This window comes from Anabrus simplex, chromosome 1 (genome assembly GCF_040414725.1).
Source record: "Anabrus simplex isolate iqAnaSimp1 chromosome 1, ASM4041472v1, whole genome shotgun sequence".
Lineage (NCBI taxonomy): Eukaryota > Metazoa > Arthropoda > Insecta > Orthoptera > Tettigoniidae > Anabrus > Anabrus simplex.
In genome coordinates this window covers 263097595-263385952 of record NC_090265.1, presented here as the reverse complement: position 1 = coordinate 263385952, position 288358 = coordinate 263097595, and the positions used below count along the sequence as shown (strand labels likewise).

Here is a 288358-nt window from a genome sequence, read left to right as displayed (position 1 = left end):
ATATTGCCCGTGTTAAACAAGAAAACACGGCGTAATACACGTTATTCAACGTCGAAGAGAGGAATCGTGGCGTAAAAAAGAAAATTTGAATGAAATACGTTCACTAGTTCGACCGATAAAGCAATTCGACACGTCGCAGCTCTTTAAAAACAGAGCATAGAGAAGAGGAAAAATATTCAGGAATCATTTTCCAAGAAGAGAAATTAAGCAATTATAGAGCCTTTAAGAATAGAAATATCGCGTATAATTACAGGTTTAAAAAAATTGCAATGATAAGAACGAAGACACTGAGCCAAGTGTAAAAATTTGATTGATCAGATTAATAAGAAAAATGCAAGGATACTGAAGAGAGATTATAATTTTAAAGAGCTCCAAACTATACACTCACTCGTTGCAATTATTTGATTTTAGAATTAGCTCAAGGATGATGTAGGATATGTCGTGCGAATTTCGAGGTGGACCGACCTGGAGATGAATGTGAACCAGCCAGCAGACCAGACCTGATGAGGAGGAATACTCCAGCCTTCCCGTAGACCCCAGCCGGCCAAGGATCACAGATGTGACGCGGAGAACTAGAGAAGTCGCCGTACTCGCTGAATGGCAAGCTAAGTTTGCTAAATATTGGTTCTTAATTAAGTTAGACATACTTAACTGGTATATTTTACAATAAGTGTGAAGAGTTTAAGAAATGAAGTGACTCAGTGAAGTGATATGTTTGAATTCTATCTTACTAAGTCGTGACAAGATCGATACCTCCAAAAATTGGCTATACATATGTTGAGAGGATTATGATAGCAAATAAACATATGATTATTTGCGAGAAGGAATGTACATTGTACATAGCAGGATGAGAGTATTTTCGTGCATTAAATTTCATTAATGGGTTTCTGAAGCCAATCATGCTAATTAACAATATTATGTGATGATATAGAGAGGAATTATAATTTATATGAGTATTCCTTGTCGAATTACGTCATCAAATGAAATTACGAAGTGCTAGTGGTTAAACATTATTCTAGGAGAAGAAACATGATCCAAATAAGTGAACATAGTTGCAACGAAATTTTATACGTCTTAATAATTGTATTACTTTTGATGAGGTTATGATATAAGAAAAAGTGGTTGTGTTGTTTATATAACTGAATTGATTGAGCGATATATAGATGATAATGGAATTATATGAAGCGATTGGAGTGAATTATTAGGAAGATATTGTGCCGTTTCCATGTGGAACGAGTGCCACAGCGCGAGAGAAGACAGCAAGCACGAGGTGGGGAAACATGGCGCCGGAACAGTCTGGACGAGTACTCAACTATATAAGTTGAATACGCGAAGAAGTGAACGTGAAGAGAGAGACTTTGCATTCATTTTTGAGCGAAAAGACGTGTAAAACTTGTATATAATGTTAGAATTAAATTAAATGTAGGATATAGAGTGTATAGAATAAGACGAGACCAAAGACCATCTATACAAGGTAATGTTATGCAAGGTAAAACATCGATAGTTGTTAAGAGTGACGGTGGCGACACCTAGGTATCGATAGATGTAAGTAGGTATTTAAGATAAATGTCCACATCTAGTATGTAATACTGCTAATCCATGTATTGTTTCAAGGAGAAAGGCGGAATACAAAGACTTGCCATTGTTGGCGATGTAATGGTAGCATGCAGTTGATATACTGGAAGCTTGAGAAAGGTTGTTGTTAAGCAAGCGGATTACTGGTATACATTAAAGTTAAAGCGTATGCAAATTGAGTGTGAAAAGAAGTTGTTATGTGTTACGTACGCAGTAAATGAGTGCCAATAGTATGAAATAACAACGAAATACTCAGAGTTGTATAAGGCAAAGCCATTAATAGGAAATCAATCTGGTGATTTAAAAAAAATCTGTGAATAACTACATATAATTGGAAATATATGCATTGTTGGTTCAATAGTGATTGTGTGTGTAACGGATAATCTAATGTTAGACTTTTTCAGGTGTGATCTGCATGGAAGTAAGATAACAATGCCAGAAATGTACCCAGGTGAAAAACAGGAAAGCGTGGAGGTCTAAATACACTGACTGACAGAGCAAATGCAACACCAAGAAGGAGTGGTTCGAAAGGGATGAAAGTTGGGGAAAAAACAGAGACGGCACGGACGAATAATTGATGTTTATTTCAAACCGATATGCAGGTTACGCAATGCGCACGGCATCGACTCAGTAGGATGTAGGACCACCGCGAGCGGCGATGCACGCAGAAACACGTCTAGGTACAGAGTCAATAAGAGTGCGGATGGTGTCCTGAGGGATGGTTCTCCATTCTCTGTCAACCATTTGCCACAGTTGGTCGTCCGTACGAGGCTGGGGCAGAGTTTGCAAACGACGTCCAATGAGATCCCACACGTGTTCGATTGGTGAGAGATCCGGAGAGTACGCTGGCCACGGAAGCATCTGTACACTTCGTAGAGCCTGTTGGGAGATGCGAGCAGTGTGTGGGCGGGCATTATCCTGCTGAAACAGAGCATTGGCCAGCGCCTGAAGGTACGGGAGTGCCACCGGCCGCAGCACATGCTGCACGTAGCGGTGGGCATTTAACGTGCCTTTAATACGCACTAGAGGTGACGTGGAATCATACGCAATAGCGCCCCAAACCATGATGCCGCGTTGTCTAGCGGTAGGGCGCTCCACAGTTACTGCCGTATTTGACCTTTCTTCACGCCGACGCCACACTCGTCTGCGGTGACTATCACTGACAGAACAGAAGCGTGACTCATCGGAGAACACGGCGTTCCGCCATTCCCTCATCCAAGTCGCTCTAGCCCGGCACCATGCCAGGCGTGCACGTCTATGCTGTGGAGTCAATGGTAGTCTTCTGAGCGGACGCCGGGAGTGCAGGCCTCCTTCAACCAATCGACGGGAAATTGTTCTGGTCGATATTGGAACAGCCAGGGTGTCTTGCACATGCTGAAGAATGGCGGTTGACGTGGCGTGCGGGGCTGCCAGCGCTTGGCGGCGGATGCGCCGATCCTCGCGTGCTGACGTCACTCGGGCTGCGCCTGGACCCCTCGCACGTGCCACATGTCCCTGCGCCAACCATCTTCGCCACAGGCGCTGCACCGTGGACACATCCCTATGGGTATCGGCTGCGATTTGCCGAAGCGACCAACCTGCCCTTCTCAGCCCGATCACCATACCCCTCGTAAAGTCGTCTGTCTGCTGGAAATGCCTCCGTTGACGGCGGCCTGGCATTCTTAGCTATACACGTGTCCTGTGGCACACGACAACACGTTCTACAATGACTGTCGGCTGAGAAATCACGGTACGAAGTGGGCCATTCGCCAACGCCGTGTCCCATTTATCGTTCGCTACGTGCGCAGCACAGCGGCGCATTTCACATCATGAGCATACATCAGTGACGTCAGTCTACCCTGCAATTGGCATAAAGTTCTGACCACTCCTTCTTGGTGTTGCATTTGCTCTGTCAGTCAGTGTATATAAAAGCGGGTCCAGCTGAGATGATGGCGTGGTTACGAGGAAGGATAACACAGCCCATGCGCTTCCGCCACCCTGGTCATCCAAGTCAGTAACCTTTACATTATCAATAATGTCTTTTCATGAGTTATTTCATGCAGTATTTCATTGCATTTCATTGCATTTATTAGTATCCAGGACGTAGATAGTAGTGTAAATACATGTCCTGAAGTAGTTTGTTAGGACGTAGGAATAAATGCACAAAGAACGACGTGATATTAAGTTATTTGGCCTGTATAAATTCATATACACATTTGGCGACACGATGTCAGAAATTCTACGGTTTCTTGTGAGTGAACGATTAGTTATGATAGTAGGCGACTTCGGTACTGTTTACATGTTATGGTGTAGTGATTACTGGAAGGTACGAGCTTATACTTGCATATGTAACTTGTATTAGAGCAGAGTCTGAGCATATTTATTGTGAAGTAAACACAGGTGACGCAGGGCAATGGAAACGTGATTTGATACGAGTAAGGGGACAGTGAACTTTGTGAATTCAAGGGCGAATTATTCTTCGAAAGATAATTGCAGCATGTTTACTATAATTACGAGAATGGTTGTGAAGCAACGGCTTATCGAGATATCAATGAAGATGTTATGCAGGTAAGTGCTACAAATATAGTGGAGCTAGGAGTGATAATAATGATGTGAATCGACGGGAAATGATTATAATAATAATGATGATGTGAGTGCCAATTGTATTAAGTGCCTGAATTGGTGATAGTTGTTGTTATGATAAGTAATACACTGTAGTGTGATATCGTGATATGCTAATGAGGCGTTAATTAGGATAGTGATGATTATTGATTTCAGTTAGGATAGGTAACACATGAAAAGGCATTATTGGCTGGACTCATTCGACGCAACCAAAAACGAGTTCTCATAATGTAAACCTTGTACGAAAAATAACATAAAAAGGGTACCCATAACAATGAAAGTGAGAAAAAGGGCATCAGATAGATGATACATCCAAACAGAACAGGTTAAATGAGATCTCAAAAGAATGGTTATTAATTTCAAAGGTCAATGTAAACTAATGAATAAACGTAAACTTGTGTTCGTAATGGCGAATAGTTCTTGGAAAATAAGAATTGGTTAACTCAGTATCACTGCACTATGTTGAGATAGGGCTAAGTCAATTGGATAATTTCAGCAGCGATGATTTCAGATTTCCAAAATTAAGATCTCACTTTGGTTTCGTTTTATTTAATTAGGAACATCTTAATGAATAAACGGAATCCAATCCAGAATATCTCCATCCTTTCATTATAAACTAGCTGTAAACAACCTTAACTTAAATTTGATTCAAACCTCAAGGTCATACAGAAATATGAGTAACTCTATCCTCGAAACAAAGTCAACGCTGATTCATCCATAGAACAGTCACGAAAATAGGTTATGCAAACAGAACAGCGACGAACTGTAGGCCTCGATGCATAAACATGTCAGAAACCAGGTCGCCCGATAGGATTCCAAATCCGTCCTCCCACCACGGTCGCAACACGCACAAACACCAACACCATAGCTAGCTGCGGCACACTTATGCGACTCTCCGAAACAGCACCGCAACGAGAAGAACCCGTCAAGACCTTGAGTGTAGAGTGCTCCCAGTGCTAATCAATGGGGTGCGACGTTAGGCGAGGTGCGTATGTTACAATATGTTGCAATGAAGGGTGTTAAATGTTTATAGTCAGAATATGGATCAAATATGTGAAGCAAGTACACTGAAAGTGTTACATCGAGGGAATAACACAAGCCAAGGTTTGCACGGCAAACCCATATGTGTATATAAGAACAAATGGTTTCTGTTATGTCAAGTAGAGCTGTGTTGTAAGGAAATGCTTATAGCAAGTGTCATATTGAGATAATGCACGTGACGAAAGATGGAATGAGTGTATAGCTAAATATATTGAATAACATAGATAGATAATTGCATGATACTATCCTCATTTTTCCGTATTCAAATTCAGTTAAAGTAGAACAATAAAAGTTTGATTTCCACCTATTCAATACTTTAAAAGCAATTATAAAATTAGGATCTCATCCTTATTTTATTGCTAAATTATTAAAAACATAGGACATGTTTCGTTCAAATATTGAACATCTTCAGCTACATACGTTTTTAACAAGGTCAAAATCGGTAATACTATTCTAATAACCTGCAACTTATTGTTTACTGCTCACAGATTTAATCATAATAACTATTAAAATACTTTTGAATATAAAACATACGTCGTCATTGTTAAAACAATATTACTATTTGTAGTGTTTGATATTTTAAAATCTTGTTCTAAATATGAATACAATGTCACAAGTTAGTCAGATATAAATACATTTACAATCTGTTGAAGTTGTTGAATATCTTAAAACTATCAGTTGGATACACATTAAAATCTTTTTGCTAGTATTGGCGCGAGCATTACCACATCTTGTACTTTATGAATACAAAAACTTTGTGCTCTCTCAAAACAGTGAGTTTGGGTGTGACTAATAACCTTTTCATCCATAAATGAACAAAATGAAGCACACTGTTGATTATTTTAATTTGTCGTATATTACATCTTTAACGTCCAATTGTTCAAATTCACGACTTGCTTTTAAACTTTACCGGTGTGGAGCAACTCTTCAAAACTTTATCATGAACTCTGTCAAATGGTGACAGTCCAGTTATGATGATAGGCAATTAGTAACTTACTCGGATTTTACGAAAGTAAGTTTGTTGACATCTCTGTAACAGGAAAATAATTTTGTTAAATAATGTTAGATGGTATATAAAAGTTGAAGAATCTAATGTTGAAGGATCAGCACTTACCCTTTCTACTTCTGCCTGTATTTACATTGTATTTACATTTGTGCTCTCAACTGTTTGACGACTACTTGTGCTCCTCGTGTTGTATGTGTTTCTCCGTATCTGCGGGGCATTGGGAGGGAGGTAGCAGAGGGCGGCGTTCGGAACGTCAAACAGTTGAGTGCACAAATGTAAATAAAGTGTAAATACAGGCAGAAGTAGAAAGGGTAAGTGCTGATCCTTCAACATTAGCTTCTTCAACTTTTATATACCATCTAACATTATTTAACAAAATTATTTTCCTGTTACAGAGATGTCAACAAACTTACTTTCGTAAAATCCGAGTAAGTTACTAATTGCCTATCATCATAACTGGACTGTCACCATTTGACAGAGTTCATGATAAAGTTTTGAAGAGTTGCTCCACACCGGTAAAGTTTAAAAGCAAGTCGTGAATTTGAACAATTGAACGTTAAAGATTTAATATACGACAAATTAATAAACAATAATCAACAGTGTGCTTCATTTTGTTAATTTATGGATGAAAATATTATTAGTCACACCCAAACTCAACTGTTTTGAGAGAGCACAAAGATTTTGTGTTCATAAAGTACAAGATGTGGTAATGCTCGCGCCAATAGTAGCAAAAAGATTTTAAGGTGTATCCAACTGATAGTTTTAAGATATTCAACAACTTCAACAGATTGTAGATGTATTTATATCTGACTAACTGTGACATTGTATTCAAATTTAGAACGAGATTTTAAAATATCAAACACTACAAATAGTAATATTGTTTTAACAATGACGACGTAATATATAATGTTTTATATTCAAAAGTATTTTAATAGTTATTATGATTAAGTCTGTGAGCAGTAAACAATAAGTTGCAGGTTATGAGAAGAGTATTAACGATTTTGACCTTGTTAAAAATGTATGTAGCTGAAGATGTTCAATAATTGAACGAAACATGTCTTATGTTTTTAATAATTTAGCAATAAAATAAGGATGAGATCCCAATTTTATAATTCCTTGTAAAGTATTGAATAGGTGGAAGTCAAACTTTTATTGTTCTACTTTTTAGATAGATAATATTGAGCTAACATAACAAAAATTTAGAGGAGTCACTTTGATAAACTTGCCATGAAAATTAAGGCTATGTGAAAGGTCAAACGCATATTGAGAGGCTAATTAGGAACTACTTTAGTTAGAAATGAGATATAGATTATTTTACATCTTAAAAAGTGTTTTATGATTATTATATTTTTTACGTAAATATAGTAGACTAAGACGATAGGTGCCTAGATTTTGGAAGACAATAGGGAGTAGTAATCTTAGCATGATATTCAACAAATATATCGATGAAAAAGCTATATTTATAAAATAATTCAGATTGCGTGATTTTTAAAGGAACCATTCGGAAATGAATTGAGTGTTATGATAATCAAAGGTACGCTTATTATCTTTCAATTTAATGATTATTTTAATGATGTAAATGATTAATTGAATATTTTCCATATCAAATAAAATGTGAAAAATATATTAGCTCATGTCAGGATTGAAATTCAATCTTTAAGCCAGTGCTAATTTAAAAGAAATGACCTATGACCTATTGGACGAATATAAGGAAATGTTACTTTCTTTTTTCTTTAGTAATTAATGTAGATTAATAAATTATTCTTATTATTCATTTTAAATATATGAGTAAGTGATTTGTAGATATTAGAGTGTATGATAACATAGTTTTAAGTTGATTTTATGCGGTTTATTATAATACCTGCGGTGATTTAAAATCCGATAGGATAGAGACGTTCATCCGGAGATGAAATACGTCGCGTGCGATTTGACTCTTCATTGAATTCACGTTAAACTAAACAATTTCACGACGATTTTCCCTGAGAAGACAACCAGCTACCGGGGTATTCTTACGCGCGTCGTACCTAGACGCGGGTTGGGCGCAAGCGGTATGTTCTGGGCTGTCAGTAGAGATATGACATGGAATGACGTTAGTAGACGAATAAATTTGAGTGATGTGTTTAAAAGTAGAAAGGATCACAATAGGAAGATAAACTTGGTATTCAAGAGGACAAATTTGGGAAGATATTCTTTTATAGGAAGGGCAGTTAGAGATTGGAATAACTTACCTAAGGAGATGTTCAATAAATTTCCAATTACTTTGAAATCATTTAAGAAAAGGCAAGGAAAACAACAAATCGGGAATCTGCCACCGGGGCGACTGCCCTAAATGCAGATCAGTAGTGATTGATTGATTGATTGATTGATCGATTGATGAATTGATTGATTGTAATTCTGTCTTATCCTGAGTGTGGTAACGTGATTTTTAGTAACACCAATAGTAACATTGAGTGTCCTCGGACCCCCGTCAGTTCCTTGTCTCCTGTCATACCGGGACGAACACGAAATCAGATTTTGTTAAATAAAGAATAAGAGGGGTTTTAGCAGAGAATAAAACTACAATGTTGTGAAAAATTCTTCACAGTCATTTCAACAATGAGTTACGAATCACAGATACAACAATTCACTTTTCAACATTTGAGTTTGTATCGCAATTCTTTCATTGTAAATTACATTCAAATGTAAGGCTCACTAACACTTTTTTATGTGCTTCATGTATACTCATGCTCATAAATTAAGGATAATTGCATATTGTGGTGCTACACAACGTGGCACTACCAAAACTGGCGCTAATAGCATAGGCGCATAGTGAACACAAACGAAACATATCTGCAAGTCCACGGTATTGGTGATAAATTGCGAAAACCGTCCCAAAACGTATGTGCTAAAAACGCCACTGTTTCCAGCGCATGTACCCCTACATCAATATGGGATATGATCACCATGCACACGTACACAGGCCGCACAACGGTTTAGGTCTGGAGAACAGGCAGGCCACTCTATTGGCCGGATATCTTCTGTTTTACGGTACTCCTCTACGATAGCAGCTTGGCGGGGCCGTGGGTGATCATCCATCAGGAGGAAGGTAGGACCCACTGCACCCTGAAAAGGCGGACATACTGGTGCAAAATGTCATCCCGATACACCTGACCTGTTACAGTTCCTATGTTAAAGACCTGCAGGGGTGTACGTGCACCAATCATAATCCCACCCCACACCATCAAACCAATACCTTCATACAGGTCCCTTTCAAGGACATTACGGGGTTGGTATCTGGTTCCTGATTCACGCCAGATGAGAACCCGGAGAGAATCACTGTTCAGACTATACCTGAACTCGTCCGCGAACATGACCTGGGACCACTGTTCCTATGACCATATACTGTGTTCTTGACACCAGGCTTTACGGGCTCTCCTGTGAACAGTGGTCAGTGGAATGCACCTTGCAGGTCTCCGGGCGAATAAACCACGTCTGTTCAGTCGTCCGTAGACTGTGTGTCTGGAGACAAGTGTTCCAGTGGCTGTGGCAAGGTCCAGAGCAAGGCTCCCTGCAGTAGCCCGTGTCCGTCTGCGGGTAATGATAGTGAGATATCGGTCTTCTTGTGGTGTTGTACACTGCGGACGTCCCGTACTGTAGCACCTGGACAATTTTCCGGTCTGCTGGAATCGTTGCCATAATCTTGAGATCACACTTTGTAGAACACGGATGGCCCGTTCTACGACCTGCTGTGTTTGACCAGCCTCTACTCGCCCTATTATTCTACCCCTCATAACGTCATCAATATGTGTTCTTTGAGCCATTCTTGTGGCACAGTCACCATTAGCACGTCTGAAAACATCTGCACACTTACTCGCTGCACAGTACTCTGACATGCACCAACACACCTCGGCGTATTTGGACTGCTGCCATCGCCACCGTGCGACGACCGCAGGTCGAATGCACCACATGGTCATACCCCGAGGTGATTTAAAACCGCAAACCGCCCACCATAGCGTTGTTTCACCATGTATCAGCATTATCCTTAATTTCTAAGCATGAGTTTATATATATCATAAAAACGTACAACATAATGACCGAGAATTAAGTACACTAAGAGTTTCACAAATTCTTACGTGGGCATTGCAGTGGCATTAAGAGGCCATTTTATTTTCCTAAGACAGAGAACACTGGAGATGCGTACAGGAACTAGTTAAGAGAAGTGTGAATGAAGGTACACAAAGTATTAGTGGCATAGCAAGTAATATACTGACACAGTAGTTAAGAAATTTCACCATGAGTTTCTGGCAGCACCCCGCGTTACCACTATGATATTGTAGTATGTATCTGAAATACATTAAGTCCATTAAACCGGTGAAGGGAGATAGTGTTCTAAGCAAACATCTTCAAAAATGTAACTACTCTCTTAATATTAGTGTAGAAGGAATGAAATCAGAAAATGTCAATGTTTTTGAGAAGGATTCAACTGCTCAACACAGCTTATCTCCCCGTACTATCTTCCCTCCAAGGCGCTGTGCTATGCAGGCCAATGTTTGAAAGTCAGTGCTCTCTCCTCCGCAGCGAGTCAGACTTTCTTCTCTTACACATCAGTCTGCTGAAGACTCAAACAGCCTTATGGCTAATGACTCACCAGAAATAAACTATTGGTCTATAGCACGGAAGTTAGGAAATTAAATTACTGAAGATATAATAAAGAAATGAAAGGAAACATTACAGCCAAGCATTTGTGTGGATAATAACAATCATGGTTTTACAGCACATGAACTACATTTGTATTTTGTGGGGATATTGAGGTGCCAGAATTTTGTGGCACAGGATTTCTTTTACATGCTAAAAACTCCATCAACATAAAACTTGCATATTTGAGCACCTTAATTTACCAAATGACTGACTAGGATCGATACCTTGAGAAACCACCTGAGATACACAGCTACTATTACATCAGACTGTAATCCAGAGAAAATATGGTGGACACCGGTGGGTGATATGAGAGGTTGAGGGGAATGTTATGCATGTTTATTCCGAGTCACCTAAAGAAAAGTAACGCATGAAAAGTAACTCACTAACACAAAATTTGAATAATTAAACACCAAAGTAGCGTTATCTCGTATTGTAAGTATATATGTAATTTCAGAGGGAAAATATAGAAGGTAGAATTACTCTATCAACATCAGTTTGAAACAGACACCGAGTATACGAAAATATTTCATATTTGAAAATCCGGTCAACAAATAAGATATATAGATGTCAACAAAGAACATTATTAACCTTACATGAAATCCTACGCAACACCACCATTAGCCACAGCCCATTATATAAAATACGCAAACAAATTTCTCCAAGAAAATTACAACACTTCAAAATCCACCTGTATTGTTGAGTAGGTACAAACTATATTTGTATGATATACTTGAACATCTCAATCAATCAACCAACCAACCAATCAATCAATCAATCAATCAATCAATCAATCAATCAATCAATCAATCAATCAATCAATCAATCAATCAATCAATCAATCAATCAATCAATCAATCAATCAATCAATCAATCAATCAATCAATCAATCAATACTGATCTGCATTTAGGGCAGTCGTTCAAGTGGCAGATTTCCTATCTGTTGTTTTCCTAGCCTTTCTGAAATGATTTTAAAGAAATTGGAAATTTATTGCACATCTCCCTTGGTAAGTTGTTCCAATCCCTAACTCCCCTTCCTATAAATGCATATTGCCCCAATTTGTCCTCTTGAATTCCAACTTTATCTTCATATTGTGATCTTTCCTACTTCTAAGAACGCCACTCAAACTTATTCGTCTACTAATATCATTCCACGCCATCTCTCCGCTGACAGCTCGGAACATACCACTTAGTCGAGCAGCTCGTCTTCTTTCTCTCAGTTCTTCCCACCCAAACTTTGCAACATTTTTGTAACCCTACGCTTTTTTCGGAAATTAGCCAGAAAAAATCGAGCTGCTTTTCTTTGGATTTTTCCAGTTCTTGAATCAAGTAATCCTGGTGAGGATCCCATACATAAGAACCATACTCTAGTTGGGGTCTTACCAGAGATTTATATGCCCTCTCCTTTACATCCTTACTACAAACCCTAAACACCCTCATAACCATGTGTAGAGGTCTGTACCATTTATTCACAATCCCATTTATGTGATTACCCCAATGAAGACCTTTCCTTACAGTAACACCTAGATACTCACAATGATCCCCAAAAGGAACGTTCATTCCATCAACGCAGTAATTAAAACTGAGAGGACTTTTCGTATTTGCGAAACTCACAACCTGACTTTTAACCCCGCTTACCAACATACCATTGCCTGCTGTCCACTTCACAGCATTATCGAGGTCACGTTGCAGTAGCTGACAATCTTGTAACTTATTTATTACTCTATACAGAATAACATCATCCGCAAAAAGTCTTACCTCTGATTCCACTTGTTTACTCATATAATCTAATATATATATAAGTTTTGTCTGTACATTGCTCAGAATTTAAAGAGGATTATATTTCTGTATCGGTCGTGTCCACAGTAAGAAGGAAATGCACTTTTTAATTTTCCGTAATGTCTGTCTGTCTGTCTGTCTGTCTGTCTGTCTGTCTGTCTGTCTGTCTGTCTGTCTGTCTGTCTGTCTGTCTGTCTGTCTGTCTGTCTGTCTGTCTGTCTGTCTGTCTGTCTGTCTGTCTGTCTGTACACACATCACTAGAAAATGGCTAAAGATAATTTAATGAAAATCGGTATGCAAAGCCGGGGAATTAGTTGCTACAATCTAGGCTATAAATAATTTTATTCACGCTGAGAGAAATGGTACTTTAGGGAAGGCCTAAAATTTAATTTTCCAATATTTATGTTATCAATGGTCCTATATTAATGAAAATCGGTATAAAAAGTCGAGAAATAAGTCGCTACAATCTAGGCTATAAATAATTTTATACACTAAGAGTAAAATGGTAGTTTAGGGGAAGGCCTAAAATGTAATTCTTAAATATTTATGTTATTAGTGATCCTGTCGATAAATACTACGTAACTTAAGTCATATAGTATTAAGTGTTCGATCATTTATGTCTTATACATTTTTACCGTACTGGCTATGATAATAGAGATATTCCTAAATTTGGATTTTTGTTGCGTAAGTCCACATCAACGCCGAGTCACGAGAAAATGGAAGAACAGAATTTAATGAAAATCAGTATGCGAAGTCGGGGAATAAGAAACTAGAGTCTACGCTTTAAATGAAACGAAATGTCGTATGGCTTTTAGTGCCGGGATATCCCAGGACGGGTTCGGCTCTCCAGGTGCAGGTCTTTCTATTTGACACCTGTAGGCGTCCTGCGCGCTGTGATGAGGATGAAATGATGGAGATGACACATACACCCAGCCCCCGTGCCATTGGAATTAACCAATTAAGGTTAAAATCCCCGACCCGGCCGGGAATCTATAAGACGCCTTAATAGCACAGAGTCGAAAGAAAACTAAATATGAAGGCCTACAATATAGAAAGCTCATAAAATTGATCAACAAAAACATTACATTGACCATTGTTTGTTGTGATGTGGTTTGTGTCTTCTGTTGCCACTCCTCTCCGATAGATGGGATTACTGTTGCGTACCGAGTATTTTTTTAATTTGCTTTATGTCGCACGTCTTATGGCGAGGATGGGATAGGAAAAGGCTAGGAGTGGGAAGGAAGCGGCCGTGGCCTTAATTAAGGTACAGCCACAGCATTTTCCTGTCGTGAAAATGGGAAATCTATGTTTAGGAATGCCGAGTGGGGTTCGAACCCACTATATCCGGTATACAAGCCCACAGCTGCGCGCCGATAACCGCACAGCCAACTCGCCCGGTCGTACCGTGTATAACAGCCTGCCTGAATATTAGCGGGAGGTAGCTGGGGAGTTAGATACCTTTCTTATTCAGCATGCCTTTCCTCTGGCTCATAAATTTTCTGATACTACTGGTACATAATACTCTGGTTTATCATAGCATTCGAGCTAATCAATCCCTACTCTGTGGCACTGATTGGAATGAACAGTGTGCACACTTACATAAATAAAGGCAGAGGAGTGTTCATGGCTATCTGCGGCCTGGTTATTCCGACACTGGGTCTTTGGACTGTCAGATCGGCATCGTAGTACTGTTCATTAAAAGTGAGGAAATGTGCGGTTTTTCATTTGATTATTTTATATGTCAACTTTGCTTTTACTCGCTACTTTCCTACTGACGTTTTTGTAATGACCTATGTTGACTTCAGTTAGGAAAACCACAAAGTCAGTCTTTCGTAGAATCCCGTAGCGAAGCATAGGTACATCAGCTAGTTTATATATATATATTGAACCCTTTAGGTCCATATTGAGGGATACCTACCTTTCTTACCTATCAGCAAAGTTCATGAGATCTGTCTCTTGGGTCGTATCGGGTTCTTCGTCACTTGCTGAGGTAAAGGTAGGGTTCAGTAATTCCGTGGTATCCCATTTTCACACCAGGCAAATGCTGGGGCTGTACCTTAATTAAGGCCACGGCCGCTTCCTTCCAACTCCTAGGCCTTTCCTATCCTATCGTCGCCATAAGACCTATCTGTGTCGGTGCGACGTAAAGCCCCTAGAAAAAGAAATAATTCTAATCTATCTACTGGAATGAAAGGTCTATTTAAAAGATTCATATTTATTCAGGAAAATTCTGAAGCAATCTGTCAATGGTATCATAGAAGTCAACTGTGTCCACTGGACACCACAATCATTTTTACATAATGGTCAGAACACTTGTGTGAGACTTTAACGTAACTGCCTGACGGGCATTCATACTAGAAACCATTGTCTCAATTGTTAATCATTTAAGAAAGGAAAGTCTGGAAATCCTTAAATTCGGCTTCCATGTGAGACCACATGTACCATCATAGTGATTCGTTATGGTCCAGCCCTCGTAACACGAACTCTGGACTCTGGGTATAATTAAGGCCGTCCAATCGGTGTGTGCCACACAGTGGTTCTACGGCATGGACCCTTCATTGAATCGATGTGACCTGCGTCTATGTCATGGACCGACATCTAATCTTCTAAGTTACTCTAAAGTCATTGTGGATGATGACCGCAAGGAAAGGATGCTACAATGGCATATGGCCTTAATCTAAGTCACTGAGTTTGATGACCCCCTGACCATCCAAGTTTCTAGGCTGAAGGCTAAACACAATTAAGTTACATCGGTTGATGACCAAAGTTCCACTTTACTATCCCCAGCACATTCACTGCTCAATCAACCAAAGTTCAATAATTACAACAATAGCAATGCTCACAAACTTTGTGGCAGTAAAATCCATTTCCTTCGGATATGTCCCTTTAATCGTTACTTTATTTTTTAATATTCCCCAGAAAACAAACTAAAATTTCCAGAATGCATCTCCAAGTTATTCGTTTGATTAAAGTTATTTCAAAATGCGGTTTCACTGAATTTAATAATTAAGTAAATTTAAATGATTTAACGAAATGTTAAAGATCAGTAAATTTTTATCTCCGCGGACTCTGGTTTCTTCACAAATTCCTACGCAGCTGTGATGTGAATTCAATATTGCGATGTTTATCTGACTGGAAAAGAATTGTTACATAATTCATGTCCAGTTATATATCTTGTCTCGTTATCTCACACACTTTAAAATCTAATCTAGTCCTAACCATTATTAAAACTTGGATATCCTAATAATCTACGTACAAACCAAACAACTCGCCATATAATTACGATGTCATATCTCGTCATTACCATTATGAATTTTGCACACCCCCCACAGACAAACCGATCATCACAACCATCGCTCTATATATTTGGACAACCCTGAATTTGGTTACTCTGTTCCCTATACTCAAAGTTCGTGATTTCAAATGTTCATTACGTCCCCAATTACAGTATTTCACAATACTCAGATCATTATCGGCTATGAATTTCAACTAAATCCAGCATTTTAACGTTTTCCCTGGCCGAGAATTACAATCTCAATTCCTCGCGTGTCCCGTTATCACAGTTGAGGCCTCTCACACCCCCCCCCCTTCAAGTTCGCTTGGCAGTTACATGAAACACCCGGTTCGTTCTACCTGACTGACTTCTCAAAATGCTCCCTTTAAACTCTGCCGACATAATTAAACAAATACGATATTCTAACCAACAAAATGCACAGATTATGCTTCAAGATGCCCACACTAATTATACGCGTCGCCAATTGATACCGCTATGGATTTCTATGAATTTCTTTCCATTCCCAACATTATAATGACAGGACTCTAAGCTGATTCGCACATCTCATCTCAAATCATATAAAACATTCCTCGGGCTTCCATGTCCCGGCTTCAACGACAGGACACTAACCTGATTCACAAATCTCATATCCACAAAACTAACCTCTGTTTCCCAGCTCCACAATTATCATCGACAAAGAACTGGAATAAAATCCTCACTAGAAATCCCGACGTCTAATATCGCACAATGCATTAATCATGAATAACTTCGCATAAATGATATCGTATTTAATAACTTGATTTTTACGAGAAATGACTGAAACATTCTACTAGATCTTTTTATTGTCAGTCAGACACAATTTAAAATGGGCATAGAAAAACGTTTCTCTCCGTGACCAAATTCATCACCCTAGGTTCTCACCCGACAGTGCTCTTCCACTCGATTGTAAATGAGTAACCATGGATTATTATTATTAACGTCAAATTGCAGACAGGAGAAATTTACGTCGAATGAACATCTTAATTTGGCATCACAAAATATAGGCAGTACACTTCCCACGGATGACGATCTACATTGGACGTGATATCACTTCGGAACCCTATTCAATAACTTTTTACAACATTATACGGCACTCGCAAGACTTCAAAATTTTATCCAAGTGGAAAATAAAACAAATGACTCTTTTAGTCGTACTCTCACATTTACAAAACTTAGTAGGGGTGACCACTGCGTCGTGTATCCCCATTCAAATACACCTTTAGAGATCACGAGACAAGATATAAGAGGTAATAAGATGGAAAGTCACCTACCTCATGTTGTCACGCCAGTGTTCGTCATAGGGCTCACCTGCGACCCTGGCATTTTATTTAGCCATTTTTACATTCATGGCTTTACAAACCATTTTTTTAAATATTTCTTCAGGTTTCCTGGAATAAAGCATTAAAAAAAGAAAATACCCTTCACTTGTTTGTTGAGTGCACACGATGGACTATAATTATTTACGCACACGAATTACTTAATCACATTAGAATTTATTCAGTACTTTGACCGTCCTATCTGGTACAATTATTTCACTCAAGAAAACTATCTCCTCACGGAGTCAAGACCTAGCCGCAATGGCTAAAATCTGCAGTTGAACTCAGTCTACTTTCGTTGTTTGATTTCGCAGAGCAGCTCAACAATTTTTCGTCCGCTTTGTATCACAAATGCCGGAGAAGGAGACTTCGTCATGGCGTCCCTTCATATTTATAGCAGTTACCCCCTCTCTTCGGATCTCTTCCTTTGCCGCCAAGAAAAATTTCATGTACACGCGCTTTGAAATAGTTCATAAAAATGACTTGAGATTCTTCCGCCATCGACACGTGTGGTTGACGTCACGTACCCCAGAGCGTGGGACCGAAGGTAATCACCTCCTCGTCACGTGTCAAATCCATGCTATCAAGAATCCAACTTTAAAATGATTGTCGATTTATGCATAATGTTCTTAGGGCACAAAGGTCATGGGTTCAATATATATTTAATACATACCTTAAAGGTCCAATAATACTTCCTTGAGGAATTCCCCTTTTAATTATTACAGGATCAGATTAAGGTTCGCCTACTCTAATTAAATCTGAGATCTATTTTCTAGAAATGTCGCAACCCATTCAGTCACACTTTTGTCCAGTCCCATTGCACTCATTTTTGCCAGTAGTCGCCATGATCCACCCTATCAAATGTTTTAAACAGGTCAATCGCGATACAGTCCATTGATATCCTGAATTCAGGATATCTGCTATATCTTGCTGGAATCTTACAAGTTGGGCTTAAGTGGACTAAAACCGAAACCCCTTCTATCGTACCAGTTATTAATTTCGCAAACACATCTAAAAAATCTCGTCGTCTTAAAACTCACCAGAATTGATGGCACAATTGTATTTTATATATATAAAAAGAACATAAACCTCATGTTCACTCATGGGAATTGAGGTTAGGTTTACTTTACCACGTTCATTGTACAACGTTGAATAATTACATCGTTCTTGCACCACCGTTTAAGACTAATTTAATCTCTAAATGATAAATATTGGTCATGATTTTCCGGACCTTTCCGGGACTGATTTCATTTTCTTTGCGGTAAGGTACGCTGGGGATAGGGCAGATGCTAGGATAGGCGTCAATAGTTTTCATTTCGGAAGTTTGCGCGGCACTCGAATTAGATCACCGCCTTCTACTGGTATATAATATCTTCTCTAACAATACATTTGATTTCGAAAATGATTAAATGATTTATGCACACAACATTATTATTCCTATCATTCGGTTCGAAGTTTTCTTTACGAACGCTATTAAACCAATTTTGCCTTAATACTAGGTCTTTTGGAAACGGGAACACTAAAGTTTGTCCCTACCTCTTACTTACATCCAGGCACACAGCACATTAAGCTATAAACATGTTGCATAGGTAACTAAAAATAAAGAAAACACTTTCAGAAAGAATGCGAGAATCAACTTTACTTTAACCAACTACAGTAGAGAGCCCCTCTGCGAGATATCGAGGGACAGCGATTAGAGCTCTGTCTAGCAGTGTGGCCTGGAGTTACTGATTCTGTCATAAGAGCACGTGTATTTATGAACTTTTGGCGCTATATATGCGTTTGCATTAAATTGACATAAGTAAACAGTAGCGTGTGCCATTCCTTTATACCGCCTGTCATTATGAGTGAAAAGGTATGTGCTGCGTTTGGCTACAATCACTATGAAGTTCAGAAGGATTCGCTGTTCTTCTTCCGTGTCCATAGTGACAAAAAATGTAAGTAAATACTGTGTTTGCATATATGTTCTTCCAGTTACAGAGACATTTCTATAGTACTTCCTAAACATCTGACCTGCGCGACCCATATTTTAACTGGCTTAAAATAAATATAATAAGCTTATTTTATTGTATTAATGCAGCAGTTAACCTTCAAAACCGATGTGTTGTTGTAGGTGTGATCTGTGGGTTTTGATTTAATTCAGGAAGATACATATGCATATATGTGTGGCTGGTTGTGTTCCAAGTTACAATTTTATTCACCCTGGATGAAATTGTAGTTTCGGGGAAGGCGCCTAAAATGTAATTTTTAAATACCTATGTTATTTGGTCCTATTGAAAAATACTACAAAAGTTATAGAGAATACAATTTCCTATAATTTATATTGTATTCAGTCTTACCGTACCGATTATGAGAAGAGTGGTATTTTAGAGTCGGAAGAAAACTAAATGTGAAGGCCTACAATATCGAAAGCGCAGAACAGTGATCAACAATAACAGTACATTGACCATTATTTGTTGTGATGTTCTGTATCTCTTATGCTGCCTCTCAACTCCGATAGGCGAGTTGGCCGTGCGCGTAGAGGCGCGCGGCTGTGAGCTTGCATCCGGGAGATAGTAGGTTCGAATCCCACTATCGGCAGCCCTGAAGATGGTTTTCCGTAGTTTCCCATTTTCACACCAGGCAAATGCTGGGGCTGTACCTTAATTAAGGCCACGGCCGCTTCCTTCCAACTCCTAGGCCTTTCCTATCCCATCGTCGCCATAAGACCTATCCGTGTCGGTGCGACGTAAAAGCCGCTAGCTAGCAACTCCGATATGTGATTACTACAGCTTACCGAGTATAATAGCATGACTGAATTTTGGCGGGAAATAGTCGGGGAGTTAGAACACATTATTCTTTAGCATGCCCTTCCTCTGGTTCATACATTTCCTGATACAGCTGGTCCGTAACACAATGATACTGCATAGTATTCCAGCAACTCGATTCCTACTCTGACGCGCTGTTTTGAATGAGCACTGGGCACACTTAAGGCAGAGGCTCACTTAGTAGTAGTGGTAGTAGTAGTAGTATGGCATGGACTAGAATAATTTAGGCCTATTCCAAATTATAGCACCACAATTCACGAAATAACTCGAAATTCAACCCTGAAAAGAGTCGTTTCTTAAGAAAAGCTTCTTCCTCTTCACTGTTATCAAATTCTACATTCATTTTATTCCAAATTAGCAGCGAAGAGGGGGTTTCTCCTCTGGCTTGGAAGAAAAATTTGCCTCCACATCAGATAGATTATTCTGCCACCAGTGTAGTGAACTGATATTTTTCGAGCCATCGGGTACTCCTACGAAACAGATTAGTAAAAGGGCATAGTTTTTACCCTTGAGAGTCACCACTATCGACCTCGTCCCCGCCGAAAAGGGACGAAGAGTGTTCACGGCTCACGGCAGTCTGCGGCTTGGTCATTCCAGCTCTGTAAGTTTGGAGTGTTAGATCGGCATCTTAGTCCTGTTCGTTAAAGTGAAAAAATGTGTGGTTTTTCATTTGATTGAGTATTTCATATGAAAGCATTGCTTCTGATCGCGCCATTCCTACTGACGTCAATGTAATGTATATTCATTTCAGTTGGAAAAACCACTAAGACAGTCTTTCTGAGGATGTAAGGATATAAAAAGGCAGGTGGAAAGTGAGTGTCTACCATTACAGTGAAAATTCCCTAACTCAGTCTTCATATGAGAAAAAATGTTTGGTAAATTCCCCGTCGCGTATCTAGGGTAACGTTAAGAGCTATGCAATTTCATACAGTCTTACTCACAACGTGTACACTACCTAACCTAGAATTCTGTATACACGGTATAATTCCGTAGCTAAGCACGGGTACATCAGCTAGTCATAATTATGGGAAATGACACCCCACACCACGTCACGGCACTTTGGGGCAGTTTGCAACTCTACATTGAAGCGTGGACCACTGTGCTGGCCAGGATATCACCAAACTCTAATTCAGCAATCGTCTGTATCCAGATAGAGCCATGGTTTGTCGCTGAACATCACCCAGCACCAATCCACAATCTGCCAAAAACCTGGAGAGAAGTTAAAATTACTTGGCAACGCGCACATCATAACAGTAGACATTGTAAGTGATGCCGTGAAGAGAGATTCTCGTCTGCCAGTCACCTAGATATGCTATTGGTTGATACAGGCATATCTCCAGCAGCTATGATACATCTGTGGATGTTGCGCGCAGCTTGCAGCCTGTCACACGGTGAAACAATCCTCCCTGCTGGTGATCCATCAGGGTCGACTCAAGCCTTCTTGACGCATGTGTGTCAACAAACCTTTGGCTTGTGGAGTCATCTTCCAAATAAAAGTAAAGATATTGATGTATATGAAGATGATTGTTTGAGCAATTCTTGGATTAGCAATAGACAAGGTATATCTTACGAATGGACAACTGCGATCAAGATGTCCTTCAATACAGCTGTTGTGCAATTCGTTCCAGGAAAAACATCTACAAATAATCACAGCAGGATGTGAAGAGATTGAAACACTGGGCAATGTTTTGGGTTACCTACCGTTCTAAAAATGAATAGATAAAGAACATTTGGCATCATACAGTTCAGTCTCATATCACATCAGCAGCATAAATGTTGAAATTGGAAGTTTATGAACGAGTTCATTGCTTAGTGGAGGATGGAAGCAATAAACGAGCTGATATTGTATTATTCGATATACCTCTAAAGATAGCTATAATTCTCGAACCAACAATCCAATTTGAAAAGAATATTCAGCAGGGTATGGAGGTTGATGATGAAAAAGTGCCCAGTTACCTCCCATGTATTCCTCTCTTACGTGAGAGTTAAAATTCATTTTAGTATTCATTGTACGTAAGGGATCTCCTCTTAGATGCTGATGGAGCATCGTTCCTGTGGCCTGGAAAGCATCTATGTTGATAGCATTTATGTGACCAACAATGTTAGGGCATTCTAAGAGGAATCTTGAAAGTTCTGTTCATATTTCGAACAATCATTTATATAATAACAGATCTTTTTCTTTGTGTTGTATATTTAGACAGAAATTGTCTCATAGATGGTACCGTCAACTGGGGCTACTTTGTCCCAATATTTTCCAACTTTATTTTTAATATTGTGCACCATCCCGCGTCCAGGTTGACTACACGAGTTTCCAGACTAGCTCTTGATAATACTTTCATCTGCCGAATATTCTTGGGTTGTGAGTTCCGCGTGAGAAAGAAACACCGACGGCCTACGGTAAATACCAACCTACGTAAATGAACGTCTTCAACACGCTATTAGTCGGTTACCGTATATTTTTGATACCAAAATTTATCGCAAAAATCAGATTATCGTGGCTTGCCAAGAACATCGTACATGACATCATCATGATCGCAACGAAAATCAGTCATTCCAAGCTTATACCTAGTACCTATTCTAAGTAGACATTGAAAGAATTCAATATTACTCTACTCAACTTTTATTCATAAATTGATTTATGGATGAATTGGAATAAACGTTGATTACCTTGAAAATCATTTATACAGTATAGCAGGTTTCCTATTCAATCAGTTTCTCCATAAATATATTGATGTTGTCTTGAAGAAATAGGTTTGGGAAAACCTCTGATAAATAAATAAAATAATGAACTTAGGCCTTATTCATCTGAATCATAATCTTAGCCTATCGAAAAATTGTATTATAACTAAGTAGTTTCCAAGGAATTCAAATGAAAGGAAAAATAATTAAATTACATAATAAGTAAAATTACTCAACATAATTGAAAAAGTTGGATAATTGCAATAATTATAATTATTATAATGTTTGTAATGAATGAATTATTTGGATGCATCCGAAAGTTCTAAGTAAAATAAACTATATTCCTACTATATACAATTCAAATTAAAGTTCAATTGGAAAATGAGGAAAACGCAAAGAAAATGGCCAATAATTAATCACTCAATTAATTAATTAATTAATTAAGATCTGGAATCTCTGAATATCAAGCTAAGTTGCTTCTCGAAATCATCAAAATTCAATTGCCTGAATTAAATTCGCATACAATTACAGAAATGTATATCACTCGGTTGAAAACAGTTCATCTCAATGTCCACGCACAGTAGAAAAATCGTGTGAAAGGATTACTGTCTGATCCTTAGGTATTTACTCTATTCGAAGTTTCAATTTGTTCAATGTTTCATATTTTGCACCAACTAGCCTCCATATAAGGAAAACTAAGTCCACTTTAAGTCGTAAGCATCTTCAAATTATTTCCATCGTAAGGATTACATTGCTAAATTATTCAATTATTCCTTTAATTCTTGGTTAAATTCCAGCTAAAGTGCGTATATGACTTACCATAACATTTCCAAGTATATTACGATTAATATTCCAACGAAATACCATGTGTGGAAAAACTGACACATAGGAAGACTCTATCCTCATCTAAAATCCACATATGAAAGTCTAAGTTACCAGTGATGACTAATATTGCTCCAAAAGAAAATAAATAAATCGTAAGCTGACTTGCCGTAAGTGAGAATATATATGAAAACAGTCGTAATTATGTCAGTGAAGGTCTAAATGTTTATGCAAGTGATCTCTTGGCTCTTCGAAGATCCTACTTATTCAATTAATTCTTTAGTGATGGCATTAAGATCGTATCCTAAACCGTATCATATATATATTAGGGAATAAAATAGCAATCAGAAACAGTACATTTCACTACCGACACCTTAGCATGTGCAACCCACACATACTACCATTTCTCGAAGAAATACTCTGACCGACACCTTAAATAACAGTAACTATCACCATCAAAATACACTAGCAATTCATATGCTAACTATATTCATTATTTAACACTTCCATTATCGCGTAGCATTTATAATTGAAGCACTCATTCCATCAAAACACAACATATGTACTATCACCTGCACATATATATATTCATTACCATTACTGTCATAGTATCAAATAAATAGTACACTGTAACCTTTAAATTGTGCCATCAAATTTCCTTGTAATACTCCCTAAATACGATCTTTACGCTTGCTCTTAGTCAAAACCATCATGCATATAAATATTAGGTTCCTCATAATACTCTAATATTTCACTGACAACAAATAATGAAAAATATCAATCACTTCTCCACTCTCATATTGACAGATTTACGAACGGCATTTCACTGGTGCTTTAACGCCTATGTTTGGAATTTACGGTAACTTTGGATGAATACCTATTTCCTTGTGAACACACACACGTATATTAATTACGCACACAAAATGTTACTACATATATTATACATTAACCCAAAGAATAAGGTTTTCTACTTACGATACGACTTAAATGGGGACTTATCTTTGCTTATTGGAACTGGCTTCCATTTCGCTGTTGATCGTCATGGGATGGTAGGTCTTGCTCCCTGGTTCGGCTTAAGTAATAAGGAATCATCTCGTCATCACAGCTGACTATTATCCTCCTGGATCATCCATCTCGTCAAGCGTTACCATAGCCAGAGTAGTCCTCGCCTCAGCTTCTTAGAACATCATGACGGCCTTCATTGCATCAAGGACAGAATAATACAAGGCATTAGTGGATTTATACATGGTAATCTGCTTAGTAATGCTAATGTGGTCAGTATATTTGTTTTCTGTTCCGCTTAATTTGCCTATAAGACTCTAAATATCGTCTTGTTTCAAACTGCCTTGCTCGCCGAAACGTTATGAACTTTATGTGCTTTAAGGATTGCACTCTGTTCCGTCTACTTCAGTTCTCTTGATGTTATGCAGTATCGGGCAAATAAAATGTTCCGAGCCCAACCGTGACGTAGTGAAGCTCCAACTTGACGTTTCTTATCAGCTGGTCTCTTATCTCACGTATATGTCAATTACAGCTGGTGTTCGGCGGGTTATCGTGGACTTGATCTTATCTCTAACAGTAGACTAAACTCTCCAATTATTACTGGGTTTCTTTACGCGATTCCGTCTTTCTTGGTGTAGTGCTCAATTAAGAATCCTTTCCTCTAATGGAAGATTTTTTTTCAATAATGGATTTAAATAATCCGCTCTCGTCATTCTTTCGCACTGCCTTCTAAAAAAAAAATTCCTTCTGTGATCGCCGGTTGAATTTATCATCTCTTCAGTTCATACAGCTGTTAATTGTTTTTATTCTGACCCGCTAATAGCCGAAGCGCCATTTTTGTTCCAAATATAGTAACTATAGAACGGTGAAATGGCACAATTGACATATATTGAACTAAAGTGTTCTAATAGTTTTACAAGCACGTTTTCCTAGTTGACAAGTACCTACTCAGCACGTGCAGCACGTTAAGAGCTTCTACAGCATTTACTGATGTATGATTTCACTTTTTCAAAATCTGGGCCAAAGTAGCACCATGTTTGGGCTACATTGTCCCAGATAAATGTTTCCATAATTAATGGTAATTCCAATATCTTGGACCAAAGAAACCTCTCATAATAAGTCATTCAGGTAATGTAGCAACCAAACATAGTATTATTTTAAGAAATTTGAGTTTATTTCTTAAGAACACACTAAGCTGAACGAATTTGTACAAAACATGAAATAATCTGCCTACTAAGTATTTGATATAATTCAACACTGACATATGTTGACTTATATTGTATTCCGCGGGTACCGGTACTTCAGAAAAGGATGTTACAAATCAATAAAATGAATGAAAGTACCCATCTAAACAAAAAAGAATAGAGAATGCTCTAGAACCTAGATCACACAAAATTACTATCTCTGTCACTTCAAATTATCCCCTCTTGGTAAGTAGTTTCGGTGGAGATATTTTTGTTACAATTAACGACCAGGCGTTTACCATCACATCTTTCTTCTGAGGCCACTTCCAGCCCTTTCTATATTTCTCCATTCAATCAATTGTAGGGTCTTCGACCGAGTCAGTCTTCAAAATCAATCTAGGATATCCTGTTCGTCATAAATGACAGTTACAAAATCGCCCACTTCCAGAACAGCAGATAGGTCTACATTTTGGAATAGTCTTACATCAGTAGGCGTTACCTTCTCACAATGCTCATCTTGCTCATCTTCAGAGATCTGCAACTCTGATGACGAATACTGAACACTGAAGTAATCGGCAGCATATTCAGAGTCTGCCGAATCAGAAGTCTCTATTAATTTTCTGGGCCTTCCCTTCTTTTTGGACAGAGAACGGTCTTCACTTGAGTTAAAGGCACTAGTAACAGAAGATGGAGGTGAATCTTGCAAGAATATCGGACAGATATTCTTCACTGGTGGGACATTTAGTTTTCTGCATTTCCTCTTCTCTGTTGGTGTCTTACACTCATTTCTCTTCTGGATCAAGTGTTGTAAGAATGCGTCGCTGACTTTCTCTCCTGAAACTTCTTCAATTGGTAGAGAATTCAGAACAGAATTCCTATAAGTGGGATATATTCAACATTTACGGAATCCAGTTATCAAATTATTTCCCGTATCATTCTGCCCCATCTCTGACATTAGCTTCTCCAAAAGTAATGGGAACACATCTTTAGGCAGCACCTCATGTTTCTTTCCATTTGGTGAATCCTTCCACTGTCTGAAAATGCTTCTCCAAGCTTTCTTCATAGGAGCGAAGTACACCGCATGGGGTGGCTGTGTGAGGTGGGTGGATCTTGGAGGCAGACATACAAATCTAATGTTGTTTTCTTCACACAGTTGCAATACATCAGGATTAATGTGCATAGTCAAATTGTCACCAATCATTAATTTTATTCCTTCTTGTATCTCCAGTCGTGGCAACAGACGTGTCCTAAACCAATCCTCAAATGTTGCAGCATCAAACCATCCATGCTTTGATCGATTGTAACGACATCCTCCAGGCCCACCTTCCGTTCATGTCGTCCATATATGTTCAGCTCGATAAACAATATACTGTGGTAACAGTTGTCTGACAGCGTTGCCACAAATCATAATAAAGGTCGAAGCTTTTGAGCTGTTCAAAATTTTCTCGACATATTTCACTCCCTTATTGCAAATCACGATCACTGTGCCTGGATTGTCACTAAGATTGGTCTCGTCATAGTTCCATGTATTTTCTGGGTGCACATCCTTCACTGAAACTTCTAAGTGATCAAAATATTTATTAATCACGGTCTTGTCCACTGCTGCTCTGACATATTTAATGTTAGTGCAAAGTCTTGTGGTAAGTTCTGCTTGCCGTCAAAGGAATGATTTAATAAATTCATAGCCAGGCATTTTGTTTTTGAAGGAATTGACGACGAGACCTTTCTTGTCTAAATAGCCCTTAATAATAGATCTAAGAACTTTTTTCACAAGTGGGTAGCCAAACACAGCCATGTTAGTGATGTGATTTACAAACATTTTCTCTTCATCGGGACTAAATACTACTGGATGAACATGTTGATCCACAAATTTCAATTTCAGTTTGTTTTAAAGGTGCTTCTAATAATTCCGTAGAGATTTGATCTAGGTGTTAATATAAGGAAAGATTTTCATTGGGGTAATCACATAAATGGGATTGTAAATACAGATTGCATATTGCATATGAGGGTGTTTAGGGATTGTAGTAAGGATGTAAAGGAGAGGGCATATAAGTCTCTGGTAAGACACCAACTAGATTATGGTTCTAATGTATGGTACCCACACCAGGATTACTTGATTCAAGAAGGGCAGCTCGATTTGTTCTGGGTGATTTCCGACAAAAGAGTGGCGTTACAAAACTGTTGCAAAATTTTGGCTGGGAAGAACTGAGAAAAAGAAGACGAGCTGTTTGACGAAGTGGTATGCTCCGAGCTGTCAGCGGAGAGATGGCGTGGAATGACATTAGTAGACGTATAAGTTTGAGTGGCGTTTTAACAAGTAGGAAAGATCACAAATTGAAGACAAACTTGGAATTCAAGAGACAAATTGGGGCAAATATTCATTTATAGGAAGGGGAGTTAGGGATTCAAATAACTTACCAAGGGAAGGGTTCAATACATTTCCAACTTCTTTGAAATCATTTCAGAGAGGCTAGGAAAACAAGAGGTAGGGAATCTGCCACCTGGGCGACTGCCCTAAATGCAGATCAGTATTGATTGTTTGATTGATATGTCTACTTCAGTCTTTAAATAATAACCTGGTAAAAACTGAAATAATTCATTCATTTATCCAAAATTGCTTTAGCAACTTTGAAATTAATATTTTAGTAACCCTTTTTTCTAGACGTAATTTATTTATCCATTTACGTACATACATTCCATTGATATTTGAATTTAGCGCGAATTTTCAGGTCACGCCACTAGGACCGCCACTTGCAGATTTTCTCGCATTTTAACAAGGCTAAATCCGGAAGTGTCGCGTAATGGCTCTATTGTATTTGCTTTAACCTAATCACCACCGATGTTGTTGGAATAAATAAGCTCTTTGAGAACAAATGGCCTCTTACGGCACTGAAAGAGGTTGTATAAACTTCTTAAGACTATAATAAATATGATGTACGATTAATAACATTCAAATTTCGACAAATATTTGGTAACAACACGACATACACAAATCAAATCAAGCGCATGCTAGCACTCCAACTGCCGCCATTATGGACAGTTTCGATAGACCGTAATATGAAAAACATTGGCGGCCGAAGTAGCCGGATTGCTGGTATTGGCTGGCACGAAAATATCACGTACATATTACGTATATAAACGGCGGTAATTTAACATGATAAATGTAACATCATAGGGAAAATCACTTTTGCACGCATGAAAACGCTTAATAGTTTATGTACCGTGTGGTACACCTCTACGCCGCACATTTGAATTTTCCTCCTTAAAGTACTCCTCTACAGGAGAAACAGTGAACTTAAAACTGCACCTACTCAAACTTTTCCTCTGAAGGTGTCACTGTGTGAATATCGACTCGTTTTGTTTTCTATTTATCAAGAAGTTTGGGCATTCTCTCATAGATGTCACTGCCTAATATCTATGATCATGCACCCTGGTGCGAAGTGAAGGAACCTTTTGAAGAAATTTTGTACTCATAATCTTTCCTTTCCGCTGGTTTTGAACTTAGCCAATCCAGAATTTCTGTAATTAATTTTTGACCAATCGTGTCTTTCTTCTTCGATTTTGAGTGTACTTTCAAGACTGACCAATAAAGTAACAGGGTATGGCTTAATTATTCATTAAAGGTCTCGAACTTTCCCCGAGGGTTTATATACTGCTGATTTTCTTGTGTCTCGGACACTTGATTAACATCTAACCTAGTGTATGGACGAGTAGCAGGAGGCGCGAAGCGCCTCTTTCATCTGGCAGCAGGTCTTCTGCAAGGTAATGGTTTGAACATCTTTTTTTATTGCTAGCTCAGGAGTTTAACCCGCGGGAAAGGTTCGAAACCTTTATGATGTAACCTAATGTCCTAAACATGTAATTTTCGGCCGGCTTATGTAAAAACTTAAATTTGTAACTGGAATTCGGGGATATAGAGTGATTTACCCTCTCAATCTCCCCTTCATTTTGGTTTGAGGTGACTACGTTTAGGTAACTGAATTTTTCTCTTCCGTAATGTTTAAATTTCCTCCTTATACAAGTCACGTCCATAGTTTGGGAATAGCCCCTGTTTCATCGGCCTAGTGCCTCTTCGGTTTTAAGAATATATGTGTAGGAGTGCAAATACTCGCCTCCTTTCCTTTTGGTTTTTTGGGCCATTTACTTAACCTGTCCATTTTCTACTAAGGCCCAGTAGGTTGGGTACGAGGTACCCCCGCTTCATTTTTGTAAGTTGTGCCTTGTTGGCAAGCTATTGTAATGTCTGTTATTGCCTTGAAGAGGCTTGAAAAACTGAGAGCGCGTCAGCTCTTTTCTTGTGTGGTAAGAGTGCCTCTGGGAGGCCTGATATTGTAATTTGGAGCAAGTGCTCCTTGAATGAAGGGGTTTTCTGCCCTTGAAAGTATTGTGCTTTGTATATTTGTGCTGTCATGCCATATATCAACATTATATTAACATTACCAGGGCCGTTCATTGGGTTAACATAATCATTTCGGGTGTACTTGATCTGAGTGAATTATACACCACTGCATTCCATATTAAAAATTCTGTATAAAGGAAAGGGAGAAGTAAATGACCCAAACTCTTATCGTGGAATTGCATTAAAAAGTACACTATTTAAAATTTTCACAGAACTAATATCAAAAAGATTAGAAAAACTAGTTGAGCATTGCATCCCGGAGGAACAGTTCGGTTTCAGGACCGGAGAGATCGACTCTTCATGCGATTAAATGCCTTCTTGAAGAAATAGAAGAAACACTTAGAATACCAAAAAGGAAGCTATAGGCTGTTTTCATAGACTTTTCAAAAGCGTTTGACTCGGTTAGCAGGAGTCTGTTATTGAAAAAGTTAGAAAACATCATAGGAGATCATTACATATTGCGGATAATTAGAAGTATCTTATCACATAATTATGTCAGTGTGGACGATAATTTATCAATATCAAAACCCATATTGCAAACTGTAGGAGTACTTCGAGGAGACCCTATCAGCCCTTTGTTATTTAATATAGGAACACATAATGTAGTACAAGCCACCGCCTCAGAACAAGTCAAGAACTTAATATACGCAGACGACATGGTTTTGTTCTCGCCGAATCTAGGACAATTACAGGAATCCCTGTACAAACTAAGTGGCCGGAAAGAATCAATTAACTATCAACAGAAATAAGACTGTAGGTATGATATTCAGAAGGGGAGGCAGAACCTCAGGCAAAGAAACCTTAACATGTGAAGACGTCAAAATTAATATAGTCAGTAAGTGTAAATATTTAGGAACAACCATGCAGAACAAAGGGATAGTGTTCACGGAAAACATCAGAGAGAGAACCATAGCCGGGATATTGGCTATCAGCAGCATCAAGCATTTTAACCAGATCTCTATTGAAACCGCAAGGATTTTTTTTTTGGTTTAAAATAACACCTGTGGTTACCTACGGAATACAACTCATTTGGGACTATCTTAGCAAACATGACTTAAAAGAGCTAGAGAAGGTAAAAGCGATTTTTAAGAGTATCAAAATTTTCCCCACCTCGTTTAGTATTTGAAATGATAAGAGAGAAGTTCTTTATTGAAGATCTTCGGATTCAGATGCATCTGCCTTACACTACGAGCTATGGAGACCTCTTGGACGAACTGAAGAAAAAGAAAGAAGAAATATGGGAAGAATTCTACTCTACTGATGCGATGACAACGACAGAGTGGACAGATAGTGGTTACGAATTGAGACATTCGGTGACCGGCTTTGCTGTTCACGGGTTTAATCATAAGTGCTGCCAACGTAATGTGTATCACGTACCAGATCTGCAATGTGAGTGCTTGTGGTGTGGCGGGAGATGCGATAGATATCATGCCTCGCATTGTCAGGAAGGAAATATGTCCTTGACTGAGCTAAGTAAGGAATAATTCATGTGTATATCCTGGAATTACTTTTGGCCATTTGCCGCATTAAACATTATTATTAATATTATTAACGAATACAGTAGAGGTAATACGCGGCACTTAACGGATTTAGCCTTGTTAAACTGGGAGACAATTCGACGGTGGCGCTCCTAGTGACTTAACCTGAAAAGTCGCGCTAAATTCAAATATCAATGGAAATGCATATACGAAAATGGATAAATAAATTACGTCTAGAAAGAAAGTTTTTTTGAGATATTAACTTCGAAGTTGCTAAAGAAATTCTGGGTAAATGAATGAAGAATGATTTAAAAGGTTATTATTTAAAGATTGAAATTAGACATATAAACAAGATGTGAAATTGACTGCTGTGAAATGGCTTGATCTTTCATTTATGCATTTTTTTTGCTTTAGCATTCCCGCCTGAACTTTTACGGTTAGATTTGTCTTTTTTCTCATTTAAAAACACTGTATCATCACATTAAGACACTTGTCAATAAAAATATCGCCACATTCCTTACGCACATGATGCAATGAATTAACATTTAAAAGCTGGACAATTTTCCTCTTAACATGAAGCCTACTACCAGAAAGAAAATCTATAAAATCCCAGCTTTAATCTGAGAAGAGGGATAAAAAAAAGGAAAGTATGAAAATGTTTTCGTTAGTGATGCTTTGAGGAATATTTACGTACGATTAGAGTAAAAATGTAACATACCCTTGGCTGTATGGCCGTGGATTTCTAAAGTCGCTGGCCTGGAAATGATCTGGACCGATCTTATAATTCTTATATAAGCGTAACGTCCCTTCTTTCTTGTACACCTTATTCAAATCACTTCTGTGTCATTTCAAAACCCACAGATCACCCTGCAACAACACATCGGTATTGAAGGTTAACTGCTGCACTATACAAAAAAAATATGCGTATTATATTTTAAGCCAGTTAAAATATGGTTCGAGCAGGTCAGAAGATTATGAAGTACTATACAAATTTCTTTGTCACTGGAAGAATATATATACAAACACAATATTACTTACATTTACTTGTCACAACGGAAGCGAAAGAAAGACCGCGCATTCTTCTCTACTTCATAGTTACTGCAAACAAACACAGCACATACCTTTCCCCTCGTGTTGAGAGGAGATATCAAGGAATGATACACGCTACTATTTAATTATGTCAACTCACTGAAAACGCATAAATAACACCGAAAACTTCGCACACAAATACTCGTGCTCTTTTGGCAGAATCAGTAGTTCTCAGTTCTACCCGCTAGAGAGAGCTCTAATAGCTGTTCCTCGATATCTCGCTGAGTGTCGCGGATTGTCACTACTGTATTTGTTATTAAGGTCTGAGGAAGTACTATCTGCGCACTTTTTAGCGATAGATTTGTGTACGGGTTTGAGGAGTAAGGAGGGAGCTCTTACGGGTCCGTTAGTAGTGCCAACTGAATGGAAATGAAATCTGAATTGAATCGTTAATATGATCAATCGATATGAATTTTCTAAACCTTTGTTATTTTAAGCCAACAACTATGTCACACACACATTATATAACATTTCTCGATGCGAATCTTATTCCTAGAGTGAATTATATAGTTTGGCTTTGCTGTGTAAATAACAACAGTACTAGTACGTAAAGTGTACTCCAGACGTCGCACAGCGATGCATAAGCGATTCATAGTTTGTGTTCAATCAATCAATCAATACTGATCTGCATTTAGGGCAGGCGCCCAGGTGGCAGATTCCCTATCTGTTGCTTTCCTAGCCTTTTTCCGAAATGATTTCAAAGAAATTGGAAATTTATTGAACATCTCCCTTGGTAAGTTATACCAATCCCTAACTCCCCTTCCTATAAATGAATATTTGCCCCAGTTTGTCCTCTTGAATTTCAACTTTATCTTCATATCGTGATCTTTCCTACTTTCATAAACGCCATTCAAACCTTTTCGTCTACTAATGTCATTCCACGCCATCTCTCCGCTGACAGCTCGGAACATACCACTTAGTCGAGCAGCTCTTCTTCTTTCTCTCAATTCTTCCCAACCCAAACTTTCCAACATTTTTGTAACGCTACTCTTTTGTCGGAAATCACCCAGAACAAATCGAGCTGCTTTTCTTTGGATTTTTTCCAGTTCTTGAATCAGGTAATCCTGGTGAGGGTCCCATACACTGGAACCATACTCTAGTTGGGGTCTTACCAGAGACTTATATGCCCTCTCCTTTACATCCTTACTACAACCCCTAAACACCCTCATAACCATGTGTAGAGATCGGTACCCTTTATTTACAATCCCATTTATGTGATTACCCCAGTGAAGATCTTTCCTTATATTAACACCTAGATACTTACAATGATCCCCGAAAGGAACTTTCACCCCATCAACGCAGTAATTAAAACTGAGAGGACTTTTCCTATTTGTGAAACTCACAACCTGACTTTTAGCCCAGTTTATCAACATACCATTGCCTGCTGTCCATCTCAAAACATTTTCGATGTCACGCTGCAGTTGCTCACAATCTTGTAACTTATTTATCACTCTATAGAGAATAACATCATCCGCAAAAAGCCTTACCTCCGATTCCACTCCTTTACTCATATCATTTATATATATATAAGAAAACATAAAGGTCCGATAACACTGCCCTTAGGAACTCTCCTCTCAACTATTACCGGGTCAGACAAACCTTCACCTACTCTAACTCTCTGAGATCTATTTTTAGAAATATAGCAACCCATTCAGTCACTCTTTTGTCTAGTCCAATTGCACTCATTTTTGCCAGTAGTCTCCCATGATCCACCCTATCAAATGCTTTAGACATGTCAATCGCGATACAGTCCATTTGACCTCCAGAATCCAAGATATCTGCTATATCTTGCTGGAATCCTACAAGTTGAGCTTCAGTGGAATAACCTTTCCTAAAACCGAATTGCCTTCTATCGAACCAGTTATTAATTTCACAAACATGTCTAATATAATCAGAAAGAATGTTTTCCCAAAGCTTACATATAATGCATGTCAAACTTAATGGCCTGTAATTTTCAGCTTTATGTCCATCACCCTTTCCTTTATACACAGGGGCTACTATAGCAACTCTCCATTTATCTGGTATAGCTCCTTCGACCAAACAATAATCAAATAAGTACTTCAGATATGGTACTACATTCCAACCCATTGTCTTTAGTATATCCCCAGAAATCTGATCAATTCCAGCCGCTTTTCTAGTTTTCAACTTTTGCATCTTATTGTAAATGTCATTGTTATCATATGTAAATTTTATTACTTCTTTGGCCTTAGTCTCTTCCTCTATCTCGACATTATCCTTGTAACCAACAATCTTTACATACTGCTGACTGAATACTTCTGCCTTTTGAAGATCCTCACATACACACTCCCCTTGTTCATTAATTATTCCTGGAATGTCCTTCTTGGAACCTGTTTCTGCCTTAAAATACCTATACATACCCTTCCATTTTTCACTAAAATTTGTATGACTGCCAATTATGCTTGCCATCATGTTATCCTTAGCTGTCTTCTTTGCTAGATTCAATTTTCTATTAAGTTCCTTCAATTTCTCCTTACTTCCACAGCCATTTCTAAATCTATTTCTTTCCAGTCTGCACCTCCTTCTTAGTCTCTTTATTTCTCTATTATAATAAGGTGGGTATTTACCATTCCTTACCACCCTTAAAGGTACAAACCTGTTTTCGCATTCCTCAACAATTTCTTTAAACCCATCCCAGAGTCTGTTTACATTTTTATTTACCGTTTTCCACCGATCATAGTTACTTTTTAGAAACTGCCTCATACCTGCTTTATCAGCCATATGGTACTGCCTAACAGTCCTACTTTTAAGACCTTCCTTTCTATCGCATTTATTTTTAACTACCACAAAAACAGCTTCATGATCACTAATACCATCTATTACTTCAGTTTCCCTATAGAGCTCATCTGCTTTTATCAGCACCACATCCAGGATATTTTTCCCTCTGGTTGGTTCCATCACTTTCTGAATCAGCTGTCCTTCCCATATTAACTTATTTGCCATTTGTTGGTCATGCTTCCTGTTGTTCGCATTTCCTTCCCAATTGACATCTGGCAAATTCAGATCTCCCGCTACAATCACATTTCTTTCCATGTCGTTTCCCACATAGCTGACTATCCTATCAAATAATTCCGAATCCGCATCAGTGCTACCCTTTCCCGATCTGTACACTCCAAATATATCAAGTTGCCTATTATCTTTAGAAATGAGCCTTACACCTAGAATTTCATGTGTGTCATCTTTAACTTTTTCGTAGCTTACAAATTCTTCTTTCACCAGAATGAAAACTCCCCCTCCCACCTTTCCTATCCTATCTCTACGATACACACTCCAGTGCCGTGAGAAAATTTCTGCATCCATTATATCATTTCTCAGCCATGATTCAACTCCTATTACAATATCTGGTAAATATATATCTATTAAATTACTTAATTCTATTCCTTTATTTACAATACTTCTACAGTTCAGCACTAACAATTTTATGTCATCCCTACTTGATTTCCAGTTCCCTGTTCCCTTATCACCGCTCCCTGTGCCATCCCGTTTCCCTGAATGTACCTCCCTATTACCCTTCCAAACAAATTTCCTAACTTATACGTACCACTGCGGATTAAATGAAGGCCATCCGAGCGCAGATCCCTATCTCCTACCCACCCATTAGGATCTAGAAATTTCACTCCCAGTTTCCCACATACCCACTCCATAGTCTCATTTAAATCCCCAATCACCCTCCAGTCAGTATCCCTCCTACACAGTATTCCAGTAATAACAATCTCCGCTTTCTTAAACTTCACCCGTGCTGCATTTACCAGATCCCACACGTCTCCAACTATGTTGGTACTTATATCAGCTTGCCTTACGTTGTTGGTACCAACGTGAAACACTACCACCTTCTCCTTCCCCTCCTCCCTCTCTTCTACTTTCCTCAACATCTGCCTCAACCTAATTCCTGGATAACATTCTACCCTGGTTCCCTTTCCTCCACACACTTTCCCCACGTGTCTAACGATGGAATCCCCCATGACCAGAGCCTCAACCCTACCCACCTCATTTGATTCCCTCCCCTCCTGGTCAGCCCTATCTTTCCTGATAGCTGCAGAAGCTACTTCCTCCTCCCTTTTCTCCTTCCCATGACCCTGTTCCACCTGTCTTTTCCTATCCTCTACTCTACATTTCCCTTTCCTACCTTTTCCCTTCCTCCTACTTCGATGCATCTCAGCAACAGTTCCCTGTCCCTCATCTTCCCTCTGTTGTTCTACCTGGAGTGACTCGTACCGATTTCGCACAGACACCTGTCCTGAATTCTGATCCTGAATAGAGCCCTTGGCCTGCAATCTCCTTCCCCTTAGACCACCTGTCTTCTACAACTCCTCCCTTTCCTTCCCCTCCCTCTTGTACACCTACTGTAACCTGTACATTGTTTGAGGGAGTCCTATCTTCCTTCCTGTCTTCTGTGAGAATCCTAATTATCTCCCTCAAACTTTCCAACTCCTCCCTCATACCCCTCAATGCCTCACCACACCCACAATAAGTACACTCGCGCTCCTTAGCCATTCTTTACGGGGGGAAAATTATAAATTAAAAAAAATGAAGTATCTTATTTGCAAAAAAAAAATGAACGGAGGGATATATTGTCTGGGATAGTACACAACAATAAGGTAATTAATATACGACTACACTACCTTATTGTTTCAAAGATTGCCAGTACGAATCTCGAAGATTGCCGAGGTCGAACGCTTCAGCACTATTGTGTAAATCAACGACCTAGAAAGAGGACTATAGAGTGGCTATTTGACCGCCATATTTGAATCTTCTTGAACGCTGCGTCCGCCATACTATTAGCGATCAAAACAAGTGGGCGTGGCAATCGAGCTACAACTCGTTGGTGATTGAGAACACAAAGTGCAGGAAAAATAATCGTCACATTTTCTTCATTGCGAAAGTACTCAAAGGAGCATAATGTATTCTGCAAGTGCATACATTATTACGTATTAAACAAAGAAGAGAAATCAACGAATTTTCAGTACGGTTCCATAATTACAAAAGGAAACAGATTAGGCCTACACTATCATTAAGCATTGCAACACATGGAGAATGAAAATAATAGAACAGAAATCACTGAAGGTACGAAATACATATACCCTAAATGTAAATTAGCTGCAATAAAACATTTTTGCTAGTGGCTTTACGTCGCACCGACACAGATAGGTCTTATGGCGACGATGGGATAAGAATGGCCTTACAGCACATGGAGAATGAAAATAGAACAGAAACCACTGAAAGTACGAAATACACACACTCTAAATGCACATTAGCTGCAATAAACTTTTTTTGCTAGTAGCTTTACGTCGCGCCGACACAAATAGTTCTTATGGCGACGATGGAAAGGCCTAGGAATTGGAAGGAAGCGGCCGTGGCCTTAATTAAGGTACAGCCCCAGCGTTTGCCTGGTGTCAACATGGAAAACCATCTTCTGGGCTGCTGATAGTGGGATTCGAACCCACTATCTCCCGGATACAAGCTCACAGCCACGCGCCCCGCAATAAACCTATTACCGGTATTAAATGTACATTAGGCCAGTTCAACGATTTAGAAAGAGGACACCTCTTTATACCTCGTGCCTATCAATAACAGACTCGTAAATGTATTTTTATTTTACAAAATATGGAATGTACTTTCTTCTTCGCAAGTAAAACTGCCGTTTCATGTTCATTTTAAAGTTCTCCAGTAAAATGGTTTTATAATTAAATCTCTTAAACGGACATAGGCCTATCTTTTAAAACATTATAAATTGCCTGGTCATGGTTTAGGTGGTTTATTACAAAGGCAACCTTCTGTCGCTCATACATTCAAAGTTGTGAAATGTGCGACACGTTAGGAGTCGGGCAAAAGGGAAATGTACAATAAATTTCCAAGTTTTTTGAAAACTTTGGACGAATGGCTAGGTAGGCCTATACTATTGATAAGGAAGCTGCCACCTGGGCGATCTAACACCTTCACTCACTTGCATCTCTGAAGATCCTGATGGAATAAGGTGGCAGTAGCATGGGCATATGACATGCTGAAAGCCGCAAATACCTATTCTTCCAGCTAGTTGTTTCACTTTGCCGACCAGCAACAGTTTATTTATCCCTGAAACTTTTTAAAATTTTGAAGAAATCACTCTCACTCACACCAACACTAGCGACACACACTTTCACATCCATGTCACAATTTGAATATGGGCAGTAGCAAAAATGGGTACTCTTGCCGTGCTTACCCAAGTCCTACACATGCTGTCTATATACCACCAACCTTACAAGCGGTGATGTTGAACTGATGGACAAGACAAATGCCCTTCGGATAAATATCAAACCTGATCTGGGGTTAGATTCTCAGTGCATCTCACATATTGGCCTATAGTACATACTCTAAATACGTCTGAGGTACCATGACATATACCATGTTAAATCAACGTAAAACCATTTTGAGACATGAACAAAAATTCCTTCATCTATAGTTCTTTTTGGTACATTTATTTCAATGCAATACAGATCATGATGAATGAATCCTACTGGTGTGCTAGCTGTGGAGACCTTAATTTCAATCAATCATCATTAATTTGCATTTAGAGCAGTTTCTATGTGGAGTGAGGGCATATGATTCTGCTGATGGCGACTCATCTGTTAGATGGGGATGTCAGGCTTGCTCAGACCCCTTGATAGGAGTAAGGTAAGTGCCACCACCGGGTTTCATCCTCTCCCTACCTTCGTCATACGCAGATGCACAAGTCGCCCATGAGCATAAGCTAGAAAGTCCTGCCTGCTTCTGGCATCTCCAGACCACATAACATCATGTAATGGATTAGAATGATGTCCGATTTCATCCCCAGTGAAAGCATGGTGCCTTTATAATAATCTGCTAATACATTATGACTGTTTCCTTCCTACTACTTACCCTAGTTAACTGCAAATACCAAACCACTTAAGCAGAAGTCATCAGACTGATGGCCATAATTGTAACATAATATTTATAATTTCACACTTTACAGCTTTTTACTGGTACTGTTTATTGTAGGGACATGCTGCTCATTTTGAGCAGTGTCTGTTGGCTCAGTTTTGATATAAATTTTTCACTCACCTTCTCAGCTGCCATTCAAAACTTGAGCCAGTACCATGCAAGATTTTCAATGAAACAGTAGCTTGATGATCTTAAAATCATGAGATTTAGAGTCTTGTGAAATTTTTACATTTTCTGCGTTGATCACTATGCTTTTTAATGTAATGTATTAAGGATAATGTAAGTCAGTCAGCTTGTGTTCTTATAACTGACACATCTATCTGCATGTATGTATAATTATTAATAAAGAGATGCAGTTTTATTTCGTACACCTATCTAGTATTTCAACAAGATACTGCTAGTTTTACATAGAGAATGTCACAGAGACAGTCAATGTCCAAGCAAAAAGTACTTTTCAGAAAGAGGAAGATATTTGCTTGCTTCATATACAGATATCCATATTGCAAAATATTCCAAGACAGGCGTTATTTGGACCGTGAACTTATTTCAAAATAAAATGTGAATTATGACAGTAATAAAATGACTGGAATGTACTGAACGAAGGTTATCAACTTTAATCCTGATTCTGACACTGTGAAACAGTTCACAACCTACCCACACGCACAGGCTCATCAGTATTTTAAGGACCTAAAACAAATGGGCGTGGTGATGGATCAAGGACACAGGGTGCAGGAAAAATGAACAGTACACAATTTTCTTCATTAGAAAATCACTAAAGTCTCTAATATATTTTCAGAAAGCAGTAACAATACAAAATTGCATTTTACATAAAGAAAAAATTCATAATATACTCATCAAAAATGTTTTCCTGGGGTACTGATAGGCGCGTGGGGAATAAAAAGGTAGCGTCAAAGCAAATCTTCTTATCTCCTCAGTATAATTCTGACCACAACCCTTGATCTGAAATTCTAGAAGATCCTTCAGTACACCTGTAAAACATTTGTCTAAAATTTCAGAGCCAGATTCACACAGTCTTTTATTAAGTCCTAACATTAGCTGCTGGTAATTAATTATTTTACTCCTCTTTCTATTAATGTTCTGTTGAAGACATTTAATTTTTTCTTTAAATTGGCATTTTCTTCCATTGCATTGTCATACATTCTTTTCATTTTGCGTGAACTAGGGACACAGTATGCATGATCATTTCTTATGATCTTCAGTTCAGCACTTCCTGAAAAGAGGAAAAAAGTAAAAGTGAAACAAACGAACACACACAATCCACTGTTACCGGTAGCATTACTATTGACAAATAAGGTTTTTTTTGCTAGTTGTTTTACGTCGCACCGACACAGATAGGTCTTACGGCGACGATGGGACAGGAAAGGGCTAGGAGTGGGAAGGAAGCGGCCGTGGCCTTCGTTTAGGTACAGCCTCAGCATTCGCCTGGTGTGAAAATGGGAAACCACAGAAAACCATTTTCAGGGCTGCCGACAGTGGGGTTCGAACCTACTATCTCCAGAATACTGGATACTGGCCGCACTTACGCGACTGCAGCTATCGAGCTCAGTGACAAATAAGGACTAGATCTTTCTACAAGGAAAAAATTGCCAGTTTACTGGATGTAGCGGCATTCCTAGAGACTACATCTCTGATGACTTGAGACATGCTAAAGGAAAGCTATACAGTATTCAGACTTTACAAAAGCATTTGATACTATTAACAGACAACAATACGTTAAAACCATGATGATACGAAAGGACCCCATATTGGTAATTACTAAAATAGTTAGCCTACCGTATTTACTCATGTATTAGACCCCTTCGCGTATTACACCCCCCCTTGGCTTTTCGAGACAAAAAAATGAAAAATAAAACTTAAATACAAGACCCCCAAATGTAATTCATCATAGAACGATTCCGCTTTGAAGCAGCTACAAGCCTTATGCAGCTCTGATGACATCACACGAATTTGTGAATAGTTTCGTCCGTACGACTCATGCAATGAAAACACGCGTCGAAGTCATGCGGTACATGTGTGTTTTGTAGTTAAGAAATGTCTGCCCCCGTACATAGGCCTACTGCAGCTCTGATGATGTCGCACAAATAGGTGAACAGTTTCGTGTCTGACCCGCGCATTGCAAGCACGCATCGGTCATGTATATATGTCTGTGTTTTGCAGTTAAGAATGTCCGCCCGCGTAATGGTTAGCACAATTAGCTGCCGTTCTCGGGAGCCTGAGTTTGATTCCCCGTACCGTATTGCCAGAGATTTACGAATGGCAGGAAGGTTGATTTGCAGTAAAACTGGTACGTGCAACTCCCTTCCACAGGGAACCTGTCTAGAAAAAGAGCTGCACCACTTCGGTATGAAGAAACAAATTTACTTTAGTTAAGAAATATTCACGGTTGTTGTTAGGCCTATTAATATATGCAGGCGAGATCATTAACAAAGTGATCTTTTAATATCTCGTAACTCGGGCCAATATAGGGTTTTTTGGGAGGGAAGTAGGTTTAAAACACAATAAAACAACCAATCACAATTGTTTTACTCGCCAACATACGTAACAAATAATAATATTAATTTTTTTAACGTCCTCACTTACTTTATTTTTGGAGAAGCCAAACAAAACATACTAGGGTATGCATTAATACAAAATGAGAGACAACGAACGTGCGAAATTAAACATTATGATATTAAAACGCATCACCGCCACACCTGTAGATATCCATAAAAGCGGAAAACTTCCAAGTTATTTATTTCTATTCTTTCAGTCTTGGAACTTTTGGCACCATTCGGGCAATACCATACCTAACCTAAACAATGCGGTCTTTCTGATCTCATTTACAGCTGTTTAGGTAAATCCTGATGTGATAAAAATAGAGAAATAGGCATGAAATATACTTAAAAATAAGGGTCTGACTTTCAAAAGCTGCAGTCATCAAAACAATGCTTCCAGTCACTATGTATTACGTTCGGAAATACAACTCGTAACATACCCCAGTTATCAGCTGGTGCTTTTGCATGCTTTCAACATGGCTTTATTCAGGAGTGGCTTCTGCTACAAATACACCAGCTGGGAATATCAAAACCATTTGGGAATAGCTTCACACAGTTTGGACTCTACAGTTGGGTATTTTTAAAAGGTTCAAAAAGACAGGACCTCGAATGCTCTCGGTCTTGATTGCAGTTGCAGTGCATGGCTGACGAGGTAGTAGTGAAGATGACGTCACTTGGAATGACGACACGCCGGTAGCGGGGAAGTTAGCTGCACAAGACAATTAAAATGATAGCAGTTACCGTATCAGGTTTACTGTGTAGTAGGCCTACTGCTCAACTGACAGACAAAAGACTGGCCACTGATACCCTTATCCCTTTTCTCTATGGGGTCGAGTATGAAGTGAGACAAATCTCTGCAGCAAGTTTTTAAGTCCGGCCCTTCCCGACGTCGAACTCATCAGAGGAACGAATGATGTGATATGAGTAACTAAAACGAAATATATTTATTTTATATGTAGGCCTAAAGTAGTGTTCACCATTTATTGACTTTTAACATTTAGAAATACTGCCTTCCAACGAAAATAGCCAGTATAACTCAAATACATTCATAGGTTTTATACATGTAAACATTCTACACTGTTCTTTAACAAATTACAGCTCTTTATGTTCTTGGAGTCATGTGTTCACAGCATAAAATTTGAGGTTATAGCATACTGGACCCCCTTTACATTTTTGGCTGTAAAAGTGGAGGAAAAAGGGGCCTAATGCGCGAATAAATACGGTACATGCATACTACAAAATAATAACGTAGTAATTCATGACAGAGTTATTTTTTTACTATTTACTTTACGTCACACTGACACTGATAGATCTTATGACGACAATGGGATAGGAAAGGCGTGGGAATGGAAAGGAAGCGGCCATGGCCTTAATTAAGGTACAGCCCCAGCAATTGCCTGGTGTGAAAATGGGAAACCACAGAACACCATCTTCAGGGCTGCTGACAGTGGGGTTCGAACCCATTATCTCCCGGATGCAAGCTCACAACTGTGCTACGCTAACAACATGGTCAACTCGCCCTGTGATAGTGTTATTCTATCATAACCATTTCAGCAAACAATCTGGTTCTACAGGGGGATCCTCTAAGCCACATTTTTTTAAAGTATGGTTACAGGATATTAAGTTGCATTGCCAATTCCACAAAAGTAAATATTTACACATATGCATATGACCCTTCTACATCTCTTAACATCTTGCAGCATGGGCAATGACCGATGAAAGGAAATTGGCTTCCAGAAAACAGAGTCCCTTGAATTTCACAGCAAAGGATGAAGATTGGCAGAAGGAGAAAATGTACAGATACACATTTCAACTAGTAAATGTCAATAAATTTAAAAATCTAGGGATAACTCTCCAAACTCGGGGAATAGTTTTCACTACCCATGTCAAAGAAAGGGTAATTCAAACTACTAGAGCAATGCAGGACATACAACATGTACCGGTATCCAAGCTATCCCTTGCCTATGCAATGAAACTTTTCAAACTAACAATTAACCCAATCTCTCTTAACCCCTTAACTGGGGAATAGTTTCATAATGTCTACCAGCCAGTGGGTAATTATTCAGCGCAACGTGTACTTTTGGAATGGGTACAGTGGCGTGCGGCAGATGTAAATACTCAATAGAAATATATATTTTACATGATTAATTTTAATTATTACAGATATAGTAGAAATTCAATAGCATTATGTTATTACCGTGTTTCTTGTAAACCCGTAAATATATACATATATACACAGTGTGTTCATACTAAAGTGTGTTCCTTTCATTATTATGATATTTTTCAAGTTTTCAGATATGCATCAATGGGTTCTACATACTTTCTGGTTCATAGGTCATTCAGAAATTGAGCACAGTGTGGTAAATATGGAAGCGCGGGCAAGCACAAAGTGCCACGTCACATTCTTCACAGCAGTAGACAATTTCCCGTCACCTCTAGCTTGACAGGCACAAAACACGTTTTCTTGAGTGATTCCTCCTTCCGGTCGGCGGGTTCTCAGATAATTCAACGTCTTTCCTAACCAAGCTATGTCCACGTCACATGGAACAGTTTACAACCATACACAGACCAATTTACAAAAAGATATCAGAACATGGACAATCGAGTTCGCAGAACAATAGTATCGTAAAAACAACAACGGCGACGACAACAACTCGCAAATTTAGTAATTTCAATGTACAAATTCATTCATTCATTCATATCCTAAAGGCAAGGCCTTTTCGCTGCAACCACATTTGTCTCTCATCTGCTGAGCAATCAATCAATCAATCAATCAATCAATCAATCAATCAATCAATCAATCAATCAATCAATCAATCAATACTGATCTGCATTTAGGGCAGTCGTTCAAGTGGCAGATTCCCTATCTGTTGTTTTCCTAGCCTTTCTGAAATGATTTTAAAGAAATTGGAAATTTATTGCACATCTCCCTTGGTAAGTTGTTCCAATCCCTAACTCCCCTTCCTATAAATGCATATTGCCCCAATTTGTCCTCTTGAATTCCAACTTTATCTTCATATTGTGATCTTTCCTACTTCTAAGGACGCCACTCAAACTTATTCGTCTACTAATATCATTCCACGCCATCTCTCCGCAGACAGCTCGGAACATACCACTTAGTCGAGCAGCTCGTCTTCTTTCTCTCAATTCTTCCCAACCCAAACATTGCAACATTTTTGTAACGCTACTCTTTTGTCGGAAATCACCCAGAACAAATCGAGCTGCTTTTCTTTGGATTTTTTCCAGTTCTTGAATCAGGTAATCCTGGTGAGGGTCCCATACACTGGAACCATACTCTATTTGGGGTCTAACCAGAGACTTATATGCCCTCTCCTTTACATCCTTACTACAACCCCTAAACACCCTCATAACCATGTGCAGTGATCTGTACCCTTTATTTACAATCCCATTAATGTGATTACCCCAATGAAGATCTTTCCTTATATTAACACCTAGATACTTGCAATGATCCCCAAAAGGAACTTTCACCCCATCAACACAGAAATTAAAACTGAGAGGACTTTTCCTATTTGTGAAACTCACAACCTGACTTTTAACCCCGTTTATCAACATACCATTGCCTGCTGTCCATCTCACAACATTATCGAGGCCACGTTGCAGTTGCTCAGAATCTTGTAAATTACAGAATAACATCATCCGCAAAAAACCTTACCTCCGATTCCACTCCTTTACTCATATCACTTATATATATAAGAAAACATAAAGGTCCAATAATACTGCCTTGAGGAATTCCCCTCTTAATTATTACAGGGTCAGATAAAGCTTCACCTACTCTAATTCTCTGAGATCTATTTTCTAGAAATATAGCAACCCATTCGGTCACTCTTTTATCTAGTCCAATTGTACTCATTTTTGCCAGTAGTCTCCCATGATCCACCCTCTCAAATGCTTTAGACAGGTCAATCGCGATACAATCCATTTGACCTCCAGAATCCAAGATATCTGATACATCTTGCTGGAATCCTACAAGTTGAGCTTCAGTGGAATAACCTTAACTAAAACCGAATTTCCTTCTATCGAACCAGTTATTAATTTCACAAACATGTCTAATATAATCAGAAAGAATGCCTTCCCAAAGTTTACATACAATGCATGTTAAACTTACTGGCCTGTATTTTCAGCTTTATGTCTATCACCCTTTCCTTCATACACAGGGGCTACTATAGCAACTCTCCATTCATCTGGTATAGCTCCTCCGACCAAACAATAATCAAATAAGTACTTCAGATATGGTACTATATCCCAACCCATTGTCTTCAGTATATCCCCAGAAATCTGATCAATTCCAGCCGCTTTTCTAGTTTTCAACTTTTGTATCTTTTTGTAAATATCATTGTTATAATATGTAAATTTCATTACTTTGGCCATAGTCTCCTCCTCTATCTCGACATTATCCTTGTAACCAACAATCTTTACATATTGCTGACTGAATACTTCTGCCTTTTGAAGATCCTCACATACACACTCCCCTTGTTCATTAATTATTCCTGGAATGTCCTTCTTGGAACCTGTTTCTGCCTTAAAATACCTATACATACCCTTCCATTTTTCACTAAAATTCGTATGACTGCCAATTATGCTTACCATCATGTTATCCTTAGCTGCCTTCTTTGCTAGATTCAATTTTCTAGTAAGTTCCTTCAATTTCTCCTTACTTCCACATGCATTTCTAACTCTATTTCTTTCCAGTCTGCACCTCCTTCTTAGTCTCTTTATTTCTCTATTACAATAAGGTGGGTATTTACCATTCCTTACCACCCTTAATGGCACAAACCTGTTTTCGTATTCCTCAACAATTTCTTTAAACCCATCCCAGAGTCTGTTTTTCAGATCAACATATTTTTTCAAATTCAGCCTGTCCATCACGGACAAATAAATTATTTGCGAAGAATTTGGCACGGACAGTACGAGTAAACACGAGACAGTTGTTGGACTGCCGCCTAGGCGCGAGCTACCCGACTGGCGTGAGACCGGATAAAAATGAATAGGACAGCAATAATCACATCTAATATGAATGGAATTAGTTTTAAATTACGATAGTAGATGACAGAAGTGATTAAGAATATCCAGTCGCCTATAGGCAGGTAACCCTATGTAAGAACACATTTAGAATTACAAGAACGCCTATAGGCATCAGACCCAATAATTGTGTGACAGCTGTTGACGCCTTTAGGCGTCAAACCCATTTAAGGGGTTAACATAGGCCTATGGCATCATATATTCTGGGAATATCTACACATGAAAAACCGAATACGGTCCCGCTTCCATACCCAGTGTGCAGACTTAGGTATGATAAAAATAAAATAAAAATTATGTGCAACGATACCTTAAGTAGCAGAAAGGAGAGATCCTTCTATTATGCTTGCCAGAAACCCACCATCTCACCCCTAGAAGTATTCTTACTTATATAGAAGAATTAAAACCAAGACTGTGTGGTATTACATGTCAAAGACAAAGACACCTCCATACAGGCCATGAAAGACCTTGGAGGAGTGGAAGGTAAAGGCTTCCATCATTGTTAACCGCGGCACGTGATGGGGTAGAGTGGTTAGCTGTACGCCCGGCCGCCTTTACCTCCAGGAATTAACCTGGTGCTCATTTTTGGTGTAGGCTGAGTGAACCTCAGGGACACATGCACGTCCGGAAGTGGAAATCTCGTTTCTTAAATTTTACGACTTCCTGACGGGGTTTCGAACCCACGACCTTCCAGGCGAACCGAGCACGCCTTTACCGCCTCGGCCAGGCTGCCCCTGGTATTACATGTAGAAGAATTAAAACCAAGACCATGTGGTATTACTCCTGCCCAGTTGAAAACATATTTCTAATGTTATAAGTGGAAACTAATGTAATCTTACTTGGAGTGCGTCTCAGAGGAGAGATGTTTTCATTGCGATGTCCAGGAACCCAGCATCCTTCCCCAAGAAGTACATTTACTTTTATAACCTAATGAAGAGTATCATACGCCATTTTCATATCTGAAGTAGGCCTAGCTACTTGCATTCCTATTGGCCAATGTAAAGTAGCACGTGATCTCGCTCCTGTCAATAATGTTAATCATAATCCGTTACCAACCCCAGCACAAGAAAAGCGCAAAATGTACCGGCAAGAACCACTCCAGGCCATTGGTCTTGTCCAGGTCCTATCCTAACGTCTGAACGGCAAGAACAAGTCCAGACCAATTGTGTTTCCACACGAATCTAGGGACCTAGGGCCGCTTCGCTATGCTTGTCCCTATATCACTGGTTTTGCCCAGGTCGTATCCTAACGTCCGCACGGCAAGAACAACTACTCACCAATCGTGCAACAATAATCACTACCACCAGCCATCGAAGCACCACTCACTCATTAGTTCTTAAGTACAGAGGTTGACAGTACACAGCACCGCCTGACAACATCCTTCCTGAGAAGGCCACAAGCATGTAAACAAACGACATTCGTTACGTGGGTGTGAAAGTCTTGTCAACCGGGCTGGAGTAATGATGAGCTCACATCGTGTGGAAGTACAGGGCTGCCATATTCGCTAAAAGTGAGAGAACCATCAATTTCACTCTCACTTCTTGAAATGTTTGTTTAACATATCCAGACCAATGGTGGTGTCATGCAGGATACTAAAGGTCTAAGGGTCGGTAAGTGACTCTAACCTGTACCCCCCCCCCCGGCCAATGGTCTAGTAACTAGCCGGACCTATCCAATTCACACCAATGGTTTTGTCGCTCCTAGGACGTAACCCATCCAGCCCAATGGTCTTGTCACTAAGATTGTGTAAGTCGGCAAGCCTGCTGAGTGTGGCATGTGCCATGCTGGATCTCTAACCTCACTTTCACACACCGGTTATCGAAGTTTCACCCCGAATACTGTAACAAACCATCCCATGGCGATAATGATGATAGACCGAACACTTCGTACGTTAAACCATTTGAAATAATTATCGTGTTAATGTCAATTATGTCAAGGTCTGTCTAGGGAGGTCAAGTCACGAATGCTACTTATGGAGCCGCCATATTGGGTCTTTAAGCGAGCGTAACCAAAGGCAAGTGTATTCAAATTTAGAGGATTTCGGTAGCGTACATTGAAATAAAAATAAAATACAAACTATTTTTCATAAATAATTTAATAGGGCATGTACTGGTCATGTATATATAACTGTATAACACTTAAATGATATGAATACATTCACAGCTATTTGAATATGAAGATAATTAACAGAGCCTGAAATTCTTTTTTTTTTTTTTTCTTTTTTGAGGAACGAGAATCAACAGAATACTCATGTTCTTCTCTTACAACTTGGTCTTACTGTGTTTCTTATTAATATCATCTGTCAAATACGTAATCTTATTGACAGAAACATAGAAATCTGTACAGTACCTGAGTCATATTATGATTACCGGTACATGAAATACTGAACTTTAAGTACTGTATTTAAAGTACTAAACGACGGTTGTAATAAATTACCTTCAATGTTTTCTTTATTAAGAAAGTAATTTCCGATACTGCGTTTCTAAAAGGTTACCCCAGTATGTTTACAAACACTGAAAGCCTCTTGAGTTGAGTGCATTAAATTATGTATGGTAACTGTTGTTATCCATCCATGTGGTATTTCTTTGGGTTCTAAGGCAAAAGTATTCTGCACATATGCAACAAGAGTGATGTTCTTAGCTACTCTTAACTAGTTTATTGATAACCCATGCAAAGTGGTGGTGATTATTGTTTTAAGAGCAAGTACAACTGGACAACCATCGTCTATAAACACTAATCAGAAGAAAATAAATGGAAGGGGACCAACACTTCGAAAAATGAAGGTATCGGCAAAAGAAAGATTAAGGCGACAAAGCGCGTGGAAATGAAAAAGTTCCTAGGCCTCGAATGCGCTAATGCCGTCGCGGTCGGAAAAGAACAAGTGTTGACCAGGGGAGGTCGGATGGGCTAGAATAGTGAAAGCAATGTCAAGACTGAGCTAAGGGCCTCGTAGTCACAACCCAAAATAGATTTCCCCCCGTGGGTGGGGGCGATAGAACAACACACACGGTCTCCCCTGCCTGTCATAAAAGACGACTGAAAGGGGCGTCAGGCGCTACTAACGAGGGAGCGTGGGCTGGCGACCACGGGGCTCTTAGCTGAGTCCTAACATTCATGCATACAATAATAATAATAATAATAATAATAATAATAATAATAATAATCATCATAATCATAATAATAAGAATAAGAATAAGAATAACGGTTAAGAAAATTAAAGACATTGGTAGACACGATTCCATAAGAAATAGAAATTCAGTCACTATTAAGTTGAGTTAACTTAGGTTAGGCTATTTTAGGGATTACATTAGGATATCATGTTAGGTTACGGTACATTAAATTACAGTAGTTTGTTAGTGCGAGTGAAGCGAGTGTTGTGATCTTTAAGTATTTGTCCAACAATATAATGTACTCTATAGAGCATTTAAGATTAATGAAATTTAGCTATAAATAATGACAGTACAGTATAAGACTGCTATTATCAATAAAATTGTTGTAATGATGGCAAGCTGGGCATAAATTGTTGGTTTGAAGTGATAGGCCTATTGTTTGTTGTGATTATAATTGGTAAATGAACAAGGACAAGCATTTCAAATATCTGTGAAACATTTCTACGTTGCATGTAGGGTTAGAATGATACTGTCTGTAGTTTACATGAAAAGGAATGGAATGAAATGGCGTTTGGCTTTTAGTGCCGGGAGCGTCCGAGGACAAGTTCGGCTCGCCAGATGCAGGTCTTTTGATTTGATTCCCGTAGGCGAACTGCGCGTCGTGATGAGGATGAAATGAAGATGAAGACGACACATACACCCAGCCCCCGTGCCAACGAAATTGACCAATTATGGTTCAAATTCCTGAACCTGCCGGGAATCGAACCTGGTACCCCTGTGACCAAAGGCCAGCACACAAACCATTTAGCCATGGAGCCGGACACATGAAAAGGAAATTTTCATAAACATCAATACTACTATTACACATTTCCTGTTACTTTTCTTGCTTGTTTTGAAAGACAATTCTCTTTCTTTGGAAGGTTTCCTATTATATGTCAAAGACTTACGTGGATTAGGGACGTTGAAAATTGTTGGGTTGGAATTCCACTTGAGTAGTTTCCGTCCATCTGCCCTCTTTAATTCAAATTGCGATTCTTCAAAATGATGCTAGAAGAAAATACATAATAGACCTATAAATATAAAACATCGTTCATATAAACATACTATTGTTCAGGAATAATACGAATGTATAACTTCACTAACCTCGCACAAGAAGCTTTCTTTTTCGCTAGTTGCTTTACGTCGCACCGACACAGATAGGTCTTATGGCGACGATGGGACAGGGAAGGGCTAGGAGTGGGAAGGAAGCGGTCGTGGCCTTAATTAAGGTACAGTCCCAGCATTTTCCTGGTGTGAAAACGGGAAACCACGGAAAACCATTTTCAGGGCTGCCGACAGTGGGGTTCGAACCTACTATCTCCCGAATACTGGACACTGGCCGCACTTAAGCGACTGCAGCTATCGAGCTCGGTCGCACAAGAAGCAATTATCTGTAGGTTGCCATTTGTCACGCCTACAGCTTTGTACCCACTGAGCTCTCCTTTGCTTATCTCTCGGGAAGCGAAACACTCTAATTCCGTCAGTTGTCTTATTTTGACAATTTGGTGCGGCGCAGTATCCCCGTTTACCTTCAAAATACAAGTAATAACTTACATCATTACATCGGGCACGCCCACATAACAACGATATTTGAGACCCAATATGGCCGCCACCGCAAAGGATTGTGGTAGCGTGACCAGACCTCCCTAGACAGACCTTGAATTATGTTAAATCGCATAGTTACCTGAATTGTTCGATTCCATATTTGTGGACGAAGATTCGAATAGTGGCGGCGTAGGACTGGAGGCTCTCATATTGTTTCGTATCTTAGGTGGAGATCTAGTACGCTGTATTTTCCTAAGATGACTCGGAAAATCAAAAACTGTAGGGATGGCTCTGGACAGCAAGCGTCTTCTATCTTTGTTGATCATTATGTATTTTTCTTCAAAATGTCGTGAACACAGGAAACTGTGCTTTGTCGGAAACCATTTATCACGTTTCATATTTATTACCCATTGCTTCGTGAGTTCCTTATCTTTCAGAGGGAACCTACAAGAGAAAAGCATATATTGATTTATACAAACACTGACAACGGGGAAACAGACTTTGCTAATGACCAAATATTGCATTATTTACTAAAAAAACTTACCTGAAATATGATATATCCTTTGAGCTGCCTCTGCGGAACGTGCAGTTGTTTTTTCACATATAGGCGGCATAATTTATGCAGTTAATTTATCAGATTCAGTGCAATAAGCCACGAAAAGAACACACCATAACCAAAATAAACCGTGAAACATGGGCGGATATAATATGGCGTCGCTATTTTTCCTTGGCACCGCCTAGAGCGCTGTAGCAGACATGTTAGCCACTCTATAGTCCTCTTTCTAGCTCGTTGGTGTAAATCTATCGCTAAAAAGTGCGCAGATAGTATATAGTTGGTCTTGGTCTGAGGATTGGGGTCGGTCTTGAAATAATGGTCACAGTTCGTTGCTTGCCGTGCGGTACACTACCTCGGTCGTGAGTGTCAGTTGAGTGCGGCATTGGTGACTAATTGTGCTTAGTGAGTGTGTGGTGAGGGAGTAGTAAGCCATGGCTGCTGCTAGTGGAAGGACATTGGCGGTGACAGGGGCTAAATTAATAGTGGAAAGTGAAATTGAGCTTCCCATGGAAGAGGAATTCATGTCTGATACCTCTACCGATACTGAGCAACAGCAGGTATCCCATTCAACTAAGATTGATCAGCGATGTCTCAATGCAGAAGTATCACCTCGTTTGAATGATGAACAACCTAACCACCAACCAGCAGTGCAACAAGAAGTACCTGTACTGGAGTATTATAACAGGTTTCATCACGGGCCATATTTCGTATTTGTAGAATCTTAGACCGATCAGAACGATGGTAGTTTACATCCCATGGCCCTTGGTCGCCTTTTCTATGAACAACAGTTAAATGTCAAATCCATTCAGCATAAAGCCCGAAACAGTATACAGGTGACCTTCCATACTGCTGCGCAAGCCATTGCTTTTTTGAACAACTCCATCTTAGAAACTTTGAAAATTAAAGCCTATATTCCCTCCTCCCAAATTCTGCGAGTGGGAATAATACGCGGGGTTGATAAGGGTATCTCAAATGAGGGAATTCTCCAGCATCTAGAATCTGTGGCTCCAGTTAAATCCGTGCAAAGGCTAAATCGTAGGGTTGTCCAAGACGGTGAAACAAAGTATCTCCCTACTGGCTCCATTAAGATAGTGTTTCGTACGCAAATGCTCCCTCAACAGGTTGCTTTATATAAAGTTTATATGGAGGTTGAGCCTTTCATTTTCTCTCCCATACGTTGCCAAAAATGTCAGCGATATGGACACACTATCAGACAATATCAAGCAAAAAACTCCCGATGTGGCAAATGTTCCCAACAACATGAAACTAATATCTGTACTGAACATTTCCTGCAATGTATATATTGCAAGAAAGACCATATTACGGGCTCCCAGGATTGTCCTGAGCATAAATATCGAGTCAAAATCAAACGGCTTATGAGTACGGAATATCTTGCATTTCCGGAGGCAAAGGCTAGAACAGCTTTCCCAGTTTATTACTCAGACCAACGGGCAAACCAATTTCCCCCCTTACCAACGGATACTCAATCTCCACTCACAAAAATCCCACGAAAGCGCAAGTTTACCCAAGTTCTTTACAATCTCCACCCCCCACACCCCAGCCTGGATACGATAAGCAGGGATATTTAGCCATTCTTAGGAATGAGCAAGCCGCTTTAGAACGTCCTACTCCATCATCGAGTACAATGGTAACAACTGAAACAGTGTTACATACACAACCTTCGCCACAACAACGTGAGCAGCAAATCCTTTGCCCCCCCCCCCCCAAGCCACAAGTTCCATCCCTACGAAGGAATACCTTCAGCATGAAATTCAACGTATCCTAGTGATGTTAATTCAACATTTAGGTCAAGGGCCACAACTAAGTAATGTAATCTATAAATTAAGGGATCATATTATGAATATTACTACATGATCAGATTATTGCAATGGAACTGTAGAAGTGTCATTCCCAAGCAACACGAATTACATTTCTTAATAAATGCGACGCAGGCTAATCTTATATTTTTGCACGAAACGTGGTTTCAAACATATTTTTCCTTTCGATTACGAAGTTATCACGTCATACGGCGTGATGGTAAAAGTTATGATGGTGTAGCCACGTGCATTCAGAAGACTTTAAGTTATACCACGCTAACTATACAATATCTTATCCCACATATTATGCGGTAGGGCTTGTCTATAATAACATTTGCTTTCTGAATATAAATTGCCCCCTCAAATTTATATCACCCAAGGACAATGGGCACAATTTTTTGAACAATTTACACACTTTCTGCAGATTACGAGGTGTCGTGTGGTCAGCACGACGAATCCTCTCGGCCGTTATTCTTGGCTTTCTAGACCGGGAATGGGGGTGTACAACTGATACAATAAAAGGATCAAATTTACTAGTCATGTCAAATAATAACGACCTTCTTATTTTAAATGATGGCTCACCGACACGTCTTACACCTCCCGGATGCCCACCAAGCGCGGTGGACCTCACGCTCTGTCGTATGAACATGGTTCCTATTACCACGTGTCATACCTTAGCAGGCACTTACACCAGCGATCATTTTCCCATCATTATAACGTATGGTAATAGCCCATCCGTCTCCAAATCCTACGCCTCACACATAGTAAGTAACGTACGTTCATACAAAAATTTCAATACCCAAACTTATCAAGCGTATATTAATCATATTCTGCAGCATGAATGTGGCACCCCCATCACTTTTCCAACTTTGGTTACCTATTTACTTAAACATGTTTCACCAGTGCAGGCCTATCAAAGCATCGAGTCCTCCCCCGGTTCACGAAATTAAATGGTGGGATAAAGAATGTCATGAACTCATCAATAAGAGGAAACAGTTATTTAAGCAATATCGTCAATCCAAGACACAACATCATTACTTACTATTACGCAAGCATATCGCAAAAACAAAGCTCATTTTTAACACCAAGAAACGTAAGGCTTGGCAATCTTTTATTTCATCCTTAACCCCTCAGCTACCCGCCGCGAAATTCTGGAATGTTATTCGTGTGATAACTAGAACGTTTCAATATCAACCTCAATATTCATTTCCTCGAACGGTTTTAGAAGAATTTCTCCAAGCAATCTCCCCAGACTCAGCAATTCCTCCCTTTCTACCCTCATCATCTGGTGATTCTCGCCAATTTACTATTTTATTACAACCAATCACCTATAATGAACTTCAATCTGTCCTATCTAATATCAACAGTTCCGCGCCAGGCCCAGATGCTATCACGTATATTATGTTGAAATTACTTCCTTCACAAGCGCAAATTCATTTACTATCAATCAATCAATCAATCAATCAATACTGATCTGCATTTAGGGCAGTCGCCCAGGTGGCAGATTCCCTATCTGTTGCTTTCCTAGCCTTTTCCGAAATGATTTCAAAGAAATTGGAAATGTATTGAACATCTCCGTTGGTAAGTTATTCCAATCCCTAACTCCCCTTCCTATAAATGAATATTTGCCCCAGTTTGTCCTCTTGAATTCCAACTTTATCTTCATATCGTGATCTTTCCTACTTTTATAAACGCCATTCAAACCTATTCGTCTACTAATGTCATTCCACGCTATCTCTCCGCTGACAGCTCGGAACATACCACTTACATTACTATAATGATATTCTTACGTCTCTACACGTGTCAATTCAATGGAACAACTTTTTTATAACCCCCATATTAAAACCCACCAAACGACCGAATGCACCTGAAAATTTCCATTGAACTGTATTAGGATCATGTATACGTAAAATATTTTGCAAAATCCTAATGAAAAGAATTGCGTGGATTTTAGAATATTATTCCTTGTTCCCTAAGTACCAATTTGCCTTCATGCGCGGCCGCAGTACACAAGAACCTCTTACCATCCTGATACTTGATATTTTATTAGCTAAATGGCGGAAGCAATCTACTATTGCAGTTTTTGGGCATCAAAGGTGCTTATGATTCAGTTTTATTACAGATGTTATGGGAGAAATTGTCTACTTATGGCTTTCCCTACCATTTCCTTTCTATTTTACACCAATTATTCACCAGCCGCATTTTAACAGTTAAATCAACCCAACATCAAATTGACAGCCGGCATACTTCACAGGGTTTACCACAGGGATCCATACTGATTGGAATCTTGTTTTCTCTCTATATGAAGGATCTAGAATCTATTGTAACGCCGTATGCCCAGATATTAGCTTTTGCCGATGATTATGTCATTTATTGTTCATATCATCACATTGACAATTGCAGAAACACAATATCCCACGTTCTGAGTCTTGTTTTTCGATGGCTAATTTCTCATGGCCTTCATCTTTCCTTACCTAAGTGTGCGGCAATGGTTTTCACTAACAAAAGAGTTTTTGATAAAAGTCCTATTATTTTCGATGATTACAGCATCCCCTTCGTCCCTCAACATTTATATTTAGGCATATACATAGATCAAAGGTTAACATGGAATCATTAAATTCAGCGGTCAGATCCCTATATCAACATTTTGAAAACAGTAACGAAACGTACGTGGGGTGCTGATCCCTTGTCAGCGTTACAGCTATACCGCGCTACCATTCGCTCTACCTTAGATTATAGTGCACACATAATACTGTAGATTTAGCTTCCAAACAAAATCTTTTAACATTAGATCGAATACAATTTTGCGCTTTACGTATAAGTGTTGGTGCTCTCAAAACAACACCGACTAACGCTCTGTTAGTTGGAGCCACAGAAGAGCCTCTTCATATTCGACGGTTAAAAATTGCGAAAAAATTTCTGCTTAAGCACATCAGTAGATCGAATTCTATTATATTCCCAAAATTGAAATTACTATATGAATACTAGCAACAGCGTCCCCCAAAAATCACCGATACCCTGCAATATATACGGCATACGTGGAAATGCAAAATATTCACGATTCCATTCTACGAACACCGCGTTTCATCATGTATTCATACATTTATGACATTATCATGTTCCGCCCATCCATAATTATAGCTTCTTCTAGTCCAGCTACCCAATATTCACGTGAAATTAACTCGCAAACTCTTCCTCATACGAGATTTAAAGCGTTATTACATTCCCAAGATTATCATATATTTACCGATGGGGCAAAATCGTCTACTGGCTTAGGGGCAGCATTATTTGATCCCCAAACACACACAAGTTTTAAATACCCGTTGCCGAATAGTCTAACTATATTTACAGCAGAACTCTATGCAATATACCAAGCTGTTTTATATGTTCAACGACTGAGTTCCCGAAAAATAAATATTTTTAGGGATTCCCAATGTGTGCTTCAGGCTCTGCAATCTTTTTCACAAATTTACAATATGTATACGAGGTTAAATACCTTCTTTTTCAACTCGAGAAATCTGGCTTTTCTATAACGTTACTTTGGATAAAAGGACATAGTAATCACGTAGGTAATGATACAGCCGATTTAGCAGCCAAAGATGCAAGTACTGATATCGCACATTTATTGCAAGTTTAAATCCCGGTTTCCGATTTCTTCTCACGTATTAAAAGGGATGCTCATCAAGCGTGGAATACACTATGGCGACTTTCTGCCGGTACGAAAGGACATCACTATTATCAATTGCAGCCTACCATTCCGAAACAACCATGGTTTGTCAATGGTACGTACACGCGACGCCATATTATTAATATTATAAGATTACCCTTTAATCATTCGCTAACCCCTGTTTATCAACATCGGTTTCACATAGCAAATAGCCCATCTTGTTCTTGTGGATACAATAATGGAGACAGTGATCATTTATTTTTTCAATGTCCCCAATATGCGCCTCAACAGAGACTCTTAATGCGGAAATTAATCAGTCTTCACGTACCTTTGCCCACGCGAGTTTCAGTCTTGCTATTCCAACCTTCACCACAAATCATCACTATTCTTAACGATTATCTTAATTCCACTCGAATACGATTGTAATTACGCTATAGACATTCAGTTGTTTCACGAATGCATGGAAGTGACACTTCTATAAGTTGCAAGGGCGTTCCCCACATCCCTTTTTTGTAGGTCATATAGCGTTTCCTTCTATTACATGCTATCAAGTATTTTATGTTTCTAAAGACTACTAGTGATGCGTGTGTAACCTAAAAGCGAATTAAGTGCATTATTATTATTATTATTATTATTATTATTATTATTATTATTATTATTATTATTATTATTATTATTATTAAGGAAAGAGCGCACAAACGTGCATAAAATTAGTATCCACTGATCAAATAGATACAAAATACATTATTCTTTGCTGTATTCCTTTAGAGTCTTGTGTCTCTGTGTACAAATTGTAAAATGATAACGCTCACACACTTTGTTGCATAGTTTGCATAAGCAGTCTTCGTCTGGGTCATGGAAGTATGTTTTCATGCACAATTTATGATGAAATCCATGTACAGATAGTCTAGTAATGGCACTACGCGAAACCTGGTTTGGTCCACTCCATCTTCGGTCTAGCATGGCTTCTGTTGTGAAAATTTCCGGCCATATTTCTTCTTGTATTTCCTTAGGACTTCTTCTGCTTGTGGTGTAAATGGTAGCTGTAGGATGTACCTCATATCTTCTATGAAAAAGCGTTCTTTTGCAAGCATATACGCTAGTCTTGACGGCAATATTAAGAACGGCTTGTGACTGGGAAACAGAACATTCAATCCCAACCAATCTCCGCAAGAAAGAAAGAAATAATGGTCGCTATCGATAACTATCGATAGTTTTCCTCCTTTTCGTGTCCGTATCTGTCACTGGAACGGGAGAGTTTTAGGCGAAGTGGAAAAAACGTGAAGTGATATTAAGGATCGGGGTGTGTACTGTTGGAATCCTGTATTTATCATAGTATTCGAGCATGGATTCGAAACCGTGTGCTGTTGTTGCGAGTTGTACGAATACACAGCCTGAAGATATCATCAAGTGTAAGTATTACTATAAATGAATCTTGGCAAAGACTGGAAGGTTAGATTTATGTTTATAAATGCGTATTTTTATGTATTTTTCAGTTATATAAGTAGTGTCTTCGATTATTTTGGAAGGTATCTTCGTTTATAGGAAGGGGAGTTAGGGATTGGAATAACTTGCCAAGGGAGGTGTTCAATAAATTTCCAATTTCTTTGAAATCATTTCAGAAAGGCTAGGAAAACAAGAGGTAGGGAATCTGCCAGAAAAGTATGGTCTTGTACATTACAAGTAAATTCTCTAGTAACTAGTACAAATACCAGAGTTTCTGTTCCACAAAATAATTTTCTACAGTTGTACTTTACTACTCCATACTTACAAATTACCAGTGAATTTTTATAGGTATGTTCCACAAAAGTACTAGTACTTGTAATTTAAGCCTTCAAACACATCAGCACAAGACTTCCACAACAACTATAACTACAAGAACAAACATAGACGAGAGAAGTGTTACCACCGACTACTTCTAAATACATGCTCGAGACCTGCTGTTTGCTGTATTGAAACTTGCCATAGTATATCACAAGTTGGGATATATAACATAACGAAATTTCATCATGACAAAGGCCCACATCAATAAGACGTACACTAGTTTCAAAATGTCCTCGAAGATTACCCTACACAACTAAAATCAACATTACTTAGAAGGATCTGCACAGAGGACAGAAGAATGGAATTCATATAACATAAATTGAAAATTTTAACAAGTGTCTACCTATATGTACAATTTTAATGTGTTGAAACCTTTTAAATGTTATATATTGTGACCTGTGTGTTTTTAATATGTTTTACATACTCATGCTCTATTTATAACTTTTTAACCTGACCACTGATATTTTAATTATATGCTATTATTCCATCCCCCATTAGACATCCAGATGCCTAATACAATAACAACTTGTGTATTGTCTAATGGCTAAAACAAAACATGTACTAGCTGATGATGGCTGTTAAAGAGCCGAAACCGGTACTAGCTTAATCTATTAAAATAAATTGTGTATTGAATGGTGGAAAAACACATTTCTTCCTCTACTTCTCTTACCCTCAATAACAGAGTCCATTATTCTCCTAGGTAACATCTCCTCCATTCGCTTCACATGACCCCACCACCAAAGCTGATTTATGCGTACAGCTTCATCCATCGAATTCATTCCTAAATTAGCCTTTATCTCCTCATTCCAAGTACCCTCCTGCCATTGTTCCCACCCGTTTGTACCAGCAATCATTCTTGCTACTTTCATGTCTGTTACTTCTGACTAATGAATAAGATTTCCTGAGTCCACCCAGCTTTCGCTCCCGTAAGGTAAAGTTGGTCTAAAAACAGACCGATGTAAGATAGTTTCGTCTGGGAGCTGACTTCCTTCTTACAGAATACTGTCGATCGCAACTGCAAGCTCATGCATTAGCTTACACTTTGATTCAATCTCTCTCACTATATTACCATCCTGGCAGAACACACAACATAAATACTTGAAATTATTAACGTGTTCTAGCTTTGTATCACCAATCTGACATTCTATTTTGTTGAATTTCTTACCTACTGACATCAATTTGGTCTTTGAAAGGCTAATTATCATACCATACTCATTGCACCTATTTTCAAATTCCAAGATATCAGACTGCAGGCTTTCGGCACAATCTGCCATTAAGACCAAGTCGTCAGCATAGGCCAGACTGTTTACTACATTTCCACCTAACTGAATCCCTCCCTGCCATTTTATACCTTTCAGCAGATGATCCATGTAAACTACGAACAGCAAAGGTGAAATATTACAGCCTTGTCTAACCCCTGTAAGTACCCTGAACCAAGAACTCATTTTACCATCAATTCTCACTGAAGCCCAATTGTCAACATAAATGCCTTTGATTGCTTTTATTAATGTACCTTTAATTCCATAGTCCCCCAGTATGGCGAACATCTTTTCCCTCGGTACCCTGTCATATGCTTTCTCTAGATCTACAAAACATAAACACGACTATCTATTCCTCTCGTAGCATTTTTCAATTACCTGGCGCATACTGAAAATCTTATCCTGACAGCCCCTCTGTGGTCTGAAACCACACTTGTTTTCATCCAACTTCCTCTCAACTACTGATTGAACCCTCCCTTCCAAGATACCTTGCCTGGTATACTAATCAATGAGATGCATCGATAGTTGTTGCAATCCTTCCTGTTCCCTTGCTTATAGATAGGTGCAATTGCTGCTTTTGTCCAATCTGAAGGTACCTGACCAACACTCCATGCTAATCTTACTACTCTATGAAGCTATTTTATCCTGCCTTCCCACTATACTTCACCATTTCAGGTCTAATTTCATCTATTCCTGTTGCTGTATGACAATGGAGTTTATTTACCATCCTTTCCACTTCCTCAAGCGTAATTTCACCAACAATATTTTCCTCCTCCCCATGAGCTTGGCTGTCCGCAACGCCACAAGGAAGATTTCGTTGAGAAGATGTTCAAAATATTTCTCCACCTCTCCAGTGATTCCCTGGGATCTATTATGAGGTCACCTGAATTACTCAAAACACAGTTCATTTCCTTTTTCCCTCCCTAAGATTCTTCATTACTGTCCAGAAAGGTTTCCCCAGCTGCTTGACTTAGGCTGATGACACACGGAGCGGTTTTTGCCAAGTCAGCAGCCGCGTCGGCCACCGCCTGTGATTGATACACAGAGCGGTTTTTGCCGACTGTGACGAAACCACTTCCTGCTCGATCTGCATCTAAACTGGCTGCTTATAAGCAGTCATCGGGTGCGTGTCGAGCAGGTAGTGGACAAAACACATTAGCGAGCGTGACGTTAGGTGAGGAAGCTAGCTAACATTATATAAAAATAAATTGGAGATAGTAGGTTCGAACCCCACTGTCGGCAGCCCTGAAAATGGTTTTTTTGTGGTTTCCCATTTTCACACCAGGCAAATGCTGGGGCTGTACCTTAATTAAGGCCACGGCCGCTTCCTTCCCACTCCTAGCCCTTTCCTGTCCCATCGTCGCCATAAGACCTATCTGTGTCGGTGCTACGTAAAGCAACTAGCAAAAAAAAACCAAAAAAATTATTGTTCGTATTCTTAGTCCAAAAGTCTACTTACTCTATATGTCCTTTTACGTGTATATTATTGAATTTCAAAGATACTTCATGATATCTAATACAGGAATACCTACCAGTGATGCAATCGCCACGTAAATTCAGCTACGGCCGACTGGATCCCTCGCTAGAGCGACGCATGAAGTCGGCCGTGATTCAGCTGAATGTATTAAATCAATGGCGCTAGAGCGCGCACAAAGTCTGCATAACGCTCGCTGCACCGCCAGCTAAATGACAGGCCAAGTCTGAAAATCTGCCGCCTGTTGGAGAGCACCGCTGTGTCTGTTTCATCCCATTTGATACAATAGAAACATGCACCGACTCGGCAAAAACCGCTCCGTGTGTCATCAGCCTTAGCCTTTCTAGGTTATTGCTAAAATTTTCCCCCCGACTTCTTTTTTGGATTCAACAACTAGTTGTTTTGCTCTGTTTCTTTCATCTACGTACCAATCCCTGTTTGCCTCTGCTCTTATTTGGAACCATTTCTGATAAGCCTTCTTTTTATGTTTACTTTATCATTCTACCAAGATGTTTGCCTTTTCCCATCTTTACACACATTTGTTCGTACGCATTCCCTTGCTGTGTCTATTAAAGCATCCCTGTATGCCACCCATTCTCTTTTTATATCCTGATCCTGCTTACTGTCTACTGTTGAAAACTTCTCACTAATCATATCCATGTACTTCTGTCAAATTTCCTCATCCTGGAGATTTTCTACCCTTATTCGTTTGCAGGCAGATTTCACTTTCTCTACCCTAGGCCTAGAGATACTTAGTTCACTACAGATCAGATAGTGGTCTGTATCATCGAAAAATCCCCGGAAAACTCATACATTCCTAACAGATTTCCTGAATTCGAATTCTGTTAAGATATAGTCTCTTATGGATCTGGTGTCCCTAGCCTCCCATGTGTAGCGGTGAATAGCCTTATGCTTGAAGAATGTATTCGTAACAGCTAAACCCATACTAGCACAGAAGTCCAGTAAATGCTTTCCATTCCCATTAGCTTCCATATCTTCCCCATATTTACCAATCACCCTTTCGTATCCTTCAGTTCTATTTCCAACTTCATCCTCATCTGCACCCTCACATGGTGAATACACTGACAATTCTCGTCCTAATTCCTCCAACTGCCAAATCTACCCACATCATTCGGTCATTTACGTGCCTAACAGAAACTGTGTTGTGTGCAATGACATTCCTGATAAAGCGCCCTACCCCAGACTCTGCCCTTCCCTTTCTAACACCTGTCAAGTACACTTTACAAACTCTTATCTCTTCCTCGTTACCTCCCCTTACCCGTATATCACTTACTCCTAGCACATCCAGATGCATCCTCTTTGCTGACTCAGCCATTTCTACTTTCTTTCTTCCATAAGCCCCATTAATATTGATAGCTCCCCATCGAATTCCATTTCGTTCGCAAAGTTGTTTCCAAGGCGTCCCTCGCCTGTCAAATGGAAGAGCTCGGTGAATTAGTGAAACAGGATGCTACCCTACTTGCACATAGTCCAAGTGAGGATCTCTCCTCTAATGGGTTATGGACCACTGGTGGATTGTATAGTCCTAGCTGCCTGAGCACAAGGAGGGCCATGACTCAGAATATGTCCGAGATGCCCACTCCCATTCCATAGCAACTGGTATTCCGATTCTCAGGACCACTTACTAGGCCACTCAGCTGTTGTCACCGAGCGAGTTGGCCGTGCGCGTAGAGGCGCGCGGCTGTGAGCTTGCATCCGGGAGATAGTAGGTTCGAATCCCACTATCGGCAGCCCTGAAAATGGTTTTCCGTGGTTTCCCATTTTCACACCAGGCAAATGCTGGGACTGTACCTTAATTAAGGCCACGGCCGTTTCCTTCCAACTCCTAGGCCTTTCCCATCCCATCGTCGCCATAAGACCTATCTGTGTCGGTGTGACGTAAAGCCCCTAGCAAAAAATCAGCTGTTGTCCATGATTCACGAACTAGGACGTGACTACAGTAACCCACACCATGAACCATTACAGTTAAACATAGCACATTTAAATAACATTATACACGTTATATTTAAACAAATACAATGGCTTCTTGACCTAATGTATTTTATAGGGTTATACTTAAGATGATATGACATTTTTGAGTTTTCTTTAACCTACACCATTGCATATCGAGATCATAGGCTGTCGTGGTATCATAGGTGTGTTTGGTGTTGCAGCATCATGGGAAATCATTTACTGGGCTTGCATTTCATATATACCATACCAGAAGATTATATATGTATGAATTGATTATGGTGCTGTTAGGATAGACAGTTCAATGAACAGTGGTTTACAGTGAGAGTAAGGGGGAATGCAAACTTTTGTGCTAATACAGTAGGTTTCTTTTGCAACTTTAAAATAACCTATGTGCAAACTGATGCCAAAAATACTAGACCATACCCAGAAATAATATGAAAAAATGCAGAATATGCCGAATGGACATGTGCTTCATTTACTACATGCTTCTGATGTCTGATTAGGTGTACTACTCGGGATAATCTGACACAAATAGGGTTATTGTGGTATTCTCATGTCAGCTTTGAGTCAAGATGTACTCCAAGAAGTTTAACATACTTGTAATGCATTCCTTGATCGCTGCTACAATCTGGTGGCAAAATTATAAGTTTTAAACAGTGAAGTCATGGAATAAATAGTAGGGCCTATAAGGCAACTATTGCTCTATCTTCTTTTCTTTAAACCTTCATAACAAAATAATATTGGAAGTGTCGAGTTATTCTTTGGAGCTTCAGTGCAGCTGTCAACATGGTGCAGCACATGCAGTTGCTAACAGATATGGATATTTGTGATGAATTTTGTGCAGACAGATTATCAGATGTACCTGGAGACAGTGAATTAGATATTTCTAATTATGTGAGTGGTTCTGACAGTGCCTTTGGTCCTTCTGTGTTATATCTTGGACAACAATGTCGTGTGTTGGAATACAGCAGTGACTGTGATGCACACAAGTAGAGTATAGATAGTACTTGTAGTAGGTACAGATACAGTCAGTGGCTTCTCAAAAGATAATCCAGTTTGTAATTTAAAAGTTTGAGGTCAATATCTAGAATACTTTTCACGTTACATGAGTTTGAGTGCAGCAGTGTAAATTTGTTCTTGCAGGCTTGCCGAACTATCCAGTCAACAAGGTGTAACAGCCTCCGTTCGGATCCGGTCACCTATGTATTAAAGTCAGCCTCAGTATTTGCCTGGTTTGAATATGGGAAACTACGGGAAACCATCTTCAGGGCAGCTGACAGTGGGATTTCGAACCCATTATCTCCTGAATACTGGATACTGGCCGCACTTAAGTGACTGCAGCTAATGAGTTTGGTGTATATACTTCTCTTAACGGTTTAAATGTTTGTCAAACAGACAAAATTGTCGTGTACTGTACCACCTGTAGCATGCCTTACTAACCGAAAACATATATGACCATTATGGTTAAAATAATTTAGAGCTGATGGAGTTCATGGTTTTAGTGAAATAAAGTAGAGAGGAAGAGGGGAGAGAAAACTGAAGGAAGGGCATCGGCAGTTTTACAGTGGAGGACAGGATGCAGTAAACAGAGTAGGAGTATCATTAGAAGAAATGTCCTGGAATATGTGGAGGAGATGAAGGAATACAGTGATAGAAGGATCACATCTGAGGATAGAGTTTGAGACAGGAACACGCGATTTGTTCAAAGTACATGCTTCATAAACTGGAAATAAAGAAGAGAATACGGAACAATTCCTGGAAGAAGTGGAGAAATACTGGTACATAGAAAACGAGGAAGTTATTGTAATGGGAGATCTGAATGCACAAATTAGAAGAAAGACAAGGAAGAGAAGAGATTCTGGGGGCATATGGATATGGAAGCAAGAAGGGGATATATTAATGGTCTTCTGCCAGAGGAACCAACTAATAATAGAAAACATGGTTCAGGAATAAGAATAGAAGATTACCAGGTATGGATGTGAGGAGACAGAAGAACAAATACATTGTTTGATTACATATTATTTCAAAAATAACATTGGAAAGATCTTATGGATGTTGCAGCTATGTTGTGACTATTATGCAGTGGTAGCAAAGTTGAAAGCAGGCAAGATCACAAAACTACAAGATAAAGCAGAAAGCAGGATTAGGGTCTGGAGATTGAAGAAAAAGGAGGTTCAGAAAAGAATTGCAAAAACTGAAACTAAGGACAGATATTAGTCATGTTGAACAGGAATGTAATAATTTTAAGAGTGCGTTTGTAAGGTGAGCAGATAAAACATATGGCAGAACATTGTGAAAGATAAAGTAAAGGAAAGAAAGAAAACTTGGGAGGAATGGAAAACAAAAGAAAGACTGGAGAGAGTAGAGCAAGGTACATAGAAGCTAAAAAGGGTTTGCAAAAAAGTAGTAGCAGAAGAAAAGTTGGGAAACACTCACCCAGGAAATAAAGGGAGATTAAAGGGAAAAAAATTGAAATTGTAAGAAACTGTAGAAATGTAATGGTGAACACAGGATTTATGAAGAATAAAGGAGTAATACTGACAAAACCAGAAGAGATTAGATGGAAAGAATAATTCAGTGAACTGTTGAAAATGAGAAACCAGATTTGTGGATAAGATATCCACGCAGCAAGAATAGAAGAAGTAACAGAAGAAATCAGGCAGTTAAAGAGATGAAGATTGGAAAAGCTGTGGGAAGTACCCATAGAAATGATCTAGGCTGCAGGAGCAGTGGGATTCCAGTGGACTTGCAGAATACTCAAGTGTGTATGGAGGGAGAAAAATGGTGCCCAAGGATTGGAAAAAGGGGGGATGGAATACCAGTATTGAAGAAAGGAGATAGGATGTGCAGTATTTACCAGGGAAACACCATCCTCTCCAATGTTGGCATGATAATGGAAAGGGTATTGGAAAGAAGAATTAGAGAAAAGGTGGAAAGTCAGTTACAAGAGGAACAATTTAGATTCAGAAGTGGAAGGTCAACAATAGAATCCATTTTCATTCTGAGACAGATCATGGAAATGAGCTGAGAATATGGGAAGGATATGTAGTAATGACTTTTATAGGCTTAGAAAAGCATATAACAGCATACACAGATCAAAAGTTTGGGAAAGCCTGACACACAGAGGCATTGGCAAGGAGCTAATAACAATGATAAAAGCAATATATGATAGCGGTTGTGGCTATATGAAGACAGCAGTGGGTAGAGCAGAATAGAATGGTTTGGAATTGACAATGGGCTAAAATGAGGGAGTGTGTTATTCATAATGGTGATGGATGACATTGTAACAGCTGCAACGGAAGATTATATAAGGGAATGATTGATATGTTTGCAGATGTTGTGATCTGGTGAGAAGATGAACAACAGCTGAATATACCAAATAGAAGGATTGAACAATGGGGATTGAGGATCAGCACAGAGAAGAGCAAGACAATGGTGATGAGTAGATCCCGGACTTTTATGTAATATCAAAGTGCAAAATATGTGCATTGAAAAACAGTAAATATAAGTGAAATACTGTATGTAATATTCATAAAATATGTATTATACTAATGCATTATATTTACAAAAATTGTACGTGTATTCCTTACATTATGATATAAGACAGTAAAATTGTTCTAAATACCTCCAGATTTTATGACAAGAGTTATCTTTGTTGCTTTAGGTAATTTACATAGTCTACTGTTCTTTGAATTTGATAGTAAGTATAGTTACTTATTAAATAATCAAATTAGAGGCATAATAAAAATACTTAAAAAATTTAAAAAGAATGCTATGCACTGTAAATCTCAGAGTTTATATCCAACCCTTGGGCCTGTTTCTGTACCAGGTCGGGCATGAATTGAGATGAATCATCGTTGCGAGTTTTTATGAATGGATTCTTTTACTGATGTAAACCTCATCAGAGGAGTTAATGATGTGATATAGGATGGTAGGAAGGGGGAAGGTGAAACCCGGTGCGGGCACATAGCCTGTTCCTGTCGAATAACACCAAGCGATTTGTTCAAGGCTTAACATCGCCATCCGACGGACAAATTATCATCGACAGCATCATGTGCCCTCACTCCTTATGGACACTGTGGAGAAGTTTGGAATTGAATCCAGACTTTTGACATGCAATCCAGTGATTAGAAATTGTATACCACCACCTCTCCTACCGTGCCAGCCAACATTCTGATGGTTAAAAATTTATTCGACCAACGGGACTTGAACCAGCTAACCACAGTCTTAGATCATATAGACTTGACTTCTTAATGGTCATTACCACAAGGCTGTAAATCGCTGAGTATTTTGCACAATTTATTATCATAGGTAATTTCCTATTGCCCTCGTGCTCTGGAAATGAAATAAATAACCATTATTAAATAAAGTTAATATTGTATATATGTAAAAAAGTTACATTCTTCACATGATGTGTAAAATACATATTACTAAGAATATATAAAATGAAACCCAATTTAGTACAGCAATTTGTCAAAAAAATTTTAATTTTCAGTGGTCTACAAGTAAAGGAATAAAATATGCAATTACATAAGAATCTGGCCCCTAGTGATTAGAAGAGGAAGTAAAGAAATAAAAGGAGCTATCAAAATTATAGACAAGGAACTGGAAATCGTAGAACACATAAAATACTTGGGAAGTGAATTAACAGAAAATGGAATATTGGATATGGAAATTAGGTCTAGTAGAATTACTTAGTTATATTAACATATGCAGTAGAAACCTGGACATTGACCCAGGCAAATAAGAGTTGAGTGCAGGCAGCTGAAATGAAATTCCTGAGGAGTATGGTACACAAGTCAAGGAGGAATAGAGTGAGATAGGAAGACATACAAAAATCTGCCAAAACTAAATGAGAAACTGGAACAGAACAGATTGAGGTGGTTTGGACCTCTCAAACGGATGAGAGGTCATTCATATTTAACTTTGCTGAAAGATCATTTGCAAGATGTATTATATTGTCCTATTAAATATGTGTACCTATATTTATTCTTTTATGCTTTCTCAACAATTAAATACATTTTGAACAGTTTTAAATACTATAACGTGTTTGCGGGCATCAATTTTTAGTGATGAGACAAAGTCTCTTAGTGCATTGGCACTGCCGGTGGCTCCAGTTAGCGTACGCAGTGGCCTCCACAGTATGCACTGGCCAGCGTATTGGTAGGTGTGCTAGGTACCAACTGACGAGCCCACCCTAGCACACGAGGGCGAAACGCTGGCAACCAAGAATGAGCTAGCTGGAAAATTTATAATGTCCAATAACGGACCATTTATATTGGTATTATTATTACGGAACCTGGTAGCGTCCTATTTCTAAGATTTATTAACTTAGCACTACAATTACAGATTTACACATACACAGATGATAGCCGAGATTACAAGTTACACAAGTACACTTACACAGTTCGTGCTCTCTCTCTTAGTTACTCATGTTCTATCTACAATGACACACAGAGTCATCGATTATTTACACTACACTCACTCAGTCACACTCGTTAGCGCTGTCACGGTCCACAGCCTACACGTCAGTCTCGCAGGTCGGGATAGTATCCGCTGTTCACTCAACACGTGCACCCAGCGTTCCCTTCGCGCTGCTCCAGAACATCCAAGGTTCTTCTCCAGCAGCGGCCTCAAGGGACTCGCACACATGACGTCAGGGAAATGGGAAGGAGTCCTCGGCTCCAACAGGCAGATACTCCATCAGGTTGACATCTCAGCCCAGGCTATCACAGACTGCGCTCTTCGCTAACTCACACCAGCGAACTCAATCTCGCTCGCTCTCACTCACTAACTCACTCTCACTGACTGTCTACAGGTAAGTAACTGCTCTTATATACCTGCGCCAGCCCTTCTGGAACAGTCCGGATGCTCGATGAATCCAGGAACCTCGCGAGATAGAAGACTCTAGATTAATAGTCGAGTAATTTCCGTCGTCCCATGCGACGCGGCCACGGACAGAAGAGAGAAGGGCCCGCCCAGCACTTAAGTGCTACTCATGATTAGAGCGGACGAGCGTAAGGGGGGTGGGGCCGATAGCAAGTTAGCATGGCGGACGCTATAACCATTACATTGCCCCCTCCTTAAGGCTGCTCGTCCCGAGCTGTTCCACGATACTCTGCAAGATGGTTCGTTTGGTTGGCCACCACCTTCCCATGGGGGATCCGCTGGGTTCGGTCGACGGTGTCCTAGTTCCCGTTGATAACGATCAGTAAGTCTTTGTGTGGCAGCTGGAACTTCGGTTGTTTTCCTTTCCTACACACCTGCGTTAACTTTCAGGGCTTGAGCACCTTCGTAGTCCTCTGGTGTGATGCCCGGGACTGGTTTGCTCGTTCCAGATTTAGCCCTGCTAAATTTTCTTTTCTTCCGGGGTGCAGAATTTGATGTTCGCACCGGCACGCAGCTTCGTGCCGGAACAAGTGTCCTGGGCAGGTGGCATCCTCGTTCGTTGGTCATTGGTTCGTCTTCCATCCCTGCTCCGTCTCCTAATAGGGGTCCCTCCAGCTGTGCCGTTGCAATCGCTGCCTCTGTCTCATGGGCCATCGTCAGAATCTCATCGTGGTTCTATTTCCTGCCGATCATCCTCCCTGGACGGATCTCAGTGCCACGTAGTTTATCATAGGTCTCAGCCGCCTCGAGTTTGGTGTCACCTCCGGATAACTCTTCCATAATCACGTCTCCTGGTCGCTCGATCTCGGCATCAAATTCCCGCAGCGTTATATCAGTGCGCTGAATCCCCTCCTGCAGCTGGACTCGGTAGGTGGCTCCTGGTTGCTGGACATCGCAGCGCACGTCGAGCACTCCCACAACCTCCTCGTAGTTCGAACTTGGCTGTGGGCTGCGTTGAACTGTCATCTTCTGTACACGTAGTCTGGCGATCGGGTATTCGGCACTCTTCTTGGACGTCGATCCGGTCTCGAACTGGGTCCGGCATGTTCTCTTGGAAGTAATCCCGTCGTCCTGTAGGGTTTCCCACTTCACGATGGTGGAGCCATCGTCGCTGCTAGCCGGATTCCTTCGCGTCTCCATAGCCATCGTTTCTGTACGCAGGGCACTCACGTCCACCGCTGGGCCTCGAACTCCGGACTCCACAACCGCGGGCATCTCTTCGGATCCCTTCTCGTCCGGTTCGTTGTCATCCAGCACATCCTCATTGTTGGCCTCGGTTTCGAGAGAGCGCACTTCGTTTTCTGACTTTAACTGCTCGCTCTTCCGTTCACTTGAGTCTGTTTTCAATTGGTCCGGGTTTGATCTCCACTCAGATCTCAGTTCACTGAGTTCGCCATAGGTAGATAAGATTTTGTTTTTAAGCTCACTAAACTTGCTTAGACGGATGTGAAGCTGTTCAGAATTAATTTTGCTAGTAGAAATTTCTGTCGACTACAAAATTCGCTACCAGGTACTCGATTCTGACACCAGTTTTAACGTAAGAATTATCCCAGTTTATCGCACTTGTCCATCCCACTTCTGATGCCAGTTGTAGCGTGTTGCGGGGTAAATAAGTAAATAAATGACTACGGAACCTGGTAACGTCCTATTTCTAAGATTTATTAACTTAGCACTACAATTACAGATTTACACACACACAGACGATAGCCGAGATTACTAGTTACACAAGTACACTTACACGGTTCGCGCTCTCTCTCTTAGTTTCTCGTGTTTCATCTACAATGACACACACACACAGTCATCGATTATTTACACTACACTCACTCAGCCACTCAGTCACACTCGTTAGCACTGTCACGGTCCAGAGCCTACACCTCAGTCTCACAGGTTGGGATAGTATCCGCTATTCACTCAACCCGTCGAACTCTGTTCGCAGTCAGCACACGTCGGCATCCAGCGTTCCCTTTGCGCTGTTCCAGAACATCCAAGGTTCTTCTCCAGCAGCGGCCTCAAGGGACTCTCACACACGACGTCGGGGAAACAGGAAGGAGTTCTCGACTCCAACACGCAGATACTCCATCAGGCTGACATCTCAGCCCAGGCTATCACTGACTGCGCTCTTCGCTAACTCACACCAGCGAACTCAATCTCGCTCTCACTCACTCACTAACTAACTCTGACTGTCTACAGGCAAGTAACTGCTCTTATATACCTGTGCCAGCCCTTCTAGAACAGTCGGAATGCTCTATGAATCCGGGAACCTCGCGAGATTAATAGTCGAGTAATTTCCATCGTCCCATGCGGCGCAACCACGGACAGAAGAGAGAAGGGCCCGCCCAGCACAAGTGCTGCTCGTGATTGGCGCGGACGAGCGTAAGGGGGGTGGGGCCGATAGCAAGTTAGCATGACGGGCGCTATAACCATTACAATACTGTCGGCAACAGTGGACATTGTTTCCGTACGAGACGTTATGACAGGCTTGTCAGTTTCAAGTTATTTTCCATTTTTTTTTTTAACATTGAAGACAAAAGTTTGTGCAAGAAGTGAGGTCAATTTTGTGTAAATAATGTGTGTGTGTATATATATATATATCTTTCGCATTTCTCAATTAGTCCTTAAAAAGGCATTTGGGTTCTTCCATTTTTGTCATTTTCTGAATTTTGAGTTTTGTAATCTACCACGTGATTTATGGCTTTTGAAGTCTCAAATAGAGATGAAACATGTCCCTTACATTTTAAATATGTTTTTTAATTAAACAGTTCACTTGTAAAGTGATGTGTATTGATTGGGTGGACCAAAACCTTACATTGTTTCTTAGTTTTAAACGGTATGTTTTGAGTTGTCATTGGAGAGGTTGCGTGGAATGACATTAGCAGATAAATAAGCTTGAGCAGAGCTTTTAAAAGTAGGAAAAGTTGGAATTCAAGAGGACAAATTGGTGCAAATATTCATTTATAGGATGAGGAGTAAGGGATTGGTGTAAAATATCAAGGAAAATGTACGATTAATTTCCAAGATCTTTGAAAACTTTTTAAGAATAAGCTTGGTAAACAATTTTTTTGTTGCACCGACACAGATAGGTCTTATGGCGATCATGGGATAGGAAAGGCCTAGGAGTTGGAAGGAAGTGGCCATGGCCTTAAGATACAGCCCCAGCATTTGCCTGGTGTGAAAACAGGAAACCACGGAAAACCATCTTCAGGGCTGCCGACAGTGGGATTCGAACCCATTATCTCCTGGATGCAAGCTCACAGTTGTGCGCCCCTAACCGCATGGCCAACTCGCCCGATGGCTAAACAATTGATAGGGAATTTGCCACCTGGCGACAGCCCTAAATGCAGATCATTGATTGAATGATTGATTGACAAAAGTTTATTGGACACAAAATATTAATAAATTTGTGCTAATATTACATATTCAACAAAATTGAGAAAGTCAGAACAACAAGGACTGAACCATAACTACTACATTATGACCTGTCACTTGTTTTTGTATTTTTAGTTGCTCAGGAAAGTAACCAGATCTTATGATCTTTGTCAGAGGAATAGAGATAAAACTAATGAGCAATTTTGAAATGTTTAAAATATTGTGTTCCTTTTTGATTTGGAGTAATTTGGCTTTGTTTTACAGTATTCACAGTGTCTTTAAAAGAAATTAAATGTTTGCCAATGTCCAAGAATGATTTTACATTACTGTATACAAATGACGTCATGTAGTAAAATCGTATTTTAGGCTATTTTAAGGGATAAATGCCGAGGTGTTCCATACTTCTGACTTGAACAGTAAATCAGATATTTAATTCCTATTGTATTTGGAGGCATTGCAACATACAGAAATCAGCTAGTATAGGGTAAGACTTTGTTGTGAAGGAGAAAATATTCATTTTCTTTCAGGACTGACTTGCACTGAGCAAAGAACACCAAGATATTTGAAAACTGAAATATAATATAAATTTTAACATTTCTCATGCTCTCCTAGGAAACTTTTTACTATGTACTGAATCTTAGGAAATGTTCCTAAAGATTGCCAAATGGAATGAACTCAACCATAGGCAATAATGACCAACAATAGACCTTTCCAAAGGTATGATGTTATACAGCTTAAAATTACTGCCTATCACAAGAATGCAAAGCTTTGTTTCAATACCCTAATTGTTACCTCCATGCCTGAGGGAGGGAATTCTCTGACCTTGTACTCAGTATTAAGCAGCACTTACGGTACAGGAGGGAAGATGCCATTGAGCTCAGAGGGTGGATGTAACTTGTGTTATGTGGCTAAGTTGTTACACTGTGCTCAATCAACAATTTCATGTACCATGCAGAGGTATTGGGAACTTGGTTCATAAATTTTAACAACACAGAGCACCTCATTTGTACTTTTGTTCCAGAATTCTTAGCATGTATAATGTATTACTTTTTACTCACCTACATCACACGTAATATTTCATTTTCATTTCTAACATTTCAACCACACTTCATATTGTAAAATTATATTTTCATAAGACTCTTACTACTGAAAACATGTTTTAGGATTTCACCAAATATTGTATATGTTTTAATATGGCTGATGACCCCGAGTAGGGTTGAAACTAGTCCCATGTAATGTAAATATTGTAAATACAACGTAGTATTGAATAGGTGGAAAACTCTACTTGCATTATTTATATGAAGAAGGAAGTCGGCTTGAATAGGTATGAGGTGTAAATGTCAGCGGGTGGGTAAGGAGGAGGTTATGTGATGTGGAAGTCTACTCTAGAAGACCTGTTAATAGCCCAGATCTGTAATATCAACATCGACAGAGTCACATTTCACGGGAAATCATCGGGACTGAGTTGAGAAGCAATGGGAAATATGTAGTTCTCTTCACGGATGAATATTGGTTTAGCCTGATATTTCCAGATGGATGAGAGAGAAGGTGTGGAAGAGACTTGGAGAAAGGTATTCTCCTTGCAACTTTTCTTTACGGATAGCTTTTAATGGTGGTTCTGTGGCGGTTTGTGCAGGCATCTCCTTGGCTACCTGAACAGAATTAGTCTTTATGGAAAGTGGGTCACTTATGGTCTATTGCTACATTGAAGAAATTCTGGAAGAATATGTTCTTCCTCTTGCACCATTCATTGGTGAAGATTTCTTGTTAATGCAGAACAATATATGCCCTCGTAACAAGATGTGTCCTTCAATACCTCTCGACGAAATAGGGATCCAATTGATGCAATGGCTTACGCTGAGACTGGATCTCAACCCAATGGGATATTTTGGGAAGAAAAGTGCATAGTGTTCGTCCAGAGATTATGCAGGAGCATTGGGGAAGTCCTTCAAGGAGAATGGGAGCTCATTCTTCAAGAGAAACATTGCAGCCCTCATTAGGAGTATGCCTGAAAAGCTTGAACCTGTGATTAAAAGTTAGAAACTTCATTGTGTTCCATATTGAACTGGGATTACAGTAAATTGAAAATGTTCAGGATACACCATTTCAATACAGTGACAATTTATTGATGTGAGTTAGATCACGTGCGTTTTATACAAGATTGGTACTAGTTTCGACGCTCAGTGCGTGTCATCATTAGCCAATAAATCAAATGAGCAAATCACAACTAATCAAAAAACAATATAAAACACATGACAACACCTACAATGATAAATGTTAAATTGTAACAAGTTAAAATTGTGGTACAGGATGATGAGAGTATGGTGCATCTGACCATAAAGTAAAATTTTATAAAATCTGTGAAGGTAACTCAGTTGTTAAGTCTTGATACACAAGAAAATAGTCCAGCTTGAGGCGTATTCATCATAAGGTGTATTTTTAGTCTTGTTAAAAAGGAAACTGCAAAACATGTGTTATCCCTGGGAAGAATAAAGCTTGTTCTCTTAATCTGTAGTATTCAACAGGCTTAACTCAGGTGGTTCCGAAGCAAACAATGTGGTCGTGTGAAGATCTTAATTAGGTGTGATAAAATGTGCATAGACGAAAAGAAAGTCAAGTGGAAAGAGGCAAACTCACCTTGAGCAGCGTGTTGGCGCAGTTGTTGAAAGGAGTGGAGCTGGGCTACTGAAGAGTGCGATAATAGAGGCCGAGTAGCAGAGGGGAGGGGGAAGAGGAGCAGTCAAAGGAGGGGAGTAGGGCTAAAGTGGAGCGGTAGGATGAGGCAGTGGGGGTAATTGACGGGGATGCGTATTGCGCATAACTTGAAAGATGATATAGATGTTGATTCCCATAGGGAATCTGAAATATTTGTCCTGAATGAGCAAATTTATAATACCAATATAAATGGTCCGTTATTGGACATTATAAATTTTCCAGCTAGCTCATTCTTGGTTGCCAGCGTTTCGCCCTCGTGTGCTAGGGTGGGCTCATCAGTTGGTACCTAGCACACCTACCAATACGCTGGCTAGTGCATACCGTGGAGGCCATTTATATTGGTAATATAACTTGAAAGATTGCGCTCGTGTTTGGAATTCCACCCCCTGTGGTTAACCTGTCTATAGAGCGTTCCAAACTTAAATTGCAATACAGCGTAGATGGAGCATGCTGTTGCGAAATCAAATTGTGAACATCACGTTTGTAATTTTGTAATTTTAAGTTTGTTCATTCATAAATTGATATTTGTAGGATGGTAAAATAAGTACAACATACCTTAATCACTGTCGCTCTCAGACAATGGACGTACACCTTCTATCATTTCTGTAAAGCCTGATGTTCCCGCTTTGAATGAACTGGGTTCGGGAGATGAACTTGAGGATGATTCGGACGATGAAGATCTTATTAAAAACTGTTCATCCTGTAATTCGTCTGCTTTCCACAAATCTCTTTCATTTTTCTTTACTTCGTTCACGTAATTTGCCCAGTTGTCCAGCGTAATGTTCTTATATGCAGCGGTTATTAAATTTTCCATATCATTTTTCTTGAATGATACGTTATGATGCCGGATGTAGTTTTTCACCTGAGACCACACCATCTCAATAGGTTTTAACTCTCAGAGATAAGGTGGGTGACGTAGAATCTGCTGACCTGCCGCTTTTGCCATTTCATCTATTCTCTGCTTACCATGCACAGCCCTATGCTGAGAAGCGATGTGCAATAATTCTCGCTTGAGCATCCCGTCCTCAAAAGATATTTGCTTTTTACGTAACCACTGTACGATGTCATCTTTTCGCCAAGAAGCCACCGGCAAAGGTTACAACTTACAGGAATGATAAGCGGCATTATCCAGCATGATCACGGCACCTTCGGGAGTGTTTGGCAACAGTTGTTCCGAAAACCACTTCTCATAAATTTCACCAGTCATTTCCTCATGGGTGTCCGCCGTGTTTTTATGGCATAAAAATGTTAGTTCATCATTTGGAACAAAGCCATGTTCATTACCCATGTGGACTAGGGCGAATTGCGGTCCTCGGCATTTCGGTGGCTTGAGTCCCGAACTCACCCCTTCAGTGGCGGCCTGCCGTGCACTTTTCACTGTTGTATCCTTCCATTCTTTTGTCACTGTCTGCCCATTGTTTACCCACGATTCATCTGTGTAAATTATAGCTTTATTTTATGCCCTCAAACATTTTATCTCCCTGAGATATGTGCCTCCAATTAATAATTTCATCGGTTTCAATGAAAGCTGCTTTATTACCCCGTCTTAAATAACATAAGCCTATATCAGTAAGAAATGATACATCGTAGTTTTGGAAAATCGTGGTAAAGATCTTCTCCATTTACCGGTACCCGACTCAAAATCCTGTTTAATGTCGGTGGTATGTTAGCAAATAAAAGAGAGTGAACCACCCGACGCATTTGCACTCCACTTTGCACAATTTCATCATAATTTAATTTTCCTTGCATTTAGATTTTTCTGCTGTCCTTCACTTTTTTTTTTTTTTTTTTTTTTTGCGGGAGTTCGCAAAGGACCATGTGTGTGTTCCTTCCTTATAGCATAGATTATTCTTTCAGAACAACCTGTAGCTTTAGCTGTTTCACTAACTGCGCTAGTCACATTCATAATCTTTAAAAAAATAATCCAGGACACTCATTATAATATTGCGTTCTTTTCCCCTGAGTTTACCTACGGAACGTTTCTTTTTAATTTGACGATCCATTGTACATCCTTCTGCACTTTTTCTTCGAACTTATAATACTGATTAAATGAACACCACTGCTGTCAGTATATTTAAAAGCTCACTGTTTGGGAGATCATTACTGGTCAGCCAGCTGAGTCACTTGTGAAACGTAAACAAATGAGACGTTCTCCCTGTCATAAATTAAGAGATTACGAGATAAGGGCTTGAGGTATGATGTAAAAATAACTATATTCGAAGACCTTTCGCTTCCCTTTAACCACGCCATGATCCTTCTGCACCTTTTCTTCGAACTAAGATCCCCACGCACGAGCACAAACTCCCGAACCACACAAACGAAATACACTTGCCCTCAAGAATTGTATACATGTCACTGATACGTATTTGATCACTATTATACATACTACTGACAAAATGAGCACTGCACTGCATGCGACTGTCTGGAAATGTTAAAAGCGCATGTTTGGGAAATCACTACCGGTACTTCAGCCAACCCAAAGAGAGCCAGCCAGCCGAGTCACGCGCGAAACCAAAATTCAAGGAGACATTCTTCCTGTCACAAATTAAGATTTAAGCCACATAAGAACTTAGGGATTGTTTTAAAAATAACTTCCATATCTGAAGTCCATTTACCTCGCTTTGACCCTCCACCCCCCCACCCCCATGCACAATAGGAAAGACGCTGGTCAGCGACTGACTTTTTCGTGCCTGCAGATAAAAATCCCTGAACATGATTGAAAGTAAACGCATATACTGCATTTTGTTATCATTTAAATTTAAAAATAAACTTTTATACAGTACATCAAGCTGTAATGTTTCTTTACAAGCCGTGAAAAAATTAGGAAAATAATGAATATAATATAGGAGTTATGACATAAGTTCTATGCAATGAAGATTTTGCATTTGGTGTAACTTTTCATTATATTACCATTTTCACACTGAATTATTTTTTTACATGTTTTTTGTTAACAGCATCAAATGCGCCTTGAAATTCTGTACATAACACGATATTCACCCATTTTAACCGATAACATTCTGATTTACGGATATTTGGCAAACCTGCTGCATTAAAGTAGGACAGCGCTACCCGCAAAACATGGGAGAAGGAAAGAGACGGAATGATCCCATTACTGCTGTACTGCATTTTAAGGTTGCAACGCTCTATAAAGTAACTTTAAATGAGGAAGAAACCGCTATTCTATCGAAGGGCCCAAAACACAATTTGCCATATATGAACAAAATAAATATAGCCACTAATTTAGTTATTGAGCCTGAAGCTGCCATCAACAAAATGCCGCCAGAACAACATGACGAACTCAGATCCGAGTAAAAAGAAAATTAGACAAAAATTTTACCTCTGACAACGTAAACAAAAGATTCTCCTCCATTAATCCTAATGACAATAAGTTTATTTCTGAACATAAACAAATTGCCAAACATAAAAAGAAAATCAGTAATAATGACCTAATAATCACTAAAGCTGATAAAGGTAATACCACAGTTATAATGAACAAAAGGATGTCTCAAAAACTAAGGAATTTTTTAACAACAGCACCTTTTCAATAATTAAGAAAGAACCAACCCAAAGAATTCGGCGACAATTAAAAACAAACCCTAAAGAATACCTCCTTTCCTTTTATGGACCATGAAAAATCTAAGCTTTTAAATATGAACTCAGGTCTACTTACAGCTAAAGCCCTCCCAAAGATCCATAAGGCCAACATTCCCATCTGCCCTATTATTAATTATAGGCCTAGTCCTCTGTATAAAGCTTCTCAATTTGTCCAAAGTTTCCTGGCTAAAATCTATCACTTTCTTGCCAGTAAGTCCATTAAAAACATCACTGAACCAATTGAAAAACTAAAGATCTTTGACTTGCAGCCTAACCACTCCCTTCTCTCTTTTGACATAGTCAACATGTATCCAAGCATACAAACAGTAAAGTTTCTTCCCATTATTGAAAGTAACTTAAAGAAATTTAGTCCTCTTAACAAACTTAAAATACAAGATTTCATCTCCATTCTGAAATTAGTCGTCAGTAACAACTTTTCACTTTTGACAAAACTATCTATCAACAAGATGGATTAGCAATGGGATCACCTGCCTCTGGATTCTTAGTGGAGATTTATTTTGATTACCTGGAACACTCAAAAATCAATAATTTTCCTACCATTCTTCTATGGGCCAGATACGTTGATGACACATTCGTAATTATGAATCAAGAAGTTAATAACGCGACCTCCACCAGGATCTTAACAGCATCGATCCCCATATTAAATTTACACTTGAGTCTGAAACAAATAAAGTAATCAATTTTTTAGATCTGACTATTCATACACACCCCTCCACTCTGACTTACTAAATTTTCAGGAAACCTACACAAACTGCAACTACCATTCGTCAAGACTCCACACATCCCCAAGCAAATAAACATGCTACCTATAATAGTTTAGTCCACCGTGCCTTCACAATACCTATGTCAAAGAATGACTTGAACAACGAACTTAATACTGTTCGTGCAATCGCCAAATTTAACTGTAATAATAGGTCCTTTATAGAACAGATAATCAATAAATTCAGACGACGTAAGACCACTCTTACTAAAGAAAAATCTAAAGCCGCCACTTCTTCCGCCTTTACTTTCAACAACGATGTCTACAAAATTACTAATCTCTTCAGAAAGCATAACGTAAAAATTTATTTCAGAACAAATTACAGGAATTCCGAAATTCTGCATAATTCTCCATCAGTTAATGTATCCAACACGTTTTCAAAGTCTGGAATCTACAGATTCAAGTGCAACGAAAGCAGTTCCTAATACGTGGGTCAGACAGGGCAGAGTTTTAACCCTCTCGTACATGCATTTTCAGTTTGAGGTGAAAAAAAAATATTGTCTTGATTTTTTATTCATTGGAAGGTTACAAAATACAATCATGTTAAAGAAAAAGAAATAATAGTTAATTTTCTTTGAAAATTCCATGGACCTCATATGAGGCCTATGTGCATGAAGGGAGTCCACACACACCACAACACAACTGAACTGAGGAATAATAGGGAACATGCATAATTTTCAAAAATAATTTTTTTGAAAAGTACACCAATGAAATAGTACATAAACGTATTACAATGTGGTAAGCTGCCTTGTTTTCTACCATTAAAAAAATGTTCAAAAGTGCCTTTCCACAAGGCGAGCGAAACGGCCTCTGACGTAAGCGGCGCGCTGTGATGTCACGATCCAGTACCGCATGCAGCTCTACGAGCCACTGTGCATCAGCTGTTTCTAAAAGCCGATTGTCTTATTCGTGATCGCGAATAACTTCAAAATGACAGAAGAAAGGTTCAAAACAGCACAGTCAAACAATCTACCATGTGTAGATGTCATCATTCTTGAAAAATAGTGACTTTTGTGGCCGCAGAAATTCGCGGATAAAAAACAAGTTTGTAAGTGGCATCTTTTATATACGTGCAATGTACTGTAACTCATAGTATTAGGATAGCAACGAACCTGGATAGAAATCACATCATTTTCAACATTTCCTGACTCCCATATCAAAGAATAACATTACATTTTCCGGCTTTCAGCATTAGTAAAGTAAGAAATCGGATTTCTGCACTAACATAAACATATAGGTAGCATTATAGTACTAGTCCGCCTCTGTGGTGTAGTGGTTAATGTGATTAGCTGCCACCGGCCCGGTTTCGATTTCCAGCTCTGCCATTAAAGTTGAAAACAAATAGTACGAGAGCTGAACGGAGTCTACTCAGCCTCGGGAGGTCAACTGAGTAGAGGGGTTTCGAATCCCATCTCAGCCATCCTCGAAGTGGTTTCTCGTATTTTCCCACTTCTCCTCCAGGCACCTAAGGCCACGGCCGTTTCCTTCCCTCTTACTTGTCTATCCCTTCCGATCTTCCCATCCTCCAGCAAGGCCCCTGTTGAGCATAGCAGGTGAGGCCGCCTGGGCGAGGTAATGGCCCTCCTCATGCGTAGTATCATCATTCCCCCAAAGTCTCACGCTCCAGGACACTGCCCTTGAAGCTGTAGAGATGAAATCCCTCGCTGAGTGCGAGGGAATAACCAAACCTGAAGGATAAACTGATTAAGAAAGAAAGAAAGACAGAAAGATCATAGGACTATCGGTCTATAATCTATCATTCCCGAAAAAAAATATATTTTTGGTTGGGGCAACTGGCCTACGCGCTTCCGGGGCCCAGGAAAGAGAAACATTAAATATCTTGGTGGAAGGAAAAGTTAAACATGATAAAGATAAATATGACTTCATCTAGTTTTCACAAGTCGGGCTGAGTGGTTCAGACGTCGAGGTGCTGGCCTTCTGACCCCAACTTGGCAGGTTCGATCCTGGTTCAGTCCGGTGGTAGTTGAAGGTGCTCAAATACGTCAGCCTCGTGTCGGTAGATTTACTGGCACGTAAAAGAATTACAGGACTAAATTCCTGCACATCGGCGTCTCCGAAATCCGTAGAAGTAATTAGCGGGGAAAAGCCAATAACATTAATTACATTTGGCTTTTAACAAGCTGAGCATATCACGCAAGAAAAGTGTCTTGGTGACATTTTAGTCGTTCAATACAGGAATGTCTTTGGGTACTGTGACTTTTACTTTTTTTTTGCTTTACATCGCACCGTCACAGATAGGTCTTATGGCGATGATGGGACAGGCAAGTCCTGGGAATGGGAAGGAAGCGGCCGTGGTCTTAATTAAGGTACAGCCCCAGCATTTGCCTGGTGTGAAAATGGGAAAGCACGGAAAACCATCTTCAGGGCTGCCGACAGTGGGGTTTGAACCCACTATCTCCCGGATGCAAGCTCACAGCAGCGTGCTCCTAACCGCACGGCCAACTCACCAGGTATTTTTACCCTTCGGTTTTTTGACTTGGCTTGTATAACCTAAAACTTAGGCTAAGTTGGATAATATTTTAAACACCAACATCACTATTTTCACCTGTGTGCAATTATGTTATTTATTTCACTAATATTATGATAATTATTATAATTGAGCATTGTTAAGTTATGAGACCCCATCAGACAAGCATTGGTTTTGTACAGAGATATGCATTTGTTAAATTCACATTGTTTTCTTTCATGACGTACACGCCTATTTTTTTGTTATATTATAGAGTATTTAGCTATAGCCTACATTTCTTTACAAATGTAAGCTCTTCAATAAATACATAAATAACTGTCGCATACCAAGATAAATTAGTATAATTAGAGCTGTCAATATGGTTCATAATCCCTTTGATTTATTACCTTGATATGGATCACCCAAAACATAGGTTAGGTTTGGAGAATACTTTAATAATCAGCATTAATTAATGCACTGTTTATTACTTTCATATTCCAAGATGTAATTGAAGCATTTAATTAAAGCATCATACATTAAAATTCAAAGTGTTACCACTAGAACAGCTGACATGGAAAAGTGATTAAAAATTCAAACGAATTCAACTTACGTTAAAATGATCTTTAAAAAAATAAACTGTAGACTTTTCCGATATATCATCAGCATTTCTGCGGCTCGCCAAAATCCATTTCTCCCTAGTTTTAGCGTCTTTGGAACATTTATAAACAATTTGTTTGGGATGGTATGCGATGTGCTATTGCACATCGGAACTATACACCATTTATAAGTTTTCTGCCTCATTGTCTGCGCAGGATTCATTTTAAGTCTAAAATATACCACTCAGATTATTATCCAATGTATATACTTCGAATTTAACTATACCAGACACTAACATGAAGTAGAAATACGCAAAGTGTATCCTGCTTTTCACAGCACACTATGTGTTATTTCGTCTGCTAATTCAGTCAACCTGTACGATGACGTCAGACCAATGAGATCGCATACTTGCGTGACGTGACATTTTCGTACTTTAATTTAGATTTTTATCATGTTTGGAGGAGTTATTATTTGTACATTATGATCACATTTTTGAATTCTGCATGAAAGTTTGAATCAGGTTAGCATATTTTTAATTAAAACCCCGGATCATGCATGTTCCCTATTTTCTTGGGGGATACTGTGCGCTGGATGTCAGTTGTACATGCACGTTTTACCAAACTAAATTTTGCATTAAGGAGTGGCTGCTGTTGTTATTTCCTGCTATGGAATTCCTCAAAACACTGTGGACAAAGGGCATATTGGCAGCGAAGGTAGACATACCTGGTTTTCCTTGAACAACCGTGAAGGTGGCACTTCTATCCTTTCTCAGCTTATAGGTAGCCTTCACTTTCAACCATTTTTTGGTTTCTGGTGGCATCTGTGAAGCGGGTCTTCCTTTCTTGGGTTGATGATTGCTTTCCATGTAAATGACATAAGTAGTTACTGAGGACTTAAATGCTAACAGATCCAGCTCCTCACAATCTGGGTTCATTCTCCAGAGGATCCAACAGTTTATAATGGTCGCATTCAGTACATAATGGAAAACTCTGAAGTACTCACTTTTGTGCCTTATGGTGTGCCGATATAGACCTACGAGTGAGTCCATTAGATGTACGCCACCCATGTGGGAATTGTAAATGCTGATGGAATATGGTCGTGGAATTTCAATGATTGCGCGCAGTTTTCGACACTATCTTTTAGCAACACCTACAGGTTCTGCTCCAGCAAATGTAGATGCTACGTGTAAAAATGGATTATCATGCCAGCAGGTTATTGTGATGTTGGACTGCGACGTAACAGAGTACAACCCTCTCGGTTCCTTCTTCATGGTTTTCACAGACCGCAGCTTGAGATCAGCACCACAAAGCCTGTTAGCTCTGATAGTCCTGGAAGCATAAATGCCATCTTCAAGAAGTTTCTAGAGAAGATTAATCGACGTAAACAGATTATCAAAAGCTTATGGCTTTTGAACTTCACGTCTTCACGCAGTCTAAGAACATCATCACCAACTGCTCCAAATTCAGAATGACCTTGACCATTTTGAACTTTTCCTTGATAAATCTCAAAGCTATGGATGTATCTAAAGATGTGCTTGAAATGGTCAATCATAGGACGTAAATGTATAAGCCGATCATTGATGTCTGCTGGAATGTTCTGATTATCAATGAAGTGCAAATACTTCCGTATCACGCAAAAGCAATTGTATATCATATTGTCAGGTATTACTGACAGAGCGCAGAGTATATTGTGACATTTGTTGTGAAGACTACATTTTCTACAGACAGCCCTGGTTCTTCATCCATTTTGTTCTAAATGCACAGAGATGAGAATATATGACAAATGTGCCATGAAACATCAGTAGTCTGTCTTGGTTTGTATAAAAAATTCCAAAAAAACTCTACAATATGGTGTAGTTCTAATTGAGTTTATGACAGTGAACCATAACCTCTCATACATTTAGACCTCATATGAGGCCCCTATATTATTACACAAAATAATGGTAATAAATTGCATGTACAATAAAAATACTAATACCATAGGAAAGAGCATGCTTTTCTGCTATATAAAACATTTTTACTTATGAATTGCATATGTTTGTAAAGGACGTATCAATTTCAATAATTTAGTCTCCATATGAAACACACAAACAACAAGAGCACCACAGCAGCCTACAACTTCGCAGCTGCTAGGAAGTGCTGTTATCTCATAGATATAATTGTAACTAATATCACACCTCACATGAAGTCTAAATTGAAGAACAGAGTCATAATTTTCTACAAATTCATAACAATATTAAATGAATGACGCACTAAACGAAACATAATTTTGGGACCTCATATGAGGCTTGTACGCACGAGAGGGTTAAGATTACATAAAATCAGCTTCATGGTCCGTATCGCACTTCAATAGATTCACAATTAAGTATCGACTAGGTGGAAAATAAATACTTAATTGTGAAGGGTTAAGATTAGGTATTCGGAGCATGTCAACGCTATAAAATATAATAAGTTTTCAGCATTTGACATTTGACTCCAACCACAAGTTTACCGACATTGAACACGATTTAGAGGTCCATCAAATGGCTAATAAAGGGCCTCTCATGAATATAATTGTAAATTGTTTTATCCATTTTGATCAATACCTTAATCCTAACTTCAACCTAAATGAAATTTCTGAGAAGCCTAACATTCTTTGTGATTTACTAATTAACTGGTTTAAAAACATCAAAATTCCAAACACAAGCGCGATCCTTCAGGCTATGCGCAATACGCATCCCCGTCAATTACCACCACTACCTCATCCTTCCTTTCCACCTTAGCCCTACTCCCCTGCTTTGGCTCCTCCTCTTCCCCCCCTCCCTCTCAATTTCCCTTCCCCTCCGCTACTCAGCCTCTGTTATTGCACTCTTCAGTAGCCCGGCTCCACTCCTTTCAACAACTGCGCCAACACGCTGCTCAAGGTGAGTTTGCCTCTTTTCACTTGACTTTCTTTTTGTCTATGTACATTTTATCACGCCTAATTTGGCTTTCAATCTTTTCATCAGGTCTCCACGATTCCATATCAAACGGGGAATCATAACATTGGTTCAGATTAATATCTTCACATAACCACATTGTTTGCTTCGGCACCACATGAGTTAAGCTTGCTGAATACCACAGATTAAGAGAACAAGCTTTATTCTTCCCAGGGATAACATATGTTTTGCATTTTCCTTTTACAAGGCTAAAGATACACCTTATGATCTAAACACCTCAAGCTGGACTATTTTCTTGTGTTTCAAGACTTTGCAACTGAGTTACCTTCTCAGATTTTATAGAATTTTACTTTATGGTCAGACGCACCATACTCTCATCATCTTTTACCACAATTTTAACTTGTTACAATTTAACATTTATCATTATAGGTGTTGTCATATGTTTTATATTATTTTTTTATTAGTTGTGATTTGCTCAATTGATTCATTGGCTGATGATGCACAGTGAGCATCGAAACTAGTACCGATCTTGTATAAAATGACATGTGATCTCTCATCAGTAAATTGTCATTGTATTGAAAGGCGGATCCTGAACATTTTCAATTTACTGTAATCAAAGCTGTGATTCGTGACAGAGGTGGGAACACATGTTTCTGAAAGTGTTGTGATTTGCTCAATTGATTCGTTGGCTGATGACGATGCACAATGAGCATCGAAACTAGTACCAATCTTGTATAAAATGACATGTGATCTCTCATCAGTAAATTGTCACTGTATTGAAAGGGTTGATCCTTAACATTTTCAGTTTACTGTAATCGAAGCTGTGATTCGTGATGAGGTGGGAACACATGTTTATGAAAGTGTGTGTGATGGTAATAACTGTAATATTTGAATAAGGATAATAATGATACAAACAAGGGTAAATTTAGCGAGTTTCTTATCCCTGTTAATAATTTGCTGTAAACTCTAAATTTCTCCCAGTGAAAATTGCTGTGGATATCTCATTAGTAGCGAGTTCAACAATCGTAAAGACAACAACACACGTTAGTCATTGATTTTAATAAAGTAAAATACTACCTTTCCAAAAACTAAAGTGTTGCGTTTTTTTTGTTTGTTTTTTCTCATCAGTTTATGTTGATAATTTTATATATCAAATATAAAATTTTTATTTTTTTTTATTTTTTTTACAGTGATCTTAGGTGGAGATGAATTACCAGACTCAACTCTTGTGGAAGAAGGCATAAGAGCTTATCCATGGCATATTGACACAAAGTATTATACTGCTGACGTCAACCTCTGCTCTGTTGCAAAGAAAACATTAGGTAGTGAACAGTTTGCAGTGTCTGTTGAGGCAGTTGTCATTAAATTTGACAACAACAGGGTAAGATACATTTAATTTGTTCTAATCTATATATATCTATATAAATTTAGAGTTACAATTTAACATTTGTCATTGTAGGCGTTGTCATATGTTTTATATTGTCTTTTGATTAATTGTGATTTGTTCTCTCTCTCTCTCTCTCTCTCTCTCTCTCTCTCTCTCTCTCTCTCTCTCGAAAACAGCTGGAGAGAATATAATAAAAATTGATATGCAAAGTCGGGGAATAAGGTGCTACAATCAAGGCCAGAAATAATTGTATTCACACTGAGTGAAATGGTAGTTTAGGGAAAGGCCGAAAATGTAATTCTCAAATATTTGTTATTTTTAGTGGTCGTATCTTCACGACAATCGGTAGGCAAAGCTGGGGAAAATGTCGCTTCAATCTAGACCAGAAATAATTGTATTCACACTGAGAAAAATTGTAGTTTAGGGGAAGGCCTAAAATTAAATTCTCAGATATTTATTAGTATTCATATCGATAAATACTACATAACTAAAGTCATATAGTGTTAAATTTCCAATCATTTATGTCTTATACATTGTTACCATACCAGCTATGAACACAAGAGATATTCATGAATTTGGATTTTTTTTTTTTTACTAAGCCCATAGCAGTGCCAAGTAACAAAAATGGACAAAGAGAATTTAATGAAAATCTGTATGTAAAGTCAGAGAATAAGGAACTACAGTCTATGCTATATATAATTTTATAGGACGCCCTAATATCACAGAGTCGAAAGAAAACTAAATGTCAAGGCCTACAATATAGAAAGCTCATAAAATTGATCAACAATAACATTACATTGTTTGTTGTGATGTGCTTTGTGTCTTCTGTTGCTATTCATCTCCGATAGATAGGATTACTGCGGCATACCAATAATTTTTTTCAGTTAACCTTACGTGGCACCGACACAGATAGGTCTTATGGCGACGATGGGATAGGAAAGGACTAGGAGTGTGAACAGAGCGGCCTTGGCCTTAATTAAGGTACCCTCCAGTATTTGCCTGGTGTGAAAATGGGAAACCACGGAATACCATCTTCAGTGCTGCTGACTGTGGGGTTCAAATCCACTATCTCCCGGATGCAAGCTCACAGCCGCGCGCCCTTAACCACACGGCCAACTCGCCCGGTCATACAGAGTGTGACAGCCTTTCTGAACATTGGCAGGAAGTAGCTGGGGAGTTAGGTACCTTTCTTCTTTAGCATGCATTTCCTCTGGTTCTTAAATTTTCTGATACTACTGGTATGTAACACACTGATTTATCATAGCATTCGCGCTATTCAATCCCTACTCTGAGGCACTGATTGGAATAAGCAGTGTGCATATTTAATGGAACAATGGCGGAGGAGTGTTCACGGCTGTCTGCGGCCTGATCATTCCAGCTCTGGAACTTTGGACCGTTAGATCGGCACCGTAGTACTGTTGTTAAAAGTGAGAAAATGTGCGGTTTTTCACTTGATCGAGTATTTTATATAACTAGGAACATTTCTCTGCTTCATGATGCCTCTAAATTCAATATATTAACAAAAGCCTCACTGATTAATCATGCTAAGCCTTATTTTGGAATTTCACACAAGAGACTTGACCAAATTACGAAAGAATTGCGTCGAGATGTTGAATTGGTCTGGTTGCCTGTCGTGCATTGCGACTTAAATGCCATATAACTCATTTGGGTCCGCCTCTGTTGTGTAGTGGTTAGTGTGATAAGCTGCCACCCCCGGAGGTCTGGGTTCGATTCCCGTCTCTGCCACGAAATTTGAAAAGTGGTACGAGGGCTGGAACGGGGTTCACTCAGCCTCAGGAGATCAACTGAGTAGAAGTTCAGGTGTCACAGAATGTAAAGTTTCCTCACACAGATCTCTGATTACATTTTCACAGTTCCCTTTTCCTTGTGCATTTGTCATATTAACACTTGCTATTTTATTTTTCACATAAGCCCAAATGGGTTCTTCTTCTTTATCTGTTTACCCTCCATGGTCGGTTTATCTCTCGGACTCAGCGAGGGATCCCACCTCTACCACCTCAAGGGCAGTGTCCTGGAGCTCCAGACTCTGGGTCGGGGAATACAACTGGGGAGGATGGCCAGTACCTCGCCCAGGCGACCTCACCTTCTATGCTGAACAGGGGCCTTGCGGGGGGATGGGAAGATTGGAAGGGATAGACAAGGAAGAGGGAGGAAGCGGCTGTGGCCTTAAGTTAGGTACCATCCCGGCATTTTCCTGGAGGAGAAGTGGGAAAACAACAGAAAACCACTTCCAGGATGGCTGAGGTGGGAATCGAACCCACCTCTACTCAGCTGACATCCAGAGGCTGAGAAGACCCTGTTCCAACCCTTATACCACTTTTCAAATTTTGTGGCAGAGCCGGGAATTGAACCCGGGCCTCACGCTAACCACTACACCACAGAGGCGGCATGGTAAATAACACCAGGAGAAATGGCATTCTATCTAATTCATAGGAAATGGTATCAGACTCATATGCATGGGGATAATAACAGAAGAAATGGCATTGGGATCGCGCTGGATCCAAACAGCTGGTTGAAGTGAAGGGAGTGAGTGATAGAATCCTAGTCGTGAAGCTCATGTTACTGGTATATAATAAAGCCCTGAACATCATTACTGTCTATGCTCCACAAACATTGTGATAGGGCTACTAAAGGTGAGTTTTGGACAACTATCGATGGCGTTCTCCGAAATAGTCCAGTAATTGAAGATCTATTTGTAGCCGGTGGTCTGAATGGACATATAGGTCGAGAAAGATTTGGGTTTGAAAGAATAAATGGAAGGGTCTGGAACGAATGAAAAAAAGGGAAATGTTCTTCAGACAGTCCTTGCATATGGCTTTGCATGCTGAATACGTTAAAACTCCCTCTTTGGATCAATGGTAAAGTTTTGGCCTCCGGATCCCAAAATAGCGGGTTTAAACCTGGCAGATTGTCATATTTTTGAAGGGTGGAAGGTAGTCCATTTGATACTCCATGTTGTACAATGTTAGCATGTAAGATGATCTCTGGCAACACAGTTGGTTTTTTCACGATAAAATTCATTAAAACATAGCCACAGATAGCCAAGAGAGATTTTGTTTACTCTACCGTCTAGTAGGCCTAAAATAAAATGTAGCATTGAAATTGACGAGCAAGCAGCCAGATCACGTCAAATTAAATTGCTTGCACACGGTAGCTGATGCCATTGAATTATTATTACCTTCATTAAGAAAAGGGATGAGCACTTGTTAGTTCATAAAAGTGGTGGAGTGTCATCCCAAACTGACTGCAATTAACCAGACGAATTACCCTGCGATATGTCATGAACTGGAAAGTCATTCCCGGAGAATGCCTGACTACTCAGTATAGGCTTCTGGTTGGTGATGTCAAAATAAAGTAAAGAAAGTGTCAGGACTTCAGAGCCAAAAGCTGCTAATAAGAACCAGACGGCGGAGACTCCGTGGAGTGGAAATAACTTGTCTTCAAGAAGACATTCTTAATGCAGGCGTCGTGCAGATTTATCAAAATGAAGCTGACCATCCTGAGCAAAATCAGCACTGAATGCTCTCAGTTGTAAGGGAATCTGCCAGAAGAAATAAAAGGGAAAAAGCACCCTCAGGAAAGAAACCAAGCAGCCAAGAAAGAAGCTAAGAAAGCTCTAATTGTGATAAAATATTATGTATAATGCCTGCTGTACGAACAACTAAAAATAAAACTGGAATAAAAAGAAGTCTTTTGAATTCGTAAGGCATGGAAAAGGGCTGAAATATATAGCCTATCATGCACATTAGGTGCATTATAAGTAAAAATAAAGTTGTTTTTATCAAGAACGCTGGAAATTGCATTTTCAGGAATATTACTGAATCAGGAGAACCCTACGAGAATCTTTGAAAAAATCAATGTCCAGTTCGTCCCGTGATTTATGAAACAGTAGAGAAGACCATGAAGGAATGAAGACCAGTAAAATTCCATGACCTGATGAGGGAAATAACTGGTTCACTATTCTCTTCAATAAGATGATGAAAACTGATTCCTGAGGACTGGAGGAAAGATACCATTATCCCAACTTATAAACACAAAGGAGGTGCTCAAGATTGTGGGAACTACAGAGTAATCAAGCTTCTGAGCCATGCCGTTGAATTCTGGGAGAGGATCACTGAAGAAAGAGGGAGATAACTGGTAATAAATTTGGATTTATGACTGAATGGTCCACAAGATATCCCATTTTCGCTCTCAGCATGTTGATGGGAAAGTACCGATTGTGTATAAAATATCTACATACGGTCTTCAGTGATCTTCGTAGAATGCCACATGATGTTACTTGGTGGGCAGTGAAGAAGAAAAATGTCCCTTATTCTTATATCCCTACAATCCAACATAAGGAATAGAATTAAGTAATTTAATAGATATATACTTACCAGATATTATAATAGGAGTTGAATCATGGCTGAGAAATGATATAATGGATGCAGAAATTTTCTCACGGAAGTGGAGGGTGTATCGTAGAGATAGGATAGGAATGGTAGGAGGGTGAGTATTCATTCTCATGAAAGAAGAATTTGTAAGCTACGAAAAAGTTAAAGATGACAAGCACGAAATTCTAGGGGTAAGGCTCATTTCTAAAGATAATAGGCAACTTGATGTCTTTGGAGTGTACAGACCAGGAAAGGGTAGCGCAGATGCTGATTCAGAATTATTTGATAAGATAATCAGCTATGTGGGAAACGATAAGGAAAGGAACGTGATTGTAGCGGGTGATCTCAATTTACCAAATGTCAATTGGGAAGGTAATGCGAACAACAGGAAGCATGACCAACAAATGGCAAATAAGTTAATATGGGAAGGGCACCTGATTCAGAAAGTGATGGAACCAACTAGATGGAACAATATTCTGGATGTGGTGCTGGTAAAACCAGACGAGCTCTATAGAGAAACCGAAGTAATAGATGGTATTAGTGATCAGAAAGCGGTTTTTGTCGTAGTTAAAAATAAATATGAAAGAAAGGAAGAGATTAAAATTAGGACTGTTAGGCAGTACCATATGGCTGATAAAACAGGCATGAGGGGGTTTTTAATAAGTAACTATGGTCGGTGGAAAACGGTAAATAAAAATGTAAACAGACTCTGGGATGGGTTTAAAGCAATTGTTGAGGAATGTGAAAATAGGTTTGTACCTTTAAAGGTGTTAAGGAATGGTAAAGACCCACTATATTATAACAGGGAAGTAAAGAGACTAAGGAGGAGGTGCAGGTTGGAAAGAAATAGTTAGAAATGGCTGTGGAAGTAAGGAGAAATTGAAGGAACTTACTAGGAAATTGAATCTCGCAAAGAAGTCAGCTAAGGATAACATGATGGCAAGCATAATTGGTGGCCATACTAATTTTAGTGAAAAATGGAAGAGTATGTATAGGTACTTTAAGGCAGAAACAGGTTCCAAGGAGGACATTCCAGGAATCATTAATGAACAAGGGGAGTGTGTATGCGAGGATCTTCAAAAGGCAGAATTATTCAGTCAGCAGTATGTAAAGATTGTTGGTTACAAGGATAATGTCCAGATAGAGGATGTTATTAATACTAAAGAAGTATTAAAATTTACCTATGACAGCAATGACATTTACAGTAAGATACAAAAGTTGAAGACTAGAAAAGTAGCTGGAATTGATAAGGTTTCGGGGGTTATACTAAAGACAATGGGTTGGGATATAGTACCATATCTGAAGTACTTGTTTGATTATTGTTTGCATGAAGGAACTTTACCAAATGAATGGAGAGTTGCTATAATAGCCCCTGTATATAAAGGAAAGGGTGATAGACATAAAGCTGAAAATTACAGGCCAGTAAGTTTAACATGCATTGCATGTAAGCGTTCGGAAAGCATTCTTTCTGATTATATAAGACATGTTTGCAAAATTACTAACTGGTTTGATAGAAGGCAGTTTGGGTTTAGGAAAGGTTATTCCACTGAAGCCCAACTTGTAGGATTCCAGCAAGATATAGCAGATATCCTGGATTCAGGAGGTCTATTGGACTGTATCGCGATTGATCTGTCTAAGCCATTTGATAGGGTAGATCATGGGAGACTACTGGCAAAAATGAGTGCAATTGGACTTGACAAAAGAGTGACTGAATGGGTGGCTCTGTTTCTAGAAAACAGAACTCAGAGAATTAGAGTAGGTGAAGCTTTATCTGACCCTGTAATAATAAAGAGGGGAATTCCTCAAGGCAGTATTATTGGACCTTTATGTTTTCTTATATATATCAATGATATGTGTAAAGAAGTGGAATCAGAGATAAAGCTTTTCGCAGATGATGTTATTCTGTACAGAGTAATAAATAAGTTACAAGATTGTGAGCAACTGCAAAATGACCTCGATAAAGTTGTGAGATGGACGGTAGGCAATGGTATGATGATAAACGGGGATAAATGTCAGGCTGTGAGTTTCACAAATAGGAAAAGTCCTCTCAGTTTTAATTACTGCATTGATGGGGTGTAAGTTCCCTTTGGGGATCATTGTAAATACCTAGATATTAATATAGGGAAAGATCTTCATTGGGGTAATCACATAAATATGATTGTAAATACAGGGTACAGATCCCTGCACATGGTTATGAGAGTATTTAGGGGTTGTAGTAAGGATGTAAAGGAGAGAGCATATTTTTCTCTGGTGAGACCCCAACTAGAGTATGGTTCCAGTGTATGGGACCCTTACCAGGATTACTTGATTCAGGAACTGGAAAAAATCCAAAGAAAAGCAGCTCGATTTGTTCTGGGCGATTTCCGACAAAAGAGTACCGTTACAAAAATGTTACAAAGTTTGGGCTGGGAAGACTTGGGAGAAAGGAGACGAGCTGCTCGACTAATCAGTACTGATTAGGTGGTGAATTCAATAAATTAACTTATTGTTCCAATCAAGTATCATCAATACGGATCAAGAATTATATTTTTCACATGTAATAAGTGGTATGTTCCGAGCTGTCAGTGGAGAGATGGCGTGGGAGGACATCAGTAGGCGAATAAGTTTAGATGGTGTCTTTAAAAGTAGGAAAGATCACAATATGAAGATAAAGTTGGAATTCAAGAGGACAAATTGGGGCAAATATTAGTTTATAGGAAAGGAAGTTAGGGATTGGAATAACTTACCAAGGGAGATGTTCAATAAATCTCCAATTTCTTTGCAATCATTTAAGAAAAGGCTAGGAAAACAACAGTAGGAAATCTGCCACCTGAGCGACTGCCCTAAATGCAGATCAGTAGTGATTGATTGAAACAAGATGATGGTGAGAAGCTCTTGTGTAAATGCAGAAGAAATTGCAGTTAAGGTTGGCCTGCATCAGGGATTTGCTCTTAGCCAGTACAAGAACAGCCAGAATAAATTTGAAAAGACAGGTGGAGGGGTAAAGACCTGCAGGAAGACCTAAAATGTGATGGATGGATGGATATGATCAAGGTTGATCTAGTTACCAGAGGATGGACAGTGGATGATGTTCTCCATGACAAGTTGCATATGGACAGGAAGAAGTGGAAGAGGCTTATTAACAGAACCCGGGGAACTGGAACTGTACAATGATGATGATGATGATTAATCTGCAGTTCTGATTTCTGCCAACAGAACAAGTGTGACCTTGGCCTCCATAGCTCAGTGGTAGAGCTTCAGACGCAAAATTAAAGATTTTATGTTTGATTTCTGCCTGCATCTGATTGGCATATTTTTTTCCTTTTCAGGTGTATTATATGTACTTGGTACAATTAATTACGCTGAAAGTCTATATAAAGTACATTGGGGAATATTCTTTGCATGTAATCCGTCTTGTTGGCTTAGATATAAGGAGACTGTCCTCATGCTTAATAGTTGTATGGCTTAGAGTAAAATTTAATTCACTATTAAGTGTTACCAGAATTAAAGACTGGTTTTGAGGGACTTAACCGGGTGACTTGGCCGTATGTTTAGGGGCGTGCCGCTGTGAGCTTTCATTCTGGAGATAATGGGTTCGAACCCCACTGTCGGCAGTCCTGAAAATTGTTTCCTTGGTTTCCCATATTCACACCAAGCAAATGCTGTGTCTGTACCTTAATTAAGGCACGGCCCCTTCCTTCCCACTCTCAGCCCTTTCTTGTTTCATCTTCGCCCTAAGATCTGTGTCGGTCTGACATTAAAGCCAGTTGTAAAAAAATGAGGGACTGGAACACAATGTATTCAACCTCATATAACATAATTCAGCAGGTTCAAATCCCATTCTTACCATGGTTTGCCACTTCCAACTCCAAATGTATGATTAGTTGAAACGTAAATAATGTGGGCTTGGTTGCTTCCCACTAAATCCTCCCCGTAGTAAATATGTATTATAGCCCAGTCTCTACAACACAGCAGATCATCAAAATTCACTCACATAAGGAACAGAGCTGTTAACCAAGATCTTCAAAGTCTGTTCTATGAAGCAACATACACTTTTATTATCACAGGAGTGATCATTTTACAGAGCATAATCATAAACTTGGCTACTGTAAAATATAACATTACTAAACGCTGTGCATATACGTTCTGCAGTAAGTAATTCCACACAAGCACACCATTAAATGCAGTCACAAACTTCACACAAGGTGCTAACGAATATACATTATAGTTACATTGTAGTTTGAATCACATGTTGTGTTAGAAGCTCAAAGTGCATTTTGGAAATTCATCACCCTGAAGGACTAGGGCCATTCCACAATTTGAGAAAATACATTAGTTTTTGGCTAGTTTACAACTGGTAATGTGTGCCAGATATGTCTTGGATGAGGTTATGGTAGGAGGGGGAATTGTTACTTATTTTGTTAATGATAGGTGAGGCTAAGAAAATATTTGTCAAGGAGAACTTGGTACATTCTCCCTGTTTCTGGTTAGTAAATATTCTCAGTCTCTGCCCTACAAAATTCATAAAATTAACCTGGATATCACTATTATCCCTTATTTACAGTGTTTGCGACACTGACTGCTAAAGTTTTAATTTTGCATAATGGCTACTGCATAGGGTACACCGAGAGCTAATGTAGCCTATGATTGTTAATAATTTACAATTGCTGCCTGAGCATAGAGTGTCTTCAATTAGCGCTTTGAAAACTAGGCAGTTTAAGAGAGCAAAAGTTGATGCTAATCTAAGTATGGGAGAGGGAATATAATGTACACTACAGTGAAACGTCAATTCTCCATTTTTGGAGGGACCCTAGGGGAAAAAAAGGGGGGGGGGGGGAATGGAAAATTTGGGAACAAATTAAAACCATCAACAATCATGTGGATGATGAGCATTCTTATATCCACCTTAAATATAATGTAGAGCAATTTGTAAAGAAGTTGAAGATGCTTGTCTGACAGATGAAATTAAGATCACATGTTTGTCATGGCCAGTGTTCCGAGTTGGAAGTCATATTGAAGTAAATCTCGTGAGTAGTAGCAGTGCTTTCAATGTGACATTTAAATGTGTTGTGGATGACCATATAATTACCTAGCAAAACTGGATACTGTTGTGATTTATGATAAGCATAAACAGTCCACTTTGTGTGCAAATGATGACACATGCTTTGTAATTTGCAATATTTTTTTTTTACATTGTGCTTTTCATGTGTTTTAGTTTTTTCATTAATAATCATTATAAACACAGTTTTATTTGTTATTTATTACTTTTGTTTTCTTTCAGCTCTAAAGCAAATGAAAGGATGAGCAGCTAAAGTATTGTATTACTTTCTAAATTTTCCAGAATGATGGCCTTGATGTTGTTGAAAGCTGGTTGGCATTCCTGAAAGAGTTTGAACCTGAAGTTCAAATCTTACTTTGTGATCGATGTTACGAAAATCCAGAAGTTGGTCTCAGCCGTGTTGCAGGTAATAAGTAAACATTGCAAGGAAATTGAGATTCATATAAACTTTCTATTGTTGATGAAATGTTTGAAATAACTTTCTGTTTCAGTCCAGGAGTGGTGTGTGGAGCAGGGTTTCGAACTCGTGGAACTAAACCCAGAATTGGACCCTGAATGGGAAGAAGAGCAAGACTTTCTGGAAACTACTGGCATAAAACGTGTTGTACAAGCAATGCATGCACATCTCTGGCCTAACCTTCGAATGAAAGGTATTCTTTCTTCGCTGTTCATCGTAATGCACTCCATTAGTATAGTTCTCCAGACAGGGAATATTATGTACACTACAGTGAAACCTCAATTCTCCATTTTTGAAGGGACCATAGGAAAAAAAAAAAAACACACTTAAAATAAGGGAAAGTGGAAAATCTGGGAACATTAAAACCATCACCAATTTGGCTAAACATCACAATAATGACGAGACTCCGTGGCTCAATCACTTTGGGAGTGGCGACCCCATCGTACTAATAGCCTATAGGCCTATCTGCTTCAATCATTCCATTCCTGACCCGGTCAATGACTGGAAAACAGGTTGTAGGTTTTCATTTTCATCACAATAATTAAATATATTGTAATCTTACAAACACTCCGAAGCCAAACCAAACTATAGCCCTATCGGGTCCTGACCTACCTAGTGATCACTGCTCAGCCCAAAGGCCCGAAGGTTACGAGGTGACTCATGGTCAGTGTGACGAATAATCTCGGTCATTATTTCTGGCTCTCTAGACCGGGATCGCCATCTCACTGTTAGATAGATTCTCTGTTAATGGTAATCACGTTGGCTAAGTGGACCTGGAACCAGCCCTCATATCTAGGTAAAAATGCCTGATCTGGTTGGCAATCAAACTCGAGGCCTCTGGGTGAGAGGCAGGCAAGCTCGACCACCAGACTGGCTATGGACATTTATTACACAAGTTAAAAATCTTGATACTTTACATTCAGTTTTAGCGGGTAAACTTCTTTCAGGTCAGCAACTTTGATGAACAAAGCCCATTGAAAAATATCTAAATAATAATGCCAAACCAAACAACAATCGATCACATGTAGTTTTGAAATTTCTGATGTAATAAAATAAAGCACATCTGATGTGCCTAACATGATGTAAAAATCGCTTCCTTTCTTATCTTCCATTGTAATTTGGTCACCGTTATACTGTTTGTAGTAGGATCTGGAAGTCTTGTACTGCATAAATTAGGCCTACATTGAGTTGTAAAGGTCATGTTTAACTCAAGAGTTTCGAATGTAAGTATCGATTCTCAAATTTCTTCCAGTCACTAATCATAAGCACATTGTAAAGACAAAAAAAAGTCATCAAAACTCCAGAAATTTCAGTTTATTCATGACGCTGAGCTCAGCTAGAAAGCCCTCAATTATAATATGACCAAAACAATAAATAGGCAATACCAAGACTTTCCATGGCTTTATATATATAAGGTGTAACATCTTTTCTGGCCTTTAGAACTTAATAGTGTCCGATCATATTAAAATACGCAATTCTTGTTGGGAAGGAGCAATTTCAATTCCTGTCTGAAAGCCCAGTGAGTAACTAGTGCCTTGAGAGAAGAGTCAAAAACTTGTTTGGTGTTACAATCAAAAACAGTAAAAAATAAATGTTTTATGAGTACAAATAGTGATAAAACTCATTCCATCTTCAAGTGGAGCTGTTGAAATGAGCTGTCTCCTTTTAGTTGTTGCGGCCAATCTCTGCTTTATGATTTCTGTGGTTCCCTAAATAATACCAGATGGTCCCTTATGCAAGTTCACCGCCAATCGCTTTTCCGGTAGGCTACCATAGTTTCTCTAATTACTGCAAAGACAGGACATTAATGTTAAGATAAATAAATATTGTACCAGTAAAATATAGCCCGGATTTACTATTTAATTTATAATCCCATGAGTTATGTCTCAGGGCAGTTCCAGGTAAATTATAGCTAGGGCTTGGTGCAGGAGGAAGGATCCTATCTACAAAAAAACTTGAACGTTCTTTTAAAGAATGAAGTTTATTCGAATAAATGCATGTTGAATTGGATATCACCTTGGTGTAGATTTTTGTCGTCTTCAACATCGCCTATCTGGTAACCTGAACTCCCAGGTCACCATGCTGAACTGGAATGGAATTCGTTCTACAGGCCTCATTCGTCACCATAGAAGGGAGCTGGAACACCCAGGTTGGTCCGCCATGGGATCAAACTCGCACCTCTGAAGTTCTAGACGGTCTCCGACATTCTCCAATGATCTTGCAGGGTTATCACTCGTTTTTATTACTTACAGGGGTGTCTACAATTGCACAGTCCCCCGACACTTATTTGACACCAACGTTTTATTTAATGTTGACGTAATATGACGTTGATCTTAACTAGTCCCTTGTATATAGAATTTAAATGTTATTTAAAGATGAAGATGCGGATAGCATCGAATTCAGAAAAGAAATAGATCACAGTTCATGAACATAAGCTTTAGGAATAACGAAACTGAAGACTGTTCACGTATTATGCACAGTTCGTGGTTGCTTTCCACTGAAATATGGCCGTACTTGATACTAGAATAAATACTCTTATAAGGGCTTCTGATAAGTTCACCTGCATACACCCCAGCATCAGTGGGTAGGGTCTGACACATCCCTCTCTGATGAGTCTAGTGTCAGACCTAAGACGAAACGCTGGTTGATAGAGCAAACGCCTAAAAAGCCTTACATCTGATATGTTTTTGACTAGAATAAATATACGACTGCTCAAGAGTTTATTCAATGGACACTGTCGTTAGTAACGTATTAATAAATTATTAATCACTTTGAGGAAGAAATAACACTATCAATTATTATGCACAGTGCAAAATTCGACTCGGTTTGAATTAAGTATCGTTCACTTCAACCCAAAATTTGAAGAAATAATAAAGTTAGCAATTATACACAGTTGTAAATTCACTTCACTATGAATCCAGTATCGTTCACTTCTACCCAGAGTTAATCACTTGTGTTGTCGAAGCACTCGAGTATAAATTGTGTAATAGGTAGTAATCACTTGCATTTAGGGTAGTGAAAAAGTTCAAACACTTTCATGATCACTTCTGCTTAATAAATGAAATAAAATAAGCTAAGTTTTGAGAAATTCCACAGTTAATAATATAATGTAGTAGTGTGTGACTTTGAAATTCACAACACTTGTTGGTTAGACACTAAGTTCCACAATTATAAAGTGGTAAGAAACTAAGTTCCACAATTATAAAGACTTGTCACATACCGGTATCGGAGTTTCTATACGCGCACAATTTCTAAGTTCCAATCAATTGTCAGAACCTAAGTCCACTGTAAGACTTGTAGAATTCGAAGTTACTATACGTGCACAAAATCTAAGTTTCAATCAACTGACAGAATTTAAGTCCACTATAAGACATATCACATATCGGAGTTTCTACTCGCGCACAGATTCTAAGTTCCAATTAACTTACGGAATCTAAGTCTACTGTAAAGACTTGTAGAATTCGAAGATAGATTTTGACAGCACTTTGTCTATACGGACAGAGTAATAGTGTAGCGTGGTGAGTCAGACTGGACTCCCAGCTATGACTTGGTTGGGTTGAGCTTGTCTTATATATGCTTTGTGCTTCTACGTCATCAGATATCATGATTTCTATGAAGTGGAATAACTCTAGAATCCCTCGATGGATTTACTTGAATCTGAATATTAGAAACGTTTACATGGTTCTCTACAAAATGGCATATCTCTCGAGTTGACACGATCATTAATACAGGAGTTAAAAAATGTATTTCCTAGTCTTACATTGCGTCCATGTCGCTTGTACAGCTGTAGCTGCCTCAGGCAGGCTCGCTTCACCAAGCGTAGACAGACCAAGTTCACAGTAAACGTCTTGCATGATGATTAAATATAATTTATCTATAAAATGCAGCATGTACCACGCATAACTGGTACAATGTATCATAGCCGTCCTTTCGTAATATACTGTTTCTTGAAAAATGCTTGATCGAGGAATTAGCATTTATGGGACTGAATTTTCTGGACGGTTCATATGGGAAATTGTTTCTACGAGAAATGGATAATGCAGGATTTTTAAAACATGATTTAATTAGGATGCTCGTGGGACCATTCAATTTGAAGGAATAATTGGGGAAAACGTAGTTTCCAGGAATGGGTCATAGATGTTCCACTTTATTTGTGATACTACACTGCAATGGCGAAACTACTTGGAGTCATTTGAGGCAATGCCTACCCTAAGAAATACGATTACATTATATAAATATTGTAACAAATTTATCTGCTGTTGTTATTGTGCTAAAACTACAATAATCTCTATTTAATATGTACTACATAGTTGACAGCAGACTATGTGCTTCGCTGATTGCCCGCTAGATGGTAACAGCGGACTACTTGTTCTGACAGGGAGGCAGCAAATAACTTGATTCACCCAGGACTTTTTGTTTTGTTTGCGTTTCACCAGCTTGGCGATTGGAGGAGGGTGGTGAAGGGAAGTTAGGTTACCAACTGCGTACCTCTCTCCGCTAAGTCTATGGTCTGTTGAGGCATGCCTCTTCTGCTATTCGAGTGTGTGGAAATTTCTAGTGTGGAGGCAACAATGAAGTACGTATTGTTAATTATGTAAGTGCCCGCGCTATTCTTTAGAGTTAGTAGAGAATCAGTGCATTATTGGCAATATTACTGACAATTCAGACATGGAAACAACCAGTTAATTTTCCGAGTTTCTGTTGTGTAAAACAAGACTGACATCTGGCTGAAACTCACGTTTAAATTTTACAAGTCTTTTGTACTCTTTAAAATGTAAACCATTCCCTTTTTGGACTTATGAAGAGAAGTTGGATGCCAAAATCAAAACATGTACAGTATGCCTAAGGGTACGTCCAAGATGCGCGCTGGTTTTCTAAGTCAGACAGTCGGCGCTGACTGTCTGACCCCGAGCGGCAGGTGGGATGTGGCCATTATGAAAGCTGGTTATCAGCGCAGGCAGAGCTATGAGATACAACTGATCAGTGTAGCATGGAACTAACAAGAGAACAGGCTGCAGCTCTATTTCTGTTAAGTGACAATGTTACAACCAAGTTAAAACAAATGAGAAGTGCTATACATCCAATTAATGAATTAAGATTTATTTACGGGGAGTACAAACACCTTTTTCCACAGTTACTATAGAAATCTTTCTCCAACAACCATCAACGATGTTCCTATTCGAATGATCTTTAATTCGCTTATCCCATATCGGAGAATTAAGTTGAACTTTTGAAATCAAATACTCCATCTCCATCATTAACAAAATGTCAAACACCGAGCTCGATAGCTGCAGTGACTTAAGTGCGGCCAGTATCCAGTATTCGGGAGATAGTAGGTTTGAACCCCACTGTCGGCAGCCCTGAAGATGGTTTTCCATGGTTTCCCATTTTCACACCAGGCAAATGCTGAAGCTGTACCTTAATTAAGGCCACGGCCGCTTCCTTCCCACTGCGAGCCCTTTCCTCTCCCATCGTCGCTGTAAGACCTATCTGTGTCAGTGCAACGTAAAGCAAGTAGCAAAAAAAAAAAAGTCAAACACATTCAACACGAAAATCAACGGCCTGCGCGGCAGGTTGTCTGAATTCCGAATGAACTAATCATTCTGATAAACATCTGAGTCAGACTACCAGTGCGCAGGCTTTCTGCGCGCAGGTGCATTATGGCCAGTCCCATTTAGCAGCAAAGGATATACTTATGCCGACTCTGCACCGACTGTCTGACTCAGAAAACCAGCGTGCATCTTGGACGTACCCTAATTTAGATATTAAATATTTTGATGGTAAAGTAGCTAAATATTTTCAATTTTTTTGGTATATACGATACTCGTGGTTTTGTTATAGGGTCTACGTGTTCTGTTTGGCGGTGAAAAGGAATGGACTTTAAATGGGATAATTGTTACAGAAACATTCTTAGAAAAGCGGAGAAGCATCCAAATTGAAATAAACATATTCAGAATGAAGAGAAATTCCATTTACTTCAGACACCGGAGGATAGAACATTCTTTATCTGAAGGTGCAAGAATTCAAGCCATTAAACATAACGAAGTTGTAAAACTAAATCAGCTTGTTGTTGAGAAACTTGATATTGTGAGTTTTCTTGGGAAACAGGAGCTTGGATTTCAGGGTCATTTTGAAGGGGAAGACTCGATCAGCAGGAGCAGTTATCTAGAGTTTTTAGATCTTCTTTCAAAACAGGAACAGTACATTCGAGATCATCTCCAGTCCACGTCAGGCTTTTAATAATAATGTTATTTGCTTTACGTCCCATTAACTAATTTTATGGTGTTCGGAGACGTGAGGTGCCGGAATTTTGTCCCGCATGATTTCTTTTAGGTGCCAGTAAATCTACCGACACAAGGCTGATGTATTTGAGCACCTTCAAATACCACCGGACTGAGCCAAGATCAAACCTGCCAAGTTGCGGTCAGAAGACCAGTGCCTCAACCGCCTGAGACACTCAGCCCGGCATGTCGAGCTTTAAAGGAACATCAAGCGAAATACAGAATGAATTAATTAAATCTGTAACTACCATAATCCAGGAGATGATCAAAACACTTATTATATTCTTATGATTTCATTGGTATTCAGGCAGATGAGACCTTAGATGTGTCAAATTGATTTCAAGTCGGTGTAATATTCCAGTTCTGCTCAAAACAGGATCCAACAGAAAGATTCATAACACCGGGCAAGTTGGCCGTGCGGTTAGAGGCACGCGGCTGTGAGCTTGCGTCCGGGAGATAGTGGGTTCAAACCCCACTGTTGGCAGCCCTGAAGATGTTTTCCGTGGTTTCCCATTTTCACACTAGGCAAATGCTGGGGCTGCACCTTGATTAGGGCCATGGCTGCTTCCTTCCAACTCCTAGCCCTTTCCAATCCCATCATTGCCATAAGACCTATCTGTGTCGGTGCAACGTAAAACCACTAGCAAAAAAAAAAAATTCATAAGCTTTCATGATGTTTTGATTGATAAGGCTGCATCGGGTTTTATCAGAATTAATTGTCAATATTCTGCAAAAGTGAGGGATAATTGATAAAATCGTATGTCAAACATATGACAGGTGCTCCTCAATGGCAGGAAAGTTTGGAGGGTGTTCAGCATTATGTTAAGCAAGTTTGCTGACTGGCAATGTTTTTACACTGTTATGCCCACCAATTAAATTTTGTTCTTCTCCATTGCTCCAGAAGAATAAAATCAATCAGGTTCTTCATTCATAAGCTGACAGCATTTCATTGTTTTTAGTAGATCCTCAAAAAGAGCTCATCTTCTGGAATCCAAAGGATTCAAACTTCCACAAGCATGTACTATCTATTAGAGCTTTCATTCCAGAGCAGTCAACACAATATTTCCACACTGATGATTTAAGACAGGTTTTTGAAGATACCGTATTTCACGGCATAATCGTCGCACTTTTTATACCAAAATTTTCGAAAAAAATTGTGGGGTGCGACCATTATACGATGAATATTTAATACCAGTATTTGTATTACTCAAAAAATGTATTTATAACTAAATTGTATTTGATACAAATTTAAGATGCACGTAATACTCGCGTTTATACATCAAAATAATTAAAATAGTCTAAAACAAAATTCATAATTTTTCGCAACAATTCGGCGAACGTTTTTCCAACCTGAAAATAAAAATGAATGTATTAAGTTAATTTGTCATTAATTTGAGTATTAAAGTTAAAATATTACACTTGCAAAAATTATCGCTTTGTTGTGAAATGCGGACTTACCGGTACGCAATTTATTCCAAATCTTAGGTGTCGCTATCGCAGGTTTCGCTATCTGATGCGCCGTCCTCGCCTCTGTTAATACCAGTATCAGATTCTTCGTCTCCCTGCCACACTGCGTCATCTTCGGAACCGTCTAGTGCATTCGAAATCCCAGTCCTTTTGAAGCTCTTGGAGACTAGTTCAGGTGGTATAAGATCCCAACTCTTCTTCACCCACGAGCATAACAAGTCCAAGGGTGGACGCCTGATATTTCCGGCGGGCGTCAATTGCTGATCGCCGCTCATCATCCACTCGTAAAATCGACGTAAGTGGTCTTTAAAGGGTTTATTAACACATACGTCTAGTGGCTGCAAAGCAGATGTTAGGCCACCAGGAATGACTGTCTGTCGTGTCTTATTCGTAGTGAGAATTTGCTTCACTTCGTTCACGAGGTGACCTTGGAAACTATCTAAAACAAGCAGAGCTGGTTGTTTTAGTAGTGCACCAGGTCTTCTATTCCACAGTTTTAACCCAGTCCAGCATGAGTTCTACGTCCACCCAACCCTTTGGTTGCACTCGTACATGAATTCCACGGGGAAACTGTATATTCTTAGGCATCGTTTTCATCTTGAAAATGATGTAAGGCGGCAACTTTCTCCCGTCAGCTGTAATGGCTAGCATTGTCGTGCATCGCAACTTCTCACTACCGCTGGTTTTCATTAATACACTCCGTGATCCTTTTAGCGCAATAGTGCTGTTGCGAGGCATATCAAAAAAGATTGGAGTCTGATCGGCATTACCGATTTGAGAAAGCAAGTACGAAGTTTCCTTGCGCAAACGTATGACAAATCGGTGAAAATTTACAATCTTGTCCGTGTAATCAGCAGGCAACTTTTGGCTTAGTGTTGTTCTCCTTCGCACTGACAGATTGTGTCGTCGCATGAACCCCTTAATCCACCCACGAGGCGCCTTAAACTGAGTTACCGGTATGTTGTGTTTGCGCGCTACCTCCTGTCCCTTAATTTGTAACATTTCATATGATACACTGCAGCCATTGTTACGTATTTCACTGACGTACCTAAACACTTCTTCGTCAATTATAGGAAACTTCCCTGTTTTAGGACCTCTAAACGCGCGTCTAGAAGGGTTTGTGCTTTTTAGCTTGTTTTTTACTTTCCGCCAGTCACGCACCAACTTTTCACTCACAGAAAATTTTCTTTCTGCAGCTCTGTTCCCGTGCTGTTCAGCGAAGGCAATTACGCTTAGCTTGAAGCCCGCAGAATAGTTTCTATATTTACCCATAATCGCTTATAAATGCTTCACACGTTAATGTTTTGCGATATAAATGACTTTCCGTAATTGTTCACTATTAAAACAAATTATTTCTGCAAACACCCAAAACACAAATTAAAAACTTAAATTCTCACGCACACTTGTTTACAGTAATCACGTAAATCTGAAACAAATAAATGCATCTGTGATCTGTCCATTCCAGAGCAGCCAATACTGTTAGGCAGCAAGGAAGCATGCAACAATTTATCAGTTTAGCTCGTTGGTTGCGACACACTACTGCGCTTGCGCAAAGCTCGCAAACCGGAGCTCTAGCTAGCGCGGTGTAGATCTACTGTATAGTTGACTGTATTCCGAGACGTCAGTAACAAACATTAATTTTTTTCAATTTCTTTTAAACATACGGTAATTAGGTTAATATTTCTTCCCAGTTATTGATGATTTTACATTACATTACTGACGAGTTTATAAAATAAAACTTTAATAGCATTGGATAATAATTATCTTGACTGCTTGGATAAAAGTTTTCATCCCATGCCCGGACACGTATGACGTAGTAGTAAGATAAGAGTCTAGCGATGACAACTGAGACATCGTAAATAATTCGGCTGAATAATTCCGTGGAAATCTGCGTTATCGTCTTGGATTTCACTTCGTGCGCAATAACACAGGAGCCGGCCCCATGGTGTAGGGGTAGCGTGCTTGCCTCTTACACAGAGGCCTCGGGTTCAATTCACGGCCGGGTCAGGGAATTTTACCTGTATCTGAGGGCTGGTTCGAGGTCCATTCAACCTACCTAGCCGGTATTTCCTGGCGACGTTGCCGATAAGCGATAACTTACAGCCTTACGTATTTCAAATGGGAACTCATAATATGTAGGTGGTGAATAAATAGTACACTGTCTCGCGACCACGTTGTCAAACTGCCGATAGCCTACCGGTAAGCATAATATGTAGGTGGTGAATAAATAGTACACTGTCTCGCGACCACGTTGTCAAACTGCAGATAGCCTACCGGTAAGCCATGCGTCGTACATATACCGGTATTATTTATTTATACGTTGTGCAACATGTCTCAAACGTGACTGTGTTGCCAAATTGCCCATAAACCATACACGTATTTAAATTGCGCATTCATGTGCAACTTACGTTGCAGTTCCATTTACCTTTTAACCAGATTAGTGAACAAAATTTGGACGTGCGACGATTATGTAATTAAAGGTTTAAAGTCCGATTTTTTTATTGAAAATAAAGGATGCGACGATTACGCGGTGGCGACGATTATGCCGTGAAATACGGTAATTGTAAAGAATGATGAGGGTTGGGACAGTGAGTCTTACCGTTCTGCTATTGGGTTGCTTAACGTACTCAGGAAGGCCCAATGCATTTATTTGCACTGTCTCTATAGAAAATTTCTTATTTACACACACCCATCTCCTTGTTCTACTGCAACATAAGACCACATTTGATGTAATTCTGTGCAATACAGTTCTGAAATTAGGAAAACCACTGGTATCCTCAAGGAAACACTGTATCCTCTTGCGTTGAAAAATGTTGTAAAATAAACAGTGAGTTGTACAGTAGATGACAGGGCATTCCAAACTCTCAAAATGTTAACAGTGAAGTCCTTGACACTTGAATTATGGAAGTGGAAATACTGCTTGACGATTTTGAAAGCATTCAGTTTGTTGAATTGTTGAATCCATCTCACTTCATAGTTTACAAAGAGAGCTTCCCTGCTGTTAAACTGAACAATCCCATGAACATATAACCCTTTTTTAATAGAGAAATACTGGAAAAAATGAGTCAGTGCATTGTTTGTAAGAAATAGGGCAGTAATTATATATATATGTACACACACACACACACACACACACACCAGAGAGCAGTCAGGACTTATTTTCACGCAGACTGTGCACTGATAAAAATATTGACCACTTTGCTTACATTATAACTTTCCAAAGTGTGTAACACAAGTATTGATGCTCTCTGGTAGACATAAATATATCACTTTAGGAAGCACAATAATTCAAGTGGACATGGAGTCCAATTTTCAAAAAAGTTGTACAGTGAAACCTTGTTAGTGCAAGTTTTCTTGTCTATCACGTCATAAATTCAATGTCCCGATTCTCATCGTATTAAATCAATATAAAAATACCTCGCTTATCATGTCGTGAATTTTTGCAATAATACGGTAGTTAAATATTTTATTTTTAAGGTCCACCTTTTCAACACAAACTATGCAATGTTTACATTACATCTCTGTTCAGAGACTAGTTTTGACCTTAATGTGTACGGGGCCGATGACCTTCGATGTTAGGCCCCTTAAAACAACAAGCATCATCATCATCATCATCATGACCTTAATGTAGGTCATCGTCAGCCATAAAGCAAATTGTACAAATACACCTAATAAAATAAACAATTTACAGGCACAATGGCCTTAAAAATAAAACTGTATGCACAACCCACAGAATTCAAGTTAAGACTGGTTACATAAATACATTCTGTAAAAAGTTAAATCGATTTAAGACAGTGCAGTGTTAATGACATTAAAACTATATGTACATACCATGTATGTATCAAAGTAAGGCTCAAGAAATGTGTTGCACTATGTTAAAAAGTTGGTTTTGATATTCATAAAATGCTGGTTAATGTTGACTCATAGAAATTCAATTAATGTTGGATCCTTAAATATGTTGCATTCCATTAAAAGTTCAATTGACCCGAAGTCTAGATGTCTTCTCAAGATGTTAAAAATATTTGAGTTATGTACACAAACACATATTCAATACACATGAATGTGATGCAATATCTTAGAAGGGCTTTTCTGTTTAAAGACTTTTGAATGCTGAGTCTCACAATCTCAGTTCAGTTTGGAGTGACCTACAACTTTGGTCCTATGTCTTTTTGTCATCTCTCTCTCTTTCTTATACGTTAGATTTGGCTGTATTTCTCAATTATTCGTAAATTTTGTGCTTTTTACTTGGATATTTCACATTTTGACATACTTATAGGAAAAATAGTCATAGAATTTGGCACGCACATTGACACGACCAATAGCTATATGCGAGCCAAATTTCATGATTCTAGCTTCCACAGAATGTTGTGAAAAGTAATGTTAGTGTTAAAAATGTACCCAAATTTCACCTCTTTCAAAAATCCTAAACTCAGTCAAACCCATAAATATCAGAGATACGAGAAAATGTTTTAGGACCAAACATGTAGAGCGATAAAAGGGGCGCCTGATGGTGCAAAACCGTTTGTTGGTATGATGTACCATTTAGGAGCAGTAAATCTCGAAATGAAGGTCTGCAGTTACAAATGTGCCCATGCTTATCTGTCATCTACATAAATAAAATCGTAATGACTATTTTGGCGAAATTTCTGTACATTTATCCATTTCAGGTGCAATAATTACCATTGCATATTTTTTAGCTTTGGTGTCTGAGTTCTTATAACTTGAAAACTACTGGATATATTTCTACCAAACTTGATATTTAGAATCCACCTGACCTTGGGTAGGTTTTAGGGCCATTATTATTTCTGAATACCTAAATTTACTGGGGGCTGATCCAAAACCAAAACCATGATTTAGCATTCACACAAAATGTGCACATCTGAAATCAATGAAAATCTACCATCCTTAATGGAAATCAATTTCTAAAACTTTTTTCTCATGTGTATCATTTCGATCAGAGGATTAATAAGGGAGATATCATTAAAGGGCGGTTTTTCAGCACAAGTCCCAATGGATTTAACTCGAAAGCCAGTGCGTGTAAAACGTATTTCTTATAACTTGAAAACTACTGAAGATATTTCAACCAAACTTTATATTTAGCATCCACCTGTCCAAAGGTAGGTTTTAAGGTTCATACCATTTCAAACTCCCAGGATGGACTGGGGGTTTATAGGGAATCGAGACAATGATTTTACTGTTCTAACAATTTCAACAGGGACACCAGCTATCAATTAAGTAATACCTGGTTGCCAGCCATTAAGAATTTACGTAGGTAGTTCCCTTCCCTGTCCCTTCACTATTGTTATTTCGTCTCTGTGTTTTCCAAATTCGTACGTTCCTCGTCGCCAGATGTTTCCTTCCAGGCTTGTGTCTATGCCATACACCTGTCAATGTCATATGTTACGCAAACACGTTATGTGAACCACTTAGACTGATTGTGATGGTTCGGTCAGCTTCCGCTTCGAACGCTAGCGTTGTGCCACGTCCTGTGGGGCCACCTGGTGGCGAATGAACATACCATTTCCACTTCTATAATATCTTCCAAATTTAAAAGTGTCTATGTTTAAGAAGCCATTCTCATGGCAGTCGAGATTTCTTCTGAAGACACAGAGCACAGTTCTCTGCAAAACGTTAAGAATTTCATCTAATTTTCTTGACACGGCGTAAGCCCAAAAGCCTATACGGTCTTCAATGATTTTACTCTCTCACAATATATACAAGACCAACCTGACTGGAAATTGACCAACCTTGATGGAAATCCATTTCTAAAACTTTTTTCTCATGTGCATTTTTTCGACAGGATTAATAAGGGAGATATCGTGAACAATCGGTTTTGCAGGCTAAGTCCAGCGGACATAGCCTGAAAGGTATTGTATCATGGAGCATATTCCTTATCTATATAAATAAAAACTTGATGATCCTGTGTCTGTACATCGACTATTTTGGCAACATAGCTTTATTTTCCTGAAAGTCCCTATTTTTACCCCTGTCCCACAACAAGATTTTGGCACAGTCTGCCAGACAAGCTAGAAAATTGAAATTTGGCAAAATTATCATTTTTGGCTGTAACCGACGAAAAACTTCCAAGATCTTTACATTTTTCACTTTTTGTCCCCGAAGAATATTGAAATATGGAGGCAATATTAATGACATTGCAGACATTCGTTTCAAGGTATTTCATGGCTAAACAGTAAGTCCTATCAGAAAATGGATGGCACAATCTCAGTTTGTATGTCTATCCGTTATACGTTAGATTTGTCTGTATTTCTCAATTGTAAGTAAATAGTGCACTTTTTACACTCATAATTCATACTTTGAATCGCTTATAGGAAAGATAGAATCATCAAATTTTATACAAACATTGGCCCACCCAGTAGCCATATGTGAGCCAAATGCTATGTTTGTAGCTGTCACGTAATTATCCAAAAAGTAATGCCCTGTGAGACGGTCTTACCCAAATTTCACCCTATTCAACGTTTCTAACTCAGTCTGGCCCATGAATGGACGAGATGCGAGAAAATATCACATGACAAGCCATTTAGACTGTTAAATATGGCGTCTTATGGTACAATCCGTTTTATCGATATGACATACCGTTTAGCAGCAGTTAATCTGTAAATGAAGGTCTGTAATATTGTAAACATGCATATACTTTCCTATGTCGATCTATGTGTATTCATTGATGTTGATTTGTAGCGATCAAGAAAGGGCGTGTCTGCTATTGTAATCAGTAGTTCCCACATAGACTTTGACTGGCAATAGAAATGGGTTCCTTCTCCAACTCCTGTGTAACTGGCATTAGTAAGGAGGACCTACCATTGTAATGAATAATTCCCTTCTCAATTTGACTTGCAGAAGGCAAGGGAGCATGCAATTTTGTTCAAAACTCCCCTACGAGATTGTGTTTGGATGTAGGCAAGAGTGCCCGCCATTATAAACAAATGTACCCATCTAAAATGTGCCTGGCATTAGGCATAGTGCCTTGCTGTTTTAATGGAAACTCACCAACTCGGTGTGACTGGCAGTAATCTGGCTGGTAGTAGGGAAAGGGGCCTGTCATTATAATAACAGCACAACTCAATTTTGACTGGCACTAGATAAGTTGCCTGCCGTTATAATAAAAACTCAACTGTAATCTGTCTGGAAGTAGGAAATGTGGCCTCCCCATATCGATTGTGACCGTGCAGTAGGGAATGGGGCCTGCCATTATAATGTAAACTTTCCAACTCAATTGTGAATGGCAGTAGACAAGTGAGGGAGCCTCTGTGGCTCAGACGGCAGTGCGTCGGCCTCTTACCGCTGGATACCATGGTTCAAATCCTGGTCATTCCATGTGAAATTTGTGCTGGACAAAGCAGAGGCGGAATAGGTTTTTCTCCGGGTACTCCGTTTTTCCCTGTCATCTTTCATTCCAGCAACACTCTCCATTCTCATTTCATAGCATTTATCGCTCATTAATATATCACTTCGGGAGTGGCGACCCCATCATACTAATAGCCTATATATGGTTCATTCATCACATCCCTGACCCGGTCAAAGACTGGAAAACTGGTTGTAGGTTTTCATTTTTCATTTCAGTAGACAAGTGAGCTTGCCGTTATCATCACAACTTGCAGCTCACACTTTACATTGGACACAACGTGTGGGGACCTCTCCGTACTGTTTCTCGGATAACACTAAGGGACATGCAATTTAAGAAAATCTTATTCACTGCATGTACAGTAATGTACTTCGATATCCATATACAATATAGAACACCGTAGCGAAGCATGGGTACATTTGCTAGTACAAAAATAAAACAATGTCAGTTGCACGTGGTGCTGTAATATTGATTACTAGTTTAAAAACTGCATCAGTTGGGTTTTCTTTTATAGGATGTAATTGAAATACATGAAGTCTGTTGGGCTTCCAGGCGCTCCGACTCGCCTAGGTCTTCTACTTGACACCCCACTGATTCAGAGTGGCGTCTTTGTGCAGATCCTTGTTGTTGTTTGTCCACACCGGTGGATTTATTCATTAGAAGACTCATCATCATTGATTGTCTGATCTTTCAATCGAAACATTTCTGGCCAACCTATAAAAAGAAAACTTTCGATAAACACTAAGCTGAAACACTATAATTTCATAGTTAAACCAAAGGCAACATATGCTAGTGAAACTTTATTCAAATTAAATGTAAAATCTACAACAGACAAATTACAGAAAACTGATAGAAGAATTCTTAGAGCAATTATTAATTAAAAACCACAGAGTTGATGGACATTGGATATTGTTGCCTAACAACATTGTCTATCTTGAATGTGAATAAATAATATCTACAATGCGTAAAAGAAGAATTTCCTTTTTCTGTCACATATCAAGATTACCAGACACCAGGATATTGAAACAACTATTTGATTACTTTTTGAAAAATAAAATCAATAATAATTGGTTCAAAGAAGTTCAGGATGATTTAGAAGAATTGGGTATAACTCGGCAACAAATCAAAGACACAAAAGAGAAGAGGATTTTGAAGAACAGAAGCATAAGTCTCAAACTAAAAACAGTTGAACGGAAACAATATACTATTATTATTTATAAATTTCATTTTCCGTATTGACAGATTCAAAGTATAGATAAGAAAAGTGTTTTTCCACCAATCAATACACAATCTATTTAAAATAAATAAAATAAATTGTGTATTGATTGGTGGAAAAACACTTCTTATCTATAATAACAATATACTATATCGGACACACAAAGGGCTTCCAGGTCGGAGAGGATGAGAAAGTTCTGGGAGAAGAAAAAGAAGATATTAACTCAAATGTATTGATTTACGTGCTCCAATGTGGGCGTAAAATATGTAAATAAATAATAATAATAATAACATGAAGTCTGTTGAACTGATGGTGGAATATGGTATTCTAAGCAAACATCTTCAAAAATTTTACTCGTGTTGTCTTAGTGTAAGAGAAATTAAATCACGAAACTTCGCTCAATGCTTTTGAAAAGTCAGTTGGCTGGATTCCCCTCCTCAACACAGCTGATTTCCCCATATCATCTCTCCAAGGGGCTGTGCTATGTAGGCCGTGTTTGGAGACTGATGACTCCTCATTGGTCTATACCACAGAAGTTAGGCAGTTAAATTACTGAAGTTGTGATAAATAAATTAAAGGAACTGTTATGGTCAAACAGTTTTGTGTGAAAACAGCACAATAATAATAATAAGAAGAAGAATGTAATAATAATTTATAAAATATATGTTTCACAACACTAACTACTGTTATGTTGAGGTGCTTATGTTGAGGTGCCTGAATTTTCTGACACAGGATTTCGTTTACATGCCATAAGGCTGGCATATTTGAGCACCTTCACTTACCACTTGACTGGTCTGGTATTGAACCCTCAAGAAGGATAGCATTCTACCACCTGAGCTACATTGTTGCCCATTATTGTGGGAGAGTGAATCATATGGACGGTATCAAAGAGGACAGTCGGTGTGTCAAGGGAACTCTGAAAAAAATATGAAAGGCAGTTAATTGTCTTACAGCTCAGCTAAGCCTTGTGTGTTGTTTTAATCTCCTGTTTGTCTTTAATTCAAGTGTTTCTATGTTCAAATAATATTTGTTTTGTAATACATCTCTCTCAAATCCTACAACTTTGGGCGCACTTCCAGGATTAGGAAGGATCAAGAATTTGCGGAAATAATGATACAACGGTAAGATGCAATAAGTACAGTAGATGCTGGCTAATGTAAGTAGACTTGAAATTATTGCTTTTGGTGCATTATAATCGAAGTGAAACAACGTTATAGAAGAATGAACACATACAGTGTTCAAATCAATGACTAATTTATTGTACTGTAATGAAAATTGACTGTTATGTGTAACTGAACAACATGAGATTCGAGTAAATACACCAGCAGCAATCCAGGACAAAAATGCTGGGAGACATTCAGAGAATAAACGAGAATATTTCTAATGCATCTGTGTTTGCTATCAAAACCCTGCATAAAATTATATATAGTAAGGAAGGTGATCGACAGAACCGTAAGAGGTTACGAGAGTTTACGGGATATGTCTTCGGAAGGTCCCGCCGAGTATGACGATAAGGTTAACTACATCATTGACAGTTTCTCTGAACGTGACTTGATTGTGTTGTGCTTGGAATTTGAGTGAGATAAACAACGAGCTAACGAGGCGCATTTTACAGCACCTCATCAGTTTAGAATAATTGCTGTCATAACTAAAGAACGACGGGGATGACAAGGGATACTATGATGACGAAGAAGAAGATGACAACGAAGGAAAAGGTGTATATGCTGTACAATGCAGTTTGTGCTTGAAGACTAAAGGGAATTTAACCCTTTTGATGCCAGACCATAATATACTGGTTGCGCTAAGAATGCCAAGATAATTTTAATGAAAATGTACACACTAAGGAAAAATGTTCTCCTACGTACATTTTTGGATGTAAATCCCTGTTCTTTTTTCCTTAGCACACAGGTGAATAGAGAAGATGTTAGTATGACTGTAATTGCATTAGAGTTTCATTTTCTTCATTTAAACACATACACATTTTAATTATATTTTAAAAACTTAAATTTCCAAATTTGACCTAATTTTTACATTTATAGTGTATTTTTATCATGGGTATGATACCTTTGTGAGAATATTCAGCTAATTTTGAATAAAAATACTAATGTTTTATGCAATTCTTGATAGTTCTTTTTGAGAATTATGAATTTTTACAAAATTATGCACACACAGGTTAAAAACACAATAACCTTTTCTTTATTCAAACACTTGTCAATCGATAAATTATTCTCTAATGAATCACATAATGTTAAAACATTGCATATTTTAACCATCTTTCATTTACTTATCCATTCTTGCACTATTGGAATTAAATAAACAAACGTATGAATGGGTCCTAGTGGGTACCCAGGAAGTTGCAGAATCCAAATTGCTTTTCACCTATTTATTCTCACACACTTCTTGTAGATTCTTGCATGTCAGCCAAACTAATACTGTGTGTACACAAATATTCCCTGCACCCTAATTTTAGGAAAGGAATTTAGGAAAAGTTTTCCTAATTACTGTGTTTTATTTTATTTATTCTCCAAGAGAGATACCAGCTTACAAATAGTAAGTGACCACAGGGGTCCTGAAACAAGAACACAATTACCTGCATTGTTGAGCATCAGTATTGTATAGACAATAGTTTAATGATAGGATTGAATCCCTTTTACATGAAGTACAAATGGTGATGGAGAATTTTATGTGAATCCTTAATGATGTTTAAGGCAATGTCATTTAGACAAGTTGAAGAAAATCATGGAATTTTCATGTTTCTATATATTTATATAGCTTTGTTAAATATTAATACAGTAGAAACGTTAGAGCAAGAATTCATAACAGCGAAAAATGTATTCGCTATAGCAGATTTTCGTTATATCTACATTTTTGTAAATCAGGAAAGATACAAAAAAAGGCATTAAAATCAGTATGGAATGATAATCAGTTGGTTCAAAGCTTTCAAAAGTTTTCGCGCATGAATTCCCTACTGCAGCTTACTTATTAGTAATTTTCTAATTCCGATACTAGGTGAATGTGCAGGTTCAATTTAATTCTTGAAAATTAAAATAGTATCACTCCTGAAGTTTCTGTGACAAACATTTTATTTTTATTACTTGAACACTGTCATGTAACCTAACTTTATCATGAAAACATACTTCAGGCTCCAGTAAAGTAATGATTACATTTTTTTGCTCACAGAAGACCAGGTGAAACACTAAAATATCAGCACTAGAGGAATCTTCTAGAACTCAGCTCAGCTAAAACAATTTTTTTTATATTTTAAATCTTTTCTTGTCTTGAATTTCATACTTGCTTCATTTAATTTATTTATTTATTTATTTATTTATTTATTTATTTATTTATTTATTTATTTATTTATTTATTTATTTATTTCGACTGGTAAGACCGAAACTAGTTTCAACAAATATATGCAACTTTTTTAAGGTTACAGCAGCAACAGCATTGAATAGGTGGAAACCTTTAGCTTTTGTTTTACACTATATTGCTCTTCAATACGGATTAATATGAAATGTATTACCTATGACGATATGCTGCACTCGCTGTAGCAGACTACTGCTTCTTCCTGCTACAGGGCAATAAATACATCTGATCTGCATTCCCAATTTGCAAATTAAGTTGGCTGGGAGACATTGTGCATGGATACCGAAGTTATTTCGTTCAGAAACATGCTTGAGTCATCCACGACTATCCTTAGAGCTTGTAATTTTTCATTATCTTGCCTTTGCTATAGTTTTCAACCAACACATTTCATTCGTGATCCCATATCCAGACTGAATTTTTTCACTCGCATATTTGCATATCCTGTTTTTGATTTCTGGAAACTTTGCTTTTTGTGCTTGTCCATTCAGGATGAGCCTTATTTTCTCCAAATCACTAATGGAACTTTCACCCTCATCATACTTTCTTCCCGCTGTGCAATTAATGTGAAGCTTTTTCTTAGTCACAAATGATCTATAACAAGCTCACAAGCCATCTACCCCTGGCGTCAGATTTTGAAAAAATATGCAGCGATTATTCGCATATATACGGTACGTAGTTACAACATTACCTGCAAAACCCATAACACGTTTTGTCTTATCCTTTTCTGTACCCAATTCCACTAAACCACATTCAGAGAATGTTTCACTGTAAAGTCCTTTAACCCCATCTTTCCACTCTCTTGAGCTTAGAGAGACTGAAGTTGGACATCACCAGCTCTTCATGTCTTCATAAACAGCTGGCCTTAACAGATGACCACTCTTCTTTTTCCATTTTCTTCTCTCTTCTACACACTTCCCCTTAATTGACCTTGTCAGAGCATATAGTTTTCCACATTGGTTACCACCTTTCTCTAACGTTTCTTCCACTGATGAAGGCCACGGCCAAATATTCTATAGGTGCTCTATCTATATGTGTGGTTTATCTGATAAGTTACTTCTGTCCATCTGTTGCCTATACACAGGGTATATACACCTTTACTTGTGAGCATTCTTACCTGAGCATTTCTGAAATTACAAGTATGTAGAATTGACAAAATTGGATGGTTAGCAAAACAAACAAGTGATAGAGGGAAGGAGAAAATAATACAGGATAGAATAGAAATAGCAAGATTGTGGTATAAGGAAGACAAATACACAGGTGACTAAAAGGAATAAAGGAGTGTGCAGGAGGAGAAAACTGGCTTAATCAAGAAAACTGGGAAGATACGAAACATTGGGAAAATATGCTTTTGGTAGCACTGTTTTAAGGCTGGAAACTATTTTTGATTGTGTGCATCTGAATGATGAACAGTATTCACTGGTTGATAGTTTTACAGCCCAAATATGACACACTTCAAATCTACTGAATTTATGCCATATGAAATTATTGCAATATCAAACTTTTATACATACTCAGGGTCAGTGCAACTATTGTATGATTAGCATAGCCTTGGAGTTCAATCTTTTTTATTTCAACTGAACTGTATAGAATAAATTGTTGAAATTTAGAAAAGATAGACATAATGAGAAAAACTGCTTGCCATTATTCCTATTATTGTCAGTTTGGTGTCACTTTGGAGATGACCTTTTTCACCATTATAGTTAAACCCTCTCATTGTACTACATATGTTATGTACCTAAACTTGAAAATAGTCTCCCACTTTTCAGGCTTCCCCAGCATCCAGGGATCTCTCCTGAAGGGAATCCCATAGAATTTTCTAAAGTACATGGTGGGGCAAAAATAGGTAATCAAAGTAGTGTCACTAATTAAAATATATTTATTGGACAGTTACATGTTCTACATGCTTTCCATCATTGAGAACAACAAATTCTATGTGTTCAGTGATACAAGAAACCATCTAGGGAGCACTGTTCAGGGGTTACATCGCCCATCACTTAAATTCGACAAACTTGTCCATTATCGGTCCTTAATTGGTCTGTTTGGACTCCTAACAATAATGTACACGGGTAATTGTTTATCCACCCTGTCAATATATCACAGTATTTGATTTTTACCTTGTTTTATACATACATGTCTCGGAAGCCTAAACTCCCTTCATCAGCGTTACAACATCGAAATCAACCTTCCCCAAATCCCAAGAGCTAACATCATACCATATTTACATTAAACATTGCTTTATATAATATTAACTATGTCTGATATATATACACTGTTCTTTTCTTGATAATGTCTGTTATAATGTAGCACGTAACACTTTATGGGACACTTCGAAACACTCTTGAACAGTTCCTGCTATATTAGCCGAGATGGCCACTGATGAAATGTTGTTTGCCACTGTTTGTATTATTGTTGCCTCTAAGCATCATCTATCTTACAGTCAAATTTCAAATCGGTTAAGATCCTTTATAGGATACACTGATTTATTATTAAAATTATGTAACATATTAAGATTTAGTTATGTATGAAGCTATCAGGGCAGATGATTTCCTACTCTAAGAGCACAACCGAAAATCCATAAAGAGAATGTACCAAACAGACCAGTGGTTAATTCAAAAAAAGTCCCACTTACAAAATAGCATAAATTATACAAAGGTTTCTTAAGAAACTTTTCACGTTCAATAGTAAAAATAATTTAGTTAACCCCATCGATTTTTGCAACAAAACAAAGAGGATCACACTGACTAAAGACAACTCCATTCATAGTTTTGACATTATAGATATGTATCCCAACATACCAATAATAGAAACATTTAACATCATAAGAAAGAATCTATGTCTACATAGTGCGTTAAATAAAGTAGAAATCGAAGAATTCATATGAATTCTAACTTTCTCATTAGAGAATAATTTCTTCGCATTTGATAATAAAATTTACAAACAAGAAAATGGGTTAGCAATGGGCTCACTGGCATCAGGTATTTTAGCAAACATTTATTTGGACGACCTGGAGTTCAGTAAGATAGTAGATAAAATACAAGGGTTGGAGCTGTGGCTGAGATATGTAGATGATAATTTTGTGATTATTAACGAACAAATACTACAGTAAAAGTAGAAGATCTATTGAATATTTTAAATAACATGGACAAACATATTAAATTCATGATAGAAACAAAAGAACAAATCCTTAAATTACCTGGACATAACAATCTCTAGGCAGAACAACCACTTTGAATACCAAAAGAAAATCAACACAAAACAGCACAATAATGAAAAAAGATTCCAGTCATCCAGAATAGCACAAGAAGGCCACTTTTTATAATTTATTTAACAGGGCGATAACCACACCACTTTCAGAAATAGAATGTAAAAAAAGAAATGACAGTAATTTACGATATAGCAAAAAGCAATGGTTACATGAGAAATTACGTCAATAAAATAAAGTATAAAATCATCAATAAGCCTAAAACGGTTCTCGAAACACAGAAAGAAAAGAAAAAATACATGGTATTCACATATAGGTATAGGCACTCATATGATCTAACAGTTTCAAGAAATTCAGTATTGAAATAGCATACCAAACTAATAATAATAATAATAATTTTGCAAATTCAAGTAAGATTAACACAGACAACCAATTCAATAAATCGGGGATACACACACTGAGATGTCAACTGCAACCAAGGGTACATTGGACAATCAGTTAGAAAACTTAGCCGTTAGATATAAAGAACATATAAACGCCAAAAAGTACGGGAGATACTATATTCAGCCATGTGCGAACATATGCATGAATAGAACTACTCATTTACTGGCATAGAACAAGATATGAAATTAATACATTCAACAAATAAAAGGAAATATATGGACGTCCTAGAGAAATGAGAAATTTACTTAGAACAGAAACATAATATGGACAACAGTTTAAATGAACATATTAACAAAGAAAATATGTTATTTAAGTTAGCTAACCAATATGAGAAAAGAAATAATATAATAGATAACATCAATCATAACCGTCTGGCCTCCTAACCTTCCCTTCCCTCCTCTTTGGCGATCAAGGTCATGTAGCAGTATAGGCACCGTGCAGATAGATCGAAATGCTACTACTAGCGCTACATAGTGGCCCGTTCTGCAACAAGAGGTGAGGCGCAGTGCGAGAGTCTCAGTACAACGTGTGTAACATTCGAACAAGTTGCAGGTTTAAAGCGATTCAATTCGGGGATCTAAGTGAATCATCATGCAACAAAGGAAGAAACCTTGTTGTCAGTGGCCACGTGAACGGCACTGAAGAGTTAATTTTGAATGGTTTCGGATTCATCACAGGAAAAGTCACCCGACAAACGTCTGGCAATTTGCCGCCTTATATCGTGAAACTTGAGGTAGGCAAGGTGTAGTTAGGTAAAAATTGATATAGTTTATTTAGTAAGCATTAACTGATGCATGTTTGCTAAGTTGTACGCATTTTTATTTTGTGTTCAGGTTGACCAGAATCGTAATGTCTCTACCAGCGAATGTTTCTGTCCTGCCGGTGCCAGAAGAACTTGCAAACACATAGCTGCGGTAGTGTATTATATAAATAATGAAAGTGTTGCCTCCAAAACAGACTGTTTGCAACAGTGGGGAAAACCGAACCCGAAAACAATGTCAACAGAAAAATATAGGAAAGGCAAACGTGTAGAAGAACTGTTCAGTAAAAAGACTTTGATGACATATCTTCTCCCCTTCGAATTAACTGAGGATATTTTAAAACACATCCCTTGCAGTCTTCGTACAAAGCATCGAGCAGAAGCAAGTACTGAAGTCGAACAATCGTGCAGGGCCGTAGTCACCTTATTGATAGACAGGGTAGTGAATGATGTGGAGAGAGAAGAATGTGAGGAAATTGTGACACAGCTATTACATTTACAAGTCTCTAACGACGTGCACTTGCCAGACATACACCTTTCGCACTTTGAGTGACGAAATGTTTTTTACCAGCAAAGTACAGGTTGATACAGATCATATAATTAAAATCTCCCTGGACACACTATCTCAATCAGGAGGCCCTCGATGGTTTCAAGAAAAAAAGATAAGAATATCTGCAAGCACGAAAGCAAATCAGATCAAAACTAGGCGACATAACTTTGTTACTTTAGCTCTCGCATTTGTAAATGAATCTCCAATTGGGGAGCTGCTTTGAACATTCTTACGGAAGTGAAATGGAAAGTGAAGCAATAGAATGCTATGGAAGTTCATTTGTTGTTCGTGTTATTCGATGAGGTTGCAAATTCGTTAACACGCAACACATAGACTATGTCATCCACGTGTGGAAAATGTTCTGTTGGCAATTTCTGTAATATATTGTATATTTTGATTCTTTTAATACACCTTTCTACGTGAATTCTAACACTCGCAATATTGTAAGTACTCTCAACTTCCTCAGCTGTTAATCTCCCATCATGTAAGAACGGTGGTGTCATGATTATGATACCGCGGCCAGATAAGTTAGTTCTGATGCCTAAATCCTTTATCAGCCATGACCTCATCGCCAGGCTGAAGGAAAGTAAACCACTGACGGTTGTTATGAACGAGTCGCTAGCTCTTCCACCGTAACATTTAGATTTAAAGAGATCATACCATTGGGCGTGATTGCAATTAAAACTTTTGCAGTGTAGCAACTCTTGCATTGAGAATAGAAATACAATCTCTTGATCTACTTGGGGAGGCTGTTTAACCCTAAATTCCATGCAGTCAATAATGACTCGACAATTACCGTAATTTCTTTTAAATGCTGGAGACATTGTTTCTTGAACACTTTCCTTACTAGGCCAGAATATGAAATGTTTCGTACGCAGTGCCAGTTGCATAAGCACGGTCGTAAAAATACGTGAAATTGATGCCCTGTGAACACTCTCAAAGCAGAATAGGACAGTCCAATTTTCATTTTCATTAGGAAAATGAATAATCTGGTTTCTTTACATAATTTCGAAACGTCACAGTTTGGTAATAACGCAAGGCAAAGACGTTGAAGTTCACACCTGTTAAATCACGCATTGTGTATTGTTCCTTATGGAACTGTAGCCTTGGAAACCTGGACTCTTGATGTCTGCATGATCGTCTTCCGTTCCACACATTTTATCGTGTTTCGTAATGTCCCCTCCCAGACCGAAATTAAGTGGAATGCATGCTTCTGTATTTATGTCGTTTTCATTTATTGAACAAGAAAACATGAAGTCTGAACAATGAAATTCAGATGCATCCTTGGTTATGTTACTTGGGCAAACTGTACTTGAAAATTTTCCGTCTGATTCTTCCTTTTTTTAATCGCTTGAGTTGTCAGTGAAAGCGCTGTAAGCTGGATCCCGGCGACACATTCCTCTTCTTGGATTCATCCGGAAATATTGTCGGAACATAGGCTGGACTTAATGGGTGTCCAGATCTTTTGTTTCCGATGAAATGTGCACTACATATTCTTTAGTAAGTCGTAGGTTGCCAAAGTGATCCATCAGTGCTAAAAATTAAATCGGATCAACTGAACTTGTTGCAAACATGTGCAGTACGTATGTGTAGGCCTCCTACTTACTTTGTTCGGTTAACTCCTTGTATTATCCATCGCCTCCTTCGGTCCACACCTATCGCTCGTTTTGGAAAACAATAAATTTTTACTTCACATGCCGTATTTGCGTAAGTATTGGAACATCTGACAACACAACAATTGCGTTTACTTTTCTCCTTTTCTCTGCCATTATCACAGAACGCCAATATATAACAGAAGTGCACAGTCCATGTTAGAGCTTGGAAACAAAGGTGACCGCAGCGCTCCTAGTGGCCTGGATGCTAAGTGATAGCACGGCCAAATGGATCCCTTCCTGCGCTAGCGAGAGCGACGCATCAAGTTGGCCGTGGTTATAGGTATGAAAATATTAGCTTGAAAAGTACCTCCTGGTATGAGAACTTTTGTTTCGTTATATAGGATATCCCGCCTCCCCACACGTTTCTCAATATCTTAACATGTTGAATAACATGTCATAGTCTACAGTTTTTCTCTCATAATGAATATGGCATGACTGAGCAATATGTTTTACTACTGGTTCATAAATTACTTTGTATTTTCAGACTTTCGTATACATAATGAAACGGAATTCAATATGTTATTCAATATATTCAATATGTTAAAATGCTGAGAAACGTGTGGGGACGCAGGATAGTCATTGGGAACAGGACCACAACGTCGCATACAATGACGTGTGTTCAGTTTGGAATGGGGAGCTTTGAGTGGTTTGTATTCTGTGGGAGAAACACTAACATAATCTTATCAACCAATAAAAACGAAATCATGATGACATTTGAAGTTTATTGAATTGCAACTTAATTAATACATTGAAAACACTACAAACATTATAAATGACAACAGGAAAAGCAGATGAAACTGATCTTTCCTTCAGAGAAAGGATAGGTACATGAAAGAAGACAATCAGTCTGTCAATCAATCATCAGCGATCTGCGTTGTCGCAGAGGCGGTAGTTTCATTACAATGTTCACAAACAATGTTTACCACCATACAAGCCTTCAAATTGCCTAGGCCTTCATCAGTTAATGAAGACTACAGTACCATGGTTTCAGCAAAAGTACAAGCATCAATAAAATACATACATCTTCATTATCGCTTTCATCTTATTTTATCAGACCTCCCTTGGTCAGCTTTTGTTCTTTTCGACCCTGACGGTACTAGGTTGTGAATCCTAGGGAATCTTTCATTTTCATGGCCCTTGTCACCTTTCACCCTACAATCCTCTGTAAATTAACTGTGTCTCTTCAAAGCCCTCTTTTCGCAACTAGCTCTGTGGTGTTGTTTAGTTCTTGCAACTAGCTCTGTGGTTTCATTTAGTTCTACACCTCTGACTTTTAAGTGTTGGTGATGGTGATTATTGATTTGAGAAGAAGTACATGTAATCAGCCATCCTCTATAGGCCTATAACACTAATCAGAGAGAAAATAATGGAAGGGATCCGACACTTCGAAAAGTGAAGATATCGACCAAAGGAAGAGAAGGGCCATGAAAAGAAAGACTCCCTAGGATTCGCAACCTAGTACCGTCAGGGTCGAAAAGAACAAAAGCTGACCAAGGGAGGTCTGATAAAATAAGATGAAAGCGAGGAGCCTGACAAGTAATTGGACGCAATGCAGTACTCAGCCAAGGGCCCCATGGTCACCAACCCATGCTCCCAATTTGGAGCCACTAGGGCCACTTTTAGTCGCCTCTTATGACAGGCAGGAGATACTGTGGTTGTTATTCTATCCCCCCCCCCAAAGGTGAACCTGACCTTAAAATCCCTGAGAACTCTGTCTAATCATTGCCCTGGTCTTACCCTACCTCTCTCACCCTCCATAACCAAGTCCATAATTCCCCTAGGAATCATCTTCATCCATTAGTTCCTCGTGTGGGTGGGGGCGATATAACAACACCCACAATATCCCCTGTCTGTCATAAGAGGTGACTAAAAGGGACCCTGGAATTGGGAGCGTGGCTTGGCGACCACGAAGCCCTTACCTGAGTCCTAGCATTGCTTCCACTTACTTGGGCCAGGCTCTTCACAGTCTATCCTATCCAACTTCCCTTAGTCAACTCTTGTTCTTTCCTCTGATGGTATTACATATGGAGGTCTAGGGAGTATTTCATTTTCCTGCCCCTTGTGGCCCTTTTCTTTGACAGGTTCCTTCATTTTTCGAAGTGTCAGATCCCAGGACTCTCAGGACCACTTGCTCAACCTTTGCCCATGGTTCACGAACTAGGATGTGACTACAAAAACCCACACCATGAACCCATACAGTATATACAGATAATATTTACAACCACACAAGTCTTAAACTTCCTCAGCCTACATATGACAATGTGTAACCTAATCAATGAAGGACAAGCAGTATACAATAAGCTATACATATAATGCTTATAACCACACAAGTCTTAAAACGAAATTACCTAGGCCAACATATGGCATACCAAACCCAATCCACCAATGAAGAAAATATATTGGTGCCAGCAAATAGGACAAGCAATCATACAGTCTATACAAGTGCACAAGTCTTAAAACTACCTAAGCCTGTGTACAGCTAACCTGATAATAAATTCTAGCAGAATTAACACTGTTTACAAACACAAACTGGGATTTGAATTTTTTTAAACCTTTTTGTCATGTCCAGCTGTATACTTTCTCTCAACCAAATGTTTACACTCTTTTAAATGAGAATGGAAGAGCAGCCTGCAAAATTACATTTTCAAGACAATGTTTCCTACAAAAGGTGTAGGCTGGCCTGAAAAATACACCTTTAAAGCTATCTTCTAATGCTTCTGTATGACCATATTTGTCCAAAAATATATACAATGGGTCATGAATATGAAGCAGAAAATCTTTCAGTTGTTCACTGGCATACCGTACTGCAAGTTAGCTGATGAACTGTTTCTTTGAAATATGTAAATAAATGGCCTTTAGTCAAGTTAGGTGAATATAGATTTTCCTTGCACACATCACGCTCATTATTTATACCTAAAACTTTCAAAATATATCCTACATATGTCACAGCTTGATTGTCCTCTTAAAAGTTCAGAGTGGGATTCACTGGTCTGACTTGAGACAGTAATTTATACCTTCATGATCAACAGAGCCAGTGCCACATATGTACTCCTGGATTGTCATCATCAGCACTTTAAAAAAAACTGATATAAATTGCTAAGGGGAAAACAATTATCACTGTCACACCCATAGTCTTGAAGGGCAAAGCCATATTATTTCCAATACAAGTTTTTAAAGGTATTACAAACTGAAAACATGTAGGATTTGTGTTGGAAATGCCATGCTGTCATATGCAACATAATGCATTCTCTAAGGGCTCCTGATTGACAACTTTCATATTAAGATACCTGAATCCTACTTTCTTCTACCTATTCCACAAAAACATAATAGATCTTATAGTAATCTGTCACCCATCAATGAAACTGAATGTGCATGTCTTATCTCTACCAGTTTTAAGGTCTCTTATTTTCCAGGTACATATCTCTTTTAGAATAGTGTTCCAAAACTCAATGTGTGGAGAATTTCATGAAAGGGCACATCTATACATCTTACTTCCATGGGCATTCTGGTTACAACTGTTCAAAGAATCCAGAAGGTTGTCACTTGCTTCTACAAATTCTGCTATGTATATAGCTTCTGAGGGCAACACTTTGAGTAGCTACATATGTTTCAATTACAGCTGCCACAGTATGGCTTAACTGTGCAGCAGCAACTTTAACTTTAATTCACATAACTATCCTGGAAGTTTAAATGTTTTCTCAGTTTGGGCAAAGAGGACAGACTGGGCAAACTGGAACAAATATTCATTTATAGGAAGGGGAGTTAGGGATTGGAGTAACTTACCAAGGGAAATGTTCAATAAATTTCCAATTTCTTTGAAATCATTTCAGAAAAGGCTAGGAAAACAACAGATAGGGAATCTGGCACCTGGGCGACTGCCCTAAATGCAGATCAGTATTTATTTATTGATTTAAATCTTTTCTCTTGGTCTGTATTGAATGTATTTAAATTTTACCACCCTGTGATCATTAACCTGAATCTTATTTTCAATTAAGGCACTTCTGGTATTTTTCAAAAGGGGAACATGATACATGACAACAATTGGTTCACTATTCACAAGAAAATGGAATGGACTGGGTCTATCTAAATTACCTTGACAATGCTTTCTGATTTCTCGAGCCATGCTCACAAATTGTGCAAACAACTTTCAACCCTTACTTATAACAAATTCAATCAGCTGTTGTAAGGCTACATTACATGCTGGTACTGAATTTGTGGTGAAATAATGGGCAATTACAGTATTTGATTCCAAGTTCTGTGAATACCTCTTAACATGAAAACTAATGCATGATTTGCTAGAACAGATGACCTTCCTAAAAGACCAAGAGCTTCATACTCACATATACCTTGCTTATTAGCTTCATAATATAGCCCCTTTCCTAGCGACTTTTCATCAAATAGGAGGGTACAGTATTTGTCAATATCAGACATTTTAGAACCTGCACTTTCAGCACTTCAACTATGGATGGATTCAGACCAGTGTCATAAGGCACTTGAGATGGTAAAGAGTTCAAAGGCCTGACAGGGAAGCTTATCAAGTAACTAAATATTGATATAAGCGTGGCCCACATTTATAAATTGAAAGTGCCATAACCTTATCCTCATTCCACCACATACCATATAGAGCTTTGTTAGCATTCTGTAACTGAGCACTGATAAATGATTTACTGACAAAAAAAAAAATGGTACTCGCCTTCATCCATAACAGTTTGTGTGTTTTCTCCAATTTCAACCTCTTCAACACGTAATACTGAAGTATCTAGATTACAAATCCTGTTTGTGAAATTACTGAAATTTAATTCAGGAATACATTTCTATTTTATGCCATGCTATTACTTTACACAGGCATGTCTAAGTTACAGGGATTATAGGGGATAGTTTCCAGATGTTTAATATGAAGATAAAGTTGGAATTAAAGAGGACAGATTGGGGCAAATATTAATTTATAGCACAAGAAGTAAGGGATTGGAATAAATGATCAAGGGAAATGTTCAATAAATTTCCAAGTTTGTTGAAAATATTAACAATTTATAGGTAATCTGCCACCTGGGCAACCACCCTAAATGCAGATCATTGATTGATTGATTGATTGATTGATTGATTGATTGATTGATTGATTGATTGATTGATTGATTGAACAACATTAAAATTTAATTGGTGCCTAGTATGCCGGTAGTTAATAAGGTCCTTCTCAAGCAAATTAACTTCACAAACATAAAAACTAGAACAATTTACACCATCAATCACATGACATACACGCTTCCACTGCTTCAGAGAATCCTTATTTATAAAAATGCTTATTCTTGATGTTGAGATTGCCAGTCATATCGACATAATAGCCACTTGTACATGCTGAAAACTTGCAGGAGTACTTTAACCTCAAGGTGGTACCTCTCTGAAATAAAGAACATGACTTTTATAAACAAAGTTTCAATACCGAAAACAAAGAAATGAAAGGAATGAAAAAGTATAATTTAATACACTATTTACAACTTTATTTCCATAACTTACCTTCGCTGTACCGTTGCCTACGCTATAATAGACTGTACTTAGCATCTTCGGGCAGAAAATAACAATGTTTATGTTCTGATTACATGTAGCTTACAATGAAATTGCAAAATTACAGAACTCAAACTTACAGCAACACTTGGACATTAAGCGTACCATATCTAAAAACTTTAACCGGCTCCTTCTTCGTTGCAACTTCTTCTCATAACCATACAGAATTAAACAGTATTAAACAGTACAGAACTGAATCGCCATTTTCCATTCTACGAGCATAGGCCACGAGGCAAGTCAGCCAATCAAGATGCGACTCTACACCCTGCAGCGCTTCCAAGTGGTCTGAACCTGAAATGCGGCCTGTTGTACTTTTGTCGTATCTCACCTTCACCCCCATGGCCATTATCATCTGAGTGACTACACGCTCAGTCATAACAGAACAGCTACTGCGAGTCTGGAGTCTGCCTCACATGTTGTTCTGCGTCCGCCCGCTAGAGTGACGCGCACGGTGCCTATACATTCTAGTAAGTGTTTGGCAAGCGGATAGGCTTCCTTCTCTTTAACTATTTAAGTAAGTGCTAATAATTTATATATATTTTTAACATTTATTTCATCTGTGTAATATAGTTCTCTTCTTTTTATAGTACTAAAAGAACAAAATTAAGGATATACGGAGGGTTTGTTCTGCTCTGATAAAACATCAAGTCCAACAATAGCAAGCACGAAATCATCTGCCCATATAGCTTCATACATAACTAAATCTTAATATGTTACATAATTTGAATAATAAATCAGTGCATCCTATAAAGGATCTTAACATCAACATAATTTTAAATTTGACAGTAAGATAGATGATGCTTAGAGGCAAAAATAATACAAACAGTGGCAAACAACATTTTATCAGTGGCCGTCTCAACTAATAAACCCATTTAAAGTGTTATGTGCTACATTATAACAGACATTATCAAGAAAAGAACAGTGTATATATATCAGACAAATTTACTATTATATAAGGCAATGTTTAATGTAAATATGGTATGATGTTAGTTCTCGGGATTTGGGGAAGGTTGATTTTGATGTTGTAATGCTGATGAAGGGAGTTAAGGCTCCCGAAACATGTGCGTATAAAACAAGGTAAAAATCAAATACTGTAATATATTGACAGGGCGGATGAACAATCACCCGTGTACATTATCCCATCACTTAGTCGATGTCCTCATGTAGTTGTTACAGGGCTCTTGGTACGAGTGTAAAATGATTTTTCTTCAACATTTCCCATGGTAACACAACACACATCATCAGGTCTAGACTTCTAGGAGGAAGAGAAAATGCAGCCTTCTGAACACATGCCAAACAATGTTCTGTGGCTCCATTTTGCTGGAAAACACTCTTATTGAGATGCAGATCACAAAATGTCTGCAAATCTGCCTGGAACTAGACTAACCTTCTCCTTGTATATCTGTTGTTGAAGTTGCTGTCTTCATCGTGAATATAATAGGGTCCATTGATGCCATGATTTGAAACCACCGTCTACATGGTTACTTTTGCTGAATGGAGCGGTCTTTGTGTGTACTAATTAGGCTTTTCCCCGTCTAGAAATTGCAAATTCTGCTTGTTTACATGACCTCTGTGTCATTTTCCACTAATTACGGATCCTCATATAGATTTGTAAAACATGTCAACAGTACTGCATGCGAGTATAAAAATCGTGAAGCACATAAATTCAGGAAGAATGAGCACCAAAATCTTTTACCATACGACAGATTGGTAACTGCGCGGTTGTCCAGGTCATCCTTCATTGTGATTTTACATTTTCATTTCCACCCACTTGAAATGGTTTTCTTTAGAGGTTCTGGTTTCTGAAAATGTTCTTCATACCCACAATGTACCACTGCCAAGGACGGTCCATCATTTCGTCCAAAACCATGACTTCTGAATTAACACTGAACACCTCAAATCTGATTTGCTAATGGCTACTGTATGGTGATCTATCAGTGAAGAGTTAAATGTAAACATGCAAGATTAAACACTGAAACATGCAAGAAATGAATTTCCAGTGACAAATAAACATAAAACACCAACTTCACCTCATTTCAATGTTTCGGTGTCCGACTCGTTGGCTGAATGGCCAGCGCTCTGGCCTTCGGTTCAGAGGGTCCCGGGTTCGATTCCCGGCCAGGTCGGGGATTTTAACCTTCATTGGTTAATTCCAATGTCTCGGAGGCTGGGTGTTTGTGCTGTCCCCAACATCCCTGCAACTCACACACCACACATAACACTATCCTTCACCACAATAACACGCAGTTACCTACAAATGGCAGGTGCTGCCCACCCTCATCGGAGGGTCTGCCGTACAAGGGCTTCGCCCAGCTAGAAATAGCCACACGAAATTATTATTATAATGTTTCAGTTACCTTTCATTTTGTCCCGCTATGTAGTTCATTTAGACTTCTTCATTGTAGGCTGTATTGCAAAGGGTTCTTTGCACTGAGATGAGGTAGAGGGGGGCAAGAGTATGCGGACGGGTAAGAGTACGCAGTGGTTTAATTCAACCGTTGGTAGCACTGATAAAGATTTCGTGGTGCAGCGTGGCAAGATGTTACTTACCGAGTGCTGTTTACAAGTGAGTTAGAAGCTCCGTGAATTTCACTGCGAATGAGAGATAAAATCCTGTTTTGGATACTTTCACTGTAAATTTTATTACTCATATAATAAGAGTGTAAGGTTAGTTAGTTTAAATGGAGTGAATTAGTTTTATACGATAACAGTTGTGTGTTCATGTACTCCACGCTACTGTGTCAAAATTTACTATAACGCGAACGCTTCTGCCATCTAGCGAGTTTTTCCAGTACTCTGAACAGAACGGCCAAGAGTACGCACCACATTTGAAGGTGCGTACTCTTGGCCGCCTTCCGAAAAATGATCTGTTCATCATTCTTTTCTTTACGGTGGTCAACGCATTTAGGTTTCTCTTGGGAAATGTTAATTGTAATTGTTATTATTATCAATAATATTATCTTTCAGATCGTCATCATGGGTAAATACAAACGGACGACAGATAGGAGTATTTTTACTCAGGAAATGTTTGATAAAGCAAAGGTCCTTCCAAGGAATGGAGAGATTTAATGATCCGTGGCGAAGGAAATAGGAGTCAATGAGGCTACCCTTCAGAAAAGATTTAAAGCAGTGAGTATTGTCTTTCAGGCTCCAAATTAGTTGACATAGTGTAAAGAGTAAGATGGGAGAAAATACAATTTCAGTTAGCAATTTTTATTGTCCTTGCAGGGTACTGTTCCGGATTCATTAGGCCGATTTAAGAAATTATTTAATGAATCCATGGAAAGTGAGCTCACAAAACATGTTCAAGACTTAGATTCAAGGTTTCATGTAATAACCAGAAATCAGCTGATGAAAGTGGCGTATGATTTTGCAAGTTTGAACGGATTTCAACATCCTTTCAATGAAGAAAGAAAGCAAGCAGGAAAGGACTGGGTAGTGAACTTCTGTAAGAGACAGGGCCTCTCTCTTCGCACCCCCGAGCAGTGTAGTTTAGGCAGAGCTATGGGGTTTAATAAAGTTCAGGCAAGCAGATTCTTTGTCAATTTGAAGGACTGCCTCTAAAGATTCCAGTTTCTACCTCATTGAATATTTAACATGAATGAGACAGGAGTTTCCACTGTTCCAAACAAGTCACCTAAAGTTTATGCGAAAATTGGGAAGAGAAGTGTTCAAAAATTAAGTCTGGGGAGAGAGGTCAGATAATTACAGCTGTTTTCTACCTAAATCTGACTGGGAATTACATACCAGTTGGTCTTATCTTCCCCAGAAAACGCATGAAATTGGAACTCTTCCAGGGTGCGCCTACAGTCACGTTGCCTATGATTTCAGATTCTGGTTATGTGAACACAGAGCTTTTCTTGCAGTGGTTACGACACTTTGTTAATCACGCAAAGCCTTCTGCCGATGACCCTGTTCTCCTCATTCTGGATAATCATGTGTCCCATTGTTCTCTCCCGGCTGTGATTTTCTGCAGAGAGAATCACGTAATTCTCCTGTCCCTGCCACCTCACGCAAGTCACATGATGCAGCCACTGGATAGGGTAATTTTTGCTCCCTTCAAGAAAATCTACGCTGAAGAAGTGGAAAAGTGGTTGTGTTCTCATCCAGGGAGAGCTGTCACTCAAATACAAGTATCCGGGCTGTTTAAATCCGCGTTCAATAGAGTAGCAAATACTGAAAAGGCGGCACACTCATTTTTTGCTACGGGTATTTACCCATTCAACCCTAATATTTTTTCGGAGGAAGATTTTCTTCCCACAGAGGTCACTCATGTTAGAATGCCCGAAGGGGACTTTGAAGAAGATTCGGTAGAGAGAGAAGCTATAGAAGTGACCTCAGAGGTGGAAAGAGTTGAAAAGACGACCGAAGAAACAGCAAATGATAAATCTAATGGAAGTGTTAGAATCAATGCTCTTCACCCACTGCCGAAGTACGAGAAAAAAACTCCCACCAAAAGGCATGGGAAAAGGTCTGAAATTCTATCAGATTCTCCATACAAAAATGCACTCGTGGAGAAACTACTAAAAAAATAATGAAGAGCTTCGTAGGAAGGAAGAGAGGGTAAAATCTAAAGCTGGGAAGAAAGAGGAAGAACACTTGCGAGAAGTTCGACTAAGCGTAAACTTAACTTCATCACGTCCAAAACCACTGATAAACCCTCAACTTCAAAGGTGGTCGAAACTGAAACTGTGGAATACGTCTGGCCAGGTTGTGGTGAAGTGCAGGATGATAATGTCTGGGTGCAGTGTAATGAGTGTTCTGAGTGGTGGCATGAACTATGTTCCTCTTACGAGGGCGAAGGTGCTTTTGTTTTTGACTATTGTTAGCTGTTTCCAGGCATCTTAGCTGTTTTCAGACATTTATTTTCTCACTGGGTATAGTTGAAAGATGTTTTAATTTTATTGTCGTATATGGACGGTAACATTTTTATTTACAGGGAAAATTATAAATAAATTATTTGACATGCGTACTCTTGGCCTCCGTAATGCATACTCTTACCTGCCCAGGGGGGCCAAGAGTTCGCATTTCCCAAAAATTCTTTGAAATAAATTAATGTAATGTACTTGAAGAGTAATGTGTTCTAACTACGTATCAACGTTGTTTGATTGTTTTACTTTCATGTGGTGCTGTTTTATGAATTAAGGATAGCGTAATAACAAAGTTATTAACCAAAATAAACTAAGTGCATATTCTTACCCTCCTCTACCTTATGCTGTATGTACTGCCAGAATTCATTAGATACTCATCTCGAAACAGATGCCCTTTGCAACTGCCCCTAAGTTATTAGTATGTAAAATTGAACTCTAGTTACATTAGTGGTTGTATGTAGAATACTGTTATGATTTGCAGGTAAACCACAGCATCTCTCAAAAACAGTACAATCAATGCTGAATGGTGAAATGATGGAGGACAGTAACAAGTGCCCAGTTTCTGTCCTAAGTCAAGACTTGCAAGGCATTCAGCTTGAGCCACTCAATGATAGTAATAAACGGACCATGGAGGAAAGAATAGGTAAGATACAACTGTAGTACCAGTTTCAAATATAATGAAATTTTGTATGATAATAGGCAAAGGATGAAAGAACAAATATTAACTCCTTGAGCATTTTGAGTTACAATATTTACAACTGGTTCATTTTCACAAGTACTTCATTACACAGTCGGTTCGAAGGGTAATGCATGCCTGGCACAGTGCGATGTTTGAACCTTCATATCTTTTTAGCCCATTGTTCTAAATGTATGTTCTTTGTGTCATTTCAGTCTTCAAAGTTATTCCTTTTCTGCCTTCTATGGATAATCACTGGAAATGTGATTGATATTGATCATTAAATTTAATTAAAATGTGTTCGGAGTGCACAATCTTGTGTACCCATTAAACTACTCTAAATATAAGAATATTTAAAAAAAAAAATGCAGTCATCTACTCCCACCTCCCATAAGAGCTTCTTATATAGGGTGATTTCTCTCTACCTGCATAAGGTAATCCGGGGATGACTGGAACTTGCTTGCTCTTACGAGTGTTAAACTTTACGATTTTTTATATACGTATCATATTTACTTGCCTGTAACACCCCCCCCCCCTTTTTTTCACCTATAACACCTTCTCCTAATTCATCCTCCTCTTCCTCCTTCTCTTCCTTTTCCTCCTCCTTTCCCCCTTATCCAGCTCCTACCGATTCAGGGCATTTATGGCACTTCTCTACCTTCCTCTCTCATTCCACCATTCCTCTTCCATCATTTTATCCTAGTCCAGGTTTGTTCTTCTTTCACTCCGCTTTACTGAATCAATCTACCTTGTTCCAGGTCTCCCTCTTGCTCTCTTTCCCTTGAACTTCATCTTCGTCATCTGTTTTCTTATTCTTTTCTCCTCCATCCTCTTTACATGTCCATACCATCTTAGTATACTCCTATAATTTCTTTCATTTAGGTTTTACGTTCCTGCTTTCTCGCATCTTCATTTCTCAATATATTTCTTTGTCTTTCCTCTTGTACTAGATAGGTATTTCATTTTGCTGGCTTGAATTCTACTCTCCTCCCTATATCACTGTACAGGTCTCAGCCGCCTAAGTCTTTGTCCTCTTGATATCACCATGGTCTTGCTTTTCTCTGCACTGATTTTCATACCATAATTTTGAAATTTTCCGTTTTCTCGTTCTGTGCATAAAGTTGTTCTTGCACTTCGCTGTTCGTTTCCCAGACTACAATATTGTCTCCAAATAGTAATAACTTCAACTCCCTATCCCCATATGCCTCCTTTGTCTCCTTTACAATTTCATCCACAACCATTAGAAACAAGAGATGACAGTACACTCCCCTGTCTTAGTTCAGTTTCATTTCTAAACCATTCCATCTTTCCAACCAGAATCTGTATACTGCCTGATGCAGGTGTATGTTATTTGCACCATTTCTACAGTTCGTGTATCCAGTCTCTTTTTGACCATGGTTTCCCAAACCCCTGGGAACACTATTGTATGCTTTTGTTAGATATATGAATGTCATAACCAGATCCTTTCTATATTTCCAATATCCTTTTCCATTAATGGCCTCATGCGGAAGATTGAGTCCACTGTAGATCTTCCACTTCGAAAGCCATACTGTTCCTCGTGCAACTGTCCTACCTTTTTTCTCATTCTCATTTCTAATATCCTTTCCAGTATTTTTGCCACTTGTGATAAAAGTGTGATTCCTCTATAGTCATCGCACACTTCCTCCACAAGTTTCTGTTTCCATACGCACTTTAACAATCTGCACATCCATTGCAGTTCAACAGATCCAGCAGCCTTTGTCATTTTCATAGTAATTTCATCCATCTCTGGTGCCTTCACCATTTTTATTTTATGGACTTCTAATTCCACCTCTAATATAGTTATATCACCTTTCTGTTGAGCCATCACATTGGCTATTATCGGAGAAAAAAAAGTCTGTATAAAGAAAGAGGTTGGGGGCAGAAATAGTCGGGTGGAAAAAAGTTTCAAGTGATCAGGCAGCAAGTGCAACATTTCAGTATATGGTAAAACCCACGCTTCTGCTCCACGTGTGCATTTGACTTGGCGTTGGCCTTGGCTGCTCTCTTCCCATACCGTAGATTTCTCATTGGCCTTCCAGCTTGTGAGTTCTGTGTCCTGAATGGCTGCATGTAGTATTTAATTAGGAAGCGTCCAGTATGCAAGCAGGAGTTAAAATGAGCGCAAGAGAACAAGTTTTACAGCATCCTTCAAGTTGAGTTTGTTTGAATATGCTGCAGAAAGTTGAGTAAGAGCGGTGAGTTGTAAATACGAAGTGCAGCTGTGTATGATTCATTATTGGCATAAGCAGAGAGACAAATTATTGAGAGCAAAGATAACATCTATTTCCTTCCATGATGTGAAGAAAGGGAAATATAAAAATATGTACATAAAAGTTATGGGATGGGTTACAGAAGCAAGAGACGACAACGCTGTTAATCACATGATGATAAACCCCTGTGGGTGGGGGATGCAGATGAGATGCCATGCGAGATGTGAGATATAATGGCGATATTCTGTGCACAAACGTAACAGAAACAAGACCAAAGGTGCTTCCTAAACAGACTACTGCAGTTATCCTTTGAAATTCAACAGAAATAACAAACATTACACATATATCATAATTATTTTTTGAATCTGATTTTCATCTTTGGATCTTTTCTTGAATAATTTTGTTTCAGGTTCTAGATAATTGACATAAAACCATATCTTCAAGCATTATGTGTCAGAAATGTTGCAATTACTTTGGTAAAATATGCTTAATAGATAATGAACATGTTTGTAGGACTCATGTCTAATGGGCACTTTCATGCCCACTTTAAATTTTTCATATCATAGAATCACACTAAGTGCATATGAACACAATCTAGTGATAATGACATCATTGCACAAATTGGTATGATCTTTCTCAGCTAACAATTCACATGTGAGATGATAGTGTATATGAAGCTTACCTCCTCTTTGGAGCTTGTGATGCATTCCAAACATCCTTCTTTCCTTGTAACTGTCAATAAGTGATCAAACGTACTAGTTGATAGGCACACATGCATACATGCTTATTGTTGTGTTTATTTGTTGCTGACAATGCCTGGACATATTTAAAACGTTGTAGATTCCTCTAATAATTACATTTCCAAGAGGGCACAAAAGTGTCCGTTGGGCACAAATGGGTTCAGTAACAGAAGTTTTGATTGGAGAATAGGATTTTGATATCGCAAGATATCATTGGCGGGTCAGTTTTAATAACAGGGATAATAACATTACAAGATATTAGAATCATTCCGTATTGACGGTTTTCACTTTACAAAGGTGAAAAAATGAGTGTGTCATCCTAATTTGGTACATCATATATTCCATCATTAGACACAGTAAACAAATTCAAACATGTTTCGGCTCGTTTGAGGAATCTTCAGTGAAAAATGAGGGGAAGGGGGGGTGAAATATATTACATAATACAAGTTAAAAAATGCCAAAAACATAATGAAGGAACAAATGAAAAAACAAAAGAGTGCCTAGATGGAAACAAAATAAAATCAGCACAATATACAATACTTACATTATTGTGTGGAGCAAAACACAACTCACTGCGACAAAATTCAGTGAAACAGGTGTTAATACAAAACAATAATTGAAACTAAAAACTGTGTTAACCTAAGAAGAAAAGAAATGAAAAATTCCCTTCATTATGAAACGATAATCAAGAAAGGGACCGCTAGATTGAGAAGATATTGAGAATGCTGCTGTTCTAAATCTTTAAATTTCATCGGTGCTTTTCCTTGTCACAGGCTTTTCGCCTGCACGTTATATCAGGCTTGGTTTCTCAAACTTCTTCGCTCCCGCTCCCCTCCTAGCCAATTTGATGTGATGGGTTTCTACAAAGATAGATTTTCTGCCTGAATTTTCGACAGTGATTTCAACCTGTTTTGTTATTGTTACAAAACCAATATTTTGTAAACTATGAGGTCCACAACCTCACTATGTGCTCTTACTGTTCATTTCCATCTGTATCATTTGTTTTCATTTCTTTTCTTCTTAGGTTAACACAGTTTTTAGTTTCAATTATTGTTTTGTATTAACACCTGTTTCACTGAATTTTGTCACAGTGAGTTGTTGTTTGCTCCACATAATGATGGCATTTTTAACTTGTATTATGTAAATTATTTCAACCCCCACCCCTCATTTTTCACTGAAGATGGCTCAAACGAGCCGAAACATGTTTGAATTTGTTTACTCCGTCTAATGATGGAATATATGATGTATTGAATTAGGACACTCATTTTTTCACCAAAATAGGTCATATGAATAAAGATATACAAGTATTACAATACATATTATGGACCCTTAATAATAGATAACATTAATTAAATGAAAATAAAAAGTGACTGTGCTTAAAAGTCATTGTTACAATATTTACCAGTTATGAACTTGTTGGTCAAATTATAAAATGAAAGATCGGCAGCAGATTTAAACCATCAGGAAGGCTTAACTCATGATTCAGATAAAAACTTTGTTATTGACTTAGCTATTACTATCATTAATGCTGCTGGTTACTGATTTTGTTCACTGACATTTAATATAATAATGCTATGAACAAATATAGACTTGAAAGAATACATTTTAAACTTGTCCCACACACAAGTAACCTCTTTAAGTATCCTACCTCAAAACAAACATTCTCAATGGTAGTTAGTGTTTGTGAACACTAAGTATCGCTAGTACATTGATAATGGGGACATCTGGTCCCTATAAATAAAACTTCTGGTAAATTATAGTTCATTTAAAATTAAAAACTTCATCTTTGGTCCATATTGAAAGGAGATTAACATACAATAGAGGAAAGTGCAATTGATCCACTTTTTTTCAATACAAAGTATGTTGTTAATACAATCACAACATTTTTATTTAGAACCGGTTTCGATGTCTTTGGACATCATCATCAGCCAAAATAGGTCATATGAACAAAGATATACAAGTATTATAATACATATTATGGACCCTTAATAATAAATAACATTAATTAAATGAAAATAAAAAGTGACTGTGCTTATAAGTCATTGTTACAATATTTACCAGTTATGAACTTGGTCAAATTATAAAATGAAAGATCGGCAGCAGATTTAAACCATCAGGAAGGCTTAACTCATGATTCAGATAAAAACTTTGTTATTGACTTAGCTATTACTATCATTAATGCTGCTGATTACTGATTTTGTTCACTGACATTTAATATAATAATGCTATGAACAAGTATAGACTTGAAAGAATACATTTTAAACTTGTTCCCACACACAAGTAACCTCTTTAATTTAATCTCATGACTGAGACCTATACACCTTAAACCTGAAATACAGTGTTACTATAACTGTAAAAATATACAGAAAACCCGGACATTAAAATAACAAGTTATGCACTTTTAAAGGTACATGATTGCAATATTTTACAAACCTTTGAGTAGCAGATTCACATCATTCTCCATTCTGCTGACAGCCTTAGGCTTAATTAGCTATACTGGCACACGTATTGACCGCCATGACACTGATCATCTTAATACCTTTCATTAACCACACACAACAAAAGAAACACACTATTATTTTTAACACAGAACAATACACTATAATTTCTTTGTATTCAAATGTTTTCTGTTTCATTCCTGTCTTGAGGACATGATCTGTACTGCACATGGGATTCCATTATACTAACCATATGGCAGCAAGAAAAAAGTCCTGTCTGATAGGGGTCACCTTTTTGCAGGTAGCAAATGTTCCCTTGTCAAGCTCAGTGCAGACAAATTTCAACATTGTATTGATGATTTATTTATTTAATCGTGTCAGAAACATACATTATATCTTACAATAATATCAGGACAATAACAAATCTGGTACTACAACCATTAATTATATTCTGATGATAGCAGGTAACAATGTGATTAAGCTCTACATAAATACAAATTTAATTAAATGTGGTGCAGCTGATTCTTGCTAGTAGTGCCCCTGCATAGGTAGTCAGAATTGAATTTTCTTTACCTAACTGAACGTCAGCATTCCAGAAACAATACAATTCATATAAGATGATGGATAAAAGAAACAAATGGTACATTCTCCCACATAGATGTCTCAGCCAAATGAATGCCACTGTGAATCTTCCTCCAACCTTGTAAAAAAAAACATTATCCGTGGAAATATCACAAGGCTGAATTGTGTAGTCCTTTGACTTGTTAACATGAGATGTGCAGGTTAGTGTCCTACTGTATGCATAATGTAAATCCTAAAACTCCAGAGCTTGAATTTCACATGGCTTTCAATAACTCCTCACAAAATAATAAGTCCAAATTTCTTATTGAAATCTCACTGAAACAAGTGAAGTACCTACTACTGTACTTTGCCATGGCCTGTATATCACTCCCATAATTTACTGTGGAGACCGCTTCAATCACTTGGAGAAAAATGACTAAGATTATCCCCCACTCTCTGGTTTTATACCCACACCACCCTAGTGAGATATGGTGTAATACCAGCACCTCTGGACCATCATCTTCTGAAATCGTGGGATCTTCTAAAAATTTACACTCAAAATAATCTAAAAATTCAAGGCTGTCATGTGTCCACTTCCAGAATAATTTTTCATTTTAAATGCTTGAAATGCCCTGAGCTTCATCTGGGGTATTTTCTTCCACCTTATGTTAAGGGATTACCACCTGTTCGCAATGGCTTTGACTTTGTTTTGGTACTCTTTTAGGCCTAGGTGATATGTCCGCTATTTCCTTTGAAGAAATCCTCTTGCATTTCACGCATTTCACCTGTATTTGGGGCTTTATTATTGCTGGAGTGGTTCCATTTTCTACAGCTCTCAAAGAATGACAAAATCCCAAAATATTTTGTCGACTTGGACATGAAAGTTATATTTCTGGAAATGTTTAGACATGCACGGAGATGGCATTCCCTCAGAATTCCACCTGTCGCCCTCACTTGGAATCTCAAACACTTGTTTTTCTGGAGAATGTTGGTCACCTACTAACATGCGGAAGGATATGATTTGCCACAAAGAACGATGGCAACATTATAGTCTTAGCCTCTGAAGTAATGGGTTCACTATGTACTGCAGGAAATGAAAAATCATGTATCACAGTGACGTTGTGTGTACTTGCTGATGGAAGGAAGATGCCACCGTACGCCCTTCTTATCTGCAAAAGTATGCCAAAAGAGCAGTTGCCTCCAAGAATAATTTTTTGATGCCAGGTTAAGGGATGGATGGTAAATGAACTTATGGTTGATGGGTGCAAACAGTGTGGAACAGAAGGCCGTGATCTCCTAAAACAATGTGGTCTGGTTGATCCTAGAAGCATTTAAGAGCCATCTCAATTTTAGTGTGAAATAGGAAATCTATATATATAAAATAAGAGTTTTGTCTGTACATTGCTCAGAATTTTAAAAGGATGGTATTTCTGTATCAGTCGTATCCACAGTAACAAGGAAATGCACTTTTTACTTTTCCGTAATTTCTGTCTGTCTGCCTGCCTGCCTGCCTGCCTGTCTCTCTGCCTGCCTGCCTGTCTGTCTGTCTGTCTGTCTGCCTGCCTGTCTGTCTGTACACGCATCACGAGAAAATGGCTGAAGAGAATTTAATGAAAATCGGTATACAAAGTCAGATAATAAGTCGCTACAATCTAGGCCATAAATAATTTTATTCACGCTGACTGAAATGGTAGCTTAGGGGAAGGCCTAAAATTTAATTCTCAAATATTTAAGTTATTAGTGGCCATATCTTAATGAAAATCGTTATACAAAGTTGGGGAATAAGTCACTATAATCTAGGCCATAAATAATTTTACTCACGCTGAGTGAAAATGGTAGTTTAGGGGAAGGCCTAAAATTTAATTCTCAAATATTTGTTATTAATAGTCGTATCTTAACGAAAATCGGTAGGGGAAGTCGAGGAATATGTTGCTTCAATCTAGGCCATAAATAATTTTATTCACGCTGACTAAAATGGTAGTTTAGGGGTAGGCCTAAAATTTAAGGCAAGGTAAGGGTGTGTTCTGCCCAAAGGCAGGTCCAAACCTCCGCAGAGGTGTGCCTGAGCCGGAGTTTACGTAGGGTAGAGTGGCCAGTTCCTTTCCGCTCCTCCATTCCCTTACCCCTCACCAACAGCGCATGGCAACCCATCCACTTCTTGACCACGCCCAATCTTGCTTAACTTTGGAGATCTCACGGGATCCGGTGTTTCAACACGGCTACAGCCCTTGACGCCTAAAATTTAATTCCCAAATAATTGTTATTAGTGTTCGTATCAATAAAGACTACATAACATTTTAGTTACGTACTATTATATTTCCAATCATTTATGTATAATACATTGTTACCATAGCGGCTATGATCAGAGATAAGTAAACTCTTTCACGATTAAAATTATTGTGTCCATCTTTTCAATACAAATATATATTTTTAGTGGTTAACTTCTACATGAATGAAACACACCAGTTAGGGACATGTTTCGCCCTAGTTATGGGCATCTTCAGCCTATATTAATCCTAAGGTCAAGAATTAAAACTATAAACATTGAAACTTATAGTAAACTAACTTAATACTAAATATAATTGTCTTATGCTATTTACACAGTTTACAATATGTACAGTATGTACAATAAATGCATTAACCTTGCCAGAATTTATGAACAATGAATTACATTTTTTACAATGACCAGACCTCCAATTGCAGATTGGATTGATCACAGCTTGAATTGGGGCTTCTCAATAGTATTGACTAGAATTTATCACTGAGTGAGTTGGGGTTTCTTCAGCTGTTATAGTCGCCTGAGACATAAGAATTTTTACAACACCGGAATCTTGGATAAAATCGTTAATATTCAATTTATAGTCCACATGTACTATAGTTGGAAATGAAATCCATTCAAACGAAGACAACATTTGGGCCAAAAATAAATGAACTTTATATAATTGTAAATTTAAGAGGGCTTTCTTTTGTACGTTGCTTTAATTTCATTTCTTATCCAAATCTCGTTGACCCTATTCTGAATTCTATTCGTGTTATGAACATGAAATTTGAATTAACTTATTTTATAATGACTAGAATTCTAATTGTGGATTGGATTGATCAAGCGTCAATAGGGGTTTCTCAAAATGTATTGACTAGAATTTATCACTACGTGAGTTGGGGTTTCTTCAGCTGATATGGTCGCTTGAGTCTAATACCGGAACCTTGGTTAAAGTCGTTCATGTTAGGGTTTGAAACAGTTTGAATATTCCTTTAGAAAGAAGCATGGTTATGTTTTAAGGTTGAAGCGTGTAAGTAGGATACATATTGTTGATTTCAATCATTGTTTATCGGAATAAAAATATTCCGTCATTCTTGTGGATAAACTTCCCATTGGTGCATATTCAATCTGGGAGGAATATGAGTTGTCTGTAACTGGATAAGAGAAAAAAAACGGGGAATTGGAGTGATGAATGTGGAACCCAATACGGTAATAAAGTAGAGTGAGTGTTTATCGTATGAACTTACTTGTCTTGTCGACGTTAGCTGGGATCAGTTGTTCCGATTGTGTCTAAACGGCTAAGCTTGCTCCTAGTGTTGTATCGATGCTGAAGCGGAGGAGTGGAGCCTGGTGGTAAAGGAGGCGTGAGATTCAAATTGTGCGTCTGTATTGTTGCTTGAGAGGCGTTACTTGAATTGGATTGGGCAGGTCTGGCATTAGGTGTGGCCATTGGAGCGCATGCGTTCTGAATTTTAACATACTGGGAACTTTATTCTGATTTACGGTCTGGATTAACCTCGGAGTTGTTTAATATAACGGATTTTTGTTATCGATGGCATCGTTAAGATTATTATTTTTGTTATAAGATTGGTCCAAATAAATGTACAAGTTTTCCGTTTCGTTCAATAATTTCCCTTTGCTTAGGTTTTTAATGACCGTCAAATCGTTTTCTATAGAGGTGAACTTATGGCCTGTTTCAGTCATATGCTGGCTCATGGCCGAATACTTAATATGCTTGGAAGCATTGTAATGTTCCAGATACCTCGTGTAAAAGCTCCTCCCGGTTTGTCCAAAATATGTGAACCCACATTGGGCACATTTTAACCTATAAACACCTGACCTTGAGTAAATGTTGTTGTTATTATTGACTCTACTGTGGTTGAGGAATATGTTCTGATTATTATTTATTGTCTTGAAGGCTATTTTGACGGTGTTTTTTTTTTATTTTTTTATTTCAATATTAGTGATCTGATGGATAGCTGGGCTATTATACGTAAGGGTGGTGTAGCTGTTTGTCTTCGATTTCTCTGGGACTAGGTTGGACGATAACTTAATTTTGATCTTATCAATTAACCGATTGATCACATTTACTTTAAAGCCATTGTGCCGAGCCAACTGTCTTATGTAATTTAGTTCTGTTTCTAAACTTTTTGGCGAAAGGGGAAATTTTAATGCACTATATATTAGGCTATGATAGGCAGCTAGTTTTTGGGCCTTAGGATGTAAGGACAAATTTTAATAGTTATGGGTGAATGAGTAGGTTTCCTAAAAATTTGAAATTCAAAAGTGTTATTCAAGCGTGTAATTGTTAAATCTAAAAAATTTAAGGAATTGTTGACCTCATCTTCTTTGGTGAATTTGACGTTAGGATCTATTTCGTTCAGTGAGACTAATATATCGTGACTGTTAGTAATGTCCTTATTGATGATCACGAAAGTATCGTCAACAAATCTTAGCCACAAATTAATGCCAAATTTTTGTATGTTCTATATAGTCCATGTAGATATGTGCTAGAATGCCAGATAGAGGGTCGCCCATAGCTAGGCCTTTCTGCTGATAATATTTACCATTAAAGGAGAAGTAATTATTGTTTAGAACGAAATTCAATATCTTTATGAATTCTTCACTTTCCATTTTACTAAGGGCGCTGTGTTTATTGATGTTGTCATGGATAATTTTAATGGTTTCTTTAGTAGGAATGCTTGGAAACATGTTTGTGACATCGAAAGAACATAAAATATGGTTGGGTTGTAGTTCAAATTTCTTCAATATTTCGCAGAAACTGATTGAATTTTTTAAGGGAGATTTATTGTTGAAAATATAATGTTTTCTTTAAAACCTATGAATGAATTTTGATACTTTACAGGTAGGGCTATTCCTGCAATTTATAATGGGACGCATTGGGATGCCCTTATGAATCTTAGGTAAAGCTCTGGCGGTAGGGATACTGGGGTTCATGTTGAAAAGTCTTTGTTGCTCTTGCTCGTTGAAAGGAAAATTAGAACTTTTTACTAAAGTTTTTAAATTTTTCTGAATTCTTACAGTGGGATCTTTGTTAACTATCGAATAACTTGTATTATTAAAAAAATCTTCTGTTTTTTTTTGGTGTAAAATTGTTTGTCTAGTAGGACTGTGGAACCTCCTTTATCTGCCTTAGTAACAATAATGTTATTGTCGTTTATTTTTGTTTTTAATTTCTGAATTTGTTTTTTATGATTGAAATCAAAATTAGCATTTAACTCTTGGGCCAGTTTAGGTAATTTCTTTTTTGCTTCGTATCTAACATCGTTTTGAATCTCAATGGGGAGTTTCGAAATACCGGTTTCTACCTCTGCTACTGTATTGATGATGTCGGTTGTTTTATTTCGGCTAGGCCAATTATACTTTAGTCCCTTATCCAATATCCCAATTTCTTCCGGAGAAAACTGAACGTTTGTCAAATTGACTACTGTGGATGTGTTAACGTGTGGGGATGCTGGTCTTTGTGAAACCTTGTTATGTGTGGGAGATCGTATCTTAGATTGTATTAATTGGGAGAGTTTTTTTATTAAGTGTTGCTTGCTTCCTTTCTAATGCAATATTCAATTTGTAGTCCATATGTAGTTGGAAAGAATTCCATTCCAACGGAGACAACATTTGGGCCAAAAATAAATGAACCTTATATAATTGTAAATTTAAGAGGGCTTTCTTTTTGTACGCTGCTTTAATTTCATTTCTTATCCAAATCTCGTTGACCTTGTTCTGAATTCTATTCATATTGGTTAAACCCTTCCCCTATGTGGGTTTTAGGAACTTTGGTACCAATTTTTGTTCAAGAAATTGTTTTATATAAGCTATATCTTTTGTTAAATTGCCTATTCTGACCTTAAGATTCTAATATCTGTTTAAACGATAATTTGCCTGGTTGGCTATCAAGTAACTAATCTCATTTTGTTCCGTATTGAAGATACAATAAGTAAACTCTTTCAAGATTAAAATTATTGTGTCCACCTTTTCAATACAAATATATATATTTAGTGGTTAAATTCTACATGAATGAAACACACCAAGTAGGGACATGATTCGCCCTAGTTATGGGCATCTTCAGCCTATATTAATCCTAAGGTCAAGAATTAAAACTATAAACATTGGAATTTATAGTAAACCAACTTAATACTAAATACAATTGTCTTATGCTATTTACACAGTTTACAATATGTACAGTATGTACAATAAGTGCATTAACCTTGCCAGAATTTATGAACAATGAATTACATTTTTTACAATGACCAGACCTCCAATTGCAGATTGGATTGATCACAGCTTGAATTGGGGCTTCTCAATAGTAATGACTAGAATTTATCACTGCGCGTGTTGGGGTTTCTTCAGCTGTTATAGTCGCCTGAGTCATAAGAATTTTTACAACACCGGAATCTTGGATAAAATCGTTAATATTCAATTTATAGTCCACATGTACTGTAGTTGGAAATGAAATCCATTCAAACGAAGACAACATTTGGGCCAAAAATAAATGAACTTTATATAATTGTAAATTTAAGAGGGCTTTCTTTTGTACGTTGCTTTAATTTCATTTCTTATCCAAATCTCGTTGACCTTATTCTGAATTCTATTCGTATTATGAACATGAAATTTGAATTAACTTATTTTATAATGACTAGAATTCCAATTGTGGATTGGATTGATCAAGTGTGAATAGGGGTTTCTCAAAAGGTATTGACTAGAATTTATCACTGCGTGAGTTGGGGTTTCTTCAGCTGATATGGTCGCCTGAGTCTAATACCGGAACCTTGGTTAAAGTCGTTCATGTTAGGGTTTGAAACAGTTTGAATATTCCTTTAGAAAGAAGCATGGTTATATATAATCAGAGATATTCGTGAATTTGGATTTTTGTTACTAAGTCGTTATCAGCGCCGAGTCACGAGAAAATGGGTAAATAGGATTTAATGAAAATCGGTATGTAAAGTCGGAGAATAAAGAACTACAGTCTTCGCTATAAATAATTTTATAAGACACCCTAATATCACAGAGTCAAAAGAAAACTAAATGTGAAGTCCTACAATATAGAAAACTCATACAATTGATCAACAATTAACATTACATTGACCATTGTTTGTTGTGATGTGATTTGTCTTCTGTTGCCACTCATCTCCGATAGATAGGGTTACTGCTGCGTACCGAGTATTCTTTTAAATTTGCCTTACATTGCACTGACAGTTAGGTCTTATGGCGACGATGGGATAGGTAAGGGCTATGATTGTGAAGGAAGCAACCTTGGCCTTAATTAAGGTACAGCCGCAGCATTTGCCTGGTGTGAAAATGGGAATCCACGGAATAACATTTTCAGGGCTGCCGATAGTGGGGTTTGAATCCACTATCTCCCGGATGCAAGCTCACAGCTGCCCGCCCGTAACCACACAGCCAACTCGCCCAGTCGTACGAGTGTAACAGTCTGCCTAAATATTGGTGGGAAGTAGCTGTGGAATTAGGTAACTTTCTTCTTTAGCATGCCATTCCTCTGTTTCATAAATTTTCCGGCACTACTGGCACGTAACACACTGGTTCATCATAGCATTCGAGCTATTCAATCCCTACTCTGAGGCACTGATAAGAATGAGAAGTGTGCATATTTAACGGAATATTGGCAGAGGAGTGTTCACAGCTGTCTGCGGCCTGGTCATTCCAGCTCTGGAACTTTGGATTGTTAGATCGGCAGCGTAGTACTGTTCGTTAAAAGTGAGAAAATGTGCAGTTTTCATTTGATCGAGTATTTCATGTGATAACATTGGTTTTAATCGCTGCATTCCTACTGACCTGTGTTGACTTCAGTTATGAAAACCACAAAGCCAGTCTTTCTGAGAATCCCGTAGCGAAGCACGGGTACATCAGCTAGTCTATGTATATACCGGGTTGTCCACCAGCCCCCTGCGATCCAGTTTTATGCATCCCTTCACATTTACTACAATTCTGAACGACATCGGTCCCTCTCCTTAAACCGGGGTAATATAATGAAATGTGTGTTTACAGGCTAGAAGATAGCAGGAATCGTGAGCGCCACTATTAATTCATTATGGGTACCTCGAATGAACCCATAAAATGAGTGCGGATATGCAGACCACATACTTTAAAACAGGAGGTGGACGCACAGACCAGGAGCACGGTACTGTATAGGCTGGGAAGTGGGCGCATTAGGTCAAGTGTTACAGTAGCTCACATGGCAAGTGGGCGGGGGAGATATGTGATAGTGGACAGTGCTCCAGGTAGGAGGTTCGAATCCCACATAAGAACTATTTTTTAACAGCCAGTTGCCTCGGATGTGGTAAGGTTGCATACTTGATAGCTTCCAAGGACTGATTTGTTTGTCCCTGTAAAAGACCATATGTATCGTTACATTGGTATGGTGCTGGGTTGGATGAGGATGTGGAGACGATGGTCTATGGCCAGTATAGGCTGGGAGGTGGGCGCCGTAGGTCAAGTGTCGTAATAGTTCTTGTGGCTAGCGCACAGTAGGATGTGTGATAGTTGACAGTGCTGGAGGGTTAGAAGGTTCAAATCCCATGCAAGTATTTTTTTGAGCAAGTTGCTTGGGATGTGGCAAGGTTGTATACTTAATGCTAGTATTTTTCACGGACTGATTATTTGCCCTGAAAAGGGCCGTTGGTATGGAGCTGGGTTGATAGAGACTAGGAAACATGTGACAGGATTTCAGTTATCCACATTGTTTAACGCAGTACCTGCTCAAACTGACGACCTCCGTAGTCGATACAGAGTTGCGCACGATGTTGTAAGGACCGTCTGGCCTGTTGCAACATCTCTGGCAAAACAGATCGGCATTCCTCGGTGATGAGCTGTCTAAGGTGACAAGGACTGGCCAGCTCCTGTGCATACACCAGTTGTTTTACATGGCCCCACAGAAAAAAATCCAGGGGGTAAAATCGGGCGATCTGGCGGGCCAGGGGACAGGTCCTCCCCTTCCCATCCAGTTATCAGGATACGTCGCATGGAGATAGTTCCGGACGACCACGTGCAGTGGAGCTCAGTCATGTTGAAACCACATCCTGCAGCGGTCAAGGAGCGGCACTTGTTCCAAAAACAGTCGTAGTTCATCTTGGAGAAACCGCATATAGCATTGGCTGGTCAGATGGCCCTCAAAGAAATTGGGATCGATGAGATGATCACCCATGATTCCACACCACACATTCACGCCCCACTGTACCTGTAAAGCTGTTGTGTCACACACAATGGGGATTATCCACATTCCAGTAATGCATATTATGGTAATTAACGGTTCCATTGTTGTGGAATCGTGCTTCGTCCGTAAATAAGAGTCGCTAGAAAAGCAGGATCAGTGTCCACATGCTGTAGGATCCATTTATAGAGCGCCACCCGGGCATCAAAATCATGACCATGGAGCTCCTGGTGTAAGGGCAGATGGTACGGGTGAAACTGGTGGGTATGCAATATCCGCATAACAGACACTCGGCTGATGTTCATCTCCTATGCAGTGGCCCATGTGCTAGTATGAGGGTAGCCGGATAGCGTCAGCAGACGTGATGGGATGATCTCGAACAGGCCGTGTCCTTCCCATAGATGCAGTATCCCGCAGGCATCTTTCCACACTCCGAAATGTCATGCCCTTCGGTTGTCGTCTATCCGGATAGTGTTCTAGGTACAGCGTTGTGCCTGGTATGCATTATGTTTAGCTTCTCCATAGATAAGTAACATATCCACATACCATATTTACGCAAATAATCCCCGTAACCTAATTTTAGGAAAGCTCTCTCTTTTTTTTTTTTTTTTTTTTTTTTTTTTTTTTTTAATGGAAGAAATTAAAATTCCTTCCATCGAAAGAGTAACATAGGTATAAACAAACATTTAATATCACTCCACGAGGTCCACGTGGTCTTTACGCAAATATGAACATGTAAATTTATAGTTATAGTGCCAATGCCTGAGATGATAAAAATACATTATCACTGCTATGAAATATATTTACCATGAAAATTAGCTAGGTCTACATATGCGATAGGTGTTTCATTAATCTGAAATTGCAATAGGCTCGATTAAATGTAGATCGGAAGATTCGTTGCCTCTTGCATCACTAAAATTCTCTCCTATATTACTTACAAATTCGTCACACTCCACGTCTAAAACACTTCTCACACGCGGTCTCTTTTTACTCGGATAGTAACACGACTGGTGGTGGATAATTCTTTTTGATGCAATGTAAAAACTTCAAAAAAAGACACACTGGCGCATTCAGATGTTAGTTTTGCGAAACGGTAAACCTCGTTAATTCTAAATGTTTGGAACACAGAAGTCGGAAAAACTATTTCCAAAATGTATCCAACAAGGTGCATTTACAGTATTCAAATAATGCTCTTGGATAATTTAGTGGTAAACATAACCTCATGCAACGAAAGAAAAAGAATTATTCAAAGGCGAGGAGAAATCAATGTTGGCTCCCCTGTTCAAGTGCTTTATTCATTGGATTACTGTACTGTACGCATTTTGGATGCTTTGTACTTGTACGGAAAGTATCCAATGGCCTTAAAACATTGTGATATATTGTCCCCTTTTCTGGGGTCGCTCAGTGGGCAGAGCGAGAGTCCCAAAGGGTGGAACGTTCGCAGGGCCAACTTTACTGTCTCGGGACAGACCTTCTGAATTATTTTTATTTGCAGGGCTATAGGTGACTGGATAGGTGACATAACATGAAAAAAAAATTCGGAACAAAATAACAATGACATTTATTAAATAAATAACAGTCTGGACAATGCATATGAGAAAAGGAAAAAAAACTATTTACATAAATATAACTCAGATCGACTGCTTCTGATTTGTAACATGAATATATGTACACAGCATGCTCATGGGTTCCATTTGATTCAACCCGTCTTCATTTAAACACCGTCCGAAATCATGCTTCAGGTCAAATCCTCGATTTATAGAACTGTAACATTGGACCAATCATAATGTTAGCGACAATGTCGTTATGACCAATAGTGCTACATTAGATCATTAAATCATACAAGATTCTCTTGTGGGATAAATTTTTACAAATTTTACTACCCCTTCATATAAGTTCTGGGTAAATCCCCATCAGTTAATTCTCATTAAATTACCACGTCCTTTTTTTGGAAATTTTTTTTTTTACTAGAAATTTTCTTTATCTTGTTTTGGAGAATTCAGTAATATTTTTATTTCTCAAATACTTTCCCAATACTCAGAAAATCCGCTTTCAAAATACTTGGAAAATCTATGAATATTATCATAAGAAAATCCTCTCAACATTATATGGAAAATTCTTTACAATTTCATTGGAAAATTTGTTAACATTTGAATGGGAAATTTATTAACATTAATTTGGAAATTTATTAATATTTAACTTGGAAATTCTTTACTAATATTTAACTTGGTAATTCTTTGGCAAGTTTCCTCTCCTTCATAGATTACGTTCGACTGTATTCTTTTATTGACAATTTTAAAAGATTATTCACTTACTAATACACTGTGGATAGATAGAGTATCACGTAGCGAAACGCGCAACCAACGTAAACTAAAATTCCATTTGACAATAAACCACATAAAAATATCATGGATAAGCTGTCACACAATTACACTATCTCCTCCAATTATTTATCAGCATATTTTATCATAGTATCAAGGTTATTATTATTATTATTATTATTATTATTATTATTATTATTATTATTATTATTATTATTATTATTATTATTATTATTATTATTATTTTATTATGTCTCCCTTTAGAATTAGGTTGAAGACCCTCGCGTTATTTGCAGATAATAGCAATGAACCACCATGACCTGTGATGAATGACCAAAATAGGATGAATAAAAAAATCGAAGAAACAATCACCACCACCATCAGTGAGGGATACATCGAAGAATGCACTCATAATCTCAGGGAAAGAAAACAATTATCGAGTCATTACTTTACATAATATAAGTTGTTGAGCGGAAGTTTATTATTATTCTCTGAATAATTAACCATATCACCATAAATCACAATATCCTTACGACTAACATGTACCCTAGCGGTCATCATGTTGTAAGATTTCCCGCCATGGCACTTCTCAAGATGTCTCGTAATGCCAACCCTTGCCACGTAACAAGTATTCTAAGACCCATTAATGCATGCAATCACCGTGATGCACAGTTTAAACCTTTCAAATGCCATGAAAGAAACTATTTCCAAAATGTATCCAACAAGGTGCATTTCATTCGTTCATATCATTTTTGCCCTTATCGACAGTGTTTGAACTCAAATATCTCATGATGACACAATTTTCACTTCTTTTCCTTCTTCCTCTTCTCTTCCCAAAATCTGTTCATCCTTTGGCTGTGCTCCTGTTTCCTTTGTTCTGTCCACAATGTTCCTGTCTTCTCATTTACTATAAATTTTGTATGTCTAATTTGGTTTCTGAACTCTTTTCTGTCTCCTATCCTTTTCCTGTTGATCCCCACCTGCCTTAAGTCTTCCTCTATTTCATGATACCAGTTTGTTTTCTTGCTTGAACTGTTTAAAATGGTATAGATGTTGATTCCCAAAGGGAACCTGAAATATTTGTCCCGAATGAGTAAATTTGAAATACCAATACAAATGGCCCGTTATTGGACATTATAAAATTTCCACATCGACAATATTGTTTGTTGTGTACAAATGGATTATAATTATGAGCCGTGCTTTTTCGCCAACTGCTGGCATCGCCAGTTTCTGCGGATTTTGCTTCTCTGCACCCTGCCTGCTATGTGATATTTTGGTGTTCCTTAAAATGCTGAATACAAAAGAATTAAGATTTCACTCGAACTTCAACTATGAGGCACACTACAGACGCAACCAAATGAGTGAAAGTGCGAAAAGCAACCGCTGCACATTCCGGAAGACGCGTTCTGTCGTGACGTGGAGACATTTTGAATTTAAATTACTCTGTAAAATACTGTTTCCTTTTTAAATATAAAGGCAGTTTAGAATTAAAAGTCTGAATTATTTTCCATTTAAATATGACATATGGGGACAGTTTCTTCCATATGCAGTTACACAGAGCATAACTGTACACTCAACATCGAAAATAGGTGAGCCGGGAGCGTGTTGTTGGTGACGCAAATAAAACCTGCACCCCAATTTCGTACCTCAATTTTTTTTTAAATATGCGGGACTATTTGCGTAAATGTCGTACTGTCGCTGGAATACATCTCGAGGCAGTGAATAAACTTTGTGTTGTGAATTGCTTCGAAGGAAGGGAGTTCGCGCAGCTACATATTTATCTGCCATTGTATGTTGTTATTGTTCCAATGGGGCATACTTTGCCCTATCTGTGGTCTACGAAGCTTGAAACATGTACGTCGTAGCTAACTGGCCACAGACAATCATTTCCTCATCCAACCCAACACCATTCTCAATGCAACAATACATGCAGTCTTTTACGGGGTGCCATGTGAGCTACTGCGACACTTGACCTACTGTGCCCACTTCCCAGCCTATACAGTACCGTGCTCCTAGTCTGTGCGTCCAACTCCTGTTTTTAAAGTACGTGTTTTGTGTATCTGTACTCATTTTACGGGTTCATCCGAGGTACCCATATTGAATTAAGAGTGACGCTCATGATTCCTGCTGTTGTCTAGCCTGTAAACACATCTCGTAATATTATCCTGGTTTAGGAAGAGGGACTGATGTCTTTCAGAATTGTAGTAAATGTGAAGAGATGCATGAAACTGGATCGCAAGGTGCTGGTGGACCACCTGATATATAATAGTTTTATCTGTACATTCCTCAGAATTTAAAAAAGAATGGTATTTCTGTATTGGCCGTGCCCACAGTAACAAGGGAATGTACTTTTTAATGTCTCATATCTCTCTCTCTCTCTCTGTGCGCGCGCGCATCATGAGAGAATGGCTGAAGAGTATGTAATGAAAACTGGTATCTAACATTGGAGAATGAGGCACTACAATCTAGGCTATAAATAATAGTGCAGTAAAACTTTGATTATTAATAAAAATAACTGGATAAAAATACATACCGTATAACCTTAAAATGCAGTGCATTAAACCCTCTTCAAATCCAAAATGTACTCAAAACTACAAGAATACATACTAAATATTCGCCTAAATTACCAGCAGATCATAAATAATGAATTTACCTGGTGTCATTTAAGCTGCTTTAAAAAAATCTGTTACTTTTTTTTTTTTTTCACTCTCCTACAACTTATTATCTTCTTTATGTCCATTCTGAGCTTTCTAATTACAAGAATGTCTGAAAAATCCGTATCGTCCTCTTGCTCCAAGAATTCCATTAATGTTTCAGCTGACTCCAGTGCGGTCTGAAGCGGTACGCGATTGTGACACAGTCTTCTTCCCCATCCCTCTCACTTTCACTCGTCACTTCACAGCTGACTGCTGAGTTCCTGTTCGCGCTTTTATTTATAATTTCGTCATCCGTTAAAATGTGATATCCAGGCAATACATCGTCAGTATGAAGCCGCTCCTCAATGTTACTTTCATCCACTTCTCCAAAATGAATGTTATTTTCAATAGTCTTCAGGATATCTTTGATCATCAATCCCTCATTTTCCCCTTCACCAGTGAACCCATGAAAATCGTCAGTGAGCTCTTTAACATCAACATACAATTTTCTCCACGATCGAGTGATGTTCTGAGCGGTTACTAGATCCCATGATTTCTGGGCAAGATAAAGCGGTTCTTTAAGATCAAGTTTTTTCCAGAAATCAACCATTGACGTTTCTTCGGGAAGCAAGAGACCTAGCAATTCCCGCTTATAATCTGTCTTAAAGGTTGCAACGCCTTGGTCCATCGGCTGAATTAATGAAGTTACATTATGGTAAATAGGAAACAAAAATGTTTCCATCTGCTGATTTCAACTCTGTATCAACAGGGTGAGAAGGTGCATTATCTAGAAAAAGGGCGGCCTTTGGACGCCAAGAAATCTCGAACCCGCGAAACGAACTTATTATGGAACCAAGTCCTGAAAATATCACGAGTCATCCCTGCAGATTTGTTATGACAATAATCTAATGAGAAATATTTCATCACTTTTCCTTTGAAAGAACGCGGATTTTTTGCTTTACCAACAACAGCTAATTTCAATTTATGGTCACCACTAGCATTCGCACAGCACAAGATGGTAACATGCTCTTTACTAGATTTGTGACCAGGAGCTGATTTCTCTTCCGCAGCTGCTAGTGTTTTACTGGGTAAGCACTTCCAGTGAAGTCCAGTTTCATCAGCATTGTACACTTAACTTGGAACATAATTGTATCACTCAATTATGCACTTAAACTCGTATCTAAAGTTTTCCGCTGCACTGCTGTCACCACTTAGTTGGACGCTGGTGAGGACCCTGAGAGCCCCATCTTTTCGTGAAAAATTTGTGCTTCCCTTGTTGTTATAGGACCACTAATAGGTACACCTTCGCCTCTCTTTTGCTGAAACCACATGAATAACGCAGCATCCAGTTCTTCTAAAGATGATGCTTTCATTGTTTTTCTTTTAGCGAGTCCATGCGAACTGTCAGAACTCGTTGTAAACTGCAACACTTTGTCTTTATTCTTCATTAGATCCTGCACTGTTGTCACACCCACACCAAACTCTGATGCTAAATTTGACACTAGTTCCCCTTTCATTAACCGTTAGATTATATTCACTTTATTTTGTATGGTTAAAACTACACATTTTCTTTTTACTGCAGATTTTAATCTCAACATTTCTTGGTTGTTAGAACGGAAAATAAATGGTCAACTTTATCAGTCACTCTCACATTTCCTTACTTTGCACTACAATACAGAATGTAGTCTACCTGTCTACTAATACCTGAGGTTGACTATGACGCACCGCTAGGCTGGTTTCCGATTCCTGTGCATTGTGAAATATTTATGATGCAGTAGCCTGTGATGAAAATATTTAACCTTGACAAAGAACGATATGCCAGATCTACGTACGGTACTCGAAGATGTTACACGCTACCAAGAAAGTTGTAGGTATCATTCTGAAGTAGAAATGACCAGCATACCGTGCTCTATGCTCCGTGGGCTGGGATAGGCACATTACAGCACATTAATTGTCAAGAATGGAATGGATAATAAAGTTTGTGACTGTTGAATTTGTACAGCATCCCTCTTCTTTCGTAACAGTTAAAAGTTAAATCATTTTACACAACATAAAATTACGTAGTAAAAAAATTTATGAAGTCATGTCTTTATGCCGATTGCCGGTCTCTGCACGTGTACATACAGTAGTTACTGTACGTTATGATCATGGACTCAGAAGTCAGAGAGTCATTGTAAAGGTGTTCCAAAACAGAATACTGCATCAAGATACCTTGACATCAAGAGACAGACTGAGTGGCTCAGACGGTTGTGGCAATGGCCTTGTGACCCCAACTTGGCAGTTTCAATCCTAGCTCAGTCCAGTGGTATTGGAAGGTGCTCAAATACGTCAGCCTCGTGTCGATAGATTTGCTGGCATGTAAAAGAACTCCTGCAAGACAAAATTTCGGCACCTCGTCTCCGAAAACCGTCAAAGTGGTTAGTGGGATGTAAAACCAATAACATTGTTGATGTTGAGTACGCTCATTCATTTTTGGAGCGACTGTAAATTGATTTTTTTTTAAATCAAGAATTTTTTTTGGCAGCGGATAATCCGCAGAACGGTTAGTCGAGGGACGGATAATCAAGGTTTTACTGTATTCTTCCTGAATGAAATGGTTGTTTAGGGGAAAGCCTAAAATTTAAATCTCTAATATCTATGTTATTACTGATCCTATCGATAATTATTACATTACTGGAGTTATTTAGAATTAAATTTCTGATCATTATTGTCTTAAACATTTTTACTGTATTGGTTATAATAACAGAGATATTCATTAATTTCTATTTTTGTTGCAAAGTCCATATCAACGCCAAACCACAAGAAAATGGGTGAACAGAATTTAATGAAAATTGGTAGTCAGGGAATAAAGCACTACAGTCTGGGTTATAAATATTTTTATTCACCCTGGAAAAAATGGTAGTTTAGGGGAAGGTGCCTAAAATGTAATTTTTTATGTTATTGCTCCTATCAAAAAGTACTGCATAACAAAAGTTACAGAGAATACAGTTTCCACAACTACTTAAGAAGATTTTTATCTTATCATAACACATTCTTCTTTCACTCCTTCAAGCCAGTTAAATAAGACTACAGACAGCTGAACAGCTACTTAAGACTGTTGTCTTATGTTAACATACGAAATTAACGTCTTTAATAGTTTTATCAGTTTTACTTTTTCTTATCTTCCAATAGGAGTATTCAAGGAAACACATTTCTATTTCATTATAAAGATTGAGCTGTCTATTGCTCTACCCTCAACAGGTTTTGGGCGCATTGACTCAGCGCTCCGGAAAGTGTAATCTTGTGAACTTGTGACATGCAGCTTGATACAACGATTTTAACCAAGGGCATTCTAATCATTTTACGTTAGACAAACACCCACATTGATATCCTCGTTTTACGATTTTTAAGAACAATCAGGATCCTGATTACTCACTTTACAGGTTTGAGTTTGAGGCTGATGATGCTCTTAATATGGGTGAAACATGTCCCTTGTAACTTTTTGTGATAAGATTTAATTCTTAATTTACTAGATCTCTTTATATTGAAAAGGTGGATATTAAAAATAACACTTGTAACATACTTTGTATTTATATCTTATACTGTTTTACAATGATAATAGAATTATTGCTTAGTCTATATCAGTGCTGAGAATTGCTAACATGGAAATATTATTCAATTGTTTTAACTGGCAATAGTTTTTGTCACAATTGTCTTAGGTGTAAAACCGTGTGGTCATCGGTCCATATCGACAAGGACAATTGTGAAGATGATTATAAAATATGAGAAAAATCGTAAAGAAATGATCGCTTGAAGAATAAGACAAGAGAGAGTCAGGAAAGAAGGAAGGACTCCCTTTACAGGTGGAAGAAAACTACATGTAAAGTTCTACAATATTGAAAGCTCATAAAACTAATCAAAAATAACATTACATGGACTATCGTGATTTGTCTCTTCTGCTGCCACACTCATCTCTGATACGAGGGCTATTTTTTTTTCAAGGTCCGATTGGTCACGAAATGAAACAGCAGTACAAATTTGACACTTTTCTATTAGTAACACTTACTGATACATCACAGCTATTTTTCAACATAGTCGCCTCGCAGATTGAGACATTTGTCGTAGCGTGGTACCAACTTGTCAATGCCCTCTTGATAGAACGTCTGCGCCTGTAACCATCTTTGTACGCCGGTCTGCAGCGCTTCGTCGGTGTCAAAACGCTGTCCTCCTAGCCAGCGTTTCATGTGAGCAAAGAAGTGAAAATCTGATGGAGCCAGGTCCAGACTGTATGCTGGGTGATTGAAAACGTCCCACTGGAAACGCTGCAGGAGGTTCATGGTGGCAGCTGCAGTGTGCGGCCGAGCATTATCATGGAGGAGGACAGTGCCTGATGACAACATCCCTCTCTGCTTATTCTGAATTGCCCGTCGTAGACGTTGAATAGTCGCACAGTATGCGGCTGCAGTGATGGTGGAACCACGTTCCATGAATTCCACCAACAGAACTCCTTTCCGGTCCCAGAACACAGTAGCCATACACTTTCTGTTGGAGAATGTTCGCTTGAATTTCTTTGGCTTACTCGGGGAGTGCGAATGCATCCACCGTTTGGATTGCTCTTTTGTTTCTTCCGTTTCAAAATGAACCCATGTCTCGTCCCCTGTGACAATTTTGTTCAAAAAATCCGGTCCTTCATCATTTTTTTTTCCTGTGGGCTTTACGTCGCACCGACACAGATAGGTCTTATGGCGACGATGGGATAGGAAAGGCCTAGGAGTTGGAATGAAGCAGCCGTGGCCTTAATTAAGGTACAGCCCCAGCATTTGCCTGGTGTGAAAATGGGAAACCACGGAAAACCATTTTCAGGGCTGCCGATAGTGGGATTCGAACCTACTATCTCCCGGATGCAAGCTCACAGCCGCGCCCCTCTACACGCACGGCCAACTCGCCCGGTAGGTCCATCATGGTAGCGCTGGAGAAACGCTAAAGCGGTGCCCATTCGCTGTGTTTTGTGACGGTCAGACAGCATCTTCGGAACCCATCTCGCACAAAGTTTGCGGTACTGAAGTGTCTCACTCACAATTGTGTAGAGAGCTGACCTGGAAATTTCAGGAAACGAAGCACTCAACACAGAAATTGTGAACCGACGATTTTCTCGAATTGCCTGATCCACACGCTGAACAAGATCATCGGTTGCCACACGCTTCCTTCCCTGGCCGCCTGCATCATGGACGTCTGTACGCCCTGCTGTAAAGTTCCTGCACCATTGTCGCACTTTGCTGTCGCTCATGCACGTTTCACCATACACACGACGTATTCGGTGATGAATTTCGGCTGCATTGCACCCCTCAGCCTGAAGAAATCGAATTACACCGCGCACTTCACACTTGGCGGGCGAAGCGATCGTTGTAGCCATGTTTACGAGCGCGCTGCATGTTCACTACTGACGGGACTGAGGTGAGGCGCTTAACAGTCATTTCAGGGACGTTGCGCAACACATCTGCGCAGCGGTTCATCATATATTCGCAGGCGTTTGATTGTCGTGACCTATCGGACCTTGAAAAAAAAATAGCCCTCGTAGATAGGACTGCTGTGACCCAAGTAAAACAGCATGTCTGAATATTTCTGGAAAATAGCTGGGGATTTGGATAAGTTTGGATAACTTTGCACATGCTATATGAAGGTCCTGTTAAAGACGGGTACTACAGCTAGTTGACAAATTTATTTATTTATTTATTTATTTTTTGCTACGGGCTTTACGTCGCACCGCCACAGATAGGTCTTATGGCGACGATGGGATAGGAAAGGCCTAGGAGTTGGAAGGAAGCGGCCATGGCCTTAATGAAAGTACAGCCCCAGCATTTGCCTGGTGTGAAAATGGACCACGGAAAACCATCTTTAGGGCTGCCGACAGTGGGATTCGAACCCACTATCTCCCGGATCCAAGCTCACAGCTGCGCGCCTCTACACGCACGACCAACTCACCCGGTAATAAAATACAGACCTTGTTGTTATCCCAAGAGGCATGATATCACAACTGCAAGTGCTGGATGTGGTGGAAAATAAGCCATTCAAAGGAGCAGTACACTGTTCTCTGGTTGGGGTTCATACCTTGACTACTACAGAAAAGCTAAAGAAGCCATCAGCAGTGTTATTTGAGGAGTAGATTCTCGCCGCTTGGTGTCAGATCTCAAGTGATTGTAGATGGTTTCAAGAATTGCTGTGTCTCTAATGCTGGTAAGGAAGCTTGGGAAATATTAGGTTTTTATGGCAGTCAAAGGTTATTGTGATTTCTCCTTCATTCAGTTACTTACGAAGAGTGTAAAATTTCTCGGCAAACTTGTTATGGATTGCAAGCTCATATGTTTGAGTATGGCAGCATTGGAGACTTGGTCCCTCCACGAGATCCCTAACCTCCTTTGGAACACCTACATCTTGAAGGCATTTATTCTCTTAATGGTGTTACATTTCAGAGTCCATGTTTCAGCACCATACAGAAGCACTGAATGTACATAGCATCTGACGAAGTCATAACATGTCTCCAAGATGATGCTTCTGTCACACAGTAGATTCCTCATTTTAAAGAAAGCTATTCGTACACGGATCTCTAAATCCGGGTCTAAGTCCTCAGTAATCCAGTTGCCAAGGTACTTAAACTTCTGCACTTATTCAACTGGTTCCCCATAAATAGTCATAAGAATGTGCATGTTACGAGTTCTGGAAATGGCCATCACCTTGGTTTTGTCGGTCTTCATTTTGAGACCAGGTTTCTCCCTTTCTGCTACAGTTCTGTCTACCAGACGCTGAAGACCTTCAGTACTGTCAGCGAAGATAACAATGTCATCTGCGTACCTCAGATTGTTGATCAGCCTATTATTTACTTCTACTCCATCTTCTGCTTCTTGAAGAGAAAATCACCATCTAGCAACTTCTTGCACTAGAGTGAAAAACTACCTACCATCTAGTGATTGCAGAAGTAACTAAGGATAGAATATAGAAGGATATATAGCAGGGATATAATAGAGTTACAGTGAGAAACCACAGTTTTATTGTGGCTCAGACCAGTGAAATTGGTCATTGCCCCCCATCACCTCCCTCAGCTGAAAGTACGAGATGACGTTTTAAAAAAATGCATCATTAAGTCCACATCGGTCTGTGGGCCCATTACCATGTTGCCAAGTTTGTGAAGGAGTACAAATCGCGAAATCAAGTGAAAATTGGTGCCAATTTTTAAAAAGAAGGAACTATTAGAAACAAGTGACATGACAGTTATTTCCATAACATTAGCAACCTTTAATGAAGGACACGTGACGTGCCCTTGAGATAGAAACGCCCCTGGGTGTAAGTAGGTTAGAATGTGTGATATATAGGTAGGTAAAGTCTTGAGTGCAAAGGTACTATTTCATAAAGTTACAGGGTGTTTTTTCATTCATTATGTGTGTTGAAATGTTTACTAATTTTTGAATTTATAATAACGTTATTGTTTATACGTCCCACTAACTGTATCCTTTTGCAATTTTTGGAGATGCCGAGGTGCCAGAATTTTGTCCCAAAGGAGTTCTTTTACAGTTTTGTAAATGTAGCAACATGAGACTGGCATCCGGACTGATCCAGGATCGAACTTGCCAGTTTGGAGTCAGAATGCTAGTGCTCTACTGCCCAAGCTACTCAGCCCAGCCTTTTTTTTTTTTTCTTTTTTTTTTTTTTTTCTTTGAATCTTTAAGGAAAGAAATAATGTTGACAACCCTACAAGTAATCTCCAAAAATCAGTTCTTGTATATTTATCGAATTTTAATTGTTGTAGGAAATTTAAATTCCTTGAGAACATGAAAAGCAGTGAAAAGGAAATTTAGTGCAATGTCTCTCTTGTGTAACACTTAATAAAGTAGACAGTGTTACAGTATACAGTAGCCTGGTGTTTATGTAAGAGGTCCGCAATGCAGTAAAGTGACTACAAAATATCTCAGACTGCTGTGCAGAACTCCAGTAAACAATGTACAATGTACCTTATATCATATTTACTTGTTACCAATGGAAACCTGTGCATAGCGGAAAAGAAACTTTATACCAGGAGATTTCATTGCGTACAGGTTTCACTGTATCTCGATTTATCTGTAGGCTGGCCAGGGAATTAATAGCTCAAGTTTGTTGAACAGATTGATACTGCAGTATTAAATTGAGTTTCAAATCCCACTCTTTACCTTTTTTGTGTGTTTGGCATTACCGTACTAGCTGTCACACGAAGCCGTGGAGGAGTTGGGTAACTGACCTCTAATGTAATAAGAATATCTCACTATAGTGAGTCAACAACTGCTGATATATTTTTACAGTAGCCAGAACATACAATATATTTTCACATTTTGACACTGCTTGCTCTCAGCAATCTCGCCCAAAACATCAATCCAAAGGTCATCTTGAAATCTTGGGGCAGGGTCTAGAGTTTTGTTTAGTCATGCGCTTTGTCTTAGCCCACACATTTTCAATTGGGCCGAGATCCACAAGGAAGCTAATCTATAAGATTGCTTTCGTCCTGTTTGGCAAACCATCTCTGGACCCTAATTCTCTTTCATGTGCGATTAGATGAAGCTGAAAAACATATGATAGTTGAACTGTTTCACTCAAATGCACAAAATTTGGCCATTGCAGAAAATGGTGGTTCAGGATGAGTACAGCAGTACCTAAAAATTTTGCACTACGAAATGGGCAAGCTTTAATTTAATTTTTTAAACAGGTCCAGCTTGGGATTCAAACATGGATGGGTGGAACAGCAAGTGAGAATCTTATCCATGAAACCATGCACGACTGTAAGTAATTGTGGGTTGCTGGGGTGTAGTGAATCTCGCTACTAGTGCGAACTAACTTGAATATTCACGAGCATAATGAAAGGGTATTGATCCGATATTGAGCCTGCCACAGATATCATTCTAACACAATGCCTCACCGCCAACATTCTGTCTGTGAGTGAGTTATAGCACTTTTAGAGGAGGCTCAAATAACAGCGTCTGGGGCAGGGGAGTGCTACAGGGTTCCTGTTAGGACAGCATTGCAAAATAGGAAATTCCAGTAGATGTGTCAGTAATGGATTGTGTTATGTTTCAACACCAGCCCAGGATAATGAGCTGGTGAATGCATCACGTCAGAATCCATTTCTGAATGTGGTGCAATTAAAGCACAATACTGGGTTTCATGGATCCATGGATACTGTCTGGCGACAACTTTGTTGTATTGATGGCTTATGGAGTAGAAGCACAGCCATTAAGCCGAAGTTCTCTGACGAACATCAGCTCTACTGCCTAGCATTTACTGAGGAAAATATTGATTGCAACTAGGAAATGTTATTTTCTCAGACAAATCTTTTAGTTGGCGAACGATGGTCCAGTACAAGTGTATAGAACATTAGGTGCTCGATACAAGCCCCAGTATGTCAGGTCTTCTGTAGTGGTCGTGTGTCTTTACCAATATGGGTGTGGATGTCCTTCCATGGACTTGGGATGCTTCACAGGCTACAAGGTTGGCTAGATGAAGCCCAATACAGTAGAAGTCCGCTATAGCGGGTACGGCATATAACGAGAACTCCGTTATAGCGATGACATTTTTCTGTCCCTTCAAAATTCCTATATTAAACTGTGTATCGTCCTTCGGTTACAGCGAGAACCCTCTCACTGGCGCATCCGTTATTACGAGCTATTAAGCGCGCGCGATTTTTTCCGTTACCGATATTTATGCACCCTAGCGATGATATTGCTTGCGATCGATTACCTTCGGCATCGTTTCTTCGCTATGTGCACCAGCGATTTCTCTCGTCGACATTCGAAGGCGATGTCGGAGTCGATTAGTAATATCCGTCGACAGTTGTTCCGTAAAGAAAATTCGAAATGAAAGAACATTTTCGTAATAAATGAGTAAATAACGTGTCCGATAACGGTTGTTAACTCGTTAAATATAAGGCTGACTAAACCGCTGCTTAATTTTGAGGCTAAATACTGCAATTAAGTAAGAATGGGATACACCTTGAGATATGGCAGAGTGCTTAATTGATTTCAGAGGTTAGTTTATATTTTGTCGCGTCTGGTTAAATTACGGAAAGGCTATTATGAAAATTTATAGCGAGAAAGGTATAATTTCCCTACTGGCGTTTGAAGTGTGTTTTCATCATACGTATAGTACGGTTAAGTTAGGATACGTGACGCTGTTTGAATAAGAAAACTGAAACGTTTGCAACAAAAGGCTATCGATCATCTTCGGTACGGTATAGTTTTCTCACTTTATGCATTTGCGAGCTCTCTCGTTGACATTCAAAGGCGATGTTGGAGTTTATTAGTAATTACCCATTGACTGCTGTTCTCTAAAGAAAATTCGAAATGAAAGAGGAAAACACGTTTTCGTAATAAATGCGTAAATAACGTGGCCGATAGCAGTTGTTAACTCGTTAAAAATAAAGACTGAAGTAAACGATATCTTAATTTTAATGTTATATACGGAAATTAAGTAATAATGTGATACACCTCAAGATATGGCAGAGTACGTCACTGATTTCAGAGGATATTTCATATCTTCTCGCGTCTAGTTACGTATATTTACATGTAAATTTTTCGCGAGGAGGTTATTTCTCTACATGCGTTTCAAATATGTTTTCATGATATACTACATATACGGTTAAGTTAGGTGACGCTGTTTGAAGAAGAAAGCTGAGGTGTTTGCCACAGAAGTCTCTGGAGTGATACCGTATTTCTCCGAATCAAAGACTTTTTTTCTCAGAATCTCATGCGAAAACTCAAGGGTTGTTACATTCGCGGCCTGACAGTAAGTTAATGGATACCACTGGCAACTACCGCGGTAACCACGCTGCTTCCTTTCACACGCGCACAGAACTCGTTGACAATAAACGACCGCCTCTTTACTACACATCGCTAGCCGCGACAACCGGTTGTACAGAGCCTGTGTGTTTCTCAAATCTGCAGAATGGCATCAAAGCGTGCGACCCTTCGAATTCTTAGAAAAGCCATGGCTACTCAGTGGCAGTCATAACGCGTCTATTGTACTTGACGCTTAGTGAAATTAAGGTTTATAGACAGCAGGAATATTTTCGTGATGGATAGTCGTATTGTAAAGATACGTGGAAAAGGTATTGCCGACAATTTTCAACGGGTTCTAGTTGATATTATGATGCCAATTATAAGTTAATGTCTATTAAACACACGATAATGTAGAATAATTGTGCAGCCGCAAGTAAATACGGCATAGGCCTAACTAAAGCCAATATTTGGCGTTAGCGTGAAGACAAAGAGCTAAAAAAAAAAAAAATGCGTACTGTACAAAAAATACATTCAGTGGTCCGCAACAAGCACGCTTTAAAGAAGTCGAAGATGAAACTGTGAGGTACGTGCACGAAAAACGCAAGGGCGGAATAGCCATACCGTGGCGCAATAAAATCGTTGACTTTCAACGTTCGCGATTAGGCCAATACATCGCTAGCCGCTGAATTTGGCCGAACCCGACAAGCGAGACGTGCGTGTAGCGGCAGCCGGTTATATCTGATGCTGCGTAAAAGTAACAGTTTTATAGACAGCAAGAATAATTTCCTGTAGAGACGCATGGAATAGGTATTGCCGGAAAATTTTCAACGAGTTCTCTTCGGTATTATGATGCCAATGTTGAGTTAATGGTCCTTAAACCCGCGGAAATAATTGTGCAGCCGCCAAAAATAAAGAAATACGGCGTGACGAAAGTCAGTGTTCGGCGTCTAAAAATAGTATAAAAATGCGTAGGCTTACAGTAAGACAAGGCATTCATATGATTTTATAAACTTCTTTTTGAGCCTGATTTAATTTTTTTAAAGGAAAAGGGGGATTCATCTTGGATTCGGAGATATACGGTACTATATTTTTTTCAGAATGAAATGAAACATACACTTTCACGTAGTATCGGATTACGAAAAATAACAAACAAGCCGTAGTGTGGATATCATCTACGGAAACGCATGTTTTGAACAAACTGATTGCCGTTTCATACCGATTTTAAAGTACATGAAGGGTTTTCCGACTTTTATACAAAAATCGGATATAACGACAATCCGTTATAGCGAGTACATTTTTCGCTGTTGTGAATTCTCGCTATTACGGACTTCTACTGTATTTTCTTAATATGAGTGATGCTATGGTCCCATCAATGCAGTAGCAACTGTTTCCTGAGGGAGTAAATTCACTTTCAACAGACACACATCAATGATGGTCCAGAGACGGTTCGCCAAACAACACAAAACCAGTCTTATAGACTGGTCTCATTGCGCCTTGTATTTCAGCCCAGTCAAAAACGTGGGCTGAGACAGTGTGTCATGAGGGAGAATTGGCCTGACCCCATCCTAAGATCCCAAAATGACCTACAGGATATAGCCCTTGGGAGGAGGTTACCCAGAGTGAGCAGTGTATTGCTAGTCTCACGACTTCCGTTCCTCACACACCTGAAGTTTTAATCGAAGCCTTTATACAAGTTACTAGATTATTTTGGGGGTCGTTCATATTCTGTATGAAAAAATATGTGTTCTGATGCTGCAAAAATATCATCAGCAGTCGTTAACTCACCATGGTGAGAGATTTTTATTCAACTAGAAGTCAGTTAGCCACCTCCCCCTCGGCATGATGTGATGTCTACTAATGCCAGACATAATAAAAATGATCACACACACACAAAAATTAGAGATTGGAATTTAAACTTCAATTTAGAGCTATAATATCTGACACTATCATCCCTCTGAGCAAGTTGGCTGTGCAGTTAGGGTCGCATAGCTGTGAACTTGCATTCAGGAGCTGGTGAGTTCAAATACCAACATCAGCAGCCCTGAAGGTGGTTTTCCATGGTTTCCCATTTTCACACCAGGCAAATGCTGGGACTGTACCTTAATCAAGGCCATGGCCACTTCCTTCCCAACCCTAGCCCTTTTCTACCCATGTGTTGCCAAAAGCTTTCACAGTGTTAGTGCGACGTTAAACCACTAGCAAAAAAAAAAAAAAAAGAGCCTATCCATCCGTTTCAGATATGAATTCATTGGCCAGCCCAGAGGCCATTTACGTTGCGCTATGTGCCGATGAGCTAACATGTTTTGTGCATTACATAATATGCCTTCTATCGTCGCCATAAGACCCATCTGTGTCGGTGCGACGTAAAGCCCCTAGCAAGAAGAATATGCCTTCTCTCTACGCTTACCATCTTACCTAAGCTATATTAATGGACCAAATACTGTTGTAAGTACTGTATTTATATACAGAAAAATTAAACAAAGTAAGGGAATTTTGCCTCTACCAACTAAGCTACTACAGCCCACTTTGGAACAGGTCGTATAACCTCCACTTAGTGATGAGGTATGTTATTAACAAGTTTATAGGAAAGATAGCTGCTCCTTTACTTTCTAGAAAGAATTTCCTGTGCTATTTAATGTTTGTGTATTATGCATTGATCTAGAAATTAGATGTCAGTGATTTCTACAAGCCAGATACTATATGTGATTCCATTTTATGGCCAGTACTGTACAGGTTTACCCTGATTGGTGGATCTCTAATGTGGCAGTATCTTCAACTTTAGCTGGCAGCCAAATTTTGTGTGGTTGAGTGTATTTGTTTAGAAACCAAAGCAAAGCTTTTTTGTTAGGAAAATATTACTTTCATACAAAAATCAATATCCCACATCATCCTGGCTCATCTATGGAAGTTTGAATGCACTTGGTTACCATCTCTTGAAAATATAACTAACTACATGAAGAAAAGTGTGAAAAGTTCTGTAGATGTGCTTGACAGAAGTGGCCACAAAACTAAAACATTCAACAAATTTTTTGGTTCTTTAGTTTCCCTTCAAACATGTGAGGTACTTCTGATCAAGGACTCATTGTTTATTCTCATTCTTTACAGATGAGCTCCTTGGCGATAGTGGGGGAGTGGCGGGATTTTCTTCACTGTTTGAACAACTTCATAGTATGAAAGAAAGAGTTCAAGGACTCCCCAGTGAACAGAGGAAGGCATGTGCTGAACAGGTGGTAATGGCATTTTGGAGAGCAATTGGAGGAGATGATGATGAACTTTCTGGTCTTAGTGATTCAGGTGAAACCTGAATATTATTTATTTAGTTTGTTGAAATATGATGTATAAATTGGTTCTACATTTTAATTTTAAAAAGAATACACTGGATTCGGCCTTCTTTTTGTACTGCTTAAGGCCTATTTGTGTAGTGTAATGTGGTCTATACATTGTTGTTCAGAAATATGGTTGGATACGAAAAGTTGCTTGCTTCTTCCTTATGGTATATTTTAAAGGTATGAGTAGAAGGTTTGAAGCAGTGGTGAATAGAAGATTCTAATAGACTTTGTCCCTTTGTTGACTGATGTTTCCCTTGAGTATACAATAGGATTTTATTATAAGCTCTTTTTATATATGTACAATCTTGTAAATGTTGTACGGTCTTGTACTTGTGTAAGTGTTGAATACTGAATTTTTGCTAGATGTCAGGAATATGTTCAATCTATTGCTGTTCATTGTGTATTAGCATGTATCAGAAAATTAATTAAAATCTCCTGTTGAGCATTATGTACTTTATTGTTTTGTAATAGTTAATAATCCAGTGAATAATGAATTACTTGGAAAGACATGTGCTCTAAGATGTTTTCCAACTTTCACTGTTGATACAGCTACTACCATTCACCAAGTAAATGATAGCTACAACAGAGTACATACAATGCATCTTCATTCTTAAACGTTCAGTCTGCAAACCTCTGTGAATTAAATACATACCTTTGCAATCCTCTATTTGCTACAACATGTATAGCCTCATTTAGTTCCTCACCTCCTAGCTTTAATGTTCTCAACACCCATATTTTGAACTTTAGTGATTTTCAAAATAGGCCTATTCCTGTTTTTTACCTACTCCATGGATTTTAACATATTGTTGTCCAGGTAACTGAAGCACACCTAGCATAAGTAGGATGAAACATAAATTCGTGTAACTTTTAAATTACACCCCCCCCCCACAGCACCACAGCCCTTGTTGCAGGGCCTTGGCCTACCAAGCGACCACTGCTCAGTCCGAAGGCCTGCAGATTACAAGGTGTCGTGTGTTCAGCACCACTAATCCTCTCGACCGTTATTCTTGGCTTTCGAGACCGGGGCCGCAATCTCACCATCGGATAGCTCCTCAATTCTAATCATGTAGGCTGAGTGGACCTCGAACCAGCCCTCAGGTCCAGGTAAAAATCCCTGACCTGGCCGGGAATTGAACCCGAGGCCTCCGGGTAAGATGCAGGCACGCTACCCCTACACCACGAGGCCGGCTTCTTTTAAATTACACATGAGATAAATTATTGAAACTTGGTGAGAGCATTTACCAGTAATTGTAGTACTTGCTTTTTGTGTGGTATCGTGTGAAGCAGCTGCTCTTGTGCAAAGGAAGTTGACAAGCCGAGCAGATGTATCTTGTGTCCTTGCTTTTCTTGTGCACAGCGTATACTCTGCCGGGCTTCTGAAGGTACTATCTCCTTCAAACCCAACGATTGCTTCAATTTTTACAAGCTTCAGATCTCCAAACATTCTTCCAGCAGGATTCCTTCTTGGAGTACTAGGGTTGGCCTTGATACTTCTTCCATCAAATCCTCTACTTCGGCTTCTCTATGTTCCTTTTGTTCTCACACCCAGCAATCTGCAACCTCCTCAAGAATTTCTTTTATTTAATGTTTGATCGTGGATTCTGCAATTGATATAGCCTGAGGACATTGAAAAATGCACATTTATCAGCAATGAGAAGAATTATTTTATTTGCTTCACTGTTTTCCTGAGAAATGTATAGTAGGCAAAGTACTGGCCAGCCCTGTCCACCCCCATGGATTTTAGCTTCTCTGCTATTTTCCAAATCTATATACAACCTCCTCTGTCATGCCATTATGGATTGTACTTATCATGCGAACTTCCCTCTTGTCCTTCGAAACATGGAGAAAATGAAACACATTTTCACCTCTGAAGTATTTTTGATAAAGCTTTCAATACTTGGGGAATTCCTCTATTCACCGAATAGTCCCACATACTCTTAATTTTCCTTTGGAGAAGATTTTCTGCAATTTCTACACTATTGTAGTAGTTATCCTGATATATATGATGCCATAAGTCTAGGTAGGGTTTTAAAACCAAAAATATGGTTTCCTCTAATCTCTTAGCTTTTACAGTATAAATATCCATGTTGCAAATACAGTAAAACATTGTTAAGACATTTCTGCGGGGGACAACAAAAAGGAATGTATTAAACGAGAAAACGTACTACTGAATATACGAATAAAAACTCTGCAACAAGGATATGGAAACACTAAATACGATCTTTTCCGACATGAGGGCATTTTACGTCATGTATCAGCAGGTAGTGTAAACTATATCTACCATGTCTAAAGATGAGAGGAAAGTATTTAAAAGTGTAAAAAACACGAGAGAAAAAGTATGAAAACATTTTCCGCTGAGGCTTATAAAATAACAAGTGCAGTGAGAGTTGTGAAAATCACCAAACAATAAATATGAAATCATGTTCATGGGGGCCAATAAAAATATCAAAGTATTATTGCAGATCACACTCTTTATAAAATACATGTTAGTGATGATGATGATGTTTGTTGTTTAAAGGGGCCCAACAGCTAGGTCATCGGCCCCTCCAATGTTAGTAGAAGCCTTTTATTTCAGACCAGCGGGTTATTAAACATTATTCTATGGTCACACTCTTTGACAATGAATTGGAGGTAAAACTCGCCCATGTGCGACTTGCAGGAATGACTTTAGCCACCATTTTTAATCAAACAAAACTTCAACCAACTTGTGTTTTCGATCATAGGATGTAAACTTCATGGTTTTCCTTATCCATAACCAGGCTATCACAAAATATGCACCACGCTAATCAATTTCACACTATTATGTTCCTAATCCAGATAGGCTACCGTATCACGCGACAGATTTTCGCTACACTTCGCTGTACCACTCAAGACAAAATAAATTTCCAACATCTGAATGGAATGTGAAGTGCAAGCATAAACAAGCTCACTGTGTTATTCATCAATCTTGCTGCTAACCGGCAAGCAAAACTGAACATTACTGAGGCCAACGGCTTGCTTCCTGAAGATGTATCTTATCCTGTGAAGTTGGGGAATTCAAGGCCTTTTCCCGTAATCACGCATCTGTGGCGACGTCTCTTACCAGAGTTTTCATGTTGCTTTCACAAGGGATGACAAATAACATTTTCAGAGCTAGGAAAATTGTGATCGTACTAAGCAGTAATAGCGAAAATTTGTGACGCCATAAATGAAGTATTTTTATATAGATTTAATACAATGAAAATCGGAACTTCAAATTTACGATGTGTTAAGCGGGAAAACATATTAATGAGGAATGCACTAACAAGGTTTCTCTGTATATCTCATACTGGCCTCGCATACCATCTACACTAATATACTATATCTGGTAAGTTTTCCAGGGTTGTAGGTCCTGATCATGGATTCATTAAGAGAAAACTGCTGTATAGTTTTATAAAGAGATGGAAACTTAATAAATAGTCCAAAATAGGCCTTATGTGGTTGAGTCTGTACGAATCATGATCAGAAGTAAAATTATCACTGAAATACAAAAAATTCCAGATCCGTTCCAACCGATTTTGGCTTATAACTTCATTCCCAAATAGTCCTTTGTAGTGTCCTTCCTAACTTGGTCCATTGAAATTATTAGAGCCGAGAACATCTTCATTTCAATCACATCTATATTTTTCCATTTCAGGGACTTGATAGAGGTTTTATACCTCCTGGACATTTGTTCATAATAGAGATTTGATTGTTCCACAAGAAGCTGATGCAAGTCATTAAGGAAACAATGTACCACCTCCGGGATACTTGCAGGAGTATTGGCTAGTAAAACCTGTGAATGGTTATAGGTTTCTATTTTAATTCTTATTTCTTCATTAATCAACCTCAGTGTCTCTTCTATCATTGTAATTTTCACTTGTATTATTGTCGTCAACAGACTCATCTGAATATCCCACTTCCAGTTCTGCAATTATACAATAGCACTGTGATAATCTGCACGCATCCAAAATAGATTTTTCCCATACAACTCACATCTCACAGGCTGATGCTTCACAAGCCAACTTAAACACCTTTGTGAAATTTGCAGAGGAGCCAACAATACGATGTTGCTGAAGTTAGAATCTCCACATTATACAACATAATTTTTGTCCAAAAAGAGCTCAATCCAAGAAATAATTAAACATCCCTACAATGTTTCAGAGGGTTCAGAAGTAAATTCAAGCTATCCATCAGCGGTAGATATCAGTCCAACAAGTTCCATGCCCTCAGCATCGTTAGGCATCTATGCTAGACCTGTAGCCAGTGAGTGATTCAGAGTGAACATGTACCAAATTCCTGGTATTTAATAGTTTTTATTTGATTAAAATGAATTTGTTCTTGGTTTTCCAAATTCATGGCACTGTTTCATTTCATAATAGGTCTACAAAAATTATTTATATTGCACTTAGCTAAAACTTTGAGCCTTAAACTGATGTAACTGTGCAGTACAGTATTCAATTTTTAATTGAATTTTGTTTTTACAATATTACATATTATTTTATACTGTAATACTTTCTGTTGTGTTTAATAAATAACAATTATTTGTTTTTGTACAGTAAAACTGTAGTTTTTATTTATATCCCCTTGTTGAAACCAGCTTTTTAATAATGACCTTGATAATCTGGCATTGGCAGGTCACCGAGGATGCTAGATTATCACGGTCCTACTATATTTCAATGTTAACAGTCGCCCATCTTCACAGTCACTAATACACCCTCGCAATCATTAGGCACATCAGATAAACTATCAGCATGCAATAGTTCCAATATTTCATCATTGTTAAAGCTGTCTTTATTACGGCGCACCATGCAGACACCTGACAATTCGCATGGTCATGCAACACTGAGTGTTATGAAACCTCGCTTCCTGTACCTAATGCATTGTCAAGGAAAGAATATACCTATCTCTTATTCTGATCAACAAAGTCTTTAGTTTGTAAATAACATGTAGTAGTTTGATTAATGAACAGCGGAGAGGAGAAAATTCCACAAGAATGAAGCACTGTGAGAAAATGTTAATTTACGTGACCGGTTGTCCGTGCACCAATAAGAAACAATGTTAAATTAACGTAGTCTGTCATCATTGTGTTAACTTGTGATGCACCAACTGAAGGATGAAGTCTTCCACATTATATATGCAGGTTTATTATTTTAAAAACAAAAAACCAACCTCCTGTATTAACAGACTGCCATGTATGGCAGGGTAATACGGATACTTAACCTTTAATTAGTCTTTGAGGCCCCACTCCCTTTTTAAATTGTTATATTTTCCCGAAGTGGCTACGTGTGACCTTGACGCATGCAATAGCTTCATGTAGTGGGAAGGGGAGCCCAGTTCAGTAGTTGGCTCACTGATGCCAACTAAGGTACTCAGTGGAGAGAAGTGGCCAGGCCTGCAATACCCCACGCGAGTAATTACGTATGAAAATAAACTAAGGTAACTCTTTTCATATTCTTGCACATATTGCGTATAACTATTTATTTATTTAGTTTTGATGATGTGAACGTGTCATACAAATATTTTGGCCAGCATCTGAACCTCTTGTGATGTCTGGGAATTGTTAACATGCACAGGTAAGCCTATAAACTACAGTATAAGGCGCTTTTACTTTGACGTGAGATACAGTGCAGCAAATAGAGCTATTTTCTCTCATATTTCTGGGTTACTTCTATTTGTATTCCGCTTGCAGATGAATATGGCTGGAAGGCACACTCGTCAAGTACAGGATACTGAACAGTGGCTTTTAGAAGAAGAAGACGACGATGATGATGCCCCAGTTGCTTCTGATTCTGATCCAGACTGTGAAATATTCAGCAATCATAAAGCAGTAATAATGATCTCCAGCATGCATCATGGTAGCTATTGTAGAGGATGAGAAGAAGAAATCGGAAATAGTTCATTTTTATAATAGCACGAAAGGTGGTGTACTGTAGACACAAATGACAAGTTATACCAAACTTACAATGTAGCACGACAAACCAACAGATGGACACTCATCTTCTATCATCTCTTCAATGTGGTTCGTATCAACACTTTCGTTGTATGGAAATTCAATTCCAGCCACGAGAAAAACATGCCAAGGAGAGTATTTTTGAAAGAGCTTGCAAAAGAACTCGTGAAACCATGGCTGTTGGCACGTGCTGCTATACCTAGCCAGCATAGGAATCTCAAGAAAAAACTACGTACAGATAATGGTGACAGGAAAGATATAGAGGAGCCAGACAATTCAAGAAAGAGATGCGTGATTTGCCCTAGGTCAAAGGACAGGAGAATAAAAACTAGATGTGAAAAATGCAAGGAACATGTCTGTGGAGAACACATGAGGAAAATATGTGAGAATTGTATGTAATCTGAAAATAAGAACACTGTCATGAACTTTGATACTTAATGCGTATTGATTTCTTGTAAACATACTTTTTAATGTGGTGCAGTATTTGCAGTAAAATAAGATGCAATTGTATTGTAATTAAGGTATTTTTTCAATGTATACACTCCCGGAGGCCTTAAAGACCCCACGCGAGTAATAAAGGGGGAAAACTGAGTGCGAGTATCTAAAGGTTAATAAGGAATAAACATAGAAATTACATAATTTCCGAAGTTCTTATCAGTTGACCTTTGTGGTGTTCGAACCGTATAGTTGAATCTAATATGAAACCTTTCGGGCTGCATTCTCTGAAGGTTATATGTCAATACAACAAGAACTGCCATTCGTGGCTAATCCGTGAATTTCTTCGTGGACATTTAAGGCCTTCTTCCTCTGTTCTTTGGCTATGAACGATCTAATATGATGGTGTTGAGTGTTTTGAAGAAACTCTCTGTGTTTATAGAATCCTAGAGCAAGATTTTCTTTCTCTGCGCAGCAACGCCGACAGGTTGTTGTCCAGGGATCTGCCAGGCAAAGAGCGCACTGCTGAAATATTTGTCGCCATTTTTATCGCCTCTTGCTCTTAGACAGACCAGTGTGATTTCTGACTCAAAAATTTGCGGGTCTGTATTCTTTGTATAGTTTCTACTCCAAGTCCTCTTTGAGTCAATATAAACACCAAGAGGAAAATTCTTGCCAAAAATGTTTAGTATCGTACAGATTGTTCCAGGCATTTACGATTTTTTGAGCATCGGTTTCCAAAATGTTGAGAAGTTTCAAACATTCCTTACTTTCCACATGGGAATCTCTCGGGACGTGAGCCAACGGTTTATCGTTCGTAATCGTAAGGCATACCTGCCAACCCTTCCGATTTACCTGAAAACTTTCCGATTTTTTACTCGTCTTCCGATTTATTTTTAATTCTTCCTTTTCGAGCGTATTTATCTGATGCTTCATTTCGTGAGTGTTTCGTCAGTCGCCTTCGTGCATCGTGTTTCCCGCTCACCACAGCAGCGTGTGCGCTTTATACAGCTGGTAATTCGGGGTGGTAATCGTCCTGCAAGCAAGAGAGGCTAACGCGCGCTAGCGACTCCGTTAATCGGGACGAAAGAATGAGTTTGTTATTGTTGTTTGTGCGCTGTTAACATCGTTTCTGTGCGTAGTTTTGTCGGAGTTGTAAGCCACATGTTTTTTCTTGCACTTCTATGCTTTCCCCCTCTGTCAAAGTCGTATGTTAATGTATGGGACATATTGAATTGTTTTGTATGTGGTAGTTTCGCTTATTTAAGTGCATGATTTTAATGAGTTGAATGTATTTAAGAAATGTTAACGTATTTGACGCACCCACAACTTCGAACATACATCACGCAGCTCCGGATGTGTTTCGAAATGAAGATATCTACTACTCGGAAACTAATATATCAATCAATTTTCTGGATTTAACCATTAATACACATCCCTCCTCTTTTACTTATAGTATTTACAGAAAACCAACTCAAACAGCTACTGCCATTAGATATGACTCTTATCACCCTCAAATACACAAGAGCGCCACGTATTATAGTCAGGTAAATCGCACTTTCCAGATTCCCATGTCCAAAACTGATTTGAATAGAGAATTAGAATCATCCAATCTATAGCTAAATGTAATGGCTTCAAAGAGGCCTTTATTGAAAGAATTATTAACAAATTTAGGTATCATCCTAAAACCACCTTACCAAGAAACAAACCAAATCCTGTTACGTTTTCAACATTTACTTTTACCAAAAATCTATATGAAGTCAAATATTTTCAAAAAAACACAATGTTAAGATTTCTTTTCGTACTAACAACAGAAATTTGGATATTTTGCACAATCCCTCCTCTATTAATAAAAGCAACTCTTTTTCAAAATCAGGAATCTATAGGTTTGCTGTAATGACTGTTCTTGCTCATATGTAGGTCAAACAGGTCGTTGCTTCAAAATCAGGTACGCAGAGCACGTTAATGCAATAAAATATAACAGGTTTTCTTCAGTAGGCCAACATATGAAGGATTCTAAACATGCCTTTACTGAATTCGATCAAGATATTGAGATGTTGGAGGTCCTAAAGAAAAGTCCCTTGCTTGATGCTACGGAAAATTGTTGCATTCACTTGGACCAATATTTTAATGTGGGCCTAAATTTAAATGACATCTCCGAAAAATCAAGAATTTAGTTTGATTTTTTATTTTACTTCTTACTAATAACAAAACTCCTAACTGCAGCTCTATCCTTCGTATTATGCATAACACTTTCGTATGTTACGCATATCCTTCGCTATACCCTCCATAGTTCCCTTCTCTCTCTTACCTGTCTCACTTCCTCTTGTCCCCTACCTTCTTCCCTTTCCTTTTCAATCTGACAATTTACTTTATTTTATTTTCAACTTTTACTTTCCCTTGTTTTTTCTGCATTATTTACTTTCCTTTTTTCTTTTTACTCCTTTCACCCTGCACTGAACTGAGAAAAATTCCCTTGAAGTTCTTATTAATGTTACAACTTCCACCTCTTTAGATAGATTTCATTATTCATGTACCGGGCGGTACACCTCCACGCCGCTTATTTAAAATTTGCGCCAATTGAAACTCCTCAGCTGGAGGAAGTCTGAACTTTATCTACGGTATTTTTTTTTGCTAGGGGCTTTACGTCGCACCGACACAGATAGGTCTTATGGCGACGATGGGATAGGAAAGGCCTAGGAGTTGGAAGGGAGCGGCCGTGGCCTTAATTAAGGTACAGCCCCAGCATTTGCCTGGTGTGAAAATGGGAAACCACGGAAAACCATTTTCAGGGCTGCCGATAGTGGGATTCGAACCTACTATCTCCCGGATGCAAGCTCACAGCCGCGCGCCTCTACGCGCACGGCCAACTCGCCCGGTATCTATGGTATTAATTTTCAAGTTTCTCAGAAGATGTCACTACTGGGAAATGTTGTAGTTTCTGAACTGGGTCGTTTTCGACGCATTTTGTTTCCCTATTGTAAGAAGTGTGAACTTTCTCTTCTAGAGGACACTACTGAAGATCAACAATAGTGCACCCTAGTGCGAAGTGAAAGAACTGTTTTTTTGGAGAAATTTTTATTTCAAAAGTTTGTTTCTTGTTAAATTTCTTTCTGTTATTGTTTAAGTTGGCTGTATACCCCTTTCTTTCCCCTTGTTTTGTATTTAGCCAATCCCGAATTTTTAAATTAATTTCTAACCAATCAGGTGTATCTTCTCCAAAGGGGATATGTTGCTGTACCCTAGCCAATAAAGTGATTGTGGGCGGGTGTTTTCTTACCTGAAACGCCTCGAACTTTCCGCGAGAGTATATAAACTGCTGATTTTAGGGTCTCTGCGCCACTTCAGTACCATCTTTCAGTGTGTAAAGTACATAGCAGGGGGCGGGAAGCGCCTCTTTCTTCGGGGAGCAGTTCTACACCAAGGTAATGGCCTTTTAATAACTTATTTTCTCGCTAGCTCAGCAGTTTAACTCTCGGGGCGGGTCCGAAGCGTTTCTACCATGTAACCTTTTCCTAAAATGTAACTACTCTTAGCATCTATTATCTTTTAAAGCTACATATTGGGATAGAGAGTGCTTAAACCTCTCGAGTTCCCACTCATTTTGTTTTGAGGTGAACTTATTTCTCACAACCGATTCTTCCTTAATGTAAAGTAAATTGTTCTTTTCTAAAGTCACCTCTTTAGTATGGGATTAGCCCTAGCATTAGCGGCCTAGTGCCAAGTAGGTTTTAAACAAGGTATTAGGAGTGCGGTTCGCCTCCTCTCAAATTGTTATTTTAGAGGTCACGTAATTAATCCTTTTCTCACTTAATAGACCTCAGTAGGTTGGGTATTTTACCCCTGTGTTTACGTCCTTAGAGGACAGCTTGAAGGTAGAGTTTGGTGTGGCCTTTGAGAGGCTTAAAGTTTGAGAGCGAGTGGCTCTTTCTTGAAAATTGAGTGTTGTATGCCTCGAGGAGGCTTTTCTGTGTAATTTGGAGCAAGTGCTCCTGAGCATGAATGGGGTTTTCTGCCCCTCTGTTAAAACTTATTTTGGAGTAAGGTTGGGCTGATTGCCCAAGAATTGTGAAGTTGGGGCGCGAAGCCCAAATCCGGTAAATATTGTACCTATACTTTTGTTGCCTTGCTACTCTGTACCTGCCATGCTTGTTATTTCTTAATTTTGAAAGGAAAATATAACCTTGTTAAATTTTACATGAACTCTAATTTCGTAGCTTGAGACCCGTTCACATCCGCACCTTCTTTCACCTCTAACTACCACGGAATACTCCGTAACAAGTGGTAGCAGAGCGTGGTTGAATGGGTCTCAATTTAGCCCCTTTTGACGGCTAAACATTGTTTTGTTCCGAACTCTAACAATTTTCTCAGTTGCTGGAATTTTCTGATTTTTTCCAAATTGTCCTGTCATCATGCCCGGCCCTCGCGATGTTCTCCATCTTAACTATTTGCGCAAGGAGGAGTTAATCTATGAATTAACTATTAGAAATGTGCAATCTGGAGGCACGGTTGCGGTAGACACAAACAAGCTTAGAGAGTCCCTTGATTTGCCCATTTCCATCCCCACTTTGGGAGAGAAAGAAATTGACGACTCTCTTTCCACGATCACCGAGAATACTACTGGGCTAGCATCTGTAGTTAGTTTTTTTTATGAAAATGATCCTTCTCCTAATCAAATTAAGCGTGTGCAAGCCAGGCTATATCATTTTTCAAATAGAGTTAACGATCTGTTGTCTCTGAAGTTGAATGACGTTCAGAGGAAGGAAGCGAGTATGTTGCTTGAAAATATTTCTGAATTATCCAGTAAGGTTACCCAATTGTTAACTGGGGAAGTTCCTCCCAAAATCGATCAACCCACCACGATGAATGCAGGTAGCGAGGAAGAGCCTCCTAAGGGAGAAGTCAATAGGATAACCGTTGCTGCTCAAACTATCTCTGCCCCATTGGACAACGATTCTGAACGCCGTAACTCATTGAATAATGTACGTTCTGAATTAACTTCTTTGCCACTTAAACCTTTACCGACTATGTCACCTGGGTTCAGCAGTTTGCCTCATCCATTGGCAATGTTGCTCAGAGGTATCTCGAAGTTTTCTGTCAACACCACCAGTGAAGTTATTTCTTTCTTAAGGTTTTTAGTTGAATTTCAGGATCATGCCCTGGTTTTTTCTCTTTCTCCATGTCAAATTTTGCAAATCATCTATCCTTATGCAATTGGTATTCTCTCTGACAAAATAGTAAGAGCCATAGCTGAACAGTCATCTATTGAAGATTTTCATGCACACTTGCTTGCAAATTTTTTTCCTGCCCGCGCGAGGTCATCTCTGATTCAGAAGTACTATTATCGAGTACAGAGATTGGATGAAAATCTGGCTGATTTCATACAAGACATTAAGTTTTATACTAGGGTGTTTGCTCTTCATTTTCCTGAAGATCAGATTGTACAGGCTATTGTAGAAGGAATTTCACCATCCTATAGGTCATATTTGTGTTTCGCGGCGTGCCCGCAAACCTTCTCTGAACTTGAAGCATTGGCCGTCTCAGCGGAAGGAGTTAGATACGCCGATTCCTTGCGTGTCGCGAAAGACCCCCCGCCTTCTTTTAGTAATACTCGGCCTCCACCTCGCCGATCAGTCACACCTCGTAAATGTTACGCTTGCGGGTCGCCTGACCATCTTCGGAACAAGTGTCCATTGATCAAATCTAGTAGGGCAAATAATGGAGCTGGCTCATCACAAGGCTGTTTTAAATGTGGGGCTTTCTCACATATCGCCAAAAATTGCCCAAATTCAAATAGCACCCCCTCCTGCTCAACTTCTGGTGCAAATTCCACCAATGCCAATAATAAAAAATGACTAGTGTTTTCGGCTGAGTCGACTAATCCATCTTTCCGAGGCTCAGCCCCTGGTAAACAGATCGAAAATTCAGGGAACGTTCAATCTGAAAATCCATCTTTTGAATGCCCCAAAGAGTGTCTTAGGATTGCGGCGGATTCCCCCGCACCTGTTCCTTTTCTTAAGATTGAGTTAAATAACGAGCCTATAACCGCTCTATTAGATTCAGGCAGTGTTTGTTCAATTATTTCGGACCAATGGTATTCAAAATTGAAATCTGTTTGTAAACTACCTGATTATGGTTCATCTCCTGTTCAATATGTTTCGGCTAATTCATCTCCATTAGAAATTCTCGGTTCTGTAAATGTCAAAATTCGTATTTTTAAATTTACATGGAAAATCAAACTGTTTGTGGCTAAGCACTTGTCTTGCCCCATCATATTGGGAGCCGACTTTATTTCTCACACTGGTCTTGTGCTCGATCTTCAGAGTAGGTCGTGCACTTTCAAATTTGCTTCCAATTGTAAAATCCCCTTGTTAAAATGTAATTCTGCATCATGTTCATCTATTTCGCCTACCCAGGATGAGATGTTGTTAGACCTTAGACATCTACCTGAGGAGCAGGCTGATAGTATTCGTAAGTTGTGTCAGTCGTTTCCAGAGGTGTTCTCTGATACTCTTGGTGTTACTGACCTTACTGAATACAAAATTGAGGTCACGGATTCGATTCCTGTCCGTTTTCCACCTTATAGGCTCTCTCCACCAAAAATGAAGGCTCTGAAAGAAATCATCGATCAGATGTTGAAGGATGGTATTATTAGGCCCTCGAAGTCGGCGTATTCTTCGCCTATTTTTCTAGTCCCGAAACCCCAAGGTGGCTTCAGGCCTGTCATTGATTATAGGGCTCTCAATCGGAAGGTGGTGTTACAATCTGTGCCCCTTCCCGACCTTCATTCTTGTTTTTCATGGTTCCGTAAGGCCAAGTTCTTCACCATCTTGGATTTGAATCAGGCCTACAATCCAATTCCCCTCGCCGAAGAGTCTAAACATCTTACAGCGTTTGCCACGGATTGGAATTTGTATGAATACAACCGCGTGTTTGCCTTTCGGGCTCCCCACGGGAGCAGCTGTACTCACTAGATTGCTAGATAGGGTCTTCACCGACATCAAATTTGAGTACTTGTATCACTACCTGGATGATGTCGTCTTTTCGGAGACCTTTGAAGAACATCTAGATCATCTGCGAGAAGTTCTCAATCGCCTTCGTAAGGCTGGGTTAACTGTCAAATTGTCCAAGGTTGCCTTTGCTAAGCCCTCTATGTCATTCCTAGGGCATATTGTGTCACCTGATGGTGTTGCCGTCGATCATTCTAGAACACAGGCCATCCGTGATTTTAAACCTCCCAAGGACATTAAAGGTATCACCAGGTTCATTGGTATGGTGAATTTCTTCAGGAAGTTTATTCCTAACTTCGCTAATAGAGCGGCGCCCTTGAACCTTCTTCGTAGGAAAGGCATCAAATTCGAGTGGGGACCTTCTCAACAAGCCGCTTTTGAAGATCTTAAATTAGCTCTCTGTAATGCCCCTGTCCTTGCTATGCCTGATTTCTCAAAGAAATTCATCGTCCAAACCGACGCGTCGTCGTCAGCAGTAGCTGCAGTCCTTCTTCAAGAGACTGAACTAGGGAGGCGACCCATCGCCCATGCATCTAGGACCTTGTCGGCTCAAGAAGCCAAGTATTCCATCTATGAGCTCGAAGGTTTGGCAGTCTTATTTGCCTTAGAAAAGTTCCGTCTCTATCTGGAACATGTCAAATTCGACCTGGAGACAGATAATCAAGCCTTAAGCTGGGTCTTAGGTAGGCCGCGTCGTACTGGTCGTATAGCCCGTTGGGCCATCCGTATTTCTGCCTCAATTTGATGTTAGGCATATCCGAGGTACCGAAAATGTTGTCGCTGATGGACTCAGCCGTATGTTTTCCAACGACGTCGAGACCCATGAACCGGTCGACAGTTCATCACCTCCCGAGTCCATACTATCTGATGTTAATGCCATCTCAACAGATGCTCCCATGCTCTTTAGGGATATCGAGAAATACCAACGTGAAGATCCGACGCTGGCTCCGTTAATGGAAACCCTTTCTTCTGGGGAACATGTTGTCCCTTATGTTCTGAGGAATGGTGTTTTATGTTGCCCATCGAGGCATGATAAGATGATGAAAGTTGTCGTTCCAGCTGTTCTTGTACCTATGATCTTCAAGTATTATCATGAGACCCCATTAGGAGGGCATCTAGGCATCTTTAAAACTCGTGAGAAGATTCGTGAAAGGTTCATCTGGAAGGGTATGGACGGTGAAATCCGTGAACTAGTAAAAGCTTGTAAATCTTGTTTGCTTAGTAAACCCACCATGTCCACCAAGGTAGGCCTTTTGTCTTCCCATCAAGCGTCGCGCCCCATGGAACGCCTGTATATTGATTATGTAGGACCCTTCCCCCAGTCGAAGGGAAATGCTAACAAGTTCATCTTTGTATGCGTAGATGGTTTTACAAGGTTTTCCTGGTTATTTCCGACTAAGCTGGCTACAGCTCAGTCCAACATTACTTGCCTAAATTCTATTTTTACGTCATTTGGTCCGTGCCAATATATTGTGTCTGATAATGCTAAGGCGTTCACATCAAATCTTTTTCGTAAATTCTGTTTTGACTTGTCCATCTCTCATGTAACTACTTCTGCTTATTATCCTCAACCATCTCTGGCTGAACGGGTTAACCGTAATCTCAGGTCCGCGCTTATTGCCTATCATCATGAAGATCATTCCAGGTGGGACACGTCCCTGCATTGGTTAGCTTTTGCTTTGAATTCGGCGGTTCATGAATCACATAAATTTACTCCTGCCTCTTTGATGTTCAAGTTTGTTCCCAACACGCCGCTCTCTAACCTCTGGTCTCTGAGTGACATTCTACCTGAGACAATAGATCCGGATAATATCAAAGATCTTTGGAAGAAAGCTAAAGCCAATCTTAAGGTGTCTCATGAAAAGGTTAGGGAAAGATATGATCGTGGTCGGAGACCCACCAATTTGAAGGTAGGTGACCAGGTGATGGTCAAGAGCTTTGTTCCCGCGGGCAAGCTTGCCCCCAGATTCCATGGGCCGTGTATCATTCTCGATTTCCTTACGCCGGTTACGTTGTTATTAAGTAATCCAGCCACCGAGAGGATATTTAGGGTTCACCTGTCACAGGTGAAACCGGTGTAATTTCTGTGTTAACTTGCTTCATATTATTTTGAAAGAAATCGGAAGGTTATATTTTTTTTCTCTTTCTCTGAGAGGTTTCACTTTTAGGCCTTCTGCCCTTGCAATCTGTTTCCCTTATGCGTAATTATTTTTGTAAACCTCCCCCGATCAGTTGAACTGCCATCCCGTCCTTGCCAAGGCCATTACCACGCTCCCGTCCCCTGCTCCACTATACACAGTGGCTTGCTTATATAAAATGCCATGGATATCTGCACGCCGCTGGCCCCTCAACCTCTCCACAAAGCCTGTGCCCTCAAAAAAGATGATGGTCCAACAAAATTCTGCCGCCTAGCTTTAATGTTTCAGTGCCCCGCAGCCGCGCGGCGCCGTACCGCTACTGGAATAGAGGAAGGGCCCCCTCTCCTCCAGCGAGGTCGACCAGTGTACGGCGAGCCGGAGCCCTCCTCCCGGCCAAGGCTGATGTGCGGCGCACGACCTGCTACTTGCCCGCAGCCTGTATATGTTCACCGCGGGCGCGGCGTGCTTCAACACCACTGCTCCCCTCATAGTGCGGGCGAGCGGTATCTCAGGGTACTTGAGGGGTCCGAGCGGCCTCCTCTGGACACAAGCTGCAGCGGCCGGTCTGGCCATCCAATTTAATCAACTATATGGACATTTACTATCAGCAATTACTACACTTGGGAATTCCACTGCAATATTTGGTGAACTTTGAAAATCTTTCTTCACTTTCAAGTATTAAAAGTTTTCTTCTGAATTCAATTCCTACATAAAGACATTACTTCAACAGTTACTGCAAGTATTTTGAAACTGGATCAAATCAAATTTTCACTATTTTGATAAATGCTTCTGCAATTAATCTCTATAGCACCATCATAACTTGGACCTTGTTTTCAAACAAAAGTTTATGTTCTTCCGTGTTACCCCCTTGGAGGAACTTTTGGGGGGGGAGGTCTGTACCGGGCGGTACACCTCCACGACGCTTATTTAAAATTTGCGCCAACTGAAACCCCTCTGCTGGAGGAAGTCTGAACTTTATCTACGGTATTAATTTTCAAGTTTCTCAGAAGATGTCACTACTGGGAAATGTTGTAGTTTCTGAACTGGGTCGTTTTCGACGCATTTTGTTTCCCTATTGTAAGAAGTGTGAACTTTCTCTTCTAGAGGACACTACTGAAGATCAACAATAGTGCACCCTAGTGCGAAGTGAAAGAACTGTTTTTTTGGAGAAATTTTTATTTCAAAAGTTTGTTTCTTGTTAAATTTCTTTCTGCTATTGTTTAAGTTGGCTGTATACCCCTTTCTTTCCCCTTGTTTTGTATTTAGCCAATCCCGAATTTTTTAAATTAATTTCTAACCAATCAGGTGTATCTTCTCCAAAGGGGATATGTTGCTGTACCCTAGCCAATAAAGTGATTGTGGGCGGGTGTTTTCTTCCCTGAAACGCCTCGAACTTTCCGCGAGAGTATATAAACTGCTGATTTTAGGGTCTCTGCGCCACTTCAGTACCATCTTTCAGTGTGTAAAGTACATAGCAGGGGGCGGGAAGCGCCTCTTTCTTCGGGGAGCAGTTCTACACCAAGGTAATGGCCTTTTAATAACTTCTTTTCTCGCTAGCTCAGCAGTTTAACTCTCGGGGCGGGTCCGAAGCGTTTCTACCATGTAACCTTTTCCTAAAATGTAACTACTCTTAGCATCTATTATCTTTTAAAGCTACATATTGGGATAGAGAGTGCTTAACCCTCTCGAGCTCCCACTCATTTTGTTTTGAGGTGAACTTATTTCTCACAACCGATTCTTCCTTAATGTAAAGTAAATTGTTCTTTTCTAAAGTCACCTCTTTAGTATGGGATTAGCCCTAGCATTAGCGGCCTAGTGCCAAGTAGGTTTTAAACAAGGTATTAGGAGTGCGGTTCGCCTCCTCTCAAATTGTTATTTTAGAGGTCACGTAATTAATCCTTTTCTCACTTAATAGACCTCAGTAGGTTGGGTATTTTACCCCTGTGTTTACGTCCTTAGAGGACAGCTTGAAGGTGGAGTTTGGTGTGGCCTTTGAGAGGCTTAAAGTTTGAGAGCGAGTGGCTCTTTCTTGAAAATTGAGTGTTGTATGCCTCGAGGAGGCTTTTCTGTGTAATTTGGAGCAAGTGCTCCTGAGCATGAATGGGGTTTTCTGCCCCTCTGTTAAAACTTATTTTGGAGTAAGGTTGGGCTGATTGCCCAAGAATTGTGAAGTTGGGGCGCGAAGCCCAAATCCGGTAAATATTGTACCTATACTTTTGTTGCCTTGCTACTCTGTACCTGCCATGCTTGTTATTTCTTAATTTTGAAAGGAAAATATAACCTTGTTAAATTTTACATGAACTCTAATTTCGTAGCTTGAGACCCGTTCACACCCGCACCTTCTTTCACCTCTAACTACCACGGAATACTCCGTAACAATTCAAATTAAGGGAAACTATCCACAGCTATAATACAGTTTCCATAGAAACAATTTACAACATTCAAAACAGCAACTGTTCACAGTTTGTTTTTCAAGAATATTTATAAAGGAACTTTGTATATGTTTCATCCTTTGTACTTCTGATAAATATTGTGACAAGTCCTTTTATTTAAATTGAGAGTCTTCCTACTCTTAAGTAGAATTCAGGACTTTCAAAGTTCTAACTTGAGTGAATATAATTCTGTTGTGTTAAGTGTCGTTCTAGTCCTGACTTCTAGATTTTGAAATTGTGATTATTTGAAGTTTTATTCTCCATATACTTTTAAGGGCATCATAAGTCCCATGTTAAGAGTGTTTATATGTGCATTGATATGTTTATTTACGATTGCCTGTTCTCATATTTGGCTGAAGGGTGACGCTCACCAGCGTCGTAACTAGTTCCAAGTAAATGTTATAACTAATTTAGTTTAATTTTACCAAGCTCGATAGGTGCAGTCGCTTAAGTGCGACCAGTATCCAGTATTCGGGAGATAGTAGGTTCGAACCCCACTGTCGGCAGCCCTGAAAATGGTTTTCCGTGGTTTCCCATTTTTACACCAGGCAAATGATGGGGCTGTACCTTAATTAAGGCCACGGCCGCTTCCTTCCCACATCTAACCCTTCCCTGTCCTATCGTCGCCATAAGACCTATCTGTGTCGGTGCAACGTAAAGCAACTAGCAAAAAAAAGTTTAGTTTAATTTTAGTACTGAAAAGGTGGATTTTTAATTTTACTTATTAAAACCTTTCCTGGTAAAAGGATATGTCAATCTATAAGTTACATTTGTTTCTATTTTGTAAGCAAAATATAGCAATTAATGAATAAATTAAGAATTAGATGATTTATTAATAGGTTGCTTATGAGGTTTTAGCAATGCGATGCTTTTGCATATTACTGTTCTCTTGCACATTTTAGGCTTGTTTGGTACAAATACTGTATGCAGCAAAACAAATGACAATGAAAGATTATTTAAGTGGGTTAGTACAGTATGTGTTCAAAAGGTACCATCACATGCCGCACATTGTTCATAGCATTTCTGAAGATAATTGAACATGTTCATGAACAAAAGTTGCTATAAGGACACAAAACAATTATCTTCTCGCATAATTCAGAAATATGTCGCCGTTGTGCCTAGAAAAACCGCTGCTATGTACAGTATTTCAGCTTAGAAGTGACCAGAAATGTTTTGTCATCTAAGGTTCGGTATTGCGTGAACTATATCAAACAAATTTTTGTTCTAAGTGATACATGTGCTGCTAGTCAGTATTTCTCGTGTCAACATTTGTCACAGCAGTATTTTGAGGCGCAACGACGATTTGTAGCTGGGTCATCTGTCTTGAAAACGGATACTTTTAACATGCCATATATATAGGCGTCTATGGCCGCCATTGAATCTGGAAGCAGGACGAGTGGCTCCCCTACGCAGTGATGGGCAGTCTTAGACGAGGTCTCGAGAATCCTCCAGGCTAGCGCAGGCACTATTTCTCGCGAGAAATTTCGAGAGATCTCGAGACCGTTTTCCCCGCATTGTGTGTCGAGAAGCGTGTCGTAGGCTTACCGGTACACGTAGCGAATGTTGTTTATGCCGAGTATGTGAATAGCAAACCATGCGCCACGTAAATACGTGTCAACAAGCGACTAGGCCGTTCGTTTCTACCGGTGTCTATTTTGACGCAGTATAACATAATTATAAAGGATACGCTTTCTGGCGTTTGTGCAGCGGCAAGTACACAAGTGAATAGACTAAGTACAGAAACTGATGGCTTCTGTAGATACACCTAACCCCTTGGCGTGCATTACTCGAGACAAGACGAGATACGCCTTGCTGCATATGCAACCATCATTACACATGAGTGGAACGTGTAATTTACAATGCCTGAGTTTGCCCAAATTAATCCGACAGGTAGTTGTACATCATTATCAGACTCTACGTTCAATATTATATTACCACTGCTTGTGTTTACCAATATTTTGGTGACAGAGGAAGTAATTCCTTAATATGTTACCGAGTATTCGCGTCGTATTTAGGTACCGGTACTTCGGTATATGACGGTAAAATTGTGTCTAATTGTACGCGACAATTTTAAGACGATGTCTGAAACACAACGCAAGTCGCGGATGTGGGTTGTTACCGTGTTTTGGTGGTAGTTATGCATGAAAGAAGGTGCTGGGTGGTGAATAGGTCTCAAGCTACTAAAGTGAAATTAATTTTAAAAATTTAACAAGGTTATATTTTCTTTTCAAAATTAGGTAACAACAAATAGAACAGGTACTTAGTAGCCGAAACACCATTGAACAATACATTTACATAAGTACCCCATTTGGGGCTTCAAAAGTCAGAAACATAATTCTTGGGCAATCAGCTCAGTTTTACCCCAAACACAATTTTAACAGAGGGGCAGAAAACCCCATTCATACCTAGGAGCCCTTGCTCCAAATTACACTGAAAAGCCTCCTCGAGGCATACAATATACCATTTTCAAAAGAGCCACTCGCTCTCAATTTTAAGCCTCTCCCAGGCCACACCAAACTCCACTTTTAAGCTGTCCTCAAAGGACATATACACAGGGGTAAAATACCCAACCTACTGAGGTCTATTAAATGACAAGAAGGTTAATACATGACCTCTAAAATACAATTTGAGGGGAGGCGAACTTGCACTCCTACTTACACTTTGTTTAAGACCTACTTGGCCTTAGGCCGTTAGTGCAAGGGCTAATCCCATACTACAGAGGTGACTTAAGAAAATAACAATTTACATTACATTGCGGAAGAATTGGTTGAGAAAATAAGTTCACCTCCAGACAATGTGAGTGGGAGCTCGAGAGGGTTAGCACTCTCTATCTCAGTATGTAGCTTTACAAGAGAATAGATGAGAAGAGAAGTTACATTTAGGGAAAGGTTACATAGTGGAACGCTTAGAACCCGCCCCGAAAGTTAAACTGCTGAGCTAGCAAAGAAAGAATTTATTAATCGGCCATTACCTTGTTGCTGACCGCTGCCGAGGAAAGAGGCGCTTCCCGCCTCCTGCTATGTACTTAATACACTGAAAGATGGAACAGAAGTGGCCGAGAGACCCAAAAATCAGCAGTTTAAATACTCTCGCGGAAGTTTCTAGGCGTTAGGGGAATGAAAACACCCTCCCACAAACACTTTATTGGGTAGGACACAGCAACATATTCAAGTTGGGGGAAGATACATCTGATTGGATAGAAATTAATTTAAGAAATTCGGGATTGGTTAGGTTCAACACAAGGGGAAAGAAGGGGTGAATATTGCCAACTTAAACAATGACTGAAAGAAATTTAACAAAGAACAAACACTTGAAATTAAATTTTCTCCAACAAAATAGTTCTTTGACTCCGCACTAGGTTGCACTATTGTTGGTCTTCAGTAGTGTCCTCTAGGAGAGAAAGTTTACACTTCTTACTTCAAGCGAAACAAAAACACATCAAAAATGACACAGTTCAAAAACTCAAAATTTTCCACGTGGTGACATCTTCTGAGAAGGTAAAGAATTAACAGCATAGATAAAGTTCAGACTTCCTCCAGCAGAGGAGTTTCACCTGGCGCAATTTTTAAATTAGCGGCGTGGAGGTGTACCGCCCGGTACATGGGTTATGCCACATAGCACAGTCCGCTGTGTTGTTTATTCAAAAGAAGTAAAATACGTCAGCAAAAAATACTTCTGGGATGATCCGGCATTGAAAAACATATATCGCTGAAGGTACCTAGTGATGGGCAGTCTGAGACGAGGTCGCTTGATTTCTAGAGACTAGAGCAGGCAGTATTCCTCGCGAGAAATATCGCGAGACCTCGAGACCATTGTCCCCGCATTGTAACGAAAGTGAAAACAGAATTTCAGTATTTAAAACTGTTCACGACTTGATGTGGCATCTTAGATGAATAACCCTGTATAATTTGGAAATGACAGTAGATAGAATGTACTAGAGGCGTGCATTATTCGAACTTTAGACTGGGCAAGATGTGCCTTGCAACCACAAATTCGCAAGAGTCAAACGTCTAATCTAAAATGCCTGAGTTTGCTCCAATTCTTTCGACAGGTAGGAATGGACAATGCAATCGAGACCGATTCTCCTGTGCTGCGATCTGTGCGACATCCCAGTAAGTAGCAGTGTAAGCTTGATAGTATATCATAAGCAGTTATTACGTGGGGTAATGTTCTCCTGTGGAAACGTGTGTCTCGATACATTTTGTCAGAAGTTGAAAAAGTACTGTATATTCAACTACGAACCATCTTCAGGGCTGCCGACAGTGGGGTTCGAACCTACTATCTCCCGAATACTGGATACTGTTAATAAATATAAACACCGTCCTAACACAACACTCTTAAAAGATAATCCTAAACCAGCTTCTTACTCCACATTCACATTTAATATAAATGCCTGCAGTATCGCTAATGTCTTCAAAAAACAATGCCGTGATTTCTTTTCGAACTAATTAGAGAAACCTTGAATTATTCAGACTCCTTAAATAAAACAAGTGTCTTTTCTAAATCAGGCGTATACCGTTTTAAGTGCAACAACTGTAATTCTTCTTACATAGATCAAATTGGTCATAACTTCAAAATTAGGTACTTTGAACACGTTAATGCAATAAAATACTACAGATTTTCGGCAGTGGGGCAACATATACATGACGAAAAATATATTTTCACTACAATAGACCAGAATATTGAAATTCTCAGCACTCTAATTAAAGGCCCTCTCCTAGACATCACTGTAAACTGTTTTATACACCTCGACCAGTTTTTCAATCAAAATCTTAACCTGAATGACATTTCTGAGAAGCCCAATGCCCTTTTCGATTTTCTCATCTCCATCTTAAATAACCTGAAGTCACCAAGCAAGCGATCAATCTTTCACAATTTACACAATACCCTCTCATGCCACTCCCCCCTTCCGCAACACCCCCACGATCCTCCTTAGATACCCCCCATTTTTCCTTTCCCTCCCACCCTCTAATAAGCGCTTATTATTCCCCACCTTCTCTGTTTATCATCTCCCATTAATTTATCAATCACCACGGCAAGCTATTTCGAGTTTCTTTATGACTTAATTTTTGCACTGCTTTACTAATTGGCAGATGATGACACTTCAAATGTGTTGAACCCGGTCCCAAATGAACAGGTTGTAACTTCTATTTGGTTCAACGTAACAACGGAGTATTGAAAGGTGAATTCTTCATAGGAAAAAGATATAGCTAAGAGGATAAATTATTTTTTACTATTGCTAACGATCCTTTTTGCGCTGCTAACTCAATGTTCTTAATAAATTGGTTGTGCAAATTAAATTTCTTACAAAAGTTGCGGAATGTGAGTAATGGTGCCTCTTGCTCCTATCATCAATCCTAAAACATGTATGGAGTCCAGATGATATTTCTCGGCATAGTGTGGAATTGTGGGTTCATATATATCACATTTCTCCTTGCGTACATCATGTGGTTGAGTGGATGATGCTTCGGTTCTAATTGTGGGGTCTATTATGAACCCTTTACTTGAACCTGGTGATATAGCTTTCATGTCAATCCGCCGGCTTGACCCTGCCTCAGACAATCCATGTACGTCCTCGTGGACTGTATAACGCTTTTCTCTTCTCTCAGGGCTTAAGCAATCACAGATCTTATACGATGATGTGAATTCCGTAGGGTGCCATTAAATGGACAGGAACCCAAGACGTGGCCAAGTGTTTCATTCTCACTGTAGCAACGCCGACAGTGGTAGCTATTCACGATTTGAGGTGGACATCTTAAGAATAACCATGTATAAATTGTGAATAACTGCAGATAGGATGCACACCTACCTGGATACTAGAGGCGTTCATCATTCAAGCTTGATACGGGAGAAGATGACCTTCGCTGCATATACAAGCACCATTACACATGACTGGAACGTGTAACCTAAAATGCCAGTTTGCGCCAATTCTTTCGACGGGGGTGATGGGCAACGTTTTCGAGACCAATTCCCCTGTGCTACGAGCTGTGCAACGTCCCAGTAACTACGAGCGTAAGCTTGATAGTATATCATCAGCAGTTCTCATACGGAAATGTGTGTGCCGATAAATTTTATTAGAAACCTCGGAAAGTACTGTACCAGGAAATGTTCGTGGGTTTTGGGCATGAGAAGGATCTCAGTTAGTGTACGGTGATTTCGGAGCCGATACAGAGAGGGATAGAATCGCAGGGCGAATAATAGATGGTTGTACTTTTTCCAAACAATTTATTAATAATATTCAAAGATTCATCACCCTGCAATCTTAAAATAGGACTCAAATCTTTCATCAAAATTTGTCAAAACTAAAAGGTTTAAACAGAGATCTTCTTGAAATCAGTTCGAAAATAAATAAATAAATATCACTCCTCCATGGGACATTGATATCCTATAGTCTTTTTAACTTTTATGAAAACACTAAATATCAATTTTGCACCAAGAGTCTTTCTAAGTCTTAAATCAGAAAAATGAACACACACTTATTATTGAAAAGTTGAAATAAAGATTTAAATTCTTGTTGAATGTCTCTCAGTTTGTTAGAATTGAAATTAAGGATCATAAAACACTTGCAAACCCTAAAGTTCTTCTACGTGATGTGAATATGAATTGGTTATTAAATTGGAAAAATAAATTTATCACCAAATGTGAACTTCTTAGAAATGATGAAAAATTATGAAATATTATTCACACGTAGCACTGGAATATCACTGTTCTGGATTAATAGTTTTGCAAAAAGTCAGTCAGTTTGTGATTACTCACTCAGAAAAGAAATCAGCTTACGAATGTTGAAGTGGAGAATGGGAGTCTGGAACATTCCACGCAGTGCGGACGGAGACTCGAACTCGTCGATGTTCCATAAAGAGACCACGTTGACGTCCCTCGATGGGTACCATAGATGGAATGACGTTTGATGTGACTGGATCTTGTAGTATTTCACCAAGATTTCCGCTGCTCTCGGAGGTGACATTAGCACACTAAAAGTTCAATTGGCACGATTAAATTTAGTAATCACAGTTATTATTATCACTCACTGTCGTAAAACATAGTTCAGTTCATATTCTAATGTTATTATGTTAAATTAATAATTACAGTCCTTGTTGCATAAGACAGTTTAAAATCGTCACTGATAACGTCTGAAAATACGGTCGTGAAGTAGTAAGCACAGCTCAAACACTTGAAAATGCAATGTGGAATAATTTTTTATCACAGTCTCTGAGCCACTATCATAAGCAGATTGAGATGATTTTCTGGTCGTGATTATATTATACTAGCATGAATTATCTAATAAAAAGTTCTTAATATTTATTACTGGAAAAACAGTAAAGTCTTATCCTAATATGGCACGAACACTGAGAAATAAAGTTACACATAGTTCAAGGATGTACTGTCATAAAAGAAATGAGTCCTAGAATAATCAAAGTTGTCGTAAATGATGGTTTCTGTTTATCACACACGATAATTTGAGGTATCGTCGTAGTTCACTATTACGCGAAATTAACAAAGTCTGCAATGCCATGTACTAGTCTATACATATCAAATACTTGAATTTGAATTTTCACTCCAATAATTTCACAAGTGTTATATTCCGAAAATATCTAGTATTTTATCGTCATCGCGGCACGTTAGAGTAAGTCCGGTGCAACGTTCTTTACAAATTCAACGGCGTTCGATTATGCCCATAACTACGTACTCGCGAAACGCGACGAGACTGCACTGATAGGCTGTACTCGCCACGAGGGTCTGACTGCTCTCTCTCCCTCTGCCTCTCTCTGCTTGCTGGCCTTGACATAGTGACCTATATATCCCCGCCAGGTGGGCGGCGCTGTGAATCATGTGACGAAGAGTGCTCATTCTTTCCAAACTTAAAATTGTTATATTTCAAAAACTACTGGACAGATTGACTTGAAATTTGCAGTTTTACTTTTATAATGTCAGCTACAATTTAGCGTTGGTCCTGTTTTAATCGGTCAAAGTTAATGAGGAAAAAACTTCGAGACACATTTATAGGGGAGGCAAGTTACAAGTGGCAGTGACGTCACCTGACCTTGCCTGGCTTGCTCGTGAAATCTGGTAGGTACTAGAATGGTCTTTCACTCAGCTGTTCACATATCGGGATGGAACTGTATGCTGGAAATAAATTTTTGAATTTATATGTGCCAGGACCTATGCATTCCTGGTACAGTACTGTATGTTGAACTGTGAGCCCCTTAATACCATTAATGGAAGTGAAAACATAATGCCAGTATCTTAAACTGTTTAAGACTTATTTGAGGTGGATATCTTAGCTGAATAACCCTGTATAATTTGTGAATCACCTACCTGGATACTAGAGACGTGCATTATTCGAACTTGAGACTGGGAAAGATGTGCTTTGCTACATATGCAACCACCATTACACACGAGTGGAACGTGTAATCTAAAATGCCCGAATTTGCTCGCAACTCTTTCGACAGCGGAGATGGGCAATGCTATGAAGACCGATTATCATGTGCTTCGAGCTCTGCGACGTCCCAGTAACGAGTGTAAGCTTGATAGCATATCATCAGCAGTTCTCATACGTAAACGTGTGTGACGATAAATTTTGCCAAAAGCCTAGGAAAGCACTGTATGTTGAACTATGAGCTCCTTAATACCATTAACGAAAGTGAGAACAGAATGTCAATATCTTAAACTTTTCACGAGTTATTTCAGGACCTGCCGGATCATCCCAGAAGTATTTCTGCCGACGTATTTTACTTTTTTCGAACAAACAACACAGTGGGCTGTGCTAAGTGGCATCTTTTCAAAATAACACACATCCACGACTTACGTTGCGTTACGGACATCTTCTTCAAATGTCACGTACAACTAGACGCTCTTGAATTGTGTACAAATTTGTGTGTTGTTTGAGAAAGTGCTACTTTTATGTACTATAATTCTTAATGTAACTGGGTGAAAAACGGTGCCCATTAATCTTTCAAGAAGAAGCGTACAACTAGACATAATTACACATTGCACAGTTATATACGGAAGTACCTAATTATGACGCGAATACTCCGTAACATTGCAAGGAATGATTTCCTTCGTCACCAAAATATCGGTAAACGCAAGCAGTGGTAATATGATATTGAATGTGGGTCTCAGTAACGATGTACTCCTACCTGTCGAAAGAAACTCAAGCATTTTAGATTACACATTCTACTCATGCGTAATGGTGGTTGCATATGCAGAAAGGCGCATCTTGCTTCGTCTTGGGTTTGAATAAGACACGCCTCTGGTATCCAGGTAGGTGTACCTACAGTAGCTGTCAGTTTCTGTACTTAGCCTACTTAGTCGTGTACTTACCGTTTCATACAATGCCAGAATGCTTATCCTTTATAATTATGTTATACTGCGTCAAAATAGACCTCGGCAGAAATGAACGCCATAGTCACTTGTTGACACGTATTTACGAAATGGAGAAAGCGGGTAGTTTGCTATTCGCATACTCGGCACAAACAACATTCATCTTCATCTGCCTGTAGGCCTGCGACACGCTGCTCGCTACATACTGCGGAGACAATGCTTTCGAGATCTCTCGAAATTTCTCGCGAGAAATAGTTTCTGCGCTAGTCTCGAAAAATCTCGAGATTTCGTCTCAGACTGCCTATCACTAGTTTATAGATATTTGGAGACTAGTGTCACTTATTCGAGTAACAATGGTGTGAATATCCTCGCTTATACTAGAGGAGACAAGGTAAGAATTATCTACAGTGGAATGCACGTAGGTGGCATTACCATACACTTGATGTTCGGTAGCTCCCAGCAGATCATATCCCAGAATGTTTCCTCTATATCCTCAACAGCTGATCATCTGCAGTATGAGTTTCTTGGATAACTACTAAGTCAACTTCATAAGAAAGTAACAGTTTGGACAGCTCTTCACTCTTGGATCGATATTTGCCTTCTATATGAAGTTGATAAATATGGACAGTAGGTTCCAGTCTTGTAATAGTACCAGTCGTAGTAATCTGGCCCTGAAAAGGACCTTTGGATGATGAAGTCATGTTCATTAATATTGTATCTTGACTTGAACTGTAATACGTCTGGTCGCCCGTTTGCTGTTGCTCGCTTAGCACCACGCGGGGTCATATCTAGGATATTTTTAGGTTAAACTCTACGGATGTGAGCAATAAGGGATTCCCGATTATGATGATGTGCTTACCTTAAACATACAGATAGCTTCCCAAACTTGTGTTTTGTGGTTTCTTTTTGTTTACAATTTGCTTTACGTAGCACAGACAGATAGGTCTTCTGGCGATGTTGAGAGGAAAGGGCTGGGAGCGGGAAGCAACTGTGGCCTTAAGTAAGGCGCAACCGCTTATTTTTTCTGGTGCGACAATGGGGAAATTATAGAAAATTAGCAAACGAAAAAGTCAGCTAAGGATAACATGATGGAAAACATAATTGGGAGGCAAATAATTTTAAGGAACAACGGAAGGATATGTATAGATATTTTAAGCACTGTCTTCGTAATGTACACTCCGCACGGTAGCTCCAATGACGTCACAGAAAGAAACGAACTGTTTCCTCCACAATCAATCAATCAATCAATCAATCGATCAATACTGATCTGCATTTAGGGCAGTCGCCCAGGTGGCAGATTCCCTATCTGTTGCTTTCCTAGCCTTTTCCGAAATGATTTCAAAGAAATTGGAAATTTATTGAACATCTCCCTTGGTAAGTTATTCCAATCCCTAACTCCCCTTCCTATAAATGAATATTTGCCCCAGTTTGTCCTCTTGAATTCCAACTTTATCTTCATATCGTGATCTTTCCTACTTTTATAAACGCCATTCAAACCTATTCGTCTACTAATGTCATTCCACGCCATCTCCCCGCTGACAGCTCGGAACATACCACTTAGTCGAGCAGCTCTTCTTCTTTCTCTCAATTCTTCCCAACCCAAACATTGCAACATTTTTGTAACGCTACTCTTTTGTCGGAAATCACCCAGAACAAATCGAGCTGCTTTTCTTTGGATTTTTTCCAGTTCTTGAATCAGGTAATCCTGGTGAGGGTCCCATACACTGGAACCATACTCTAGTTGGGGTCTTACCAGAGACTTATATGCACTCTCCTTAACATCCTTACTACAACCCCTAAACACCCTCATAACCATGTGTAGAGATCGGTACCCTTTATTTACAATCCCATTTATGTGATTACCCCAGTGAAGATCTTTCCTTATATTAACACCTAGATACTTACAATGATCCCCAAAAGGAACTTTCACCCCATCAACGCAGTAATTAAAACTGAGAGGACTTTTCCTATTTGTGAAACTCACAACCTGACTTTTAGCCCCGTTTATCAACATACCATTGCCTGCTGTCCATCTCACAACATTTTCGAGGTCACGTTGCAGTTGCTCACAATCGTGTAACTTATTTATCACTCTATAGAGAATAACATCATCCGCAAAAAGCCTTACCTCCGATTCCACTCCTTTACTCATATCATTTATATATATAAGAAAACATAAAGGTCCGATAACACTGGCCTGAAGAACTCCCCTGTCAACTATTACAGGGTCAGACAAAGCTTCACCTACTCTAACTCTCTGAGATCTATTTTCTAGACATATAGCAACCCATTCAGTCACTCTTTTGTCTAGTCCAATTGCACTCATTTTTGCCAGTAGTCTCCCATGATCCACCCTATCAAATGCTTTAGACATGTCAATCGCGATACAGTCCATTTGACCTCCAGAATCCAAGATATCTGCTATATCTTGCTGGAATCCTACAAGTTGAGCTTCAGTGGAATAACCTTTCCTAAAACCGAATTGCCTTCTATCGAACCAGTTATTAATTTCACAAACATGTCTAATATAATCAGAAAGAATGCCTTCCCAAAGCTTACATACAATGCATGTCAAACTTACTGGCCTGTAATTTTCAGCTTTATGTCTATCACCCTTTCCTTTATACACAGGGGCTACTACAGCAACTCTCCATTCATCTGGTATAGCTCCTTCGACCAAACAATAATCAAATAAGTGCTTCAGATATGGTACTACATTCCAACCCATTGTCTTTAGTATATCCCCAGAAATCTGATCAATTCTAGCCGCTTTTCTAGTTGTCAACTTTTGTATCTTATTGTAAATTTCATTGTTATCATATGTAAATTTTATTACTTCTTTGGCCTTAGTCTCTTCCTCTATCTCGACATTATCCTTGTAACCAACAATCTTTACATACTGCTGACTAACCCGGCCGGTGCAAAGGAAATGATATGTCTGAGCCTTGTAGAATTGAAATATTCACAAATGTTGCACTAATATAACAGGGGAGAGCATCAACACCTATAATCATTTCATATCTTGTAAGTTAGGTCTATGTAATTTTATGAGTAGATGTAGTGTGATCTACGTGGTCAAAGTGTAATGACAGTTATGCGTATTATGCATTAATAAGAATATGGAGACAATGAACGTACAATATGTTAATCATAACAACAAGAGCAACAACAATAAGAAGACATTACCCTGCAGGTGGCCATAAATATAGCAGGTTTTTGTGAGACTTTCCTTGAAACTTCTGGTACTTCCCTTCAAAGTCTTTTTGAGACCCTTTCTTCTAAACAGACGTCTGTATATTTTGTAGTTGTTTAAGAATAGCCCACTTCAGAAGATGCAAAGATCTCAGTAGAGTAAATTATGTTACACACGGGGAGGACTTCTGAGGCATTAAAACAAAAATTGTTAATCGTAATGACAATAAATATTTTCGTACCCCCGTTGTGTTGCCTTCCAGTCATCCTGTGGTTCATCGTCTAATTTTAAGTGAACAAAAACGAATTCACATGCAGGCATTCAGATATTGATAAGTATTTTATAAGAAAACCATTGGATCTTGAAAGCAAGGACAGTCAGAAACATCTTATCGAAATGTATTATACATCCGAGATTAGTAGGAGTTCATATAGATGCACCTACTGCACCTCCATCTAAGGAGTGAATGAGAATGCAGTAGTGTTTAAAAGATGTTATGAAAGCCTGGTTTGTCTGTACATTTGTGCTGTCCACAGAGCAATACACTTAGAATATTGTGTCCCAAAACCTTTCTTCAGGGACTGGGGCAGATGACCTTCAATGTTAGGCCCCTTTAAACAACAAGCATAATCATTATCATATTCAGGGACTTCGGCGGTATACTGTTTGTCAAGGGAGACCAAGAGTTATTTATTCTGACAACGGGACAAATATTGTTGGATCCACAAATTATCTTAAGTCAGTTTATTGTAATAGGATCATCCAGTACATTAACGCCAGGAAAATTTATTGGAATTTTATTCCACCCTCAGCCTCATGGTGGGGTTGGTTTTGGAAGCGGATTATAGGTCTGATGAAGCAGAGTGGTCGCAAGAGTTTACGCAAGGCCCACCTCAGTTATGAAAAAGTGACTAATGTTGTCTGTGATACAGGGACTCCCGACCACTGACCTATATTTCTGAGTCTGATACCGACTTACTAACTTTGTCACCGACTCTGTTCCTGCATGATACACCTGAAACTGGAGTATCAGACTAATTCTGTGGATGAAAACACCCTCAACAAGAGAGTTAGGTTTTGCCATAAGCTGATGTCAGCTCTGATTATTTGGGACTGCTTGTTCAGTGGACACAGTCCAAGAAAACTAAATATGCAGTAAAGTTGGGATACATAGTCCTAAGTGGTAGCGATCATATTAAACATAATGTGACCGTTCACAACGTCACCTATATTATGCCATGATACCCAGGAGGTGAAATATGCCGTTTTCCGCGTCATTCTGCGATAAAAACTGTCCAAGTTAGGATTTATCCACCCGCTCCGGGATGCGATTTGTAGTATGCCGGCTCGCGCGACCCAACTCTAGTTGTCGGTAATTAACAGCGAGGCATTGCAGGAGCGCTGGTACTCGAAGTTTTCTCACTCCATCCCCGAGTGAGACGGAAAGAGACGCGTTATCACGTGACAGAGAAACTAGGTCACTAGCAGAGCTCAGGGAGTACATCCAACGTGAGAACTAACATTATACCCTATTTCTCTCATTCATTCACCACTGCCAACTCATCGAGTTCAATTGTTTTTCCCCTGCTTATTATTATTATAAATCGCGAAATACTCAACGGATAGTCACGTGCAAACATTCATTTGAATCAGGGGATTTTACACATAATTATGAGACCGAGAAGTGCTCTACATAATTGAAAGAACGGTAGCTACGCCGTAACAAGGGCCTGTCTTAATGGTTACCCGTGGTTGGGTCCCAACCGCGGCAGCCAGCTAAAGGATTCCCCTGGCGCTCGTCATCATTCTCCAACGGAGACAAAAGGACGCTTTTAAGATTGCTTGAGAATCTACGAAGCTATTTTAATAACATTCACTCAGTGAAAATGGGAATACAGGAGCTACAATTTGATATCCTGTTCGTCACCCTACGTTGCATATTACCGGAGGACATTTTGAGAAGGGGGTGTGTTTTACCCCCACTGTTAGCACCAGAGCATCCCGCCTATATAGTAAGGGGCTGAGGAACGGACACCACCAGTTCATTTTCAGTTCAACATCAATTAGTTACCAGTTCGTCGTGATTTGTGTGTGAGTCTTTTATGAAGAAATCATTCTGTAACGTGAGCAGTGTAATGCAGTGATTTATTAGTCTGTGAATGTATGTGGAAATAACCACAATCTGAGTAAGTTGTTGGCGCGTACAGTGTGCCGCTAACAAATATAGTAGGAACGGTACGAAACCGTGAAGATCGCTGTCCGTGTGTCGAAGAGGTCGTGCATCGAGCCTCATATGTGCCTAAACTAATACGGCTCAATTACCATAAATAGGCACGTGTTTAACTGAGTGCGTGGAGCGAGTGTACTCGATATGAATGTGAAATATAAGGAAACGAAATGAACGGCTCATTGTCGGCATGATTAAGGGCAGTGCCACGTTAGATCGATCCCTAACGCAGTAGAGAGCTCGACATACGTGTGACTAAGTGGAGTAGAGTATACCTTGAGTTATTGTTGTGTAATACGAGAGTGCTAACACATTAGAGGCCTAACCAGTGACGTTTCTAAGTGAACCAGTGGAGTTTCAGGACTTAGATTAGCTGTCGATAAGGATAGGTAGATGAGAAGGGGATAATGCTGGGCTTCAGGGACACAACCAACGTTAAGTTGGGATGCTTGTGTCATTAAGCAAAACCAACCATATATTTAATCTGTGATGTGTAATATAAACTAACGCATTCACATGAGATAACTTCCCCTCATTTACATAAGGAGTCTACAAGAACGTCGGAGTGAACGAGGTATCTAGCTGCCTGCCGGAATTTTGCCTCGTATAGCAGAGAGAACGAGACATCTAGCTGCCTGCCCGAATTTCGCCTCGTGTAGCAGAGAGAACGAGACATCTAGCTGCCTGCCGGAATTTCACCTGGTGTAGCAGAGATCGTCTGGAACTTCGCACGAGATCAAGCCGACATGTTCGTCACTTGCCAGTTGGTCACCAAAGGACTTCACATCGCTGAAGGCATCATGCTGTCCGAATAAACACATGGATGTGCCCTCCTGTAATGCTGTGTTCGTGGTTTTTCCCGAAGGATGAGTACATTTCCAACTATTTGTAGCTTTGAAAGTCGTTTCCTCTTGTAAATACAGGGTAAATTTGTATTTAGACGTAGCGTAGATCGCCAATGCGCTATTTCAAAGGGATAATAATAATAATTTCATTTTATTTTGTTTTTTTTTATGGAATACGGTACCTTTATCATGGTTTGGAATAATCATATTTTACTTCCGTTTTTATAACGGTTTTTGGTCATGCATGACGTAATTCTAAGGACCTTAGATTAATTAAGTGTGAAGCGCTGTCGAGTAAAGAGGGCTTAAATATTCTGTAAAAATGACTCCAGTTATCATCTTCTCTATAGCAAATATGAGTCATCAAAGATCTCTCAGTAATTGACTTTCTTTTTTTTTCACTTCACGCCTGGTAGGGAGTCATCCTAACTAGTAATTAAGGCTGCTGCAACAACGGATGGAGATATGACATTGGGGTATATATATCGTCGAATTATTTAGCTCGTGAGTGCGTGATGTAATTTGGACACGTGTCGTAGGTGTTCATCATAAAATAGCGTTGTATTCGAGGTACCGAGAGGAGGAACGAGGTAACTAGGCAGGCTGCAGCCCTAATGTATATTGTGAAGTAGAAATGTAAAGTTTACCCTGGAGTCGGTTATTAATAATCGCGAAGTGGATACCGTGCTACGAGGATGACGATTACGGCCGGATTTACAGCCAATATTTAATGTGCTGCCGTTCTGGCCAGAAAAGAAAGAAGTGAGATTATTTGCCGTGAAACAATTGTATGAGAGGACCCAGTGGCCGCTATTTGGAAGTGGGTCGTGGGCGACTCACAGCTGGGTTATTTACGAGCCCGTCAAAAGGGACGAGGTAAAGTGTTTGCTCCATTGGAAGGGAACAGAATACAAGCAGCTGGTTCATTCCTCTCGGCACAGCGATTGCGTGCGTCAATTTAAATATTACCAGCGTCGCATAGATTCCAATATGCATTAAAGGAAGGGTCCCTCCAATTTCTTTCCTTAATTATTTAGAGCGTGCAGGGAATTCCAGGTTAAATATACCCCGTCTCAGAAGATCCTGAGTTCATTCCAGGAGACAGTGAACGCTTCTACTCACTGCCACCAGCAACAGATGATTTGTACCATCTGTGACTCATCGTATGTGTTCGAAATGTATTTGTTCTTGCCCATCTCTTGCAGGAAGTGCTATGATACTCTGTTCATGATGTTAGGGTATTTGAGTAGCTTTATTTTTGTCCGCAGGTAGCAACGTTGTGTAAATAATGTCGTGTTATGGGTATTGATAAAAATCCTAATGAAACGAACGTGTGTAGTATGTTGCATATTCAGCAATGACTAATTTAGGGAAGTTTTGTGATACGACTTTCAAAGGTTCAGAAATGTATTCACACGTTCACTTCAGTTCATAGGATATCGTAACTTGATATAATTTGAATATATGCTTATCAACAGGTAAACAGAATTACAGCAGGGTATGTCCATACTAATTAAACGTGTGTGCAAAGTGATAAGTGTAAATAATTCGAGCGGAAACGCCTCTCTAAGTTTGAAATATTGTAAATAAATCAGGATGAAAGGCTTCTTTGAATGTCAAATAATATAACGTCGAATGAGGTGTAGAGAGAGACTAACGAACATTCACGACGTCAAGATCAATCTAAATAATATTTGTAAAGTGCGTTGTATGGCATATCCATGTTAATAAGATGTGTTTCACTAGTATAGTAAAATTGTTATACAAGATATTATTTCTCTTCTCATTAGTAATGAACTAGTGTTCCTCTCACAATTAATATTCCCCTACTATAGAGATTATTAGAAATTAATCGCCCCATCGGACGCTCCAGTCAGACCCAAAATGCTATACCGACTCAGCGAATCATTCTAGTAGGGGAAGGTGAGAGTTCGATAACCGGAATGAGTTCGAAGCTCTTCGGAGGTGCTCCATTCTAATATCATATTCATGTACCACGGTAACTTGTTTATGTACTAAAGCTCTGGACATGTTCAATATTGACTGGCTTCTGGAATGAGTTATAGAGATTCTGCCAGGAAGTGATAATGTCAGTCGGCTTGAACGTTTACAAACAGCAATTTCATCCTTACTACGTCCCATTCGAAAAGGTTATCCACTGGAAGTGTAATCTGATTGGGTATAGAATATAAAGGTTCAGTAAGGTAGTAATAAAGGTTTACCTCATTCCTACTCAAGAGAAGGAACGCCCAGAAAGGGTACGTGAAGTTCTAACCGTACAATAGTCCTAAGCCTGAATTTGTTAGGTTAGGAAATATTCGTATATTAATTTATGTAAAGTAGTGAAAAATATGTGATTTATCAAGTTGACATGTAAGAATATGGTATCATAAGGATTTATAGCTTCGAAATGAGAGAAAATGGTGTATTATTGTATCTTGTATAACATTTAACATTGGGTGAAAGTCTGTAGAATGATATAGTGGTGAAGATTGCTCAAGATTGTGTAATATGGGGAACTATGAACCCCTTAATACCCTTAACTAAAGTGAAAAGAGAATTCCAGTATCTTAAACTGTTCACGATTTATTTGGGGTGGTCATCTTAGCTGACTAACCCAGCATAATTTGTGAATAGCTGTAGATGGGATGTACACCTACTTGGATACTAGAGGAGTGCATTATTCGAACTGTTTTAACTTATGAATTTCCCAGTCTGTCTCTGGTATGACAACTTCCCATTCACACTGCTGTATGTTTCTGAGAACTCGTGATATTATTATTATTATTATTATTATTATTATTATTATTATTATTATTATTATTATTATTATTATTATTATTTGCTACTCATCTGCAATAACGTGCGTGACAGAACTTCCCATGCAGTTAAATTACGCGAACTTTTGCCGAATGAGAAACTTGTATTTTTGTATTTCTTGTGTAAGAAAAACTGCTGACGCTCTTTATGAAATGGATAGTGATTGTTTTGAGAAAGATTTTTAAGAACAGATTCTTGCAAAATTTCCACCTCGGTCTGTAGTATTTGCGTTTCATTGTCCAATATGTGTTGTGCCACAGAATATTTATTTACTTTATTTCATATATGCTTTCCTTCAGGCTAGCAACCCGTCGAAAGGACATTTGATTGCTTTCAAGTCTTGCAAAAAGTAAAATGCAAGACCGTAACGGGTCACATGGCCCAATACTTGGAAGGAAGATGATGATGATGATTTCATATATGCATATAATTAAATGTGAAGTGTCATATGATAAGAACAAAATTACTTGTTATTTCCACTTACTCTCCATGCCTCTGCAAATGAAAGTAACTCACTGTGACTGTGTCACTGCGACAGATTAGTTGTATCTTGTCACCGATCTAGGCTGAGCATATTACGTAATAAACTTTATCTATATTTGACGGATGACTCAGGTTAGCTTTATATCATTTCAATTGTTTTGTCATAGCCATACCACACGAAACTAAAATTCCAATGTAAATAAACAGTAAATTATCGCAGTATTTATAATCCATTCAATTTCCCCCCCCCACGGCACTTAACCTCCTTGAAAGGGCTTTGGCCTGCCCAGCGACCGCTGCCCAGCCCGAAGGGGCCGTATGGTCAGCACCACGCATCCTCTCGGCCGTTATTCTGCGCTTTCGAGACCGGGGCCGCCATCTCACCATCAGATAGGGCTGAGTAGACCTCGAACCAGCCCTCAGGTCGAGAGAAAAATCTCTTACATGGCCGGAAATCGAACCCGGGGCCTCCGGGCGAGAGTCAGGCACGCTACCCCTACACCACGGAGCCGGCTATAATCAATTCAAAGCATTATATAAATCAATTACTACGCTAGGATTCCGCATTCCTTACTGAATAACTCGTTCTTTATTAAAAATTGTTTATCCAAAAAATTCGGTCATTTTTGCGGGAATTATAGTAAACCGGTGCAAATTATAATGTCGCGAAGGATCGAAGTTCCGTCCGGATGAGGAGCTTGCTGACACTCCGTCCGGCAGCAGGCTGTACTACCCGTGTTGGGTGCTGTACAATAGCTGCCCTGATTTCTGGTACAGGCTAGTGATGGGTAACGCTCTCGCTCGAGACTCTCGAGACTGACGTCGCCGATCTCGAGACTCTCGCGAGAATCCCGAGACCGATCCTCCTGTAGCGCAAGCTGTGCGACGTACCAGTAATGACTACGACTGTAATCTTGATAGTATATCATTGGCAGTTGTTGTGTGAAATAATGTTCTCTTATGAAAACGTGTGAGCCAATACATTTTGTCAAAAGCCTGGGAAAGTACTGCATGTTCAACTATGAACCCCTTAATACCATTAACTAAAGTGGAAACAGAATGTCAGTATCTTAAACTGTTCACGACTTATTTGGGGTGGACATCTTAGATGAATAACAATGCACAATTTGTGAATAACTGTAGATAGGATGTACACCTACATGGATACTAGAAGCGTGCATTATTCGAACCTGACACGGGGAAGATGTGCCTTGCTGTTGTACGCAACCCCCATTACACATCAGTGGAACGTGTAACAGGGGTGATGGGCAACGATCTCGAGACCGATTCTCGTGTGCTGCGAGCTGTGCGACGTCCCAGTAACTACGAGTGTAAGCTTGATAGTTTTTTTTTTTTTTGCTAGGGGCTTCACGTCGCACCGACATAGATAGGTCTTATGGCGACGATGGGATAGGAAAGGCCTAGGAGTTGGAAGGAAGCGGCCGTGGCCTTAATTAAGGTACAGCCCCAGCATTTGCCTGGTGTGAAAATGGGAAACCACGGAAAACCATTTTCAGGGCTGCCGATAGTGGGATTCGAACCTACTATCTCCCGGATGCAAGCTCACAGCCGCGCGCCTCTACGCGCACGGCCAACTCGCCCGGTAGCTTGATAGTTATCATCAGCAGTTCTCACATGGAAACGTGTGTGACGATAAATTTTGTCAAAATCCTATGAAAGCACTGCATGTTGAACTCCTTACCATTAACGAAAGTGAATACAGAATGCCAGTACCTTAAACTGTTCACGAGTTATGTCAGTTGGACTTCTTAGCTGAATAACCCGTATAATTTGTTAATAATTGTTATTAGGATGTAATCCTACCTGGATGCCTCATAATCGTTGTCGGCAGGGTAGTTTCTTGTGATTCAGACCGGGCCGGAGGTGTTCTGTGACGATTCCTCTTCATTGATAGTATGCGTTTGTAAGTGCCGGATCATTCCAGAAGTATTTCTGCCGATGTATTTTACTTCTTTTGAATAAGCAACACAGTGTTTGTGCTATGTGACATATCTTAAAAATAACCGATATCCACGAACTACGTTGCGTTTCGGACATCGTCTTCAAGTTGTCGCGTACAATTCGACACAGTTCACATTGTACCGCCATATATCGAAGTACCTACTTGACGCGAATACTCTATAGCAATTTAGATTGCACATTCCACTCATGTGTAATGGTGGTTGCATATGCAGCAAGGCGCATCTTGCCTCGTCTCGAGTTCGAATAATCCACGCCTCTAGTATCCAGGTACGTGTACCTACAGCAGCCGTCAGGTTCTGTACCTACCAGTGCATACAACGCCCGAATGCGTATCCTTTATAATTATGTTATACTGCGTCAAAATAGACCTCGGTATAAATGAACGCCCTAGTCACTTGTTGACACGTATTTACGAAAATGAGAAGGCCCGTGGTTGGCTGTTTGCATATTCGGAACAAACAACATTCAGCTCCGACTACCTGCAGGCCTACGACACGCTGCTCGCCGCACATTGTGGGGACAACGTTCTCGAGATTTCTCGAAATTTCTCGCGAGAAATAATGCCTGCGCTAGTCTCGAGAAATCTTGAGACCTCGTCTCAGACTGCCCATCACTAGTACAGGCTAATTAAAACGTCCCTCCTCCTACTTCCACATAGGTCAATTCTCTGAGGAGATCCTCGCCCTGGCTTCATGTCTCAGGAGACCGACATGACAGATGATTCTTTTTTTTTTAATTCTCAAATTCAATAGTTGCAAATTCACCACTAATGTAATTTCCATTTTACAACTTTCAAGTGTTCTGTTTTCTTAAATTCTTTTGTCGTTAGAAAACACAAATTCCATTCAGCTTAAATCGTCCTCTAAACTCAGACACTACTTTGGTCCAGTAATACTTTGCTTTCGATAGGACCACACACATCAGATTGTGTAATAATAATAATAATAATAATAATAATAATAATAATAATAATAATAATAATAATAATGCCGGGCTGAGTGGCTCAGATGGTTAAGGCGCTGGCCTTCTAACCCCAACTTGGCAGGTTCGATCCTGGCTCAGTCCGGTGGTATTTGAAGGTGCTCAAATACGACAGCCCCGTGTCGGTAGATTTACTGGCACGTAAAAGAACTCCTGCGGGACTAAATTCCGGAACCTCGGCGTCTCCGAAGACCTTAAAAGTAGTTAGTGGGACGTAAAACAAATAGAAAATAATAATAATAATAATAATAATAATAATAATAATAAATCTTCAATATAGAACTTAAAATTGAGTTCTGTTGACCACATCATCTCAAAATCTGAACAACTTCAGATTATATACAGTACCTGTACATATATCCACTTGAAAGTAATTAAATTTCATCGAGGGAAACTACAAGACTCTTCTTCTCCTCACCTTAGTTGGATCTTAATAACCATCTCGTTCCAACCGCTCAGAAACAGACCAGCCAACCAACGAAGTCCTAATTCCCTGTCCAAGCATGACACACCAAAGAACAAATCCATGTAGGCCTATCCCTGAACAAGATAGTTGACCAGAAAGGCATAAGCGTACACCAGGGGTTTCCAAACTGCGGTACGCATACTAGTATTTGCACGCAAACTTTCGGATACTGGTATGAACGACTTGTAGAAAAACATTATTTAATCTACTTTATTTACAAAATATATATTTCGGTACTTTTCTTTGTTACTCCAACATTCACAGCCACATTATGATGATGATTCTTATTATAACTACTGTTAACCCTTCTCCTGAAGATAGGAACTACATCTGCACACTTCCAGTCTTGAAGTGTCACAACAAAGGGAGAGGGATGGCGTCACTGCACATTCCAATAGTAATAGCGTGAAAGCATTTTGACCTGACTGCTCGCAGCGTGGGGCCGCATTTCCTTCAAGATTTTTATTATTATTATTTACATCGTTATGCCCTACTCAGGAGCACGGTTGAACTTGCTTAGCTGGTGTGTTGGCCTTCTTTTCCTCCCAAAATCTCTTCAACCTCTCGCTGAGCTTCTTCCTTCGTTCTTCTGTCCAGGTCATAGTAGCTCTTGTGTTGGGTTTGTCTTCAAAGTGGTGATTATCGATTTTGGTTCTGAATTTACATCTGTCCTGTACAATGTCTTCTAAGATTTTGATTTCCTGGATATCTGTTTCAATTTCAAGTTCTTGGTTTTTAATGAAAGGGCCAGGTTGAGAATTCTTTTAGTTAGCCTGTTAGTGATCATTCTGATAATGTGTCCATAAAATTTCAATCGTCTTTTCCGAAAAGTGTGAGAATTTTTTTCAGAATGACAATATATCTCCTGGGATGATTTTTTTTTATATTCCACCTATACAAACTGGGCCAAAAATTGTTCGTAAAATTTTCCTTTCTTGTTTCTCAATGTCTTTGGCTAAAGATCCGCCACCAATGATTAAAGTTTCTGAGGCATATAACGCTTCAGGTTTGATCACTGTATTATAGTGTCTAAGTTTTGCATTCCAAGATACTGATTTTTTATTATACCTGTTCCAAGTGATCCTGTATGCTTTCTGTAATTTGGAAATTCTTTCATGTTTGTGGGTTACTGTAGTCACGTCCTAGTTCGTGAACCATGGGCAACGGCTGAGTGGCCTAGTAAGTGATCCTGAGAGTCGGGATACCAGTTGCTATGGAATGAGAGTGGGCATCTCGGACATATTCTGAGTCGTGGCCCTCCTTGTGCTCAGGCGGCTAGGACTATACAATTCACCGGTGGTCCATAACCCGTTAGAGGAGAGATCCTCACTTGGACTATGTGCAAGTAGGGCAGCATCCTGCTTCATGAATTTACCGAGCTCAGAACACTTTAAGCAAGCCTCGGACCTATGGGAGTAATGGAGTCCCACTCCCATTTGACAGGCGAGGGACTCCTTGGAAACAACTTGGCCAACGAAATGGAATTCGATGGGGAGCTATCAATATTAATGGGGCTTATGGAAGAAAGAAGGTAGAACTGGCTGAGTCAGCAAAGAGGATGCATCTGGATGTGCTAGGAGTAAGTGATATTCGGGTAAGGGGAGATAATGAGGAAGAGATAGGAGATTATAAGGTGTACTTGACGGGTGTTAGAAAGGGAAGGGCAGAGTCTGGGGTAGGGCACTTTATCAGGAATACCATTGCACGCAACATAGTTTCTGTTAGGCACGTAAATGAGCGAATGATGTGGGTAGATTTGTCAGTGGGAGGAATTAAGACAAGAATTGTGTCCGTGTATTCACCATGTGAGGGTGCAGATGAGGATGAAGTTGACAAGTTTTATGAAGCATTGAGTGACATCGTGGTCAGGGTCAACAGCAAGGATAGAATAGTGCTAATGGGCGATTTCAATGCGAGAGTTGGGAATAGAACTGAAGGATACGAAAGGGTGATTGGTAAATGTGGGGAAGATATGGAAGCTAATGGGAATGGGAAACGTTTGCTGGACTTCTGTGCTAGTATGGGTTTAGCTGTTACAAATACATTCTTCAAGCATAAGGCTATTCACCGCTACACATGGGAGGCTAGGGGTACCAGATCCATAATAGACTATATCTTAACAGACTTTGAATTCAGGAAATCTGTTAGGAATGTAAGCGTTTTTCGGGGATTTTTCGATGATACAGACCACTATCTGATCTGTAGTGAACTAAGTATCTCTAGGCCTACGGTAGAGAAAGTGAAATCTGTCTGCAAACGAATAAGGGTAGAAAATCTCCAGGACGAGGAAATTAGACAGAAGTACATGGATATGATTAGTGAGAAGTTTCGAACAGTAGACAGTAAGCAGGTTCAGGATATAGAAAGTGAATGGGTGGCATACAGGGATGCTGTAGTAGAAACAGCAAGGGAATGCCTAGGAACAACTGTGTGTAAAGATGGGAAATGGCGAACATCTTGGTGGAATGATGAAGTCAGAGCAGCCTGTAAACGTAAAAAGAAGGCTTGTCAGAAATGGCTCCAAACAAGGGCCGAGGCAGACAGGGATTGGTACGTAGATGAAAGAAACAGAGCGAAACAAATAGTTGTAATATCCAAAAAGAAGTCATGGGAAGATTTTGGTAATAACCTGGAAAGGCTAGGTCAAGCAGAAGGGAAACCTTTCTGGACAGTAATAAAGAATCTTAGGAAGGGAGGGAAAAAGGAAATGAACAGTGTTTTGAGTAATTCAGGTGAACTCATAATAGACCCCAGGGAATCACTGGAGAGGTGGAGGGAATATTTTGAACATCTTCTCAATGTAAAAGGAAATCATAATGGTGGTGTTGCAAACAGCCAAGCTCATGGGGAGGAGGAAAATGATGTTGGTGAAATTATGCTTGAGGAAGTGGAAAGGATAGTAAATAAACTCCATTGTCATAAGGCAGCAGGAATAGATGAAATTAGACCTGAAATGGTGAAGTATAGTGGGAAGGCAGGGATGAAATGGCTTCATAGAGTAGTAAAATTAGCATGGAGTGTTGGTAAGGTACCTTCAGATTGGACAAAAGCAGTAATTGCACCTATCTACAAGCAAGGGAACAGGAAGGATTGCAACAACTATCGAGGTATCTCATTGATTAGTATACCAGGCAAAGTATTCACTGGCATCTTGGAAGGGAGGGTGCGATCAGTCGTTGAGAGGAAATTGGATGAAAACCAGTGTGGTTTCAGACCACAGAGAGGCTGTCAGGATCAGATTTTCAGTATGCGCCAGGTAATTGAAAAATGCTACGAGAGGAATAGGCAGTTGTGTTTATGTTTCGTAGATCTAGAGAAAGCATATGACAGAGTACCGAGGGAAACGATGTTCGCCATACTGGGGGACTATGGAAATAAAGGTAGATTATTAAAATCAATCAAAGGCCTTTATGTTGACAATTGGGCTTCAGTGAGAATTGATGGTAGAATGAGTTCTTGGTTCAGGGTACTTACAGGAGTTAGACAAGGCTGTAATCTTTCACCTTTGCTGTTCATAGTTTACATGGATCATCTGCTGAAAGGTATAAAATGGCAGGGAGGGATTCAGTTAGGTGGAAATGTAGTAAGCAGTTTGGCCTATGCTGACGACTTGGTCTTAATGGCAGACTGAACCGAAAGCCTGCAGTCTAATATCTTGGAACTTGAAAATAGGTGCAATGAGTATGGTATGAAAATTAGCCTCTCGAAGACAAAATTGATGTCAGTAGGTAAGAAATTCAACAGAACTGAATGTCAGATTGGTGATACAAAGCTAGAACAGGTCGATAATTTCAAGTATTTAGGTTGTGTGTTCTCCCAGGATGGTAATATAGTAAGTGAGATTGAATCAAGGTGTAGTAAAGCTAATGCAGTGAGCTCGCAGTTGCGATCAGCAGTATTCTGTAAGAAGGAAGTCAGCTCCCAGACGAAACTATCTTTACATCGGTCTGTTTTCAGACCAACTTTGCTTTACGGGAGCGAAAGCTGGGTGGACTCAGGATATCTTATTCATAAGTTAGAAGTAACAGACATGAAAGTAGCAAGAATGATTGCTGGTACAAACAGGTGGGAACAATGGCAGGAGGGTACTCGGAATGAGGAGATAAAGGCTAATTTAGGAATGAACTCGATGGATGAAGCTGTACGCATAAACCGGCTTCGGTGGTGGGGTCATGTGAGACGAATGGAGGAGGATAGATTACCTAAGAGAGTAATGGACTCTGTTATGGAGGGTATGAGAAGTAGAGGGAGACCAAGACGATGATGGTTAGACTCGGTTTCTAACGATTTAAAGATAAGAGGTATAGAACTAAATGAGGCCACAACACTAGTCGCAAATCGAGGATTGTGGCGACGTTTAGTAAATTCTCAGAGGCTTGCAGACTGAACGCTGAAAGGCATAACAGTCTATAATGATAATGTATGTATGTATGTTTCTTTATTACTTCGCGGTTTAAACCAGAGGGCTGGATAATTTCTCCCAAATATTTAAATTGGTTAACTTGAATAATTTTGCCGAATTTAGTTATCATAGGTTGTCCATCTAAGTATCGTGAGGCTCCTTCCATGTACTGAGTTTTCTCATACGAAATTTGAAGTCCCGCTTTGATTTCATGTAGTTTTTCAATGGAATGAATTGCTTCATGCCTATTATTGGAAAGGATTGCTATGTCATCAGCAAAGGCCAGGCACGTGAATTCTGTCTTTACGTAGTCTTCCAAGGGTTATTCCTTTAGTTTCTTTTTCCCAGGTCCTGATTACTTTCTCAAGTACCAAGTTAAATAGTAACGGCGATAAACCATCCCCCTGACGGACCCCGGTGTTAACAGGAAAAGGCTCAGATATTTCTCCTAGGAATTAATAGTGCCAGTTAATGTTTGTTTGATTAATTCTCTTGTTTTTATCCACTTGAAATTCTTCTAGAGTATTGAAAAGTGCTTGACGGTCTATAGAGTCATATGCTTTTCTGAAATCTACAAAAGTAATGACTGTTTGTCTGGTTTTGTGCATTTGGAGGATAGTTTTGAGATTAAGGATTTGTTCTGTACAAGGTCTTCCTTTTCGGAAACCTGCCTGGTATTCACCAATTAGATGGTCTGTTTGTTTCTCAAGTCTAGTGAGCAAGGCTTTGGAAAAAAATTTGTAAGCAACTGGTATCAAGCTAATTCCTCTATACTTATTGATGTTCGTTTTATCCCCTTTCTTGTGTAGTGGATGGATTAGCGCACATTTCCAATCTTCCGGGATTTCTTCAGTGATCCAGATGTTCTCAAGAATCGAGTGGATTTTCCGGGCTACGCTGTCACCCCCTATCTTCAGCATTTCGGCAATTATACCATCTTCTCCCGGGGTTTTGTTATTTTTGAGTCCATGGTCCATGGATTATTTCTTTGACTTCTTCCAGTGTTGGGGGTTCTGAATCTCGATTAGATAAGGGTTTTTCAAAGGTGTTCTCTGGGGGATGCATAGTTTAAAAGATCCTGGAAATAAACTGCTAGAAGTTTGCAGTTCTCTTGATTATTCGTTTCCAATGTCCCACCAGGGCGTTTGAAGCAAAGACCAGGTGCCTGATAATTTGATAATTCTTCTCTGAAAGTTTTGTAGAAGATTCGTGTATTGTTTTTCAATTTCTGCCAATCTGTAGTGATCGTATTTGCGTTTTTCAGACCTGATAATTTTTTATGTTCGTTTCCGTATTTTGGTGAATTCCTGCCAGGTTTGTTCAGTTTTATGAGAATTCCAATTCTGCCAGGTTTTAGTTCTAAAGTTTTTGGCCTTGTCGCAGGTTTCATTCCACCACCTATGTTTGCGTTTCCTGGGTGGTGTGCCAACATTTTGAGAAGCCTTCAAAGCTATGTCTTTGAGTTCTAACCAGTTCGAAGGATTGTGAATATGAATACTTTCAAGGAAAGTACTAGTGTTCTGTTTAAGAAATTCGGGATCGACACGCAAGTTTTTTGTTATTCTGGGTTTGGACCTGTTTGGTTGAAATTTGACCTTGATTAAGGATAGATGGTGGTCAGAGTCAATGATCCCTTTTTTAACTTTAACATTCATAATTACTTTTTTTATTTTTCTTAGAAATAGCCACATGATCTAGTTGGAATTCTCCCAAGTGAAAATTTGGGTATCTCCAGGTTGTTTTCTTGTGTGGAAGTGCCCGGAAATGTGTTGACATTAATTTGAGATCAAAATTTTTGCAAAAATCAATTAACCTTTCTCCATTTTATTAGTTCTATTGCGCGCTGGGTATAGTCCTACAATGGTCCTGAATTTCTTTTCTCTACCAATTTGGGCATTGAAATCTCCTAATAGAATTTTTATGTGATGATTTGGAATTGTGGCTTTAGTTTCGTCTAGCAGTTCCCTGAAGTCTTCCACCATTTGTGGATCTTTTTGATTCTAATTATTGGTGGGTGCATGCGCATTAAGTAATGTATAAGCTTTGTTTCCTGATTTAATGGATAGTGTTGAAATACTTTCAGAAGGCGAAGAAAAGTTAAGTACTGAGTTTACAATTTTACAATATTTCTTCTTACAGCGAATCCTGTGTCAAATTGTAATGGTCTCTTATGAAGGGAGATTTCTGGCTTGCCTTTGTAAATTCTGTAATTTCCTGAGTCAAAATGATTTTCATCCGTGTATCTGGTTTCCTGGAGTGCTAACATTTGGATGTTTAAGTTATCTAACATGTCTGTTAATGGTTTTAACTTCCCAGTTTTCTGAAGTGTGTTGATGTTTAGACTACCAAAGAAAGTTTTGCATTTTGGGCGAAGAGATTTGGGAAGCTCCGATACATTCCCGCATGATGTTCTCGGTCCCCCAGAATCCGATGACCGAGAAAAACTAGTATGTCTACTAGGGCCTGGGGTAATTATATTGTAGGTTGATTCCATCATGCTATCAAGTTAAAAGTATTGGGGACATCGATCTATGTCGGTGTCATGGTTACAACTGAAGTAGTGAGCTTCAGAGGTTGCTGAAGATGTTGGCGAGCTGTGCCTGTTTTTGGTCCGCGAGAGGTATTTTATTTCCCTCAAACCCTCCGGACAAGTCCGGCGAGTCTCCCGATCCGCCACCTGGGACGCGCCCGATAGGGGAATAGGCTGAAACCCCCACAGGATTATTACTATTATTATTATTATTATTATTATTATTATTATTATTATTATTATTATTACAGTTTGCTTTATGCCGCACGAATACAAGAGAGGTCTTATGGTGAAAATGGGGTAGGAAAGAGCTAGGAGTGGGAGGGAAGTGGCTGTGCTCTAAGGTACACCCTCAGCATTTGCATGATGTAAAAATGGGGAAACAACAGAAAACCATTTTCAGGGCTGCCGACAGTGGGGTTCAAGTCCACTGTCTCCCAAATGCCTGTAGCTGACAGCTACAAGACCCAAACCGTGCAGTCACTCATTCGGTCAAGTTTCGTTCGGAAGTACAACTATCTCTGTTCCACAGTTCTTCAGACTTAAAGGACAGTTTCCATGATGACTCTGGCTTTGCCATCTGTCATATTTGACACACACATTTTGTTCTTTCTGACTTTCATGGCAGAGGCAACATTTTTTCTGACAAATTCCTGTTATGCCTTTCTAACCTCTCCTCATTGGAATCCTCCTGGGGCAAATCTACTCTGGTTACTGGTATTGTTTCCATGGATTCTTATATAGTAGCATGTTCAGCAAAGCCCCTAAGACCACGTCAGTAGTTAAGGGTTATCCCTCTGCGGGTGGGGGTGGTGGAGTAACACTTATGGTATCCCCTGTCTGTCGTAAAAGGCGATTAAAAGAGTCCCCTACCTTGGGCATGTGGGTTGGCGAATATGGGGCCCTTAGCTTGGGCCTGGAATTGCTTCTACTTGTGTCACGCTCCTCACGTTCATCTACCCTATCCGACCTCAGTTAGTCAGCTCTTGTTATTTTCCAACCCCAACGGTATTATATGTTGAGGCCTACGGAGTACTCCCTTTTCATGCCCTTCATAGCCCTCGTCTTAAATTGGCTGTTGCCTTATTTTTAGAAGGGTCGGGTCGGACCCCTTTCATATTATCTGTATGGTTGATGTTAATAAAGGATGGATGTCCAGTTGTACTTTCCCTTAAAACAATAATCACCACCAACACAGTTAAGGGTAAAAATAAACGAGTACAGTCTCAATTGATAAGCAGTGTGAGCGGATGTGCTGAGTGTATGTTGAAGTATGGGGGTAGCGCTAGAAATTTATCGAATGAGGATTGGAAGTTGGCAGTGCAGGAGAAAGAAACAACGGAATTGAGTATGAAGATGAAGGGTGGGGAAGTAGGGAAGATGGCAGGGATGCTGGTGGCGGTGGTGCTAACAGCGCTGCTTATAATAGGTGGAGTAGAGATAAACCCAGGGTCAGGCCCAATTGGTGCCCTAGGGTGGGAAGAGATAGAGGCGCTAAAAGAAGTGGTGGAGGAGACGTGTCTGATAGACCAATTAAAGGAGGTGGTAAGAGATCCTTGTAATGGAATTAAAAGACTTAAGACAGTGCGTTAAAAATGAGGTGTATGAGGTGAAATAAAAAGTGGTGAGAAATGAGGCGGAGATGGAGGAAATGCGCAGGAAAGTCCAGAAGCTGGAGGGGGAGTGGCGAAACTCAAGAGAGAAGTGGTGGGTGGTAACCAGGACCGAAGGAGGAAAAATATTTTTATATGCGGTGTTGAAGAAGCTGCGAAAGAAGATAAGGTGGCACTAGTTTACAATTTTAGTGAGGTAGATATTGATGAGGTACAGAGAGTGGGAAGAGTGAAAGGTAAAGGTGGGAAACCAATTAAGCTTACACTGATATCTGCCTTGATGTCTGACATTGTCCTAAGGAACGCAGGGAACTTAAGGAAGAGAAGATATGGTTGAAACAGGATATAGGTAGTGATGCGAGCAGAGAGTTTAAAGTGATAAGAAGACACATGTGGAGTGCGAGGAAACAAGGGTTAAGAGCATACATTAGGGGCAATTCGTTGGTTGTGGGTAATGGTAGTTGGGTAACAGAATGGCCGATAGAAAGTTTGCAGCAAATGGACCAAAATTATCCGCAGACGATTATGGAAAAGAGAGCGGCAGGTGCGACAAGAGAAGAGGAGGGTTCGGCTGGTGATGATGGAGTAATGCTACTACTACTACTACTACTACTACGAAACGTTTTCATTCCTCCCTGAAGGGGGCGGCGGGCCTCGTAGACGGTTACGCCGTCTCTCAAGCCGAGAGAATTGTTACGGTGAAGGAGATGTGCGGAGAAGGTGAGGGGGCGGGCGGCCGTGGCTTACACTGCGAACTGTTCCGGCATTCGCCTTAGTCCGGGAGAATGGAAAACCACGGAAAACCATTCTCAGGACAGCCGACGGGTGGGTCAGACGTGAAGTCCAGCCCTGTGCCCCTGACCCATCTCCCGAATGCAGAGGCGTAGAGACACGGTAGAGCCGTGGCCACCTCTCCTCTGCTCGGTTGGCCAGTCAGAGTGCAGAGCTGTTGGACAACGGACAAGCCGTGGCCTCTTAAGGGCCGAAACCCACTCTGCATTTACCGACCTGGAGTAATGGCTGTTGGCGAAGGGAGGAGCGATGACCAGTGCGAAGAAAGAAGAGGAGGCATGAGTGAAGATGGCCGGGGAGAAGAAGAGGATGTTCAACGTACGGAGAGAGGTGGGGGCAGTCGAGCGCCACCGGCAAGTGCTGTCGTGGCGGAGGAGCCAAGTAGCCGGAGAGAGGTAAGAACCAGGGTTAGAAGTGTAAGTCTGAAAGACCTGTGGGGAAGAAAAGCAAAGGACAGGAGGAGAGGGGGAGCAAAGAATCTGTTAGGACGTCTAAAGGCCCGTTCACACCTAGCGGAAGGGAGATGCGGCGCGAAGGCAGGAAAATATTATTTTACTGCGTATTACGTGCAGTGGCTCACACTTACACAGACTGGAGGGGAAGCGCGTCGCACCGAAGACGAGGAAGTTGCTTGGCGGGAATATTTCTTCCGCTCCTCCCGCCGGAATATAACTTCCGTAGCATTCGTAAAGTAGTGTGGTGTTTTCGTCGAGTCCATGCGGCACACTGGCGGTACACAGCACACTCACAGTGCTTGCTTCCGCTGCGGATATTCACATTCCTGAGAGACGCTTAAACTGGGCTGTGTTGAAAATAGATTGCGAGAAACTTATTCAATTAGTTAAAAAGTACACGTTTCTATATGATCAATGTCATAAGTTATATAGCAATACAATTGCAAAAGACAATGCGTGGGAAGAGATAAGCAATGAACTGGGAAATGCAACAGGTAAGGTACTTTTAAAACTGAAAATTCAATAACGTTGATATTTTAGCACAACGGTGTTCAAGGAAAGGCTGTTTATGCACAAGTCATCAACTAAAATCACAATTTAAGGTAACAGAATACGATGTTTAAATATAGTCACTCGCGAATTCAGTATATTGTATCTTACGTAACTATTATATATAATTATGTGTATTTCAGAATACAGTGGAAGTTAAATAGTTATCTCGTTATCGTAAAATCAGATCATTGTTATGCTTTATTCTTTAGGAATTTCATTTGTACACAACACTATACTATTATACATTTACTAATATTGTCATGGACTACATATACTACTTGATACACGTTTCGCCATAGCCACATTCTGACTTTAGAGAAATAACAATGTTCAGTCAATTAACTGGTTGACGTCCACGATTCACAATGTTCTTTTGCCATTCAGCTGCACCTATGGCATTGAAATAGTCTCCAAAATTGTCTCTAATTGCCATTGCCTCCACCGAAACATTTCCCCCGATATTTTCTAGCGGCTGAAAAGCTATACGTCCCGTGGCAGATGTTGGCTCCTCCGGAAGCCTAGTAGTATCATCTTTCAAAAAGTTGTGGAAAACGCACGTTGCTAACAGTGTCTGTTGCGTGTGCTTGTGTTAGTTGCAACCTCGCTGGTATACTCTAAATTTCTGAGTTATTATACCGAATGTATTTATTTCGTGAACCCAAAATTTTCTATTTTGTCTTTGTTCTTCCCTTTCAGCATCTTCAGCCAACAGAGCAAGAGCTAACAAGCGATCCATTAGTTGCGTTCGACAGAGTCACCCGTCACACACTTCTGTGACAGATGATAACAGCTGTCCAAATGGCGAGGCGCGCTTCCGGTAGGTATGAGTGCATACGAGAGAAATTCTTCTCGGAACTTCTTCTCTCCGCGTCTCCCTTCCGCTAGCCTTAAGAAGGTAGAGAGCAGAGAGGAAACAGAAGGAATGGGTAAAACTAGAAGTCGAATAACGCAGCTGATATAAATAGAAATAAGGTGATAAGGAGGGGGCAAAGAAGGATAGTACATAGCTAGGGTGGAAGATAGGCTTTGTAAATATTGAAGGAGTAGGAACTAAGCTGGGTAATGAAAAGGTTAGTAAGATGGTGGAGAGTTTTGATATAGTGGCCCTCCAAGGGATAGATCTAACGTGGAAGGGGTTCGTGGTAAAGAATAAAACGAGAAAAAAAGCAGGGAAAGAAGGGGAGGAATCCTGGCACTATTTCATTACCGGTATTAGTTAAAGAAGAGCTTAGTGATCGTTATAGATATAGATAATGAGCTGGAAGAGGTTTTATGGGTTAGGTTTCAACTGGAGGGAGATGAGAGGAAGAATGTGTGCATGAGTTTTATATAAAACCCACCAAGGGGCACAATATATGCAAAAGATTATTTGTGATGGTCTGATAGAGGAAATAAATATTATTAGCGGAAAGTACGAAGAGGACGAATTGATTTTTCCCTAGGAACTTTGTCCGACCCGTTGGCTGAATGGTCAGCGTTCTAGCCTTCGGTTCAGAGGATCCCGGGTTCGATTCCCGGCCGCGTCGGGAATTTTAACCTTAATTGGTTAATTCCAATGGCTCGAGGGCCGGGTATGTGTGGCGTATTCAACATTAGAAATAATCCTCGGTAGGGCCCTCATCTTCATCTTCACAGACATGCAGGTCGCCTAATAGGCCGTCTACTAGAAAAAGACCTGCACCAGGCCTCTTCGGAGGCCACACGCCATTATTATTAGGGGCTTTTAATGCGAGAAAATGGTGCTCCAGCCCAGGGTATGGTAAAGAGGAAATGAGAGTAAAGATGGGAGGCAGGATAAGTTAAGATAAAGGGAGGAACCTTTACGGGCAGAACTTGTTAGAAGTATGTGGGGCGAGCGACTTGTACACTTTAAATGGTTGGTAAAGGGTGATAGGGAGGGGAAAAGGACATATATTACAAACGAGGGAGGAAGTGATATTGATTTGGTAATTAGCTCCGAACATATTTAGACAGTATCATCAGGATGGAGGTGGTTGATTGGGTAGAATCCCACAGTTCCCCTGTATATATAATCGTGAATAGGAACGGGGTGCGGAAGAAATGGGATTAGAAAGAGGGGGGAGTGAGAGGTCGCATAGTCCCCAAGTATATGTGGACTGAGGAGGGTAAAGCGAAGTTAAACAACTACCTGGAAGATGAAGAATTTCAGATCATTAGCAGTGGAAGGCAATAATAATGATAGAGCTTTAGAGCTATTGGAGTATCCGGACAGGAGAGTAGCGAAGGAAAAATCATACACGAATAAGACCAGAGAGGTGGGGGAGGGTTGGTTTGATAACGAATGTAAGGCGAAGAGTAAGGCAGTGATGAGAGCACTGGCTGAGTTCAGGAAACATGGTGGGAGGCGGTTAAGGGAACAATTTTGCCGGTTGAGAAAGGAATTTAAGAAAATACTCCGAGAGAGGGAAAAGATATGGCAGGAGGCTCACACGGAAGCTTTAAACAGGGAATGTAAGGCAGGGAAGTAGATGTGTGGGCAAGGGTTAATAAAATTAATAGGGGGGCGAGTAGAGTGGCAAAAACCTAAAATTGAGTATGGAACATGAATAGAGCACTTCCAGGAACTATTAGGTGAACAGGAAGGATGGGAAAGGGTAGGAGGAGTCTATAAAGAGAGGGCTATCAGGAGTTGGATAAGATAGTAACAGGTGAGGAGGTGGTGGGAGTGATAAGTAAATTGAAGAACAGGACTGCGGGTGGGTTAAGTAAGATAGCTAATGTTTATTGGAAGGAAGTAGCAAAAAATAGACAGATGATAGAGAGTTTGGTAAAATCCCTAACCAAGATATTCGAGGGGACGAAATCCACTAATGAAGAGCAGAAGGGAATCATACGTCCTACTCATAAAAACAAAGGGGAGAGGACAAATCGCAGTAATCACAGAGGCATAAGCCTGCTGGACTCCCTGAGCAAGGTGTACACGGCTATTTTAGCAAATATATTGAGGAAGTGGGCAGAGGATTATTCAATTCTATCGATTTTTCATAATGGTTTCAGAAAAGGGAGGATGACGGCAGATAATTTAATGATAGCGAGAACAATAATTGATAAATATGTGAGAAAAGAAGGCGCTAAAGTGTTTATTGCTACAATTGACTTCCAGAAGGCGTTCGATATAGTGAGCAGGGAGGCCTTGATTGAAAGGTTGGGGAGAGTTGTGGTGGGGAAGAAGATAAGAAGTGCGATCAGAAGTATATATGAGAAAGTCTATTGTAGCAATAAGGTGGAAGAAAGGGTGGTTAGTGGAGTGATTGAGTCGAAAGTTGGGCTGAAACAGGGGCGTATATTGTCGCCAATCCCTTTCTTATTGTTTATTAACGACTCATTAGGTGGTCATGTAGAGAGGAAGTGGGCTTCTCCGGTACTAGGCATACAAGAAATTCCAGGATTTTTTTTTCGGATGACGTATTGTTGATTGTCGTTGACAGCGGGGGTCTGCAAAAAAGCTTGAATGAGGTAGTGAGTTTTGCGAAGAAATGGTCATTGAAGATCAACAGTAAGAAGTCTAAGATGATGGTATGCAGGAAAGGGAACAAAAAGAAACCGGAGGTAAAGTGGGTAATAAATGGGGAAGTGATAGAGATGGTGGAAAATGGAGTATCTGGGGGTTATGTTAAGTAGAAATGGTAGCTGGGTTGAGCAGAATAGGAGGGCCAAATGGAAGGACAAAACGGCACTTTCGGTAACTAGGATATTGGAGAATAAATTTAGGGGGGTACACTATGATATACCAATTATGTTGTTTAATACGGTGGTGAAGAGTAAGATGCTGTATGCTGCTGAGGTTTGGGGTGTAGAGAAGAAGTGTGGGATATTAGAACAGGTAGAGTGTAGGTTCTGTAAGATTGTTATGGGTTTACCTTTATGTACCGCGAGTGCAGGTGTAAGGATGTTGTGTAAAAAGTACATCAAGATTGATATTTTAAAACGAGTGCTTAGTTTCTGGTGTAGATTAAGAGAAGGTGAAGGGGGAAAAATTCTGCATTCGGCCTACCAAAGGACTATTATGGCGATTACTGGGTGGACAAGGTGAAAAATGCCTTAGATAGCCTGGGGTTAGGTGAGTTTTATAATTTTAAATGGGGGAGGAGTACTGGCACGTATTGGAAACATGTGATTATGACGACAGATATTGCTGAACAAGAGCTGGTGGCCGAATGCGGAAGAGGACTACCCTAAAGACGTTTCTGAGGGTAAATCAGATGGTAAACTTAAGAGTGGTAAATGTAAATAGGGCGGCGAGGAGAGGCTAAATCTGTCGGTTTCTAGGCATATATATGAATAAAGGTTGGGCGAAGCTAAAAGTAAATACGTTGTGTGTACTTTGTGGTGAAGGAAGCACTTTCATTTGCTGAAAGTCTGCAAAGAAAGGCTTTAAGAGTGGCGGCTGTTTAATAAACAACAGTTGAAGTTGATTTCTCATCCGTGCAATGGAGATAAACTTTTTGAGGTGGTTAGTATCGGAATGAAATAAAATTGACGTTGCGCGTGACTTTTAGTGCCGGAAGTGTCCGAGAACATGTTCGGCTCGCCAGGTGCAAGTCTTTTGATTTGACTCCCGTAGGCGACCTGCGCGTCATGATGAGGAAGAAATTATGATGAAGACGACACATACACCCAGCCCCCGTGCCAGCGAAATTAACCAATGATAGTTAAAATTCCCGACCCTGCCGGGAATCGAATCCATGACCCCTGTGACCAAAGGCCAGCACGCTAACCATTTAGCCATGGAGCCGGACAGTATCGGAATGGAAGTGTGCTGGTAATTTGTGTAGGTTTTTACCAGAATTAGAAACAGATGTACAGCAGCCTTAAAGGCTAATTCTCAGTTATGCCAAGAGGAGGAATATCCAAGTAGTGGTTTATCATGACAGAGGTAGTGTGTTGAATTTCGCTAATCAGCACAGAGGAAATGTCGGTCTTCCGCGCTGTTGGCTAGCAGTGGGGAAGGTGATTGAGTGTGTCACCAGGAGGAATCCTAGCATATGTAAGATGCTAGGTCAGGAGTGATTGGGTTACACATGCCATCACGTACCCAGGAAGTGAGATTGCTAAACTTGTGTTACAATATTTTGTATTTTTGTTTCGTATTTACTACAGTTGGCCGCGAGGCGAGTTGTTTACTTTTCCTATGTTTTTGTGCTCAGTGTCGTTTTGTCCACCAGCGTGGTGTATTATTTTATCCTTATAGTGTATTGTCTATGTTGACTTGGTTCCATTGTTTCTGCTTGTAACTTTTCTAGTTTAACTTGGTTTTTCAATTGAGGATTTCTATTTTCTCCGTTAAGATCGATTAGGTTGTAAAACTGTAAGATCGGGAGAAAATAAAGATTACTTACTTAAATAAACGAGTAGGCCTATCCAAATTATTCGGCACTGTAGTATCCAGTGAAGGAAGAACAGAGCAATAGTAAAGAGTGCTTGCTCAGTGGGTCTAACTTTTACTGACTAGAACTAAGGTATCTGTTGAGAATTTAAGTTCTTTTGAATTGCGTAGTGCTTTTACTCTTCGTCTTTGGTTGTGTATCATGGCTATTCTCTGATCAGCGAAGTTACCACAATTATCCAGGACAGGTCCGTAATCTATCATGATTATGTGTTTTATTGAGTTTATACAATAAATATATTTAATATATGGAGTCATTAGGCTGTATTACAACATTTTGGTGACCCCGACGTGGTAGATGCTGTGTGTTTATTCCTGTGCTAGAAGGGAAGGAATTTGAAGTACAATAGCGCGTGGTACCGAGTCAGTATATCATCCAAGTCGAGAAGGAATAAATATGGAGAAACTGAAGAATGGTAGGATACCTGCGAGAAAATGCTTCACAAAGAGGATGAACGAGAAATGGAGTTCTCACAACAGGTACATCTCTCGATTTTAATGATGCACTTAGTTCAAATTAATGTCGGAGCTCCGTGAATTAGACAGCAAAATAATGAATGCACTTTTAGAAAGCAGTGATGATATGACTGTAATTTTATCAGAAAAAGAAACTTCTAAGAAGTACAACGACGAATTTGAGGTTATACGGGTACGGGTGAACATCGTTTTGACTCCCGGTAGATCGGACAGTACATTAAGCGACACACATGAAGAGGCTTCATATTCACAGTCAGGATAGGAGAACTTATAATTTTCCTAAGATTGAAATTAAGAAATTTAAGAGTAATTTACGGGAGTGGTTAAGTTTTTGGTCGCAATTTTGGAAGATCCACGAAGAATATAGTTTACATGGTAGTGACAAATTTCAGTATTTGTTGCAAGTTATCGAAACAAGAACCTCACCTCACGAAATTGTGCTTAGTTATCCACAGACTTCAGAAAATTATCTGAAGGTCATCCAAACTCTACAAGAATGGTTTCGAAGAGCGGATCTTCTATTACAAGTGTATGTAAGGAAATTATTGAAGATAGTGATTTCAAATGCGGCACTAGAGGACAAGTTTCCATTACCCACCTTATTAATCATGCTAGGGTCTAGGCCTTGGATCCCTCAGTAGTTTGAATGTAGCACCTGCAGACCCAAGTACATGGCTCTTTCCAATAGTCGAATCTAGCCTCCCAGAAGAGACATTACGAGACTGACAAATAAGTCTGTTCTCGAAACAAGACGAAAGTACAAATGGAGAAATTGTCTCGACTTGAGTGACTCGTAGAATTTCTACATACTGAAGTCCAAAACGAGCAGCATATTATATCTGCTCTAGCAGGATTTAGTAATTTGGCTGTGAAATGTAAGAATGAGAAGAGGTTAGGTTCTACTAAGACGAAGAAGAAATACAATAAAGAACATGTAGATAGACCCGTTCCTACCTTTGCTGCACGTTACAACAGCAGTCCTTCAGTGCCATGCATTTTTCTGTAGTAAATCTCATGAAAGTAATAAACATGCTTTTACCAGGAAAATGAGTACGGTATAGACTAATGGAGTTCAAATATGGAAGAAAAAGGTCGTTGCCATTTGTGTTCAAAACCTAACCACTTAGCTAAGAACTGCAAATGTCTTCCGTTCACTGCTTACTTTGTGGAAATAAGCACATTACAGTTATCTATCCTGATCTAGCATGAGCCGAGAAGAATGAATATAAGATTGAAATGGAAACACAGCAAACACAAGTTACATCTGAAACTAATTGTATCAATCAAGTTATCCTACAAACACTGATGGTCACATTACAAGGGAATGGTGGACAGAAAACAGTACAAGCATTCTTGGACTTTGGCTAACAACGAAGTTACCTCCTTAAGAGTACAGTTAGAGTTGAAGCTAGAATCTTGTACAGAAGAAAATAATAGTAATCCAGGTTTTGTTTGGTGGAGATCAAACTTCTAGCGTTAAACACAAGAGTTATAAAATCAACACAGGAAGAAATGATGGGCGATTCAATTGTGAAATAGAGTTATGGGATCATCCTAGAATTTGTCAATCGATTCCACAAGTGTCAAGATGTTCAGATTAGCTGCAATAGTTAAAAATGAAGAGGATATCGGTATGGATCAGTGACCTGGGGATTATTTCCCCAATATTGAGCTCCTCATAGGAATGAATGTATATGCCAAGATTCTCACAGGAAAGATAGTTAAGTTGAAGAATGGACTCCTAGCCGTGGAACGAAACTCGGATGAACTTTGGCCGGTGAGAGACAAGACCAATCTGTTAATGTTAGTCTGAGTAACCTCACCATCTGTACGGCTCCGCGGTGTAGGAGGCAATGCGTCCGCCTGTTACCCGGGGTTTTGAATTGTAATGATTTTTATCCCTGGCCCGGGGATTAGGTGTTCGTGACGTCCTTAATCTCCCTTTCCTCACACAAAACATCCCACGCTACCGCCATTCCAATTGCACACAGGTTCATACAATATGGTGCCAGTAGGGGCAAAAGATCCACAAAGCATTTTTTAAACTCACCATCTCAATGTCTTGTGACAATATGCGAACCATACCTGAGCTTTGGAATCTGGAGACTATTGGTATCTGTGATCAGGTAGAAGACAAAACTACTGAAGAGGTCAAACAGAATCTCTATAGCACTTTGAAAAAAGATGACAATGGTCGCTATATAATAAACCTGACATGGAGAAAAGGTCACCCCGGTATCAATTGCAATAAGCATATTGCAGAGAAGAGACTTGAGTCTACAACTGACAAGCTGATGAAGGCAAACCTATTCACCAGTTACGATGCGATTTTCGCCAATTGGAAGAAAGAAGGATTCATTGAAGATGTAACGAATCAAGAATGGGATAGATGCTGCCATTATCTTCCTCATCATCCAGTAATTAACAAGCTTGACAACTCCTGTTCATCCAATCTTTGACGCATCCTGCAAAAAAGAAGTATCACAGAATGACTGTCTAGTTAATCCAGAGATACTCCTCAGATTTCAAGAGAACGTAATTGGAGTTTCTTCAGGCATCCGAAAAGCCTTCCAAATGATTGAGGTTGCGACGGAAGATTGTTCTCTCCTGCGTTTCCTATGGTGGGAGAATTGCGATATGAAGAAAATTCAAGTTTACAGACACTCATGAGTGGTATTTGAAACTATCTGTAGTCTGTTTATCCTAGGCGCGCTGTAATAGAACATCATATTACCAACGTCCGTAAGGGAGACAAGTCAAAAACATCAATTTGTGGAGTCGATGTTTGTCGACAACTGTGTGTCATCGGATGAAAAATGGAACTGAGAATATTCAACAGAAAGAATCACACCTATGGAGGACAGTGAAATTCAGAAGGGATACATCACAAATGTTCTTGGACTACTGTGGAACAGAAGATCGGACACAATGAGTATTACATTGAATACAGAATTTTTAGCTCTCCCAGAATTATTGACTAAAGGAATCCTACTTTCCTTAATGCATAAGATTTTTGATATCATTGGATTTCTCTCTCCAGCTCTTCTCCCATTCAAGCAGTTGTTGCAGGAGGCATGGTGTGTAGAAAACGAAAGCAAAAACAGAAATGGGACTCGCCATTACCTGCGAGTATCGCTGATGAATTTTGGAAGCATTATCAGGAAATAAACTGCGTAACGGAAGAGGAAGTACCTAGACTAATCTGGGGTGGTGTGAAGGAAAGGAATCAATGGACGTTTCATACCTTCGTACATGCTTATGCTTCTGTGATCTTTTTACGAACTGAAAGTGAACAGGGTTTTTCAGCGCAGCTGCTGTTACCTAAAGCGAGGGTAGCCCCTCTCAAAACCATCACTATTCACAGTCTGGAATTATTACACTGCCTAGTTGGAAGTAAACTCGCATCAACAGTTAAGTAAGCTCTACATCTACAAAATTTGAGAGAATATTTCTGGAGCGATTCTTCAACCGCATTAGCTTGGATAAGAAGAAAGGTACCATGGACTAGATTTGTTGGCAACGGAGTAAAAGCAATCAGGATTTTACTAACATGCCCAGAAGACTGGAAACATATTCCAGGCATTAACAATCTTACTAATCTCATATCAAGAGGATGTTATCCGACCCAGCTGAAGGACTCAAAATGGTGGTTAGGTCCGTAATGGTTAAAACGACCAGAAGAAGCGTGGCCATTTAATCGGCTGGAAGACAATGAAACCACAATCCTAGCAGAAAGGAAGAAGTTGGACTACACTGTCACAATGCCAATGCCCGAGTGCACGAAGCTCGGTAATTATTAGCCTTTACGTAATCGTGGTAAAACTTTTACGGTGGTATTGTCGTAAAAGCAATGCACCATTTCTAACGCTCGGTTTCTTGACGCTTGTTTTTCTCGCTATTATTCCCCTCGGAAGAAATTCGAAGTGGTATTCAGGAAGCAGTGATAATTTCGATAGTCACTTGTCTTTAGTTTATACAGACCAGGGAGTAAAAAATACAGGGAGCTGTCCGCTACACTACTCTCTGTGGCTATCGCATGAAGCCAACGGCCACGCCCCCCCCCCTCCATGGTTACCAAAACATGGCAATTCTCACATTGTGGATCAACATTAAAAATATAGACTGCTAATTTGATGGCACCTTGGAATCTACTTGAACCATTGGCAGCCATGACACTTGAAGGCAAAACTTTATGCTTATTTCCTCTGAATCTGCCATAGAAAGGATCTGGAGAAGTAGTTATGTGATGAAGTACGGTCTTTGAGAAGGTGTGCAAGGTTAAACTAAATAAATAAATAAATAAATAAATAAATAAATAAATAAATAAATAAATGTAGGCTATGAATTCAGTAGAATGAAGTCAGGCGAGGTTTCACCAAGAGAGGTCCGGTAGAAATATTAAGTGGTAAAGCTGGGAGGATACCGTATGTCAGGGGTCTGGTGGTCTCAACTTTAGAATCTGGGGTTACCCCATTTAATGGCCCCTTACGACAGGCAGTCATACCGTAGAGATTTTCTACACCGCAACCAACGGACGTATGTGCTACTTGTTGTACAGCAGTTCTTAGAAAGTAGCCATAAGTAGCAAAAAGCATAAAACATAACAAACCTGACCAAGAAGCAAAATTCAAAAATTTTACCAGAATGACACTGAAGGTATGTCATGAAAAGGCAGTGGTATCTTTCTCAACGCGTGTGAATTCCTTAATGAACTGCTATACGTATAACATGTCTTTCTGTTGTGCATGACGCCGAATTATACATCCTTCTACGTACGTAATTCTTGTTTTAACCAATCAAATGCTCACCATATTCACTATGCTTACTTTATTATAACATCAATGCAACATTAAGCATGTTTGGAAATATCGTGTTTATTTTTAAATAAATCTTTAATTTGCAATAGCATATAATCTCATCAATTCATTGAACTGATAAGGGCTAACTGTCAAGACCAAGAAGAGGCAGCCACCATGACAGTTACAGGCAAACGTTAGTCCGCTGTGCTTCAACCAGGGGCGCTGTAACGAGTATGTTTAGCAGTCTATATATCTTTCATGTCGTTGTTGTGGATAGAAACAAACCGTTGCCTACGCTACAATACAAGGCCTTGAAATGCACTAATTAAAACGGGTGCCATCTTAGTTCACCATTCAGCCACTAGGATCGCGTTCTTGCCCCCATGTGTTCGCATGGCCGTGTATGTCTATAAGTAAATTATATCCTAAATAAAGAGAGTTGAATGTTGTAGGTGTCTACAGTTTTAAAACTTTCCTACTCAGGGGCTTCTTATCAAGTTTCAAAACTTTCTCCTACTTGAGTGGCTCGAAGCAATGTTGTGTAATAGAGGTCTCAGAAATTTTTGGAGTAGAAAAAGAGGTAGTTTGTCGTCTTTACACTCTCTACACTTAATTTCACTGATGAACCTGGCTTTCAGAAAAAAACGTACACATTTTTAGTAACTGTCGTCGGGGTAAATACTGCACAGCAGAGGTGACAAATTCCGTCATGCGCTGCAGAAGAGCCACAAACGATGATTTCGGGTATCTGAGGGCTCCTCGATCTTGAAAGCGGAAAAAAACACAATGTTGGACTTTCACTAGCTGGAGAAGTGATATGTTCTAAACAGCTTTCACAGTCTGTTTGTTCTTCTGCCACACGCACTAAGTATCCTGCACCCATAGATAGAGAAATACCAGGTATTGTAGCCGTTGAATCTGAAACAAATTAATCATATTTATGTACCGGTACTAGCGAACACTTAATAATAAAGTTTTGTTGACACAGATCTGACGTAATTTACTTTGCAAGGGTTTTGTAATGATAGACATTATGTGTTCAGGAAGCTGCGGAATTTGCACATCATCGCGACTTTCATTCCTTCTATATCTGTCATCCATCTGGCACATTCTTGGTTGTAGTAAACTGGTTCGTACATTGCGGATCTTATTTTCATCCCTCAGCTCAACATTGCCATGTTTTGATGCCGCAATAATTCCTGTATGGAGCGTTGTTTCGATTGCGTTAAGGCATGACTTTGCGTCGTAGGTGGCTAAAGAAAAGCTCGATATCATCGCTTGTTAGATTCCTCGTTATGACATAATGAAAATTTATAATTATGAGGTATTTTACGCAGACCACAGTGGATTGGGTAGTCAAGACCAACGCCTGATACGTTTCCCTCGTGAATCTTTTCTCTTTCTCTGGACGCATTTGATATATGGCATGAAATTATTTATTAACCAACTGAGGCGTTCATCTTCAATGCTGAAAAATACCAGTCTGTTCTCATTCCTGGAGTATGTCTCATACGAGGTGCTGTAGACATCATGGGCATCGAACCACTTCATAAAATGCTCCATAAAACAAATTGTTTCTTTTAAACTGTCCCTGTCTTCAATGCTCTCGGGACAAACCACCTCCATACTCTTCAAACCAGCGATTGTTTCAGGGGAAAATACAATTTTGGCTCTTGCTACATTCATTTTCTCCAAATTTGTAGGGTAAACTACTTTTCTGGTTAGTTTCCTCACCGGAATCATAATTAAAGATTTCTGGAGTTTGAAAAGACCTCTCAAATGATCTCCGGTCACGATAGCATTGTTTACAAAAAAGTCTCGAGACAAATGTTGGGATCGCACGTTTTTATGACGTGACTGGGATCGAAACTTAGGAACAGAGGCCTAGTTTCATCAGCTGGATGTCGTATCTCATGCGTAATGCTTCCTCCACATAATGTTTCAAACATCGAAACATTTACCTGGGAATTGTCGGTCAAAATTCTGATCACTCTGAAACCACACTCTTCAACAGCATTTAACGCATCCAAGGTCAATTTTGCAAGTTGTGAGCCCGGAACGGATGAAGTGAAATAGAAAGACACCGGTATTCTGTAATATGTAGAGAGTCCCTTGAACAAAATGCAGAGTAGTTTATTGGCCAACCTAACTTCGATTCCAAGAGCGTCAATGTCAATGTCATTCAGTCCAATAAACATATCTAATTTCCTGCCATACATAAGTCTCGGCTTTATGGACATTTCATCTATTATAAGGGAACCAACCATTTTCTTTATCGTTCACTAACGACAGTTTTTCTGCCAGTAATCGGGCTTTAGTTAGCGAAGTTATGCCCGTTTCCCCTTTTGAGTATCCAACATACGATTTCAACGTTCTTGGATGAGGAAGATGCAAAATATCGAGTGTTCTGAGAAGCCGAAAACCAGTTGGCGACCTTGAAGATAATAGCACACAAATTTTAACTGTAGTCTCCTGGTATTTACATTTCTTTTTTCCAAAGCTCTGAAGTTGCTCTAACAAAAAGTTTGCTTTCATATTACCTCCTTTTGCTTCCTTCTGAATTTTAGAAATTCGACTTGCAAGATTTCCGGGATCCTTCTTTATCTTACTAAGTTCTGCTTCGAAGTCACTAATTTTTACGCGCAACTTCTTAATAATGGTCACGTGCTTTCTATTTCTTCTGATCTCCTGTCTTAATTTCCTGGTAATGTATTTTGGTACTGTTGATTTTAGGACGGGAGAAAACTGTGTACCTACTGTTGTGGTGCCTACATTTATCAGGTCAGATTCTCCAATATTATCAGGCACAGGAGAATCAGATTGTTCCACACATTTTCACTGTCCGTTTCTTCAAGCTGTCTTTTCTTGGGAGCTTTCCTACATTTTAAAGTGACTTGTTTGTGTTTGGGGAACTCTGTAAAAACTGAAGGGACTTTATTAGGCAGGAGTGTCTTTTAAGATGTACTTATACTAAAATCTTCTTCTCTGAAGTGTTTACTGCACGCCCTCGATTTTTCTGTAGGAAGCCGGAGAGATCCCGGTTTGTCTCCTCTGCGAGATATAGCAACAAGCCACCGTTCTTTTAAAGCACTATTCACTGGAAACTTGTGAAATGAAATTCCACTACCTTTAATTTCTCGTGAATGACAATAAGGAACACAGCAATAAACCATCATTGAAACTGCGAGTGCTTATTTTCAAAAGAATATACACATTCATAACCAACTCAATACACACGTTTAAAGGCGCCAACCTGGTAATCAGAGAGCAAGAAAGCGATCCTAGCGGCCCGCCAATGAACTACAGTGTGGCCACTTCGATAGCGTTTTACGGGCTCTATTTCCAGGCCTTGTATTATAGCGAAGGCAACGGAATGGCCAAGTGCACGAACCTTGATTACCCTAATCAGCGTTTAAGATTCTGCCTAACGCTCAATTAAGTACAATCGTTTTCAAAATAATGCGGCGATTAACTATAACAAAATTTTTTGGCAAACAGACCTATTAATGCATTTTTTTTTTTTACGTACTGAGCTCTAAGGAAGCGTTTCTCATGACACGCAGCCTTAAATCTACTCCCTCACTGGTTGACTATCGGTACTAATAAACCGAGTGTCTTAAAAATAGGAGATGCAAATCTTCACCAGATATCAGTAAAGATAAGTAGGCTATTATCAACGGCATACCGCAATCTGAATGCTTAATGGGAATGCGTAATAAATCATCAAACTGGGCACAGCAACATTGCCTACCATGTATATTGGAGTGGTCGTGGTGGTGATTATTGTTTGAATAGGACGTACAAACATCAAGTAAACCATCCTCTGACACATGTGGAAACAATGCAGGACTCAGCTAAGGTCCACTTGGACCTCCGAAGTTAAAAGCCCTTAGGACCCCTAAATCGCCTTTTAAGACACGTGGTGGTAAATGAAATGGCGTATGGCTTTTAGTGCCGGGAGTGTCCGAGGACATGTTCAGCTCGCCACTTGCAGGTCTTTTGAGTTGACTCCCATAGACGACCTGCGCGTGGAGATGAGGATGAAATGAAGACGACACATACACCCAGCCCCCGTGCCAGCGAAATTAGCCAACGATGGTTAAAATTCTCGACCCTGCCGGGAATCGAACTTGGAAAGCCCCAGGGGCTCTTAACTTTGGAGCGTGGGTTGGCGACCACGGGGCCCTCAGCTGAGTCCTGGCATTGCTTCCACTTACTTGTGCCAGGCTCCTCACTTTCAACTATCCTATCCAACCTCTCTTGGTCAATTCTTGTTATTTTCCGACCCCAACGGTATTACGTATGGAGGTCTAAGGAGTCTTTAATTTTCATGCCCTTCGTGGCCCTTGTCTTCCTTTGGCCAATACCTTCATTTTTCGAAGTGTCGGACCTCTACCATTTTTCTCTCTGATTAGTGTTATATAGAGGATGGCTGCCCAGTTGTACTTCCTCTTAAAGCAATAATCACCACCACCACCGAACCCGGAACTCCTGTGACCAAAGGCCAGCACGCTAACCATTTTACCATGGAGCGGGACATACGGGGTGGTGATCATTGCATTAAGAGGGAGTACAACTAGGCAACCATCCTCTATTTACACCAATCAGAGAGAAATGAAGATATCGGCCAAAGGAAGACAAGGGCCATGAAGGGCGAGAAAATGAAAGACTCCCTAGCCCTCGTATCCTCTTAGAGCCTCGGTATCGGAATAAAACAAGAGTTGACCATCGGAGGTCGGACATGAGATTAAAAAGCCTGGCACAACTAAGTGGAAGCAATGCCAGGACTCAGCTAAGGGCCCCATTGGAAATTGATAGACACTAAGAGAGAACCTTCTTTGGACTATGTTATGTGTTATATCTTTATTTAATACCATCGTGTCACAAGTGTTGTATCTTAGGTTCTTAGATTTTTTGATAATAATAATAATAATAATAATAATAATAACAATATTAAGAAAAGGAACGAGTTACTAGTTATGTTTTCCTGACTGCTCTCCCAATATCACGACATAAAATGGTGCCAGAAACACGGGAAGAACTACACTCCAGCACGAATGGGCAATATACGTCGTGGACTAGAGACTACGGGAAAATTGTTGCCGTAGAAATAAAACCTATCACGCCAGGCCATCAACGTACGGCAACATTTCTCAGATGAGTATTTTTGTTCCTGTTAATATCTGAGATACTTAAGGAACTTCCAAATACCGCATAAGGCATAGTAAAATAAAACATAGGGGGCATAGATAGTGTTTGTAGTGTAAACGCATAGATAGTTTATTGTTTATTTACGTCACTTGGAGGGGACTTCACTTGACTTCACGCACGACTGAGTGACCAGTATTGCCATCTCCTGGCTTTACTTGAACTACGTCACAATACTTCAGAGCACGGTTAATAATAGATCAAGTAACGAAATATTTCCCACGCTATTACAAAGTCCCTATCAAATACACTATTTTACTATAGCAAATTCACGTCTAGAGGTCCAGTATGGAAGGCGGTAACGAGAACACACGACTACACCAATTGAAAAGAAGACGTGCTAGGGAGAGGGCAAACATCACGTCTCGTGGAGAAAGCACGAGAGTTTACTGACTACCTCTCCCGAGGATTACTAGTACTGTAGGGATAGGTTACAAGAGACTTTGTATAGATGAAGGGCCCTGGACGATGAGGTTCACGACCTCCTGGATGAAACCGCGTGTGCCGATGACATAAGTACATGTGCGGAATACATAGAGAACGCCAAGCGAACTATCATTCGCATTTCACATGGGATGGAGAAAAAACTTGAATGCGCGATGTCGAATCTTAGATTCACGAACACACAGACGGTACCAACACTTGCCTCAGCTGTTCCCTCAACCACGTTAAGACTCCCCCCAATAAGACTAGAACCCTTCTCAGGTAATATAGAAACATGAGCACGTTTCTGGGAACAGTTCGAACAGTCAATTGATAAGGACACGTCACTCTCTACTACTAATAAACATTTATTTCTGCCGGGTTATTTAGAGGGGGAACCAAAGCACTTGATTGAGGGCATTGCAGTGACGGCCAAGACATATGAAGAGACTAAGAAAATTCCTGAAGCTCGCTACGGCGACAAGAATATTATCATACAGGCCCACTTGGACTACATAGAATGTATTAAGCCCATTCAGTTTGCCGCACCGGACGCACTTAATTCTGCAATTGACTGCAATCGCCGCATTCAAGCTCTGCGCGCTCTTGGGGAAGATGTGAACGCCTATGGCCGAGTACTTGCAACGAAGATTCTCTGAGCATTTCCAGATGATATATGCCGTGGCCGGATCATTCACGCCAAGCGAGAAGACCTTCCGGAGGGTAATATCCTCAAACTAATGTTTCTCGGTGAGGAAGTTGACGGAGCGCTTACTATACAAAAGATTCGCGGTGAAACCTCCAAATCATCAAGCTACCCGCTTATGGCGGCAGCTCTTCACGTCCATGCCGATCCTAAAGGCTTAGCAGAAAAAGAAGTTAAGGGACCGGAACCTTTTTGCGCCTTTTGTGAATCACGAGGTCACTGGGCACAGGACTGTAAGAAAATCACAAACGTTACGGAGCGAAAGGATAGGCTGAAGAGAGCTCACCGGTGCTTCCTGTGCCTCAATCGAGGGCATACAGCGTTCAATTGTCGAAAGGAAGGAAAGACACAGTGTGCTAACTGCAAGAAGTTGCACCGTAAGTCCCTTTGCGACAACGGGAGGAGTCACAAGACCTCAGAAGATCAGGCCAACACAGCCTCTGAAGGAAAAATAGATATAACCACACCAGGTTTCACATTCCTGCAGACAGCTCAAGTAAGAATCACTGGATATACAGGGCTAAGCCGACTTACTCAATGTATACTAGACAGTGGAAGTCAGGCAACATTTATATCAAAATCACTGATAGACGACCTACAGCTACTAACCACCGACAAAAGAGAACTGACTGTTTGCACATTTGAGTCCGAGACTAACCCATCATGTCAGCGCAGAGTCGTCGGATTCAGTATGAAGGGAGTTTACACCAACTTTACGGTTTCTATCAACGCTTACGAAAGTGCACACTCACTCTCACCTCAACCAGCAGCTCCACAAGACATCAAAACTTGGACACACGTACGCAAATTGCAGTTAGCAGACCCTAGATCTGATTCGAAAGAAAACCTGCCCGTGGAGATCTTAATTGGCAGTGACCAATACTGGAAAATACTCAAAGACGGTTCATCGATTCGAATATCTGAATCGATCGTTCTGATTCCGACAATTTTTGGATCGATCTTAAATGGAAGCCGATCAGGGACTTGTGTGAATTCTGCTGCTGTGAACTTCATTCGACAAGCTAGCTCACCTTCGGATGATGAACTAAGAAAATTCTGGGATCTAGAGACAATGGGAATAGTTGCAAATCAAAATCGAGGCCTGACTGAGAAAGACTCTGCTATTCTTCAAGAATTCAAGGCAACCTATCGCGTTGAAGGTCGCCAGAGAGTAATCTGCCTACCAAGAAAGCAGGATGTTCTTCCTTCAAATAACAAGATAAATGCGGAACTTCGATTTGATACCTTGATCAAAAGACTTCGAAACAATACCACTCTAAAGGAGGTGTACTACAACCAAATGCTGATGTATACAATGAAAGGACAAATAGAAGTCATATCTACTGGAGATCCAAAGAACACCACGTTTATCTCCGCCACCAAGCTGTAAAGAAGGACAAACTGGGAAAAACAAAATGCAGAATAGTTTTTGACGCGTTTTCTCACGAAACCAACTCGCCGTCTCTCAACGATGCTTTAGAGGCAGGCCCAAATCTGCTACCGGAGACATTGGCTATTCTACTACAATTCAGGCTACATCCCATGGCCATCATCACTGATATTACACAGGCATTTCTTCAGCTAGTCTTGCACGAGGATGACAGAGACTTGACCAAATTCTTATGGTACAGGGTCACCCAGGACAGTAATGGAAGTTACCTCACGACGGATGAGGTAGTGGCCTATCGCTTCACTAGGCTCCTATTCGGTCTGGCTTGCAGTACGTTCTTTCTTTCAGCAACACTGAGGGGACCTCGCCGACAGATACAAGACAACATTTCCTATTGCAGTACCCCTCATAGATGACAACACCTTTATGGACGACTTCGCATCCGGCGCAGAGAATGACAATGGTGTGATTGCCCTGTATTACGAACTTACTGCACTGATGAAATTGATGAACTTCCACCTAGCGAAATGGGACAATAATTCAGACTCGCTAAAGACCATCTGGAGAGCCGAAGGTCAAGAGGTCAACGTAGAGACGCAGGCACTAGGCGCTTACTGGAATACAGAAACGGATAACCTTTACATTGACCCAGAGATCACCAAGGCTTTACCTTAAGGACCAAACACCAAGAGGAAGTTATTACAGACTACGGCTAGGTTCTATGATCCACCCAGACTCTTATCCCCATATCCCTTCCCGGTAAGCTGTTATTCCAGGATACGTGGTGCAGGGGAATTGACTGGAACGAGTTGCTACCTCTTGATATCGGAGCATCGTGGAACACTTGGGCATCCTCTTTATCTTCTCTTTCGCGAGTACAAATTCCACGGTGGCTAGCTACTTCAACGGAGCGCAAGGTTCAGATCCACGTATTTCGTGATGCTTCAGAAAGGGCATATGGGGCAGTTTTGTACATTCGCATGAACGCGGGAAGCAACGTACTCGTCCATCTGGCCTGCAGCAAGAACAGGCTCACCCCGATCAAGAAAGTAACCTGGCCACGGCTCGAGCTACTAGCAGCGCTAGTCGGAGCGCGATTGCTGTCCTATTTCTGCGCAGCCACAGGCCACGATATCACTCAGGCAATACTATGGACGGATTCTGTCACCATGGGTTGGATACACAGTGACCCAACAGATGGAAAAGCTTCGTCTGCAAAAGAGTAACGGAGATTCGATCGTACTCAACTCTAAGCCAATGGAGGCACTGCTCTGGACAGGACAACCCGGCTGACCACCTTACACGAGGACTTCGTGTTGACCAGATACGGAATGAGCGCAAGTGGTGGAATGGAGCCACATGGCTTGCACATGGTGAGGAATGTTGGCCATCTGGTGCTCAAACTCCAAGCGAGCAACTTCCCGAGAAGAAGAGAAACATAAAACATGTAATGACAAGGACCACATATTCCAGCGTTATCGATAGTTCTAAGTTCAGTTACTACTTGAAACTGATGCGTATTACTGGTTGGATTCTTCAATTTACACCCAACACTCGCCATCGAGAGAAGCTTACAAGAGAACTAACAGCGGTGGAGCTCGCATAGGCACGTACATACTGGATAGGAGCTGTTCAACGAGAATGTTTTGCACTAGAACTTCAAGCTCTCGAAGACGGTCGACCAATTCCTAAAGAATCCAAAATAGGCCCCTTGAACCCCTTCATTGAAGGCGGACTTCTCCGCCTAGGAGGTCCGATTGCACTGTGCGGACCTCGCCAAAGAGCGACGGCATCCGACTTCTAGACGGCTCTCATCGATTCACGTATCTACTCATTCGGCAAACACATATCAGATTACATTATTTTGGAGTTCGGGTAATACTGCCGGAGCTCCGGAAAGAGTTCTGGATCCTTACAGCTCGTCAAACTGTTAAGAGGGACTTGCACGCCTGCCTCCCATGCAGAATCATGAAGAACCCTAGAGGGCAGCAAATCGAAGCTCCACTACCTGCGGATAGGGTGAGACAGTCGAAACCCTTTGCAATTACCGCGATAGACTTCGCCGGTCCCATCTACATCAAAACAGGCATGACGATGGAAAAGGCTTACATAGCGCTATTCACTTGTGCTGTTACACGTGCAGTACATTTAGAGCTATGCTGCAGTATGGCCACTGACACATTCCTTATGGCCCTTCAAAGGTTTTCTGCTAGGCGTGGACTGCCACATACCATATACACGGACATTTCAGGCCACCAATGCAGAACTGCCGGAACTTTGGAAGGCACTGTCATCCTCTGAGACCCATCGATTCCCCGCCAAAGACGGTATCACTTGGACGTTTATCGCCCCACGGGCCGCTTGGTGGGGAGGATTGTGGGAGAGAATAGTAGGTAGTTAAACGATGCCTAAGAAAGGTACTGGGACTATCAAGACTTACAGAATAACACCTTAACACCACTCTAGTCAACATTGAAGCTGCGATAAATTCAAGACCTATCTCCCATGGAGACGACGCTGAACTGACGCCGGCACACTTTCTTGTTGGTGAAGGGACTCATGACCAAGCCAACAGGACCAGAACCTACTACCAGACTTGCCTTGGCAAGAGAATTCAGACTGAGACAAAAGCTGTTAGACGACTTCTGGAGAAGACGGACCAAGGAGTACCTCTTAGAACTCAAGAGCTTTCATCAAGCTCGAGGTGTGTCTGGGAGTTCCGTTGAGTTCCGACCCGGAGAGCTGACGGTGATTCAAGAAGATGGACGACCACGCCAGTTATGGAAAAGAGCAAGAATAGAGAGGTTACTAGAAGGAAGGGACAAGAAGATAAGGACTGTGATTCTTCGAACCCCGCAGGGACACAAAATAGCCCGACCAATTCAGCTGGTCATCCACCTAGGTGTTGACCAGGGTGGGGAGAATGTTGGAAATTGATAGACACTAAGAGAGAACCTTCTTTGGACTGTGTTATGTGTTATATCTTTATTTAATATAATTGTGTCACAAGTGTTGTATCTTAGGTTCTTAGATTTTTTATAATAATAATAATAAGAAGAAAAGGAACGAGTTACTAGTTACGTTTTCTTGACTGTTCTCCCAATATCACGACAGGTCCCGAGGTTGCCAACCAATGCTCCCAACCTGAGAGCTCCTGGGGCCACTTTCAGTCGCCTCTTCCGAAAAGCAGGGGATACCGTGGGTGTTGTTCTACCCCCAACTCCACAGGGACTTTACGACAGGCAGGGGATACCGTGGGTTTTATTCTATCCTCCCCCATAGGGGGATATGTATTTCAGAGATGTGGTAGTGATTATTGTTTAAAGAAGAAATACAACTGGCCAACCCTCCTCTATTAACACTAATTAGGAGGAAAAATGGAAGGGATCCGACGCTTCGAAAAATAAAGATATCGGCCAAAGGAAGACAAGGGCCAGGAAGGGCATGAAAATGAAAACCTCTCTAGACCTTAAGTGCTCTAATATTGTAGGTAAGAAGGGAAATCTTCGAAAATAGTAGGTACTGCATTCTCCTCAAAACAAATGTATACATGGACCGATCAAACAATTCCGGTTCGAAATGTGCCGAACATATTCTGGTGTAAGGAGAAGGTATCCAATTTTCCCTTCTAATGGCCTTAGTCCAATCTGTTCTCCTTTCTTCACGAACAAGAAAACTCAGGAAAAATTTACAATAAACAGTAAGTTTATCCTAAAAATTCTTACGAAATGTTTTTTTTTTTTTGCTAGGGGCTTTACGTCGCACCGACACAGATAGGTCTTATGGCGACGAACTTACGAAATGTGGACGGTGCTTCTGAGACTCCGAAATACTAGCACAATAACAACGGAGGTAATATACTGTACTACATATTGTCTCGCCTCTAAATGTTGCCGGGCGTCGGATATAATATTCCGGAGTTTATCCAATCCTTCGCCTGTTTCCAGGGTCTGTGCGTCTTCGTCGTCCAGTGGCACGACCCACGTGACTGGTTCATTAGTCCCAAGCTCTGTCCCGCTGGGTACCCTCTGCTCCCGTGACGTCGAATTCAATATTCGTACCGGCACGCAGCTTCGTGCTGGAACGAGCGTCCTGGCCAGGTTGAGTCCTTGATCGGTGGTCGGCGAACCGGGATCCACGAGCACGCTGTCCCCTTGTGTGGGTCCCTCTATCCGTGCCGTAACCATCATCTCGTTGGTGGCTGGTATCACTTCGTCGCTGGCCAACGTTAACCGCGCTACTGGAGGTTGCGTCCCTGGGCATCGCAGCATTACCTCTTGTTTGCCGAGCCACAATACACGTCGTCCCACGTCGACAGTCGCCTCGTATTTTCCGTAGCGCCTCCTTCAAGACAGGGATGGTGTCTCCTGAGGCCGTTCGCAGCAGATAAGGGCGGTGGGATTCCCTCTCTGGCTGTCCCTCACCGATGTCCGGCCTGGCGATGGTCAATGCCGCACCCGTGTCTATCATGACTCGGCAAGGCCTGTCTCCGAGCCACTCGTCGGCGATCAAGCTGTCGTCGCTCCGCTCGGTGACCACATTTAGCGTGAAACGAGGGGACGGCAGTGACGGTGCCGACGAGCCCCTCTCCTTGTCGGCCCTTACTCGTTTCCCTGATCAGGGGCCGCCTCCATACAGCAGTTCCTCCGCAGGTGGCCACGCTCGCCGCAATTCCAACAGGTGATCTCGTTGGTGCGTCGGCGTCTCAGCAGCGGCGTGCGTCGTTCTCCCGTAACGGCGCGTCCTCGCTTCTCACGGCTCGTATTCTTGGTGACGGTGCCGCTGTTCCCTTCACTGCCTCCACCCTCAGGGCTAACGTCAGGGCCTCTCTGAGGTCATGCTCCCCGCTGAGCATCAGCTTTTGACGGATCTCAGCGTCGCGGAGCCCATCAATGAATGTATAGACTACCTCCCGCTGAATGTGGTCCAGAGGCAGCCCATCCAGAGCCTTGAGGGCTAGCTGCTCCATATCTTGCGCGAATTCTTGCAGCGTCTCATTAGTGCGCTGGGTCCTCTTCCTTAGCTGGACTCGGTAGGCGGCTGCCAGCTGGTGGTCATCGTATCGGCTGTCGAGCGCTCTAACGATCTCGTCGTAAGTGGCACCCGGCTGAAGGCTGTCTAGTACTTCCGCTGCTGGCCCTTGCAGTCCGGCGATTAGGTACACGGCCCTTTCCTCCGATGTCCAACCGTTGTGCCCGCACACGGTCTCGAATTGGGCCCGGAGGGTCCGCCAAGATGTTGTCCCGTCGAAGCGCGAGGGTTTTACTTTCCCGGCGCTGTAGCCGCTGGTGGCCCTAGCACGAGTCTCCTTGGCTGTCACTCTCGTACGTAGAGCACTACTTCTTTCAGGTCTCGAACCCCTGACTCCATAACCTGCGGTTTTTCTTTGATCTGTTTTTCAACCAGTTCCTGTACGTCCTGCAAAATGTAACACTTTAATTTTCTTTCGAGAGAGCGCATTTCGTGTTCTAATTTACCTTGTCCACCCTTAAGTTCATTCAATTCCAGTTTCACTTCGCTCTTGATTTCGTCCTGTTTGGACGAGAGTTCGGTGAACTTACTGAGGAGAGCCTGAAACTGTTCGCTATCCATTTTACGTTTCACTAGAAATTCCTAGTTACGAAATTACTGCTACCAGTCGATCCCGATTCTGACACCAGTTGTAACGAGTTGGCGGGGTAGTATGATCAATTAACACTAGACTGGTAGCTTCAATACTAAGATTTATTAGCTACGCACTAAACTACTCACAACTTTTGTTTATAACACAAACTTACACAGTTCGCGCGCTCTCTCTCCCTTAGTTTCTCACTTGTTCTCACACTACACAGTTTTACACCCACACACAAGGTCCCACGTCGAACGGCTACACGTTCTCCTTTGCCGACAGTCCGCACTGTAGCACACTAGTCCAATAACTACGGCAGTCGCTCACGACTGAACCACACCAACTTCTAACTCCGTCTAACACTCACCAACTCCAGGCAGGTTGTTCCTCTTTTATATATCTGCGCTGGCCCTTCGAGAATAGTCCGGATGCTCGATGGGTCCAGGAATCTCGCGAGATGGAATACTCCAGGTTAATCGTGGAGTCATTTCCATACTCTTCTGTTACGAGCCCGCGGCAGAAGCGAGTGGGGCTGGCCTAGCACTTAAGTGCTGCTAGTGATTGGCGCAGTTGAAGCGTAAGGGATGGGTCTATACGGTGCCGGGCCGGGCCCACTGCCAGCCGGCATGGCGGACGCTATGGCCATTACAATATTACAAGCCATACTTAGAATCTTACCCGTGAAATGTTATTCCAGGAATATTTTTGGATTTCCGATTCGTGCAACCGTATGCAAAACACGACATTGTAAGAGCTACAGCATCAACTAAATATTAGTTGTTTTTTTTTTTTTTGTTGTTGTTTTTTTTTTTTACGTTTCAGCGTGTCGTACAGCGTTTGCATCTGAAAATTCCCGCAATTACAATTTGCGTTCACCGTATTCACTTCAATGAGCTGTGACAGATTTGACTATTAAAAAAAATAGCATGCGTTCTCGCGCCTATTTACGATCACGCACCCTGTGTAGACCACTGTCATTGGGCTTCACTCTCAGAGCTCCAAGGCATCTCCTCGTATTCTTTACTCCCTGAGCCAGACGGCAGTGAACGTTTCGACAGTCACTTGTCTCTCGTGTTTACATTTTGTGACAACGCAAGCAAGTTATCAGCTCCTTAAAATTAGACAAGCACTTATTCACGTTCAGCAACAGCATTATAAACGAACAACTATATATACGGATGCTCAAAGTATACTTTATGCATTAATCTCTCCCAAGCTCTCTTATAATTGCTATTTATACAATGTGAAAACTATCAGGTGTGTACATAACAGTAATGTGGATCCCCGGGCATTCCGGTATTTTTGGAAATGAGCGAGCTGATTCTGCAGCTAAGGCAGCTAGTACTCAAAATACAGCACCAATTCTTGTAACCCTTCCGCCCCTTGACTTCCTTCCTGAACTTTACGATGTAGCATACAGTTCGTGGCAAGAGAATTGGCAATATTCCACTCATACAAAAGGCAATTTTTTTTTATCAAATTCAGCCGCATATTCCTCATAAACCTTGGGTTTTTTTATGGATCATACACTCGTAGGCATATCACATCATACGTCTTCGTTTCAACCACGCACTTACACCGCAATACAAGTACCATTTCCACCTTTATAACCTCTCTACCTGCGTGTGTGGCCACCCTCATGGTGACAGTAATAACATTTTATTTCAGTGTCCACAATACCCCTACCCATCCAATACAAAATGCTTTATTGGTGGACCAAGACAGAGTACAGGTCAAAATTACAAACCCAAATGTATACCTTGTACAGCACTGGTCATTACAAAGCACAAATTAAACTGGAAGTAAACAACAGTACATAACAAAGCAACAAATGTGTACTTCATGACACTAGTCCGGACATAAGTATTCATACCTTACGTGTAAAAATGGGGTTTGAATGAGTAAACAGAAACCTGTGTTGTTCCGCGACATTAGTTGTGTAGTAGATGCAGACAAAGACGGACTGATCAGCTGGTCAGAGACGGTACTAGTCCAGTGGCGAGGAAAACTAGGGAAACGTCTGTTGAAGAGAGACGACTTATTCTACGCCTTCACCACCAAGGAAAATCGTATTCCAAGATCAGAAACATCATTGGAATAAACCAACTGTGCAAAGCATCATACAAATGTTAAAAGGACAGGATGTTCTTATAAACAAGAAATGTGGACGTCCGAAGAAACTGGCCGCACAAGAAGAAAGGTTCATAGTAACCACAATTAAAAAAAAAAAAAAAAAAACACACACTTCATCTTCGGCAATAGCATCGCAGCTGGCAGTATATTTCATTCATACAGCGTCACACAAAACAGTAAGGAGGGTCCTTCATCATTTTGGGTATCGATCTAGGGTCCCAAGAAAGAAACCGCACATAACGAAAGTGAATCGACGGAAGAGACTACAATTTGCAAAAGAATATGTGGCAAAAGATATGTTTTGGTCAACAGTGATGTTTAGAGATGAGAATAAATTTAATATTTGCCGGAGTGATGGATGCATTTTAGTATGGAAACGCCCTAACACAGAGCTCGATGAGCAGAACCTCGTGACCACTGTGAAGCACGGCGGGGGTGGGTTTATGGTGTGGGGCTCAATGGCCGCTTCAGGTGTCGGAGAGTTGGTACTTATCGAGGGAGCTATGGTGAGATTTCAGTATTTGAACATCCTGAAAGAAAAGGTTGCAAAAGCGCTGAAAAGCTTGGAATTTCTAATGAGTTTTACTTCCAACACGACAATGACCCCAAACATACAGCGGGAATTGTTCCTTTGTGGGTACTCTACAACACGCCACACACATTAAAAACACCTCTCCAATCGCTGGATACCAACCCCATCTAACACCTATGGACTGAATTGGAGTCCAGACTAAGAACACACCACATAACAAGTAAAGCACACTTGAAACAGTTACTACAAGAATGGGGAACATTTCATCTGAACTAACACGGAAACTGGTGTTCTAATGCCTAGCAGGTTAAAAGAAATAATCTACAGGAAAGGCAAAAAAAAACCGCGCTACTGATGAAGTTAATATCTGTTTCATCATTGAGTTGTGAACTCTTCTGGGGATACAGCATGAATACTTATGTCCAGACAAATAGTGTCGTGGAGTATAAATTTGTTGCTTTGTTATGTACTGTTATTTACTTCGAGTTTATCTTGTGCTTTTTAATGTACACTGCTGTACAAGGTATACGTTTTTTTTGCTATTGGCTTTACGTCGCACCGACACAGATAGGTCTTATGGCGACGATGGGATAGGAAAGGGCTAGGAGTGGGAAGGAAGTAGTCGTGGCCTTAATTAAGGTACAGCCCCAGCATTTGCCTGGTGTGAAAATGGGAAACCACCAAAACCCTCTTCAAGGCTGCCGACAGTGGGACTCGAACCCACAATCTCCCGGATGCAAGCTCACAGTTGCGCGCCCATAACCACACGGCCAACTCGCTTGGTAGGGTATACGTTTGGGTTTGTAATTTTGACCTGTACTCCGTATTGGTCCAGCAATAAAGCATTTTGGTTTCTGTATATGGTAGTAAACTCATACTTATATATATCTTGCTTATACATTTAACAATAGCATATAGTAGAACACTTTAAAATAATAAACTGTAATATAACTTCCAGAACCTGATGACAATCTGAAAAGACCTTCCAATATTTCTAACCCTCTGGACACACTACGAGATATTGCTAATGTATGTTAATATATTCACCATATATCACAATGCACAAAACTATACACACGTAACCGCAGACCACAGAATTACAGACTGCGTTAATGTAATATACATATATAATTATTCTGTTTTAGGGGGACTTTGGTGTTTACATGTGCAAACTCCACTACTTACACCAACAAGACCTTCAAGTGGTGTAGGCCTAAAGGTGAAGCATTTTCTATTTTAATTTAGTTTTAGAAAAACTTCACTGCACTGCACTGCAATGGAAGAGGAATTTAGACAGTAAAAATAAATTTTAAAATCACCAAAACATTAAATATTCTTTTTCAATTTACATGGCATTGCATTTCTTCTCTCTTCACTAAAAGAATGGGTGTATATTTTTCTTTGCAGCACCAATCGAGGAAGAAACCTGGAGGTAAGAAAAAAGAGCAAGCTGACAGCATTGGAGTCAATATCAAATGCTGCAGAAGTGCAGTGAGAGGCGCTTTTGTTGGACATGGCGCTGAAGAGAGAAAAGCATAACGAGGAATTAAAAATTTTTAATTAAAAAAGGAATTAATAAAAGAAAAAATAGTAGCATACTGCAAAGAAAAAAAAATGCTGAACTGTTGTAAGAGAACTTAGTTTTTAAATAAAATCTCACCTTATTTTTGTTTGCATTTAAGTAAAATATCTTAATTACAGCACGTCTGGTGACTTGTCCTGGATTATCATCATTCCTGAGATGCAGATGCACAGCATGTATTGGTAAATTGCCTTCTTCCTCTTCTTCAAGTAATTGAAGATTAATTTCAGGGTCATTGGGAGGATCTATTTTTGGAGCTACAATGACAATGTTGTGCAGCACAGCCGTGGCAACAATAATGTTCGACATGTTTTGAATGCTGCATCAAGTCCTAAAGGCATGGAAGGGAACCTCTCGACAACATTCCTTGTGGCAATATGGGCTCTGTTATATCGTTGTTCGTTACATGTAAATATCACTGCTTCACTTGAATGTTTCATCTTAAAATGACAATTCAATTTTCTATAATTAAAGCATGTAGAACACATGTTGAGCACACAAAAGTTATTCAAAACTTTAGAATTAACTAATACACTAGCTTCATTAACCCCTTGAAGGTCACGGCGCAATATACTGCGTGTAGTGGTAAGTGCCGCTGTGTTTACGGTGCAATATATTGTGTGTCGGAATTTGAAGTGATATATCTTCATAACTGTATGTCTGGACAACAATTGAAAAACGGATAGCTCCTGACATCTGTTGGCTATTTTTTAAGCGGATGTCTTCAGGTTTAGCGAGTCAATTGCAAACAGTTGAAAATGGCCGCGCCAAGTCAAGCTGACTTGCTTACAAGCGACGATACAGTTTGTGAAATTCTTATGAATGATGAAAGTGATTGTTCAGTATTTGAAAACAGTGACAAAGACGATGTGGGAGGTATATCTGGAAATAATTCAAGTGGTGAAGACTTAAAAATGAAAGTGAGGATGAGGTCTTACAGCCGCCATGTCCAAAGCGTACGAAGGTTATAAAGGTAAATAAAGCGCCTTATCCCCCAAACGAACCAGGAAGATCACCTTCAAGAGTGTGCCATGTGTGTGCTCACACATCAAGAAGGGAGAAAAGGAATACGAGGACCATCTACCATTGTAAGGAGTGCAACAAAACTCTTTGCCTTGTACCTTGTTTTGAAGATTATCATACCAAAACACATTACTAAAAATGATGTTTTACAATGTTCGTGCTTAAACAAGTGTTTGATGTCTTGTTAATATACTGTGTTAAATTCATTCATTTCATTAAAACCTCTGAGGGTGGTTTAGAAACATGTGCAAAAACCTAAATTTTGGGGTGTGCAGTGGGCTAAGAAACCTGACTCTCAAAGGGTTAATCATTTCATTCAAGAATTCTCAAAAATGAAATCAAGTCCTCGTTTCAACAAACTTCATCTGACTACCACAAGCTACAGACTAAGAGAAAGCATATTTTTGCGTGGGATATTCAGGAAAACATACACTACAAGAAAGGAAAGAAAGCCTAGTCTGTCTACAATTAAAGGATGTACTGGTAGAACATACTGGGAACACAAAGTTATTCATGACTCTTATAATTCAATAATACAGTAACTTACTTAATCATTTCATTCCCAGATCCTCAAAGAATCAAAAGTGAGCGGAACTTCTGATGACACGATGCGTTCAACTCTATGAGCCGAGTAACAACGAATGTAGCCTATGATGGCTCCTGAGTGTCAGTCGCTAGACGGAAGTCTGCTAGTCACGGGAATGAAGGCAGTAATGTGGTATTTGTGGAATTATTTAACGTAGTAGTTCTCTGCGTTTCTCCACAACTCTGGTCTGATCCTTGTACTCTGTTACCGATAACTGATCATCTGTAATGGAACTCGATTTGTTATACTGTATGTCCACATGAAAGGCTACTTGTTTGACGAGTTACAACAATGTCTTTCATGATCGTGAGACAGCTCTTGTGCAGAACTCAAACGTCAAGTTCCAAGGTACGAAGCGCCAATTACAGAATTACAAGACTGCCAAAAGCAGTTAAAATGTTTATTGCCGATATTAAAATATATGAGCTACAGTAAACACGCGAAACACCATAAGATACGACTTGTTACTTTACAAAGTGGTGGGCGATACATTAAGGGTAATCCGGATTTCAGAAAATATATTTTCAAAACCAAATTTGAAAATTCAGACCCCAGATAAATTTCAGGCGCTACGGCGACTGGGCGCTCTGTATTTTTCGACCCCTGTGAAGATGATAACTTCAATGGAACAAATGTTGTCAGCGATGAGAAAGGTCTCGTCCAAGTGAAGACCATGACTGTGACGAGAGAGGATCTAATGAACTTCAGATACTCATTGTTGCTACCTAAGAAACTTAAAATAGTTGAAACAATGATTATGGAGCAACATCAACTTCATTGTCTCGCAGGTTTGCAGTTTTTAGCGACTTATTTGAGGAAAAGGTATTCGAAAATACAAACTAGGAGGACTGTAAAGGTGATAGCAAGTTGTCTGCAATGTAAGCGTCATTAACTATAGAATGCTGAAAGAGAGTTTGCCGCTCTACTTAAGGATCGAGTAAAGGATGCCAATGTTTCTGAAGTGGTTGGTAGTGACATGGCAGGACCAATGATTCTAAAGACCTGCTCACACCTAGCGGAAGGGAGACGTGGCACGAAAATATTATTTTACTGCATATTAGGTGCAGTAGCTCACACTTAGACTGGAGGGTAAACGTGCCGCGCTGAAGACAAGGAAGTTGCTTGGCGAGAATATTTCTTCCGCTCCTCCCAGCGGAATTTAACTTCGGTAACATTTGTAAAGTACCAATTAGCACACTGGAGCGAAACTCTGGCAACCATGAATTAGTTAGCTGGAAAACTGATAACATCCAACAACGGACCAATTATATTGGTATTATAAATTTACTCATTCGGAACAATTATTTCGGGTTCCCTATGGGAATCAACATCTATATCATCTGATAGCCAGTCAGACATCAATTTTTGAAAATGAGAAAATCTCTCATGGTGCATTGGCACTGCTGGTAGCTCCAAGTAGCCTACACAGTGGCCTCCACTTATGCACCAGCCATGTGTCTTGGTAGGTGTGCTATTTACCAACTGATGAGCCCAATTAGCACACTGGGGCGAAATCCATGAATGAGTTAGCTGGAAAATTTATAATGTCCAACAATGGACCTTCTATATTGGTTTATAAATTTACTCATTCAGGACAAATATTTCAGGTTCCCTATGGGAATCAGCATCATTTGTAAAGTAGTCGGGTGTTTTCGGAACAGTATGGAGTTCATGCGTACACTGACGGTACACAATACTTGCTGCCTCTGGGGATATTCACATTCCTGAGAGATGCTTAAACTGGGCTGTACTGAAAAATGGATGCTACAGATGTATTCAATTAAAACAGTTGAAAAGTACACATTTTTATATGATAAATGTCATAAGTTATATAGCAATACCATTGCAAGAGATAATGTGTGGGATGAGATAAGCAAGGAACTGAGAAATGCAACAGGTAAGGTACTTTTAAATTGAAAATTCAATAACAATGTTGATATTTCAGCATAACAATGATTATCCACAAGTAATCAATTAAAATCACAATCTTCATCACGCAAAAGCAATTAAAACTATGTACAAAATTCACCATTTACATTCCTGGATAAATTTATGTCGTGAACCCAAAATCTTCTATTTTGCCTTTGTTCTTCCCTTTCAGCACCTTCAGCCAACATAGCAAGAGCTAACAAGCAATCCATTAGTTGCGTTCGACTGAGTCACACTTCACACACTACTGTAACAGATGTAACAGCTGTCCAAATGGAGAGGCACGCTTCTGGTAGGTACGAGTGCCGACAACAATAATCTACGTTTCAAGAAATAGAGTGCAAGTTCAATCTCCCTACTGCCAGTTGGTGGGGAGAATGGTAGGAACGTCTGGCCTGTTCTCACTCACGAAGAATTACTGAAGAATTATGAAGAACTTCAACAACAACGTGTTGAGACAATAGGCCTATATGGCAGCAATTATGACAATATCATTTCACTTGCACATTCACTCGCATTCACTCCTCACAGCATATACAATTAAAGGGCTGTCTTTATGACACATTTAATTAGAACAAATTACTAGGATTCTTGTTGTATAAAAACCAAATGTAACAATTCAGAGTATTACAAGCCAGCAGTCTCGTTATCTCTCCATACCTTCTGAAAATCTCCTATTTCTTTTTAATGTCGACTCTTAATATAACTTGCAAGATTTTCAGTCTGTCAAACAAAATTATAACACTTAGAACACTATAAAATATGTGCAACCTGGACTCAAGCCCTCTGTTGGCTCTGAAGAAAGCTCGTCATGGATATAGTCAGTCAGTCAGTCAGTCAACCATCACTGAACTGCATTTACGGCTATCAGAGCTATCGTACAGGTGGCAGATACCCTATCAATTGTTTACCAGTACCTAGTCTTTTCTAAAACAATTTCAAAGAAGTTGGAAATTTACTGAAAACATCTATTGGTCAATTATTCTAATCCCTAACTCCTCTTCCTGTAAACAAATATTCGCCTCTATTGGTGCTCTCGAATTACTACTTTTAAGAACTTTCTGCTTGTGGTTTAACACTGCACCAACACAACGAATGTTTTCAGCGATGCAAGGATGGAAAAGGGATAGGAGATTGGGAAGGTAGTGGCTGTGGTCTTCAGATACAGCCCCAGCAATTGCCTGGTGTGAAAATGAGAAAACATGCAAAACCAACTTCAGGGCTGCCGACCTTTAACAACTGAAGTCGAACTTATTTGTCTACTAATATCATTCCACGCCACCTCTCCACCAACAGTTCTGATTATAACGCTTAATTGAGCAGCTCGTCTCCTTGCTACTAAGTCTTCCCAACAACACAAACCATTTTTGGATCACCAAATGCAAATCCTGTTGCTTTTCTTTCAATTCTTTCCAGTTCTTGAAAGTAATCCTGGCGAGGGAACCATACACTGTAAACGCACTCTTATTGTAGTCTCACCGGTGATACACAGACTACTCTCTCCTTTGCATCTCTACTACTACTACTACTCCTCCTGAAAATAAAAATAATGGCACATGGCCTCTGAAAAGGCCTGGTTCAGGTCTTTTGAACTGACGCCATATAGGTGATCTGCGCATCTGTGAGGATGGGGGCTTACCTACGATGAATTCTAATGAAGACTGTACACACACCCAGCCTCCAAGCCATTAGAATTAACCAATGAAGGTTAAAATCCCCGACCCGGTCGGGAATAAAACCCAGGACCCCTGGACCAAAGGCTAGCACGCTAATCATTTAGCCATGGAGCCGGACTAGGCCTACATCCTTACAACCCCTCAACAGTCTCATAACCAAAAAAAAGAGATCCGTAACTTTTACTTACAATCCTGTTTATGTGATTACCCCAATTAAGACCTTTACTTATACAGTGTTCTCCCTAGAAGCCGTTTTCACTGACCGCCCGGCTATCACAACCTAGATATCTGCTAGTTACATAATATTTCAAGTTGCTTTACGTCGCACCGACACAGATAGGTCTTTTGGCGGCGATGGGATAAGAAAGTGCTAGGAGTGGGAAGAAAGCTGCCGTGGCCTTAACCCATTAGCGCCCACTGATACCATATGGTATCAGGAGACAGTAGAAGTTTAACTGAGCTGGTACTGACTTGAATCGCAAGAGGGGTTTAGTTGGAGCTTTATACGTTCTTTGGCTTGAAGTGACGCATGCGCCTGAAGAAGCTTCCGACACGAGTGGTTTGTTGGCGGGATCGCTTGCATGAATTCAGGTGAGATTCTCTGGAGTGAAAATCATGGACGTTCGATACGTGTAAGTATAATATTGCTCTTATTATCTATTATTCCTTTCTAATCAGTATATTATAACATTGACGATGAATCAAAGAAACCTTGTGAACATTTGAATTTCAACAATGTTATTTGTGACAACACAGCAATGCCTCTAAGTGCGTGATACCATATGGTATCACTGGGCGTTTATGATATCAAGCCGTTGATACAGTAATTTTTAAAATATTATATCGTACATTCGAAGGTTACTTATGTGCTAAATGCAGTTGATTACATATTTGTTTATCTTTTATTATTCCAGGGGTGGACTGACCTTATCAGAAGTGATGGATATATTGGAAGCAGACGATGAGTTAGGACATCAGACTGAGGATATTTTCATTGAACCACCGGATGGTAATGTTGACACAGATGAAGATTCAGCCAATGAAGATGAGGGAGGAATGGTTCATAACCTAACTGGACGTCAGCTGCGTGCTGCAGCTGAAATACGCTTAGCAAACAACGAACGTATTGGAGGAGATTATGAACCCCGTGAGATTTCCTCTGGTACTTTCTCACAATCCATGCTGCCTACGGAGAAAAATCAACAACAACAGCAGCAGCAGCAGCGACAACAACAACAACAACAACAACAACCTGAAAAACAAGCTCCTGAGTGGATTCTAGAAAGATTAGCCAACCCACCTATTTGTGAATGGATTGACGGTGACTTAGAACGTGTTGATGTTCCCTGCCCTCCTCCTGACTACACAACCTATTCAAATATGTCCTGTGTTGATTTATTTGAATTGTTTTTTGATGATGAAACACTAGAATACCTTGCTGAAGAGTGTAAGCATTATGCACAGTACCAAAATGAAACCAACCCTGAAATAACAGTGCCCGAACTGCGATGCTTCTTTGCTATTTTGTTTCTAAGTGGGTACAATCCTTTGCCTTCAAAGAGGATGTACTGGGAAGCTAGTGAAGATGTTAACAATGTCCTTGTCAGCAATTCAATGAGGAGAAATCGCTTTCTTCAGATACAGAAATTTCTCCACTGTGCGGACAACACAAAACCAAATGTTGAAGACAAGATGTGGAAGATGCGACCACTGATGGACAGAATAAAGAAAAAATGCCTAACTAATTTTGTTCCAACTGTGCCGTTGTCGTATGATGAATCAATGATTAGGTACTATGGACACCATGGTTGTAAACAATTTATACGCGGTAAACCGATAAGGTTTGGCTACAAAATGTGGTGCCTAAACACAAGTGATGGATATTTGATAGACTTTGACCTGTATCAGGGCAAAAACCCACGTGGTGACAGTGACTATGACAGACTATTTGGTAAAGCTGCATCTCCGTTAGGGCTTATGCTGGATGAACTGCCTAATAAACTTATTCCGTACAACATTCATATGGACAATTTATTCACAGGAATAAATCTATTCAGTTATCTCAGGCATTTAGGATACGGCGCAATTGGTACAATAAGAGAAAATCGCATACCCAAGTCATGCCTCTTGCCAGACAAGAAAGCTTTCTCTAAAGAGCCCCGCGGGAAGTTTCATCACACTATTGAACGCAACAATGGTATTGCTTTTGTACGATGGAAGGATAATGCTATTGTCAACATTGTCTCTAACAGTACTGGAGTGGCTCCAGTAGGAAATGTGAAGAGATATTCCCAGAAAGACAAGAAAAATGTTATGGTTCCTCGTCCAGCCTGTATCGCAAAATATAACCCTGGTATGGGAGGAACAGACATAATGGACCAGGGTGTTGGTCAATACCGTGTCAGTATTCGTGCAAAAAAATGGTACTGGCCTATTTTCACTTGGCTGTTGGATATCGCCATTGTGAACGCATGGTTCCTTTACCGCAAGAATCACAAGGGCACATCACAACTTGAATTCCGTAGAGAAGTTGTTCAAGTGTATCTAAAACGCTATGGTGTCCCACAAAAGATTCCTGGGAGAGTAAGTGTTGCCCGAAATACAGTGCCAGCTTTGAGATTTGATGGACTCAATCACTTCGTTGCAAACTGCAATAGGAGAAGATGTGCCAATGAAGGGTGCAAGTCATTCGGCAGAACAATGTGTCTGAAGTGTAATGTAGGCTTATGCGTAACATGTTTTGCTACATACCATACTCAGTGAGCTGTGTCAACAGGTTGGAACAATATTAACAATTTATTGTACCCTGTACAATGATAGCAGTGTAACCGCCCAGTGATACCATATGGTATCAGCTAATATCTCGTAAAATAAATTCTTGTTTGAAAATATTGTGTTATTTTCCCAATTCGTATACCCTAACCATCACAAATTAATGAAAATATCATTAAAGTAGGAACATTTTTTTTCTGGGCGCTAATGGGTTAAGGTACAGCCCCAGCATTTACCTGGTGTGAAAATGGGAAACTACGGAAATCATCTGCAGTGCTGCAAACAGTGGGGTTCGAACCCACTATTTCCGGAATGCAAGCTAACAGCTGCGTGCTCCTAACTCGCTCGGTTTATGTAATATTAATACATATTTCGGTCATTGAAAACCTACAACCTGTTTTCCAGTCAGTGACCGGGTCAGGGATGGAATGAATGAAGCCCCATATTGCGGCGAGGATAGGATTTGTGCCGGCTGCAGAAGCCTGTCGCACTCCTCTGGGGCAATGATTAATGACTGACAGATGCAATTATAGTGGACAGTGTTGCTGGAATGAAAGATGACAGGGAAAACTGAAGTACCCGGAGAAAAACCCGCCCCGTCTCCGCTTTGTCCAGCACAAATCTCACAGAGTGACCGAGATTTGAACCACTGAACCCAGCGGTGAGACGCTGGCGTGCTGCCGCCTGAGCTACAGAGGCTACACATATTTCAATCATTATGTGTTCCAAATTAAAATGTAAACACTATAAAACTGCTTATTTAAATGAAAAATCTTCATTATTGCATACCTGCAAACTTTTAGAAATAAAAAAACAGGAAAATATTTTAATTCTTGGATTTGATCATGTATATTGCGCCACAGTCTCGGTGAAAAAAAAGACTAGATAAAAGGCATACACATCTACAGTTACAATACGAATTGGCCATTAAATTTAAAATCTTAAACTTAGAAAACATTAGAATGGTTACAAAAAAACAAAAACAACAAAAAAACAAAAAAAATGCAAGGATCACGGAAGAAATCCTTAATAGTTTCTTTTATTTGACTGTAAAATGAAAGGAAATTCAACTCCATACGTTTTTGGCCCTATTGTGGAGAGAAAATACCAGACACTGTCACCGAGACAACTCTCTGAAATACATTCAAGTCATTAAAATAATGAACTAAAAATGAACACAAATGCAGTGAAATACGCGATACTACTACTGTACATACAAAACAGGTCAATATGTCTCATACATTATTAACATACAACTTCGAGAGGGGGAAAAGCACAGAACTGCAAGAAAAAACATGTAGACTACACTCCAACTTAACTACTCGGGGAAACTACGTTAACAGCGCGCAAACCACACAACAACAAAGTAACAAACTCATTCTTTCGTCTCGATTAACGGAGTCGCTAGCGCACACTAGCCTCTCTCGCTTTTAGGACAATTTCCATTCAGAATTCCCAGCTGTACAATACACACGCTGCTGTAGTGTGCGGGAAACATGATACAATCGCACAAATAAACCATCAAAGAAATATGCTTGAAAATTACACAAGCACATAAGAATTATCCTAGGGGAGGAGTATTGACCGTACTGGAGGTTATACTGGTCAAAAATAGAAAGTAGTAAAAATAAATCTGAAAATCGGAAGCCGAGTTAAAAAACGGAAAGTTTCCGGGTAAATCGGTAGGGTTGGCAGGCATGTTATTGTCAGCACAATTGCGCGAGTTACATCGGAGTTCAGCTTATCACGTAGTCTCGTGTGTGAGCGGTGTCTGGATTAGCATTGAATCGAATGCGAGCAGTTGATTCCGAAGGACGTAACAAACTCGCCTGGCTCTCCACACCAACCGAGTGATTATGAACAAGCAGTAGAACACTAGAAGTTCAAACTACTCTATTACGTCTTGTTCGTGATAACACTAAAATAGTTCATTTTTTGCAGTTAATGATTACCTGTCTAATATTATTGTTAATGGCCTGAGGGGAATACGTTGAAATTTTATCATATTTATTTTTACGTAGCATTCCCCTCCCGACTACTCATTTCTGCCACCCAGCTAACGGAAATTTCTGGGGAGAATATTCCTTAAATTAACACCTAGGTACTTGGGTGTGATCTCAATGAGGTACTTTTACTCCATCAACACAGTAATTGAAACTAACAAGACTTATTCTCTACCTGACTTTTCACCCCATTTACCATAATACAATTGTCTACTGACCATCTTACGAGGCGTGTTTTTAAGTAAGGGCCATTTGAAAATAACTACACATCAAAAGACTATTTTCAAACACCACATTTATTTGCAGATTCTGCACACTTTATTCTACTTTTCAACATAGCCGCCAAGTTTGTTCGAACACTTATACCTTACAACTAAGTTTTGAATACCCTCTTCATAGAAACTTGCCTCCTGCTCCGATAATGAAGAGTTCACGATCGTTTTCACTTCGTTGTCATCATTGTAGTGGTTACCGCTGAGGTGATGTTTGAAGTGGTGGAACAGATGGTAATCGCCCAGCGCAAGGTCAGAGCTGTAGGGTGGGTGGTCTAAAACTTCCCAGCCAAAAGTGTCCAATAAACCTTGGCTCTGAGCTGCAGTGCGAGGCCTTGCATTGTCATGGAGAAGACAATTCCCTTTGTTAGCATGCCATAACTTTTGTTTAGTATTGCTCTGCGTAGCTTTCTCAAGGTTTGCCTGTAGACTTCTGCATTGATAGTAGTTCATCGTCGCATGAAGTCGACCAACAAAACACCATGCCTATCCCAAAACACGGACGCCATGATCTTGCGCTGGGACAGAGCCTGTTTGGCCTTCACCTTTTCGGGCAAATGCGTGTCTCCATTCTTTGCTCTGTTGCTTTGATTCGGACATGATGTGCGAAACCCATGTTTCATCTTCCGTTATGATCCGACTCAACATGTCATCAATTCTTTGGTAGAATGAGTAACAAAAGTCATCAAACACCCAAACCTTTTGTTTTTGTGGACCTCCTTTAGGAGTTGAGGGACCCAACAGGAGCACAGTTTCTTAAAGTTTCGGTTTTCAGAAACAATTTTGTAAAGCACTGACCTAGACACATCAGAAAAGGCATTTGAGAGAGCTGTTATTGTGAAGCGTCTGTCCTCATGAATCTTTGCTTCAAATGAAGCCACCAAATCGTATGTGATGAGAGATGAGCAACCGGAGCAGGCCACATCATGGACATTGTCACAACCATCTTTGAAGTCTCGTACCCATTTATGCACTTTGCCTTCACTCATAGCATTAGCACTGTACACTTTGCAAAACTGTCGGTGAATGTCTGCAGCAGACAGGTTCCTTGTCGACAAAACCCGTATCACTGACTGAACCTCGCACAGGGCAGGCAAGTCGATAAACTTGAACATTTGAGCAAGTACAGAACAGAACCATACAGGTTAGCAGCACAGCTGCAAATGAGCACCGTTGTTCCCGAGGCATGCCGGCACAAGTACTTGTTACGACGTGTGCACAAACTACTAGTGTCTACAGCAAATCGGCCCTTACTTAAAAAACACGCCTCGTACAACATTGTCTAGGTCTTTCTATAGTCACTCACAATCCTGTAATTTATTTACTACTCTATACAGTATACCATCTGCAAATATCCTTAACTGTAATTCCACTTCATTACATCATTTATATACAGGATGCAGCAGAAATACCTGAACAATTTCAAACGTAAATAACTCTGCAACGCACCAAGCCATTTAAAGATTTATTGCACAGTTGGAAAGAGTACCGTTTGCCATTTGCGAAACATACACATTAGGTTTTGAAAATAATGTCATCCAAATGCCGACCGTCCTGTTCGATGCACCACTGAAGCCTCTCCCTGAAGTTCCGCACGACTCGCTTGAGCATATCTTGTGGTATTGCCTCGATTTCTTCACGGATGGCAGCTTTCAGGTCATGTAGCATTTGCGGCTTACGTCGGAAGACGTGATCCTTCAAATATCCCCAGAGAAAGAAATCGCACGAGGCGATGTCAGGGGAACGGGCTGGCCATGGAACGTCACCCCGTAAGGAGATGGGACGTCCTGGAAACATTTCTCTGAGGAGACCCATCGACGCCCTGGCTGTGTGTGCAGTGACACCATCTTGTTGGAACCACACAGCAGGATACCCTAAGTCGGTGAGTGTCGGCAGCAGGAAGTTGCGTAACACTGTACGTAACAATCCTATGATACTGTTACAGTTCTGTCCTCCTCTTTAAAAAAGTAAGGGCCTACAATTCCAAAATCAGCGACAGCACACCAAACAGTAACACGCTCACTGTGAAGAAGTCGCTCATGGAGCTGTTGACGACTGGTTGCGGACCAGTACAGAAAATTTTGTTTATTAACGTAGTCTGACAAATGAAAGTGCGCTTCATCACTTGCCAGCACACTGGTGTCAGCTGCTACAGCTTCCAGGATAGTCTCAGCGGTTGGCCCAATCACGTTCACTGGGTTTCTGAACACCCACCATGTTGTATGGATGGAACTTATGTCTGCGTGTAAAATCCTCCTTACAGTGTGATCCGAGAATCCCATAGAACGTGAATGCCTACGCATCAAACGTTGAGGAGATTGCATAATGGCATCTCACTGCACGGTCTCTCATGTTTGGATGCTATGAGGCCTACCAGGCGGCTTCGTTTCCACACTCAACCACTTTTTCTCAAACTGTTCACCCGTAACAGAATGGTGTTCCTGCTCAGAACTTTCTCATGTCGACCTAAGCCACAGTGTCTGTGAAACAAACGCTGTGTTGTGGTAACAGAGTCGCCATTTTTTTAATAAGCCACAATCACGAATCTTCGGTGTTCACCACTCCACGCCAAGCTAGCGACTGGCTGGGCGACTAGCCCGGACAAGACGATGAAAGTGTTCTCCATGGCCAAGACCGTGCGCACCATGACAATAACACCTGTTTGAAAGCTGTGGCCAATACAACCTTTAGTTCGCACCAATCTACTGTATGTGACATAAATGGCAAACCCTGCTCTTTTAAACCAAGCAACAAAATTTTGAATGTCTTGTTGCGTTGCTGAGTTATTTACATTTGAAATTCGTCAGGTATTTCTGCCGCACCCAGTGTAAATATATACATCACATGTATAAAAAACATGAAGGTCCAATAATACTGCCCTGTGGGAGCTCATTCTTAATCATTTCACGATCAGATGCTTCACCGTCTCTACTCTGCAATTTTCAAGAACTGTAGCCATCCATTCAGTCACTTTTTTTTCTCGTCCAATTGCCCTCATTTTCGACACCTACCCCGCCAAAAGCCTCTGGTAGGTCAATAGCAATACAGACAATTTGACCAAGGGTAAGTACAAAAACTGTCTCAAAGTTACTTTAAGTGCCAACAAAGGGCTTCTATATTCATATCATTACCAATTCACTATCACTGACAAATTTACGCAACAAAAACAATTTGTAGATAATAATATATATGCTTGGTTAAAAACGATCTGTTAGAACCTGAGGATGTCCTTGTAGAATGAAACGTGTCATTCAACTTATAATTGTTCATTTTTTTACTGGTATTTTATAGTGTTATATTCATGCTCCACAGTCTGAAGCAGCCCTGTCCAACGCGGAGCCCGCGGGCGCCATGGCACCCGAGGTGCCCTTTTATGGCACCCTTCGCAATTAATTTCCAAATCAAATTTTACTTAATATGTGAAAACAATACTTTTGCATTTCAATAAATATTCTTACTTTTCTCTTAAAAATACCGTCCACAAAGTCAGGAAATTTGTTATATCCGTACCTCCAAATTCACAAAGAGCTTTGAGTAAGCCATAAATGTGATCTAGGCCTAACTGACTCGTGTCCGCAATTAGTGAAGAGGTAGAAGAAAGGTTCAGAATGAGAGCTTTTCGACATGTAAGTCGTTGCGACAAAGGGAAATCCTCCACGAAACTCTCACTGTGGGAGGGTGGAGGGGGGCTAGCGCCAGGTATAAGGCCCTCTCTACTCACGGAGCCAAATATAGCCGCATATTTATTCTGCCAAACAGAACCGCTTCCTTATGATTTACTTGATTACAATGCCATAAACTACCTACCATGACAGAGTTTCACCAGGACGACAATGGGACACCCAATTTGCCCACAAAGTAACTTTAATCCCAACAAACTGTGCCGTAAACAATGAATAAACGATTTATGAAAGTCTTGCAATCGGAATGTTCCCAGTTCCTAGCTTTCAAGCGAACATTCAGTATTACTTTTGAGCTTATGCAGGACTTATGGAATACGTTTTGAGTGCGTTGTGTTGTGATAAGTTGTACATTCAACATGTTTCGTGTGCTTTTTTCCATTACTATTTAAACTTTAAATTATTCAGTTTATAATCAGTTACATTTCATTAAATATAACTCTTCTTAACATTGCTAAAAGGCAAAGAAATTATAACTTTAACAGTGAATGGGAAGTGAAAGACCTAAAATCTAAATTAGCATTGCAACAACGTGCGTTTAAGAAGCCAGTTCAGCAAACGCGTAACGTGACAATAGCTTCTTACAAAGTTTGTTACGTCCTAGCTAAAAGGAAAAAAAAAAAAAAGCTTTCAGTGATGGGGAAGTAGTGAAAGAAGCTATTCTAAATGCCGCTGAATCTCTGTTTGAATCTCACAAAGATAAATATGAATTGATATCTTTAATCAAAGGACTTCATTTGTCTCACCAAACTGTTTCTAGGCGGGTTGAACGAATTTCTAATAATATGGAATCTCAATTACATCAGGATCTGAAATCGTGTGAACATTTTTCACTCCAGTTTGATGAAAGTGCTGATATGTCTGACACTGCTGAGTTGTGTGTATTTGCTAGAATGGTTTTAATGATTTTACAGTAAAGGAAGAATTTGTCAAGCTATTGCCACTTCATGGACGTACTAGGGGAGAAGACATATTTAATGCTTTCGTTAAATTCACCAAAGAGAGTAACTTACCACTGTCAAAGCTAGTCGCTCTAACAACAGATGGGGCACCGTCTATGACTGGTAGAAATAATGGATTTCTTTCTCTTTGCGCTAAGGATGAATCATTTCCAAAATTTCTTTCTTATCATTGTATTATTCACCAAGAAGCTTCTATGCGCAAATGTTTTAAAGTTCAATCATGTCATGAAAATGTTAACTCATGTCGTGAATTATATAAGATCGACATCTACTCGTCATCGATTGTTCAGAAATATTTTAAGTATGTCAGATTCGGAGTATGGTGACGTCATCCTTCATGCAGACGTAAGGTGGCTTAGTAGGGGGAAACACTTGAACGGTTCTGCTGCATGTTGGATGAGATACACGAGACTTTATGAAATCATCTCCTGGGAAATATTATCACGAACTTGATGATATATCTTGGCTAATTGAATTAGCATACTTAGCAGACATCACCTCAAAATTAAATGAGTTAAATCTCGAATTGCAAGGAAAAGATCATAATATTTCAGGTATGATAAATATTGTCAATGCATTTGAAAAGAAACTTAAGGTATGGATTGTCCATTTAAATAGAAATTCCCTTTCACATTTTCCAAATTTGAAATCTATGGCAGATACAGTAAATGTTAAAAATTAAATAACTGGAAAGGAGGTTCAACCTATTCAATACTCAAAAGAAAGAAACGTAGCAATCACATTTCTATTTAAATGGGACCGGTTTCAACCTTAGTCTAGGTCATCATCAGCCATAAAAAACATGTAAAATGTTTATGAATGTTGGAGGTCAGTTTCACACTCTGTTAGGCACAAAGACACGACACCACATTCTGTCCTGCACAAAGTCACAACACTAACAATCAACATGCGAAGATCAAAAAGGCTTGAATTCGCAGACGAACAGATCTGTAGTAGAAAGTCGCCAGCTCCCGGTGACCAGCGCGGCACACTCAAGGTCACGCGCTGCGGCCAAACACCAAAGTAAAGTGGAGAACGTTTCGAAGGTCCAGAACCTGTCACGGCTGCGGGAGGCCAAGTACGTATATAAAAATATACGATGCCAATTAGTACAACCGAATGAGCACCCGTACTCCAGTTAAGTTCTTGGTAAACAGTTGACTTGAGAAAAACAATTGTAGAGAGAAGAAAAAATGTAGTAAAAAGCGCAATATCGGAAAACAAATGAAAACTTATATGCACAGTGCGCTATTTTTTAAAAAGAAAAATTTTTTAGGTTATGATTGAAGTAGTCGAAGTTGGCGCAAGACAAAAATTTTTGAAAGAGGAGAATAAATTAAACGAGGAAGAGTGATAGTGAAATAAGAGAAAGAATAAAAGAAATTGAAGTTAGATGGTAATGAGGAAAGATAAGATAGGGAAATGAAGGAGGGGTAGTTTAAGGTGGGTTAGGAGGGTGGGTTATTGGAGGTAGAAAATCTGGGTGGGAACTATGTAAGACATGGAAAATAGAATTGGGGTTTTGGAATTTGGAATTTTTGAGAAGAAGAATTAGGAAGTCAAAAAGGATATTGGGTTTTTCAGAAATGTCGTTTAAATTGAAATTAGGGTTGAAGTACTGGTCGAGGTAGATAAAGCAATTTTCAGTAATGTTTAAGAGGGGGCCTTTGTTAATGATTTTAAGTATGTTTATGTCATTGTCAATACTGGTGAAACTATGTTTGGAGTCTTGTATGTGCTGTCCTATGGCAGAGAATCTGTTGTATTTAATGGCGTTGACATGTTCAGAGTACCTGATATTGAAGTTGCGGCCAGTTTGTCCGACGTAGGAGGAACTGCAGTTGTTGCATTTAAATCTGTATACACCAGATTTAGAAAAAGCATTAGACTTATTTAGAGATTTAGAGTTGTGTAAGATATCAAGACTTCTATTGTTAGTTCTAAAAGAAATTTTCATATTATGTTTTTTAAAGATATTAGTTATTTTATAAGCATCTTGAGTAAAAGTGAAGGTGGAAAAAGCAGTTGGTTTTATTGTGTCTTTAGATAAAGTGGTTTTTGGACGGTGTTTGAATTTGTTGATGATGCGGTTAATGAAGGAGTTGTTAAAGCCATTTTTAAAAAACATAATATGAAAATTTCTTTTAGAACTAACAATAGAAGTCTTGATATCTTACACAACTCTAAATCTCTAAATAAGTCTAATGCTTTTTCTAAATCTGGTGTATACAGATTTAAATGCAGCAACTGCAGTTACTCCTACGTCGGACAAACTGGCCGCAACTTCAATATCAGGTACTCTGAACATGTCAACGCCATTAAATACAACAGATTCTCTGCCATAGGACAGCACATACAAGACTCCAAACATAGTTTCACCAGTATTGACAATGACATAAACATACTTAAAATCATTAACAAAGGCCCCCTCTTAAAAATTACTGAAAATTGCTTTATCCACCTTGACCAGTACTTCAACCCTAATTTCAATTTAAACGACATTTCTGAAAAACCCAATATCCTTTTTGACTTCCTAATTCTTCTTCTCAAAAATTCCAAATTCCAAAACCCCAATTCTATTTTCCATGTCTTACATAGTTCCCACCCACATTTTCTACCTCCAATAACCCACCCTCCTAACCCACCTTGAACCACCCCTCCTTCATTTCCCTATCTTATCTTTCCTCATTACCATCTAACTTCAATTTCTTTTATTCTTTCTCTTATTTCACTATCACTCTTCCTCGTTTAATTTATTCTCCTCTTTCAAAAATTTTTGTCTTGCGCCAACTTCGACTACTTCAATCATAACCTAAAAAATTTTTCTTTTTAAAAAATAGCGCACTGTGCATATAAGTTTTCATTTGTTTTCCGATATTGCGCTTTTTACTACATTTTTTTCTTCTCTCTACAATTGTTTTTTTCAAGTCAACTGTTTACCAAGAACTTAACTGGAGTACGGGTGCTCATTCGGTTGTACTAATTGGCGTCGTATATTTTTATATACGTACTTGGCTTCCCGCAGCCGTGACAGGTTCTGGACCTTCGAAACGTTCTCCACTTTACTTTGGTGTTTGGCCGCAGCGCGTGACCTTGAGTGTGCCGCGCTGGTCACCGGGAGCTGGCGGCTTTCTACTACAGATCTGTTCGTCTGCGAATTCAAGCCTTTTTGATCTTCGCATGTTGATTGTTAGTGTTGTGACTTTGTGCAGGACAGAATGTGGTGTTGTGTCTTTGTGCCTAACAGAGTGTGAAACTGACCTCCAACATTCATAAACATTTTACATGTTTTTTATGGCTGATGATGACCTAGACTAAGGTCGAAACCGGTCCCATTTAAATAGAAATGTGATTGCTACGTTTCTTTCTTTTGAGTATTGAATAGGTTGAACCTCCTTTCCAGTTATTTAATTTTTAACATCAATAATTTCAATACGGAACAATGAAATTTTTATCTTTAGATACAGTAAATGGCGGCAAGCGTGATTTTTCATCTCTTGCTAAACATCTTGAAACTCTTGGGTCCGAATTTGGTAGCATATTTAGCCAGTTTTCAATGCTTGAGCCAGTGATCATGTTTGTCAAAATCCCTTCGCTTCTGTTGAGGTTTGTTAGCTTGGAGGGAGGGTGTGTAAAATATTCGAAAATTATAATCCTGAAGAATTAGAAATGGAAATGTTAAGCCTTCAGTCAGACCTTTCTTTGAAATCCTCCTACGCAACATGAGGCAATTTCTGGACTCTGGTGGACGGTAAAAAATATCCCATTACCCGCAGTGTTGCCCTGAAGATGCAATCTTGTTTTACTTCAACCCATCTTTGTGAAGTCGCGTTTTCGACTATGAACATAAAACAACAAATACCGATCCTGCCTGACAGACTCACACCTGAATGACGCGTTAAGAGCAGCCTGTTCCAGTTACACACCAGACTTTCCTCAACTTGCAGCAAGCATGCAGTGCCAGATTTCACATTAATTATGCAAGTAAATATATTTAATATAATTTTTAATTCTAGATTTATTATTATTATTATTATTATTATTATTATTATTATTATATAGTCGTTGTAGTACCAATAACAGTAGTCGAATTAGTGGAATCGTACCTGGCGCCCGCATACCCTTAGTTACCATGTGAATGTGCTCGCGTAGAAACGAACGTTGGACAGCCCTGGTCTGAAGTTTACGAGTTACCACACAGAGTCAGTAACAGTTTTCTTCATACAGCCGGAATGTGAATACAATTTGGCTGTTTTGTGAAATAAATACAGATTTGCTTAGACTCTGCTTGATAAAGTACAGCACCTATTTTTAACATGAACTAAAATACTGCATATCACATTCAGATATTAGGCTATATGAACAATCTCAGAAAGCACAAAAAACTGAACTTCCGTTGCAACTTTTTTATTCATAAACTTGCAAGTTAGTCCCAGCACTCAGTATCAAGCTGCCCTTTTATATCTCAGCCCTGACTGTATCTTATTTGTTTACACTCCAATGAAACATTGGTGTGAGATGTGAAAGAGAGCGAGTTCCCAGACGATCTGAAGAAAATAATTGTGCAGCTTGCTCTAAGAGGGGTACTACACAATTAGTATGTTTACATGCAGGATTCAGATCGATCCGAGTACACTTCCCGTATTGAAAACGCCATGTAAACGGGGGCCCAGTTCGGATCGAGTAGAAAGGTCAATACGGTAAAATATAGGATTGTATCGCACTCTGTTCGAATCAAGTTCCGTGTAAACGCGGATCGTACTGAGATCGTATTGACAACGACTGTGCTCATACTCCATGTTTGTTCCGACAAAATCATCATCATCAAAGTTCTGTCAAAATAACAAATAGAATATGCCAGTAAATATATTTATCTGTATAAATGATCAGCAACTGCAATCATATTATAAGACGGCCAAATCTTGTGATTAACAAAATCACGATAACCTTCTGTTGGGGGTAAAATTGGAATGTGCATTCCATTTATTGCACCAATTACATTTGGAATACCACACATACTTTCAAAACTGAAAGTTATCTCCTGGGCTTCTACTGCATTTGGTGTTTTTAAATTCTAAGAGGTGATATCGATTTTACTACAATTCTGCATCATTCGTATACGTCGAAGTTGCCTGGCAGATTCAATATGATACTCAAATAGCCTACTACATGTAAACGGGGATCGTATTCAATACGGTACGTGTACTCAAATCGATCTCAATCCCCATGTCAATGTACTAAATAAGCAAAAGGAATTGTGTGGAGAAATGGCTTTTATGGCTCATTTCAACGCAAGAAGCCTTCCATTAGAGCAACAAATAGATTGAAGAGATCAACGTTCACGAATGAGCATGTTTTGAGATCAAGTCATATGGTCTGATGAGACAAAAATAAATCTTTTTGGTTTGGATGGTACCTGTAGAGTTTGGACTATCCCAACAATGAAAAATGGAGGTGTTTCCATTCTATTATAGGCCTGTATGTCTTCTCATGGTGTGGAAAATTTGCAGTTCATTAAAGGAAGAATTTAAATATTTAAAACGAGTTTTAATAATCTAAAAAATGACAGCCTCATGATTAGCACATGAACTAGCCAACGAAACTTTCCTAACAGAAGAACTCAGATTCAAACTACATCTGCCTTCCATCCATTCAGAACAAGAACTCCTCAAATCCAGAGAAGAAAAACAAAAGAAGATTCACCTGGACTTCGCTATTGGCTTTTTACGTTGCACTGACACAGATATGTCTTATGGCGATGATGGGACAGGAAAGGGTTAGGACTGGGCAGGAAACGGCCGTGGCCTTAATTAAGGTACAGCCCCAGCATTTGCCTGGTGTGAAAATCGGACACCTGGACTTCTACTCCACAGATGCAATGTTAGATCATAATTGGACAGGACCAAATAATCGCATGCGCAGTGCTCTTACAAGATCAGCAGTACCCTGCTTCCGTCATACGATGTGCTACGAACAGGTTTTTCACGAACCAAGTGACCAATGTGTGTGTGCCTTGTGCAGGAATTTATGCGAATAGTATCACTTCAACAAGTGTAAAGAAAGAACTAAACCACTGCTGGAATATAGTGAAAATTAAATTAAAACAATCATATGTATGTCACATTATGGCTTTTTGGCTGAAATAAATTCTTAATTAAGGGAAGAATGGACAAAACTATGTATAAAGGTAATAAATATAACGCTATTAGACACAGAAGTGCTGGAATTTGTCCTTTTACATGCCAGTAAATCTACCGATACAAGGCTGACATATTTGAGCACCTTTAAATACCAAAGGACTGAGCCAGGATAGAACCTGCCAATTAGGGCCAGGAGGTCAGCGCCTCAACAGCCCAGCTGTATTAACCTTCAGCTGCTGAGGTGACAACTCAATAACATTGCTACTGACACTGGGTCTGAGAGAAGCCTTGAAATATTTTTCATATCATGTTCTTACAGTTTTAAGTTTAAATGAGCAAAGTATTATCAATGGGTTTAGCATGCAATGTAGGAGATGGTTTGGTGTAAGATTTGATATGAAATGCTTTCTGACTTGTAATAAATATGACATGCGTTTTAATGACCAAAAAATTGTTAACAATAAAAGTTGTTCTCAAATAAAAATTAAACCGTGCATAAATGAATAAATACCAGATTACTACATCATAAAGTATGATAAATAAAAATTTAGAGAATTTTATTACACCTGATTAAAAACCGACCCATACTTAATCATACTGATGTGGAGTATAAGAGACTCCTACACTATTTCGGTTCCACTTTATTGCTCAATAATGACCAGCTGCAGGATTGCTTATGACGATGAAAGAGGAAGGTACCAGGAAGAACACTGATGTAAAGTCAAAGATCTGAATGGAAGCAAATGACTCATCTATAGGAGTCTGTGACAGACTCCACACCAGTAGCTGAGGGTTAAAATACAGTATAATGGCGAAAAACTTTAAAGACAGTGCAAAAAATATGGGCTCTTGTGGTATAATTGCATGTTTCAACATAATGACCCTAAACATACTTCGGAACTTGTAAAAACCTGGCCGATATGGAACATTTCCCATCAACACAAAAGTCCTCAGTCAGTGGCTTTAAATACAATTGAATATTTATGGCCGATTTTGAAAAGGAGGGTCTTAAACTGCAAAAGTACATCCATATCTAAGTTCCAAAGTCATTACAGAACAATGGAAGAACATCGGTCCACAGCAATGCAAGGAACTAGGTTCTTCCATGCAATATGATGCGAGGAAGTTATTAAGGCAAAAGGATATGAATGAAAGTTTAACTCCAGCCAATGGGCATATAAATAAATATGGTCTTAAAATTCTGTTAAACAAAACTTTGTCAGTGATTCATGTCTCTGTCTACAGGAAATGGCATGGTGTCTATCACATGGTTCCCCTCAACAAGAGTATACACAGTCTGAGTCAGGGTGATGAAACGATCTTCTGTATAACTTACAGTGGAAACCATGCACTGCGAACCTATTCAGTGTACAGCAGCTTGTAATTTGCTGGTTTCCAGTCTTGCCAGAACATCACATCAGTGGTAAAGAAGTCGTCCCAGATTTCCACTGCCTTTGCCGATAAATCTTGTAGGGCATGCCACATGATACTAATATTGTGGAAGTGTTGATTTTGTGTTTGGAATAATTCCTAGAATGAAGTGTACTGACAGAAAAGTTGTACAAGAAGTTAATTTTTTGTGTTTTCTGAAATTGTGCATATACAGACAGACATGAATGTTCACAAAGAGGCTCATTAACCCATATCAGTATAAAAGAGGCATTGTAGCAAACTGCGTACGTTGTTGGGTCCATCACGAATTGAAACGATACATTATGCATCTTCCGCTTTTTCCTACACCTGTGGGGTCGCGGGTCCGAACTGCGTCGCTCATATGGATTTGGCCCTGCTTTACGGCCGGATGCCCTTCCTGACGCCAACCTTATATGGAGGGATGTAATCACTATTGCGTGTGTCTGTGGTGGTTGGTAGTGTGGTATGTTGTCTGAATATGGAGAGGAGTGTTGGGACAGACACAAACACCCAGTCCCTGAGCCAGAAGAATTAATCAGAAGCAATTAAAATCCCCATCCCGCCGGGAATCGAACCCGGGGCCCTCTGAACCGAAGGCCAGTACGCTGACCATTCAGCCGAAGAGTCGGACGAAACAATACATTATGCACACAAATGCTAAATTACATACAGTAAAATCCTGATCATACATGAAGAGATGAGGAAAATCAGGCCAGGCATTGATGGTATGCCTGGACAGAAGTCTACACACACCGATGAAAGCTATCCACAAAAAAGAGTAGTAGTACGCATTCGTTCTGACTTGAACATTGAGGAGTGAACTCACTTATGAGCCTTGTTTACATTAGAAGTGGATACTGGCAATTCACAGTCGAATGGGGAAAATTTGGAAGGAAACTACAATTGAAGAGAGAAAAATAATAGTAACTCTGCATAAAGAAGGCAAATCAGAAGCCGAAATTGCACAAATCATTGAACGAAGCAGATGCATAGTGTGCAGTATCATTAAGTAGTACAAAACTTCAAAAACATTGATAAATAAGGAGAGAAGTGGGCGTTCCCGTAAGATTACTTTGAGAGAAGAGAAAACTGTAATGAGGATAGTGCAAAAGACTCCAAAGAGAGCGTTTTCCGAAATTGCTGGAGAACAGGAGTACCATGGTAAACAGGTACATCCTTAAGACCATTAGTAGAAATCTTCACAGAGCTGGATATCACGCCCGAAGTCCCAAGAGGAAGCCATTTATCAGCGCAGTAAACAAAAAGAAGAGACTGGTATTTGCTCAAGAGTAAATAATGAAGGATGACGACTTCTGGAAAATAATTATTTTTTCAGATGAAAGCAAATTAAACTTCTTTCACCACGATGGAAGAATGTCGGTGTGGAGGAAAATGAATACAGAGTTTGAAACAGCCAATCACCAGGCTATAGTTAAACACGGTGGTGGAGGTGTTATGGTGTGAGGGTGCAAGGTGGCTTCAGATGTTGGAGACCTAGTGTTTATAGATGGAACAATGGACCAGTATGTTTATTTGAACATTTTGAAAAGCATTTTGCGACATAGTGCCCAAAGACTGGGTCTACAGGCTGATTACTGCTTTCAGCAGGACAAAGACATGGAGTATACTGCTAATAATGTTCATTAATGGATTGCCTATAATACACCTCAAACTCTGAAAACCCCTCCCCAGTCCCTCGACCTTAACCCCATTGAACATGTATGGGGTGAACTCTTAACGACAAGTCCAAAAATACCACATATCCAGCACAAGCCAGCTGAAAGAATTGCTCCTACAAGAATGGTATACTATTGGTGAAGAAATCACAAGAAAATGAGTAGCTTCAATGCCCAACAAATTAACAAGTGTTATTCACAACAAGGGAATACACACATGTTACTAAACCATGCACAAATGGTGACAAACGTGCAGTTTAAGTTGTTGTGGGAACATTTACCTGTCCACCCATAAAAATACTAGAAGAATATTTTTATTTTTAGCAAAGCAGTTCTTTTCAGTTTGTGTATACTGTAACTAAATATCGAGTTATAAATGAAATATATTTCTGTTGAGTATCTATTTTTAAAAACAATTATTTACTATTGCCAATATGTGCATATGCCTCCACTGCTGTGTGAACACTTACGTCAGTCAGTGTACGTATTCAGCATCAGAAAAGTGCAAAGAAATACATATAATATTTATTTAAAAAATAGACAACCTGTAACAGCTGTACGAACAAAACTGTTACCGACTGTAGGCCTATATCTCTTCCCATGAAAATTACTTGACAATTACAAATCTTGCTTGAATACTGGACTGCACCTACTGGAACACGACTTATAAAATGAGTCGCCTAAGAAACCAATAACCTATAGAATGTATTTTATAATGTACAATACCCACTTGACTGAAATCTAATTTCAATCAATTTCTGTAATTGTACACGTTCCAATCACGTCAACGTCGTGCCAGACTTCAAAAGCACAGTTCGGTAAACAATAGCATTACAACTTGCACTCTTGATCAAATGATAGCCCAATGTTCAGGATAGATTCACACACTATCAGTTTACTTAATTTCAATTTCATTGGGCATTCCGTCAATTAATTAACACCTGAATGCTTAATCGTATGTTTTAATAATGAAATTACAGCACCACCTTTCTTGTCAAATAAGTGAATTAAAATATAACAGCAAAAAAAAAAAAAAAAACATTAGGATCCCACATGCTGTCACTTCTCACGAAATGCTCTCAAAATTTAGTGCGAATTCTCTGGAATAAACACAGTGCACCACACCACAGAATACCGTGCTATAACAGAACAAACACACAGAAAAGCGTGCGGTACTGGATTATGGAGAAAATGGTCGGAATGGGTCGAATGGTGCTGAAAACTTTGTTATGGAATGCATTTCTACTACATTCTATCGCTTAATTTGCCAATTTCCGTTCCTAATCTCACTCTTCCGCTCTAGAATTTTCCAGAGAGTCTTGTAGATCTGTCGAGAACATCGAGAATATTCCCGAAGGCGAATTGGCCAATAAAAGGCGCGGGAGCGCGTTGCACGCCGTCACTTATTCAGATAAGCGCGAAGTGTGTTCTGATTAATTGTGCCCTTTGTTGGCTGTGTTGTTCCAAAGCTTTATTTAACATCTTTATCTTGAAGCGAGGTAAGAAGCTTTTTCGCCATTTATAGTATTCGTGATGAAGACTTTTTAAAAAAGAAAAACATTCTTGTTTGCATGTGTTAGTGGAAATTGCACTTCAATGTAACTGTTTAAAACATCGGAGATCAGACAATATACCAAAAACTTCTGGTTATAATTATGAAGGGATTGCGCACAAGTGTGCATGAGAACTGCAGCATTTTACTGCAGAACGCACTGCACTAGACACTATCGCATGTTTTGTGGCCAGTAATAGTCGTTACTAAAACCCTTCGCCCGACAGTCTTTGGATAGAGTTCTTAAAGGAACAGATCTTTGGAAGTTCCTGCCGTTTGAATACTTGCACGTCTTCTAATTTACACTGATAGGCCTTCTTCGGTCCGTAGGTCTTCGACCCTATTTTATCATTGCCTCGCCACTGTATTGGTGATCATTATTTCATAAAATGACTACCCCCTTCTCTTCCTTTCTCCATATCTCTGGAGTAAAAGTTCCTACGTTTAAATGCTCGGATCAAGCTTATTCGTCTGTCATTCTACACTTTCTCGCAGCTGACAGCTCGGAACATGCCACATAGTCGAGCACCAAGTATTAAGCTGTATGCTGTCAGTCTGTCAGACTTGTTAGTCTTTCTTCAGTTGCTCACAATCTTGCGCCTTTTCACAGATGTACCATTATAGATTCTCCAGTCTGTAAAAGTAACGAGTTTTGACGTGCAGCTGTTTTTTTTTTTTTTTTTTTTTTTTTTTTTTTCAAGTTGAAAATGTTGAATGAAATCCTTACTTTGGGTGTGGCACATGAAAACTCAGGCGGGAAAGGAACTTGGGATTATCAATTTGCAAATTTATTACTTTGTACATGAACATTACTGCACCTCTCTGCCTTAGTTCTTCTACTAAACTCTCCATTTCTGAATTTCACTTGATATACATGCATCATTTTGGCTTGATCAAGGTGTTTTACAACTTAATGTACATTTTACCGAGCTCGATAGCTGCAGTCGCTTAAGTGCGGCCAGTATTCGGGAGATAGTAGGTTCGAATCCCACTATCGGCAGCCTTGAAAATGGTTTCCCGTGGTTTCCCATTTTCACACCAGGCAAATGCTGGGGCTGTACCTTAATTAAGGCCACGGCCGCTTCCTTCCCACTCCTAGCCCTTCCTTGTCCCATCGTCGCCATAATACCTATCTGTGTCGGTGCGACGTAAAGCAAGTAGCAACAAATATACATTTTTATCTTCTATCGCCCAGTCCATTATCTTCCTGGGGTCTATGGAGATATTCATAGCCTCTAACGGTTGAAATGGCTTTGAATACTTAAAGTCGTCAGCATATAGTAGGCATAATATAAATGTTGATTCCCATAGGGAACCTGAAATATTTGTCCCGAATGAGTAATATTATAGTACCAATATAAATGCTCCATTATTGGAAATTATAAATTTTCCAGGTAACTCATTCTTGGTTACCAGCATTTTGTGGCTCCAAGTAGCCCACGCAGTGGCTTCCACGGTATATACTAATCGTGCGTCTTGATGGGTGTGCTATTTACTGACTGAGCCCAACTTAGCACACTGGGGCACAACGCTGGCAACAAGGAACGAGTTGGCTGGAAAATGTGTAATGTCCAATAAGACCATTTATATTAGTATTACATAGTGGGCAATCTGAATAATTCATTTGACAGGGTAGATCGTTAGTTTAGCAATATTAACAGAAGCCTCCGTGGCTCTGGCGGCAGCGCGTTGGCCTCGCTGCTGGGTTCCATGGTTCAAATCCGATTACTCTGTGTCAGCTTTGTGCCGGACAAAGCGGAGGCAGGACAGGTTAGTCTCCGGTACTACGGTTTTTCCTGTCATCTTTCATTCCAGCAACACTGTCGCTTCATTTCAGCTGTCATTAATCATTGTCCCAGAGGAGTGTGACGTGCTCAGCAGCCGGCACGATTCCTATCATCGCTGCAAGATGCGGGCTTCATTCATTCCTTCCCTGAACCAGTCATTGGAAAACAGGTTGTAGGTTTTTATTTTCAGAAATATTAACATTCAAAATTACTCCCAAAGAATTATCTTTCATATGACTCGCGTTACCTTTCACTCTGGTAGGAAGCAAGAAAAAACATAACAATGAATGCCGGGACCCTATTTGTTTTTTAAAAAAATTTTTAAAGTAGGCTATATGATTAATTTTGTCCAAAGCTTTCTCGACATCCGTGAATATAACATCCATTTGATCGCTGCTCCCTAGAGCTGTGGATACAGACTGCGTGAAACTAATGAAATTTGTAACTGTGAATGGTTTTAAAAGAAATCAATGTTTTCGTGATATTGGAGGCCTTGTGATTCGATATTCAAATATGTAGTACAAATTCAAAGCATCTTCACCACTGCTAACAAGATACCGGCTTGTCGTTAGTGTAGCGTCTCCTTATTTAAATGTTGGGCAAGCTCTATTCTTTCCGTAAGGATAGAAATGTAGATATGTTGAAAATTAAATTGAAGGCAAGGAGGTACTTACGGTGATCCATGCGACCTTTAATTACATAAGGTGGAATTTGATCTGGTCCCACAGATGACTTAAGAGAGCTTCTTCATCAACATTGAAACTTTTGTGTTTCTAGTGCTGATGTGCAAACGGTTTGTATTAACTTGTGCATTACTTGGACAAACGTATCGTGCTGTATCTGGAGCAGGCAATCCCTGTCACTTTAATTTTAGTAGCAGTACCTCGGACTGTACTGTCCCTCCCTCAGCCGTCGGGATTTTAATCCCCTCCTTTTACTGCTATTAGAACTGCTACCTCCTTTTTTTTTTTTTTTTTTTTTTTTCCTGTATGTATCTCTTGCTTCTTTTTACACTCTGTACCCAGTATTATGAATCTTGCTGTCCTGTATGCTAGTCGGACCAGCTTTCACCTCAGAACCCCCTGTGGGTGGGGGCGGTAGAATAACACCCACGGTTTTCCCTGCCTGTCGTAAGAGGAAACTAAAAAGGGCTCCAAGGGCTCTGAACTTTGGAGTGTGGGTTGGTGACCACGGGGCCCTCAGCTGAGTCCTGACATTGTTTCCACTTGCTTGTGCCAGGCTCCTCGCTTACATCTATTCTATCCAACTTCTCTTGGTCAGCTCTTGTTCTTTTCTGACTCAGACGGTATTGAGTCTTTCATTTTCATGCCCTTCGCAGCCCTTTTCTGCCTTTGGCTGATACCTTCATTTTTCAAAGTGTTGGACCCCTTCCATTTTTTTCTCTCTGATTAGTGTTATATAGAGGATGGTTGCCTAGTTGTACTTCCTCTTAAAACAATCACCACCACCACCACCTTTCACCTTGGATAATGTCTTAATTACTGCATAATTAATCTTTGAATAAATCTGTTGATTTTAGTCCTTGTACATTTTGATAAAGTAAGTTTTTTAATCTTTTTTTTTTTTTTTTTTTTTTTTTTTTTTTTTTTTTTTTCCTGCACTTTTATTGTTCCATCCTTTTCCCATAAGGGAGCATAGTCCTCTTCTCTTCTGACATCCACCTGGTTGACATGTACCATATTGTCTCCGGATGGCCCAGGGTTTCTTGTGCTCGGATTCCTCTTCACTCTGACTTGCTGAATTGTGCAGAATTATTCAGCCCCATTGAGAGAGCTAGCCCTTTTTTATTTTTTTTCCCTACAAAAGTTGTCTTCATCACATCTGCTCGTATGTACACTTAAGACCATTTTAAGTTTGTTCAGAACTGGTGTAAGAGGTACAAAAATCGTGTATAAAAAGTATTTACTCTGGGATTGCTAATAGTTTTGCCCATTCTTTTCAGATGTCTCTGATCTTCTTGAGCGACTTGCTGGATGATGCAGCACGCACCCGTGCAAGACCAAGTTCTCTTTTTGATCAGAACTTTGGCCTGGGGCTCTTGAACGATGACTTGCTCCAAACTCACGCTAATTTGGTTCCTCTTCTGTCGGGATATTACAGACCTTGGCGCCATCAAGCTTCCCGTAGTAGTGGAACTTCTAACATCCAGAATACCCAAGATGGTTTCAAGGTAAGAAATTTTTACACCACCCTGTTTCCTTCATATTTCAAGATTGCATTCTAATTTATAATTTTTTTTCTTTAATTAAAAAAACCAGCCAGTGGCATTTAAGGTGGATTGGTCCCCAAGCAATTTACTGGTATTTAATAAATGTATATATAAGACGGTCCCAAGCGAGTTGGCACTGCTGTTCGGGACGCAAAGCTGTAAGCTCGCATTTGGGAGATAGCGGGTTTGAATCCCACTGTCAGCAGCCCTGTAGATGGCTTTCTGTGGTTTGCCATTTTCACACCAGGCAAATGCTGGGGCTGTACCTCCTATCCTTTCTTGTACAATCGTTGCCAGTGCTTCACATAAACTACTGTAGAAGGTAGCACCCTAGTGTAGGCACTCCAGTATATAACACCCAACTTCGCGAAGAAATATGCATGAATTGTACTTCAAAATCCTTTTAAAAGAGAGATGTGTTCAATGCCACAGACCCACCTACCCCACCCAAAAAGGTATCTTTATGACTCGACGAAAGTCTTCACACGCCAGCTACGAATACAGCCATTAACCAACATGACATTCCCATAATTCCTACCTCGCTGACTCCGTAACCATCCTGCGCAGAATAAGAACACAGCAAGAAACGTGCCGAGAAAATATGTAATTTTATTATCTGTAACCTATCCTTCCAAATCCCGGCCAAGCTCTGTCATTACTATCGCCGCGGCGCATACAACAGGCATGGCAAAAAGTGATTTAGTGGTTGTAACCTGTAACAAATTTCACAACAGTCCGTTGGACATTTTCTTAACAGTTGGCAATAGTTCCCAGATCGCTGGCAGATCGTAAAGGACGCTCCTATCGGCAATCCCGTGAACTAAGAATATAAGCATCACTGGCCACCAAGCTTCCGTGTACAGCAAGTGGAGCGGGTGGAGTGCCTACACTAGGGCTATGCCGTGTGATGTACCAAGGTAGGATCACTTTGTCTTCTACTCTCAGAATTAGTTTCTTACATTGATACTATATCTCCTAGAAAAGTAAAATTGTCCATTATTCATGGTCTTTATATTTGAGAAGTTTCTCTTGTTCTTAATGCTTTCACGTTCAAGCTCTTGGCTGATAGATGTGTGAAAACTGTCGGCCACATTTACCCCCACTATGCACGCACTTCTTTTAAAATTGTATGGAAGGCACACCAATGAAGACTTCAACATGAAAGCTTGTAAACATTATATATAGCTTGTTATCGCTGCTGTTGAGTAATGTCCAGGCATGCCGACTTTCCACATTTTCAGAGAAGTTTCTGTAATTTTCGTATTTTAAACTTCCGCACATTTCCTTGTTCTATGTATGGCTGGTTGATAGTTAAATAATCGCAACTGGATTGCGGTATGGGGCAAGGGCGGCTAGCCTTGTGCTCCTCTTTGGTCTATAATATGCTCAAATAATTTAATAATAGGAAGTGGCATCCCCACCAGGACACTCTTTTGTAGTGCATTGGCACTGCCGGAGCCCAACTTAGCACACTGGAGCAAAACGCTGGCAACCGGGAATAAGTTAGCTGGAAAATTTTAAATGTCCAATAACGGACCATTCATCATAAAAATATATCTCCTGTTCAACTTATTTTTTGCCTCAACTATATGAAATTGAGTTCTCTACTGTGTGCCTCTAATTTAAAAAGGGGTGCAACTGGCACTAACATTGACAATCTTTTGCTCTCTACTTTTCAGCAATGCCACATTCCATTAAAAAAAAAAAGCCTAGCTCTTCATGCTGATAATGCTCTGGTAGAAATGATAGACAATCATTTTCTATAGAAAATGATTTGGCGGTCATTAAAACCCTACGCTAAGGGAAATTATTCAACGAAACGGAAAACTTGTACATTTATTTGGATCAAACTTATAATAATCTTAACGATGTTATCGATAACGAAAATCCGTTATATGAAACCACTCTGAGGTTAATCTGGGCCGTAAATCGGAATAACGTTCCCAGTATGTTTAAATCACAAAACGCATACGCTCCAATAGCCACACCTAATGCAAGACCCACCCAATCCAATTCAAGTAACGCCTCTCAAGCAACAATAGACACACGATCTGAAACTCGCACCCCGTTCCCCACCACGCTCCACTCCGCTACAGCATCAATACTAAACTAGGAGCAGCAAGCTTAGCCATTCAGACACAACTGGAACAATTGGTCCCAGCTAACGTCGACAAGACCAGCAAGTTCATACAATAAAACACTCGCTCTACATTTATTACCGTATTGGGTTCCACGTTCGTCATTCTAATTCCCTGTTTTGTTTTGTGTTTTTTTTTTTTTTTTTTTTTTCTCTCTCTTATCCAGTTACAGACAACTCGTATTCCAGATTGAATATGCACCAATGGGAAGTTTATCAACTAGAATGACATAATTTTCAAAAAGCTTTTTATCTGATAAGCAATGAATGAAATCAACAATATGTATCCTACTTACACGCTTTAATCTTAAAACATAACCATGCTTCTTTCTAAAGGAATATTCAAACTGTTTCAAACCCTAACATGAATGACCTTAACCAAGGTTCCGGTATTGTTAAAATTCTTAAGACTCAGGCGACCATATCAGCTGAAGAAACCCCAACTCGCGCAGTGATAAATTCTAGTCAATACAAATTGAGAAACCCTAATTCACGTTGTGATCAATCCAATGCACATATTGTAAACTATGTAAATAGCATAAGATAATTGTATTTAGATTAAGTTTATTATAAGTTCCAGTGTTATAGTTTTAATCCTTTACCTTAAGTTTAATATAGGCTGAAGATGCCCATAACTAGGACAAAACATGTCTCTAACTGGTGTGTTAAATTCATGTAGAATTTAACCACTAAAAATACCCATTTGTATTGAATAGGTGGACACAATATTTTTAATCTTCGAAGATTTACGTATTGTATCTACAATACAGAACAAAATGAGGTTACTTACTTGTAACTTTTATCTAGCGCTTAGGGGCGTGTTTTATCGTACACAGTTATTACAAGGGAGTTAAACTTGTCTACTTTCGTGTCTATATCGTCCAATAGGAGTACGTCATTCCAGGGTAGATTGTGAGCATCATCTCTTAACTCGTCCATATCAGTGCCTTTTGTGTTTCTGGAAATAACACTTGCGTTTATATTTTGGCATGTAATGCTTCACAGGAAGTTCAGCTCCAGTGTACCAATAATTAACTGTAGGTGTGGTGGTTTTTTTTTTTTTTTTTTTTTTTCCCATCTCACTAAAATGCAAGCTCTGTTCACTGCCAGTGTCCAGTGTGCTGCTAATGAGTCATGGAGTGTGCCACTCAGCACGGTCTGCTGGAAGTAAGGTGAATCATGTGCTGTGAGCTTGCCATTCCTGTGAACTGATTCACTCGAATCGATACACTGCTTCAAATCGTGCACTCAGTAGCCAACGCCAATGTGTTCAGCATGTTGAAGGATAATTCGCGTGTTCCTAAAGTTCAGACATAGCAAGTCAGTCACCTAATTGCCTAGGAAAACTATTTAATGAACTAACTAGCTAATGCACTAAATATGCCTATGATACTGCTTATTTTCACTGTGTAATAAGTATCGAGAGAAACAAGAATGCTCGCGTATTTGTACCAAAGCACGATGTACACAAGAAACTGAACTCCAGTGAGTGCGTTTTAAAACTAATATCGATAAATACGAATAGTCGGCAGTTCCTGCGTAGTATACTGTGTATCAGAACTGCTCTTCACATTCTGTGCAGAATGCTGCTATCTGGCGCATAAATGGCAGAATAACAAAGGTCTATAGCAATGGCTCATTGCCATGACAGTTTTCGCAGGAACTATGGGTGTGATAGATCCTTTCCCTTAAAAGGTTCGTTAAACCCTTATGTTTTGATTTCGAGTTAAAACATTTGGTTAAATATTTTGCCATAGCTGTCCTGTGGTTTTAGCACAAACAGAATCTTCCAATAAGCTGATGCCATGCATTATTTTCTCCATGCTAAAATTCTTCAGAATTCTAAAACGCCAAGCAGTCTTAAAAGTTGCATTTAAAAAAAAATAAAATAAATACCACCATACTGAAATATTTCCTACACGAGCTCATTCATGCAAACGAACTCGTGCCATGCAAGACAGTGTAGATAGAGTATGCACCTAAAAACCGAAACATGGCTACAATACTTGGCTACAGCCTATCTAGCAGGTCATACCTAGAATCATGTTCCATTCTTTGAGGGTTTACTTGCTTCAGTGTTGCCCACTCATTTCTTTCTAAGAGGACAGTAACAATACGTTGCCTGAATGCCACGTGTTTGAGCCTCGCTTTGCTTGAGAAGAAGCCACACATTCTGGACTGTCATGTCAGTGCACTACTTCTTACCACGAATGGCTTCTTGGTACAAGGATTCATTTTGGTCTGAAAAATACTCAATTACAACAATGTTGTTCCATTTACAAATGCCCTCTTGTCCCTCAACAGTTTTGTAATCAAAAGAACTCTTTATTTTTTTTTTTTTTTTTTTTTCCTGCCCAGTATCCATTAGGAGGCAATTCAATGTCCTATTGTCTCAAATTGTCTATTGCCTTAAATATAGTAGCAAAGGGATACTGGTAAAGAAATAGTTGAAGAAACGGACTGCATTTAGATTCATTAGCCTCATAACATCACAGTACTGTAAAACTCTACCACGTAGGCCATATTCTTGGTAACTAGTGATGGGTTGAACCAGTTCATTCTTATGAGCTACTTCACTCGTTCACAATTTTTACCGTGAATCATTCAAATGAAGTGGTTCATGCAGTAATCTATCCTTTAAGAAGCTCATCCACTCGAAGCTTCATAATGCTTCATATTACTAACATATGGCAGAGGGATATAATTCTGGACCAAATAGCTTACCTGTTTAGATCATCTAGATGATGGCTGATTAGGTGCGTCTTTATCTGGCATATTATTTTTATTTTTAAGCTGTACTCTGGCAGAAAACACCAGGGTTACAATGTTATTCATTATAACATCTTTCTTTCTATTAAAATTCAATCCAAAATAGAATGAACATGGTTACCAATGCCATCATCATGTTTGCATGATGCACCCATTTACTGCCTCCTAGTACTGCACCTCATCTCCAGGAGATGACCAGGATGATCCACACCAGCAACATAAACTGCCGGCACCAAACAGACAGTACCACGAGATAAGCGTCACCTCAGCAGTAATCCATTCCCTGGATCAGGGAACGCTCTGTATTTTGCAAAGCTTCTAACAAAAGAAATCGTCCTGGAGACTGTGGTGCAAGATTATTTTCAGGCCAGCCTGAAGTTCAACAAAATGCAGGAACATTTGAAAGAGCCAGTCCTAACGTTAAAACAGGGTACAGCACTATCACAAGGTGGAATTCAACCTTTGATTTGCTACAAGGAATACTTGTCATAAATTCCCTGCTGTCAGTTATAACCATAAACTAAGAATAAGGCAACCAAACGTATTGCCACAAACTAGAAGTGTTGTGCATAATTATGTTGCCCAACACAGAGATGCCTATTTGCCATTTAGACAATTTTAACCAGATTCTTAATCCAGTGGATGTTTATAAATGTAACATTTTTCATTGACCCCTCTGCCTCATCCTTGGCTTTGGCAATATGATGCAAGTGACGGGTATGAACGATGCTAGTAATACCATTCCTTCTGTAGCCAGTCCCTGCTATTAATGGTGTGGAAAATATTGCTCATAGGGTTAGTGTATGCATTGCAGTGGGCTTGACAAACTAATATGCAATAGAAACTTTTGGCTCAGTGAGGAAAGCAACAGGAAACTACCTTGCTCATTTCCCTAGTATGCCTCTTCAGTGACACCTAGGCTATCTATGATAGCTGTTGGTGTAGCTGTGGAGGATCAAACCAAAAAAAGCCAAAACTGGGGTGGGGCTGGGGGAGGGTTGGTATCTTTCATAATGGGCAAGAATGTTCTTGAAGTTATACAGGCATCTAAAAGTGACTAGGGGACTCCTTGATAGAAGATCCAGAGTGTGGACGAGAAGTTTGAATGCTTGTTATGTGATTTATTTTGTGTAGGCCTAGATGATATGTGGTAATGAAAGGTACTAGGTTACGTTGCTTCTGGAGTCTGTCCCCAGAGTTCATGGCCTGGAAGGTCTGCTGGTCCACTAATTGGGTAGAGTAACCCCAGCAATAAACTCTGTATGGTGGAGGTGGTATAGTACGAGGCAAGGTTTGATGTGTACAGAGGTGTTGATTCTGCAACCCAGGTGTTCCTAGTATGGGAATTTCCAGGTGATAACGTACTGCAGAACGTTTATAATGAAAGTGAATGCAGCTCTTATTTATTTATTTATTTATTTATTTATTTATTTTTCAGGTGAATTTGGATGTCCAGCAGTTCAAACCTGATGAGATATCTGTTAAGATGGTTGGAAACTCTGTTGTTGTGGAGGGTAAACATGATGAACGACAGGATGAGCATGGTTTTATTTCCCGCCAATTTCAGCGGCGCTATGTACTCCCTGAGGATGTTGATGCGGAAAACGTTGTGTCAAAATTGTCATCAGATGGCATTCTCTCCATACAGGCTCCCAAAAAGGTGTGTATTCGTTCTTGCTGTAAGTAACTTTGGTTTTTCTTTTCTTTTGTGTCTCTCAGGTTTATTAAATTTTTGTGTATTTCTTTGCAGTCCTTGAAACCTGTTGCTGCTAATGAAAGGGTCATCCAGATCCAACATACTAATGCCCCAGCTGTTGCTCATACACAAGGTTCACCCAAAGGTGATGCAAAGGATGGTTCTGAGAAGATGGATCAGTGAGGAGAGAAGCTTTCTGATATGTGTTTAGGTCTGACAGTGTTTCTAGTTTCCAATTCTGAAACTATTTTCTCTGTAGATGTACATTCCAAAAATTTATTGTAGATTTTTCTTTCTTTTTTGAAGTTATGGAAATTTTTTTTAGTGTCCTCCAATTGATCTCGTAGACAGTCCATCCTATGAATGGCCTGTCTTTTTCTTTTATATGAAGAAAGATCTTTATACAAGAACACTGTCAGATATAACATGTTTGTCTTGTATGTTTGTCATTATTTAAGACTGATGTTTAAAATGATTAGTTGTAAAGTGTAATAAATGTAAACTAATGAATACCTGTATTTCATTTCACCCTGCGTTTCAGAACGCATCAGACTATCCCCTTTAAACATTCTTCCTGGAAAGAGAGAAAAGTACCTATTGTAAGTTTTTATATTGGCACACCAGACAGTCCGAAAGGGGCAATTGATATTAACCCAGGTTTGTCCACTATTAGAGTTAATGCTGAAAATTCAATAAGAAAATGCTCTCGTGACCAGTAGTAAATTTTAGGACTAGCTCAACATATCGCTGCAAAATTCATTCAGATTCTTTAAAGAAACTCAAAATTTACTTCTACTCTGTAACACTTCATTTTTTTTGCAACTGAACAAAGAACAGATTATACAGTTACTTTCCAAAATATCAGCCTCAAATAACTCTTCTGTGGTATTTAGGGGCAGGTAATTTAGCGTGCAGTACTTTTTCAGGCTTGTGGCAAAGTTCATCAGCACACACGTTTCCGTAGGAGAACATCATTTCAAACTGCTCCTGGTATACTATCAAGCTTATACTCTCGGTTACTTGGATGACGCATGGAAGAATCTATATTGTCACAAGTCTATTGTTTTTAGAGAGCAATGCCCAAAACCGACAGGAAGTACATGTGGATTCAGATTTCTTCCGAACACCTGCTGCGACTAATTGCAGATGTATGAGAGTACAGCATCTTGCAGAATAGCTGTTGACCGAACTTTGTACGTGTACAAATTGCTATCCAAGATGCTGGAGGGATAAGATGCCTCTTCTAATTCGAGGGGTGGGAGTGATGTAAAAGAAGGATCGAAAGCGATTGATATTAGCATCACGTCATCATTCTGCAGTTGGTGAGATGTATTGTGATGCTACATGCTGTTTAAGAAACAAAATTATCTTAAACTAGAAGTTTAAACACATGACAATAACAACCTACAAAATAGTTCTTAAAATATCAATGTCTCGATAGAAAAATCTACAAAAATTTGCTTCGCACGTAGTCATTGTCCAAGGACGTTGACAATGTGTACCAGTGTTATATCAACACTGGTTTATCGTTGTGAAATTTTGACTCTACCATGAGGATATAAAAAAAATACAGCGCTTTTGTCTGCAAAAACTTTGATCCATCTAGAACATTGAATGGGAGGACGGTGTTGCCAACCTTGCAGTTAACTTGTGCTGTAAGCATTGAATATTCTTCAGCAGTTTACATTTTTTCATGACTCATTAGTAGCCCAGTCTTGGCATGAAACATGCGTCCACACAGATCACATGGAATGACTGGCGAAGGGTGGGGTTGAGCTTGACAGAGCTTCCGTGCTTGTAGTTTATCCTCGTCACGTCGTCATTCTTTTCCAAACTTTAACTTGTGTTCACAGTGTTTTACCAAAGTGTACTCTTCTCAATGTTAATTTCCAGCTCTCTTCATTGTGTGCTTTAGCTGATCCTCGAAATACCTCAAAGGGGCTCTGTGAAATCTTGTGCCAGAGCAGAGTTCTCCATACAGGAGTTGATCAGGAAGCCTGGTTTCACTCTTGTGACAGATGTGTGCTATTCACCTGAGACAGTGACCAATGATGGTAGCCTCAATGTTTGTAGCAAGAACTGCAAGGCTGGTGACACAGTCCTCCCATTTGATGTTCCAGATGGATCTAAGTTTTTTCAGACGGAAGTGCTCCAGCTTTTATTTTATTTTTATATGCTCATGATAGACATCCAAGTTTCACAACTATAAAGCAGTGTTGATATGACAACAGCATGGTAAACCATGGTCTCGGTAAGCATTCGTGAAGACACGACTGAATAAGCGCCCAAATGCTAAGTGGGCAGCATTAATTCTATCCACATCTTGTGAGCAGTTAGCCTTTGTTGAGAGGATACTTCCTAGATGTAAAAACTGGTCGTCCTGCTCCAATAGAGTATGTGCAGTGAAGATGCTGAAAGCTGGGATGGTCGACCCAAGTGCAGGCTCTGTGAGTACTTCTGTTTTCTGAACATAAATGGAGAGACCAAAACGATTGCAAGCACTCTTGAAACAACTGGTAGCTAATCGGGTGTGAGAGTAGGTGCGGCAGTCTGCATCACAGACACATAGTAAACAGACTGGCAGGGCTCTATTTCATAGCGTTGGTGCTAGTGAAGCCGGAAACTTGCAGCCACCACCACCTTGCGTCACTACACAACTACTGTAAACGTATGTTACGTGCAGTTTTGGATTATACTGCTTTCATGTATATTAAGCATCAATTATTCAGCAAACTACTGTGTGGGGAATGGTAAGTGCCTGCATAGTGTTGGGTATGGTTTTTCATATTCACGAAATAGGAAGGAATTGGAATTTCAATAGACTGGTAAGTGGCTTACATGTTCACTTGTTATCTAGTTATTAATACAATTAAGTCAACTTTTAAAGATACCTAACTATGTAGGAGCCGGTGATCACTTCCATATGATGTATATTTGTTGATGTTAACCCCCTTGTGATAGAATGCAGTGTAGTCGTAATAATGATAATAGTAATAGAAATGTTGGTACAACACCAGTTGTAGGTTTAGATTTATTTTGGCTATGTTAGTAATTGAATAATAGTAGTCCCGGTTATTCAATCACTACCGAGCTGTAGCCCACG

At 39.6% G+C, this 288358-nt stretch overlaps 2 protein-coding genes and 1 long non-coding RNA gene across 3 annotated transcripts; all 3 read left to right on the top strand.

The window, feature by feature from the left end:
- The first annotated feature begins 59255 nt into the window (after positions 1-59255).
- On the top strand, positions 59256-174620 carry LOC136886624 (alpha- and gamma-adaptin-binding protein p34). Its single transcript, XM_067159429.2, has 6 exons — positions 59256-59460; positions 88096-88286; positions 98007-98130; positions 98216-98374; positions 135391-135552; positions 169836-174620. Exons 1-6 carry the CDS (start codon positions 59394-59396, stop codon positions 170033-170035), a joined length of 903 nt encoding a protein of 300 aa, XP_067015530.1. The 5' UTR covers positions 59256-59393; the 3' UTR covers positions 170036-174620.
- Positions 174621-245797: 71177 nt separating this feature from the next.
- On the top strand, positions 245798-248979 carry LOC137498526 (uncharacterized). Its single transcript, XR_011017810.1, has 3 exons — positions 245798-245962; positions 248516-248589; positions 248778-248979. It is a non-coding gene; the product is annotated as an uncharacterized lncRNA (long non-coding RNA).
- Positions 248980-274458: 25479 nt separating this feature from the next.
- On the top strand, positions 274459-285765 carry LOC136864759 (alpha-crystallin A chain). The gene is made up of 4 exons (XM_067142129.2): positions 274459-274583; positions 278387-278614; positions 284998-285219; positions 285310-285765. The coding sequence occupies exons 2-4, from the start codon at positions 278387-278389 to the stop codon at positions 285436-285438; spliced, it is 579 nt and encodes a 192-aa protein (XP_066998230.1). The 5' UTR covers positions 274459-274583; the 3' UTR covers positions 285439-285765.
- The last annotated feature ends 2593 nt before the right edge of the window (positions 285766-288358 follow it).

Coding starts and splice junctions, on each gene's coding strand:
- LOC136864759 (XM_067142129.2), top strand. CDS start 278,387: ATGTCTCTGATCTTCTTGAGCGACTTGCTGGATGATGCAGCACGCACC. Junction 278,615..284,997: donor ATACCCAAGATGGTTTCAAG/GTAAGAAATTTT, acceptor TTTATTTTTCAG/GTGAATTTGGATGTCCAGCA. Junction 285,220..285,309: donor CCATACAGGCTCCCAAAAAG/GTGTGTATTCGT, acceptor ATTTCTTTGCAG/TCCTTGAAACCTGTTGCTGC.
- LOC136886624 (XM_067159429.2), top strand. CDS start 59,394: ATGGATTCGAAACCGTGTGCTGTTGTTGCGAGTTGTACGAATACACAG. Junction 88,287..98,006: donor TTAAATTTGACAACAACAGG/GTAAGATACATT, acceptor TAAATTTTCCAG/AATGATGGCCTTGATGTTGT. Junction 98,375..135,390: donor GCCTAACCTTCGAATGAAAG/GTATTCTTTCTT, acceptor TATGATTTGCAG/GTAAACCACAGCATCTCTCA.